At 37.1% G+C, this 288358-nt stretch overlaps 10 protein-coding genes and 1 long non-coding RNA gene across 37 annotated transcripts; 6 read left to right on the top strand and 5 right to left on the bottom strand.

The window, feature by feature from the left end:
• Positions 1-36180: 36180 nt before the first annotated feature.
• Positions 36181-69831, bottom strand: LOC106082498 (choline/ethanolamine kinase). Of its 8 annotated transcripts, XR_001220523.2 has the most exons (9): positions 46385-46558; positions 43229-43252; positions 43037-43143; positions 42627-42927; positions 42053-42549; positions 40121-40186; positions 37147-37558; positions 36917-37069; positions 36181-36848 (listed from the first exon to the last, which is right to left on the bottom strand). XR_001220523.2 is itself a non-coding variant. In XM_013245363.2 (8 exons), exons 1-8 carry the CDS (start codon positions 69073-69075, stop codon positions 36992-36994), a joined length of 1503 nt encoding a protein of 500 aa, XP_013100817.2. In that variant the 5' UTR covers positions 69076-69831; the 3' UTR covers positions 36181-36991. The 8 variants fall into 8 exon arrangements, 7 of the variants coding, with proteins under 7 accessions (XP_013100817.2, XP_013100738.2, XP_059220600.1 ...); XM_013245363.2 differs by lacking the exon at positions 46385-46558 and adding an exon at positions 69058-69831 and having other exon boundaries at positions 36181-37069; XM_013245284.2 differs by lacking the exon at positions 46385-46558 and adding an exon at positions 50855-50908 and having other exon boundaries at positions 36181-37069.
• On the top strand, positions 49579-50486 carry LOC131995707 (uncharacterized). Its single transcript, XR_009397563.1, has 2 exons — positions 49579-49740; positions 50278-50486. It is a non-coding gene; the product is annotated as an uncharacterized LOC131995707 (long non-coding RNA).
• A 17026-nt stretch (positions 69832-86857) lies between the features above and the next one.
• On the bottom strand, positions 86858-94954 carry LOC106085613 (neuromodulin). The gene is made up of 3 exons (XM_013249966.2): positions 94705-94954; positions 88291-88646; positions 86858-88086 (listed from the first exon to the last, which is right to left on the bottom strand). The coding sequence occupies exons 1-3, from the start codon at positions 94728-94730 to the stop codon at positions 87929-87931; spliced, it is 540 nt and encodes a 179-aa protein (XP_013105420.1). The 5' UTR covers positions 94731-94954; the 3' UTR covers positions 86858-87928.
• A 1682-nt stretch (positions 94955-96636) lies between these two features.
• LOC106084968 (adenylate cyclase type 3) lies at positions 96637-129779 on the top strand. 8 transcript variants are annotated; one of them, XM_059364820.1, is made up of 21 exons: positions 96637-96824; positions 107303-107758; positions 111463-111661; positions 111718-111877; positions 112009-112159; positions 112233-112350; positions 112501-112612; positions 117658-117785; positions 118884-119042; positions 119159-119297; positions 119641-119849; positions 119926-120084; positions 123616-123820; positions 123890-124130; positions 124951-125023; positions 125084-125159; positions 125224-125449; positions 125501-125583; positions 125641-125988; positions 126055-126163; positions 128891-129779. In XM_059364820.1, exons 2-21 carry the CDS (start codon positions 107500-107502, stop codon positions 129145-129147), a joined length of 3411 nt encoding a protein of 1136 aa, XP_059220803.1. In that variant the 5' UTR covers positions 96637-96824; positions 107303-107499; the 3' UTR covers positions 129148-129779. The 8 variants fall into 8 exon arrangements, with proteins under 8 accessions (XP_059220803.1, XP_059220805.1, XP_059220804.1 ...); XM_059364822.1 differs by lacking the exon at positions 96637-96824 and adding an exon at positions 101052-101216; XM_059364821.1 differs by lacking the exon at positions 96637-96824 and adding an exon at positions 101052-101233 and having other exon boundaries at positions 107316-107758.
• Positions 129780-142519: 12740 nt separating this feature from the next.
• Positions 142520-149616, top strand: LOC106086647 (cullin-2). Its single transcript, XM_013251433.2, has 9 exons — positions 142520-142626; positions 142856-142993; positions 143073-143759; positions 146444-147059; positions 147130-147247; positions 147331-147440; positions 147514-147882; positions 147952-148065; positions 149136-149616. The coding sequence occupies exons 2-9, from the start codon at positions 142875-142877 to the stop codon at positions 149265-149267; spliced, it is 2265 nt and encodes a 754-aa protein (XP_013106887.1). The 5' UTR covers positions 142520-142626; positions 142856-142874; the 3' UTR covers positions 149268-149616.
• Positions 149617-158886: 9270 nt separating this feature from the next.
• On the bottom strand, positions 158887-182175 carry LOC106096130 (uncharacterized). The gene is made up of 13 exons (XM_059365372.1): positions 182122-182175; positions 164572-166075; positions 164299-164484; positions 164070-164232; positions 163793-163988; positions 163288-163715; positions 162724-163219; positions 162475-162663; positions 162111-162412; positions 161514-162055; positions 161009-161448; positions 159625-159708; positions 158887-159556 (listed from the first exon to the last, which is right to left on the bottom strand). Exons 2-13 carry the CDS (start codon positions 164808-164810, stop codon positions 159420-159422), a joined length of 3402 nt encoding a protein of 1133 aa, XP_059221355.1. The 5' UTR covers positions 164811-166075; positions 182122-182175; the 3' UTR covers positions 158887-159419.
• Positions 182176-182221: 46 nt separating this feature from the next.
• On the bottom strand, positions 182222-219647 carry LOC106095864 (liprin-alpha-1). 8 transcript variants are annotated; one of them, XR_009397730.1, is made up of 17 exons: positions 218718-219469; positions 218536-218637; positions 218214-218453; positions 218074-218145; positions 210824-210925; positions 210570-210737; positions 210338-210457; positions 210055-210195; positions 208887-209623; positions 208634-208817; positions 204491-205113; positions 204227-204429; positions 204046-204153; positions 203662-203981; positions 203475-203591; positions 192269-192422; positions 182222-182340 (listed from the first exon to the last, which is right to left on the bottom strand). XR_009397730.1 is itself a non-coding variant. In XM_059365368.1 (17 exons), the coding sequence occupies exons 2-17, from the start codon at positions 218964-218966 to the stop codon at positions 192333-192335; spliced, it is 3576 nt and encodes a 1191-aa protein (XP_059221351.1). In that variant the 5' UTR covers positions 218967-219297; positions 219513-219647; the 3' UTR covers positions 191602-192332. The 8 variants fall into 8 exon arrangements, 6 of the variants coding, with proteins under 6 accessions (XP_059221351.1, XP_059221353.1, XP_059221352.1 ...); XR_009397729.1 differs by lacking the exon at positions 182222-182340 and adding an exon at positions 182354-182544; XM_059365368.1 differs by lacking the exon at positions 182222-182340 and adding an exon at positions 219513-219647 and having other exon boundaries at positions 191602-192422; positions 218718-219297.
• A 1822-nt stretch (positions 219648-221469) lies between these two features.
• Positions 221470-228738, top strand: LOC106086730 (homer protein homolog 2). Its single transcript, XM_013251555.2, has 8 exons — positions 221470-221596; positions 222160-222448; positions 222513-222573; positions 222660-223029; positions 223094-223172; positions 223246-223521; positions 223593-223736; positions 228651-228738. The coding sequence occupies exons 1-7, from the start codon at positions 221592-221594 to the stop codon at positions 223698-223700; spliced, it is 1188 nt and encodes a 395-aa protein (XP_013107009.1). The 5' UTR covers positions 221470-221591; the 3' UTR covers positions 223701-223736; positions 228651-228738.
• Positions 227194-229088, top strand: LOC106086817 (uncharacterized). Its single transcript, XM_013251657.2, has 2 exons — positions 227194-227241; positions 228651-229088. The coding sequence occupies exons 1-2, from the start codon at positions 227194-227196 to the stop codon at positions 229086-229088; spliced, it is 486 nt and encodes a 161-aa protein (XP_013107111.2).
• A 5692-nt stretch (positions 229089-234780) lies between these two features.
• Positions 234781-240293, bottom strand: LOC106083936 (protein Aatf). The gene is made up of 4 exons (XM_013247375.2): positions 240211-240293; positions 239592-240085; positions 238296-239257; positions 234781-234974 (listed from the first exon to the last, which is right to left on the bottom strand). The coding sequence occupies exons 2-4, from the start codon at positions 240066-240068 to the stop codon at positions 234872-234874; spliced, it is 1542 nt and encodes a 513-aa protein (XP_013102829.2). The 5' UTR covers positions 240069-240085; positions 240211-240293; the 3' UTR covers positions 234781-234871.
• Positions 240294-245396: 5103 nt separating this feature from the next.
• On the top strand, positions 245397-277554 carry LOC106084036 (adipokinetic hormone/corazonin-related peptide receptor variant I). Of its 6 annotated transcripts, none has more exons than XM_013247585.2 (8): positions 245397-245461; positions 257171-257916; positions 267733-268005; positions 268154-268253; positions 268370-268583; positions 272196-272461; positions 273784-274004; positions 276650-277554. In XM_013247585.2, exons 2-8 carry the CDS (start codon positions 257768-257770, stop codon positions 276690-276692), a joined length of 1266 nt encoding a protein of 421 aa, XP_013103039.1. In that variant the 5' UTR covers positions 245397-245461; positions 257171-257767; the 3' UTR covers positions 276693-277554. The 6 variants fall into 6 exon arrangements, with proteins under 6 accessions (XP_013103039.1, XP_059220375.1, XP_013102955.1 ...); XM_059364392.1 differs by having other exon boundaries at positions 245414-245461; positions 256984-257916; XM_013247501.2 differs by lacking the exon at positions 245397-245461 and adding an exon at positions 251680-251693.
• The last annotated feature ends 10804 nt before the right edge of the window (positions 277555-288358 follow it).

The raw sequence follows: 288358 nt of genomic DNA, 5'->3' as shown, positions 1-288358 counted from the left end.
TTTAAAAACATCAGTGAACGATGTGAACCTCTGCTCCGCCTCCTAACACCGCCCAAAAAAATAACAGGCAACAAATTAAAATACCAGCAAAAACAAAAACAACAACAACAACATGTGAGCATAGCCATTAAGAGAAGGCGTGATGAAAATCATAAATTACATTAAAAAATCATGATACACCAGAAACAAAAGAGAATGGAACCAACAAATAAAAGTTTATTTTCTTCCACCCCCTGCCAAGCTGCACAAAGTTTGTGGGCAAACCTTGCTGAGTGATGAAAGAGAGGAGTTGAGTTTTTTTTGAAATTTTATAAACCCTTAGAAAACCACAACGTTTTGATTATGGCAATAATATATCCTTGAGAAGCCTTAAGTTTATAGCAATTAAGGGAAAGGTAGGAGCATGAAATGTAGGCGCCCCCCCTCTCTCATATCATAATTTAAACTACATTTTTAATGATCTGCTTTATAGAGGGCAACAAAGTACATGAAAGGCTAACAGAACTATGACACACTTATTTGGAAACCACATTTTCAATTAAGAGCAATTTTATGAGAAGGCCTTTTATGCAGCCTAGGCAAGATGAGCAATCGTCTATACCAATGATATTCGAGAGATAGGATTTAAATTAAAGAAGTGTTCCATTACCAAATTTTCCAATATAATACGGTAATCTGGTGCTGGCAACACCTGGGAGATAGGTGATAATTTTGAAGAATGAAAAAATTATGACAAGTGAATATTTTTCGATTATAAAAGAATTTTATAACAATGAAGAGAAGTTTACAGTTTCAAGGCCCTAAATCGGGGGAACGATCTATAAGTCAGCTATATGCAAACAAAATCCGACCACCTTCGGTATGGGGGTATAAGGGTAAAAAGCAACTCAATCTCCAAATTTCAGCAAAATCAGTTTTTAAATATGGGAACTTTTGATCCAGGTATAAGGTTATAGACAGATTTTTGATTGATCCAGGAATATCTAAGGTTCCTAGACAGATTCTTGATTCTAGGACGGACTAAGGAACGATCTTTGAAACCAGAAGGGATTGTTGGATCCCGAAGGGACGTTGGATTTAGGATGGATCATTGAATCCATGATCTTTGGATTCAGAAGAGATCTCTGGATAATGCAATCCAAAATTTTCAAAGATTTTTGGCTTCCCTTCTGGGCTCTTGTGATCCCGTAAAGATCTTTAGATCCAGAAGGAAACCTGCACACCCAATGACCATGGATCTTTGTATCCAGGAGGTATCTTACAATACAGAGGGGATCTTGAAATCCTGAAGGAATCTTTGAGAGATCTTTGGAACCAAGCGGGATATTCCGAACCAAGAAATTCTAAAAGGAATCATATGTCCGGTATTAATTGGAGGATCCACAATGGATCTAGAACCCTATATTAGATACAAGGTTTGAACAAAATGTTAGATTTGGGCTTTCGAAACACCGAAAGAGAGTCAATTACTTGAAAATTACCCAAATATCTGGGAAAAAAATAGCGGGAATCCGAAAAGTTCTAATAATCCGAAAGATATCTTAGATCTAAAAATGCAAAAGGAATTTCTCTTCAGAGATCAGAGAGTGATCCAAGAAGATTGGAAGATTCAAACGGTATCCAGAATCCGAAAGGGATCCAGAATCCGAGAGGATTTTAAGATCCAAAATCCGAATTGGATTCAGGATCAGAAAGGGAACCAAGGATCCGATCCAAGAACGTGATAAGGACTTGATAGATATCTAAAGATCGGGAAGACATATAAGGATCTGAAAGGGATTCAAGAAATAGTAAGAAATCCTAGGATCCAATAGGGATCTAAGGAATCAAAGGATTCAATAGGAATCCAAATATCCAATAGGAACCCATGGATACAATAGGAATCCAAAGATCTTATAAGGATCTAAGTATCCGGATTCAATAGGGATCCGTTAGGTATCCAAGGGTCCAAAGGGATGCATATATCTGAAAGGGATCCAAGGATCTTAAAAGGTTCCAAGGATTCGAAGGGGATCCAAGATCCGAAAAGAATCCAAGGATCCAAAAGGGAATCAAGGATCCGAAAGGAATCCAAGGATCTGATAGGAATTCAATTATACAATAGAAATCCAAGGATCCAACAGGAGTCTAAGTATCAGATGGACATTCAAAGATTCAATAGGAATCCAAGGATCAGAGGTACAAATATCTTAAAGGGATCCAAGAATATGAAAGGTATCCAACGATCGGGAACGAATCCAAGGATTCAAAAGGAATCCAAGGGTCCGACTGGGATCAAGAGATCCGAATGGGATCCAATTCTCTAAAGATGATTATAGGATCCGTAAGGGATCCAAAAACGTGATAAGGATTCGCAAGTTATCTTACGATCCGAAAGGTAGTTAAAGATCCAATAGGGATCCAAGGATACGATACGGATAAAAATAACCGATAGGAATAGAAGGATCCGATTGAAAATTAATAGGATTAGGATCTTAACGGGATCCAAGGATCTTAAAGGGATCTAAGGATCTGAAACGGTTTCAAGAATTCGAAAGAGATCCTAGGTTCCAAAAGGGATCCAATAATCAGAAATGGATACAAGGATCCGAAGGGGATCCGCAAGGGATCCAAGGATCCGCTATGGATCCAAAGATCCGCTAGGGATCCAAGGATCCGCCAGAGATCCAAGGATGCGCAAGGGATCCAAGGACCCGCAAGGGATCCAAGAATCAGCAAGGGATCTAAGGATCCACAAGAGAATCGCGGATTCGAAAGGGAATCAAAAAACCGAAAGAAGATTTAAGTATACGAAGAATTGAAAGAATCCCAATGCTTTGAAATTAATCCAGGGATCCGAAAAGCGAAAGGCATTCAGGAACCCGAAAAATATCTGAAGTTCCGAAAGATACCCAAGGATCGGAAAGAGATGCAAGCATAGGAAACAAATGTTAGGATAGAAAAGGGTTCCCAGAATTCGAAAAATATTCTTTTAAAACATCCAAAAGGGCACCTAGGCTTCGAAACAAATCTAATGATCCCAAACAAAGTTCGATAGAAATTCAAGGATGGAAGGTGGATGTAAGAAGCCAAAAAGGATCCAAACGGCATTCAAGGATTCAAGGATCCAAAATGGATCCGAAGGCGATCCTGGATCCAAATGAAGATCATACTTTCGAAAGGATTTTAAGGATTCCCAGGAAACTTACGGATACTGAGCACATTCTAGATCTTGAAGATTTAAAAAATCCCGAAGGATTCAAGGATCCCGACGAGATCCTAAGATATGGAAGGGATATAAAGGATAAATATAACTCAAGGGATCAAAAGATCCGAAGGCAATCCAAGGCACCGATAGTGCTCCAAAATCAGAGAGAAGTCTGAGAATACAAAATGGATTCATATACATGAAGAGATCCGAAAGTGACATAAGGATCTTAAAGGTGTTCTCGTATTCCAAAGAATCTCAAAATCTAAAAGAGGGGAACCATTTATCTTATGGGTGACAAGGATCCAGTAAGCATTCATTCATCCTAAGTAAATCCGGTATTTGAAGGATTCCGGGTTCATATATGAAAGGATAAAAACCTTGGGCTATTTTTGAGGTATATTTTTAAGATTTTGAAACTATTTGAAAACTTTTGAAGATATATCAAAGACCTACACTTTATGTTTCCATAGATATCCAACACTTTCATCTCACACCAACCTTATGTAGTGTTCGTTTACTAAATTTTAAAATATTTTACATGTTGCTTCATTAGATGGGGACTATAACTTTCAATTGCATTATAGGTTATTTAACTCAGCACAACAAAACTGAATCTGCAAGTTGCCTACCCAGAAGTAGCAACATCATCATGGCCAAGTTAGTTCCTCTGTCGTTGAGTACATGGCTGCACACATGGCATCTTCTAAATAATTGAAGACACACGTTTTCTCCATATAAATTTCATTGCAACACATTTGCAGAACCTCTTAAAGAAAGATGCAATGCCTAACATTCCGAGGTAAGTGAAACTAAATTCCAGTCGAAAGGAATGTTTGAAATAATGGCATTTCAACACCTCATGTGTGGTTGAGAACTTTGAGTGCAAAATGTGGCCATAGTGGAATTAGAAAGAATTTTGCAAGAATACTTCAAGGGTACACTGCAAAAAATGGTGAGAAGGAAAAAATGAAGAAAAAACGCAACAAACATTAAACTAAACTTTTGCTACGAAACAATTAAGTTTTGAAAAGTTTTCGAAGAAATAAAATTTGATAAAAATAGTAAAAATTTAAACATCATTCCCTAAAAGTCAAATTTGATTGAAAAAATTTTTTATGAAACAAATTTTTTGGTGATAAATTTTATCGACAAGAACAACTATCGGGAAACTTTTTAAAATTTGGAAGAAAATTTCTGTAGAATAATAACAATAATTTAAGATCTCTGGATAATGCAATCCAAATTTTCAAAGATTTTTGGCTTCCCTTCTGGGCTCTTGTGATCCCGTAGAGATATTTAGATCCAGAACAGAACCTGCACACCCAATGACCATGGATCTTTGTATCCAGTAAGGATCTTAGAATACAGAGGGGAGATCTGAAGGGATCTTTGAGAGATCATACGTCCGGAATTAAACAAAAAGTTCTAATAATCCGAAAGAAATCATAGATCTAAGAATGCAAAAGGAATTTTTAAGGTCCAACAGAGATCTGGAAGTAATACAAAAATTGGAAAGTGATTCAAGAATCCAACAGGGTTTCAAAGATTCGAGAGAGATTCAAGAGGTATCCAGGATCCAGTAGAGATCGAGATCCAGGATCCAACAGGGATTCAGGGATCAGAGAGAGATTCAAGAGGATTGCAGGATTCAATTGGTAACCAAAATCCGAAAGGGATCCAGGTTACGAAAGGGATCCAGGATCCGAAAGGGATCCAGGTTCAGAAAGGGATCCAGGATCCGAAATGGATCCAGGATCCGAAAGGGATCCAGGTTCAGAAAGGGATCCAGGATACGAAAGGGATCAAGGATCCGAAAGGGATCCAGGATCCGAAAGGGATCCAGGATCCGAAAGGGATCCAGGATCCGAAAGGGATCCAGGATCCGAAAGGGATCCAGGATCCGAAAGGGATCCAGGATCCGAAAGGGATCCAGGATCCGAAAGAGATCCAGGATCCGAAAGGGATCCAGCATCCAAAAGGGATCCAGGATCCAAAAGGGATCCAGGGTCCGAAAGGGATCCAGGATCCGAATGGGATCCAGGATCCGAATGGGATCCAGGATCCGAATGGGATCCATGATCCGAAAGGGATCCAGTATCCGAAAGGGATCAAGTATCCGAAAGGGATCCAGGATCCGAAAGGGATCCAGGATCCGAAAGGGATGCAGGATCCGAAAGGGGTCCAGGATCCGAAAGGGGTCCAGGATCCGAAAGGGGTCCAGGATCCGAAAGGGATCCAGGATCGGAAAGGATCCAGGATAATAAACTTGGCATCATAAATTCCTCTTTAGAATTTAAATTTTGTAAAATTTATTTCTACACCCATTGAATTTTATGGCATTTTTCTCATCTACAACCTCAACTCAACGTCACGTAGTTTTGTTAAAATTTCCAATATTTTTTTTTCACCCTGAATCTCCTTTTCCAAGACTTGGCTAAATAAATCTGCAATTATCTCCACCTAACTTTTGCCACTGGACAGCCATACAAAAATGTGTGTGCTTAGGACAAGTGGTTGAAGCAAGTGGAAATACTTTTTATGTCTAAGCCATGTTTACCTATGACAACATAAATAAAAGTTTCAGGAAATTTTCCATGTCCCACAACAAATTTCAAAGGTAAACCTGGGGATATCATTTTTTGAGCATACCTACTGTCCCCACCTACTACCACCACTTTTGCATATGACTTTATGTTAAAAATGGACGAGAATCAAGTTGTGGTTGTGCTTAAGTCCTTTTGTTTGGCCATTGTTGTTTTTTTTTTTTTTTTTGTTATTTTGAGGGTACCAAAGGCAGGTGTTGCACGTGAGATGATTTAAATAAAAACCAACTTTGTAAAGTTAACAGCCCTCTCATGCCACTCCCACAAAACAATCCAAAAGTACAAACATTTGCAGGACACCCAATAAAGGACAAACAAATCTTTGGGTATAGGCCATGACAACAAAGTGGTGCCATCAACACCATGACAACCTTGGGGATTATGAAAAGTTTGCAGAAAGGAAACAAAGCCATCATCTACTCGATACAATAACTGAGACCAGTGCGTGATCGATTTTCATGATGAGTTTCAAATGGTTAGAGATTCATGACAAAAAATTTGTATATTTTTTTCCCCTTCCCTCTTCACTGTACAATGAAGCTTTGGTAAAAGCCATCATCTACCAGTTAGCCAACAAGGTTATTTATTTGTATTTGTATTCGTTTACGTTTTTTTGCTTTAGTTTTTTGTTAAGGGAACCATAACGTTTATGAAAATGCTGAACACATTTTGGACGTTTTGTTTTTTTTTTCTTTCGGGCCACCATGGAGTTTAAAATGTCCCCAAAAAAAATAAGCAATACAACACCTGAATATTATGAGTTGATTTTTTTTTGCCTCCTCAACCACTTCATCTTTTTTTCAGTTTTAAGGGCCATAAATATTCAAAAGTTCTTTGGTGATTTAAATGATTAAACAAAATGCCTCAATGGAGATTGACAAACAAGCTCCCAAAAGAAAAGGGAATTTATGATTTAGAGCTTCCATGGTCAATGGTCATGAATTTGAAGTAGTTTGTAGAAAATGTTATAGAGCTGAGAGGGAAACCTAAAGCAATAGCTATAGCAGGGAAAAAACCTGACGGGTTTACTACCGGGAGCCAACAAAATGATATACCCGATTTCAGCCAAATCGAACAATAAAGAAAAGGATATGTAAGGGTCTAACCCAACTCACTGCACCAAATTTGATCTAAATCGGGTAATAAATAAGCCATTTATGGGTGAAGCATGTTCAATTGAAAGATCGATCTTAAGGTGGGCTATATATACATATGGTTCGATCTAGACCATACTCGGTGCAGAAGTCGAGGGGCCTTGCACAAGTCCCTGTGCTTAATTTTATGGCCTTATATGGGCCACAAGATCTCAAATCCGAAGATCAGTATATATGGCAGCTACATCCAAATATAGTCGGATCTACACTGTACTCACCAAGAATGTCGAAGGGCTTACTCTGGTTCAAACGCCGTTTAGAGCCAACGGTCCGCCTACATAGTGCCTAACAACTGTGAGTCTTCCCAGTACACTCCTGTATTTGGTATTTCCTCTTTCTATGTCCCACCCAAGAATTTGATCTTTTCATATATCGAAATCAACCTGTTCCTTCATTTAGAGCCTACGGCCCGTCTACATAGTGCCCAACATTTTCAATTTCCCGTTCAATGTCCCACCCAAAATCACCAAAGAAAAGTCAGATAGTTTTTAAGGCACCGTTGTGGTGCACCTTTAGCTTCTACGACATGTTTTAGGTTCTGGGGAATCTTAAGGTTCTGGAGAACCTTTAGAACCGTTAGGTTCTGGAGAACCTTTAGGTTCTGGAGAACCTTTAGGTTCTGGAGAACCTTTAGGTTCTGGAGAACCTTTAGGTTCTGGAGAACCTTTAGGTTCTGGAGAACCTCCAGATGGTTCGCATTTGTCGTATATGAGAGCTGTAGCAGGCTCTAGACCGATTCACACCATAATTGACGCGTATGTTGAAGTTCATGAGTGAAATCGTTGTACTAAATTTCAGCCAAATCGGATAATAATTGCGACCTCTAGATGCTCAAGAAGTCAAGATCCCATATCGGTTTATATGGCAGCTATATCAGGTTATGAACCGAGTTCAACCATACCACAATCATAAAAAAACACCTCACGCAAAATTTCAGCCACATCCTAAAAAATTGAGCCCCCTAGAGGCTCAAGGAGGAAAGATCCAAGATCGGTTTATATGGCAGCTATATCAAAACATGGACCGATTTGGCTCATTTACAATCCCAACTGACCTACACTAATAAGAAGTATTTGCGCAAAATTTCGGGCGGCTAGCTCTACTTCTTCAAAAGTTAGCGTGCTTTCGACAGACAGACGGACGGGCGGACAGACGGACGGCCATAGCTATATATACTTTATCGGGTCTTAGATGCATATTTCGAGGTGTTACAAACAGAATGACGAAATTAGTATACCCCCATCCTATGGTGAAGGGTATACAAATTTTCAACGGTGGTTTTCACCTCCTAATGCTGGCAACATTTGTGCCACGTAAAACTTCTCTCCAAAGGGATGTCGCACTGAGGCACGCCGTTCGGACTCGGCTTTAAAATGGAGGCCCCTTATCATTGAGCTTAAACTTGAATCGGACTGCACTCATTGATATGTGAGAAGTTTGCCCTGTTCCTTAGTGGAATGTTCATGGGCAAAATTTGCAATTTTTGCTTCTACGAGTCGGGAATTAATCCATTAAAACCTACTGAAGTCAATATTTCCGGCTGGCCTCTAAATAAGCAAATCACTTTAATGGAGGAGGATCTTTTCAAAAAGTGGCCAGCTTATTCAAGTCAAGAAAATGACTGAGGACTTTTTCAATTGCTGTTATTTGAGCTTCCAATATTTTAATATCCTATTGGGTTGCCCAAAAACTAATTGCGGATTTTTCATATAGTCGACGTTGACAAATTTTTTCACAGCTTGTGACTCTGTAATTGCATTCTTTCTTCTGTCAGTTATCAACTGTTACTTTTAGCTTGCTTTAGAAAAAAAATTGTGTAAAAAAAGTATATTTGATTAAAGTTCATTCTAAGTTTTATTAAAAATGCATTTACTTTCTTTTAAAAAATCCGCAATTACTTTTTGGGCAACCCATATATATAAAATATTTGCCTTTTCGTCCCTTGATACCCATACACAAAAAAAATTACCTTTGTACATTTCATCACTTGTCTTTCATTACAATAGCAACCAATACAAAGGCTTGGTTAATGGGGAATCGATGTAAATAATTGCAGTACATTGCATCAAAATTTACTTATAATTGTATATATGAACAATAAGACAATAGAATATGAATCCTCCTCCTCCTCCTCCTCTGCTACCAGCTGAAATTAATTTCTTGCTGCATTTAACTAAAGGACTTGCCAACAATGACCTCAGAGCCATTTTGGCCAAAAACGATAACAAAGAAATTATTTGCTACGCAGACCACCAAGAGCGAAGTGGCAATGTTGGAGGGTGCCGGCCGGATGATGCTTTCCGATATAATTTAAGCAAACAATATGCAAATATGAATGTCATCATCCTTCGGAGATGAGACGAAGAAATGCAGATGCCAAGCGGACCGCAATGATGATGATGGTGAGGAAGCAACCAACGAAAGGCTGCATCATCTTGGCAGGCCCACTTGCATGAGACTTAATTTTGCACCATAGAACTGCGTAGCCCTTCCATTGGCGCCCAGTTCTCTGGTCATGCTGTTTGCTCAGACCACAACCAACCCTTTGGCCGTTTGGCTATTCATCTGCAATGATGACAGGCAACATTTCTCTGACTCTATTAAAATGTAAATGTTGTCTTTTGTGAATGTTCATTGAAAATTATAGCATTTCTCCAGGAACATGTCTACAACACATCCATGAAAGACATTTAATGAACAATCACTTTGAGTTGTAGTGTGGTGAATGCTGCAAAGGAAGTGAAAGAGAAGCTGCTGGATGCCATTGTCTTTTCCGTGCCTTTGGAGATTGAGGAAATGTTAATTCAGTTATTTCCAAGTTATTTAATAATGAATAACATTGCAAAAGATTTTGCGCTTGGGTGTCAGGGAGTTTTTGGTCGAATTCGAGCATTCTTATTAGGCATCTCGAATGACAGGAAGTTCGAAAACCAGTGGAGAGGCCACGAGTTGGGGAATCTGAAGACTTTTGAGATTTAAAAACAAAATTTAATGAAATTTCCTCTAAAGACAAGATTTTAATGAAAAAATGTCCAACCTGAACCTGCGTGTGCTCGATGGGCTCACCGTACCTTTGACTTTAATCTCAATTTAAGACTATTTCTTTAAAAAGCCTGAGGACTTTTGAAAAAAGGACTACTACCAAATTTCCCTTGAACTTTGATCATTCTTTAAGAATATTAAAGTTCATTGTAGTTTTTTTTTCCAAAAAATCGTCTCTTTCAAAATATTATCCGCCCCTTAACAAGCAACAAATCAGAGTTGGAGTAAAAGTAGTAGTTGAAGTGGATGAGATTGTTGTTGTTAAAAGATTTTTTCTGTTTTGACCATTTTACCAAGTTAACAGTGCAAAGTTTACTAACCCAGTTAACAAAAGAAATCCCAGAGCTCAATCGAATTTTCGTAACCAATTTGTTTGCAAATCATTTTATGAAAAAAGAAGCGCTGCCAACCAGAAGCCAACAAAGCAGATCCTTACAGACGCAAACACACACACACACACACACACCCACTCAGACCCACACCAATACTTACATCTACAGAGATAAATGTTTATTTAAGGGTAGAACAAATTCTCAATCAAAAAAGGAGCATCAGAGAAACTAACATAGAATAAAAATGATACACGCCAAAAAAATTTTCCAACATCAACATTTTATTTAATATGTGGATATTTATCCCCAAACAAGTAGAAAGGCATTAAGTTCGGCCGGGCCGAACTTTGGATACCCACCACCTCGGGTATATATGTAAACCACCTTTCGTCAAAATCCGGTGAAAAATGCACACCCTATGCCCCATAGCAGCTATATCGAAATATGTTCCGATTTGGACCAAATACTATTAAGTAAAAATCATTGTTCAAATGTGTATAACAAAATATTTAAAAATAAACCGATCTGAACTATATACGACACAGATGTCGTAAAGCCTAACATAAATCACTGTGTCAAATTTCAGTGAAATCGGATTATAAATGCGCCTTTTATGGGGCCAAGACTTTAAATCGAGATATCGGTCTATATAGCAGTTATATCCAAATCTGGACCGATTTGGGCCAAGTTGCAGATATCGGTGTATATGGCTGCCATATCCAAATCTGGACTGATCTGAGTCAAATTGAAGAAACATGTCGGGGGGCCTAAAACAACTCACGGGTTCAAAACCTTAAATCGAGAGAACGGTCTATATGGCAGCTATATTCAAATCTGGACCGATCTGGGCCAAATTGAAAAAAAGATGTCGAAGATCCTATCACAACTCACTGTTCCAAATTTCGGCGACATCGGACAATAAATGCGTCTTTTATGGAGTCCAAACTTTAAATCGAGAGATCGGTCTATATGGCAGCTATATTGAAATCTGGACCGATCTAGGCCAAATTGAAAAAGATATCAAAGATCCTAACACAACTCACTGTCCCAAATTTTGGCAAAATTGGACATTAAATGCGCCTTTTATGGGCGCAAGACCTTTAATCGAGAGATCAGTGTATATGTGGCAGCTATATCCAAATCTGGACCGATCTGAGTCAAATTGTAGAAAGATGTCGAAAGGCCCAACACAACTCACTGTTCCAATTTTGGGCCCTTTTATGGGCCCAAAATCTTAAATCGAGAGATCGGTCTATATGGCAGCTATATTCAAATCTGGACCGATCTGGGCAAAATTGAAAATAGATGTCGAAGATCCTAACACAACTCACTGTTCCAAATTTTGACGACATCAGACAATAATGCGCCTTTTATGGGCCCCAAACCTTAAATCGAGAGATCGGTCTATATGGCAGCTATATTCAAATCTGGACCGATCTGGGCTAAATTGCGAAAAGATGTCGAAGATCCTAACACAACTCACTGTCCGAAATTTCAGCAAAATCGGACAGTGAGTTGTGTTAGGATCTTCGCCAAAAACGCCTTTTATGGGCCTAAGACCCTACATCGGCGGACAGGTCTTTATGACAACTATATCCAAATCTGAACCGATCAGGGCCAAATTGAAGAAGAATGTCGAAGAGCCTTACACAACTCACTGACCCAAATTTCACAAAAATCGGATAGTAAATGTAGCTTTTATGGGCCTAAGACCCTAAATCGGCGGATCGATCTATATGGGGGCTATACCTAGATATAGTCCGATATAGCCTATCTTCAAACTTAACCTGCTTATGCACAAGAAAAAAGAATCTGTGCAAAGTTTCAGCTCAATATCTCTATTTTTAAAGACTGAAGCGTGATTTCAACAGACAGGCGGACGGATATGGCTAGATCGTCTTAGATTTTTACGCTGATCAAGAATATATTTACTTTATAGGATCGGAAATGGATATTTCGATGTGTTGCAAACGAAATTACAAAATGAATATACCCCTATCCTTCGGTGGTGGGTATAAAAAGGCTTTCGCTGCTCTCTATTCGTGCTAGACGCTCGTTGGCAGTAGATGGGGTCTGCGGCCTAGATTGATGCACTGGCTGTACTCGGCGGTGGTGCGACAAGTTCTGACTTCTGGATGCCACATCTGGTGGCCGATGACTAAGTACGCATTGCAAGTGCGGGACCTGGATTGGATTAATAGGGTGGCTTTGAGATTTATAAGTGGGGCTATGAGAACTACTGCGACCAGGTCCTTGGAGGTGTTGCTAGGTACACAACCGATTGAGCTATACTTCAGGAAATTGGTCGGGAGAACACTTCCAAGGCTGTCACAACGTGGTTAGGCGGTCACAGCTTGGTCAGCTGCGGAGTTTGCCGGCCAGACATACGGTATAATCGACGGAGCCATGGCTGACCTGCAGACTGATTACCTGACGAGAGTGGATATTGTGGACAGTGTAGCCACTTCGCCAAATGACCCGCAAAAAGGGCGGGTCAAGTTTGGAGAATTCAATATCTTTACAGATGGATCGAAGAACCATTGTAGTATACACTGCGCAAAACTTCGACTGGATGTCTCTCATTGGATAGGGACGTTTGCAGTATATCCCAGGTGGAGGTCTTTGGGATTGCCATGGTTGTGGAGTTGATGATGTCAACGAACATAGATCGGTCGGATATTTTCATATTTGGCGACAGTTTGGCAGCGCTTAAGCGAAAGCGCTGTATTAATGTCGTCACTCAACTGGATACACTAGACAGGGACCATAGGGTGACCCTGTGTTGATAAAGAGAAGGCGGATTTTCTTGCGAGAGAGGGTGCATAGGGGATATTCACCCTCCCCTCTCACATATTTATTACAGGCCCCGGCTGCGTTGTAAGGAAACATGGTTTAACAAAGGGAACTCAACAGCAGGTTGTGACCGTAACATTGATACACTTTTATCGATGCGAAGGATTTTTAAGGTGAATTTTTATCCACAGGATTTTTATTTGGATTTTTATCAACAACTTGGATTTTTATCCACAACGTGAATTTTTATATACAACATGGATTTTTATACACAATGTGAATTTTTATCCACAAAGTAGACTTTTATCCACAACGTGGATTTTTATCCATAACATGGATTTTTATCCACAGGGTAGATTTTAATAAACAACGTGGATTTTTATCCACAACGTAGATTTTTATCCATAAAGTGGATTTTTACCCACAACGTAGATTTTTATCCATAAAGTGAATTTTTATCCACAACGGGGACTTTTATCCACACATGGATTTTTATCCAAAAAGTGGATTTTTAATCACAACGTGTTTATTTATCCATAACGTGAATTTTTATCCATAATGTGGATTTTTATCCACAACGTGGATTTTTATCCGCAACGTCGATTTTTATACACAACCTAGATTTTTATCCACAACGTCGATTTTTATCCATGAAGTGAATTTTTATCCACAACGAGGACTTTTATCCATACATGGATTTTTATCCTCAACGTGGATTTTTATCCACAATGTGGATTTTTATCTATAATGTGAATTTTTATCCATAACGTGGATTTTTATCCACAACATGGATTTTTATCCACAACGTAGATTTTTATCCACAACGTGGATTTTTATCCATAAAGTGAATTTTTATCCACAACGTGGATTTTTATCCACAACGTGGATTTTTATTCCCAACGTGTTTATTTATCCACAACGTGGAATTTCATCCACAATGCAGATTTTTATCCATAACGTCGATTGTTGTCCACAACGTAGACTTTTATCCACAACGTGGATTTTTATCCATAACGTGGATTTTTATCCACAACGTGGATTTCTGAACTAAGGGAGTTTGTCCGCCACTGATTTGTTTGACTGTGGGAGGACAGGAGGCAATTGCTGACGAGGTTATACGACGCGGTGTAGGATTTCACCGACCGTTGTAAGGTTGGCCACCTTTTCTCCAGAAGTATTCAGAGTATACACAGTAGTTATTCATGATGAAATATTTTTGAACTGCCTCGATAGAGTGATGTATAGGTACACATGACATGGATGATTAATCCGGGATGATTTGAAGTTCAACTGGTAGTAGTCTAGTGGCCGTGAAATCTTTCCTGAGACTTCATCTGAAACCAGGGGTTTAAACCCCTGGAATTTCGGTTGCAGACAAAAAAATATGATTTAATTCAAATTGCGGTCATATATTCTGGCAAAGTTATTGCATTATGGTTTGCTGTAGATATAAAATTGAAGAGTGTAATCTCGATTTGTAAGTTTCTTTGAGTGTATTTGCCCCATGCTTCCTAAGACTTAATACAGCATATCTTAAATATGGGAAAGTTTCTCACTGGCATGTCTAAAAGGGGAAACTAAAAAGAAGAACAAGAAACTTTTTTTCATAGCCCAGATATGTTCCTTAAATTGTGGTGTCATTTTTTGTTGCTGTAAACATATTACTTATCACCCTCGTAAAAAGGTCACCCACATATAGCACAGCCCTGGGACTTCTACGTGAATGAGAAGCCAGCAAAAAAGGAAATTCTAAAAAAAAAAAATAACGTGGAGATGTTATGATGGATAAAATGCAAATAAAAATGGCAAACCAACAAGTTTGAATTTATTCCATACAATTTGCATGGTATGCCATAGATATATCTATCATACATATCTTCATGCTTTGTGGTATAACTTTCCAGGACGGTAGGGTATGAAGGGATGCGGTTGAAGAAATGTGGGATGCTGAAGCAAAACCAAGTCAAATTCGAATTTGTTTATTTTGAAATACATCTCTGGCGGCAAGGACAACGACCAACCAACATTCCCTCAAGGATTCTTGGGCAATTTATCACACAATTTACATTTTCGATTCAAATATTATTAATCGTTGAAGAGTGTGTGGTAATTTCAGAGACATATGAAATGGTTGGTTAGAAAAACATAGCCATAATAAAATAAAATAAAACAAAAGTTGTAGAAAATATTGCATTACAATATTTAAACTTTACTGAAAATGACGGTATCTCCTTAAGTTGAAAATGTGTATAACTTAACATGGCTGTATCACCTTTAGTTGAACATTAGGTAGTCAAAACGTGGGGTCTAATTATAGGAGCGCAACACCCTTTACCCTCAGCCGCCTGGGGTGCGATATTATCATTGAATGAAACTAAAGACTAACGGCTACTGCATAAAATAAGATCTTGCCGGTGCTATGGCAATGGTTTATTGAATACAGAGGATAGTGGTAGGACCACCATAAGTGTCGTATGATAAGCAAGATTCAGATCATTTCACCGATTTCTGCGAAACGTATACTGTCTATAGTTAAGAAAGCCATTGGACTCTAAGTATCTCACAAGATGATGGTTAACCATACTCTCCATAACCTTGGAGAGCGGGGAGCATATAGCAATTGGCCGGTAATTCGCAGGTTTGTTCGCCCCAACTTTTTTGGGGATGGGATGAACGTTCGCAACCTTCCAATGCGCCGGAAAAACTCCAGCAGGGTAAGCAAGGTTGAAATGGTTGCGTGGATGAGCAAGCGTCGAAGAACACTTGTTTATATACCGTCCGGGCCCAGAGTTTTATTAACGTCGATATCCGCAAGGACCCTTTTAACTCCAGGTGTTCGAAAGAATATCTGAGGCCTTATCAACCGTGTCAGTGAATACCTGGTCATCCTTAACAAGAGTTTGGATTGCCGATATGTTGCCCTTTACTCTTTTAACGAATGGTCAAAATCTCTTGCTTCCCCTCGGAGAAGAAATTACTTTAGCACGAAGATGCTGCTCGAAATGGATCTTTTCGTGTCTAAGCACTCTGGCACACGAAGTTCTTGCGGAGCATTTCAGTATTGGCATTTTTGTTCAGACGCCAAGTATTAAATGCATCCTCTTTTACTATGACAGTATCTATGCACGCCCTAATTTTAACCTTTGATTTAACCGATAAATTCTTAGTCGGCTTGAGATGCCTTTGAACGTAATCCTAGATCTATCCCTGAATTAGATGTCCTCAAGTCACATGACTTTACTTCCATTGACCAACGGTTCCTGAATCAACGCTATGTCTATCTCGTTCCTGTTTAACTGGAGGATACGATTATTAGAAGCCGCTACACAGTGGTCGAGATTAATCCAAATCACATTAACCTTACGATACTTACAGTGATCCTATCTGTATTCTCCGCCCTTCGCTTATACTGGAAAATACACTGATCACTTTAAATTGCAATCTCCTCCTGTAATCCGATTAGGGGATTTGTACGGGCGAATATTCTTAAATCTTGTGCCTATGAGTTATATAGGCCACTTACGCCCATATTCAATGATTCACTATTTTTAGGATATTTTACTCATTCGTGGATGTCAAGTTACATAATTTCTTTATATAAAAATGGTAGCAGATGTATTATTGAAAATTATAGGGGTATTGCTAAATTAAGTGCAATAACAAAGATGTTTGAACTACTACAATAGTTTCTCGGAGGATACCCTATTTTGTCACACCAAATATTTCACCCTACCAACGCGGCTTCATTAAGGAGAGGTCGACTTTGATCTATCTATTGGAAGTAAAGTGTCATCCATATGATGGTTTTGTAAACAAATTCCAAACAGTGGTGCACGATTTATTACTATTTAAACTTGAGTTGATGTGTTTCCCTTCTGTTCTTTTGAATAGGATAGCTTCTTATTAACAAGGCCGTACACAGAAAGTTTACTTTAATAATATTCTTTCCAAGGATATAGCTGTTTAATCTGGTGTTCCACAGGCCAGCCCTTAAGGTCCATTGCCGTCCTTTCTTTACTGGAATGATCTTCCTTCAGTTATTCAATCTTCAAGGATTTTTATGTTAGCAGATGATGTGAAGTTGTTTTCTAATTTGGATTCTCCAGATCGGTCACTGTGCTTGCAGAGCGATCTGCACTCTATGGTGGACTGGTGCAAAGTTAATGGCATGGCGCTTAATCTTAAGAAGTGCAGGAATTTATCTCTTTTCAGGGGTAGACCTGCTCTAGGTGACTATCATATGAAAAATGCAAATTTGCCCATAAACATTCCATTAAGGAACAGAGATAAACTTCTCACATATCAATGCAGTCCGATTCAAGTTTAAGCTCAATGATAAGGGACCTCATTTTAATAACCGAGTCGGAACGGAATGCCGCAGTGCGACAGCTCTTCTGAGAAGAAGTTTTTACATGGCATAATACCTCCCAAATGTCGCCAGCCAGCATTAGAAGAGGATAACCACCGCTGAAAATTGTATGAAGGTCTCGCCAGGATTTGAACCCAAGCATTCAGCGTCATAGGCAGACATGCTAACTTCTGCGCTACGGTGGCCTCCGTAGGTGACTATTATATAGGTTCTTATAAATTGGATAATGTAGATTCATTTACTGATCTTGGTATTATTTTGGATGGTAGATTACGTTTAAATTTGAACATTGACTTATGCATCAATAAGGAAAAGTCGTTGTTGGATTTTAAGAAATGATGATTCAAGGAGTTTGATGATCCTTATATGACCAAGCGTTTGTTTACAATCTTAGTCCTGTCTTCATTGGAATACAGATGTGTGGTTTGGAACCCATTCTACAGGTGTTATTCAGATAGAATTGAATCAGTCCAGCTACAATTTCTTCTTTTTGCGCTTAGGGGCTTACCACGAAATTCGGCTGAAGTTTTTCCCCCCTACAAGGACGGCTTGAAACTTATTGATTTACCAACGATCGAAAGGAGGCGCTTGATGCTTAGGACCGTATTTATTGTGAAATTATTGCGTGGTCAGATTGATTCCCAGTTTTTAACTGGCGAATTAAATTTTAATATTCATTCTCCGGAATACTCGGCATTACATACCTCTTATATCTAACTACGATTTAAACAATCCGCTTTGCTCTTTGTATGATGTACAATATATAACAAATTGTATAGTAGTTTATCCTTCACCGATCCTATTCTTGTAATAACGAATTTTATCTTTCGTCTGCAGTTTGTAGTAGAAGTTGCCAGAGAAGACTGTATTCATATGTATTGTCCTTTCATTGTTGTGTGATATCTATGTTGCTTTAGACAGAATGTGTATATCGATCTAACTCTAGCGTTTAACTGGCTGTGAAAGTTCTGTAGCCAGTATTACCCTAATACTCTACTAACCCTTCATAGTTCGGACTATGGGGTGTACGCATTCCAACGTAATGGGAGGTGGCCCCCTTGGTCGACAGGGGCGTGAGTGGCGTGGGAACGAACGAAACAAAACCGTTAAACAATTGCTTTTCACAACAGGCATTGGTATTTTTTATTGCTCACTTACAGATATTTTCCGAAAAGGAATTTTTGTCATGATCTTATATACATGCAAAAATCGGAGAACATCTTTCGATTCACTTTGTTAAAAAACTTAGCATTAGATCATCCATCTAATGTTGCATAAGATACAAATGATTTGCACTCTTGCTCTCATCTACAACCGTATTTAAACTCAAACAATATAGGTTCCATGAAGCAAAGCCAGCTAAAGTTTACATAACAATCCCAACTTTTGCAACATCATCAAAGAATTACTTTAAACAAACAAATCGAAACGACAATAATCACTTTATGTACTAGAAAACCTTTCACATACTGCATGAGCATATCTCAAAAGACATGGCTGTCATTGTTCAAATACAAATAATACCTAGAATGGAGTTTTGTTTAATTTCTCCCCATTTGCCAATAACGATGTTCAAAGTAAATAATCATTTTCCCCAAAACACAAAAGATTGAACAAGAAATGCTATTTGTTATTCCTTCATCCCTTTTGGCTTTCGTCCTCTTTCTGCGGTACACTTTCCTTCTAACAACAGATGACGCCAAAAGACCAACCATTAAGTGGACCATGAAGACAATTGGTACACCACCACTCCTCAAAATGTTTACATACATTTACTCCGACCCCTTGAGAAGCGAACCCATCATATGGCAAGACAAACATAAGACCATAACAATGGCACAAGGACTCGCAACCACAGATTGTGCCATACTAATGAGAGTGTAGAGTATAACCAACGATGCCACTGTTACCAATGTCAATATTGTTACTAGAGCATTAGATTGCTTTTAATGTAGAAGGAATGGCATGGTTTATTGAAATGAAATTAAAAAAAATTTTTAAAATGAGCCAGCTGAAGTTACTTTGTTGAGTAATTAAGGAAAATTCTAGAGAATCCTAAGAGTACTATGATTTGGAGCAGATGAGTAAATATAGTTGCTATATGAGAGGTAACAAGTAATGCAATTGCAAATTTCCACTAAGGAACAGGGCCAAAGTTCTCGTATGTCAATGAGTGCTGAACGATTCGAAAATTTTTCTGATGTTCACGCCGGTATTCGAACCCAGGATTTCAGCGTTATAGGCAGACATGCCTCCCGGTACACATACTTGCATACTAAATTTCAACCAAATCTGGTAGAATAGTAGACTCAAGTAGTCCAATTGTATGATCGAGCAGTCAAGACACTATCAAACTCATGGACGCTGAATAATCGAACGAACAACTAATTGGTTCTATCGCAACTTGATATCTGATACGGAAAATAACGATTGAACCACTGTATGCATTGGATGATTAAAGTGATTCAGATTAATCTTCACCCCTAACAATCTTATCCCCTAATTGAATAGAAACAAAATAGATGTAGCATTGATTTAGGAACTGTCGATCAACGTAAAAAATTCATAAATCCACATGGCTGTCACCCGATCAAAACGCGAGGAACCAAATTGATCGCGTTGTGATAGATGAAAGGCATTTATCAAGCATGTTAGATGTACGATCGATCCGTGCAGCGAATATAGATTCGGATCATTACCCTGTTGCAGCAAAGGTTCGCACCAACAAACACAACAGATGGCAGTGGCATACTCTGCTCGACTGTCCCAACTGCTTGATGAAAGCACTCCTTGTTCCGATGATATAATGACGCAGTGGCAAACTATTGCCCATTTTCATGGAAAATGCCGCGAAATCCGTACTTGGGTACCGGAAGCCTCCTCTTGTGGATCAACGTAAAAATATTCACAAATCCACATGGCTGTCACCCGATCAAAGCACGAGGAACCAAAGGCACACGAGGATGTACGATCGATCCGTGGAGCGAATATAGATTCGGATCATTACCTTGTTGCAGCAAAGGTTCGCACCCGTTTCAGCATGGCGAGAAAAGTACGATCTGACACTGTACGAAAGATGAACATTGAAAGGTGGCAAACACAACAGATGGCAGTGGCATACTCCACTCGACTGACCCACCTGCTTGATGAAAGCACTCCTTGTTCCGATGATATAATGACTCAGTGGCAAACTATTGCCCATTCCATGGAAAATGCCGCGAAATCCGTACTTGGGTAGCGGATCTTCTCCAAGCAACTCATGTTACGACCAAGAATGTCGAGATGCTACTGAAGCCAAGAATGCGCCATATAGAGCAACCCTGCAATCAGTAGCAACGCGCCAGATGAAGGTGAGGTATGGGGAGAAAAGAATAGAGGAGAAACGTCTATTCCGCTGGAAGAAAATTGAGATGTATAGGAGTCAGAATGAAGTCCGAAAATTCTACCGAAGAATTAAACATCAAACCAATGGCTTTGATACAGGCACATCCTACTGCAGAGACAAAGAAAGAACTCTGTTAACTAACGCAGATAGCATAGTGAGGATATGGAAAGAACATTTTATACAACTGCTAGTATCCGACGTTTGCGACGAAAAGGATACCGCAGAACCCATCAATGATGATGGTATAGAATGTTTACCTCCTAGTCAGAATGAGGTCCAAGTAGCAGTGACCCGACTAAACAACAAGGCAGCAGGAGCCGACGGGTTACCCGCTAAACTATTTAAGACCGGAGGCGACACGCTTATAAGGCATATGCATCAGCTTATCTGCGCAATCTGGCTAGAGGGACGCATACCCAATGATTGGAACCTCAGCATACTATGTCCCGTACACAAGAAAGGAGACAAGACCGAATATGCCAACTACAGAGGAATAAGTTTGCTTCCCATCGCATACAAAATACTGGAAAAGATCCGAGAGGGACAAATCAATACCTACCATCTTTTTGTTGACTACAAAGCCGCTTTCGATACCCCTTTACGTTCAAAGGTATTTCAAGGCATGTCTGAGTTTGGTATCCCTGCAAAATAAATAAGAATCTGCAGGATGACACTTGCTGATACGCGTTCCCCAGTAAGAATAGGAAAGAATCTCTCCGAACCATTCAATAACAAACGAGGTTTCAGACAAGGAGACAGCCTATCGTGTGATCTCTTTAATATACTGCTAGCGAAGATTCTACGAGATGCAGATGTAAATATATATGGCACACTAATCACAAGAGAGTACATGCTACTCGCCTATGCCGACGACATTGACATCATAGATCGGTCATCGGAAATAGTAACTGCAGCCTTTGAAAAAATCTAAAGTGAGTCAGTCAAAATGGATATGGCAGTAAATGGAGATAAGACGAAATGGATGGTTTCAACTCCCAAAACGACGTGTACAGCCGAACAGATAAAAAAAATGGAGAAAGTTGGGAACAACAACTTTGAGATAGTCAGAAACTTTATCTACCTCGGCACCGCCGTAACCGAAACGAATGACACCAGTTTTGAGATTCAGCGAAGAATTATACTGGCAAACAGATGCTACCTTGGACTAAGTAAGCAGCTTAGAAACAAGGGCACTTCGCGACAGACGAAGATTACACTAACAAGACACAGATACTACCCGTGTTGTTATATAGTTCTGAGGGATGAGTACTTATGAAATCAAATGAGACAGTGCTTGGAGTATTTGAGAGAAAGATTCTCCGTAAAATATATGGACCAGTTTGCGTTAATGGAGAATATAGGCGAAGTATGAACCACGAGCTGTAAGACGACGATAGCATACAAAATACAACGGCTGCGTTGGCTACGTCATGTTGTCAGAATGGATGAAGAAGATAAAACAAAAAAAAATAGGTTAGGATGAAAAGAGAGTGTGGATACGAGGGTTGCCTTTTATATTTCGGGATTAGAAAACACAAAAAAATATTAATCATCGAAAATAGCTTTATAGTTTCTCAAAATATTCTCCACTAAGATCTATACCCTTCTGCATGCGTTCGAACCAATTATCGAAGCACTTTTGCCCCTCTGATTGAAGTATTTCCAAATAATGCATTCCGAATGCATTAACCACTTCTTTAGGTGTCGAAAAACGTTGACCTCTCATTTTATTATTTACGTACGGAAATAAATAGAAGTCATTCGATGCGATGGATGGCTCATCAAATCGATGTTTTGAGTGCTCAAAAATGCAGGTGTTTCGTATTTTTGGAGCATTTATTTCGACGAATCGACAAGAGCCCTTTTTTGAGCGAACGCGAGGAATTTCTTTTGGCGGTCTAATGATCATGCAATATGGAATGTATGCTGGTCCCACTAATCCCTAAGGTTGTCTCAATTTCACGATAGATAACATGACGGCCTTGCAGTATCAGTTGGCGCACAGCATCAATCGTTTTTGGAACTACAACTGATTTTGGACGACTTTCACGAAATTCGCCTTGGAGTGAAGTACACCCTCTGTTAAATTCACCATCCCATCGATAAACACTGATTCTTGATGGAGCTTCATCGCCAAAAATTTAATTGAGTTCATCGATGGACTGTTGTTGAGTTAATCCTCCTCAAAAGTTGTAAAAAATAATCGCACGAAAATGTTTACGATTTAATTCAATTTTGATGGGCGCGATTTATCTTTTAAGTTAATGCAAAGAACACAAATAGCGCTCGCATGTCAAAACGTTCTGAGTACGTATAACCTCAAGGGTTTTCCAATAGCGAAATATAAAAGGCAACCCTCGTATTAATACGCCCCTTGCCACTATATATCCCTAAACCTCTCATTAGCTTGTTGTGCTCTCGAAATCTAAATCATCCATTACACGCCCCTAAGTCTGTGGTTCAAGTGGCATTGTGTCCCCACCTGGAGGTAAGGAACCGATTATTTCTTCCGCTTACTTCCCGCATCCTGAGAGACAGGTCCATCTTGGCATGGTGCTGAGGGACTTCCGTAGTTGTTGTACGTTTGAGACCACCGTGGTGCAGAGGTAAGCATGTCCTCCTATAACTCTCAACGCCTGGGTTCAAATCCCTGTGTGAACATCAGAACATTTTTCAGTGGTGGTTATCCCTTTTTTAACGCTGGCTACATTTGTGAGGTATCCTGGCATGTTAAAACTTTTCTACCAAATAGTGTCGCTATGCGGCACGCCGTTCGGACTCGGCATAAAAAAGGAGGGCCCTTATTGATATGAGAGATCTATCCCTTGTTCCTTAGTGGAATGTTCGTGAGAAATATAGTAGTTAGTAGTAGTCGTTGTTGTCCTATAAGTTATAGAGATTCACTATTGCAAACTTCGAGGGAGTACGGATACGAACCTAATGTGGGAAAGTGTCCCAGAACTTATTTGGAGAATGGTGTATGCCTACATAATACACCACGCCATGTTTAAGATTTCCAAAAGAAAACAGGTTCTATAGAATATAGAGATGTAAAGATCTCACAGTCGGTAATGCGCATGAATTTATTATTGACTATGTTTAGGTGTAACTGGGGGCAGATACTGAATCCAGTATTGGCCCATTGTGACGCAGTATTGAGGCACAAATGTAAATTAGAAGGTGGGGAAAAAGAAAAGACAATTTAAAGAAAACATTTGAGTTCCCAAATAAAACCCAGATAGGAGTTTGAGGGATAAATAAACGTAAGAACAAAGTTGGGAACAAGCGCCTATCCAACTCGCATGAGCTAGGATTTCATCGCATTCCCAGTCGCAACCATTACGTATTGATCATGTATCTGAAAAAAAACCTTCTAGAGACACGTCTGGAAGTTCACCCAGATCTAAGAAGAAAACGTCTCCCCATGAATGAAGGTCTGTGCCTTATTACATTTGTTAGATACACATTTTGCCAGCTCAAGAAACAGGTGAATTTGTTGACAATGTAATCAGTGGTATTGATGCGGAAGACGTCGCCAACAGACTGATCACTCAAGGTACTATACATTGGGCATTTCACCCATTTGTACCTTTTTCAAACACCCATTAGTCTCTCCTCTTTCATTGTTAAGACACTGAAGAAAATTTTGAACTGATTGAATTACTTCTTTGGCCAGCATCTGTGGATTCGGCATTTTATCATGTGTCACATCATCCTTAAACGCATATCATTTATAAGAACTACACTCTGGCGGCGTATATTTTTGGTGTGTTGACATAGGTCAAGACTTATGAACTCCACATGAAAGCTTTTAGCAGCATGTCACATTTAAAGATGCAAGGATATGCTCCCAATTCATAACAGTATATTCACACTAGTCGTTGTCCACCAAAAATCTAAACGAGTTGGTTATAATTCTTGCTTCGCTGCTGGAATTAATGCATGTGTCAAATAATTTTTGACATAGTCATCTACAAGTCAAACTGGACGAATATGTCTCCGTTTTGGCTGAAACCAAACGAAAAACGTTAACAACGCTGGCCATTGCTATGTGTGCCAACAACAAATACACGCAAAAAAAACGCAGTTCATATACGATTTAGAATGTAGGATTAAAGAAATGAAAACTAAGTCCAACAACATACAAATACTCATTCACTCACTCAGTCGACACTCACAAAAGGATATTTGTAATGAAGCGAATTGCAAATAGCAACAGCATGCTCTGCACACATACAGCCAACTATCTAAACTCCTCCTCGTTGATTGTTTCTCGGTTCTATGGCGAATTTTCTCGTTTTACACTCACAGACATTAAGGCGTCTCTATCTCTATGCGAAACACTTTGTAATGGAATATGAAATGTTTTTTTTTTCTGGACCCTTTCTTTTTTGGACGTTGATTTTAACCATGCAAAGGATAGAGAGATGAAAATGGAGATTTGGATGAGTATGGAAACGGGGAGTTGCAGAGGGCCATGATTATTTGATTATTTATTGTTGTACATTTAACTTAATTTCCAAAGAGAACATAGAAGACAAAATTGATACAAAGCCAAAAGCTAAAATTCCATTTGAGCCATTGCGAAATCCATTAAAAGTTCTTTGAACTATAGTCATCCAGCATGCAGCTTCATAGGAAAGAACAAGTTGTATTCCGAAATGCACTCACAGGCTTTGGGAAAGACAATTATACATTAGCCATCAGCTAACTAAGATTCCTTTGCCACATGCTGAGATAAATGAACATAGAGCAAAGTGTTTTTGAAGTTATAAAGAGGTCTTATATTGATAGGGTGGTCTTATACTGATAAGGTAGTCTTATACAGATTAGGTGGTTTTATACTGATAAGGTGGTCTTATACTGATAAGGTGGTCCTATACTGATAAGATGATCTTATGCTGATAATATGGTCTTATACTAATTTCGTGGTTTTATACTGATAAGCTAGTCTTATATTGACAAGGTGGTCTTATTCTGATAAGGTGGTCTTATACTGAAAGGGTGCACTTATACTGATAAGGTGATGTTATACAAATAAGGTGCTCTTATACTGATAGGGTGGTCTTATACAGATCAGGTGGTCTTATACTAATAAGATGGTCTTACACTGATAAGGTGGTCGTATACCGATAAGGCGGTCTTATTCTGATAAGGTGGTCTTATACTGACAAAGTGGTCTTATACTGACAAAATGCTCTTATACTGATATGGCGGTCCCATACTGATAAAGTGGTCTTATACCGATAAGGTGGTTTTATACTGATAAGATTGTCTTATACTGATAATTTGGTCCTATACTGACAATGTGGTCTTATTCGGATAAGGTGGTCTTATACTGATAACGTGGTCTTATACTGATACTGGTTTTATATTAATAAGGTTGTCTAATACCGATAAAGTGGTCTTATACTGTCAAAGTGGTCTTATACCGATAAGGTAGTCCTACACTGATAAGGTGGTCCTACACTGATAAGGTGGTCTGATAATGATTATGTGATCTTATGGTGGTCTTATATTGATACGAATGTCTTAAACCCATAAGGTGGTCTTAAACGTGGTCGAATTCTCATAAGGTGGTCTTATACTCATAAGATGGTATTATACTGATAAGGTGGCCTAATACTCATTAAGTGGTCTTCTACTGATAATGTGGTCTTATACTACTAAGGTGGTCCTATACTGAAAAGGAGGTCCTTTGCTGATAATGTGTTCTTATACTGATAAGGTGGTCTTATTCTAAAAAAATAATGTTATACTAATGAAGTGCTCTTATTCTGATAAGGTGCCTTTATACTGATAAGGTAATCTTATACTGATAATGTGGTATTATACTGATAATGTGGCCTCATATTGATAAGATGTTCTAATACTGATAAGGTGCTCTTATACTAATAGGATGGTTTTATACTGATAAGATGGTCTTATACTGATAACATGGTTTTATACTGATAAGCTGGTCTAACACTGATAAGGTGGTCGTATACTCATAAGGTGGTCTTATACAGACAAGGTGGTCTAATACTGATATGGTGTTTTATACAGGCGAGGTGGTCTTTTACTGATAAGGTGTTCTTATACCGATAAAGTGGTCTTATACTTACAAGTTGATCTAATAATGATAAGTTGGTCTTATGCTGATAAGGTGCTCTTATACTGATAAGGTGGTTTTATAGTAATAAGGTGGGGTTATACTACTAAGATGTTCTAATACTGATAAGGTGGTCTAATACTGATGAGTCTTATACTGATAAAGTGGTCTTATACTGATAAGGTGGTCTTATACTAGTAAGGTGTTCTAATACTGACAAGGTGCTCTTATACTAATAAGGTGGTCTCATACTAATAAGTGGTTGTTTCATATGGACAAAATGGTCTTATACGGATAAGGTGGTCCTATACTGATAAGGTAGTCTTATACTACTAAGATGTTCTGATACTGATAAGGTGGTCTTATACTGATAAGGTGGTCCTATACTGATAAAGTGTTCTTATACTACTAAGATGTTTCAATACTGAATAAGGTGCTCTTATACTAATAAGATTGTCTAATAGTGATAAGTTGTTCTTATACTGATAAAGTGGTCTTATACTGATAAGGTGGTCTTATACTAGTAAGGTGTTCTTATACTGACGTACTGATAAGTGGTTCTCATACTGATAATGCTCATAAGGTTGTCTTATACTGATAAGTTGGTTTTATACTGATAAAGTGGTCTTATACTGATAAGGTGGTCTTATACTGATAAGGTTTTATTCTGATACTTATAAGGTGGTTTATACTGATAATGTGGTCTTATACTGATAATGCAATCTTATACTGATTAGGTGGTCTAATGCTGATAATGTGGTCTTATACTGCTAAGGTGGTCTTATACTGGTAAGATTGTCTTACACTGATAGGGTGGTCTTATACTCATAAAGTGGTCTTATACTTATAAGGTGGTATTATACTCATATGGTGGCTTTATACTCATTAGTTGGTCTGGTACTCTTAAGGTGGTTTTATACTCATAAGGTGTTTTTATACTGATAGGGTTGTCTTACACTCATAAGGTGGTCTTATACTAATGAGGTGGCTTTATACTCATAAGGTGGTCTTATACTCATAATGTGGTCTTATACTCATAATGTGGTTTTATACTCTTAAGGTGGTCTTATACGCATAAGTTGGCTTTATACTCATAAGTACGTTTTATACTCATAAGATGGTTTTATACTCATGGGGTGGTTTGTACTCATAAGGTGATCTTATACAGATAAAGTGGTCTCATACTAATATGGTGGTATTATACATTTAGGATGGTCTTATACTGATAGTGTGGTCTCATACACATAAGGAGCTTTTATACCGATAATCAGCATACAAAAATTTTATTTTTGTACACTTTATGAGTATAATACCATTTCATGAATATAAGACAACCCTACGAGTAAAGAACCATCTTATAAGTATAAGACTACCTTATGAGTATAAGACCAACTTATCAGTATTAGACCGCCTTATTAGCATAAGACTAGCTTATGGGTATAAGACCACCTTATCAGTATAAAACCACTTTCTCAGTATAAGACCACCTTATCAGTATAATATCACTTTATCGGTATAAGATCACCTTATCAGTATAACACCACCTTATCAGTATAGGACCATCTTATCAGTGTAAAATCACCTTGTCGTTATAAGACCACCTGATCAGTATAAGACCACCTTATCAGTATAAGACCACCTTATCAGTATAAGATCACCTTATTAGTATAAGATCACCTTATCGGTATAAGAGCTCATTATTAGTGTTTTTCTTCATAAATAATGTTTTTGTACTTTATCAGTGTAATACCACCTTTTCAGTATAAGATCACTTTATCAGTATAAGACCATCTTATAGGTATAAGAGCACCTAACCAGTATAAGACCACTTTATATGACCACCTTATCAATATTCCAAAATGGTGTTTTTGTACAACAATAGTATTTTTTTGTACAAAATAGTTTGTTTGTGCAAAAATAGTGTTTCAATGCAAAAATACTGTTTTTTTTGCAAAAATAGTGGTTTTGTACACAAAAATTATAAAATGACATATCGAATGGTCATTATTGATCTCTTGTAACATTCCATATTCTCGACCACTCCATCAGCATTGTTTCCTCCCTTCAAAATACTGGTATCCGTTTTTTTTTTTGACACCCCTCACTGATGGCTTGTGTAAAAGTTACACTCACTTTATTGGCTCTCACTCACCAAAACTCATTTCACATGTCAAAACTTTAGTACTGCTACTTAACTAGTTTGGACCACAATTCCATAAGCTGACATGGAAGGAAACTGATAATCGATGGATGGAAAGAAGAAACAAATATTTAACGAATAAAAACTTTGCAGTTCGTTAAGAAACTTTTCATCTTTTTCAATAGAAGATAAAATTATGCAGAACCATGAACAGGGCCAGAGAGAACTAAAGCACAAATTAAGTGTGGAGTACTTGTAAAGGGAGGCAGTCAGTCAACTTTCCAATGGATGGCCAAATTGCTTAACAATAGCGGGATTAGTTTATCTATTGTAAGCGACAGTTTCAGCGATTCAAGCGGATTAGGAGCAGTGTTGCCGTTGTGATAAAAAAAATATTGTTACATGTATATTAGAGATTAAAATTGCCAAGAAAGTTGATCGAGACAAGTAAAAGCATCCTTAGTTCGGCCAGGCCGAATCTTGGGAACCCATCATCATGGATTCTGCTAAAATATGCGAGCTATTGGGTTGCCCAAAAAGTAATTGCGGATTTTTTTAAAAGAAAGTAAATGCATTTTTAATAAAACTTAGAATGAAATTTAATCAAATATACCTTTTTACACTTTTTTTCTAAAGCAAGCTAAAAGTAACAGCTGATTACTGACAGATGCAATTACAGAGTCACAAGCTGTGAAAAAATTTGTCAACGCCGACTATATGAAAAATCCGCATTTACTTTTTGGGCAACCCAATATATCAGGTTACCGAGCGATATGGACCGTACTTGGCACAGTTGTTGCAAGTCGTAACAAAACACAATTTGGAAAATTTCAGCCAAATCGACTCAGGAATTCGAGACGATCAAGTAGATATATACTTTATGGGGTCTATATTTTGAGGTGTTCCAAATGGAATGACTAGATTAGAATACCCCCATATTGGCAACTTTGGCTAGACTTAGGCTGACGGCACTTTGTGGCTAATCTGAATGCCACAATTACTCTATAAAAATTCTCCCTATTGTCCCTTCAAACATCACTTTTCTATGCTTATGGTTTGGGAAAAATCTTTTGATGAATGATTTCATCTCTCGACTGTTGTCTAAACAGAAAAGACAGCTTTAAATGTACAACAATGTTGAGGAGTAGCACAAATAGGGATTTATGTGAAATGAAATCATTTGTTATAGCCCCCATCCGTCTATCTATTGGGCCATTCGTCCGTCTGTCCGTTCATCCAACTATGCCAAGAAACAATTTTTACAATTTTAATAAAACTTCCTACAATCATAAAATAAAGAATGAAAGGCGAGAATACAACAGCGACAGACAGAATGGCTTCGAATTGCAATAAAATAAACTTTGTGTAGCAAAAACAAAATTATGACATTTATGACAACTTTTTCTTCAACCCTTGCAAGTGGTGCGCCAAACTTTGCCACTCTTCATAGCATGCAACCCCAACCACTCCAAGGTGCCCTCTTCGACTTGGTTGAATAGAGAGACGGACATTGCGAGTTGGTCGAACGAATGAATAGCTGGAATTGCATGACAATCATTGTTGCTGGAAAATAAATGATCCAAAACTCTTTTCTTTTTCTGTAGCATGAAAAAAAGGAAAATAATAATATCCTTAACAATCTTCAAGGATTTGCGCACTTCAGCAGTGCATCCTTTTAGTCATCCATCCCATGATTTTGTTGTTTGAACACAATAATCAAAATGATGTTAGAAACTGAAGAAAATTGGCATGCAAAGAGCTCTCGTATTAATACCAAAGTCTATTTTTTATACCCACCACCATAGGATAGGGATATTGGGCTGAAATTTTCCACAGATCCGTATTTCTTCAATACTCAGGATAAGCTTTTGAATGGGTCAAATAGGTTCATATTTGGATTTAGCTGCCATATAGAGATGTTCTGTTTTTATACCCTCCACCATAGGATGGGGGTAGACTAATTTCGTCATTCTGTTTGTAACATCTCGAAATATTCGTCTGAGACCCCTTAGAGTGTAAATATTCTTGATCGTCGTGACATTTTAAGTCGAACTAGACATGTCCATCCGTCTGCCCGTCCGTCCGTCTGTCTGTCGAAAGCACGCTAACTTCCGAAGGAGTAAAGCTAGCCGCTTGAAATTTTGCACAAATACTTCTTATTAGTGTAGGTCAGTTGGTATGGTAAATGGGCCATATCGGTCCATGTTTTGATATAGCTGCCATATAAACCGATCTTGGGTCTTGACTTCTTGAGCCTCTAGCGTGCGCAATTCTTAACCGATTGGAATGAAATTTTACACGACGTGTTTTAATATGATGTCCAATAACTGCGCCAAGTGTGGTTCAAATCGGTCCATAACCTGATATAGCTGCCATATAAACCGATCTTGGGTCTTGATTTCTTGAGCCTCTAGAGGGCGCAATTCTTATCCGATTGGAATGAAATTTTGCACGATGTGTTTTGTTTTGATGTCCAACAACTGTGATAAGTATGGTTGAAGTCGGCCCATAACCTGATATAGCTGCCATATAAATCGATCTTGGGTCTTGACTTCTTGAGCCTCTAGAGGGCACAATTCTTATCCGATTAGAATGAAATTTTGCACGTAGTGTTTTGGTACCACTTTTAACAATTGTGCTAAGTATGGTTCAAATCGGTTCATAACCTTATATAGTTGCCATATAAACCGATCTTGGGTCTCGACTTCTTGAGCCTCTAGAGTACGCAATTCTTATCCGATTGCAATGGAATTTTGCACGACGTGCTTTGTTATGGTATCCAACAACTGTGCCAAGTATGGTTCAAATCGGTTCATATATAGCTGCCATACAAACCGATCTTGGGTCTTGACTTCTTGAGCCTCTAGAGGTCGCAATTATTATCCGATTTGCCAGAAATTTTGTACGACGGATTATCTCATGACCATCAACACACGTGTTTATTATGGTCTGAATCGGTCTATATCCCGATACAGCTCCCATATAAATCGATCTCTCTATTTACTTCATGAGCCCCCTAAGGGCGCAATTCTTATTCGAATTGGCTGACATTTTACACAGGTCTCCAACATATAATTTAATTGTGATCCAAAACGGACCATATCTTGATATCGCTCTAATAGCAGAGCAAATCTTTTCTTATATCCTTTTTTGCCTAAGAAGAGATGCCGGGAAAAGAACTCGACAAATGCGATTCATGGTGGAGGGTATATAAGATTCGGCCCGGCCGAAGAGCGGGCTAAACCTCACTTAAACCTCAGGCTAAACTTTCCCCCCACCAAGGACTTCTCAAGCTGGCAAATGCAAATTTGCCCATGACCCTTCCATTAAGGATTAAAATGCTAAAATTCTCAGAAATAAATGAGTACTGTCCAATTCAGGTTTTAGTTCCATGATAAAAGAGTATCACTTTGTAAAATTATTTGTGGAAAACTTCAAGCGGGTAATTTCACTCAATCAAAGTCTATTCAAATGTAACAGCCTGGCGGACTAATATGCATTTGTACCTGCCTGAATTGATTTTAATTAGGATTAGTATATAACAAACGAAATAAGTAGATTTAATGAACAACGTATCCTTTGGGGTAGGTTTAAAAAAGTATTTTCAAACAAAATCAAATGTGCATTCTTCTTAGAAATTATGTCGAATTCTTGTTCTCCTAAAACAATTCCACCAAATTTCATTTCCATTAGCATGTGTTAATAAAAATTAACTTTTTAGCTGCTTTCAAATTTATTTTCAAATATTTCCATTCCATTTATCCGTGCTCTTCCGTTTATTTCAATGAATCGATAATAGTTAGAGTTATCGATTTTTTACGAAGGTGGATTGTGTCATGGATAAGTCATATTAACAGTTAGTACAGACTAAAACCTTAAGACTTCGAAACTATAACAGTAATTGCTATCGATTTGTCCTAAGGTGTAGTGTGGCGTCGGAAGGTCGTATTTACATTTAGTAAAGACTTGAACCATAAAGACCAAACCCTTGACAAATTATTACAATTATACGTCAAACAGTTCGACCTCCTATAAAGGCGTTATATTTTTGAATAGAGATTTTCATAACAAAAATAAATTTTGCGCAACGGTTGCTCGATTCATACATACATTTGTTAAGGCTGGTACTATATTCGCTTTTCACGATATTTTTCGCCCATTATTTTTTTAGGTAATAGATTTTAAAGCAAAAAAACTTGCTGATTTCATTCAGTAGGACATTCCCTCATAGGGGGGAGGGAAACATAAAAATAGAAATGTTATTTTTTCTTTATTATTTGTGTAGTTTTTCAAAAATGTGATGAAAATGAATGAAAAACATGAGATTTCAACGGTGGAAAACGAACATAATCCCCGTTTACACTGCTCTTTAAATGCGGATTTAATGACTCGATCATCTGTTTTCCCTTTATAAAATCAGCTGACGAGAGCCCAAGGCGTATTTTAAAGGTGGTCTCACGCGAACAGCCGGCCAACTCTGACGGTATAAGATGACAGATTTTTGCTGGCATTCTCTTCTTTCTCGCATATTCTCTGCTTATGTACGCACACGTATACACACACGCACACAAACTTCTTTATGTGTGTTGGCATAACGTCGATCAGCTTGATGACAATATGGCTAATTGCACCATATGATATGTGGTTGTTGTACAAATGAGACCACCTTTAATTGTTTCGCCATGACGAGAGCCTTAAATCCGGATTTAATGAGCACGAAATTTTCGTTACCGGTACCGTAATGAAATAATTCGCTTGCAAATACGCAACTCAATTTAAATTTTCTTTGCGCAATAAGGCATTGGAGAATTTTTTGTTGCAACTACAAATGAAAATGTATATTTTAATTGCTCCATGCAACATGAAATAACGTTATTTCCAAATAAAAACTATTAATTGCAGAATATATGTACTTTATTAGCCAAAAATTAATAAAATTCGGTCAAAATTATTCATAGATTTTTGTCGCCATCTAGTATTCTCCACAACTATTTTTCAGTGGCGACATAAATGTCTTGGCTACAAACCGAAAATTTGGCTAGAGGTGCATACACAGCTTAAGGAACAAGGTATACTTCTATTATATTAATGAGTACAGTCCGATTAAAGATTTAAACTCAACGATAAGAGACCTCCTTTTTTATGTCGTGTACGACCGGCAAGCCACATAGTGACACTACTTGGTAGAGAAGTTTTAACATTGCAGAATACCTCACAAATGTAGCCAGCATTAGTAAGAGTGATGTTCATGGTTGGGTTTGAATCCATGCGTTCGGCGCCATAGGTGGACATGCTAACGTTTAAAGTACAAAGCATTTAACGGGAAGAGCGTTTTATTTATCCATAAGCTAGCGAATCCGCTGAACTAGTAAATAAAATGCCCCATACATGCGATGTCGCCAGTCATACCTAGAATTTAGAAACACAAAATCGAAGCCCCATAGTTTTAAACAGGGAGATCACGAGGGAGTTATTCTCTCCACTTTCCTAAATTGGTTATGGCAGAACATTTGTCCCGTAAGCCGAACGCATAATAGCGCTCCAAACGCCTTGATTATCTGCGCTACTTCTAAAATCTGAAACCAAGTTTCGAAACCACCATTTTCCATCGGGCTCTTGTTCGTCCCGCTTTGCGTGTGCCTCCGTGATCGCCTTCAAAAGACTTTTTTGCGGGGGCTTCTTCATCCATTCTACCAACATGACCTAGCCAACGCAACCGTTGTATTTCGATGGGTTTAACTATGCTATCGTCGCCATCATGGAGGCCTCCGTAGCACAGAGGTTAGCATATATGCATATGACGCTGAACGCCTGGGTTCAAATCCTGGCGAGACCATCAGAAAAAATTATCAGCGGTGGTTTTCCCCTCCTAATGCTGGCAACATTTGTGAGGTTATATGCCATGTAGAACTTCTTTCCAAAGCGGTGTCGCAGTGCTGCACGCCGTTCGGACTCGGCTATAAAAAGGAGGCCCCTTAAACTTGAATCGGACTGCACCCATTGATATGTGAGAAATTTGCCCCTGTTCTTGGTGAAATGTTCATAGGCAAAATTTGCATTTGCATCGTCGTCATCAACGCAAACTGTTCCATAAATTTTACGAAGGATTTTTCTTTCAAACACTCCAAGTACTACCTCGTCTGCTTTCGCAAGTAGCCATGCACTGAAGCCATACAACAGCACAAGTAGTATCCCGGCACGGGATAGCTGTGAGCACCCTGCAGGCTGGAACATTGAGGTCCGATCTGTGTGGCGCTCACTGCAGTGACGAAGAGCTTAGCTGCGGGCTACCGGACGCGCCTACATGTTGCGAATAGTGGAATGCTCCATACGGAGTAGCTTTTTCTTTCCCCGCTTCGGTTGAATCTCTCTCCACCCCCCATTGGCGTGGCGATATCATAATCGAAAGACTGTTCTATCATGGCAAAGGAGAAAATCTCAAGGAAATTTGTGAACGGATTAAAATTTATCTTCATAACCTGGCAGATTATTTCGATAACCCCAACTTAAAAAATCTCTCCCATGAAATCGTCTCGTCTCAGACCACGATCCCTGTGGACGCAACCCACATTAGACGCAGAGTTCCTGGATCTGCATATTCAACAGAACCAATCAGACGAATAGGATAATACACAACACACTGCCACAACAACAACTTCAGAACCAAGCCAAAAAACAAGTGACTGATGTCGGGATATAACCTGAAATATAACCAAGGCGGATTTAAAAAGGTGATCTCACGCAAATAGCTATTAACAGCCGGCCAGATTTGGCAGTATTAATATGTCTGATTTTTGTTTGCATTCTCTTTGCTGTTATCTTGTCTCTCGCATATTGTCTGCTCACGTACACACACACGCCCACAAATTTCTTTGTTTGTGTTGGCAAAATGTCGATCGGATTGATGGCAAGATGGAGATTTCACCATATGGTTTTTAATGCTGTTGTACAAATAAGACAACCTTAAAAATAATTTAGTCATGGGGTTCAACCAGCAGTATACACATGTTGCATAGCTTTATCTTGCCAGCTTCCTTGCCTTGCTTGTAATGGTTACACATTAAAATTAAAAAAAGGCCACTTTATTTTTTCTATCATTTCTTGACTAATGCAGCTTTATTTATTAATTTAAAAAAAAAACGCTTTTTATACTATTTTGTCTCAATAAGTGTTTTAAAAGGAAACTTGCCTCCAATTCAACAACTCATTAGCTTTTAAGGAAGTCTGACTGGGTTTCTCACTAACATCGGAGATCACACCCATTGATATAATTTTCTCTAGCCTAATTGTCTTAAACTTAAATAAATGTATGTGGGTTGTAGTGTAGTGTATACGTTGATCAAGAAGGATGTAACACAAACTGGAAGGGGGGAATGATATGACCACATGTGTCATCATTATATAAATATATGTGCTTAAATCTAAGTGCAGACAAATACAAATTTATAAAAAAAGAATCAAAATAATATAAATAAACAATACCATCGTTAGAATTATGTGTATAAATCAGAGAAAAATACAGAATAATTAATTACGTTAAGCTAACTATAAATGTAACAAAAATAGATTTACGTTATAATTAAGAATAAGTCGGCGTAAGTGTTTTAAGTGAAAACCAATCACAGCTCTATTCAGAAATTCTCTAGTCTTAAGACATAACATACGACATACACAAACGCTTTACTGTATCTCTCTGCTCCCTCTGGCGGCGGTCAAACGTTTTGTTATTCGGTGTAAAAACTAGCGCGCCTAACAATATAATCGCAGTAGGTATTTCTTTAAAATGAAAATTTTTTAAAAATAATGTAAAAAATAACCTGTATCGCAATTCGATCAGTACAATTAGATTGACCAATGCTATATTAAGTACATTCTTCTAGTTTTTGATAATTCTAAACAGTCATCATGTTGTCGGTAATGAAGTTTTGTTTGAGCACCAGATACTCATTGATGCGGGTAACGGCATAATGCTGCAAAAAGAGTAACCAAAGAGACTTTGTGTTGCAAAAAGACTATGTCCGGTGTGAAATGTTTCTCCCCTACTTACCCAATAGGCAAACTCTATATTGGAGGTAACATTCATCAGTGACCATAAAGTCCAGAATAGATGAGACATCATGCGGAATATTTTCACCTCTACATCAACCTCATCGATTTCCTTCTGACTGGGCTCCCATTCCTCCTCACAGTCATTGATTTTCTTCAAATAACGTCTTATGAAACAGTGTCGCTGCTCCTTGGTTGGGAAATTTTCACTGTGATAATAATAAAATGGAAAATCTGGTCGACTATAGTTGAAGGTCCATTCCAGGAAGTGATTGGCCAAATCAAAGCCACGATAATTGTAAGCACAATATTCGAAATCTATTATCCTTAAATCGGGTACGGTGGAACTTATGGTGTTGTCTATGGCCGAGTCGGCTGAAGTGTCCAAATCCGCTGGGGGTTTGTTGGATGTGCTGAAAAGAGGAAGAAAGAAAAAAACTTTAAATTTTGAAAACAAATTAAAATGTTTATATAAGCCTAAAGTAAGGATGGGCAGAATCTTATAGAGATGGTTAGCCCTTCACTTACATGTTACTTATGTATATATATCGCCACATTTCGTGGGGTAGTACCAACACTAATAAGCGGGGCCAAGCCCTGGCAGAGTAACACCGCTACCTTTGTTAAAAGGTTTAGGGAGGAGGTATTGGATGTGAAAATCAGAAAATCTAATCGATAAGGTTCAGGATTGGAGGATCTCCATGGAACACTCTTCCTCTGATCATCGCTAGATTAAGTTTAGAATAGCACGGCCAGCGCCGAATCCGATAAGCTTCCAGAATAAGTTGAAATCTAACTGGCCAAAATTCGGAAGGCTACTTAAAAGAAGACTTGGGCAAGATATTTTAGATTGTCCAAGCATTAAAGACATTGACTAAAATGTCAACAGGATTACGACTGCACTGGTAGGGTCCTTCGAAGATAGTTGTCCTCTTCGAGGAAGAAAATCAGCTCAATAAAAACCCTGGGTGGCCGGGGAAATCAGCTCAACAAAAACCCTGGGTGACCGGGGAAATTCGCAATATTGGGAAAGAGGTCTGAAGACAGAGCTCGTCGAAAAAAAACGGAAGTTTGCTGGGATGTGTATTACACACGGCTCAAGGAATACAATAAGATCAATCCCATGGCAGCCAGTTGTATGTACTGGATTGACCCGATGAATTCCTTCATCGGCAAGGGCTGCCGCGTCAGTGTACCACACACTGCTACTACAACAACAATACAATAAGATTACCAGAGCGGCAAAACGTGCCTCCTGCAAGCTTTTCTGCGAACAAGTCGAAAGCGTTAATAACGCCGCCAAGATAAAAAATTTTCTCTCAGAAACCCATGTCAAAACTGAAACTTTAGTAGACGATATGGGAGTGAGAGCAAAAACAACGGAAGACATATTGAGGCTTTTGATGAAAACACATTTTCCACAGGATACGACGGGACTCACGGAGACACCGTAATCTGGGAATAATTAGGTTGATCGTAGGCTTATCATAGCGGAATTTATGGTCAGAGAAGCCTTGAGGAGCTTCAAACCAAACCGGAACTGATGGAATATTTCCTGCGTTACTACAAAAGGAAGCCGAATATCTGGCGCCTCATCTGACTACTATTTTCGCAGCGTGCCTAGGATTTGCATATACTCCCATAGCCTGGCAGGAGGCAATGGTGGTGTTTATACACAAGCCCGGCACGGCAAATTATGCGACACCAAAGGCCTACAGGCCTATAAGCCTTACGTCCTTTCTACTCAAAAGCATGGAACGCATTGTGGATGCCATGATAAAGAGTAGGACATTCCGCGAACTGCTCAAATACAAACAGCATGCCTATGTCAAGGCAAGGTCGGTGAAAACTGCCCTGCACGAGGTTGAGCATAAAAAAGAAGAAACCTATGATGCCAAGACGTGCAGGCCACCGTAGCGCAGAGGTTAGCATGTCCGTCTATGACGCTGAACGCCTGGGTTCGAATCCTGGCGAGACCATCAGAAAATATTTTCAGCGATGGTTTCCCCCTCCTAATGTTGGCAACATTTGTAAGGTGCTATGCCATGTAAAACTTCTCTCCAAAGAGGTGTCGCACTGCGGCACGCCATTCGGACTCGGCTATAAAAAGGAGGCCCCTTATCATTGAGCTTAAACTTGAATCGGACAGCACTCATTGATATGTGAGAAGTTTTCCCCTGTTCCTTAGTGGAATGTTCATGGGCATAGTTTGCATTTGCAGCGCACAACAAACCGATGACTGTCTTCGGACCGGCACGGGATAGCTGAGAGCACCACACAGGCTGGAACATTGAGGTTCCATCTGTGTGGTGTTCATTGGTGTTCGTGAACACCACACATTGTTCCATTGTGTGGTGTTCACGAGAAGCTTAGCTTCGAGCTTCCGGGTGCGTTCACACATACGGAGTAGCTGCAACGGCAGTCGCGGACAATCAGGGGTATCGAGCGGAGTCTCGGTGCCGAGCGGCACCGGCTCTGTACAAATACTGAGTGTCTATGATGCTCGATATGACAAGGCGGGTAATTGCCGCCTTTAAATAACTGTTCCTGCGGCGATCGGCCCACTGGACCGGAACGAGCTTGCTCACCTACAGGAGCTTGGCGAGGATTGCCAACTCCACATGAAAATGTGGCTACAACTACATGACTGGCTTAGGTGTACGCCATAGTGGTTTGGGACGGACTAATATCCGCACCATCTTTTCAACCTAACCTAAGCTATTGATTTCTTATAGATGCATTTTCACTCTCACAAACAAGTGGCAACCACAAACAATGGATCTTTGGGTATTTACTCGTCGCCCATCTCAAGTCATGGCACTTCTATACCTATTGAACATCTGTAATGATGATGGGAGACAGGTTTCGTAATGATGAGAGAGGTTTCATAATGATGACAGAGGTTTCTTAATGAGGATGGGAGAGAGGTTTCTTAATGGTGATGAGAAAGAAAACTAATATGTATTTATACTTACTTATTATCAACGACATCATCACTATTCATTGATATGTTCTCTAAGGCAGCATCCTCAGCATTACAGCTACAGAACAAATTCAAATAAAAACAAAACTAATCACTTAATATTTTGCCCACTAAAAATTTACGAAAATTTAACATGTAACTCAATTAAAAAACTTAATTGACCCCATTAAATTTAGAAACACGCTAAAATGAAAGAATATGATTAAATGAATGGAAACAGCATAGCACAGAAAAAGAAAATTTAAATTATATCTAAAAAGAAAATTGAAAATTTAAACAATCAAAAAATTATTTGATTCAATTAAAATGTTTCATTGAGATGATAAAATTATAAAAGTAAAAAATCTTAGAAAAACGTATAGCCATGTAGCAAAGTTCGTTCGAGGCAAATTTACCTTTTCTCAGATGAACGCGTTGGAGAAGGGTATGCTCCACTGCGTTCGTCTGAGAAAAGGTGATATTAGCCTTCACAAAATCACCTTAAAAGCAAAATTTCAGCTAATTTGTATAAGATTTGTGTCCTATATGGGCTAAAAACTGTTCATTTAATAGAGCGGCTTATGTATATTGAAAGGCATGTATATTGAAAGCCATACCAAATGTGAAATCGCTAAAGAACTCAAATAATAGAAACGTAGATTTATATGGGTAATCTAAACACAGAAGCCATAACATAACCACCCAAGAATAATTTTAGTGAAATCGGATAATTGCCATGTCCGTCCATCCGTCTGTCGAAATCACGATAGAGGTCGAATGCGTAAAGATCGCCGCTTGAAATTTTGCACAGATACTTAATATTGATGTAGGTCGTTGGGGACTGCAAATTAGCTATATCGGTTCAGATTTGGATATAGCTCCCATATAAACCGATCTCCCGATTTGACTTCTTGAGCCCCTGGAAGCGGCTATTTTTGTCCGATTTGGCTAAAATTTTGCATGTAGTGTTGTGTTATGACTTTCAAGAACTGTGCCAAGTACGGTCTAAATCGGTGAAGAACCTGATATATCTCCCATATAAACCGATCTTCCAATTTGACTTCTTGAGCCCCTCGAAGCCGCAATATTTGTCCGATTTGGCTAAAATTTTGCATGTAGTGTTCTGTTATGACTTTGAATAACTGTTTCAAGTACGGTCCAAATCGGTGTGTAACCTGATTTAGCTCTCATATAAACCGATCTCCCGATTGGACTTCTTGAGTTCTTACAAGCCGCAATTTTTTCTGTTATGACCTTCAACAACTGTGCCAAGTGCGGTCTAAATTCGTGAAGAACCTGACATAGCTCCCACATAAACCGATCTCCCGATTTGACTTCTTGGGCCTCTGGAAGCCGCAATTTTTGTCCGATTTGGCTGAAATTTTTTATGTAGTGTTCTATTATGACTTCCAACAACTGCGACAGGTATGGTCTAAATTGGTCTATAACTTGATATAGCTCCCACATAAACCGATCTCCCGATTTGACTTCTTGGGCCTCTGGAAGCCGAAATTTTTGTCCGATTTGGCTGAAATTTTGTATGTAGTGTTCTGTTATGACTTGCAACAATTGTGCAAAGTACGGTCCATATCGGTCATGTACCCGATATAGCTCCCATGTACTATATACCTCCCATGGACTGCGTCGATCCGAAAGGCCGAGCAGAGACTACTAAATTTTTACACAATTTTGTTACAACGTGCTACAAGCCGATTACAAACCTAGGTTAATATTATACCTATTGGGGTCTATAAAACCTTTGTGGCCATTTATCTTATCCAATTTGGCTGTAACTTTGCTTTGCAAGGTCAAAGATATAAAAAAAATCCGACCGCTAGGCTATTTTAAATGTCATTGAATCAAATAATTTCCTAATTGACATGTGGTGGTTTTTTGAAATTTCCTTTTTCTGCGTTTACTTCAATTGATATCTCACAAAACTTACTCTGATATATCATTTGAGCTTTTAATCAGAATGTTACCCTCTTGCAAGTCATTATGACAAAAGACCACAGGGCAATTAGCCTTGCGTATAACCTGCTTCATCCAAAGGGCCTCCTTTTCGAAATTAATGCCACGCATATGTTGAGCACTGACCAGCTCGTGTTCCTGCCAATCGGTGCGCGATAATATTTCGGGTATGTGGCGTTGCCAACGCTCCATGCAATTCCATATCCAATCGGGTTCCTTGGACATGGGTATATTGAGGCTATGGATCTCGGCCATTTTCTCAGCAACTCTCAGGGATATTTCAGGAATGGCCAATTCGGCGGTTTGTAAAGCCCGGGCGGGTATATACTGCTCTATGCGACCCCCAGGAAATATGCCATACAAACGAGGACCAAAATGTCTCTCACTTAATAGGGCAAATACCACAGATTCGGTGATCATTTGCTCTAAAGCATCCTCACCATGAGATTGACCATAAATGCGTAAGAGAACCTTTTGAAAGAAGCAAGAAGAAGAGAAAAGTTATATTAGTTGAGTCTTAACAAAGTGCATGTGTGTGTTTTACATACCTCTTTGGGTTCCTTGTGCCTCAATGCCGAAGCCAGTGTGGACGATGAACTATCATAACGTTTACGTTTGTTGCCATTACAATCGCCCGCGGTAAGCAGGTCACTGAAATCTGGTTCGTTTCTATTTTCGTCATTATCTGCAGGCAATGACGATGTCAACGATGATGACGACGAAGAAGTCGTTGTTGTTGTAGTTGCCTTATTTAGTTCAGCTTCAACCACCGAATCATTGACTTCTCCATCACTGCCATTGGAATCTGGGGGCAAACTTACATAATACAAAAGATTGGAAAGTCCACCGCTACAAAAGGAGCAAGAAGAAAAAAGCACAAAAATTATTATAAATGGCAAATTAGGCAGCACATAGCACATGTTTGGGGTTCACAATTGACGTCATACTACATACTTACCTTATGCGTTTGACAATCAGTTGATCCGAGGGCACTTCCTTCCATTGGCCATTTAGATAATCACGGCATATGCGACCAGCGGCATGACGTATCTCCTCGAAAGAGGCCTATGAAAAATTTAAAAAAAAAAACGAAATAATTTATTAAAAAATCTGCTGATTTTCCTTGCACACATTTTGCTCTCCACCATACTTGCGCTCCAAACAATTGGCGAACCTTTTCATGGGAGATTGGTTTTTTGCCAATTTTGCGAGACACGTTTTGTTTCATGTTTATTTTTTTATTGATTTAAAGTTTTTTTTTTTTTTTTAATCGGAAAGTTCGTTCGTTTGTTTTTTCACCAAAAAAAATATCACAATTTATTCGATTTTCGTTACGAGGAAAACGTTTAAAAAAATTATTTCGTTATTAGTGATTTTCGTGGTTTCAAGGATTCACTCTTCTTCAGATGACTGACTACATAGTATATAAAAGTGGCTCTATGGCTCTAGGGATTAGTGAATGATTCCGCAAAGGCACTTTTTCGTTAAGAGGTTTCAAGAAACTGAGCCTTTTCATGTGATGTATGGTGGTTTTTTGGTGTTTAACGCGTTACGTGTTTTCTCAATTCTATGGATATCAAGTTTTCAGTGATTCTCCTTTGCCTAACACCGACTACAAAGCCAAGCCAACCCAAGACCAAACAAACCAACAAACACTCATTCATATACAAATGTTGTATGTAAGCCGATGTATTCGATTCACCTCCTCCGCGCTCTTTGCTTTGCTAGGCCCCTTTCAACTTTGCATTACACCATGTATTGTAGTATGACAGAGAGCCATTTGGCACGCGATGCGTTTAATGCGCCTACATGCAATAAAACCGCAAATGCAATTTTGTTTCTTTGCAAACCAACACGAGGTCACAATTCAGACTAAAACCGTTGTGACAATGGTCTATGTTGAAGTATCTCTAAGAGAATTACATGCAATCGATTTATTAATGGGCAGTTTGCCAATTTTTTGATTATTTTTGTGGACTCTTTGTACAACAAAAGTTCTTCCAAAAAATTTGCCGGTATTCACAATTTGCAGTCAACAATCTGTGTTTGTCTCTATTCTCTGTTTCTCGTTTTGCCAGAGTGCTCAACTGCCCTGAGAGAAGAAATTGACATTTGTAGCGCATGCTCTTTGTGTAGCTTTGAAGAGTAGTGCTACGTAACACCCTCGTTCATAGGAAATCACAATGCACAGAAAAAAATAAACAACGAAGAAAAAACTTAAACATTTGGCTCAGTTTGTAGGTGGATTATTAGAAAACTAAACTTTTTGGGTTCACCCTCCTAAAGCTGGCAACATTTGTGAGGTACTATACCATTTTGCATGGCAGCCATGTAAAAACTTCTCCTCAAAAGAGGTGTCGCACTGCGGCACGCCGTTCGGACTCGGCTATAAAAAGGAGGCCCCTTATTATTGAGCTTAAACTTGAATCGGACAGCACTCATTGATATGTGAGAATGCATTTTTTTACCCACCACCATAGGATAGGGGGTATATTCATTCAGTCATTCCGTTTACAACACGTTGAAATATCAATTTCCCACCCCACAAAGTATATATATTTCGGATCGTCGTAAAATTCTAAGACGGTTTAACGATGTCCGTGTGTCTGTCTATCCGTCTGTTGTTATCACTCTACAGCCTTCAAGAAAAGAGATATTGAGCTGAAATTTGGCACAGATACGTATTTTTGATGTACGTTGGTTAAGTTCTTGAACGGGCCAAATCGGAGCATATTTGAATATAGCTGCCATATAGAACGATCTCCCGATAAAGGGTCTGAAGCTCATAAATGCTTTATTTTTTATCCGATTTCGCTGACATTTGAAACAGTGAGTAATTTGAGGCCTCCCAACATCTGACCCAAATATGGTTGAGATCGGACTATATTTATTTATAGCTGCCTAGATCTGCCGACAAAGGGTCTGAAGCCCATAAAAGCTTTATTTTTATGCCGATTTCGCTGAAATTTGAAACAGTGAGTTATTTTAAGCCTACCAAGATTCGATCTGAATATGGTTCAGATCGGACTATGTTTAGACATAGCTGCCATATAGACCGATCTGCCGATAAAGGGTCTAAAGCATATAAAGCTTTATTTGTTACCCGATTTCGCTGAAATTTGAAACAGTGAGTTGTTTTAATCCTCCCGATATCCGATTTTAATATGGTTCAAATCGGACTATATTTAGATAGACCGATCCGCCGCTAAAGGGTCTGAAGCATATAAAGCTTTATTTGTTACCCGATTTCGCTGAAATTTGAATCAGTGAGTTGTTTTAAGCCACCCACCATCTGACCCATATATGGTAAAGATCGAACTGTATTTAGATATAGCTGTCATATAGACCGATATGCCGATTAAGGGTCTGAAGCTAATAAAAGCTTTATTTACTACCCGATTTTGTTGAAATTTGAAATAGTAAGCTGTTTTAAGCCATTGGACATCCAACCCAAATATGAGTCAGATCAGACAATATAGATATAGCTGTCATTTAGAGCGGTCTTCCAATTTGTGGTCTTAATCCCATATAAAGCAGATTTATTGTCTGAGTTCTCGGGACCTGAATAAAATATGATCGAGACCATCCCCTATTAAGATATAACTACGGATATAGTAGTGTAGTTATAATAAAATAGGATGATTATTATATCCTTGTTTAATTTGGTCCTGATCGCTACAGATTTGGTTATAGGTGCCATAAGAACGATATCTTGATTTAAAGTTTTGGCCTCTAGAAAACACATTAATTATCCGATTTTGTTGAAATTTGACACAGTAACTTATGTTAGGCTTTTTATATTTGGATATATCTGCCAAAAAGACCAATATTTTGTACTACAAAATTGAATAGTGACTTATATTTATTAGACCATTCAATGTCCTTGCCGAATTAGGGTGCATAAGTTATCCAATTTTCGCAGGATTGTGACGAAAGGGTAATGGGTATCCAAAGTTCGTCCCGGCCGAACTTAATGCCTTTTTCTCTTTTTTTGGCCAAATTTGTTTACTTAGGTCCAATTATGGCTGTAGTGCTCGCTCGAAAAACTATACTGGTCTAGGTTTAAGGTTTACTAGGATAAGATAGGATTAGTTTTAGGTTAAATGGTTAACGAGGAGTTCGCTCGGAGGTCAGTTTTACCCATTATGATACCCTGGCAAAGAAAATAGGAGAAAAAGTAAAAAGGTCAGAGACCCCAGATCAGTCGCAGAAGCGAGGTAAGGAGATAAAAGAAGAGAGTAGGGAGCAAGTGGATGGACACTTGCTCCCTACTCCCTACTACTATTCCAAACAAAAAACAACAAACCCGGATGTGTTTTAAACCGCAGCAAAAATGGTTCATCGATAAAACCCAGAAGCTCCATAGTGATTTTAGAACATAGATGGGTGCATATACACCCTCAAAGAAACAAATCCTGCAAACATTTTTGATCGCCAAATAATCTTCCACGCATCTTCTAGTCATCGCGGACGAGATCGTTTAATAGTCGTAGACGATCCCCCATCATAAGGAGTTGTGTTATCAAGGCGAATTTTTTGAGAGAGTTGTCCGTGAATATTCCACATGAGTTGCTAAAGAGTAAGTATAGTTTTGAAGATCTTGGAGTAACAAATAAGTGTACTGGAATATTTATTAAATAATGATCTAAAAGGCGTTATTCGCTTAGAAGATCTAAAAACGCATATCAAGATTAGTTGTTCATCAAAAACGTAACGGCTACGAAAAACTTAAAAAAAATAATTGTATTACTCTTCATATTCGTCATATAATATAACTTCTACACACACAATAGATTTCCCAATGATAACAATGGATTTCCCAATGATAGAAGAGTGTTTCACGAGTCATACGGAATGCACACGCAATGGATTGTCTAATAAAATCGTTGTTTCAGCGGGGACGAACGAAGTCGTATCCAGAGCCTGAAAACTGGCGAAACTGAAAACCTGTCAAGAATTTTTCGTGACTCCTTGTTACTAAAGAATAAAAACCCTATCCCAATGCTGCCGTCCTTCTTGGACCCGTCTGAATATATCAAATCGAAAGATTGGTTTATACGGGATCTATATCAGATTATAGACCGATTTAGAACGTACTTGGCACAGTTGTTAAAATTAATAATAGAACACTATGTGAAAAATTTTAGCTAAATCGGACAAAAATTGTGACTTCAAGGGTCTCAAGAAGTCAAATCGGAAGATCGGTTTATATGGGAGCTACATTAGGTTCCGATTTCAACCGTACTCGGCACATTTGAACACTATCTGCAAAATTTTAGCCAAATCGGTAAAAATTGCGGCTTACAGGGGCTCAAGAAGTGGAATGGCCCCACCTTTTGCCTAGTATGAATCGGAAATATGCTTATGCTCTCCCATATGTCACTGAAATGTTCTTTCATTACCTTTATTTTTCTCTGTGTGTATGTTAAAAAATCCAAATTCCTATCAAACAACCGTTACCTCATACGATTGTTTGGTTTTTTTTCTTTCTACTTTTCACGATTACGAAAGACTTCGTGTCGTGACGACTTTTACCTGAAATGCAATCCCAAACGAATTGCCGGGAACATTTAGACATATGGTTGGTTTAAGGGATAATGTAATTTCACGGTCACAATGTCTGCGTAGTTGTAAAAGAACTAGGAAATCGCAAAAAGGGGGTGATGAATGAGTTTCACACTCCAAAAACGATATACGAATGTACACGCATGTACGTTTATTTCAGGATAAAAGTACATTCGTGATTAATAAAAATCCCAGCTAATGTCGTTGTTGTTGTTTTTTGCTGTTGGTGTACGATATATGGGAAGCTCGTTTATAAACAACACGTGCTACCAAGGTCTTGATTTAGGGATGCATGCACAGCTGCCAGCTGAGGTCACAAACCCCAAAAAAATAGAATAAAACAAAAAACAATCAGGTAGTCAGTCGTCAGTTACAACTACCAACGAATTTTAACTTATTTTGATGAAATGTGATTAATTTGCGTGTTTTATGCAATACATTAGGGAGCGTTTCTGTGTTCGAAGGGTGTTCAAGGCTAGAATCAAGTTATGGGTGTCAAAATGTATAAAAAAATATACAGTATGTCAAGAATGGCTTTACACAACTAAAATAAATTCAAATTTTCAACGTCATACGTAGTAAATACACAAATGTAATTTTTATACGCATCACCGTAAAATGGGGTTATATGCATTTTGTCATTCCGTTTGCAACACATCGAAATATCTATTTCCGACCCTATAAAGTATAGCCATGTCCGTCCGATCTAGCCATGTCCATCCGTCTGTTGGTTGAAATTACGCCACAGTCTTTAAAAATTGAGATATTGAGCTGAAACTTCGCACAAATTCTTTGTTTATCCCTAAGCAGGTTAAGTTCGAAGATGGGATCGGATTCATAAAGCCCCCATACAGACCGATCCGCCGATTTAGGGTCTTAGGCCCATAAAAGCCACATTTATTATCCGATTGTGCTGAAATTTGGGACAATGAGTTGTGTTAGACCAGTCGACATCCTCCATCAATTTGGCCAAGATCGGTCCAGATTTGGATATAGATGCCATATAGACCGATCTCTCGATTTAAGGTCTTTGGCTCATAAAAGGCGCATTTATTGTCCGATTTTGCTGAAATTTGGGACAGTGAGTTGTGGTAGGCCCTTCAACATCCCTCCCTCCACGTCGGTTCAGATTTGGATATTTGTGCCATATAGACCGATCTCTCGATATAGATTTTGGGCCCTTAAAAGGTTTTGTCTGGTTTCGCCGAAATTTGGGACAGTGAATTGTGTTAGGCCCCTTTACAACCCTTTTCAATTTGGCCCAGCTGGGTTCAGATTTGGATATAGCTGCCATATAGACCGATCTCTCGATTTAAAGTCTTGGCCCCAAAAAAGGCACATTTATAATCCGATTTCGCGATTCTGCAAAATTGAACAATGACTTGTACTTATTAGACCTCTTAATATCCGTGTCGATTTCGGTCCAAATCAAACCATATTTCGATAAAGCTGCTATGGGTGCATAAATTATGCATTTTTCACCGGATTGTGACGAAAGGAGGTTTACATATATACCCGAGATGGTGGGTGTCCAAAGTTCGGCCCGGCCGAACTTAACGCCTTTACTTACCCATTATAGTTTCGATAAAATCTACATCACCGAAACCTTTGCTAGATATGCACCTCTAGAGCATGGCGGACATTTTTCCAAATATTACTGTTGGAATTATATTACATCTTTGCAGCGATGTTAATGGTTATTGTCAGAACCTGCTTGATCCATCGTTGCAATAAAACATCATTTTTGTTTCATCGCAAAATATTACGTTATCCCAGTACTCCTCTGGTTGCACAATATTTATTGTAGCGAAAGAAAGGCGTTTTTCAATGTTTGCTGCAGAAAGCAGTGGTTTTTACGAGCTGCTCGTGATGAATATTTATTCTTTAATATTGTCTGGCGAATAGTTTTATGCGAAACAACAACCCCACACTCTTTCTCAAGCTTCCTTGCAGGGCACTTGCAGTCGAAGTTTACGGGTTTTGATTTAGTTTTCTAATCTAATCACAATACTTCTCATCAAGATGACACACAAAAACTATTCAAAATCGATTGACTTATGTGATCATGTAATAAAAGCATGCAACTCGTAGATAACGGTAAAGTACCGTTAGAAGTTCAGTGTGTACCAAAAGAAACAAAAAAAGTCATGTGGGTAAAGAGTAACTTGACACTAAAAAAATAAACAACCAAGGTTGTTTGTTATGAATTGTGTGCGCATTACACAAGATGGAGCTTTTTTCTGTGTAACATTTTTGTAAACCATATACACAACTATTTTTAATCAAATTTTAGTTTATTTGGTATTAAAACATACCCTTTTCTTATGAAAAAGAGTAAAAATAAAATTTTTATTTGTTTTGTGTAAAGTCATTCTTGACATGGTGTATTTTTATATAAGGCGCATTTTTAGAGTGAATTTTAATTCGTTTTTAATTATTATTTTTATTTATTCTAATGACTGCTACGTGTTACTATATCGGAAAAGGCTCAACAGAAGAAACAAAAATGTTCTGTTGTCAAAATATATGACAAATTTTATTTTTATATTGGGTGTAATTTTAGAGTGATGAAAAAACTTTTATTTATATTAATTTTTTGTTTGTTTTATTTTTTTTACGGGCCACCACCTATAGCGGAAAAGTCTCCACAGAAAAAAATACCAAAACTTCAACTGTTGAATCTTGACCCCTTCTGACTTTTCAACAGAAACGGCCTAATTCTTCGAAGGATATTGCTACAACGAATTATCATCCTTTCTGCTTCTGTAGTTATCACAAACGATTTATACGACACTTGGCAAAACAGCGGCTTTAGGTTTATACAAATCACTTGACATTTATAACTTCCATCTATATGTCAGAGTCAAGTCAGGCGAAATTGGGGCTTCCTGTTTCCATTAATGGCACAACTTGAATTCTTAATTCACACTAGGCTATTTTACTTAAGGCAATTCTGAATTTGTTAGAATGTGAGGCAAGGGGAATCGAAGTGGACACTTACTCCCTTAATTCTCAATATTTCTCCCTCTCTAACAAACTTAGAATTATGGCATGTAAAATTCCCTAGTGTATTGAAAAGTGCAAATTTTGTCCATGAACATTCCTCTAAGAAACAGGTCTAGTGTTTTAGGTCTGAGAAAATATACAAGTATTTTTCTTAATTTTTTTTAAATATCATTATATTAATTTCTTTTTAACAATATACTTCTACTATCACATTGAAGCTGTCAGATTTTGAAATAAAATCCATTTTCTATAAAAAAACAAACTATTTCTCCGCTTTTGTCAAAAGTTGTTTAATGCGAAAGAACGATATCGTCAACACTAATCAAAGTTTAACCACAAAGAATGCCTTTCCATCACTAAACCACCACATCAGAAACTTAGGAATATGCAATACGGGTAAAACCTCCATACATACCAGTACTGTGTAAATGGCGTGTTGTATCATACAACTATTTATTTTGTAGGAAAATTTAATAAGTTTCGCTCAAAAGTCATTAGAAAAGTTGTTAACATTTCGTTTGTCTTTTTAACCATGTCAGTTGATATGGGAAATGTTAATTTTAATTAATTTTTTATAGATACTGACATGTAGATGAACATTAGGGTGGAAAAAATTTCTATGAAATGTCAAAATTTCTATGAAATTTCAAAATTTCTATGAAATTTCAAAATTTCTATGAAATTTCAAAATTTCTATGAAATTTCAAAATTTCTATGAAATTTCAAAATTTCTATGAAATTTCAAAATTTCTATGAAATTTCAAAATTTCTATGAAATTTCAAAATTTCTATGAAATTTCAAAATTTCTATGAAATTTCAAAATTTCTATGAAATTTCAAAATTTCTATGAAATTTCAAAATTTCTATGAAATTTCAAAATTTCTATGAAATTTCAAAATTTCTATGAAATTTCAAAATTTCTATGAAATTTCAAAATTTCTATGAAATTTCAAAATTTCTATGAAATTTCAAAATTTCTATGAAATTTCAAAATTTCTATGAAATTTCAAAATTTCTATGAAATTTCAAAATTTCTATGAAATTTCAAAATTTCTATGAAATTTCAAAATTTCTATGAAATTTCAAAATTTCTATGAAATTTCAAAATTTCTATGAAATTTCAAAATTTCTATGAAATTTCAAAATTTCTATGAAATTTCAAAATTTCTATGAAATTTCAAAATTTCTATGAAATTTCAAAATTTCTATGAAATTTCAAAATTTCTATGAAATTTCAAAATTTCTATGAAATTTTAAAATTTCTATGAAATTTCAAAATTTCTATGAAATTTCAAAATTTCTATGAAATTTCAAAATTTCTATGAAATTTCAAAATTTCTATGAAATTTCAAAATTTCTATGAAATTTCAAAATTTCTATGAAATTTAAAAATTTCTATGAAATTTCAAAATTTCTATGAAATTTCAAAATTTCTATGAAATTTCAAAATTTCTATGAAATTTCAAAATTTCTATGAAATTTCAAAATTTCTATGAAATTTCAAAAATTCTATGAAATTTCAAAATTTCTATGAAATTTCAAAATTTCTATGAAATTTCAAAATTTCTATGAAATTTCAAAATTTCTATGAAATTTCAAAATTTCTATGAAATTTCAAAATTTCTATGAAATTTCAAAATTTCTATGAAATTTCAAAATTTCTATGAAATTTCAAAATTTCTATGAAATTTCAAAATTTCTATGACCGATCTGCCGAGTTAAGTTCTTAGGCCCATTAAAGCCACATTAATTATCCGACTTCGCAGAAATGTGGGAGTGAGTTGCGTTAAACCTTTCGACATCTTTGTTCAATTTGGCCCAGTTCGGTTCAGTTTGGATATGTAGCTACCATATAGACCGATCTCAGGATTTAAGGTCTTGGGCCCATAAAATTTACCAAAATTTCTACGAGTTTCTATGCCCTCCACCATAGGATGAGGGTATACGAATTTCGTCATTCTGTTTCTATGAAATTTTAAAATTTCTATGAAATTTCAAAATTTCTATGAAATTTCAAAATTTCTATGAAATTTCAAAATTTCTATGAAATTTCAAAATTTCTATGAAATTTCAAAATTTCTATGAAATTTCAAAATTTCTATGAAATTTAAAAATTTCTATGAAATTTCAAAATTTCTATGAAATTTCAAAATTTCTATGAAATTTCAAAATTTCTATGAAATTTCAAAATTTCTATGAAATTTCAAAATTTCTATGAAATTTCAAAAATTCTATGAAATTTCAAAATTTCTATGAAATTTCAAAATTTCTATGAAATTTCAAAATTTCTATGAAATTTCAAAATTTCTATGAAATTTCAAAATTTCTATGAAATTTCAAAATTTCTATGAAATTTCAAAATTTCTATGAAATTTCAAAATTTCTATGAAATTTCAAAATTTCTATGAAATTTCAAAATTTCTATGACCGATCTGCCGAGTTAAGTTCTTAGGCCCATTAAAGCCACATTAATTATCCGACTTCGCAGAAATGTGGGAGTGAGTTGCGTTAAACCTTTCGACATCTTTGTTCAATTTGGCCCAGTTCGGTTCAGTTTGGATATGTAGCTACCATATAGACCGATCTCAGGATTTAAGGTCTTGGGCCCATAAAATTTACCAAAATTTCTACGAGTTTCTATGCCCTCCACCATAGGATGAGGGTATACGAATTTCGTCATTCTGTTTGTAACACCTCGAAATATTCGTCTAATACCCCATAAAGTATATATATTCTTGATCGTCATGACATTTAAAGTCGATCTAGCCATGTCCGTCCGTCTGTCCATCAGTCTGTCTATCGAAAGCACGCTAATTCTCGAAGGAGTAAAGCTAGGCGCTTTAGATTTTGCATAAATACTTCTTATTAATGTAGGTCGGTTGGGATTGTAAATAGGCCAAATCTGTCCCTGTTTTGATATAGCTGCCATATAAACCGATCTTGGGTCTTGACTTCTTGAGCCTCTAGAGGGCGCAATTCTGGTCCGATTTGCCTGAATTTTGTATTTTGCACGTGGTGTTTTGGTATCACTTCCAACAGCTGTGCTAAATATGGTTCAAATCGGTTCATAACCGTATATAGCTGCCATATAAACCGATCTGGGGTCTTGACTTCTTGAGTTACTAGAGGGCGTAATTCTCATCCGATTTCGCTGAAATTTTGCATGAGGTGTTTAGTTATGACATCCAACAACTGTGCTTAGTATGGCGCAAATCGGTACATAACCTGATATAGCTGCCATATAAATCGATCTGGGATCTTGACTTCTTGAGCCTCTAGATGGCGTAATTCTCGTCCGATTTGACTGAAATTTTGCTCGTGGTGTTGTGGTATCACTTACAACAACTGTGCTAAGTATGATCTGATCTTGACTTCTTGAGCCGCTAGAAGGCGTAATTCTCAAGCGATTTGGCTGAAATTTTGCATGAGGTGTTAAGTTATGACATCCAACAACTGTGCTTAGTATGACGCAAATCGGTACATAACCATATATGGCTGCCATATAAACCGATCAGGGATCTCGACTTCTTGAGCCTCTAGATGGCGCAATTCTTATTCGATTTGGCTGAAATTTTGGACAACGGCTTCTCTCATGGCCTTCAACATACGTGACTAATATGGTCTGAATCCATCTATAGCTTTATACAGCTCCCATATAAACCGATCTAACGATTTTGCTTATTAAGCCTCTACAAGGCGCAATTCTTATCCGAATGGACTGAAATATTACACTATGACTTCTACAAAGTTCAGCATTCAATTCATATATGGTCCGAATCGAACTATAACTTGATAAAGCTCAAATAGCATAACAGTTCTTATTCATTATTCTTTGTTTGCCTAAAGCGAGATACCGTGCAAAGAACTCGACAACTGCCATATCCATGGTGGAGGATATATAAGACTCGGCCCGGCCGATAATTAATTGACTATTCTAACAGCTGCAGACGTTTTAAATTTTATTAACAAAATGGTTAATTTTATAAGTTGGCTTTATCTAATCTTCGAAATTCCTAAAGCCTTTATATGGGGGATTTGTTTTTCTTTTTTTTTTCTGTCTCCTAATGTACAAACGTAAGTCGTCTCTAGAAAGTAATCCATTTGACACAATGTAACGCTTGTATAATTAATCATTGGCAGTAAAGTGCACATTGGGTGCTCCGTCCATGACAAAAGAACAAAAGTTATTAGCCGTCTGGCTAATAAAAACCAAACACCATACTACTCACATAAGCCAAATTACTACTTATAACAACTTACATAGTTTCAAATCGCTCAAGGCTTTTACGTTGGAAAAAATGGCAAAGAAAGCAATGAAAAGAACCAAACTAACCAAGTTGCTAACTTTCTTTAACCAACCCCCCCCCCAAAAAAAACAACCATTTGACTTTCTATTATCAATAAAACAAATAATCATGGCATATACACCAGCTTATCATTTTGCGGCGGTTATATCTTGATTGTTTGATTATTAGGAGACATAATAAGACCTTGAACCTTAAGGATATCCGAGTCGTCTACAATCACATCAAACGCACAAGATTTAATCGTTCATGATAATGAACCATATTTGATGATTTATGAACGCCTACAATTAAATTCAAGCGTGGCGGCATTGTTACTATCAAAAGAATTCGTAAAAAACGTTATTGCCAACTCCGATAGGCTAATTCGAAATAAATTATTTCCAACAATAGAAGCTACGGAGGATTGCATGTTGTATGCGAGTATATAATCAATGGCAATTTTCCGCCAATTTTGATTATTTTAAAATTAGACTTAAATCAACAATTATAGCTAATGTGCTTGAACATGGCAAAAACGCGTACAGTGAACTGAAAAAAAACTTTGTTCTAACTTTGAAAAATTTTAAGTAAAAGTTTCCTTTGATCTAAGATTTTTTACTTAATGGTAGTATACTATAAACCAAAAACCTTTTATCAAGAAAAAATTCTTAATTTTTATTAATCTTTTTTGAGTGTAATCAAAATAAGTTTATTAACAAACGACCTGGTAGATCAGTTGGTGGCGACCTCGGATTATCTTTGTGGAGATCTTCGTGTCAATTCCCACCAGAGACTTTGGTTTGTCACTACTGTGATATCACAATTGACTAAACATTTTCTTATCGACTCCATAATGGGCTTTTACTACTACCTAAGCTAAACTAAGCTTGTCAAACTAACTCTGTTCAAATTCAAATTATTTGGCTTGCTTCCTTTCTCTACAGGAGGTTCTTTGAGTTTGTTCACATAGCTAAACCTAGGACGAGTTGCTCTTATAATTTGCCTACAACCAGCCGTGGAGCTTGTTCGCTTCTTACTCTGATAGTAGGGAGATTCTTTGTATTCGTGGATAATCCCCCAAAGGTTCTCCTTGGGCTTGTTTGCTCAGCCGAATCGTTTTAAGATTTTTTAAGTTAATTCTCTGTTTCTGCGGTTGGGACGTCGGACCAGTATAAGCAACGAACTCCCCTAACGTTGACGACCCACGTAAACGAAAAAAGGACCATGATCTGCGCATGTGAGAAGGTCCATTATACGTACTGGCAGATGTATTGAAGAAGTACAAGGAAGGTATTACAGCCTTACAGGAAGTGAAGGCCACCATGGGCAGAGGTTAGCATGTCCGTGTATGACATCGAATGCCTGGGTTCAAATCCCGGCGTGAACAACAGAAAAATTTTCAGCGGTGGTTGTCCTCCGCCACCGTGGCGCAAAGGTTAACATGTCCATGTATGACATCGAATGCCTGGGTTCAAATCCCAGCGTGAACAACAGAAATATTTTCAGCGGTGATTGTTCCTTTACTAATGCTGCCTACATTTGTAACGAACCCTGCTATGTTAAAACTTCTCTAGCAAGTGGTGTCGCTATGAGTCACGCCGTTCGGCTTCGGCATAAAAAAGGAGGCTCCTTATCGTTGAACTTAAACTTTAATCGGACTGCACTCTTTGATACGAGAGAAGTATCCCCTGTTTCTCAATGGGATGTTCGTGGGAAATTAAGTTAAAACAGGAAGTGCGATGGCGTCACAACCAGCGCTGCGAAGTCTATCGAAGTCGAGTTTTTAAGGCAGGAATTATGCACAACAACTTCCCCTATGATCTCCAATATACACGCAAAGTATGGTCTGAAACGGCTTAAAACCTCATATAGCTCCCATATAAACAAATTTTATCCGATTTGGCTAAAATTTTGCACATTAATTTCCCCTATGATCTTCAACATACGCGTCAATTTGGTCTGAATCAGTTTAAAATCTGATATAGCTCTCACATAAAACAATCTCCGGAGTTTTCTTCATCAGCTCCTATAGGACGCAATTCCTATTCGATTTGGCTGAAATGTTGCACAATGACATCTACTATGGTCTACAACATTCATGATAAATACACTGAAAGAAAAAGGACGGTACTTAACCAATACCGGCTGGTATTATTTTGTTTGCGTTATTGGCAAACATTTTTAATACCATTTGGTATCAATTTAATAGCAGTCGATTTAGGCTTTTAGGAATTGACCGCGTCAGATTAGTATTCATGTCATTGCGGAAAAGTGCTGTTTAGCTTTGTACTTAAAATATTGATGCTATTATAAAATATTTGTTTTAAATTAATAAAAAGTTTTAATATGATTGATGTGCGTAAAAACGAGTATTTGAACATACTCCAATGAGGTGAAAATTGAAACAGTACAAACTCTAAGGACGTTATCTACGTCAAGAACATGATAAAGTCTCTTGTGTAGCAAACGATGCTCTGTAACTGTATTCATATAAAAACCACTTCTGGGAATCAATGGATATGGAATCAATCGCTAAATAAACAGAATCGAGGTTGGTCACGGCGTAACATAATTTTTTGTTATTAATAACATAAATAATCGAAATAAAATTAGTTTAAAATTATTTTTATTGGTCAAAAACCTTTACTGTTAGACCTTCATTTGTACCTTTTTAATACCATAACTTATAATGATATTAAATTTTGGAAACAAATAAATAAATTATTTTCAATGTTTTTTTTTTATTTGGGTTCATTAGGAGGTGGAATATTCAATAACGGTTTGGTACTAAAATCAATAACGGTATTAAAACCAATAACTGACTGGTATTAAAACCAATACCAGCATGGTAATAAGGCTAGTACCAACCGGTACTTATCATATTATATTTCATTCATACCACGCGGTATTGCTTTGTTACCATACGGTTTAGCTTTACTATCAATACCAAATGGTACTGAAATGAGCACGTTTGGTATTAACCTTTCTCTGGGTGTATGACCCGAATCGATTCCATAGCTAGAATGGCATTCCAAATTAACTAAAAGATTACAATAAGGTATATTGTGACTCCGGAACATTTTACAAAATTTTTGATTGAGCCTTATATTGGCACATCCTCCAAATTGTGAAGTTCCATGAACTTTTGCGAAATACCCACAGGGCGTTAAAGAGATCACATCAGGACACCTCACTAACCTAAACCATATAATGACTTTTGTAGAGTAACCTTTGAGCACATAAGGAAGTCACCCTTTAATAAACTTTAAGTTCAATGGCTTTTTAAAATTTAAATTACTTCCAACATTTTTCTCCCCACAAAATATCACATGCTTATAAAAAAGTATTTTCTTATCATCATCAATACAAAAAAAACTCCCTGAAAATATGGCAAAAATGTAAAACATTTCTCTTTTGGAGGAGTGGCAACAAGAACAAATCAAGTTATCGTTCATAGGGCAACTTGCGAAGATAAGAGAGAGCAATTAAACCATTAAAAAATATAAATACAATTGTAGTAAATTTAAGTCTGTTGCTTAGCAAAAGACTTCCGCTTTAGGTAAAGGGGATAAGTGTTTTTTTTATCGAAAATTTTTAAAATTAATTATCGGAGGTGTATGCCCATAGTGGCATTAGGCGGCTTAATATCTGCCCCCTCTTTCCAGCCTAACCTAACCTTATTATCGAAGGTTCATAAGCAATAGATTAAGCTTACGACTTGAATAAGAACTTTATTATAAAAATGCAGACAGAGGCAACTATATATTAAATTAGGGAATCAAATTTAAAAAATTAGTTTTGAAATTGGACAAAAATTTTAATATTTCAGTTTGAATCGTAATACAAGCAAAAACTTACAAATTGTTAAAACTTTCGCCATACATGTCCGGTTGTCTCTGTCTTTCTATAGTAATCACTCTTCGTAGGGGGGGAATGGATACAGGAATAGATCATGCTTACAAGGGACTTACATCCAGAGAAAAGTGTATACCAAACATACCCATTTCAGTACCATACGGTAATGATAGTAAAGCAACACCGCATGGTACAAAAACAATACTGGATGGTATGGATGAAACGTAAATGATTAGTACCGTTTGGTACTAGCCTTATTACCGGACTGGTATTGGTTTTAATACCAATCTGTTATTGGTTTTAGTACCAGGCCGTTATTGATTATTCCACCCCCGAATGAACCAAAAAAAAAACCATTGAAAATAATTTAAGGCTAATTTTATTTTGATTTCATATGCATTGATTCTCAGAAGTGGTTTTCATATGAATACATCAACACAGCATTGTTTTCCACACAAGAGACTATCATGTTTTTAATGTAGAATGTCCTTGAACAGGTTTTTATACACTCAAATTGCATTAAAACATTTTATTTGTTAAACAAATATTTAGTAATGGCGCCAACATTTTAAGTACAAAGTTCAACAACACTTTAGCGCGTGACAACAAATTTTACGTCGGCAATTCTAAATAGCCTCCTGGTATTGAAAATAATAGCAGGTGGTATTGGAAAAGTACCGTCATTTATTTATCAGTGTATATAGAGAACCAATCCATACAATATGGGTCTCACATTTCAGATATTTGGAAGTAGAATACGAAGCTAAAATCAAATTCCCAAATTCCACCCGCAAGACACTAGAGCTGGCAAACTATCTATGGGACGATCGACTAAAAACTAAAATGTAAAAAAATTTTGTTTATAGTAAAATTTTGGTTCCGAATTCTGGGGCGAACAACAGACAAATTTTCAGCGCTGGTTATCCCATTTGTGAAGTAATATGTCATGTTTACATGACATTTCAGCCATGTAAGAACTTCTCACTAAAGAAGTGTAGCCTGCGGCTCAACATTCAGACTCGTCTATAAAAGTTGGCCCCGTATCATTAAGCTTAAAATTGAATCGGACAGTACTCGCTGTATTTTTATAAGAGATGGCTAGAGAGCAGTTTTTATCTTTTGTAAGGATTGTAAGGACAAAAATTATTAACCAATATTTAATTACCACATAGTAGTTCCTATAGAACAATATACTACCATAATAAATACAGGTTGACACCCACCACCACCACCATAGGATGGGGTTATACACATTTCGTCATTCCGTTTCCAACACCGCGAAATATGCGTCTAAGACCCCATTATGTGTATATTCTTTATCGTCATGACATTTAAGTCGATCTAGCCATGTCCGTCCGTCCGGCGCTTGAAATTTTGCATAAATACTTTTCGGTCGGTTGGGTCTGTGAATGGGCCAAATAGGTCCATGTTTTGATATAACTGCCATATAAACATATCTTGCGTATTGACTTCTTGGGTTTCTAGAGGGCACAATTCATATCCGATTTGGAAAAAATTTTGCACTTTGTGTTGTAGTTTCACTTCCAACAATTGTGCTAAGTATGGTTCAAATCGATTCATAACCTGATCATCATTTTGGTATGACTTCCATCAACTGTGCCAAGTATGGTCTAAATCAGCCAATAACCTCATATTATTTTTGACCTCCCGATTATACTTCTTGGGCTTCTTATGAAATGGTGCACATGTCGCTTGGTATGACTTCCAACAACTTTTTAAGTATGGTCTAAATTGGTTTATAACCTGATATAGCCGACATATAAAAAAATCTCCTAATTTGACTTTCTCAGCCTCTGGGCGCTTGAATTGCCTGAAATTTTGGAGGTGTTTTTCTATGACTTCTAACAGCTATGACAAGTATGACCCTATATAATTGAAATAATTGAAATAGTCATTCAAAGAACTTGAAAAATGTGATCCATGGTGGAGGGTATATAAGATTCGGCCAGGCCGAACTAAGTACGCTTTTACTTGTTTTATTTATTAAACCCCCATAGGATATTAAAATATTGACCTGCTACTCCATAAAGCTATTATATTCTGGATAGTCTCGACATTCTGGGTCGATCTAGCCATGTCCGTGCGTCCGTCCATTTGTCGAAATCACGATAACCGCTGGCCTGATTTCGACAGACGGACGAACACGTAAAGCTAGCCGCTTGAAATTTTGCACAGATACTTCTTATTGAAGGATTGGGTCATATCGGTTCATATTTGGATATAGCCCCCATATAAATATCAATTTTCATCCGAATTGGCTGAACTTTCGAACAAAGACTTGTGTTATTGCTTACCATGCCTAGTATGATCCGAATTGGTCCATAAACAGATATAGCCCCCATATAAACCGATAACCGGATTTGACTTCTTGAGCCTCTAGAAACTTCGTTTTTATACGATTTGGCTGAAATTTGAAACAAAAACTTATTTTATGACATCCATGCCAAATACGATCCTAGTCGGTCTATAAACAGATATATCCCCCATATAAACCATTCTCCCCGGTTTTGACTTTTTGATCGCCTAGAAGCCTCATTTTTCATCCTATTTGGCTGAAATTTTGAACAAAGACTTATTTTATGACTACAAACATTCCAATTATGATCCGAATCGGTCTATAAACAGATATATCCCCCATATAAGCCTATCCCCAGATTTGATTTTTTATCCCCTAAAAGCCTCATTTATCATCCGATTTAGCTGAAATTTGGAAGAAAACTTGTATTGTGTGCGACTTCCAACGTTCACGCCAAGTATGATCCGAATAGCTCTATAAACAGATATAGCCCCCATATAAACCGATCCTCGGTTTTGACTTCTTGATCTCTAGAAGCCGAAATTTTCCCCTGATTTGGTTGAAATTTGAACCTACAATAGCGGTCGAACGCATAGAGCTAGCCGCTTGAAATGTTGCCTAGATACTTAATATTGATGTAGGTCGTTGGGGATTGCAAATGGGCCATATAGGTCCAGAATTGTATGTAGCTCCCATATAAACCGATTTCCCGATTTGATTTCTTTAGCCCCTGAAAGCTGCAATTTGTATCCGATTCCACATGGTGTTCTGTTTTGACTTCCAACAACTGTGTCAAGTACGGTTCAAATCAGTCAAGAACCTGATATAGCTCCCATATAAACCGATCTCCCGATTTGACTTCTTGAGCCATAACAAGCCCCGATTTTTATCCGATTTGGCTGAATTTGCATATAGCGTGCTGTTATGACTCTCAACAACTGTGCCAAGAGCGGTTCACATCGGTCTATAACCAGATATAGCTTCCATATTGTAGCAGAATCCATGGTGGTGGATACCCAAGATTCTGCCCGGCCGAACTTAACACGTTTTTACTTGTTTTTTTCACATTATTTGTAAAGTCCCCATACATTCTCAGTATAACTTAAGCAAATATTTTTTTGCACTTAAAATACAATAATTAAAACAGCTTAAAGCGTCCCATTTAGCGTAGCACCTTTAAGATGCGTATTGAATTAATCAACAACATATTGTATTTTGTTTATTCTATTTTTAAGTTTATATTGCAACAACAACAGCAAGGGGTAAACCCGATATTTCATATGCCTTATAGTGTTGCCGTATACACTTAATTAAATGTCTACTCATATCAGATGTTTTCTATTTCCTTAATCAAGACCAACATAATAGTTTGAATAACATCAACATATTTGTGCCAAATTTTTGGCGAAAGGTTTGCTAAGTAGTTCAAAAAATTTAATGGAATTTGTTTGTAATTTGCAGTAGGCTAATGAGTCGAAGACAAGTGGGGAACAATCGTTAGGGCTAGAAACTGCGATGTGTATGTCGAGCCCATGTGCCACAATACTCGAATCATATGATTACTAATGAGGAAAATTACTAGAGGTAAGGCAGAACGAATGCAATTTTTGTTTTGATTTTCTGTAATGATATTAAGGTATGTGAATAATAAATAGATAAGAGAATCTCTTAGAAAGCTGTTTAAAATAATTGCAATGTAAATTTTTTTAATAAAGATATAAAAATGTCTTTGTGAAATCTGTGAATCATTTTACGTAGTTCTAAATCACAAAATGTTAACGAAATTACGTTTCCTTACATTTTGTAAAAACAAGCTCGAGATCTTCAGATTTATTTATTTATTCAATTATTCGCCCGCCCGTTGGTTGTGCATTTTCAAGAAAATCTAGCGTAGAAATATATATGAGGTAAACTCTAGAAAAAAATTTACATATTTTTTTAGGCAATAATATATGTTTTAGTACACGTGAAAACAAAAAGAAAGTGCATGGTTTAAGAGGTCCCTGTAATGCAGGGTTGCCACTTATTGTCAGAATTCAAACTTTAACAACATAATTTTCTAACAACTACAACTTTGATACAAATGAAAGGATTTAAAAACGTCCAAAGAGTTTTTTCTGCAAAATTTCCTTAATTTTAAAGAAACGTATTACAAAATTAAAAAAAAAAATCATTAAAACAACTAAACTTTTAACCCTCAATTCCCTCTTTTTTATACCCACCACCGAAGGATGGGGGTATATTCATTTTGTCATTCCGTCTGCAACACATCGAAATATCCATTTCCGAACCGATATAAAGTATTTATTGGTTGCCCAAAAAGTAATTGCGGATTTTTTAAAAGAAAGTAAATGCATTTTTAATAAAACTTAGAATGAACTTTAATCAAATATACTTTTTTTACACTTTTTTTCTAAAGCAAGCTAAAAGTAACAGCTAATAACTGACAGAAGAAAGAATGCAATTACAGAGTCACAAGCTGTGAAAAAATTTGTCAACGCCGACTATATGAAAAATCCGCAATTACTTTTTGGGCAACCCAATATATTCTTGATCAGCGTAAAAATCTAAGTCGATCTAGCCATGTCCATCTGTCTGTCCGTCTGTCTGTGGAAATTACGCTACAGTCTTTAAAAATAAAGATATTGAGCTGAAACTTTGCACAGATTCTTTTTTTGTCCATAAGCAGGTTAAGTTCAGCCGCCATAAGTATAGCCGCCATATAGACCGATCCGCCGATTTAGGGTCTAAGGCCCATAAAAGCCACATTTATTATCCGATTTTGCTGAAATTTGGGACAGTGAGTTGTGTTAGGCCAGTCGACAACCTTCTTCAATTTGGCTCAGATCAGTCCAGAGATATAGACCGATCTCTCGATCGCATTTATTGTCCGATGTCGCGGAAATTTAGGACAGTGAATTGTATTAGGCCCTTCAACATTATTCTTCAATTTGGCTCAGATCGGTTCATATTTGGATATAGCTTCCATATAGACCGATCTCTCGATTTAAGGTTTCGGGCACATAAAAGGCGCATTTAATATACTGTTGAATTTCAAAGAAATCCATGATGAGCTGCTGAGCTGATTAATTAATTTGTTTCTCATACAAAAATGGTTGTCCCAAAATGTCCTTTTTGGGATAGAAGTGCAATGAAATAAGCGCACAACAAGCCGATTACTGGCTTAGGTGTATTTCCATAGTGGCATAGGGCGGTTTAATATCTGCACCCTCTTTTCAACCTAACCTAACTTAACGAAATTCTTTGAATATAGCAGCCTCCTCTGCTATCCTTCATATTGCATTTCTATATCCTACTATAATAGAAATATTCAAAGATCATTCCCCATACAATATCTAAACGCCTGATTTATGCTATCGTGACAAAAGTCACATACAACTTTTTACCATTTTACACACAAAATATTAACCACATTGCCATGGTCACCAGCACCTAATTAAAAAGGGTCTACTTCATTTAAACAATCATGTGAAGCATAAATTTTTAACAATGAAAAGCTTATCAAACAAAAACACTTATGCCAAATTAATTATACCTCATTAGTCAATTTGGGAATTTTCCTATCCACAAGCGCGTGCCCATTTTCCTATGGAAAGTTTTATGCGCCATGGTGCCATAGTGCCATGGTCAGTGTAAAATGTAAGGCAATAAGTGATAAAGAGACGTGATAAGCGGCACATTGTTAATATTTCTACAACTTCATTCATAGGCAGTCAAAGATCACACACAATTACACTATGTAACAGTAAAATGCAAAAACTAAAACATGGCGATATTGACCAAATGTTCTACTAACAAAAGTTTTTTTTTTCAACCTTACGAAATTTCCAATTTCATCTCAGAACTTTTGGTTTACCTCAAGCACTTTTGAGCAAAGGCTTACCCCTTTTATAATCCATCTCATTTAAATTCAATGCAAAACAGATTTAAAAAAATATATATAAAATTATGACTAATTTCACTAACATTTGTACTTGACTTGACTGATAATTGATTTAACTGCATGACTGCTCAACACAACTTTTTTGTTTGTTGATGCACATACGTAGGTACCACATCGTAACGTGTTTACATCAACCGACAGCGAAGTTAAATCAGGTTTCATTGCTGGTTTGTACCATCTTTTTTTTCGCTGAAATATTTTAAAAATTAATCTGAGAAATTACCCTCAACGAATTTTGTTAGTTAAAATAGCAAAAGTGTTTGCAAAAAGTTGTGGTCTGCTGAAAATTAGAAGGTAGACATTGTTCTGTTTTTTCAAAAAACTTTTTGTTTCTATTATCTGCTTTTTATACACCTCCCCATACTAATTTCGTCATTCTGTTTGAAACACCTCGAAATATGCGTCTAAGCGTCCGTCTGTCCGTCCGTCCGACTGTCTGTCGAAAGCACGCTAACTTTCGAAGGAGTAAAGATAGGCACTTGAAGTTTTGCACAAATACTTTTTATTAGTGTAGGTCGGTTGGGAATGTAAATGGGCCAAATCGGTCCATATAAACCGATTTTGGATCTTGACTTCTTGAGCTACTAGAGGGCCCAATTCTCATCCGATTTGGCTGTAATTTTGCACGTGGTGTTTCGCTGTCTCTTCCAACAACTGTGCTTAGTATGGCGCAAATGGGTACATAATCTGATGTAGCTGCCATATAAATCGATCTGGCATCTTGACTTCTTAAGCCTCTAGAGGACGCAATTCTCATCTGATTTGGCAGAAATACAACGGCTTCTCCCATGACCTTCAACATATCTGTGTCCAATATAGTCTGAATCGATCTATAGCTTGATACAGCTCCCATATAAACCGATCTACCGATTTTGCTCCTTTGGCCAATCAATTACAAACGGGTGTGAGTTCCTGGTAAGTCTTGTGTTCCTGGTGAAGATCTCTATTTCAAGGATACGAATATCCCTGGAACACACGCCATGAAAGTTACGATAGAACCGTACAACGCTACCCCCATTCCGACGCTGTTCGAGAGAAGCAATACAGTTGGATACTCTGCTTCTTTTGACACTTCGAATACGTGTTTTGACCAACGGACGTCACATTGTATCTTCATGCTCAGAACATCAGAGCATCTGACTGCTCAATATCTAGACCGTCGATAGATATCGATGATTGTAGTGGATCAGTATATCGCATGTGAGACAAGGAACAGCACTGCATTTTCTGTGCGTTAAACTCTACTCTGTTCATTCTACCCCACTCGGAAATTTGCAAACTAAGCAACACGCTGCCAGAATGCCTATCTAAGAACTACATCTCCATCTGGAAAAAAAGATTCAACCTGTGTCAAAGTAGCATCTTCTGGGATGCTATCACAGCCAAAATCCTAATCGACCTCTTGCGCACCGGCATTTGTTGACCCGAGACGTTTTGTTGGATCAATTTGACTTAGGGCCAGAGGTTCCGCGCAACAAGAGAGAGCCTCTAGATCTAGCATCTTATCAGATGGAACTAAATAGTATGTATCACGAGAATACAATAGCAGAAGCGATCAACAGCTACCGGGTAAAGTAGTTCCTGGTGACAAACGGCCACTGGTAGGACCTCAAAAAGTTAATCTCCCTCGGAAAACTGGAGAATGGGCCAGTTTGGCCCATTGCTCTGAGATTTGGCTTTTAGAATCACTTGAAGATGTATTTTATTTTAATTTCTTAACAATTGACATTTAAAGAGCTCTTACAGCCTGACCAGACAGGTTCACAAGTAGATATGTTCCTCAATATACACAAGGTGAATTTAATAAGGTGGCCGCTTTGGCGAATTGCTACAACAACTCATCAAAATTTGTAAATAGGGCGAAGAAAATTCTATTCGCTCTGACATTTAAAATCTTCGGCAAATTTGCTTCGAAAGAAGTTTATTAATTTCTTCCTGGAAAAAATGTTCAAAATTCCAATTAGCTCCAGAGGCTTTAACCACAAAACTGGGTGGAACATTGAGGTCCGATCTGCGTTGTGTTCATTGCTGTCACGAGAAGCTTAGCTGCGAGCTACCGGGCGAGTCCACAGGTTGCGGATAGTGGAATGCTCCTTACGGAGTAGCTGTCGCGGACAATCAGCGGTATCTACCGGAGAGTCTCAGTGAGAAACCGGGCGGCACCAACTCTTGCACAAATGCTGAATGCCTTTGATGCTCGATATAACAAGGTAGGTTATTGGCGCCTTTAAATAACCAATGGTCACCCTTTTCCCGCGGCGAACGTTGTCATCATGAAGTGTGGCCGTTCAGAGTGCATACAGTATGCTGCCAAAATACTAGGTAACTTGGTATGTTCAGGGATATGATGGGGCTGCCGCTCTCACTACTGAATGTCCTGAAAAGCCATTGCAATATCACGACTTTGACCTTGCGCTGGTCACATGGCGGAGTTGATTGGTGGGGATTTTGTGTAGCAGGATTATGGCTACACAAAAACCTATTTTCTTGTCTAAATTATCTTCATGCAATAGTCCTTTTGCCATTTTGGACTACAATAGCTTTAAATTGCATATTGGTGGGAGATTCTCCAGACCGCCTGGTGGTTTTGTCATCTATGTTGGCTCCTAATCGTCTTCATTTTAATGTCTCTCATTGAACTGACGTAAATTTTATCAGTTTTCTTCTACGCTTTTTGAATCTTTCGGCGGCGACACAATAGACCTAAGTTCCCTGAGCGAAACAGATAGTGAATGAGGTTGCTAGAGACGTGCCATTATATACCTTAGGTTTAAAAACCATAACTGTAACAAAAATAGTTTTTAAAATATTTGTTGAATATATTGTTGACATATCAAATTCTCTCTGCTGGGTTGATGCGGCACCTGATAAATACGCCTTGAATATACGTATGTTTGCAATTTTAAGTACTCTTTAGCTCTCCAACACCCAATGCAGATAGGTTTACAAGAACATGTAGCCCTCTTATTTACCCATCCTTCGATTTGGCTTCTTCAGACCCTATAAGTGTTTATATTTATCCTTTTTATTCGAAACTTTGTAATCTAATGGCCGATTTGTTTGTTTCGATTTGCATTACATTTTGTTAAGTCTTCCCTCTCGCCTTCTCCATCGCTTATACTAAAGACGGACAAGACATGTCAACTATTATAAGTGGCCTCCATTTAACCGGTCCTACGAATTGACTTCTTGAGACCCTAGAAGCTTCATATTCTTATCTGATTTGCATGGAATCGTATGTGTAAAGTAGTTGGTATAGCCCCCTTTATAGAACGATTATTCAAATTGATCTCTCTAGATCCTACAAAATACCTCTGGCCTTAAAAAGTCACTTCAAATTCACTGTAAATAGCACCATAAGACCATATAAAGCTATCTTCGGAGTTTTATACGATTAGCAAGTAATATTGTTAAGTAAAGTATCCTTTTGCCCTCCAAAACCCATACCAAATACGGTCCAAAGAGATGTACAAATAGATATGGTCCACTACATAAACCACTACCCTGAAAAAAATGTCCATAGTGAAGGTTATGTGGAATGAATGTTTTGTTGCATAGTGTTATCGAAGAAAGCAAGGGCACATGTTCACACCCATTTTTTGGAAGGTATCAAAGGCCTATGCGATAAGGCTGAAATGTTAGCATAGCATAGCATATGTGTTGCGTACATACCTCTAAGTACAAATTGCAATGGATGTAAATTTAGATTGCCCCCACTCTATACCCATGCCTTCTCATTACATGATAGCTAATCTGAAATTTGTTTGATTTTTTTTGGTTGACTTTTGGCTAAAGGCAGACAGGCGGGCCCTTTATCTACAATACATATTTTACAATTTAGAGATGGGCAAGTGAGTGTTGTTTTCGTGAGATTTATTTTTTAAACTCCCACAAATCAGATGATATGCTCACGTGTGATTCAAATACACACATTGAGTCACTTATTTTCAGTGTCTCTTCGATGCAATGAAAAAACCCAACTTACCGTCCTTAAGGAAGCCATATGTGTTGTTTGTGTTTTAAGATGTTTCTCTGTTGTTGCTTTGTTTTTGAAAGGTTTTTCTTTTGTTATTGTTAGTCTTGTACAAATTGAATGGTGGTGTCTGTCAGTGTTTTTGTTGCGTTTCTACTGGTGGTGTAAAAAAATGTGTAGTACACTGTGTGTGTGTGTGTGTTTTCTATTTTGTTTTAAGTAATCAGGGATGATTTTTGTGCGGTGCTCTATGACGTTTTAATTAAATTCTTTTAATTGTTGTTGTTGCACTCTTGGCTACCGCGACTAGCAATCGAATACACCGTCCCACTAAGTTCAGCAGGTAATGATTCCGTTAATGGAATTTATATTTAGTATATTATTAATTATTTTATAATTATTTAATGAGACTCAATGTTTTTTCCCAACACAATTTCTATTTTTTTCGCTCCGCGTTAGTCACATGCACGAGGGGGTGTGTTGCTGGACAACGATTTACTTCCACGTATCACCACTGCTTTCAAACAATGTGGTTTATTTTAATTTTTTTTGCTTATCACTTGAACACACGTTGACACAAACATGCAAAAATATTTTTTCCCCTATGGCAATGAAATTTTTGTTAAAATTGTTGTTTCTTTTAATGTTTTTTTATTTGCGGATTTTATAAATGAACGGTCTGATCAGAAACACGATTGAACGTAAACGAAGACTGCCGGCGTCCGTCGTGCACTTGCATTCAATTTCGAGTCTAAATTGATATTAACAATGCTTAGCCGGGCCAGCAGAGAAACCACCAGCTCGTCAGTCAGCCCTAGCTAAACGTATTGCTAGCTCGTGCTCTATGTTTCTACCATTCGCTCAATCGCATTTACTCAATCGGCAGTAAAGAAACGAAAGCATTGTTGTTATCAGTCCAAAATTCTCAGTCTGTGGGAGAAGCGTAGGAGAAAATATATAAAAGACAGCTCTCTCCCAGGAGCTTGCTATATGCCAATACTCTCACTCTCGTTCTATCTCTTGCATGCTCTCGCATTCTCTGGTTCCCGGTTTATATTGACGTATTTCTTATACACATGCATACGTACGTACATAAATATTTGGCCAACCATGTGTTGTTTCAACATATAACGCAGATTTAATGAACCTTTCTCGGGTTTACCCAAGATAATGAACGCAATTATGAATGTTGGCTAGTTAAATGCGCAGATTTCCGAAAAGAAATGGTTAAGCTAGGCTAATTGATCATAAACCTGCGTGTGTGTGCGTGTACTCGTATTTTGGTATGAGTGAAACAATAAAAATTTTCCATTAACACAGCTTTGCCTGTTGACCCCTACCGTTGCAAAAGGCTTCTTTGTGAGAGATGACATGCATATGAAGTTGAAGATTTTTAGAACAACATACGAGAGATGAATAGTAAAATAAACATTCATAGAACACCAATTTTAGGAGACGAAGTAAAAAAAACTACGAAGAAGAAATAGGTATGTATCTAAAGGTTGACCTAACGTCAATGAAGTTATTACCCAACTTATGGAAAAAACTCATTTGTACTCAGGCGAAGTCATGTTATCCGAATGAATGAAGAAACTCCAGCAAAGAATAAAACTCCAATGGAATGATCAAGTTGACATCTCAAAACTGGTTATCCGAAATAGGAGAAAAGGAGCGCAGAAGATCGAGGTGCTTGGAAATCTATTATGAGTTCGGTTAGTGGGACAAATGTTGGGTCAGAGCCAATTAAAGTAAAAGTTAAGAACTAATTTAAACAGGAAACGGGGTTTAAAATTTCAGCCGGCGGTTACGTAGAAGAAGGATGTAATATAAAGTTATTGATGTACGTACGGCAAGCGGCGTTGTAAGGCGACCTATCACGAAGTCGTATTGACCAACTCCTCGACATTTTATATTTTCGTTAACGCTTTGGAGGATTTCGACGAGTTGATAGAAATGTTGGAAGATAATACTGAGCGTCCTGAAGTTGTCGGGACAGTCAATGAATCCGTGCTAGAGGATCCGATCGTGCCGACCGCTGTTACCATTGGGAAAGCACCACCGCAATCACCGCCGCACCAGTGGATCTAAAAACCAATAAGGAAATCACCTTGAATCTGCTTCTGTGCAGTTTGTATGTAGAATTTGCGGACGCCGGCATCTCTTGAGACATTGTAAAAAGTTTCGCTCTCTCCCCTATGAAAAACGGATACGCATGGTGATCGTCCATCGATATTGTTCGCGTTGCTTGGCCCATTCCCATCAATCGAAGAGTTGTCCAAGTACAAATAGTTGTTCGAAGTGCTCTGGAGTCCACGACACCATGCTACACTCGGATTCGTTCAGGCTCAAGTCCGCGAATAAAACTGCGGGACGTTTGCTGAACGACCTCGAAACCAACCTAGCCAAGTAGCCAGATCTAATCGTCCGTCCGATGAACTTGTACGCTCATCTCTGGATTTTGGTGGCTTTGCAATACTGTTCTTACATAGTGGTCGGGTTTTGACCCCAGCGGGGTCAGAATTGTCGATTTCACAGTTTTGTGCTGGCTGATGGCATCATTGGATCGTACTTCTTCAAAGATGATGGGAATCGTTACGTAACTGTGAATGGTGAGCGCTATCATGAGATGATATCCAAGTTTATTGGCCCAAAATGCAAGAGATTGACTTGCATGACATGTGGTTCCACAACAAGACGGTGCCACACAGCACGCGTAACAATGGACATATGGAGAGGTGAGTCGGTGAACATTCTATTTCACGTTCGGGACCGGTCAATTGGCCGCCTAGATGGTGCGATTTGACCCCTTTAAACTATTTTTTTCGGGTCTATGTTAAAGCTTATATCTATACCAAGATATATTAATTTACAGGTAGTGGCAGTTGCCCAACAACAAAATATTGAGTGCACTATCTGTCAAAATCAGTGATTAGTGCAACTCTAATTTTTTGTATGTTACAAGTTCGCGCCATTTTTCATTGTTTGTGTGTGTTATGGTTCTTAACTATAATACACACACACAACCAAATCTCGTTGACAGATTGTGGACTTCGCGAGAAAAAATGTTACATAGCTGTTTACCTGGTAATCAATGCATGTATCTATACAGACACGCCTGCTTCAATTTGCGCATTGGAAGACAACATTGAAGCATTTATTCTTGAGATACCGCCCGAAATGTTGGAAAGAGTATGCCGAAATCGGACTAAGCGGATGGCCCATTTGTGACGCAGTCACGGTCAACATTTGCATGAAATAATCTTCAAACATTAAGTTATATGGATCGTACTATCGATTCAAATAAAGCTGACATATAAATATAACTAACTTAGCAATCGCCATTATCTTGAATAAGGCTCAGTATGCATCCCAAGAGGCATAGAATTAATCGATAACCAAAAAATTGGAAACTAGATCGTAATATATCCATTGTGGAAGCAGGAATTAGGTCCCTGGATTGAATGCTGTGTATCGCTAGAAAACACCAAAGACACGAATAAATGATGGCAAAAGGTCACTGTGTGCAAAAATTTAGAAACCCTAATTCCTAAAATACTTCGATAAAATCTATTATCAAAATTACCAAAATGTAATCTCGGTTTAAATATTTGTATAGCGGGATGTATAATTTTATCAATTTTATCAATTATCCTCGAACAAGCTTCCGTCCGTTTCTTAAAACCTCAATGTGATCTCTTGAATTTCTACCATCGTACTGGTAAGACCTCTTCCAGATGTATCAATAAAAAGATAGACAAAATTCCTAATTGATCTTTGTTTCTTTATTGATATCCCTCATCCATTGTAATGCTTTGAAATTCTGCTGCTGTCTGTTTTGGAGTGACTTATTGTGTCATTTCATCTCTCAGGGTCTAACTATCCAGCCCCATCAACACCCAACTAAGTGTGTCCCATAATCAGTCACTCAAACCCCACTTAGTGACTCTGCCTTTTCACCAGATGGCATTATACCAAGCTCGGAGAGTATGTTCAACCCATAGCTAGTACCCACTTATAGCATATGCCTATCCCTCAAATACACATCATTGAGCTGGAGACAAGTATAGGTGGTTTTCCACTTCTACCAAGGCAGGAAAAACTTCTCATGAAACCGCAAAGGTTTTTAGAAAACAATGGAAAGACTTATCGACGCTTATATTCGGGCAAAGAAGATCTGTCTCTATTCGTTTTTCACCACTGTACATATATGGATAGAAGTTGTACGTGCAAAAGTTTAAGAAAAGTAAAGCCAATGAACTCTAGTCTAACGATGAATATTCGAATTGGATTAAAAATTATTTTTGATGACGTCCTTTAAAAATTGCAATGTAATCTGGCATACTTTGTTCCACTTGCTAAAAATATGTCGTTTATAAAATTTTTCCTAGAAAATATTGCAAGCGTTTATCAGTTCACTGCGCTTAAATGATGAGTGTGTACACCAGAACCAAATGCATTGTATTCTTTTATTTACATTCACAGAGTTTATCATTTTAAAATACGTACATAATTACATTGAGGTTCATTTAAATAAGGACAGATGAGTGGTATGATTAACAAAAAAACGAGTAAAAGCACGCTAACTTCGACCGGGCCGAATCTTGGGAATCCACCACCATAGATTCTGCTAAAAATTTATACAAAGTAAATTTAGTTGAAGGGCATAATTTTATTCTACATACCAAACTTCTGTCAAACCAGCAAAAATTAAAGCTTCTAGGAACCGAACAATGATGATCGAGAGACCGGTTTACATAGGAGCTATATCAGGTTATTGATGACTTTGGACAGTACTTGGCATAATTATTGAAAGTCGTAAGAAAACACTACATGCTCAATTTCAGCCAAATCGGGAGATCGGTTTATATGGGAGCTATATCAGATTATTCACCCATTCGGACCGTACTTAGCACATTTATTGAAAGTTATAGCAACACACTACATGCTCAATTTCGGACAAAAATTGCGACTTCCAGGGGCTCAAGAAGTCAAATCGGGACATCGGTTTATATGGGAGCTATATCTGATTTTAGACCGATTTACCATACTTTGCCATACTTGGCACATTTGTTGATTGTCATAGAAAAACACTACATGCTCATTTTCAGCCAAACCGGACAAAAATTGCATCTTGTAAAGGCTTAAGAAATCAAATCGGGAGATCGGTTTATACGGGAGCTATATCAGGTTAAAGACTGATGTGGACCTTACTTACCATAGTTGTTGGAAATCATAACGTAACACCACATGCTAAATTTCATCCAAATTCAAGAAGTCAAATAGGGAGATCGGGTTATATGGGAGCTATGTCTGATTCTGAACCGATATGGCCCATCCTCTACGACCTACATCGATAATAAGCATCTGTGCAAAATTTCAAGCGGCTAGCTTTACGTGTTCCACCTTTATCGTGATTTCGACAGACGGACGGACGGACGGACGGACATGGCTAGAACGACTCAGAGCGTCGAGACGATCAAGAATATATATACTTTATGGGGTCTTAGACGAATATTTCGAGGTGTTACAAACGGAATGACTAGATTGGTATACGCCCATCCTATGGTGGTGGGTATAAAAATGAGTTATACATTTAGGCCGGGATGACTCTCCCTTCCAAGGATAGCGTATGCCAAGATCATCTTTGGTGAAAATTTTCTAATCGATATTATGATTAAGAATTTTTCCTAAATTGAAGCACAATGAGTGCTGTCCGATTCAAATTAAAACCCCGTTTACACTGCTCATCAAATCTGGATTTAAGGTTCTCGTCAGCTGATTTTGTGAAGGGAAAACAGAAGGCTCTCGTCAGCTGATTAAATCCGGATTTAAGGAGCAGAGTAAACGGGGTTATAAGCTCATATAAGATAAGGGGCCTACTTTTTATAACCGATTCCGAGCGGCAATGCGACAACTCTTTGGGAAAAAGTTTTTACATGACATAGTACCTCACAAATGTCGCCATCATTAGGTGGGTATAACTACCGCTGAAAATTTTTTCTGGTGTTCTCGTCAGGATTCGCACCCAGGCTTTCAGCGTCATAAGCGGACAAGCTAACCTCTCCGCTAAGGTTACCTCCAAATATCCTCTCGTGCTCTAATATTTGTATACTAAAGCTAAAGATGCTTAGTTTCAAAAAATGACTTTAATAGGATTTTTCGACCAAGAAAAAAGTCTTAAATTTTAGTAAAAAAAAATTAGTTCAGATTTATGTACTCCCATCCCATGGTTTAAGGTATACTAATTGTTTTTACGGTACATACAACTACCTTTATCTCTCCCAACCGTTGGCCGTAGTTTTTCTGCTTACGTCGTTTTTATACCCTACACTACTACTATGGTACAGGGTATTACAACTTAGTGCATTTGTTTGTGACACCCAGAAGGAAGAGATATAGACCCATTGATAAGTACACCGATCGACTTAGAATCATTTTGTGATTCGATTTAGCTATGTCCGTCTGTGTGTCTGTCCATGTTAATTTGTGTACAAATCACAGGTCGAAGTTTTCGTCCGATCGTCCTTAAATTTGGTACAGACGTGTTTTTCCGCCTAGAGACGAAGCCTACTGAAATTGAAAAAAATTGATTCAGATTTGGATACAGCTCCCATATATATTTTCGACCGATTTGCAGTAATAATGCACTGAAATAGGCATTTGTTGACCGATTCTCTTGAAATTCGGCAAGAAGGATTTTCTCGTGGCTGTCGACATTACTGGTGAATTTCATAGAAATCGGCCCAGATTAAATATAGCTGACATACATGTACATATATCGCCCGATTTTCCCTCTAAGAGTCACTGCAAGCGCATTTATTGACTAATCTTGCCAACATTTTTTACAAAGTTTTCCGCGACGGCTACCACAATATCTGAGAAGTTTGCTCGAAATCGGTTCAGATTTAGATATATTGGGTTGCCCAAAAAGTAATTGCGGATTTTTCATATAGTCGGCGTTGACAAATTTTTTCACAGCTTGTGACTCTGTAATTGCATTCTTTCTTCAGTCAGTTATCAGCTGTTACCTTTAGCTTACTTTAGAAAAAAAGTTTAAAAAAAGTATATTTGATTAAAGTTCATTCTAAGTTTTATTAAAAAATGCATTTACTTTCTTTTAAAAAATCCTCAATTACTTTTTGGGCAACCCAATAGTTCCCATATATATGTTCGTTCGATTTGGAGAAATATTGCAATAAAGTGCTCATTTGTTAACCGATTCTCTCAAAATTTGGCAGGAGATATTTCCTTATGACTCTTAATATTGCTGATGAATTTCATAGAAATCGGCCCAGATGTAGATATAGGTGCCATATATGTATATCGCCCGATTTTAGCTTCTAGAGTTACAGCAAGCACATTTATTGACCAATCTTCCCAAAATTTTGTGCAACGCTTTCCTCGACGAATAGCACAATGTCTGAGAAGTTTCCTCGAAATCCGTTCAGATTTAGATATAGCTCCCATATACATGTTCGTCCGATTTGGAGAAATATTGCAATAAAGTGCTCATTTGTTAACCGATTCTCTCAAAATTTGGCAGGAGAGATTTCCTTTTGACTCTTAATATTGCTGATGAATTTCATAGAAATCGGCCCAGATTTAAATATAGCTGTCATACATGTATATCGCCCGACTTTCTCCCCAAAAGCCACTGCAAGCGCATTTATAGACCAATCTTGCCAAAATTTTGTGCAACGCTTTCCTCGATGACTACCAACATATCTGACAAGTTTGCTCGAAATCGGTTCAGATATAGATATAGCTCCCATATATATGTTCGTCCGATTTTGAGAAATATTGCAACAAACCGCTCATTTGTTAACCAATTCTCTCAAAATTTGGCAGAAGAGATAACCTTATAACCATTAATATTACTGATGAATTCTAAAGAAATCGGTTCAGATTTAGATATAGCTGCAATATATGTATATTGTCCGATTTTCCCTCCAGGAGCCACTGCAAGCGCATTTATTGACCAATCTTGCGAATATTTTGTACAACGCTTTCCTCCACGGCTACCACAATATCTGAGAAGTTTCCTCGAAATCCGTTCAGATTTAGATATAGCTTCCATATATATGTTCTTCAGATATTGGGTAATTTGCAATAATGTTGGCATTTGTCGACCGTAGTTGTTATAGTTTAAAAATATTTGCTTTGCTCGAAATTAGATACGGGTTGTTTAATAACCCATCTGAAAACATTAGATGTAGCTCCCACTTTGTACTTAAAGGGTAGGTGTAGGGTATTATAAAGTCGGCACCGCCCAACTTTTGCCTTTCCTTACTGGTTTATTATATGTTGTTTTATTATATAGAGCAATTCATGTTCGAGTACATTGCAATCTCTCAAATGTAATAACACAAAAACATTGTACCTATTGATGATAAAGGACAAGAGATTAAATCCACCATAATTAACTATGTCTTATCTGCATGATTTATAGTAAATAAGTGGTTGCGGTATGGCATAATTATCTTTTAGACTAGCGATGGGCAAAGATCATGCAATTTGCATGACTCCTCGCATGTCGGAGATAAGACTGAAGTCTTTCAAATATACATACATGGGTCTTTTCGTAAGCCATATATACCGAAATATGGTCTGATGTGGGGATATATAGGGGTCTTATATAACTCGCAGCTCCAAATTTTAATGAAATCGTATTATAAATGCAAATTTTTAGCGTTAAAAATACGCTCTTGGTACCAATTGGTGTACTGCATACTACTCCAACAAGCGTATTGTAGGTAATCTGATGTCGCTTCAAAATCTCTATTTCCAAGTGGGCCTGAGATGACTTCTTCACTATAAGTGTGCTTGGGTACTTTTCCAATAAAAATTTGCCAATAAAAATTCTGCAGAGTAAGATCAACCATTACTCTCTTTCGTTACATGGTGAAACAATTAAAGGTGGTCTCTTTTATACAACAACCACAAATCATATGGTGCAATCTGCCACCTTGTCATCAAGCTTATCTACGTTTTGCCAGCACACACAAAGAAACTTGTGTGCGTGTGTGTATACGTGTGCGTAAATGAGCAGAGAATATGCGAAAAAGAAGATAACAACAAAGAGAAAGCAAACAAAAATCTGACATCTTAATACCGTCAAACCTGGCCGGCTGTTAACAGCTGTTCGCGTGAGACCACCTTATGAAATCCTCCCTGCGTTATTTATTCGAATTAAACAACTGGATTTCATGAACATCTGTTCGAGGCTGCAAATAGCTGCTGAGAAAAAATACTCAAGCAGAAATAAGCTGGCTTTCAATTGTCAAACTGCTCTTTAAACCCCACACAGAAAAAATATAGACCTATATTTGACCGATTAAATGTGGAATGGACTTATAAAAGACTTTTCAAACAGGTGTTAATTACTTTAATATGGTTTAAATGGGTCCATGTTTTGATATAGCTGCCATATAAACCGATCTGGGATCTTGACTTCTTGAACCTCTAGAGTGCGCAATTCTTATCCGATTGGAATGAAATTTTGCACGAAATGTTTTGTTATGATATCCAACAACTGTGCCAAGTATGGTTCAAATCGATTCATAACCTGATATAGCTGCCATATAAACCGATCTTGGGTCTTGACTTCTTGAGCCTCTAGAGTGCGCAATTCTTATTCGATTGGAATGAAATTTTGCACGACATGTTTTGTTATGATATCCAACAACTGCGCCAAGTATGGTTCAAATCGATTCATAACCTGATATAGCTGCCATATAAACCGATCTTGGGCCTTGACTTCTTGAGCCTCTAGAGTGCGCAATTCTTATTCGATTGGAATGAAATTTTGCACGACGTGTTTTGTTATGATATCCAACAACCGTGCTAAATTAGGTTAAAATCGGTCAATAACCTGATATAGCTGTCATATAAACCGATCTTGGGATCTTGACTTCTTGAGCCTCTAGAGTGCGCAATTCCTATCTGGTATGGCTGAAATTTTGCATGACGTATTTTATTCTTACTTCCAACAACTGTGTCAAATAAGGTTCAAATCGGTTCATAACCTGATATAGCTGTAATATAAACAGATCCGTGAATTTGACTTCGTGAATTTGACTTCTAGAGGGCGCAATTCCTATCCGGTATGGCTGAAATTTTGCATGACGTATTTAATCTTACTTCCAACAACTGTGTCAAATAAGGTTCAAATCGGTTCATAACCTGATATAGCTGCCATATAAACCGATCTGGGACCTTGACTTCTTGAGCCTCTATAGTGCGCAATTCTTATCCGATTTGCCTGAAATTTTGTACGACGGATCCTCTCATGACCATCAACATATATATAGTCTGATACAGCTCCCATTAGAATCGATCTCTCTATTTTACTTCTTGAGCCCCTAAAGGACCATATCTTGATATCGCTCTAATAGCAGGGCAAATCTTTTCTTATATTCTTTTTTGTCTAAGAAGAAATGACGGGAAAAGGTCTCGACAAATGCGATCCATGGTGGAGGTTCGGCCCGGCCGAACTTAGCACGCTTTTACTTGTTATATATAAGAGGATATTGTATTGGGTTGCCCAAAAAGTAATTGCGGATATTTTAAAATAAAGTAAATGCATTTTTAATAAAACTTAGAATGAACTTTAATCAAATATACTTTTTTACACTTTTTTTAAAGCAAGCTAAAAGTAACAGCTGATAACTGACAGAAGAAAGAATGCAATTACAGAGTCACAAGCTGTGAAAAAATTTGTCAACGCCGACTATATGAAAAATCCGCAATTACTTTTTGGGTTTCAACAAGACGTTGCCTTGTGCCACACTGCACGCGTAACAATGGACATAAGTCCAGGTAACAATGGACATAAGTCCGGTGAACATTTTACTTCACGTTCGGGACCGGTCATTATTTTTTGTGGTACTATGTTTAAGCTCATGTCTATATCATGACATAATTACTAGGTAGTGTACCGCTAACAGCTGAGTATAATTTTTTCTCGTGAAGAGCACTATCTGTCAACGAGTTTTGGTCATGTGTGTGTGTATTATTGTTAAGTACCATAACTCACACAAACAACGAAAAAAAGCGCGAACTAGAAACATACTTAAAATCAGAGTTGCACTAATGCCTGAGTTTGACAGATAGTGCACTCAATATTTTGTTGTTGGGCAACTGTCACTACCTGTAAATGAATATATATTGTGCCTATACCAACAATCCCGCTTCAATTGACGCATTGGAATAGAGCTGGCAAAATATCGATGGTACCATCGATATTTAATATTTTGACTGAATATCGATTGATATATTTCCGATGGATACAATAGCAAAAGTTAAATTTTTTGCAAACTAAAAAAATGAGCAATCCGGCACTGAATGTATCCTTTAAGATACATTACCTCTATAGAGGGCGCAGTTTCATCCGATTAGGCTAAAATTTTGTGCAATGATTTCTCTTATGACTTCCAACTGACTTTTTTAACCTTGGTTTTATTTGGTCTGTTCATTGATATTGCTTCTATATAAATCGAGCTCCTGATTTTTACATCCCATTTTCGTTTCAAATATAGGTAGTGGGAAATTAACGATAGTATCGATATTTATTATTAAAACTATCGAAAATATTGAATGTTGCGATTATCGATAGTTTGCCAGCTCTACATTGGAAGACAACATTGAAGCATTTATTCGTGAGATACCGGCCAAAATGTTGGAAAGAGTATGCCAAAATTAGACTAAGCGGATGGAACATTTGAGGCGCAGTCACACAGTCAAAAACTTTCATAAAGCTCTTAAAAAATCACCCTTTAAAAACCTTATTATGAAATAGTGTAAAAAAGATTATATGCTCTAGAAAGTTGTTTATTGAGATTAAAGTTGTCATTCACAACGTGTTCTTGTTTTATGACATGTACAATTTTGCTATTGTTTAAGTTGTACACATAGTGTGAAACGAATGAAACTAACACAAGTCAATTTTCAAAAAAGCACTGTTATTTTTTCGATTATAGCGGTACTCTATTCCTTCTGACCAAAACATAAAGAAATCAGATGTTATTGTTGTCAGTTGAATAAAAGCAACCCCAAATTAAATTGTTTTCACAACTTTATGATTTAAACAGCTTTCTTACAACTTTAACAATTTTTATCCATAAAAATTCAGTTTTGCTCACATTTATAGCAGGATTAACTGAACCAAGTCAAGCCAAGCGACCAGCCGACATAAATTTTTTTTAATTTTTGGCAGTACTTGGCATTGAGGATGTTAACTTGTTTGCTTTTTACATACATTCTTTATTCCCCCTAGATTTACTAATAGAAGCCAGGATTCACTGAATAAGGTTAAGCCAAGCGATCAGCCGATATACTTTTTTTTTAATATTTGGCAGTACTTGGCATTGAGGATGTCAACTTGTTCTCTTTTTACATTCATTCTTTGTTTACGTTTTCTCCTATATGATGACAATTTCAATCGTCAGATTTGACATCCTTAATGATGTTTATGGGGCCTATCCACTTTGTGTTTTTGCATGTGACCTAACCTTCTATTTGTGAATCCTGAATAGAAGCTTAAGTCACTTACAAATCACAAAGTGAATAGGCCCCATGAACATCATAAAGATTGTCAACATCTGCCTATTGTGAATGTTAACAAATGGTAGTAATTTTTTTTCTCTTACAAAATTCAGTATATTACGCAACCACGCATTATTTTTTCTTTTTAATTTCACATCTTGTGAAATAAAAAGAATTTTATTTCACAAGCACTTGGCATTTGGGATGTCATCTTGTTCTCTTTTTACATTCATTATTTGTTTACGTTTTATCCTATTTGATGTTCATGGGACCTATCCACTTTATGCTTTCGTAAGTGACCTAACCTTCTATTAGTGCGTCCTGCAAGTTTAGAAAGTCGTGGGTTATTTTCAATAAATTTTGACTATTTAAAATAGCTTGGCTTCTTTTTGCTCCGGCAGAAATGTCAAAAATTTGCACAGTAAGATATATAAAAAATATAAAAACACCCCCAGAACATTTTTATATCTCACCATAGTGAATTGCTATCATTTGGCAGAACAAAGCAGGCACTCTGCATAACTGTACATGGGCAGAATAAGTTGGTAAATAATAATAATTCGCAATCTGATTGCTTTTGTCTAACATTAATTGTAAGGCATATATTTGCATAGTTCGGTTATGTTAAAATTTTTAGATTACTTTGCCCACTCTAATACATACGCGTATGTATGATTGTTATATACATAACCACTGTTTGTTTTTCATTCGTTCACAAATGTGGTTCGTGTCGACAGTAAAATGTCGAAGAGACATTTTTATAGCATGCGACATTTTATTTAGTCATTAACCCAAACCGAATGAATGAATCATTTTTGCGACGTTGGAAAATAAATGAAATTGGCTCTGAAACGTGTTAAAACCTAAATTTAAATGAGTTCGAAGCACATTGTATGTATGTACGTATATATGAAAATAAAAACCAAATGCAAATAAGAAAAGAACCAAAAAATTAAGCCAAACTCCCTACGCCATATTCAATCGTAAACAGCTATCGAAAAAACACAGCTCATCCAAGCAGTCATTACCATTTCCTAGAATTTTTGGCCGATATTGATTTCATCATAATGGGAAATTAGAACTTTTTTGAAATTTTGCTATTCATTCCAGTTTTAACCGACCTTCCAAATTTTGTACCAATGCTATGCAGGCAATTACACTAAGAAAACAAATAAAGGTAAAAACGAGCTCCTCTAACGTCGACGAGCCCCTTAAACGAATTTACGGCCCTGACCTACGGTGAAGATTGGTTTCTTTATAGAGACGTTGAAGACGTTGAAGAGAGAAGAAGTACGTGTGCGTACATGAGCTGAAAATATGCGAGGAAGAAGATAACAACAAGGAGCATACAAAAAAGAAGCTGAAATCTTGATAACATCAAATTTGGCCGGCTGTTAACAGCTGTGTGCGTGAGACTACCTTTTTAAATCCGCCTTGCCCTTTCCCAAGCCTTTTCCCTTCTAGGCACCTTATAAGGGCAGAATGCAGCGAAAAGGGCACTATACTAGATATTCCGCACATTTAGGAATGTTTTTTGTAGGGCTTTTTCCCAGCAAAAAAATGGAAAATCGGACCATAAATGCGCTTTGGACAGCCCGAACAAAATTTTGTAGGGCCGAGGTAACCAACTTTGAAGGCCCACCAATGGGGCCCTGGGACTTCTAGGGCCCTGAAACCATATAAAATTTCATGAGGATATCTCTATCCGTTCCAAAATGGCAGACTTATTTCCATTTTTTCTCCCGATCACTCTGTGCGACGAACAATTTTTTTTTAAATTTTTGGCAGTACATGGCATTGAGGATTTCAATTTGATCTCTTTTTAGATTCATTCTTTATTTACGTTTTCTCCTATTTGATGACATTTTTAATCACCAGTTTTGACATCCATAATGATGTTCATGGGGCCTATCCATTTTATGTTTTCGCAAGTGATCTAACCTTCTATTAGTGAATCTCGAATTAAAGGGAGCTGGGATAAAAAATTATAAATTTAATTGTTTTATAAAAAAAATGGTATCAGTTCTTACCATTTACGAACAACTTAAAATGTACGGAAAATATTTTTCACTTCTTTATCAAAATCAAGTAGAAATTTTGTTAAATTCTCGCGGTTAAAATATGTCACGTACCCACAACAACCACAAATCATATGGCGCCATCTAGCCATCAAGCTGATCGTCGTTTTGCCAACACACGCAAAAAAATTTGTCTCCGTGTGTGCATACGTGTGCGTGCATGAGCGGAGATTATGCGAGCAAGAAGATAACAATAAAGAGAATGCAAACAAAAATCTGACATTTTAAAACCGTCAAACCCGGCAGTCTGTTAACAACTGTTCGCGTGAGACCACCTTTTTAAATCGGCCTTGGTACCCACCACAGAAGAATTGCATACGTTTTTAGTTTTCATGACAAAATACCAGCATTGTAGAATTGGTATATGAATATGCATAGGTTTCAAAATATGTGGTTCGTATTTTAATATTCTTATGTAGATCCATATGCATAAAGAGTTGTCGCTAAGTGGCACTCCGTTCGGAATCGGATTAAAGTAGAATCGGGCGGCACTCAATGGTATGCAAGAAGTCTTCCGTTCATGGGCAATTTTCAAAAATACTTGGCGCCACATTTAGCAGCTTTTGCTCCACAGGAGTAGGAATAAATCCACAAGTCGCTTTTCACCAGCACTATGTTCAGCAGCCGTCCCAACCACAATGAAAAGCCTCCGCCGCCTTGAAATCTCGATTGAAGATCTAATCTAGGTTCTAGCTTCATAAAAGTAGGATTTAGGATAAAGGGGCGTATCATGCAGGCCGCCACAGCATTTATTACATGGAAGGAGAAGTAAACCTCAATACAACAACCTAAAGTATTCTGCCCAAGAAGGATTCGGTAGATTCAGCCAACTGCAATCCTTTTGGCAAAGGGAAAACGCCAACATGCAGAATGTGTGCCCAATACCCGGCACGGAATAGCCGTGAGCACCACACAGGCCGGAACATTGAGCTCCGATTTGTGTGGTGTTTATTGCTGTCGCGATCAGCTGCGAGCTACCAGGTGCGCCCACAGCTTGCGGATAGTGGAATACTCCATACGGAGTAGCTGCAACGGCAATCGCGGACAATCATCGGTATCGAACGGAGAGTCTCAATGAGAGGTCGGACGACTCCGGCCCTTGCACAAATACTGAGTCTCTATGATGCTCGTTAAGACAAGGCGAATTAATGGCGCTTTTAAATAATCAATGGCCAAGCTGTTACCGCGGCGATCCGTCTTTTGGACCGGAAGGAGCTTGCTCACCTACAGGAGCTTGACGTGGATCGCCAAATCCACATGAAAATGTGGCTTCAACAACAACAACGCGACACAATTTGTGCACCAGACCACTCTGGAAGCATCTAATTGTTGGATGAAGACGGAAAGTTGTAATCACAGCACAGAAATATGGTGACAATCTGTAGGCCATAATTGTGTACTATTAAAAACAAACATTACAAAAGCAACACTAAACATGTTTGTAAACTTTTTTTAGCTACCTCTATAAATTCGTTCTGCTCATTTTTATTTTATGTTCATTTTTCCAAAAAATAAAAGTCAAATGTGTTGCCAAAATAAAACAGCTGAGGCAAAACAGCTGTTTTTGAAAATTCGAAACTCACTCTCCCATATTTTTCCTCTCCCCATTCAATCATAATAGGAGGATTTTATTCGAGGGAGACCTTTATTCCCTGAGAGTGTTTAGAATTGGGCTGTTTATGTTTTCGCAAGTGGCCTAAACTTCCATTAGTGAATCCTGCTTACAAAAAGAGCCTAGAATATTATTGACGTTTATGACCATTTTTATACCCACCATTCCGTTTGCAACACATCGAAATATCAATTTCCGACCCTACAAAGTATTTATATTTCGGGTCGTCGTAAAATTCTAAGACGATTCAACGATGTCCGTGTATCTGTCCGTCCATCTGTTGTAATCACTCTAGAGCCTTCAAAAATTGAGATATTGAGCTCAAATTTGGCACAGATACGTCTTTTTGATGCACGCTGATTAAGTTCTTGAACGGGCCAAATCGGACCATATTTGGATATAGCTGATATATAGACCGATCTGCCGATAAAAAGTCTAATCCCCATAAATGCTTTATTTTTCATCCGATGAAATTTGAAACGGTGAGTAGATTTAGGCCACCCAACATAGGACCCAAATATGGTTCAGATCGGACTATATTTAGATATAGCCGTCATATAGATCGATCTGCCGATAAAGGGTCTGAAGCCCATAAAAGCATTATTTTTTAATCGATTTCGCTGAAATTTGAAACAATGAGTAGAGTTGAGCCTCCCGATATGCGAGCTTAAATGGTTGAGGTCGGAATATTTAGATATAGCTCTCATATAGACCTATATGCTGATGAAGGGTCTGAAGCCCATAAACGCTTTTTTATCCGAATTTGCTGAAATATGAAACAGTGGGTAGTTTTAGGTTTTCTGACATCCGTCCCAAATATGGTTCGGATCGGACTGTATTTAGATATAGCTGCCATATAGACCGATCTGCCGATAAATTTCTCTGCGAATACGAACAACTTTATTGTCCTCAGATTCAGAGGACGATAAGCACAACAAAAGGAATGTGGTTATTCATTTTTTAATCATTAATTCAGGTTTGTTTCCAAAAATTGCAATAAATTCACATTTTTTGCAAAAACTGGGGGCAGATATTTTTTTTTGTGTTGTGCCATGTTCAAATCAACTGCAAAAAATAATCTGTTGCCATATGAAAAATTTCGATACAACTTTCGATAGCGGTTATACATCCATTCGATACGTGGCGAAATCTCATTCGATTACGGATGGCAACTCAACTATGGTTGCGTTGCCAGAAGATACAACCATGAAAAAAATTTGTAAAAAGTTGCAAATTTTTGTCAGTTTCATTCGGCCCCAGTTTTGAACGTTCAACTAATAAAATATAATGCAATTCGATGCAGAAATGGATATTTATATAGTAAATTCACCCGTTGGCAACTCAAGTGAGGGAACTCGATCAAGTATGCGTAAATTCGGCCCAAGAAATGCAAGTTCCTATCACAAATTTTAGCCGTTGGCAACTCAATAGTAGTCTGGTTGCAATCCATAATCGGCCCATAATTTTCACATTAAGGTTCTATCTCCTGGCAACGCAACTGGAATTGAATTGCGATCCATAATCGAACCAACAAGGTTGCCGTCCATAATCGACCCACAAGAGATGAAAAAAAATATAATTTTCCGTGTTTTTTTTTCAAATGTTTTCTGTTTTTTATTTTTCAATCGAATGTATTTTTATTGAATGTTTTTGTTGTTGTTTAAATATACTTTTCTTATTACGGTTTTTTACAACTTTAGCCTTTTACTTCTTGTCTGGTATAGGTAGTGTTGTGTTTCTTGTTGTTGTAGTTGTTGCAACTGATGATGTGTGTTTTTTTATATTTTTCTATAATTTTTCAAAGTACGTGTATTACAAAAAAAAGAAAATAAAATAAAGGAAAACACATTTTATGCATGAGAATGTCATAGAAAGAAAACTAAAAAGAGAAATTCTTACTTATGGACGAGGGGGTAAGAGTTGGACAAATTTAAAATTATACATTTAGGCGCACATCAATTCTTGTTTTAAGGTGAGTGGAACGGAACGAGGTTCGTTTCAACCAAAAATAAAATCATATTTCATCACAAAAGAAAGTAGTCGCCGCTTGGCGCAAACCTCTCCAAAATGACAAAACTTTGTATATGTGTGTGTTATCATAATGGGAAGAATTGGAGTTTGGCATGTGAATTTTTATTTGATTGTAGGTTTCGAGCGAGATGCGCATGAATACTTTTGCGTTTGAAATAGTTTTTGAAAATGGTTAAAACTTTTCTTGAACATGTTCTGAGACCGTTTGTGAAAAAAAAAATATTTTATACTTATAAAAAAATTTATATTTAAAAGTGGTTTTGTATTTGCGTTTTAAATGTCTATAAAATTGTTTTTGAAATGTCTTAAAATTTGTGGTTTCTTGGGGAGCAGGAGTAAGTAGGTAGGGGGCAGGGTGGTCAATTTTTTTCTCACCACATCATTCAATTGTTTGTTGTTGGCGTTTTGTTTTTGTAGGTAGTTTACAGAGGTTTTTGTTTTTTCCTTTTCTTTTGTTTGCTTTTTGTGATTTTTTGTAGGATTTTTTAAGTTTTTCATTTTTTATGTTAATGTAAGTAAATTATTAGAATTAGTTTTGTGTGTTAATTTTTAATATATATTATATATAGTAGAGGGTAGGTTGTTGTGTGTGTGTGTGTGGGTGTGGTTAATGAAGAGATTAAGCCGCTACTTCAGAAGCCTCCGCACCATTCTGAACATCCTCTTTTGAGGTTTCATCTAACTTGGCCTTCTTTTCGGGTGTCACTTCGGCAGCGTCGTCTGTTTTGGCATCGCCTTCGGTGACTTTCCTTTTGACGGCTTCAGCGGGAGCAGAATCTACAGAGAGGAAGGACAGAAAAGAAGAACAAAATAAATACCACATGACTTTGCCTATTCTATAAGGGGCTTATTGAGTTCATTTTCTTTTTGACTTTTAGCGATCTTTTGCCAAGCTTAAAGCTTTATGTGAACTTTTCGCAGAACAAAGTCAATGAACTCTCCCCGACCGACGACGAAATTTGTCGTTTAAAACAAACCTACCTGTAGAATCACCATTAGCTTCGGCAGTTTCTTCTACACCATTCTCTTTTTCTTCAGCTGCGGCTGGCGCAGATTCTTCAGTAGCGGCAGCAGGGGTTTTTTCGGCTTCAGCGGCAGCAGCACCGTCAGTTTCAGTGGCAGCAGCTTCGCTATCACCATTCTCCTTGGCTTTTTCGCTTGTGCTTTCAGCTGCTTCACCATTTTCAGTGGTGGTTGCCTCCTCACCCTCTTTTTTGTCGGCAGCAGCAGCTTCTTTTTTGTCGGCAGCATCTGTTTTGTCAGCAGCGACCTCTTTGTCAGCTACTTTGCCGGCATCGACTTCTTCAGCTGCTACTTTCTCAACAACGGGAGTTTCGCTAAAATAAAAAAAAACATAAGAATGATGTTTAAATTAATTTATGTAAAAAAAACAAGCCAGGTGTAAATTACAAAAGCCAAACAATGAATTTACAAATGTATCCAATAGACAGCTGCCAAAAAAAGCCTTAGAAATAGAAATTTATAAACTGTTTTTTACTTTTGTTTTAATTTTAAACAAAGCAAAAATATTTAGGATAAAATGAGGTAAACTTTATTATTATAAACTGATGTAATCGATAGCAACGCAATTTGAACATCACTAATTGATTTATTCTTTCACATAAATAACAGTGAAATTCAACAATAATCGATTACAAATAAAAAAAAAGTTTGAACGATATTTTCTTAACTTCATTGGTATAACTACGAAACTCTGGAGCTTTGGTTATAAATGCTTTGTAAGAGAGTAAGAGAGAGAGAGAGAGTAGAGAGGCCGATCTAATTTAGCTGCTCTTTAATTTCTAACATTTTCTTATTGTGGGGTAGGGGAAGTAAAAAAAAAAGTCAAATGAAATAAAAAATTTATTACAAAAACAAACAATGTGAGAAATTTAAGTCAAAATACATGTTAAAAGATAACCTTTCGATTTCAAAAAAAATGGGCATTGGAAGGCAAGACAAAATCTGCAGCATTAGCTGCTAGAATTCAAAAATGACTCATATTAAAATATATGATTAATAGGTAAATGACAAACTTCTTCCAGGTATATTCTAACTACCAGTAAAAAAGTACTTTTCCAAGTAAAATGTCGAAGCCCTAAAGTCGATAACGAAAATGTGTAGTTTTATTGGCTTAGTTTTGGCTAAATCAATTAATGAGTTGCAAAAATTATTGGAGAAAGTCACTAAACAATAATTAATATAAGAAATTTTAGTGTTATAGCACCTCCTAGGTATTGTAAAGTTGATGAACTTGTAAAACTAGAAACTACCTTACACATACCAGGCAAACTGGAATATGTGGGTGGATATATATCTAACATGTAAGCTTTTTTCAGAATGAGGGCCAAAGGGCAACGAATGACAGATGGCCACACAAAGTGAGGATTGTGAAAACCACAACTATGTAGTCTAATCTAGACTTGGAAGAGATCTACAGCTATGCTTTAGTCGACTCGAAAAGATGTCCCAATCATTGTGTCAGTCATGTCAGGTCACCGTCTCATCGGATAAAATGAAGCTTACAAGTAACGACTTCTGCTCAAGTTGTAAGGACGAAGAGGATATATCACTGACAAACATTTCTCATTTCTTGGAGGATTTGTTAGAATAAATGAAATAAAAATAATTTAGCTGACGTGAACAGTTGCAAGTTGTTGGTTTATTTTAAAGGATCCTAGGAGTACCTAACGTTGGACCCCAAGTCTGCTATAACTGTAAGCCAACTGATAGCAACAATACACTTTAATTGACTCTCAAACCTTCAATTGATTCTCAGAGCCTCATGTTTACACAACTTTTCTGCAAGAGAACATTCCGTTCTCTAGTAAGATGTCTCATTAAGGGTTTGTATTCTTTTCTGCTGTCGGAATAGCCGCTGGAATTTGTAATTGTTTCGCGAGCGAAATTTTACAGAAATTAAATGTTTTTTTTCCATACCAAAACACGTTTGTTTATCCGCACTTATTGTTTTCTCTATTTTATATATTTTTTCTCAAATAAATAAAGAAATACGAGCCATTGAAACCAATGAAACAAACAAAAATGCCGGCAATAGTTTCAAGTGTTGCCACTATAATAGTTTTTTGCCATTTTCCCCATTATAAACAAAGCACTACTACTCCGCCGATTTTTAGCCAACGTTCCGCAGACGTTTTTTTATATGAATTTTGACAGCATTCCGCTCGAAAAAATAAACAAAATACTCAGCTTAACGTAAATAAACAGTTGCAGCAATGGTACCTACACATCTAAATAAAATCTTTCAAACAACTCCCAGTTGTCCATCCTGTAACCAGCTGGCACCATCATCCAGTTCAGTAGCTAACTTTAAGCCAATTTTGTCTCTACAGTTTAATTTTAAGCAAAATTCATAAAATGTAGTTATGTATGTATTTTGCCCTCAAATACTATTTACCGAACTAGTAAAAAGTATTGCTAAAAGAATGCGTTTTAAAAAAGTTATCCTTCTTTTTGCGTACAAGATTTGCACCACCAAAAAATTAACATTCACTGATAGATTTGAATCCCCCGACCGGCATTTTATTTTCCACAAACTAATTTTAGAAAATTCGGCGTAATTTTTCTTTGCAGATACTTGCTGTGGCGGTAATGCTTATTGCGTTATTCCATCATTAACAAAGTGATGCTGGTAGGTTAGAGAACGCGTGGAAGACTACGAAATATTAGATGATGAGTTCAAATTTCCGAGCAAAAACTGACAAAAACTATAGAATTGTTCAAGTAGAAAAGTGACAGAAAAAAAAACCGTGAGCAGGAGGCAGAAAACATTTATTTTTTGAAAATCGACAAATTTCAAAAGATCCAATTTAACCTATTGAAGCGGCTAGCATTAATCAGTCGGAAGTTAGCAGGACTTTAATGGCCGGGTTAATATGAAGTTAGTGCAACCCATCCTACCGTAGAAAGTATAACAAAATATTTACATGTCAGCGCAATACTTTTCTCAAACGTAAACGTGATTACAAGGATTTACAGAGAGGTTACCATTATCAAATTTAGAAGTGGCAAAAAGTCAGTTCTTTACTTAAAAATGTTATGGGTAGTGCTGAATTATGCTTTTCACGTCAATGGCTTTGTATACGCTAAAACTATGGCTAACAACTTAAGCAAGGTACTCTCTTAAGTTGTGAAAAACTTCAACAAATACCTATCTTCATTTACTTACAACAATCCCATGGCAGGCGGTTGTGCGTACCGCATTGACCCGATTGATTCCTTCATCGGCATGGGCTTCCGCCTCAGAGTACAACACACTGCTACAACAACAACAGATCTTTACCTACTTAACATATTTACAACAAATTTTCTATACCAACACTGTACTGCCACTTTCCAGTCATTAGACTAAAGAAAAATTTAATTTTTCGCAGCTTTTGTGTGGGGACTAGCCAGGATTCGAACTCACTTTGCTATACATATGGGACATGGTTGTTTAAATGTAAACACAAAATAAAGAAGGAATTAGTGAAATGTTGCACTTGAGTGGGAAAAGTGGTTCAAAATTCAAAAAGTATGGTATTGTGGCACATCGTCGATAGTGTCAAATTTGATACTGAAGTGACATAACAATAACTCTACATAAATTTGACTATCCTGCGCCAGGGATCTAAAAATATATTGCGGTCTCACTACAACCAGCTCCCAATTTAAAAAAAGGAGAATTATTTGTGCCCATTAGTTAATGCATCGTTAAGAAAATTCTTTCGATAACAAGTCCAATTTCTGTAAAATTTTCGGTTTTCTCAATTTCTTTTTAACAGTAAGTAAATAATGTAATTAAAAGCCTTGAATTGGATCGTGGGTTAACCTCGCTCACAGCATGCCTATTCTTGCACTCTCCTAAACAAACATTTTTTTTTTACATTATATTGTAAAAATGCCATGGAGAAATCGCATAAGTTTACCAAATTCTCTCACAACTCTCTTATTAAAACAAAACAAAAAAAAAAACGCTGCCTTCTCTCTCGCACATACATAATTCGCATTACTTACAACAATTAAAATTCAACGCTTAAGGTCACCGTCCAAGAGGAAATATGTTAATAACACAGCAACAAAAACAAAAAGGAAGGAAATTATTTACACACACACTGCACTTCCAAAAATAGAAGCATACTCAACATCTGCCGTCTATATTTTGTAGTTTACAGTTTACGTCGTTTTTTTTGCACACAGCTTTTCTCTCCCTCCACTGTTTTTTCGGCATTTGATAGTTTCTTTCGCTCAGTAACAATAGCCACATTATGCCAAACGTGTATTTTTTCTACTCTCAATAAAAGAAAAACACGATATGCCAAAGCAGAGGGAGGGGAAAACATGACAAACAAATGCCGAGCACACATTGCGAAAAAGCGGTCAAAAACATAAGGGGCGATAGGAAAGAAAGAAAAAAAAACATTGTTGATTTTGATTGCTGTGTTCGTTGGCCTCTTTTAATGCCGCGCCGGCCCAACAATTTCAACATTTTAAACTCACAAAGTAATAGAACAAGGTGAAAAGAAACGCAACAATAGCCAATGCCGCCAATGTTGACGGCTGTGCAAAAATAAAAGAGAGAAGCAAATACATTAGGGGAAGAAGGTTTTTAGCGCGCTTTGCTGCCGCCAACAGATCAATGGACGAGGAACAAAGAAGCGTGTGAGAAAGGAAGCGAAAAAGAGATGACCAAATATAACCCTTGTTTAAAACAGAAAACAGAGCACAAAATATTAAACCAAAAAAATAACGGACATTTAATGAACGCCACACACACACATATATATATATACATTTGAATACAGAGAGGAGCTCACAGAAAAGTAAACTGCCAAATGAAAAATGGTGTTTTTTGAAGTTAACGAAGAAGATGGCTTTCTGCGTTCGTTTTTTCTTTTTTGCACAAAAACCTTTTCGAGAAAGATAACACGGCAGCGGTATGAACTAGACAAACAGTGGGAAAGCAATGTGTGGTATTTACTGATGGGGAAGGGGAGAAAACAAAAATGAATGTGTTAATAAAACACACACACAAAGCTAATTCAGACTGAATGAAATAACAATGTATTAAAAAACGTGTTTTTCAAGACTTTCAGAAATTAAGTAAAATGTGAATCGCCCGCTACGAACCCCTGCCAAAAAGAGTGTAGAAACTACACAATTCTCTGCTCCCCAATTTAACCATACACAAGAATATATTTACGTATGTACCCAACAATTTAGCAGCACATGTATGTATAAAGGCATAAGTAATAAATTATTTTTAAATCTAGCAGCTTGTAAAACACAAAGCAAAAGAAAGAAATCGAATGCAAATTGATGCGCTTCGCTCCATTATTTTTGCAGCAATTGAGGGAAATTGACATTTTGAGGGGGACTAATGAAGAATATGGAATGAGTAATGCATAGTCTTGATGAACAAAATTCTATTACAGAAATACCAAAAGAATATGTAATTATGTGTGTTGTGTTTAAATATGCTCCCACAATTTACTAAAGATACTTTTTTCCCCCCCTCCTTCCACAATCAAAATCAACTCTTTCGCAATTCCATTGTTTCCCAGCATACAGAAGACGATTGTTGTAATGCAAAATCATACACATATTTTTCTCAGCCGGCATGTAAGCCGAGTCTAGAAGTACACCCCGCGCGCAAAAACCAACCAACATTCATATCCCGACGATATCATCATGGTCTTCACCATTGTGGTTGTATATACATTGTGTATACAATACCCCCACTCCAACACACAATGTACCAAATTCTCCTGACATCTGAAACATACCTTTTAAGTCTACAAAAACAACAACCCGGCACTATGTGATGGCGGTGGTGGTAACGGCGGCTACATCGACGACAACTGCGACAGCAGCAGTAACAAAACTCAAGCGCACATACACACACAAACAACTGCCGCAAAAACTACGCTTGGCGTCGTTTTTAATTTCGAAGAAATTTTTTATAACGCCAGTGTTTTCAAATGCCGCTTCACTTTATACAGTTGTTGTACATAAATAATAGCAACACACAAACACACGCACAACACAAAACGGCGAGAAGTGGTAGACTGAAAGAAACAACTATACCATGCTGTGGTACAACAAAAAGGCATGAGAGAAAACAAGACAACATCACTAACTACACCAATAGACGCCGTGCATTTTTTTTCGCAAATGCCGCTGTTTTGTGATACAGACAAAATTTCAAAAATTTTCATCGGCTTTCCTTTAGCTTCATAAAATGTATAGACAATTTTTCAGAATTTTCATTTAATTTTTTTTGCTCCCCGCATATATACACAACAAATTTAATGTTGATTTGCAATTCAACGAACTTCTCGAAATTAGCTGGCGATTTTTTATAACGCTGGGAAATGTATTTCATTTCATACTCACTTCTTTTCTACAGCAACATCGGCCATTTTGTTGAAGTTTGGTTTTTGAAAACTTGTTTAAAAAAATTTAAAATAGGGTTTTGTTAGAAATTTGTATTTTATGATAAATAAAACACAAATCTAGTCACAGTCACTTTATGTAGAATTGTTGTACAGTTAAATTTTTTTTTTAAAAATTTCAAAACTTTCTTTCCACACCACTTTCACGTCTGCACTGCTTCGCTGATTAACGCCGAATGAATGTCGAATAGAGTTGGGTAGTAGTTCATTGGAACTTATCGAAGTAAGGAACTGCTGGAACTAGTTCCATCTCTTTCTTTCTTGTAGTTCCATAGCTCCTTTTTTTGCATGTACACTTTTCTTTTTCTCCCTTTTGTTAATTTGTACACCAGCTGATTGGCTTGCCATATTTTTCAGCTTCATACAACAACTAAATAAAAGCGTCATCATTTTCAATAGGCAACAACTGGGTACGTTGTGATTTAGGTGGAAGGAAAATAAATTATTTGTGGCAACCACATTAAATGAATGTGGTAGCACATATAAACAAAAGCGGTGGCATCCATATACTATTTTTTAATTGTCAACAAATTTAAATTGTTTTGATGCGCTTCGATTTGCATCGAAACTTAATACTTGTTTAAAACAAAGTACAAACAATCAATTTTCAAATTTCATCACAATCGGATGAAAAATGCTCATTTTATTGGCTCAATACTCTATATCGGGAGATCGGTCTATATGGCACTTATATCCAAATATGATAAAGGGGTACCAAAACTCGTACATCCTGTTTCGGAATTTCATCGAAATAGGATATAAAATGCTCCTTTTATAGACTCAATACCATATATCGGCAGATTGGTTCATATGGTAGCCATATATATATATATATGGTCCGATCAAGACCGCATTTCACAGGAATAGGTAAGGGTCTACCATAATACCCTATATCGGGAGATCAGGCAGTTATATCTGGACCACACTTCACAGAAATGAGTAGGGGTCTACCAGAACTCACTGTGCCAAATTTCATCGAAATCGGAAGGAAAATTACCAATTTATTATACAAGAATTCAAGTCTGGAAATCGGTCTATATATAATTAAGTTCCGATTTTATAAGATCAGAAAGTCAGGTAAAAACCAAAAAGGTTTTTACCCAATTACCAAAAAAGGCATTTATTGGTTATTTACCCAATAAATACCTTTTTTGGTTTAGGTATTTGCAAATGCAAATTTGCCCATGGCAAACATTGTACGAAAGTGGAATGGAGAAGGAGAGTGAGAACGACGTCGCACTCTTGAGTCAAGCCGCGCTGCCAAATGTTGCCAATTTTTTGCTTCCAAAATAGCAATGTACCGATTTATTAGCTTAAAATAAAAATTTTTTTAAATTCATCTCTCAAAACCCATCGAAATATTATTTTTTCTTACAAAGTATACATATGGGTCTCCTGATCGTCGTAATAGGGGAAATATGCAAATCGGCATTTGCTAATTTTGAAGCAAAAAATCGGCAATTTTGCAGCCCTGCATCGACGTGTTTACACGAATGGCTACACCAACAGCAGACGACCAGCGTCAGTGATGGCAGCGAAAGGTAGCAGCGTGCAGTCACAGCATTTAGTAAAGGGTGGGAAGGGTACGTCTGCTTCCCTCATTAACGCCGAATGAATGTCGAAGTTCGAGCTGCACTTCTACTATGCGAATGAGCGTTTCATGTATAAAGCACGAATTGAACGCAAACAGCGAGGGAGAGCGAGACAGCGCTGGAGCGCAGCAATGGCAGACATGCACCACCCCTCACCGAACAGTGCAACAATCGCATCTATTGCTCGTTCTCTCTCACACTCGCTCATACATTCAGAGCGGTTATCGCAGTAACCGGTGTGCGAATAACTTAATTGTGCAAGTCTGGCATCATTTAATGTATCTAGCATCAGTCAAGTATTATGGTGTTATCCAAACAATTTATTGTGCTGTGAATTAATCCATAATGAACGGTTTAAAATCACAATGATATACGCTATCAGTCCATTCTACCACCCAGAAAGTTTCAAATTATTTTAACAATGCTTGTGCTTTTCCGCGCAAAACAAAAATTTCCATATTTGACGAAGGTATGTACCAGGTTTCCCTCAAAGGGCATGTACATGTTTAGTTGGATCGTTCAAAGAAGAAAGAATTTTACTACATGGTCTATTTTTGTTTGCTGTTTTTTTAAGCAAGACTTTTAACATTTAAACGCTGGTACTATAGTCTTTCGCGATATTTTTCATCGATTACTTTATATAGGTAATAGATTTAAAGGCAAAACAACTTGCTGATTTCATTCAGTAAAACATTCCCTCATAACGTGTGATAAAATTTCAATTAAATTGTTGTTTTATTTAGGTTTTTGTAGTGTTTTTCGCGATTACTGTTTTAAAAACTAGACAAATAACAGCGATAAAATAACAATTTTATTAATTTTTTCCAAAAGAAATGAGAGAATGTCCTATTGAATGAAATCAGCAAGTTTTTTTCTTTAAAATCTATTATCTAAAAATAGTATTCGTCGAAAAATATCCCGAAAAGCGAATATAGTACCAGCCTTTAGTCGGCGGCCAGGGTTAAAAGATATATCTTTAGAATTAAATTATTTATGCTTTGTCAAAAAATCGTTTCATTGATGACTATTGCCTTAAGGTGGGTGGTTATTCCCGGTTCCACAGGGAAATACCCATGTTTTCACGACTCGTTTTTTGAAACACTACCAAAATCTCATTGATAACATAATACTTTTATTAAAATTTTGTCACGAGTAAAGGCTAGTACTATATTCGTTTTTCACAGTTGAAAACACATATTATTCACGGTTACTTTTTGAAACACTACAAAAATCTCAATGAACCCATAGTACTTTTGAGAAATTTTTTTCATTAGTAATGAGGGAATATCCTCATCAATGCAATCAGCAAGTTTTTTTGCTTCAAAATCTATTATTTAAAAAAAAATAATCACGAAAAAACAGTTGCGAAAAACAAACATAGTACAAGTCATAATGAATGAATGCCCTAATAGAGAAAATCACCAAGTTTTTTTTGCTTCAAAAATTATTATTTGTAAAAAGTAATCGTGAAAATACTGTGATTTTTACTGGTAAACACAAACTTGTTTGAAAAACTTTCGAGGATAGTCGTTATGTTTTCGCGATTACTTTTTTGGAACACTAAAAAAATCTCAATGATATCAGAATACTTTATTATAAATTGTTCACAAATTATGACGAAATGTCCTATTGAATAAACTCAGCAAGATTTCTTAAGACTGGTATTATACTCGGTTTTCGCGATTAATTTTTTAGATAATAGAGTTTGAAGCAAAAAAACTAGCTGATTTCATTTTGTAGTACATTCCTCTTAACTTATGGTTGGTATTCTATTCTGCTTTCGGAATAGTCGCGGAAATCTTTAATTGTTCCGCGAGCGGAATTTGACAGTTTTGTTTTTTTTTTTTTTCATACCAAAAGACGTTTTTTATCTGCACTTATGGTTTTATTATTTTAATAAATAAAATAACAAATAGAAAAAAACGAACCATTGAAACCAATAAAACAAAAATGATGCCGACAATCATGTCAAGCTTTGCCACTAAAATTTCTTTTTGACATTTTCCTAACTATAAACAGAGTACTACTTTTTCACCTATTTTCCGCCTTGTCCGACAAGTCATATTCAATATCAATTATCAAAAAAACGTAATTGTGAAAAAATATTGATTATCATAGTGAAAAGTGAACATAGTACCAGCCTATACATACATTAGCAAATACTTGCCGAGACTGTTAACAGCGCCATCTACCCTGTTTTAAGTAGCATCTAAATAACACCCTTGAAACAAAAGACAGACCTGATGGGTACAGTACAGTAACACATTTTGCTACACTAGGAGAAAAAACAGCACAGGACATGGGACAGCTGCGCTGCTGGATGTTGTGCGTGTCCGTAATAAAGGGATTTTCTTTTATCATAGCCTTGTATGAAAAGAGATTTATAATGTTAGGGGCCATGAGGGGCAGGTAAGCAGATGCAATTTCGGTTTCCTTACCAGCTGTAGCAAAGGAAAATAGACTTTGAGCACACACACACACTCACTTAATTCTTTCTTAATTACTACTACCTCACTTAAGATTTGTCGATAAGTAAATGTCAGCTATTTGACACATGTCACTATACAGCAACTCTCTGTCATTTACTAGCAAAGAGACAAAAGCTTTTGCGAAACCCAGCGGGAAATTGGAGTATGAAGTACATTTGTAATATATAATGTGTATAGTTCGTTTTAGGATTGACAAAGGATCTGACAAAAATCGCACATTGATTACCCCATATAATTCCATATGAAATAAAGATGGAATGTTATGTTTTTATGTTTGTATATGCCGATTTCTTTTAATTTTGGAATTTTGTTATCTGTTGTTACCGTCTTGACGCAGCAACAAACAAATGATTTTCATTTTGCTGTGCCAATATTTGATATAAATATTTGGGCGTTGCTTACAGAAAATATTTGGGCGTTGCTTACAGAAAAGTGTCTTTGGATCACAGAAGATGAGCTTTCCTTCTCTAAAAAAGGGTGCAACGATTAGAAATCTAATGTTTTCTTTTGTGTCTTTCGCAAGAGTCACCTCATAAAAGTTGAAAAAAGAAATGAGGGAACATAAAAACTGTAAAAACAATACAAGTAAAAATGGTTTTATCTATCTTAATCACTTTCATTGTTCATTCACAGCACATACACTTAAAATTCTTCCTGCTCTTGATTTTCTTTGTTTATTTCTTATCTTTGCCTTTTTAAAGAGGCACTTCTACTAAATTTAAACTCTGTGCCAAGGCGTATTTATAAGGTGGCCGCATCGGCTAATTGCTACAACAAAGCATCTTTTTTTGGGAACTTGATGTGTCAAAATATGTAAACAGGGCGAAGAAAATTCAATTCGCCTTAAATTTAAAATTTTTATTAATTTTTGAGTGTCAAGCAAATTTAAAAATTTTCCAGATTCGTATTAGCTTTAGAAGCTTTACCCACAAAACCACCAAGATGGCAGGTTTAAATAGTTTTCACTAGGTTATTGTGGCGGTAAAATAGTTACAAAGTGAATGCCTTTAACATAGAAGTGTATCTCGATTATAACCAGGGACCACACATCACATGGGTCAAATGCATGACTCTCTGGTGGACATGAGGATTTTTCCTGGACAGAGTTTATACGATGCTGATGAGCAGGATAATTTGCGTTCCACTAGCAAAGGGCTTAAATAGGAATATTGTGTCTAGAGCTCAAGGAAGGTTTTTGTACCCCTTTTTGAGGCTTTTTCAGGACATTTGGAAACGAAAGGGTTAAAGTTTGTTGGCTGACAAGCAATCGCAATATCAGGACTTTGACGTCGCACTGACCTCATAGCGGACTTACGCATTATAGACGGTTGAGCACCTATTGTGGCACTGCCTAAAATTGCGCGGGTAGATGAAGGGCTGGCTAAACGAACACTTTTTTTCCTATCTAAATTATTATCGGGCACATAGTGTTTTGAGCACCTATTGTGGCACTGCCTGAAATTGCGCGGGTAGGTGCAGGACTATGGCTAAACGAACACCTTTTTTCCTGTCTAAATTATTATCGGGCACATAGTCTTTTCGCCATTCAATAGGGGCTTGAAATGGCAGATTGGAGGGAACTTCTTAAGCCCGCCTTGCCCCATTATTGTCATGCATGTTGGCTTTTAATCTTCTTCATTCCAATGTCTGGCATTGCATTGCCTTCAATTTTGTCTGTGTTCTTCAGCGCTTTTTGAATCTTTTTCGGTGGCGATACAATGAATCTAAGTTCCCTGACAGCGATTAAGGTTGTTAGACGCGTTCCATTATATAACCGAAGCAGCAAACATTAAAATCAATTTATAAAATATTTATCTTAAAGCATATATTCAATTCAAAAATTAATTGACATATCAAGTTTCATCAGCTGTGCTGATGCGGCCACCTTATTAAATATGCCTTGATCTGTGCTTTGGATTTATGGCTTTATAGTACCAAGATTACATTAACATGTCAAATACTTTGTTCAACTATGTATTCTATTAAACGAACTAGCTTTCTTCGAACATGTAAAAAGAATGTTTCTTTTCCTTGGAGATCTCCCGTGCAAAAAATAACGTATTCTGGAATCAATAAGCTATAGAGGCTAACGATTGCCTCTCATATAGCATTGGGTACCTTTTCCCGCTGGGATATTTATTAAGGCAAAGCTTTTTTCGCTTGGCCATTAAAGGACCACCGAAGGATATTTAGTCTTGTACGAGATATAGCTTAGAAAACTGTCGAAATATAAAAGCTACGGAACCAAATGAAAAAACGGGAAAACGGATGAGCAAAACCCCAAAAAGAAAATGAAAGAATTAAAATGAATAGCAGCGTTTTGCAAAATATTATGCAAATACTTGTGAAATATTGAGTTGAGAAAAGAAATTGTAAAGAAAAGAGTGGGGTACGGTTTTGTATTTTGCAATTTAAATGAATGTGTATATGTTCCTTCTCGGCAGCCTATGAGCATAAAACATCATGCAGTGTACACAGCACAAAAAGAGCAATAACACAACATCGCAGGAGTAGAGTCAGTCTACTACCTTTTCTGTAAATGTTATATTTTTTCTATAGTATTCACACTCGAAGCAGAGGCGAAGTGAAAAAAATTGAAGTGATAAAAAAGTAAAAATCTTTTATGGCCCTTCCCCAAAAAGTTTGCAAAATGTAGATTAAGCAGCAAAAAGGAGTTTCCGTCAAAGGACTTGTCGTTTTCTTTTCCTGCATCTGTGTGTGCGTGCGCGTGTTTGTGTCTTTGTATATGTTATTCATCTTAAGGTGCCACCTTAGAGGCTTATTACTTTCTTCGTTGGAGATGATAATGATGTCGATAGTGATGATGATGATGATGGGTGATGATTGTGTTGGAGATGTTGGTTGTTTAGCATAATTGGATTAGATACTGTAGCTACGTGTGTTTGTTTGTTTTTGTCCTGTACCTAACAGAATAACATTTCTAATTCACAGCGAAAGTACTAACGGAAGGACTTATTAATAATTGATGTGTAATTGACATTTTGGCCACTTGATAAGTGACAATTTTGCAGTATGCTTGCCAGCTTCCTTCAAAGACAAGAACTAACAAATAGTTTCAGCAAAGGATCTTTCTTTGGCTCTAATTGTGTGTACTGTGCTATCGTACAACGTTTATACATATAAAAGCTAAGAATGAGAAATTGCCTCTTAATTGAGGAGATTGAACATGAATTTTGAACAAAGAAGTAAAAGCGTGTTAAAGCTGCTTTTGCACGATCAATCATGTCATATGAGCTGTCACTTTCTGTTTTCATAAGACTTTCGTTGTATGCGTCATATACGAATTGTCATAAACTCTAATTATTGTAGTTGATTGCAACCACGGTCAGCCAGTAGATGCCTCCACTTGATTATAATGAAGTCAATAGAAACGAACTTATTTTCGTGGCTCTGTTTCAGTGTTGAATTAAACAAATTCTTATGTTTCTGGGTTGGGACCAGGATTCACAGAATAAGGTTAAGCCAAGCGATCAGCCGATATACTTTTTTTTTTAATATTTGGCAGTACTTGGCATTGAGGATGTCAACTTGTTCTCTTTTTACATTCATTCTTTGTTTACGTTTTCTCCTATATGATGACATTTTCAATCGTCAGATTTGACATCCTTAATGATGTTTATGGGGCCTATCCACTTTATGTTTTTGCATGTGACCTAACCTTCTATTATTGAATTCTGGTTGGGAACAACTTAAATTTTATTTAGGTGATAATTGGAACGATGTTGATTGTCCAAGCGATGGTTGGAATGATGGAAAAGAGAGCTAGTCATGTTAATAAAGATTACAGACAGCTTTTTACAAATGAGTACTAAAACTATAGTTGCCATTTAGCTAAAAGTTTTGACATTATAACATGTACGTAGTTGTCTTATGACATGTTAAACTTAGCACATGTTGAGTTGTAAATGTCGTGTGATACAAACGAAACTAACATATGAAAATTTCTTTTCAAAATAGCACATGTAATTTTTTCGATTCTCTAATCGCGCTCCATTCCTTCTGGAAAAAAACAAAGAAATCAGCTGTTTTTGTTGTCAGTCGAATGAAAACAACCCCTAATTCGATTATTTTCGCGAATATTTGATTTAACCAGCTTTTTCACAATTTAAAAAATTTTTACGCATAAAAAAAACAGTTTTTGGTAAAAAGATTTCTTCGATAGCAAAAATGATGAATCGTATGTAAATTGACATTTTGACAAACATTTGCAATTACATGTGAATACGAAACGTGGCATGTCATAGGGCATCTACATGCCGTGTAATAGCGCCTTTAAGCATATACGTATAAGTAACCACAATGCATATGTATATTAAGAAAAAGATGCAGTACTGAAGAACAGTTAAATTGAAACAAGTAAATGCATGCTAAGTTCGGCCGGGCCGAATCTTTGGAACCCACCACCATGGATTCCGCAAAAAATTGATATAAACTAAATTTAGTTGAAGGGCATAATTTTATTCTAATACTAAACTTCTTCTAAAACTGAAAAAATTAAAGCTTCTAGGAATGGAACAAGGATAATCGAGAGGATAAAGTTATAGACTTATTTGGACTGTACTTGGCACAGTTGTTGGAAGTCCTTACAGAACACCGCATGCAAAATTTCAGCCAAATTGGACAAAAATTTTACATGGGAGCTGGTTGTAGACCGATTTGGACCGAACGGTTTCCAGGTGCTCAAGAATTCAAATCGGGAGATCGGTTTATAAGGGAACTATATTGGGTTATCAACCGATTTGAACACTATTTGAGACAGTTGTTGGAAGTCATAAAAGAACACTACTTGCAAAAATTGGACGAAATTTGCGGTTTCCAGGGACTCACGAAGTCAAATCGGAAAATCGGTTTATATGGGGCTATATCAGGTTATCGACGGATTTGAACCGAAGTTAACACAGTTGTTGAAAGTCATAAGAGAACACTATATGCAAAATTTCAGCCAAATCGGACGGAATTTTTGGCTTCCAGGGGCTAAAGAAATCGTGAGAATCGGTTTATATGGGAGCTATTACCGGTTATAGACCGATTTGCACAGTACTTGGCCAAGTACAGGGGCTCAAGAAATCAAATCGGGAGATCGGTTTATATGGGAACTATATCCAAACCTGAACCGATATGACCCATTTGCAATCCCCAACAACCTACATCAATATTAAGTTTCTGTACAAAATTTCAAGCGGCTAGATTTACGCGTTCGACCGCGTGATTGATTGTGATTTCGACAGACGGACGGATGGACGTGGCTAGTTCGACTCAGAATGTCGAGACGATCCAGAATATATGTACTTTATGAGGTCGCAGATCAATATTTCAATCTGTCAATTCGGAAGATAGGGCTATATGGGAGATATAGAAGGTTATGGAGCGATTCGGACTATACTTCGTACATCTGTTGGAGGTCTTAGGAAGAGTCATGTCTAAATCAGAGAAATTTCTTTAAATATATGAAACTTGTGCTCAATCGAATCGGCCTATAAACTGATATAGCCTCCATGTATCTCGATTCCCGAAATAGATTTCTAGAGCTCCTGGAAGCCCCAATTTTCACCTGAATTGGCTGAAATTTGACATAAAGACTGTTTGTATGACATCTACCATCTGTGTTAAGTATGATACGAATCGGTCTATATACTGATATGCAAATGAAAATTTGCCCATGAACATTCCATTAAGGAACAGGGGTAAACTTCTTACATATAATCGATTCCGAACGGCGTGCTGCAGTGCGACCCCTCTTTTGAAGAGAAGTTTTTACAAGGCATAGTACGCCACAAATGTCGCCAGCATTACAAGGATGAAAATTTTATGATGATCTCGCCAAGATTCTAACCCAGGTGTTCGGCGTCATAGGCGGACACGCTAACCTCTGCGCCACGGTGGCGCTATATTCTAATATATCCTCCCTTTAATACCGATAACCCGATGAGGCGTGTTGAGACCATGGAAGACGCAATCAATTTCCGATTTGACAGTTGTAAAATAACTTAAATAGAAAATGAGTTAATAAAGAAAAATTTTTAGCGGTTGTGGGTCATATTGTCCCGAACGGCCTTCGATACCATTTGGGGGTTAAGTTTTTTCAAATCGGTCTATGGTTCAAATCGGTCGATAACCTGATATGGCTGCCATATAAACCGATCTCCCGGTTTAACTTCCTGAGCCGCTAGAAAGCGCATTTTTTTAAATGTTACACAGTGACTTTTTCAATGCAGTATCTTAACTGCCAAACGTGCCAAACATGGTCTCAATCGGTCCATTACCTGATATTTCTCCCATATAAATCGATCATCCGATTTTACTTCTTGAACCTTTAGAGGGTAACCTTTAGGTAGTAATTCTTATCCGATTTGGTTGAAATTTTGCACCATGGCATTTGCTATGGTCTCCAACATCCAAGCCTGATATGGCTCCCATATCAATTCTTATCCATTATCCTTTGTTTGCCTATAGAAAGACACCGGGCAAAGAACTTGACAAATGCCATCCGTGCTTGAGGATATAAAAGATTCGTTACGGCCGAACTTAGTACGCTTTTACATCTTTTTTTCAATTTTTTTTTTTTAAATTTTCCCAAATGCCATCATTAGGAGGAAATAACCATCGTAGAAAATCATTTTCGGATGTGTTTCGGTGGTCACCTTTGAGAGCAGCCTCGAGACTTATTAATACCAGAATCGTACTCTAATTCCAAAGACCTTTCATTCAAGTTTGTCCGGATCGTTTATGTCCGCCTGGTAATTTTTGGAAGCTTCCACAAATACTTGCGGCCATCCAGAACTTTTGTCCCAAATATTAATATCCGATCCGTACTGTTCTACAAAAGACCTTTTATTTGAGTCCCTTATTGTTCCCATCGGTCTTCATGAACGCCAGCAGCTTTTTTAAGGATGTGGCAGCCCCAAAATTTAACGGCCTTATTCACAAAACTTTATGAAGCCTTAACTGAGGTTTATTTGACAGTTCTATAAAGGAAATATGTTACCACAACACTTAATGTAGATTTGAAATAGGTTTTCCAATCTACATTAAGTGTTGTGGATAAGGTCGTAAATATGTGACTTCTGTTTTTGGGTAACCATTGAAGCCTAGCCTTTAGATATAGCTGCCATATATGTGCTTACCACGATTTTCACTTGTAAGGCCTTTGCTATAGCATTTATCAATCGATCTTCTCAAAAATTTGCACAACGATTTACTCTATGGCTCCTACAATATGTACGGATTTTGATCGTTTTGGTAATTGTTCGGGCGAAAAATCGAAGTCAGTACTAGGCTTAAGGCACAAACAAAAATTCACAAAAATCGGTCCTCCCATCTCTGATATATCCGGGATATACCGCAAAATATTATAGAAACCTAGGAATAAGCCTTCCGGAAAATTAATCTCACTAATTCTTACAGATCTCTTCGCATAAACAAAGGGTGGGGCTAAAACTACAGACTTCATGTAATTTCCTATAATTTATCATGTCCTGCTGTAATATCCCTTTGTTACAACTGTCATTTCACAAAATCCTTTTTAAAGCGATACTTCTCGATAAGGGATATATGTATGTATGTATATACCTACACGCATGCATGTAAATCACTTTGCCCAATTACTGTAGAATGACTGAAAATACTAACAGTCTATGCTTAATGCTCTATGTTTCACGTTGTGAATGACAAAATGTAACGGAGTATTTACATACATATGTTTGTATAGGACTTGGTTATGTGTATGCCCGATATTTTTCACTGTCGCACACACTCACCGCAACCATCATCAAAACATGCCCATTTTCAACAACCGCCTATTTGTTGATATTCTTGGCATGGTTTGTTTCGATGGTATCACTCTCACTCACTAGATAGAATACAGGTTCGTTTGTATGTGTGGGTGTATGCTGCTATGGTAATATGAACAGAAAAAGATGAAACAATTTGATGGTGTTGCTTTTATTGGGGATTTCTGTCCAAAGTCCTTGAGAAACATTAAATATGCTTTTATGCCAAAGTCAAAGCTCTTTTTCTTTTTGGCAGTCAATACGTTGGTTGATTTTCAGTGTAATCCTTCTTAGGCAACAACAAAAACACACATATTACAACGGCAAAGACATGTAAGAGAGCAAGTTATCGAATGACAATTGGGGAGAAGACAAAAACCAAGCGAGGAAAGATGATAAAGCTTTGTCTCTCAATTACAAATAAACTCATGCTCACACACACACCTCGAAAATGCGCGGGTTTGTTTACACGTGAACAAGCGTTGACAGCGGTAGTTTTAACTTTTATTGTTCGTAATCGTAATCGCCTAATGGTCATCAAATATTAAATAGAGCCCAAGATTAGTAATTGTTGGTTTTTGGGGGAGGTGGGTGGCATATTGTCAGCTGTGTGCTATGTGTTGATATATCCAAAATATATATATACTAAATAATGACATATTACATAGATTTGCACCCTAGATAAACAACAACAACAACAGCAACAAAGATGCCGCTACATTGTAAAGAAAAGGTTGTGATTTAAAATAAAATCTCAAATACTTAAATTCTATGAAAGAAGATTAATAAGAAATAAAAATAAATAAAACGAAAACGAAATAAATAACGAAAACTCGCCTACAACACACGAATATACTCGCACGCTATGACAGAAAACAAACATCAGAATTGCAACAACATTGAAAATGGCCATTCCATTACAACCATCGAAAAGAGCCGCAAGGACGAAAACGAGTCCTCGGAAGGACCCACCGTGAATCTTCCCCATTCGGTTTTGAACAAGTTATTTACAACGTTTTATGTCAATCAAAGACGCGAAGCTTTAAAATGGTTCCTTGCCGCATATTTATGCTTTAGTATATACACCATTGCGATACCAGCCGATCAGACTATACAGAGTCGAAGTAAGTATACAATTTTCAACATATAACCAAAATATTTGTATGTGTTAATTATACAGTTAGTTGCCAAAATAGTAGGGTATCTTCTGTCACGGACCATGGCAACTCAAAGTAATGGTTGCTTCATCGTCCCACTAAATATTGCCTCAATCCCATGGCAGCCGGTTGTAAGTACCGTATTGGACACGTAACGGTTCTCGGGTACAGTATTGTCAGTCTTATTAATACTTTCTGAAAAAACCGCAATGTCGTCTAGCACAGCAATTGGGGCGATATCTTTAAGCACACCTTTGCGGTTAAACAGTCAAGTACAATTCCAAATATCTCCTTGGTGATCGAATGATGACTGCTGTTCGTTAGTTTATGTCAGCTCAGCCATTCCGGCCCCAGGAGGGGGATTTATTAAACCCTCTAAATATTTCCGGAATTACAAAAGAAGTGGGCGGGTCACTAGCCACTATATTTACAGCGTGCCTATGGCTCGGGTATCATCTTCGCAGTCCTGGCAGAAGGCAAGGCAACAATACCCTTGTTTATACCCAAATCTGGAGCGTATAGTCGACACCATGGTAGAGAGTAGGATTCCAGGCGAATTGGCAAAACAAAAAGGGCATTCGGCGGAGAGCATCTTTCGCGAGGTTGTGCATAAGATAGAGGAATCGTTCGTTACCAATATTTACACATTGACGGTGTGTATTGACATCGGTACTTATTCTTAGACCAGTACCATGTGGACGGGGTCTTTAGACCGAAAAGGTCACATGTAAAGTAGGAGATAGACAAATTGTGAGTTCCATGACAAGAACAAGAAAAATGTGCAGAAAGCACAGGAAATAATTTTACAGCCAAACCTATGGGTGACCAGCATTGATAGCCTTTTTCGTACCCTGAAGACCGATTTGGGCCTGTATGCTATGCGGACAATGTCATACAATTTATAAGGGGTGTTCGAATCAAACATGTAGAGATGACGAAAGGGTCTTGTAGATAGCATAGGACGCACAGCGGGATAGAACCGAAAAAATAGTACAAAATATAACGATGGAATGTTTACAGCTGAGGTGTTAGCGGAGTCGTGTGCAATTTTAAGGCCTAGGTTGTCCGGGCGGTGTAGATGTTATTAAATATATGTTTAGCCCAACGGACATCACTTTGTATTTTCATGCCCAGAACATCAAAAGCTTCTGATTGCTCAACATCTATACCGTTAATAGACAAAGATGATCGTAAAGGGTCAGCGAATCGTTTGTGTGAAAACAAACAGCACTAAGTCTTCCGTGCATTAAAATCTACTCGATTCATTCGAAATGGCCAGCAAATCCTGGCAGAGTGTATCATCCATAACCCGCCTCTTGTCCTCAAACTCTCGAAGACTCGGCCTATCGTCGAATGAGTACGAATGACAGAGATTACTGATCCACAGATCGTTGAGGAAAATAAGAAAAAGGGGAAAAATGCAAATTTTGCCATGAACACTCCACTAAGGAACAGGGGCAAACTTCTAATCCATCAATGAGTGCAGTCCGATTCAAGTTTAAGCTCAATGATAAGGGGCCTCCTTTTTATAGTCGAGTCCGAAGGGCGTGCCGCAGTGCGACATCTCTTTGGAGAGAAGTTTTACATGGCATAATACCTCACAAATGTTGCCAGCGTAAGGAGGGGATTCGAATCAAGGCGTTCAGCGTCATAGACGGTCATGCTTACCTCTGCGCTACGGTGGCCTCCGAGCCCTGGAGTACACCTGTGGTCGACTCGTTTAATGTGATCTCTGAGAAAGCCCGAAATAAATCGAACAAAGCCATTACCGACACCAAATGCGACAAGCTTTGATAGTAGTGCACCGTGCCAGACCCTATCAAAAACCTTGGATATATCCAGAGCCACAACCTTATACTCACCAAACTGGTGGATTGAGCTAATTCAACGTTCCGACAGAAGTGCCATGAGGTAGCCCGTAGAGCGAATTCTGCGGAACCCATACTGTTGGTCACTAAGAAGGCCATTAGACTCTAAATACCTCACAAGATGGTGATAGAGAAAGCGGAGCATATCGTAATTGACAAGATCTGAGCCTGGAGTCGTAAGTAAACTATTCGCAACCTTACCAAAACTGTTAGGTTGAGCACTGTCTTTGAGTGTAAAAAGGAAAATAACCCCTTCTCTGAGTATGGAGTAATCTGCATCATCCGGATGCCGGGCTATAGGGTGGATGAGAAAGCTGTTAGAGCCAGCCAATTGCACAGTCCAGGTTAATAGAGTAGCCCTGTGAACAGGTCAGAAGGACGGTGGAAACCTTTGGGGGGGCTTCTACTTAATGTAGTAAGAAGGATTTAAGTATGGCTTTCGGTTACGCGACATATACGACTAAGGGCGCACCTGTTTAAAATAGGTACGGCAAGTGACAGTTTGTGTGGGGGAAGATGATGAGACGTTGGAACACTTCCTATGTCAATGCCCAGTTTTCAAAGCTAACAGACTCTGACTTATTTTAGGCGTATAGAACGGAGAAAAATTAGGGAATTTGTGAGCAGTACGAAATTCCAGTGAACCGGTCGGAAAGACGGCGAAAACGTTTGGGGGCGTCTACAGAATGGTAATAAGAAGGATTTAAGTAAGGCTTTCGGTTACGGACACATACGACTTGTTGAAAACAGGTGCGGCAAATGACAACTTGCGTGAGGAAGATGTTGAGACGTTGGAACATTTCCTATGTCAATGCCCAGCTTTCAAAGCTAACAGACTCTGACTAATTTTAGAGGTATAGAATGGAGAACAATTAGGGATTTTGTGAGCAGCACGGAACTCCAGTGAACCGGTCGGAAGGACGGTGAAAATCTTTAGGGGCTTTTACTTAATGTAGTAAGAAGGATTTAAGTATGGCTTTCGGTTACGGGACACATACGACTAAGGGAGCACTTGTTCAAAGTGACAGCTTGTGTGGGGAAGATGATGAGACGTTGGAACATTTCCTATGTCAATGCTAAGGGGTATAGAATCGAAAACAACCTGATAATGTGGGGCATGTGGGAAAAACGACAAGACGTTGGTACATTTCTTATGCCATTGTTCGGTTTGCTGCTCACAGATACCGACACTTAAGGTGGTTATGATATCAGACTTGAACCAACTTAGGGCCATAGATTAGAAAATGATTATGTGCAGATCATTTAGGGGGCACCGCTCAGATACTTGCATTACTTAGTGCGCAGGACAAGCCGATAACTGGCTGGCATATGGTCCTTAAGGGCATGGGACGGGGCTTAGATCCGCACTCTTTTGTCACCCTAATGTAAGACTAATTGAGGTCATTTTGGCGCAGAGGTTATCTATGACGTTGAACGCCTGGGTTCGAATCCTTGCAGGAACATGAGAAAATTTTTCAGCGGTGGTTATCCCCTCCCCAGAAAGGTGTCTCTCTGCGGCACGCTGTTCGGACTCAGCTATAAAAAGGAGGTCGCTTATCATTGAGCTATAAATTGACTCGGACAGCACTCATTGATTTGGGAGAAGTTTGCCACAGTTCCTTAATGGAATGTTCATTTTTATGATCTTAATTTACCCGTCAACAATTTTGGCAACTTTTTAATAAGCTCTGATCCCATATCGCATACACGATTTATTTTCATTAAAGTATGGTATATTTTATGAATTTATCTGTTATTACTTATATATTTGTGATTTGTAATTTATATTTTATTAACTAAAAGCATGCTATATAACCTTGGATATAATTGCGGTGAGTAGTTGGCTGCTGATGTTCGCTGCCAGCAAATACGAGAGGGCCAAATCGAAAAAGCCACTGCACATTGCCCTGCTCATAGACAGCGCTCCAATTTTAATATGGGTGTGCTTTGTGTTGCACTCTGTGGTCTATTGCATCGCACAGCAGGTGACAATATCGGCCAGGTTTGTATAGCGCGACCACAACTTTTGACCAAATTTTTACCCCAGCTTTTTTTTAGGGAACTCCTGGGCTGGTCAATTTTATTTAATTTTTTGGTGCCCGTAAGCATACCAGTTCCTCTATATTACACGGGGTGTTTTATGTGCTTTGTAACATTTTTCGGCTACTATGCTCTAATCTACTTAACTTCACGTGATGATCCCATGTTCAATGAGATGGTAGGCCCCCTAACCACGCCAAAGCTGACCACAACAGCAACAGCCATCAACCAAAGAGACTAATTAAAATTTTTTCCTATTTATTTTTTGTGTGTTTCGTTTTCGGCTTGCCCTTCTTCGTTCGTTTGAAGTTAATGGCAAACATGGTTTTAGTTTCGTCAGCTTTAATAATAGGTTTAATTTACTACGACATGAATGCGGCCAAACAGAGGAGAGCTTTCTTGGAGGCCAAAAAGAGTTTGGAGGTTAAAATGATTATCGAGGAGGAATCGGCTGAGCAAGGTTTAGAGATCCGTTTCTAGGTGTATAGACCATAGGGGTACATAATCATATTCGATCTTCCTCCTTTTTGTAGAGCGTTTGCTGCTGTCGGTGTTGCCAAAGCATGTGGCTGAAAAAATGAGACAAGACTTGGGATCCACAAGTTCGGAACCATTTAAGAAAATCTATATGAGTCGCCACGAGAATGTGAGGTTAGTATTGCTGCCATCACCAGTCATGGCCTATGACTTGGAGGTTCTGTAATTCAGTTTGGGCCGCAAAACTGAATTACGGAAGCCGTATGTTGCTGTTCATAATCTAATTGCAATTAATTGAATTCTGTTTGCTATTTTGCTGAAAAGTATTTTGTATGCTGACATAGTTGGCTTCACCGCCATATCCTCGACATACAGTGCCCAGGATTTGGTGAAGATGTTAAATGAGCTATTTGCCCGTTTCGATAGATTGGCCGAGGTAATTTGTAATTACGTTAAAAGCTATGCTTGTGTGTGTGAGTGTCGTCTATTGCAAAGACTCAACCAGACGTTCTTATGTGCGTACGTACGTACGCTAACACGGCCAGACGGATAGACAGACTACTTCCGTTTGTATTTTATAACCTTGAAACATTAATCCTTCGGTTTCTCTCTGCTACTTTTTCGTTGGCACGGATATTTTATGTGACAGGGAAAGAAGAATGATTGGTTTACTTAATTTTGATTTGATTAACCTTTACGTTTACATTTTCATCATATCATCAGACATGTTATGGGTGTGTGTGTTGCTATATAATAGGGTGTGTCGAAACCTTTTCCAAGTAAAAGCGTGCTAAGTTCGGCCGGGCCGAATCTTATATGCCCTCCGCCATGGATCGCATTTGTCGAGTTCTCTTCCCGGTATCTCAGACATGTTATGGGTGTGTGTGCTGCTATATAATAGGGTGTGTCGAAACCTTTTCCAAGTAAAAGCGTGCTAAGTTCGGCCTGGCCGAATCTTTTATGCCCTTCACCAGGGATCGCATTTGTCGAGTTCTTTTCCCGGTATCTATGACATGTTATGGGTGTGTGTGTTGCTATATAATAGGGTGTGTCGAAACCTTTTCCAAGAAAAAGCGTGCTAAGTTCGGCCGGGCCGAATCTTATATGCCCTCCACCATGGATCGCATTTGTCGAGTTCTTTTCCCGGTACCTGTTTTTAAGCAAACATATGATAAAAGGAACAAATTGCTATGATATTGGAGCTATAATATCAAGTTATCGTCCGATTCGGACCATACTTGAACAGAATGTTGGAGACCATAGTAGAAGTCGTTGTGTAGAATTTCAGCCAATTCAAATGAAAATTGCCCCCTAAGGGGCCTCAAGAAGTAAAATAGGGAAATCGGTTCATATAGGAGCTGTATCAGGATATAGACCGATTTAGACGATAATTGACAAGTATGTCGAAGTTCATGAGTGATGTCGTTGTACAAAATTTCAGCGAAATCGGATGAGAATTGCGCTTTCTAGTGGCTCAAGAAGTCAAGATTCAAGATCGGTTTATATGGCAGCTATATCAGGTTAGGGGCCGATTTGAATTATACTTGGCATATTCATTGGAAGTCATAACAAAACACGTCATGCAAAATTTCAGCCAAATCGGATAATAATTGGAGGCCACTGTAGCGCAGAGGTTAGCATGTCCACCTATGAAACTAAACGCCTGGGTTCGAATCCTAGAAAGACTATCAGAAAAAATTTTCAGCAGTGGTTTTCCCCGAATGCTGGCGACATTTGTGAGCTACTATGCCATGTAAAATTTCTCTCCAAAGAGGTGTCGCACTGCGGCACGCCGTTCGGACTCGGCTATAAAAAGGAGGCCTGCATCATTGAGCTTAAACTTTAATCGGACTGCACTCATTGATATGTGAGAAGTTTCCTTAGGGGAATGTTCGAGGGCAAAATTTGCATTTTTGGATAATAATTGCGCTTTATAGAAGAAGAAGTCAAGACCCCAGATCGATTTATATGACAGCTATATCAGGTTATGGACCGATTTAAACCATACTTTACACAGTTGTTGGAAATCATAACAGAACATCTCATGCAAAATTTCGGCCAAATCGGATAAGAATTGCGCCCTCTAGTGACTCAAGATGTCAAGATCGGCAGCTATATCAAAACATGGACCAATATGGCCCATTCACAATTCCAACAGACCTATACTAATAAGCAGTATTCGTATAAAATTTAAAGCGTCTAGCTTAACTACTTCGAAAGTTAGCGTGGTTTCGACAGACAGCCGGACGGACAGACATGGCTAGATCAACTTAAAATGACATGACGATCAAGAATATATGTACATACTTTATGGAGTCTTGATTAATATTTCGAGGAGTTGCAAACAGAATGACGAAATTAGTATACTCGCATCCTATGGTGGAGGGTATAAAAATGGAAATTTGCAAGTGTCTACGAAAGCATATCAATGATTGCTGTTTTAATAAACTTGTAGCTCCTTTTCCGAACAACGTTTCTCAATTTATACGCCTGCTTGTAATCGCATCTACGAAGCAGCCAAACTAGTGCCATTTTCACCTAAAACTAGTGCCTAGTTCATATGCAATCGAAAGCGGATAAGTGAAGCGCTAAAAATACATCAATTTGGTTTCACTTATCCGAAATGTTCAGTTAAGCGTAGTTCGGATAAGTGAAATTAGTTTCCAGCTATGCGATATAAGCAAACTCGTTGCCATGATTCAAGACATGTTAGCTGTGGATTTATAGTTAGTTGGAAAGTGAAACACCTTGTCTCCAGATTTACTCTGGTAGATAAGAAACTGGCCACAGTCCGCATAAAGGCCAAATTCTTTCGCAGAAAGGAGTGGGAAATTGAAAGACATGAGTGTGAGCGAATCGAGATGTGCAGAGGTCAGAACGAGGTCCTGAAATTTTATCAAAGAATCATTATCAAACCGATGTCATTCGTATAGGCACATCCTCCTGCAAAGACAAGTAATCTAGAAATAAATACAGATACATATTGTGCTTTGGTTAAGGAGAGAACAATTTTCCAAGCTGCTAGTATCCGATAATGGCGGCGAAGAGGATACCGCCTGATGGTCCTAGTAGCAGTGCAAAATGCAAAATTTCCCCATGAACATTGAACTAAAGAACAGGGCCAAAATTCTCTCATATCAATCAGTGCAGTCCGATTCAAGTTTTAAGCTTTATGATAAGGGACCTCACTTTTATAGCCGAGTCCGAACGACGTGAGTTTTTCCATGGCACATTACTTCACAAATGTTGCCGGCATTAGGAAGGGAAATCACCGCAAACACTTTTTTTACAGTAGCAGTGATCCGACTGAAAAACATCAAGGCAGCAGGAGCCGATGGGTTGACAGCTGAACTATTTAAGACCGGAGACAACACGCCGATAAGGCGTACGCAGCAGCTCGAAACATACATTTGAGAGGAAATACGACAGCTTGTGCCATCTAGAGAGGAATAACTATCTTTCCCATCGCATACAAGATACTCTCGAGAGTAATGTGGGAAATATTTAGATTGTAATATTTCCCACATTACTCTGAGATAATTGGGCCCTATAAATGTGGCTTTAGATCTGGTAAATCCACCATAGATCAGATATTCACACTGCAGCAAATTCTAGAAATGTCTCGAGATGGACAGGTTCATACTTACCATCTCTTCGCTGCTTTGGACAGCCCTTTCAAAGGTATTTCATGTCATGGCTGAGTTTGGTATCCCTACAACAATTATGGGACTATGCAGGATGCCGTTTGCCCCTCCGAACAGTCCTATACCAAACGAGTTTTCCGACAGTTTATTGTGTAATATTTTCAATCTTTTCGGAACGCCTTGTACACCGAGGCAAAAAAGCAAGTTGGAAACTATAACTCTAAGATAGTTAGCTATTTCATCTCCACCGTCGAAATGTATCACACCAGTTTTGAAATAATAATATTGGCTAACAAATGCTACTTGGGATTAAGCAAGCAGTTAAGGAACAAAGCCACCTCGTGCCAAAATTACACTACACAGACCCTGGTACTACCCCTGTTGTTAATTAGTTGCGTACCACGGTTACTTGTGAGAGCAGACATGGTAGTACTTCGAGTGTTTGAGAGAAAGATTCTTCGTAAAATTTATCGACCAGCGATTCTTTGGCTAAGGGTTATATAATGAATAAAGATGTCCTTTAAGGCAAAAATTTTGGTACAAGTAAAAGAGAAAGATTAAGGCTCTGATGGATAGATCAAGTGTGAAAAGTATAGTATTTCAAAAAAATATCGATTACTATCAATACTATCATTAATTTCAGTAACTTTAAAACAAAATAAAACAAGAAAAGAAAAAGAGTTCGAAGGAATATAGACAAGTTGACCGACGAACCGTCAAACAAGCGTCCTTGGAAAGTTATATGTGGGCCGTCTGCCTTAAGAAACTCAGAGGCAAATCAGACTTTACCAGACGCAAGTTCATACATACTGCTGGCAAATGATTTGCTATCACCAGGAAGTTAACCTTAAGAGCCATATAACATCAGCCCAAAGAGGATCAATGCGTTTGTTTGCAAAGAGTGTCCAAAACCCTTGCTCTCTAGGAAAGATGATGAAGTCAAGAGGTGCGGATTAGGATTTTATTTTAGATACATGGTTTCTTCGGAGAAACTTCTTAGAATTGTATGTAGTTTACATTTTTGCTATACGATTAAAAAAATAATCGACCCGCCCTGGTCCACACATTTAATATCAATAACTTCATCTACGACAAACTTAATGAACCTATGGCCACCTTCAAGTAGGGCGATGGTAGGGCCTCTATTGGCATATCTCATCCTAACAAACCATATCCTCCACATTACGATTATTTCCAATTACCAATGGCACTCCTCCAGTGTTCTGTGGTCCATTTTACTTTCGATCAAAAGTTCAATCCCTAATAACGTGCATTCCTTTTTAACATACCCCTTCTAAGGATATATGTACATTCATCAGCATGTTCTTAGGGATTTGTGTATTGAATAACTACGAACAGCGGATACACAACAAACATGATTTGCTCACATTAAACAAATCCATATTTGTATTTGCACTATTGCCCATGTTGACAGTGCCTACTTAGTTTGTTATCCTTTTTTCTTTATACATACCACACAGCGACACAAACATACATACATACTTACATTTTATGTTAGTTATTGCTTTCGGAGATTTTGTTGTTACTTTTTTTTCCTTTTTTATTGTTTACTACCATTTTGTGTTAATAGCAAAAAGAAACAAGAATAACAAAAAAAGCAAGGGAGCGACAAAAACGACAGAGGACATACTCGTAATTAAATGGCCGTTAAAAAAACAGTTACCATCACTTAGTTAACACTTTTTTTGGTCCTCTTTCACCTGCTCATTTGCCTTCTGCTGCCATGCTCTTGCTTACGGCTTCCGTTTCCGTTTCGCGCACACCTTGTGTCTTGTTGAACGGTTTGGTCTGGCCTGGCCTGCCTCAATTGGAGTAGAAATATCAACAACTACGTATAAAAATTCTGGGAGATTGTTATTATTGCATTAGCGGAGCCCCAGACGAACGCTCAGATCATGCTGTGCTTTGTGTACACATGGGTCTATCAATGGTTAAGGCTATAAAGTAAGTCCCAATGCACATATATATATGTATGTGTATATTTACTAGTATATGTCTATGATATGTGTGTGAGAATGTACATTAGGGATGGTCTTACTTGCAGGGAAAATTTTTTTAACTAAAAATTTAATTGTGAATAAAAATGAATTGAAATAAAAAATTAATGACTCAATCATTTTTTAGTTGAATATAAAATTTTTGACAATTAAAAGTGTGTTTGAAAATGTTGCCTTATTTAAGAAAAATAATTTTGTTTAAACATTCTTATAGGTGCATCTAAATTTTTTTTAGTATAAATTGAGAATTGATAGTAGAAAAAATCTTCGAAAGATTGCTTCTTACTTTATGCGTGACATTATGGGGCGCACGATGCTGTTAATATTGGGTTGCCCAAAAAGTAATTGCGGATTTTTCTTATAGTCGGCGTTGACAAATTTTTTCACAGCTTGTGACTCTGTAATTGCATTCTTTCTTCTGTCAGTTATCAGCTGTTACTTTAAGCTTGCTTTAGAAAAAAAGTATAAAAAAAGTATATTTGATTAAAGTTCATTCTAAGTTTTATGAAAAATGCATTTACTTTCTTTTAAAAATCCGCAATTACTTTTTGGGCAACCCAATACATTCAACTTTGAATTGAACATTTTTCAGGAATTTTTCTGTGTAGTTTTTCTTGTAATTAAGAACCCTCCCTAATGTTAATAAACATTCACACAAACGATTAAATTTGTTTACAATACTAATAATAATGGCGAGGATGACAGTGATGATTATGATGATGGCGACGATAATGCCACAATGGTTTACATTTGGCTTTCTTTACTGGGTAGGTAGGTGAGGTTGGCAGTGTTTGCTGTCCATTGGTTTGACTTGGTGTCATTTTCCAAGCAAATACAGACAGACACACCAATGCCACCTACACCCAAAGTCCTCAACCATTCTCTTTCACGCCATTGGCCTCCTTCATCATTATCATTATCGTCATCATCATCAACGTAATGGAAAAAGCTGGGGTCTTGTGTTCAATGCTGCTGCTTTGTTCTTCTCTTCTTCCTCTTCCTTCTGCTATTCATGGCTGACGGACATATCGTGTTTCCTGTGTAGGTATGTGCAACAAAAGGCCAATTCACCTGTTGATATGCGAGTTGGAATACATACGGGCGCTGTCTTGGCCGGTATACTGGGACAGCGACAATGGCAATTTGATGTCTATTCAAAGGACGTAGAGCTAGCCAATAAAATGGAATCAAGCGGAAAGGCAGGGTATGTCAAGAAATTACAACAGATTAACCACCATTGTGAAAATGTCACAGAGCATGCAAGTAACTCTGGACATACTGTTTTGTTGTTCGTTTTCCCCTCTCTCTTTTGGTTTTCAGTCGCGTGCACATCTCTGACAAAACGTTGGCATATCTAAATGGTGAGTTTGAGGTAGAACCCGCATATGGAGAAAAACGAGAGGAAGCCCTACGCATAGCTGGTCTCAAAACGTATTTCATAGTGAAAGTCCTGAAGCCTGTAAGTGTCAACTACAATACACCCACTACCACTATCAACAATACCCAAACAACAACCTAACCACTTATCCATACCCCCAATCTTTGGGATCCTGCTATCACAAGTGTTCAATGAAATGGTGGGTTCGCTCATTCACTCCCCCAGAGTGACATGGCAAGTCGACAGACATACTACAAAAACAAGTTGATTTCCTTTGGGGAATTGAAAAAGTGGCATACCATGTTTCATACATACATTTCCGTCATAGAGTCTTACTTTCCCTCCGCCCAACTAACCAACCACCCATATCGGCCCATGCCCACCAGCTAAATTTTAGTGTCTCATGTTTTACCTTTCTTTTTAGTTCGCCTCGCCCAGTGCAAAGAAAATCAACGAAACCCAATCGAATCAAGGTAACAACGATAACGATGATACCCTAGATGAGGAACTTCTAGCCGAGACAAATGACGAGGATGTTGCCACTAAAGAAATTGACGAGACGGAAGTAAGCGATAAAGGCGCACTTTTTAAAGAGCAACTGCGTAATGTGCTAAGGGATCGCGACTATTATGCGTATGCATTTGTTTTTTTTTTTCGTTTCTTTTGCTGATATTTATTTTTATATTATACTATTTTTTTACTATTACAGGCACTTGGACCAGGACACCAATTTCTTGCTCAAATTTAAAGTTAAAGAATCCGAAGATGATTATGCCTCTTATAGAGAACCATTTTCATCGTTGCCTCTTATAGCCGCTCTCATAGTACAAAGTGTGGATATATTTTATTCATTTTTAATATTGCCCAGGTTTGTAGAAAATCACAATACCCTCAAAGACCCAAAATCGTACAACTGTAAGGTATAGCTCGTCAATAAGTCAGAGTGCACTGAAACAAATAGAGTGCTTTACCAACATTGATGTTGGTGCATTCGTTGCAACAAGAAACAAATTTCAGTGCAGCTCATTGCAATAGCGATATGCCACATTTGATCCCCAAGCGAACACAAAATGCCAATGCACAAATGAATGCTTATTGTCATGCAGCTCTGTAGTTCGATTCTCTAACAATATTGGTCGTAAGCTAACGAGATTTGATGGTAAGTGCTTTTCTGTATTGAAATTTTACCGCAATTTGTCGGCATGAATTGTCAGTAACTACCGAAATTCAAGGGCAGGACGATGGAAACGGCCCTCCACGAAGTAGTGGAACCAAAAGTCGAGACGTATCACCAACTGAAGGATTAGGTGATAGCGGCCTTCCTAAATATAGAAGGGATATTTAACAAGGTGGAAATAGAGTCGATAGTCATCGCCACGTTGGACGGCATCTTACGTGGCAGGGTTATCAACGCTGACTTTGGAGATAGTGTGCTCAGAAGGCGGGTGAGAAGAGGAACGCTTCAGAGAAGGGCTTTCTCACCGATTTTCTGGAAACTAGTGATAACCAAACCCTGTTGGATCTCAACAGGTATGGCGTGTCGTACTACTGATACGAGGCAAATTTCTGTCGACGATTAGCGACATGGAAAGGTCCTTGACGAGATGGACTACGAGAAATGGATTGGGAAAGAACCCAGGAAAGATAGAGCTGGTCCTGTTCAATCGGAGATATAAGTTGCAAGTTCGGACGGTCTTCGCAGATGGAGTCAGGGAATGGATTGGGGGTTTACTCCGACGCCCACAACATCGGTTTGTCGGTGAGCCTGCCGAGCGGATGTATATTTTTGCATGCAAAAGTCTGAGCTATAACTATAGCCGCAAATGAAATTCTGGGAAGAAATTTACAGTCTGCGAAACTAAGCATTTATGTGGACAGTTGGCCCTAAAGACCTTGGGTTCGAGGACAAACTCTCCTGTAATTTCATTTTTATTCACATACATATTTTTCACTTTTCCTTCTCCTTTTGGCTCATACTTTTTTTCTTACTAAGGCTTCACAATTGACCAAACTTGGCTCCGAGTGAACGCTCCTTTTCACAGTGGGCAATCCATTCAACCTAAACCATTAACAATAAATTGAAAAAAAATTAAACATAGAAATCATGGAGTAGCAGTTGTTCAAACGTCATATTTGATCAGCTGAAACGAAAACGGGACGTAATTTTTTTTTACTGAATTCTATTTTCCGGTTATGGTCGATAGAAGTTCGGTAATCGGTAATTTCCATGTGTTTTCATAAGACAAAACAAAACAGCTGACACGTTTTCCTACATTTACGGTATGTTTACGAGAGCATAACTAGGCCTATATTAATCTGTCCACGTATACCACACATCATATGGTGCAATCCGCCATTTTGCCATCAAGCTGATCGTCGTTTTGCCAACACACGCAAACAAATTTGTGTGCGTGTGGATATACGTGTGTGTGCACGAGCGGAGAATATACGAGAAAGAAGATAACAACAACAAAAATGCAAACAAAAACCTGACATCTTAATACCATCAATCGCCGCAAACTGTTAAGAGCTGTTCGCAAGAGACCACCTTTTTAAATCCGCCTTGATTTACCCCATGCAATACAACAAGGAGCACTCCCCAACTTTTTTGGATGTCCTAAATTCTTTTAATACAGAAAAACTTACGGAATATTTGAAAAATTCTTCAACTTACCCTGCTTACTTAAAAATGGCACCATCGATGATCTAGAAAAACTTGCAACTTCATAAAATTTCCCAAAATACACGTATGATGTATTCAAATCTACAAGGCTCACATACACCCACACATAGTGAAGGGTTATTAACACAACAAAAGTACAAAACAATTGATCTCATTGACGCAGTCAAAACTAAATAATTATTAGAAAACATTTATCGGCTAATACCATTAACGTGTAATCAGTCCTGGTATATGAGTAAACGATTACTCGTCCAACAAAAGAAAAAAAAGGAGCACTCCCAATTGGAGCTATCACAACACACCAGATAACCGGACTTGTAAGTTCACCAGCAAGACGAAGAGATGGCGCTGCAATCATGAAACCTCCAACTGCACTAACAGAATATCTTCCGTGTTGCATTACCGGCTGGTTCTAAAGAGCACCCTACAGGAAATACCAGCAGACTGAGTTTGTGAGCAGAACGTTGTTGCGACGTAGAAAAAGACCTCGAAACTAGAATTGCTGATACCTCATCGGGACGATTTCGGCATCAGAGGGGGAGCCTGAAGCCATATTAATTTGTCTGTCTATTAAAGTGTAAAGCCCCTTGAAATTAATTTCATTTTTCTGAATTAAACGATTATTTTAATTATGACTCTGTGTCCTTACTTTTTTATTACACCTATTCCTACTACATATTTGTGTTTTTTATACCCACCATATAAACCGATCTTCCGATTTGACTTCTTGAGTCCCTGGAAGCCTCACTTTTCATTCGATTTGGCTGAAATTTCGCACATAGTGTTCTGTTATGAATTCCAACAGCTGTACTAGGCACTGTCCAAATCGGTCATAACCTGATAAAGCTCCCATAGAAACCCATTTCACGATTTGACTTCTTGAGCCCCTGTAAGCCGCAATTTTTGTCCGATTTGGCAGAAATTTTGCACGCACTGTTCCGTTATGACTTTCAACAACTATGCCAAGTGTGGTCCAAACCGGTCTATAACCAGATATAGCTTCCATTTTTTAGCAGAATCCATGTTGGTGGGTTCCCAAGATTCGGCCCGGCCGAACTCGGCACGATCTTACTTGTTTTTCTTTCATTTGGATGCTGAGAAACTAAAACTTGAAGAGTCGACATGTTTCAAATTCAAATTTTATAGAGAACACATTTTTTAAAGTCGGCTTGCTTTCTATAAAAACTAGCCTACCAAAGCACGCTTCTCTGTGCCTTTTTCGTACCCACCACCGAAGGATGGGGGTACGTTCATTCATTTTGTCATTCCGTTTGCATCACATCGGAATATCCATTTCCGACCCTACAAAATGTCCATGTCTCTTAACTACAATCAATAAACGACCGCCTTTCATAAATATGCACTTTTCTTCTTCATCTTCTTATTGGTATTTGTGGTACACTTTTACCGACATTAAAAATCGATAACCTTAGTTACAGAATAACCTAATCGTTAATTCAACATTTTTTTTCATTAACTAATTTAATTAATGTTAATTAAAACGATTAGTTTAATTAAAACGATGTCGCCTCGATAAAGAAAACTTTTAGAGAATCGCACTATTGAGTTAATTGTTTAATCGTTTGAGTTGAATATTACCTTGATAAGTGTACTCTGATTGCATATTTAGCAACGCATACCTTATTGTCCCAATTTTGGAGTATATTGTTTATGTAATGCTGTCGTATAACTTATTTTATGCTTTATATATTACAGATCTCCTTTACATTTTGTGAATATAGCTGCTCCCTTAATACCGATATTTATGCTGGTATTCATAAGTGTGGCAGAAAGTTTTCCTGGACATTTGCCTGACTTTTTTGTAAGCATAAGTAAACGTTATAACGACTTTACGCTTGTAAGGGAGTTAACAGCTGTAATAATAGTTTTGACTCTGGGCCTAAGTAATATCATCGATGAGGTTTGTATCTCCGAAAGAGAACATTAATCAAGGTACCCCTTAATTTTCTATTCGAATTTCTACTTTTAGTACTTTTTTGTGGCCTATATAAAATCAGAACATATTGTTTCGGAGAGCGTTTTCAATAAAACCCAAAGTGAAGAAGATTTCCTGGTGGCAGAGCCAATGATTGATGCAACACCAGATCCACTGGATAATATCATGTATCCATCGTACTTAAGCAATTTTAGTGTTTTAATACTGATAGCAACAACTGTTGTGGCTCAACTAACACATTATGTTAAAATTTTGCTGCTGACTTTAATCACAGGTACGATTGACTCTTGAGATACTTTTCAGACACCTAATTTTACTAAAGATACAACATTCAAAATATTATTTATGTTTTGGATAATTTACATGTAGGTTTTAGTTATTTTTAAGTGTAAACCACCCATTAGTATAAAAGACGCCGTTAAATGAGCTTCCCGTAAGCTTTGTTTTTGCATACCTTGGGCGCATTTACACGAACACTTTAATTTGCTTTTTTTTTGATAATTAGTGTTACCAATGGATATATCTTGTGAAGTCCCATGTTAGAGAAAGATGCATATCTGACATGTTGGCATGAATCCCAGTCCAGTATTAGTAGCCAGAACTACTTTGATTTGCTGAGGGAAGTTCCCTTCATTAGAACCAATGGAAATAGATCCAATCTGACGTAAGATTGAACGTTGCCCATCCGAAAGATGTTGATTCGTATGGCGGATACAGCTCAAATTGACGTTTGAAAAGCCTTCAACTGCTACATCGTCAAACGTGAATTAGTTGCAATGCTTTTAGTATTAGTTGCAATGCTTCAAGTATTAGTAGCAGTGCTTCAAGTATTAGTTGCAATACTTCAAGTATTCAGCATAAATTCTAAGTTTATATTTGTTGGTGATTTTCCTTTACCAAGCGATTATAAACGGACAACAGGCGACTGATGTAAAGCTTATTACCTAAAGCACAACCACCAACTGTAGTGGTGAATTATTGCCACCAGTGGTCTTAAGCTTTAGTTTAAACTCAACCAGATTTCCCTCAGTCTAATTATGCTATTCCTATGTAAATACTATTGCTTAATAAGCTAATATATTGTCTTTTTACAGGCTTACACTGGTACTTCAATGTTTATGTGCTATGTGATCTATATTCTCTAGAAGACGATTTGGCCTATAACCCGTAAGGTTTTCTTTTCTAAATGATTTGTAAATTCTAAATTTTTTAAATTAAAATTTATAGAATAGTTTCCACAAGTCGTTTGATGTCGGCTTCATTGGTTCTAATCACCATATCGTTGGCATTCTGGGCGAGACATGTAAGTCCGAAATTGCAAGTGTAGCAAAACACTCACATAGTAAGTCTGGGTATTTCTTTCGCAGATGGATCGTGAAGATCGTGTTATCTTCAAATGGAAACTTTTAGTATCCGAACAAAAGGAGAGGGCTGATGATATGCGTCAACGTAATGAGGCTTTGGTTTATAATGTGCTGCCAGTTCATGTGGCCGAACATTTCATGAAGAACACTAAGCGTTCGCATGATGATCTGTACTCTCAAAGTTATTCGGAAGTGGGCGTTTTATTTGCCAGCATGCCAAACTTTTCGGGTAAGTTGCAGTTTAAAATCTTAAAACAAGTAATTGAAATTATTTTTTTAGATTTCTATTCCGAGGAATCTGTTAACAATCAAGGCTTAGAATGCTTGAGATTCCTTAATGAAGTTATATCGGACTTTGATGCGGTAGGTTTTTCGAAATCTTTGAAAGCTTTGAGTGATTTTTTATTGTTTTTTTTTCAGCTACTGGAGCTACCCCAATTTCAAGATATAATTAAAATCAAAACAATAGGTTCCACCTATATGGCTGCTAGCGGCATAAACCTTAATCGCGACATCAAACCAGGTGATCCCATCACTAAACGCTGGGCTCATCTGGATCTGCTGGTGGAATTCGCTTTGGAATTAAAGAAAACTCTGCAAGACATTAATGAACAGTCATTCAACCATTTTGTGCTAAAAATGGGCGTTAATCATGGACCAATAACTGCGGGAGTGATAGGAGCCAGGAAACCTCATTATGATATATGGGGTAATACGGTTAATGTGGCTTCACGCATGGAAAGCACTGGCAAAGCCGGATCCATACAGGTAAATACCTAAAGTTTATGTTTGTAATTGTTGATAATACTTCTGTTTTTTGGAAATTTAAATTAGGTGACTGAAGAAACTTGTAATATTTTGCAAGAATTTGGGTATTCCTTCCTACAACGTGGATTGGTGACGGTCAAAGGAAAAGGCGAGCTAATGACCTATTATTTACGGGTAAATATTAACTAAAAGTCTTGTTTTTTTCATAAAGAAATTACACTTGAAGGATGGTTAAAGGAGAACAGATTGTTCTAGTCCATTAAAATGTGCTAAAGGAAGACATAAGTTTAGCCCCTTAACCCATTTAGTGTAGGAATAGTTGCTGAATTTAAGTCCTTAGGTATTACTGACAGTCCACATCAGACTAATTTAGATATGTTCTTCCATTTTAATTCCACTGGAACCGGAGAAAGATGTCTTCTAGTTCTTCTTCTTCAAAACGATAACCTAAAGTGTAACAGCAGATCTGTTACACTTCTATAGTCTTCTATAGTCGACGTCTTCACAGCTTCTATAGTAGTCGTTAGTTGCAAAATTCAGTGTATGAGTATGTTTCCGATCAGACAGTGGCCAGTCATGACGGACACAATGACTGAAACTTCTGTTCTGGCCAACGACAGTGAAGCCGTAGATCTCTTCAAGTTTAGATTGCTCCACATAATGTTGAAGCATTCACAATCCGCACTTTGTGACCATCTTTTATTCGTTGACCTTCGAGACTTAACCTTATCTTACATGACTCTAGAAGCAGTACCTTTGAAATGTGTAAGAAAGTTGCTAGTCCCGCAAGTTTGCCTGCTCTACACTTTCCTGAGATATCTCTTTGACCCGACAACCGGAGAACTATGAACTGTCCAGCCATCCGTTTCCCAGTACGTTCCCTATCTACTATTAACACACACAGTCGTTATCATCAAAATTTTTGTAGTGTTTCAAAAAAGTAAAAGCGAAAACCATGTGTCTTCAACCGTGAAAATCGCATGTAGTATCAGCCTTTAAAGGGTGATATGGAAGTATTGGATATAATAGACGAACGTCTACACACAATTCTTTCTTTCAGAAACCAATTTTTGTAAATTTAAAAGCTTAAAACAAACACTGTAACGTTCAAGTTAGAATGAAACGACAAGTTTGCTCACGAAGTCGTGGTCAAACAAATGTTTTACTGCCTGGTTCACTAACTTTTTATATCCACCATCGTAGGATGGAGATATACTTATCTACTCATTCCTTTTGTAACACCTCGAAATATTGATCTGCGATCCCATAAAGTATATATATTCTGGATCCTCTCGACATTCTGATTCGAACTAGCCATGTCCGTCCGTCTATCGAAATCACAATAGCGGTCGAACGCGTGAAGGTACCTGCTTGAAATTTTGCACAGATACTTAATATTGACGTAGGTCATTGGAGATTGCAAATGGGCCATATTGGTTCCGATTTGGATATAGCTCCAATATATAACCCATTTCCCGACTTGACTTCTTGAGACCCTGGAAGCCGTAATTTTCATACGATTAGGCTGAAAGTTTGCACATTGTGTTATGTTATGACCTCCAACATCTTTGTCACGTACGGTCTAAATCGGTCGATAACCTGATAAAGCGCCCATATAAACCGATCTCCCGATTTGACGTCTTGAGTCCTTTCATGCCACAATTTTTTGTCCGATTTGGCTGAAATTTTGTTTGCGGTGTTCTGTTATGACTTCCAACATCTGCGCCAAGTACGGTCTTAATCGGTCGATAACCTGATATAGCTCCCACATAAACCGATTTCCCGATTTGTCAAGCCGCAGTTTTTGCCCGATTTGGCTAAAAATTTGCTCATGGTGTTCTCTTTTGACTTCTGACAACTAATATAGCTCCCGATTTGACATCTGAAGCCCCTGGAAGCCACAAGTTTCATCCGATTTGGCTGAAATTTTGCACAAAGTGTTCTCTTATGACTTCCACTTTTGGCAGAATCCATGGTGGTGGGATCCCAAGATTTGGCCAGGCCGAACTTAGCACGCTTTTACTTGTTTTTACTCAAGTGAGTCGAGTCACTCACTCCAACATCTGTTTTTCCTCTATGAAATCAGCTGGTTTGGCCACAAGGGCGAACGAAAATCGCTTACTTGATACAAATTTAGTGAACCAGGCAGTTAATGTTTATCATCTAGGCAAATTTTAGGCAAAAGGTAATGTCACAAGCCCAGCTGAAGAAATTTTCCAATTCCAGAGTTGTTTCGAAATGCCAATAGAACGTCAAATGCTTTGTTTGGATTTAAATTTTTTTCCCATTTTGTTCCTTTTTTCACATTTTAATTGGCTTAATTTTTATTTTACACGTTTATTATGCTGCCCATCAGTGTTAAAAAAAAAGAGTATTTAACCAGTTAAGCCACAAGTAAGTTTGTAGACTCTACAAAATTATGTGTTACTGTAAGTTATCACACACATACGGTTACGCTGTTTACGAATGTCCCCAGAGATTAAACGTCTGCCTAACTGTCTGAGTAGATATTTATGTTTATTGTTCGGCCTTCCTACAGAGTGAATCCGGATTCCTGTTCCTTAGAAGTATTAAAACAGATTTGAGTCAGATATAAAAGAATTTCAATGTAAGGTTAAACGGTATGATCATACATATTTGGAGTATAAATGGTTGCATAACTATCCCTTAAAATTAGTAAAACAGATTTGAGTTCGATATAAAAGGCCTTCAAATATGTCAAGCTTAAGAAGTATGATCATATTTCGAATATACATACCATCGACAAGTGTAATTGCAGATAATACATATGCCAATGTTTTTCTACAAATAGTAATTTTCACCTTTCCTTTGCAGGGTAAGTTGATTTTGTCCACAATTTTCAGGTATATTTTTTCATGTTTGCTATCAAATCAACTTTAAGATGATATACCCAAACAAACGGTGGTAGCAAATGTGGGTAATCCTACCGATGCCACTGCTGAAACAGAGATTCATTTGAAAATGGATGAAACAGAGGCTGCCGATATAAAAACACCACTCTTGCAATTAGCTTCTGACACCAAATGCCAACAACAGCAACAACAACAACTCAAAAACATCAGCCCGGCCAAGGTCTGCGGCAATGGTGAAATGTCCACTGAAGAAGACTCTTTGATCAACCACACAGAAAATCTGTAAACTGTTATGAGAGAAATGAACACAGTAAAGTAGAACAACAACCACAAAAACAAAACAGCGCAAAGAGTGGCAAATCCCCACTTTTGACATGCCACTGTTTCTCTATACAACAACAGCAACAACACACCAAAGGCCTTTTTACAGAGGCAGTTAACGTAAAATTTACAATTTTTAACATAACTACATAGAAAAAAAACTAACTATATATATATACATATAAATTGAACTCAATTCAACAAAGCAGAATGTAAGCTAATAGGAAATTCTATCTAGTCAAACTGTAATCCCCCCAAATCCAATCAAATCCAGTTCCTTCTCCCCAATCCAAAATTTAACCTAAACAGTATTGTTTACCCCATATACATATATATTTTGTATACCTGATGATAGCCTTGAAGAATCATCTAAAAATATTTTGCCATTCTTTATACCTTTGCCTATTTTAAGCTGTACTTAGTGATCCTCCTCCCTCTCTTTCTCTCTCTCACACACTCTTTAACAACTAAATATTAGTATTGAATTTATTGTTATTTAGTTTTAAAATTAATTTCGAAGACGAAGCAAAAAAGACAATTTAAGTTAAAACTCACTTGTTGTTTAATAAATCAACCAACACACAAAAGAAAAAACTATTAACTAAGTACCTAAACAAACAATATCTTTGATTTTCAAAACCAAACCAAACAAACAAAAAATACCTACACTAAACTAAAATTTTTGTGAATATACATGCATTCTACTACGTACATAATGCAAAACAAAAATCAATCAAAAATCATTATAACGAATAACACCTCCCGTACTCCAATCACTTCAAAAATAATTAAAACAACACTAATCCCACCTAAATCCACTCACAATGCAAACATCACCTGTAATTTTATATGTATGAGAAAATGAGATAAACCGCTCACACAAGTCATTCGTTTGTGGGAAAAGTTAAATATTCGCTCTCTCCTCTCTTTATTGTGTGAATTCTTTACAAAGTTACCCTGCAAACATTTTCTATCCCAGGAGTCACTGAAACGTGACGAGTAGGCGTCAAGTTTCAACACCGTCGCAAATGTTACTTCAGTCGGGAGAACTGTTCCCTGCCTAAGACAGTATTTTGGCGTTACTTAAGAGACACTTTATAAAATATCTTTGTAGTGACTCAAGGAAGGAATCACTTTGTAGTGACTCACAGGACTCGGCAATCGCCAGTGCCTGGCGATTGCTGATGAATGGCACTTTAAAATGTTGGCAGGGTAATGTTGTCACATACATAAAAAGCTGCATACGCATTTACTACCTGGTTATGCTCTTGTAAATGTAGTAAAACGTGTCAGCTGTTTCGTTTTGACTAATAACTACACATAAAAATGATTACCGAACGTCTTTCGACCGTAACAGGAATGTACAATTCAGTAAAAATAAAATTTTACGTTCCGTTTTCGTGTCAGCTGATAAAATTTGAAGTTTGAACAAATTTCAAAACCAAAAATTTTTATTTAGAACTAGCTGACCCAGGCCCGCTCCGCTGCGCCTTCTTTTACTTTATATGGAACAAAACTATCTTATGGTAGCATGGTATTTAGTAAAATACCATGCTGCGAAAATAGAATATGTGTATCGCTTGACTAATAGCATAGGAAAATAAAAGCCTTTATCGGAATCCCATATTATCTTTATTGCTCTACGATATCGCTCCGATGTTTTAGGGTCATTCAAGTTTGGATGTTAGATGTACTCCACTCTTAACAGACTTTATGGCGGTTTTGGAATTGGGAAGGCACCATGGTGATGGTTGGTGGGTTAAGGGAGAAGTGTGGACCCCCAGTGTGGACTCCCGAAAGTGGGTATTAATTTCGTGCTCTACTCCCAAATACCTCTCATTTGAGCCCAATATTGCCATGATCGGTAAATATGTATGGGGTGAAGTGGTCCCCCAGACAATGAACCCTGAAAATAATATAAGCATCGTACTCCACTTTCAAATACCATTTATTTATAACCCATATTGTCATTGGTTTAAGGGGAGCCAAGTGTTTGGGGGACGCCTCAAACACTTGGCTTATCAAATTCGTTTTCTAATCTCAAATACCTTTCATTTGGGTCACATATTGCCATGGTCGATAAATTTGTACTCTTTGGAGAGTGTTTTGGGGAAGGGGCTCTGCGCAAAATACATGGTCCCACATTTGGATTCACATTCTACTCCCAAATACCTTTATTTCAGCCTCATATTGCGATGGGCTTTGCTGTTTGTGGAGTATTTTGGGGGAAAAAGTTGGTCCCGAAAGTGGGTATCAATTTCGTGCTACTCCCCAATACTTTTCATTTGAGCCCCACATTGACATGGTCGGTAAATATGTCGGTCCCCCAATCACTTAGTCCCGAAAATATATATATTTTTATTTGGACCCCATATTGCCATTGGCCTTAAAATTGGGTATTAATTTGTTCTCCTAATCTCTTTCTTAAACTCCTTAGCAAAAGTCTCAAATATGTCCGGTTTGAGATATGGGCCCTAAAAACTATCAATATCTCTAACTTCACTCTCTTCAAGGCCCAAATTGTCATGGGGAGCAAATACGTCCTACTTGGCGGTTCCTATGAGGGTGGGTCATCCCTTAGACCGTTTGTCCGGAATGTTGATTTCAGATTCGTTGTCTACTACCAAAAACCTTTCATTTGATCCCCATATTCCCATAGTCTCCAAAAATATCCGGTTTGAGAGGTGTTTTGGGGAGTGAGGCCACTCAGTGACTTGGCCCTGAAAATATATATATCAGATTCGTGTTCCAATCTAAAATAAATCTTCCTCCCCATATTGTAGTAGTCAGCAATTACGGCGTTTTTGGGTGGTGTTATGGGGTTGGGGTGGCGCCATAAACACTTTTCCTCAACATTAATATCAAATTCGTGCTTTACTCGCAAAGACCTTTCATTTGAGCTCAATATTGCTATGGTCGTATATTTATCCTCTTTGAGGGGATTTTTGGAGACGGGCGGCACCCCAAAACACTTGGTCCCACATTTGGATATCGCATACGTATTCTACACTCAAATACCTTTTATTTGAGCCCCATATTGCCATGGTCAATAAATAAGTCCTTTTTGGGGAAGGGATGGACCCCCAGAAACTTGGTCTCACATTTGGATACCAGATTCGTATTCTACTCTCAAATATCTTCCATTGAGTCCCATATTGCCATGGCCAGTAAATATGTACGATTTAGGGGTGTTTTGGGGGTTGGGGTGGTCCCCCAAACACTTGGTCCGACAATTGGATATCAGATATGTTTTCTAATGTTAAATACCTTTCATTTGAGTCCTATATCGTCGTGGTTGGTCTAAAAATATCTTTGGTAGGTTTTAGGTTGGGGCGGCTCCCCTAGTACCCCATCCGAAATTTGGATACCATACCATCCTCCACCATAGGATGGGCGTATACTAATTTCGTCATTCTGTTTGTAACACACTGAAATATGCGTGTGAGACCCCTAAAACATTTATATTCTTGATCGTCATGTTATTTAAAGTCGATCTTGTCATGTTCGTCCGTCTGTCTGTCGAAAGCACGCTAACTTCCGCAAGAGTAAAGCTAGGCGCTTGAAATTTTGCACAAATAATTTTTATTAGTGTAGGTCGGCTGCCATATGAACTGATCTTGGGTCTTGACTTCTTGAGCTTTTAGAGGCCGCAATTTTTATCTGATTTGGCTGTAATTTTGCATGTGGTTTTTTGGTACCACTTCCAACAACTGTGCTTAGTAGGGTCCAAATCGGTTCATAATTTGGTATAGTTGCTATATAAACCGATCTTGGATCTTGAGTTCTTGAGCCGCTAGAGGGCGCAGTTCTCATCCGATTTGGCTGTAATTTTGCATGTGGTTTTCTGGTACCACTTCCAACAACTGTGCCAAGTAGGGTTCAAATCGGTTCATAACCTGGTATAGCTGCTACATAAACCGATCTTGGATCTTGAGTTCTTGAACCGCTAGAGGGTGCAGTTATCATCCGATTCGGCTGATGTTTTGCATGAGATGTTTTGTTATGAGTTCCAATAACTGTGCTAAGTATGGTCTAAATAGGTGCATAATCTGATATAACTGCCATATAAACCGATCTGGGATCTTGACTTCTTGAGCCTCTAGAGGACGCAATTAAAATCCGATTTGGCAGAAATATTGTAAAACGGCTTCTCTCATGACCTTCAACATACGAGTCTAATATGGTCTGAATCGATCAATAGCTTGATACAGCTTTTATATAAACCGATCTCCTGATTTTGCTTCTTGAGCCCCTACAAGGCGCAATTCTTATCGGAATGAACTGAAATATTACACAATGACTTCTACAATGTTCAGCATTCATTTATGGTCCGAATCGGACTATAACTTGATATAGCTCCAATAGCATAACAGTTCTTATTCAATATTCTTTGTTTGCCTAAAAAGAGATATCGCGCATAGAACTCGACAAATGAGATCCATGGTGGAGGGTATATAATATTCGGCCCGGCCGAACTTAGCACCCGTTTACTTGTTATATATAAGATTATGTCTATGGCGTCGGACTAGTCTCCAAATAAAAAATTTGTTCCGTTGTGAAGGGGCAATGTATGAGAAACATGGATCATAGATCGCTTCACCATAAAAGGCCTCGTGTTCTCCAAGTTTATTTTTCACTACTCCCTGGGTATTATTGCCAAAGCTTTCTTTAGAAAATTATTTATACAAAACATGCTGGTATCAAACTTTTACTTAGGCAGTAAAAAGCTTTTTGAAAAAACTTAAACAATTTAAAATTTTTTTAATTGAACAAAAATTGATTCTTGTATGTGACACTACTTTCCAATGCGTACAATACTGAGGGGCATACATATAAAACTTACCATTGCATATTTACATTAATACAAATATATGTACTTGTAACAACAACAAAAAAGAAAAAAAAACAAATAACATAAACGAATTCTATAGAATATAAGATTCCACAAAAGTAACTATTTCTCAACGAATATTGGAGTTATTTAAGGGATTAATTTATCGGCAATGATGAAAAGAAAGTTGTTTTAGCATTTTCATTCGTGCACTACCTATATATAACTTTTAAAGTTTAGTTAAGAAACAAACAACAACAATAATAAACTGCTTTCAAGCAAGACAATCATCTTGGCTACACATTTTTGTTATGTTTATTACTATTTTACTCATTTCATTTTCTTTTTCGTCTTCGACATACATAATTATTAATTAAAAAACGAAACGAAACAACTTTTATTAGTTAATTAGCATAGAATATCATTTAAAACAAAACCATTGCTAATACACAGGTCTGCAGTTATGGCACAGAAATTTGTTCTTCAATTGGTTTGAGGGAGTAACGCAAAAACAGCAATCTCCTTGAAACCCTCTGAGCAGTGATACTCTTCTACCCACATACAGTCTATGCACATACATACATATGTAATGCACATACATGTGTATATAAGGTTGATTTGTGCTCAGCCCAGCCTGTCATTGAAATTCTCTTTTTAAATTTGCGAGAGAATAAACTTCTCTTAATTTCAATTGTCTTTGCTTAAGTTATTTTTTAAGTCAAGTTAAACGTTAATAATAGAGGCCAAATAATGCAAGTTCTATGTTTTCTTTGTTTTCTCCTTTCGAACACAAAAGAGAGCACATATAAAACGCCTAATGAGAAGTGATTTCATTTTAATTATTAAAACTAAGATATTTACCAACAATTTGAATACGACCCATCAATATTCTTATGGACGTTCGTAATTTATTTGTGATATATGTATGTTGTTTTTTTATTTATCAATTTTTTGTCAGCAATAAGTTTTTGTACAAATTATATAAAATCCATTCTAAATGTGTATGTGTGTGTTTTTAAGAATAGAAAAATTATCTAGAAAAATTTTACCTACCTATAAACTGCATATAATTTTTACTATAACATAAATCAACTATTAAGAGATGGCATATTAGTCGTATTCAGCAAAACTAAAACCAAAAAAGAACTAGTTTTAATTTTAAATCGTAGGAGGTACATGTAAAACCGGCATTCAATAGATTATACATAACATAAATACTAACTTACATGCTGCATACATACATACATACATACATATATAGAACAATTAATTAGAGAAAAGACAGAGATGTGGAATAAAAATATATAGTAAATAACTTATCAAACGTAGTTTTTTTGTGTTGACGAAAAACTAAAGTGTTCTTTCTTAGTACAGGGTTCACTGAAATAGAAGGTTAATTCACTTGCGAAAACATAAAGTGGATAGGCCCCATGAACATTATTAAGGATGTCAAATCTGACGATTGAAAATGTCATCAAATAGGAGAAAACGTAAACAAAGAATGAATGTAAAAAAGAAAGCAAGTTGACATCCTCAATGCCAAATACAGCCCAAAATTAAAAAAAAATGTATGTCGGCTGATCGCTTAGCTTAACCCAAGGGGGATTTAACAAGATGGTCTCACGCGAACAGCTGTTAACCGCCGGCCAGGTTTGACGGTATTAAGATGTAAAATTTTTGTTAACATTCTCTTTGTTGTCATCTACTTTCTCGCATATTCTCCGCTCATGTACGCACACAAATTTATTTGTGTGTGTTGGAAAATCGTCGATCAGCTTGATGGAAAAATGGCGGATTGAACTATATGATTTGTGGTTGTTGTACAAATGGGACCACCTTTAATGGTTTCGCCATGGCTCTGAATATAGACAGAATATATTTAAAGTGCAAATTGCAAATTTTGCCCATGAACATTCCACTAAGAAACAGGGACAAACTTCTCACATATCAATGAGTGCAGTCCGATTCAAGTTTAAGCTCAATGACAAGGGGCCTCCTTTTTATAGCCAAGTACGAACAGCGTGCCGCAGTGCGACACCGCTTTGGAGAGAAGTTTTACATGGCATAGTACCTCACAAATGTTGCCAGCATTAGAAGGGGACCACCGCTTAAAATTTTTTTCTGCTGGTCTCGCCAGGATTCGAACACAGACATTCAACGTCATAGGTGAACATGCTAACCTCTGCGCTACGGTGACCTCCCATGTCTGAAGTGCCATCAGTGAAAATAATAGGTCTGTTCGGGTAAGAACCGAGCAGGAGAGTAAGAATCACGTTTAGTCTCTTTTGCTTTTTATGTGAGTTAAATAGCTGGTTTTCAAAAGGCAGCTGTTCGATGCTGCCTGCAAACTCTCAATTGCCAAACTCTCAAAATTTATCTTACTCTCTCGTACTCACCCAGTTACTTCTGGTGGCAAAAAAATACGCAAACGACTTTCAGTAACAATTTGTAAAAATTTGCACAAATTTTTGTGTACACGAACACACATAGTATCTTCATCCAACAACAATACATTTCCTCGAGTGTCTCTGTTGTCGCCACCAAAACGAATGAGGGAGGGGATAAGCATAATTGAGGAAAGAGTCAACAAAACTTCGCGTCTCTTAAATTACGACTCTCCCCATTGAATGTTAATGTTAATTGATAAGAGATTTGAGATGCAAACCGAGCTCTTAAAAGCAGTTATAACTGAAAACAAAACGCGTCTCTTAGCGGTCATAGATAAGAGCATGAGCGATATAAAGAATGAGATTTACAAACTTAATGAAACATATGTCAATCTTAATGAGAGGGTTGACAAAATTACAACAGCTGTGGGCAAAATTGCTTTCATTCAACTTAAAACAAAAACAGCAGATTTCTCAATGTTTTTGTCAGAAGGAATAGAGCACCTCTCTAATTGAAAAAATAATAACAGTGATATTTTGATAAGTGATTTTCATGTGTTATTTTTGTTCGTATTGGGTTGCCCAAAAAGTATTTGCGGATTTTTCATATACTCGGCTTTGACAAATTTTTTCACAGCTTGTGACTCTATAATTGCATTCATTCTTCTGTCAGTTATCAGCTGTTACTTTTAGCTTGCTTTAGAAAAAAAGCGTAAAAAAAGTATATTTGATTAAAGTTCATTCTAAGTTTTATTAAAAATATAACACTATGGTTGCAACTTTAACAATAGCAAAATTTTACATGTAATAAGACAAGAACTAGTAGTGCGATGGCACCTTAAGTGATGTGAAAAATCAAATCAGTAAAAAATTGAGAATAATCAGGTTGCCTGTTATCTGAGAATTAATGGCATACCTTTTGAAAATGGAGAAGACTTGTACCAAATTTTTGCTAACATTTGTAATACGATAAACATTGCGACCCGAACGGTAAGAGGTATGTACCGTCTAAACAATATTCGTAGACAAAACAAAGGCCTGGTTATGCTCTCGTAAACATACCGCAAATGTAGGAAAACGTGTAAGCTGTTTTGTTTTGGCTTATGTGTGTCGACCGTAACGGAAAAGTAGAATTCAGTAAAAACAAAATTTTAACGTTCCGTTTTCGTGTCCTCTGACAAAATTCGAAGTTTAAATACATTTCAAAACCAAAAATTTAATTTAGAAAACAGCTTTTCTCCTATTTTATAATTCCTTTGCGCAATTATCACAATGTAGTGTTAATAGTTTCGGTTGAATGGGTACCACACCATGAAAAGGTGAGTTCACACGTCTGACCTGTGGTGAAAAGAAAATAAAAAAATTAAAAATATGCGATAAAAAGAACTTACAAAAAGAGAGGAGGTGGTAAGCTCCAATACGGCGCCGTCATAAGCGCTAATCCATGTTATATCATGAAACTATTCAGGGATTCCACACACACCGCCAAAAATTTCGACCTCACTGTCCTAGAACCCATGGCCTTGAGGGCCGCTATATATGTATACTGATTTCGAAAACTATAAATCACTCCCCAGAATTTCCTTTGCGTATCGTTATGGCACAGAGCTCCGCCCGAAATAACAGTCCGGCAGTCTCACCGACGTACCGATATTTTGTGTGTCGGAGTATGGCCCCAATCCGGACCCTGTCTCCATCTTGGAAATATCTATAAAGACCGAGGTATCATTCTCTTCAAACACAGTATTCGCTTCCCATTCCTCCCTCCCGGAAAAGCGAATTCCGATAGGCGTTCCTTTTATCGCCAGCCTTCAAACTGTATTATCTCCGAAGTCCCTGTCACGTAGCATCACACCAGGCCTTAACTCGTCAGACTCTCAGGATTCAGTAATAGAAGGTTAGGTCACTTGCTCAAACATAAAGAGGATAGGCACCATGAATATCATTAAGGATGTCAAATCTGCCGATTGAAAACGTTATCAAATAGGTGAAAACGTAAACAAAGAATGAATATAAAAAGAGAATAAGTTGACATCCTCAATGCCAAGTACTGCCAAAAATTAAAAAAATTGTATGTCGGCTGATCGCTAAACCTAAACCTTAATCCAGTCAGACTCTGTGAAAATTGTTAATTTGACAAATCCGTTTGAAAAAGCTTTGCTTCAAAAATATTGCGAGATCTCGCCGCAAAAAACAAACGCTTATTCAAATTACTTAATATAGCTTTAAAAAAAGTTTATTTGACAGATTTCCTTTATAGAACTGTCAAATAAACCTATTTTATATTATAGCCACTCCGTTTACATTCAATTTATGGAGAAAAAGGAAAGTGAATTATCTATTGATGTGTGTTTTTCCGTTGGCTACCTATAAACTACACTAAATTTTCCATGAATATTGCATTAAGGAACAGGGGATACTTCTCTCCTATTAAGAGTGCAGTCCGATTAAAGTTTTAAGCTCATTGATAAGGGACCTCCTGTTTTCTGCCGAGTCCGAACGCATAGCGACACCATTTGGTAAAGAAGTTTTAACATGGCAGGGTACCTTAAAATGTAGCCAACATTAGTAAGGGGATAACCACCGCTGAAAATTTTTCTGTTGTTCACGGCTGGGTTTGAATCCAGGAGTTCGTCGGCATAGGCAGAACTGATAACCTCTGCGCCACGGTGCCCTCCAACTCAGGTATACAGCCACCATAAAATAAGATGTGTCCACTCATAAATAACTACATACAATACACTACATGTCATGGAAACCCTGACAATGAACCTAGCCCAGTTTCAAGCACCATCAAGAAGATTCAATTGTTTAAGTCCACTGCCAAAGAACGGAGAGAGAGAGAGTATCGATCTATTTGCTATAGAAGTTAAGTCGCTATGTAGCAAAACATTGAACTTCCCGCATATATCCGATCAAGGCATTTGTGCAAAACTAACAAAACTTCTGAAAGACAACGAGCGTTACAGAAAAAAAAACAAAACTTTGATTTATTGAAGGAATTGTTTGGCATAACCAAGGTAAAAGGCGAATGAATGTGCAAAAAATATGAGAAATCTAAAAACTATAAGTTGAGAGCAAAGGCTATTACAGCGGCAAACCTGCCGGTGCAAATACAATCCAAGCGAAAGAGGGCAATGGAAGCGTCTGTTTCCACATTTACCAACTCAGTGATACTTGATTGTTCAGAAGTTGCACGGACTCATTCGACAAAAGTGCAGATAGGCCTTGAGAGGAAGCATAACCCAACAGGTATTGCAAAACGCCATGTTACAAGCTCAAAGCTGTCGTCCCACGAAGTAGCTACGGTCTGCCAACAGCTTTTCCCTATGGGCATTGAAATCCCAGCCCCATGCCAGTCAGAAATCCAGAAGGCTATATACAAGGAATCAGCTCGGGTCCAGCAGTACTTGGTAAGCACGCTTTATCTGGAGAAATGAAGCATGCACTTTGTCGGCAAACTCCTCAAGAGCGTTGAATATCAGGCCGTGGTCCACAAGAAGGAATTCAAAGAAATTAAGTTGACTGCGCTCAAACTTAAAGATGCAAAGCTCAAACAATCGAAGAATGACTCCAGAATGTGTTAAATGAGTTCAACCGTGGGGATCAAATGTGATGATTGTTGCCGATACGACAAGCGTAACTCTAAGCTCAATGGATCGACTATATCACCAAACATCGCGTACTTCTTGATGGAATTGATGAGTAATTATGATGAACTGAAAGCAGCCTTCAGAAACGGTAAAACTCAGTTTATGGAAACAGGCGGCTGGAGAGACGACAAGAAGTTTATCTTCCACCTCAGTCTTGTCTTCCATTACTTCACCGAGAGCAGTGAATTTCCTTTTGTGAAGTTTAACCAGGAGGCCACCGTAGCGCAGAGGTTAGCATGTCCCCCTATGAAGCTGAACGCCTGGGTTCGAGTCCTGGCGAGACCATCAGAAAAAAAATTTTCACCGGTGGTTTTCCCCTCCTAATGGTGGCGACATTTGTGAGGTACTATGCCATGTAGAACTTCTCTCCAAAGAGGTGTCGCACTGCGATTGATATGTGAGAAGTTTGCCCCTGTTCCTTAGTGGAATGTTCATGGGCAAAATTTGCATTTGAAGTTTAACCAGATCCCAAACATCTTGAAAATCTCGTGTCATTCTAGGTCTTCTTGGCAGGCATCTTCTGATGCCTGAAACCCGGAACAGGTTGCGTAAAATCTGTTAATTCATTTCTTACTCATGAACTGAGTAGTCAAGTGTTTCGCGCCAAATGTTTTGAAGAACTATCTGTAGCTCTGAATTCTGACTGGAAAAAAATATGAATCTCTTTTTTTCAACATGGAAGCCCTCGTAGAGCGGTGGTTACGATGTCCTCCTATGACGCCGAATGCCCTCCTAATGCTCGCCATATTTGTGAGGTACTATGTCATTTAAAAACTTTTCTCCAAAAAGGCACGCCTTTCAGACTCGGCTTTAAAAAGGCGTTCCTTATCATTGCTTAAACTTGAATCGGACTGCACTCATTGATATGTGAGAAGTTTGCCCCTGTTCCATAGTCCATTGTCTACGACCAAAATATTTACGTGTCCTTGGCTCCAAAACAGCTTCCATCTGCCACTGCTTAGGGATTTTTATCCCTCTTGGAATTTTATTCATCTCATCCGCCACTTTCATCGTACCATATTTTTCCAATATTAGGCGGCATATTTATCCTCTGCCAAGCCTTTTTCCCTTCTAGGCAACGTATAAGGGCGGAGTGCTGCGCTGGAGTTGTTCTAGAGCAACAAATTTTGTATAATAAAAATAAAAAAAAAATCATTTAATAGAAAAAAACTTTAAAATTTTGTTAATAAATAATTACACCGACATCATATTAAAAATGAAAATAATGTTTTTGAAACACTTCTTTTTATTGATATTTTTTGTTAACATTTACCGACATTTAAAATCTGTAACCATAGATTACAGAAAAAAACCTAATCGTGAATTCAACCGATAATTTCGTTAATTAACGATGTCGTTTGCACTACTGTGCTCACTTGTGTTTGGGTTACCCTGTGTTTAGTTACTTTCTAGTTCAGCGACCTCTTACGGTAAATTTCTATAACGCATTCCAAACTGATGGAAATTTAACCCGTTCAAACTAAGTATGCACCTCTAGGGAAATTTTCGGTTGCAGCCAAGACATTTTTGTCCCTACTGAAAAATTGTTGTGTACAATTCAAGATGGCGACAAACATCGATTTATAATTTTGGCCGAATTTTAATAATTTTTGGCTAACAAAGAACATATGTACTAAAATTAATCCTTTTTATTTGCAGATAACTTAATTTCATTTTGCATTGGCCTATCAAAACATTAATTTTCATTCGTAATGGCAAGAAAAAATTCTTCAATGCCTTTTATGTCACCCTGTTACACAAAGAACATATCATTTGAGCTACGTACCTGCAAGCGAAGTTTTCGGTAATAGTATTTGCAACGAACATCTCGCTTAGGTAATCTCAATGCATTTCTTATGGTAACGGAAATTTCGCCAGAGATGCAAACTACCCTTAAGAGCCAGCATTCATTTCAAGTGAAGTTTTCGGTAGCAAGCATATGGTGACAAAATCTATGCATTCGTTAGCCAATCTGCCAATACCTGTAACACAAAGCAAATCGAAAATTTCGCTTAGGATATGTCAATGCATTTCTTATGGAAACGAAAATTCTGTTTGACCGAATTGATCCTATGTATTCTTTCATCGGCAAGGGTTGCCGCCTCAGTATACAACGCACTGCTACAACAACAACCGACCTTAAACTTTTGGTTGGGCTTGTCGAGTTATCGACATGCAAATAACAGACCTATGCATTTTTATTATATATTAAAAATATTTAATTAATATAACTATTGAATCGATTAGTAGAAATTTGATTTATAAAATTTTATTGTTGCGAATATATAAACTAAATAAACTTAGTGTTCCACCTTGCAAGCGAAAAACGTAAACGAACCCGAATATCAAGACAGTCGCCCCAAGTCGATGACTTGATTTAGTAATCGATTAATCAAATTTTTTTATCCACTAAATATGTACTTCGACTTTTCGACTGTTTCATGCGAAACGTCGAATAATCGATTGGACAAAAATCGACTTTTATATCCTACGATGATTTGTTAATTATTTTTTATAGAGGTTCAACAATAAATTCCCAGTAATTCATCTTTAAAAATTTAACAAAAACAAAGGTAATTTATTGAGAAATACGATAAAGACAACAGTGCCAAGGTTATTGTTAATAAGTAAAAACTTTCCAAAAAAAAAGATGATTTTATCATTGTAAAAAAGTCTGATTTTTGGGGTTGTGTAAAGGGTTTGTTTTGATGATTGTGGGGTTACTGCTAGTCAACCTTCTACTACTTTCATTGCTTCAAGTACGGCTGAACTCGATCATTTGTTCATAATTTGTTTTTGCAGGACAGCACAGTCATACAAAATGTCCTTAAAACCCAAGAAAGTAGATTTTAATGAAATCTGGACTGACTTGAAAAGTACTGCGGAGGCTGTAGTCAAATTGGACAAAGTGCAAAAAAATGTTTGGAACACTAGTTTTACGTGAGTATATAACATTTTTAAACCCCAGGTAAAAGTAAGTCGTTATACATTGTGCTTGTTTGTTACCGTTTTTATGCAGAAATGTTTATAACCTTTGTGTGGCTCATCCGGAACCCTTTGCCGATCTCCTGTATGAGGAGACAAAACAATTTCTAAGAGCCCACGTAGAAAATATGATGGTAACACGAGTAAACCCTCCTGGTTCTGATGCAAATGAGGGTGATCAGCCCGATCTGATCAAAAGATACTATGATGCATGGACAGAGTACAGCAGAGGTATTAAGGATCTACATAGCTTGTATTCGTATTTAAATCAGCAGCATATCAAGAAACAAAAAATTTCCGATGCTGATGTTGTCTACGGTAACTTAACCACCGAGACCTACGAGCAAATGGAGATAGGCGAGTTGGGTCTTGATATATGGCGTACGAAAATGATTGAACCGTTGAACGACGAACTGGTGAAGTATATTTTGAAGGACATCAAAGCAGATCGTATGGGCAACCCACCCCTAGATGAAGAACGTGTCAAAATCATCAGAGGTGTTATGCACAGTTTTGTGGATGTTCAAGCCTATAATAAGACTGGCTCTTTACAACTATATCAGTGGTGGTTTGAATGTCCACTTTTGCTGGCTAGTGGGGAATTTTATGCCGCGGAAGCCACTGCTTTACTTCAACGGTGCACAGTAAGCAAGTACATAGAGGAAGTCATAAAGATTTTGGATGATGAGAACAAAAGGGCTGAGAAATTGCTGCACTCAAGGTATGAATATTTTATATATTTTTAACTTGTCTTTAAGGTATTTGATAGAGCTTAAGTGTTCAAAATCCAGAAAAGAGAGAATTTTACATATGTGTGGTAGTTGGTGGTATCATTGCTGTGCGTCCATCCATAATTCGTTTGCTATGTCCCGTTAAATGTTCAGTTCTAGGAGCATTGCAGTTGTTGTTGTAGCAGTTTATTGTGTTCTATCTTTCATCTGCTTGATTCTGTTGAGTGTCAAGACCCAGGATCTTTGCGACTAAGATGGGGTGCGTCCACAGGGATCTGGGTCCGAGTCGAATGGGTCTGGCTGGGCAGTTAAACAGGTGAAGTGTATCGTGCGGTCCCTGGTTACAATCGGGACATACATCTTGCACGTCGACATCAATCCTTGCTCTGCAGGAGTTGAGACGGCTGCATCTGCCGAAACGTTATTGAGCCAGAACCACCCTGGTTTGCCGAGGGAGGTCAGTTGCATTGGGAGGCTGTCGTTCTCCAAGAACTACATTCACAAGTTATCCCTTTACCGCATCTGCTACCGTGTCTGCTTGAATGTTGTCTAGACCTGTATTGATATGCCGCTTTATCTAGAGGTTCTCTCTTGTAGTGCTGAACCTCACGCTCTAGATCATGTAGATCTACCTTAAGGTATCTGGGCGGTGGATATCTACCCACAAGATGATGATCTGGATAGTCTCTGCGAAAACAGCCCAAAAGGTATTGCTTAGACAGCATGTAGTTGTGTCTTCGCACTGGTAGGATCTTTGTCTCCAGATGGAGGTGGTCTAAATGAGAACTGAGGAGACAGCCCGTCGCAGTTCGGAGGCCGGCATTCTGACAGATCTGCGTGTCACAAAGTTGACGAGACCACACTGGCGCTACATAACTTACCACAGACCGTGCTGCTGCTTTGTACGTGGTCAACAAGGAGCATTGCAGTTTCGTTGGTTTGCGTTTAGAGTGATTGGGTAAAAAGTCGAGTTTGACAGACTGGATAGATGAAAAGGTGACGTGTGTCGTATGGTCTCTAGTTAATAGAGGGACACAAACTTAACACGTCATGAATCCCAGCATCCCAGCAGAAATTTAAGCAGCTGAAATGAATGCCTCTTCATTGGGACTACATAAAATGCGGACAACCCCTGCAGTGAGGTTAAGGGCGCTTTCTCCTTGGTCAAGCCCGATTTAACAGGCAGTTTAGACCATAGACTCTTACATCACATAGATGTCTCATCCGACTCTTAAAAATCTTCAGTTGCAATCATTAGAAATAATCTATGGAATTTAAGGGAATTTCAAGGAGTAGAACCAAAACCGGGTGATTCAGAACTTGTTGTGAATGAAGAAAAAAAATGATTTAGCCACAATTAAATTATTTTCACAAAAAATGTTTGCGCTTTGCTGTTAACATTATTTTGTTAATTTACTTGTGTTTATCAAAGTTTTTGTATTCTTTTCAATTTTCAAGTTTTTTACCTTTTAGGGTGAAGATCATTAAATTTTACAAGTTTTGTTTGTTTCTCTTTCGAGACGAGCTCAATGATCGGAGGTGCAAAAGGAAAAGGAAAGCCAAAGATAGCAACACACACCAACCACTAAGGGACGCGTTTCGTCTTTGGTTAGAAGACTTTTCAACCATATTATGTGTGATGGCTTCAAGGGCCGTGCGTTGGTATGTTGTATTCGAATCATATTAATAGCGAAAACGCATCTATGATACAATTACCACATTAACCACGCTCGACAACCCTGTCTATTAGCTGTACTTTTTCCAAATGCATGTATTTTTGTGTAATGACACATTTAGTCTGTGGCAAATTACACTTGTTCCGTACTACACATGATTCTGTGCATCTGTTGGAAGTTGTATCGATGGCTTCGAACGCTAGACAACGGCAACAGCTCTCGTTGCTGCTCCGTATGCCCAGGTTCGAGACCCGGCCGGGTTCTGCCGATTTTTTTTTTTTTTCATTTTTCAAGTTTTGACTGTTAGGACGAATATCATTAAATTTTAAAATGTTTGTTTGTTTCTCTTTCGAGACGAGCCCAATGATCGGAGATGCAAATGGATCTCTCATTTCCTTCTTCTCACTTTTCTAAAGAAAGAAGCCAAAGAAAACTTCAGATTTTTAAAAGCTGCAACTCAAAGCCATTTTTCAAAGAAAACGATAAGACATCTAGTTAATATTCGTCTATAATGTAGACTTCAAATTTTTTTTACCAAAACATTTCTCTGCAGCAGCATTTGGTAGTAAAAATAAGGTTCACATTATCTCTATGCTGTCACATTTTATTCACACATTATACCCGCATTTTGTTCAATGAAAACAAACATTTTATCAGCTTTCAGTAGATGTTCTAGTTATACATTTTTCTGTCCAGAATAAAAGCAAATTCATGTGATTTTGTTGGTTTTGGTCAGTTTTTTAAAGTACCATATGAGAAGATTTATGGTATGTTTTTCCTAAAAAATTTTAATTTATTTTTCAGTAATCCTTCAATTTCTGGTTATATTTTTTCTCATGGTCATTAGCTTGACTCACTCCCATTTGGGAGAAATAACGTAAATATAATTCATTAACCAGCCATGATCGGCAACCATAATAAACTAAAATCATGTTTGAAATATTTTTTCAACCACATTCTGTTCTTATTTCGTAATTCATCATTTTTATCTTTTTCAGCTCCTTGCCCAAGCTGCGTAAACAGTGTGAGGAAAAGTTCATCAACGAAAGACTTGAATTCCTGTACTCGGAATGCAAGCAAATGGTATCCCAAGAAAACCTTAAAGATCTGCGCAATATGTATATTATCCTAAAACCCATACCCGACCACCTGAAAGGCATTCTCATACAGACCTTTTTGGACCATATTAAGAATGAGGGCTTGGAAACGATTTCCACACTGAAGGGGGAAAATATTCACATACAATTTGTTGAGGACATGCTGAAGGTCCATCACAAATATACGCAACTAATAGGCGAAGTCTTCGAAAATGATCCATTGTTTTTGAGTGCATTGGATAAGGCATGTGCTAGTGTTATAAATCGCCGACCAAGTGATAAACTACCCTGCCGCAGTGCCGAATATGTGGCCAAGTACTGTGATACCCTGCTCAAGAAGTCCAAAACTTCAGAGGCCGAAATAGATCAAAAGTTGACCAATAATATAACCATCTTCAAGTATATTGAAGATAAGGATGTCTATCAGAAATTCTATAGTCGTTTGTTGGCAAAACGATTAATACATGAACAATCGCAAAGTATGGATGCCGAAGAGGCCATGATTAATCGTTTAAAGGCAAGTGGTTTATACCAGACTCCATACCCCATATGTTCTCATTATCAATGTATTCGTTTTATATTTTCAGCAAGCCTGTGGCTATGAATTCACCAACAAGCTACATCGCATGTTTACCGATATTTCCGTATCAGCCGATCTAAATAACAAATTCAATAATTATCTGAAACAAGAAAGCATCGACGTGGGTAAGCCTTCTTTCTACATATGCCGTTTGTGTGAATTGAGTTAACAGACAGTTCTTTTTTCTTTAACCCCCACCCCAACTCAGGCATTAACTTATCCATAAAAGTGCTACAAGCCGGCGCCTGGCCGTTAGGACCCACACAGGTTGTTATACCCTTTGCGGTACCCCAAGAATTCGAAAAAGCTATAAGATCTGTAAGTTATCGAAAGTTTTTCTGTAGACACAAATAATTTATAAGTCTTCTCTTTTATTTCTCCCAAAACATAGTTTGAAAAATTCTATCACAATTCATTTAGCGGCCGAAAACTTACGTGGTTACACCACATGTGTCATGGTGAACTCAAACTGGGTTATTTGAAGAAGACCTACATAGTGACCATGCAAACGTATCAAATGGCCATGTTATTACTTTTCGAAACCTGCGATTCAATGACCTGCAAAGAAATCCAAACGACCCTACAACTTAATGCGGAAACCTTCCAAAAACATATGCAATCTCTGTTGGAGTCAAAGATTTTGGTGGCTAGTAGTGAAAACCTAGAAGATAATACAAAAATTGAATTGAATTTAGACTATTCAAATAAGCGCACCAAATTTAAGATAACCTCAGCCTTGCAAAAGGAAACACCTCAAGAGGTAAGTGAAAAGTATAAAAGAAATTGTTTTTTGAGGTTAAAAAAAAAACTTAACTTTTCATATTTCCAGGTTGAGCACACAATAAATGCTGTGGATGAAGATCGTAAATTATACCTTCAGGCTGCTATAGTTCGGATAATGAAATCTCGTAAAGTTCTTAAACACAACGCTTTAATACAGGAGGTAAATAATTTCGATTTATTTTTTTTAATTGCTGTGAGGCTTTAAAGCCCTGAGGAGTTTGATAGAATATCCTTTTCATAACCACCACGACTAATCTAGACATTCCGTTTGTAACAATATTGGTTTACTTTACTTTGATTGGCTATGATAGAATATAGCGTTCCAAGCGCCTCGATCTTCTGCGCTCATTCTAAAATCTCTGACATCATGTTTCGAGGTGTCTCCCATCACTTGATCTTTCTATCGGCCTTTTGGTCTTTTCGGTTTGGGTGTACCACCGTCTTTTGCCTTCAAAAGACTTCTTTGCTCGAGCTTCTTCATCTATTCTGACAACTTGACCAAGCTAACGCAGCCGTTGTATTTTGATGCGTGTAACTATGCTATCGTCGTTATACAACTCGTGGTTCATACGTCGCCTATATTCTCCAATATTGGTTTGCGACCCAAAAAGTACATATAGTCTTTGTCGTCTTCTTTGTCGATCGGGCCATGTCATTTCGTCTCTACGTCTGACGAAACCACGATATCTAAATATAGATATCCGGTTGAAATTTTGCAAAGATATTTCTTACAGATGTAGGTTGTTGTTGTAGCAATGTGCACTGAGGCGACAGCCCTTGCCGATAAAGGACTCCATCGGATGAATACGGCGCGTACAACCTGCGGCCATGTTATAGGTTGTTGTTGTTGTAGTAGCAGTGTGTGGTACACTGAGGCGGCAGCCCTTGCCGATGAAGAAATTCATCGGGTCAATCCGAAAAATCAGAATCAGAAAACCACGAAAATGTTGCAACCCCCAATGTGAATCCAATTGGAATACATCGAACAGGTTGTGTCTTTAACGCGAGTTATTTTACGATATGGGGAAGACAAAGCAGAAACCCACTCTTCTTCTTTTTTACCCTCTTTGGTAATATGTGCCACAAACTCGCATTTATAAAACCCTTGATCATTTAATAATATCTATACATGAAACGTATTGAACATGATATCAATGGTATCCAATCAACTTTCCTGCCCGTTTGTTACTTGTTTTTGATTACAACAATAGTTTTTTCTCTTTTTTCCAGATACTTTCCCAATCGAATGTAAGTTTCACCCCTAGCATCACAATTATCAAGAAGTGCATTGAATCATTGATTGATAAGCAGTATATAGAGCGTACCCCTAATTCGGGTGATGAATACAGTTATGTAGCCTAATTTGCTGTCCACCAGCATATCCATAATTGATGAATGGGTAGCATCTGGCCACCGTAACCACCACCACCACAAGATAAACCTTCCCAGCACATGTTGTAACAAAGCAAAACAGAATTTAAACAAAAAAAACAATCTTCTCAAATTTTCTTGTCTATTTGGTTCAGCAACAACTAAGATAAAAAGTTGCAAAGTTGTCGTATGATTGTTGTGCATTGCATTGCCTATTTAGCAGTTGAAGCTCCCGCCTATAAAACCAGTCGCGTTCATAATTTTTATTTGTTTTTTTTTTTACTATTCTTTGGCTGGTACAAATTTGGTGGACTATTTATTTAGTGTTTTTTTTTTTGTTTTAATAAAGAAACTCTCATTGTTCTCTTTACCCCTTATGTGGGTGGAGCTAAAATATCAAAGTGAAAACAACAACAGCAACAAACTCCTCCCTTTTTATTTAAATTAACTAAATAAAAAAAACATATTTATATGATCCTTTTGTTGTTTGGAAAATTATATTGTTTATAAGAAAAAAAAACCCTTTATCATCATGATAATTATATTTTTTTAGTTCAAGATTATTGAAACCAATAAATAAAAGACGCAAAAAAATCTATAAGTGTTTGCATTTATTTTGTCGGTTTGCTTTTTGTCTTATTTTTGTTTTGTTTTTAATTTTAATTTTTTTTTAATGACTATTATCAATTACTTAATCAATCATGGAATTATCAATGCTTTTTTGTGTTTAAATAGATATTTTCATTATTATTATTTATATATAAAGATTGATCTTTAAAAGGGATCAATGTTATAAAGAGATTCTCCAAAAGAAAAACAAGAAACTACAAATTTTGTGGATGAATGTGTATAGATAATATGAGAGTTATAACGTAAAGAAAATAATTCCGTTGGTTATGAATTTGAATATTCATTTCAGTTTTTTTTTTGTTTTTTGAAATTAAGTAGAAGAGTAGTAGTACTACATATTAAATATGTGTTTTTATTATGAGAAAATTATGAGAATGCTATAAATAAATATTAACTTTTTTATATATAAATATACTATATATAGTACCTATTACAATATATTATTAATAATAATAATAAAAAAGGTTAAACTTAACTTGCAATTTGTTCATGTCACTGATTTCCCTCTACGTTTCTGCTTTAAATTAATATTTATTTATTTTCTCTCTAAGGTGGCACTAGTTATTCTCTTTTCTATTCATAAACTTTTTTCCTTCCATTTTTCTTTTTAGTCCTCGGGTGTCGATCCACTAGAAACATTGCTTTTTTAATTTTTACCTTAAAAAAATATTTGAAATTTTTACAAATTATGTCTTTAGTCAAAATTTCATTGAAATTTTGAGTTTATTTGTTCTTGGGCGTCGATTTACCTCTTACGTGATCTTGTAATAACCTTTCTGTAATTAGTTTTTAAATCGGAAATTTATATAAAAATTTTTTCCTTTTTAAATTAAGGATTTTTTTTAGAAAATGTGTCTTCAGAGAAACTTTCATTGAAATGTTGTTTTTAGAAAAAATTCTATTGAAATTTTGTCATTCCATTCAAATGTCGTCTTTTAAGGAAAATTTTGTCTTTAGAGAAAATGTCATTCAAATGTTGTCTTTAATTGAATATTCTGTTCAGCTTTTCAAGCGGAATGCGGAAAAAACGTAGGCGAAACGTTGAATAAAAATAGGCGGAAAGGTAGTAATCTGCTTATAGCATGACATAATTACCAGGTAGTGTATCGTAAACAGCTGAGCACAATTTTTTCTCGCAAAGTGCACTATCTGTCAACTAGTTTTCGTTGTGTGTGTGTTTAACAGTTAAGAACCCATGGCGAAACAATTGAAGATGGTCTCATTTGTACAACAACCACAAATCATATTGTGCCATCAAGCTGATCGGCGATTTGCCGACACACACAAAGAAATTTGAGTGCATACATGAGCAGAGAATATGCGAGAAAGATGACAACAAAGAGAATGCATACAAATTTCTGACACCTTAACACCGTCCACCAAAAACCAGTTCGCGTGAGACCACCTTGTTAAATCCGCCTTGAAACCATAACACACACAAACAACGAAAAATGGCGCAAACAAAATCAGAGTTGCAGTAATCACTGATTTTGGCAGATAGTGCACTCAATATTTTGTTGTTGGGCAACTGCCAGTAAGGAAAAAGGCAAAAAAAAAAATCAAAGTGTCCACACTTGAAACCATTGCCGGCATTATTTTTGTATGTTTTATTGGATTTAATGGCTCGTTTTTCTTTTATTTATTTGCGAAAAACTAAATTGAATAGAGAAAACAATAAGTACAGATAAAAAATACATGTTTTCGTATGGCAGCAAAAACATTAGATTGCTGTCAAATTCCGTCCTCGTAACTATTAAAAATTTCCGCGATTATTCCGATAGCAGAATAAAATACCAGCTCTCAGAGAAAATTCCATTGAAATTTTTGTCTTTAGAGAAATTTTCCCTTTAGAAAATATTTAATTGAAATTTTATCTCAGAAAAAATTTTATTAAATTTCTTCTTAAAAGAAAATTTCACTAAAAAACACATTTGTTTTTTAAAGAAAACTTTATTAAAACTTTGCCTTGAAAAAATGTCATTGAAATTTTGTCTTCAAAGAAAATTTCTGGAAAATAAACAAAGTGATCCCGTTACTGAAGCCAGGAAAGGATTGGAGCAAGAGAGAACCATGAAGACCGATTTCTCTTCTCTCACCAATAGCTTAAATGCTTGCGCCAATACTTGCCGTTTTGCCAACACTCACACAAAGATATTTGTGTGTGTGCGTCATGGCGAAACAATTTGGTCTCATTACAACAACCACAAATCATATGGTGCAATCCGCTTTTTTGACATCAAGCTGATCGACGTTTTGCACACACATGCAAAGAAATTTGTGTGCGTGGGTATATACGCGTGCGTACCTGAGCAAAGAATATGCAAGAAAAAAAGATAACAACAAAGAGAACGCAAACAAAAATCTGTCATCTTAATACCGTCAAAACTGACCGCTGTTAGCAGCTGTTTGCGTGAAACCACCTTTTTAAAACCGCCTTGGGTGCCGATTAGCGACTTATCGTCCCGTTTTGTTTACCGATTGCTGTATAATATAAAGTTGTGTTCGCGTACTTTTCCAGTAACAATTTGCCAATGAAAATTTGCAAAAGAGTAAGAAACTTCTGCGGGAAAAAACAAACAGAAGAAATTTGCAAACTTTTCGTTAACAAAACTCTTCAAACGTTTTTCGCTCTCACCATCTCTTTTACTAAAAAAGGAAAGACATTCCGTTAAAGTTAGTGCAAATTTTTGAGTACGCGAAAACTCTAATTGCCGATCGATGCGTAATGTAGCCATATCTTCAATTTACCTTAAAAGTGTATGAGAAAGCCAAATTTGCTAACAAGAAGTTTATCCTCACGATAAATTAATGTTCGGGTTAGCTAGGAGATGTTAAAACGTGTTTTATTTATTTTGTTATTAGTAATCACAGACAATAAATTATTGGGTTGCCCAAAAAGTAATTGGTTTTTTTTAAATGAAAGTAAATGCATTTTTAATAAAGCTTAGAATTAACTTTAATCAAATAACAGCTGATAACTGACAGAAGAAAGAATGCAATTACAGAGTCACAAGCTGTGAAAAAATTTGTCAACGCCGACTATATGAAAAATTTTGGGCAACCCAATATAATTGAGTAATCAATCAATGAAAAATGGCAAATACGAACATACAAATAGACGCTTGACACATCTGTTATTCATTAACTGTCTATGCTAGCAATAACTTTTGTAAACAACATTTGCTTTGTTTATTTTTGAGATAGAGAAAAATATACCTGGCCAAACAATTTATTGTTCTCCGAAGTTGATAACTTTTCGACAAATTACATTCGTAATGATGAGTTTACATGGCACATCTGATGTATGGTCATTGTAATAGTATTGGTGAAAACAAACGTGTATTCGTCACATGTACACATAACCATCAATCATCGTTGAAAAATAAAAATCTGTTGATTTTTTTTTTTCGATGAATGACGTCTATGGATTACCGTTTACAAAGAAATGTGTAATCATTAATTGACAGATATTGAAAAACACATGCACAAATAAGGTTAAGAAATGTGAAGTAAAGTATGAAAAATTAAATAAAATCAAAGAAAAGAAAAAATTGATGTACCGTTTTTGTCAAAACATGTAATCAACACGTACACGCGATAAGTACGATCATGATGTGCCATCAAAGAGGGACATAAGCCATCATCCAATTAATATTTACGAAACGGAATTAAACCACGAAGCCCGTTCACACTACGATTGAAATGATTTGTATTTCGAATTTCGCAAGTACGTTTGTGTATGTCACTTAAATCCCAAAAAACGCAGTGTAAACGGACAGGCTTTGTTTTTGGATTTAATTAAATCCAGATCATAAAAATTTCAATGTAAACGTGCTATTAAGTTACAAAAGAGAAGGAAAGTTAAATAAAATCAAAGAAAAGAAACTATCGATAGTTTTTTTTGTCGGATTATCGATAGCATCGGCAAAACTCGACACAACATAAAGGCTCAAAATTAGCACATGTTGAGTTGTACATGTCGTGATATACAAACGATGTAAGTTTCGTTCGTTCTTTGAGAATCACTTTTCAAAATAGCACATGTAATTTTTTTCGATTAGAGTGTGCTTTATACCTTCTGACAAAAACATCAAGAAATTTGCTGTTTTTGTTGTCAGTCGAATGAAAGCAACCCCAAATTAAATTATTTTTACAAATTTATGATTTAACCAGCTTTCTCACAACTTTAACAATAATTACTCTGATTTTGCTCAAATTTTTAGGTTATATCAAACGAAAATAACATTCGGGTGTGGTATTAAAAATGATGAATCCTATGTAAATACAATTTTGCCTAACATTATCAATTACATGTGAACACAAAAAGTGACATGTCAAAAGACATATACATGCCGTGTAATAGCGCCGTAAGCGATCCTACATTGAATGTATCATATATGATTAAGGGTGGTACTATGTTCGCTTTTAGCGAAATTTTTTCCTGATTACTTTTTTTTTAGATAATAGATTTTGAAGCAAAATAACTCGCTTTTTTCATTCAATATGACATTCCCTCATTACTTATGAAGAAATTTTCACAAATTATTATGTTATCATTGAGATTTGTTTAGAGTTTAAAAAAAGAAAAAAATGTTTTTTCACCATTGAAAAACGAACATAGTACCAGACATTAGAGGGAACAATTTTCATTAGATTGGGCTAAACTTTTGTACAATGATTTCTCTCATCACTTCCAACTGACTTTATTAATTTATTTGGTCTGTGCATTGATATTGCTTCTAAATTAATAGACCTCATGATTTTTACTTCTAATTTTCATTTGAAATATAGATGCTGGGAAATTAATAATAGTATCTATATAAATTATTAGAAATATCGAATATTGCGATTATCGATCGTTTACCAGCTGAAGTAAGATCACAATGTGCCATGTAAAAAGTATGCTTATGTACCCAAAAATTTGTGCAAACTTTTTACTGGAAAAGTACACGAACAGACCTAATATCTCATTTCGCTATCGATAATAATCTCCATTTGGGAAAGTATTTTTTAATTTCGATAACGGTAAAGCTGTAATTTTTCTTCAACGATTTGTTTTCTAACGGTCTCACTCGATCACATGTGTAGTTGGGGTTATAGGACTCATCTGGATTTTCAAAATAATACTTTTCGGCAACGGTTAAAATAATTCCCATTTTCCAATTGATGTAGGGAAAATGTAGAAAAAAGTGAGCACTGTTTAAAAATTGTCACTGTCTGCGATTTGGTGAGTAATAAATAAATTCCTCAATTTTGTTTTCTATTCGTTTTGTTACTATACCTATGTATATATATATGTAAATATAAAACCACATGCATGTTTCACCTCTTGCTTCAATGTAGTACAAAGAAGAAGAATAAGACGATGATATTTATGACAACGACAATGGGGTCAAAATATGTTCTATGAAGAATTTATTAGTTTTCATAATTTTGTGTTATTAAATATAAGATTTTCAAAATTGTGTGTGTTTGTGTGTGTGGTAGTTAAAAATGCAGTATGTACGTTTTAATTCCAAATGTAGTTTTTTGTTGTGTGTCAGTGTTGGTGTGTATGTGTGGAAGGTAGAGATTTTTCTTGAGATGAGTGAGTTACAATTATTCTCATTTATTTTTGGAAAGTGCAAACTAAATTAAAGGGAAACTAAACTCTAAAGTTGATTTAGTTTAGACCAGAGAGAGTTTGAGATCCATGGCTAGCCTTTTTTGCTATTTGTGTGAGTGTGTGTGTGTTTTTTTTTAATTTTTTAATAAGATTGCATTTACATTATTAAATTTTCTCATGTAAGATTTTGTTTATTAATTAATAAATGCATTTTATTTTATTATCATCGTCTCTCTCAATGAGGTATGCCTTTTTTATAGATCTCTTGTTTTTGGGGGATTCTCTTGTTTATTTATTGTTAGTTTATGTTTTATTTTTTTGTTTTGGGGGTGAAAAAAGTGATTTTCTTTAATTCAATCCTTAATTCGATTTTGTTTTCTTATTTTCTTGCTAAAATAATTTATAATGTAGTTTTTTTTAATAAATATCATTTTTCTTAAAGTTTTATATCAACGACTAGTTATTTGGTTAATCTTTTTAATCAATTAAAGCAATAATTAATATTGGCAATTTTTATTTGTTTTTTTTTAATTATTTTGTTTATATAAAATGTTCTTCGTCATCTTTCTGTTTTACGCTACAGTTTATTTCTCTAAAAATTGGATGTTTTTGAAACAACTGTGTTTTTGTTAATTTTTCCTTTTTTTGTTACCTGAATTTCTTCATTTTTATTTTTTTTTTTTGTTAAATAATAATACTACATATTATTCGGCAAAAATACATTCAAGTGTCTTATTATTCTCAACAAAAACAATTAAGAATTACTTGTTGTCCAATCGGCATGGGGGCCGACTATACTATCGCCTTGAATAGCTGTTGACCGTATGGACCGAAGGATGTTATTATTGTTAAAAAAATCCTTTCATCTTCCTTCGTCCGCCATTTGATTTTTAAAACCTATTAGTTTACTCCGTAGTAAATTCGGGGTATATAAACTGTTTAAAAATGTGCAAAATCTATCATAAAAATATTTGTAAATGAACTTTTAATTCTATAATAATTATAAAGCCCAATGGTCGTTCAGTCGATATATGATGAATGTGTTAAGCAAAACAATCGGCAAAAATTGTTTCAAAATTCTTATCTAATTAAAAATGTATTCATCATTTGAGTACTTCTTGGCAAGGTTTGCTTCTTGAAGCGTATAGTTTTGAAATTATTTTGCAAAAACATTCACACTCTCGCGATCCATTAAGTAAAGTAAGACTCAAAGTTTTTTAGTTTTCTTTAAGGTTTGTTTTTCTCTCCTTTTCTACACTACACTCCGTTATCTTTGATTAAAATCTTCGTGTATGTAGCTCGTTCCGGTATTACATTTCAAAACGCACATTTTTTTTCTCTCTATGTACTATGGCCATTTCTAAATATTTCTTTTGCTATCGTATATATTTATTAAGTTGATAACTAATTAAATCATATTTACTGTTAACTGCGTTCCTTACAAAAACTGCGTTGACAAAAACAATTGCTGTTGTTGGTAATGGTCCAATGCTATGTTTACACTGACTTGTTTTGCTGAACTCGTTTTGGAAAACATATCAACATAATAGATGTTTTCCCAACGAGTTAAGCAAAAAAAAGTCATAGCAAACATAGTATTAAATTTTGTTTATTTTATCAATTTTTTGGCAAGATATTTGATTTGTTTACATTATTCAGGGCCATTACAGGATCAGACATGTCATATTCAATTTCAAAAATATCAACTCGTTTGATACGTACGAAAAATTTAATATAACAAATGGATATAGGAATAAATATTAAACTTTTTCGATTAAATTCAGCTTTTATTTAATCGAATATACATGTGTACACATGTCTATAAAAACCCAGTAAGGAAGGGCAAAAGTCGGGCGGTGCCGATTGTATAATACCCTACACCTACCCTATAAGTACAATGTGGGGCTATATCCAATTCTAAACCAATTTTGATGGACCTCGGCGCATATTTTCAGATAGGTTATGAATCAATCCGTATCACATTTCGAGCACATGTTCAAATCTGACGAACATATATATGGGAGCTATATCTAAATCTAAACCGATTTTGAGCAAACTTCTCAGATATTGTGGTAGTCGTCGAGGAAAGCGTTGTTGTACAAAGCATTTTGGCAAGATTGGTCAATAAATGCGCTTGCAGTGGCTCTTGGAGTGAAAATCGGGCTATATATATATATATATGAGAGCTATATCTAAATCAGAACAGATTTCTATAAAATTCGCCAACAATGTCGAAAGTCATAAGAAAATCCTTCCTCGGAATCGGTTAAAAATTACCTTTTATTGCATTATTACTGCAAATCGGATGTACATATATATGGGAGCTATATCCAGATCTGATCCGATTTTTTTCAATTTCAATAGGCTTCGTCTCTAGGCCGTAAAACATGCCTGTACCAAATTTGAAAACGATCGGATGAAAATTGTGATCTGTAGTTTGTACACAAATTAGCAAAACGCGCCGTTTTCAGTGCATTATAAAGTGAAAACGAGTCCAGAAAACAGATCGGTTCTTTGGACCGGAACGAAATTGCTCACCCACATGAAAATGTGGAGGTGGCGATACCGCTGATTGTTCGCGATAGCTACTCCGTACGGAGCATTTCACTATTTACGAATTGTACTGGTTGATCATCGGCCGAAGACTGCGGATGCGACGAATGGCTCCTTCTCTCGGCCTGTCACTCTTTTGCGCTAGATAATCATCAATTATCTAAAACTTGTCTAAGTGACTCAGATTGCAAATTACAATACTATTAACACCTGACTTAGCCCAAAATACAATATTCCCCTCAAGGATATAACAAAATTTGACAAACTTTTTGTTATGCGCCTAGCAAACAACAACAGCAATTATTTTTCTATCCACATATTAAACCCCTGTTTCTATACATACATACATACATATCTCATTTTAATAAACCAATTTGTCACCTGTGAGCTACAGTAATGCTATTGATTTTGGCATTTTGTCGTCTGTCTTCGTTTGTCCTTTTATCGTCGTCGTCCATATTTGTCATCTAGATAAAATGTTCGTTTCCTGTTAAGTGCAAATTTGTTCATGCAACATACAACAAGTATGTTTTTGTTTTTTCTTTTTTTTTTTGGTTTTGTATACATATTGTATTATATATATATATATATATATAAATATATAAACTGTAAACTTTGAGATAGTATTGAAAAGAAGTATTGACAATAACTTGTTGTTTACTTTTTTTGAACAGCAAAGCCAGAAGAAAAAGTTTGGTTTTAGACAATAGGTGAGTGAGTGAAATTTTAGTTAACAAGCTGTGTGAGTGTTGTGGGGGGGAGGGGGAGGGGGGGGATGTATGAAGAAATTTTTGGCCTGACATTGTGAACGTTGGAGGTGGGTTAGAGGAAAATTGGGTTTTATTACAATAGGCATGAAAAATTTCTGTATTACGTACTTTTGTAGATCGTATTAGTCAGTTGAAGTTAACATGGAAGTAGTAATTTTTCATGGGGTGTCGTTACTTGCTGATGTGTGTAGGTGTGGTAAGTTGAAACAAAAATTTGTCTTCACAATTTGCAATGATTTTTCAGTCTTTGAGTTTTCCGCCTTTGTGCATTTAGATAATATAGAATTACTTGTTAGTAATATTTAAGGGTTTATATCGATATTTACGTTACGTTTATGTTCTAAATGTAAGTGTCCATTACGTACATTACGGGGATGCCAACATGAAGCAAATTCTTCATGCCTTGGGTCTTAGGATGGTGGTGAATAAGTGTTTATATGTGAGTGTATTGGTATGTATATGCATATCATAGAATTTTTCTGTTATTTTGGTTTTTCTGGAGGGCATACAAATTAAAAATAATTTCCATCATTTTGCATGTGTACGTGTACAAGTGTAATGTGTGTGTGTTTTTGAAATGGCTATTTACTGATCCAATGAAAAATGTTTGGTACGTTTCCATAGCGTTTTGAAGATACCCTTTTTCTTGGGCTTCTCAGCGGTGTTACTTTGGCCACGTGGTTGTTTACCCTCTTTTTGATTGGAAACAGCTGCACTAGCATCTGCAATCAAGAAACATAATATGATAAATACTATTTATGTATATGTGTTGAGATTGTATAGAACTTACTTCTATCTATGTCGTGATAGTAACTTGCCTCCAAACACTGATCGGCAGTGTAGGCTGATTTACTCCTCTTATCCTTGGGCGTTTCTTTAAAAAAAAATAGGATGAATTAATAACAAGCCATATTCAATACTAAATAAACCAAGAAAGGCCTTTTCAGCAGCGCTGAACTAAAATTTTCTTTTGAAATTTTATTCAGATTTTTTATGGAAAGCTTTATTCAGCTGTGCTGCACTAAAGATTTGCTAAGGAAAAATTCTGAGGAAAGCTTTTATCAGCTATGGGTTACGTCTATGTTCTAATGTGCTAAAGATTCTCTATTGAAAGCTTTATTCAGCTACGCTAACCTAAAAATTTCCTATGGAAAGCTTCACAGCCTCACTTAACAAAATTTTCCTATGGAAAACTATCTTCAGCTGTGCTAAGAATTTCCTATACAAAATCTTTATCAGCTAAGCTGACCCAGAGATTTTCTTTGAAAAGATTTCCTCAGCTAGAGTGAACTAAGGATTTTTTAAGAAAAGATTTCTTTAGCTTTGTTGAACTAAAGACTTCCTACGGAAAACTATATTCAGCTACGCATAACTAAATATTTTCTATGGAAAGCTCTTTCAGCTACACTAAACTAAAGATTTTCTAAGAAAAGGTTTCTTCAGCTTCGCTGAACTACAGATTTCCCAAGAAAAACCTTATTCAGTTACGCATAACTAAATATTTACTATGGAAAGCTTTTTTCAGCTACACGGAACTAAAGATTTTTTAAGGAAAGATTTATTCAGCTACATTGAACTAAAGATTTCCTTAAAAGAGCTTTATTTACCTACGCTGTACTAAAATATTTCTAAGTAAAGCTTAATTCAGCTACGCTAATCTTATGGAAAGATGTATTTAGATATGCTGGAATAAGGATTGCCTATCGTTTCTTTTATTCAGCTACGCTAAACTTAAGATTTTCCATTCAGCTAGGCTAAAATAAAGATTTTCTATGAAAATGTATTATTAAGCTATACTTAGCTAAATATTTTCCATAGAAAATAAATATTTTGCGTAGCTGAATACGTTGAATTATGATTTTTCTATTGAGAGCTTTCTTCAGCTACGCTGATCTAAAAAATTCCTATGGAAAAATTTCTTTATTTTCCCTGAACTATAGATTTTCTGTGGAAAGTTTTTTTCAGATACACTGAACTAAAGATTTCCTATCGAAACCTCTATTCAGCTTTACTGAACTTGAAGATTTCCTACAAAAAGCTACATTCCGCTACACTGAACTTTTAATTTCCTATAGAAAGCTTTATTCGGCTTCCCAAACTCAAGATTTCCTATGAAAGGCTTTCCAAGAGTTTTTTTAGAATTTCCAGTACTCTAGCACATTTTTTATACATACTTTTCTTTGTGATCAACAAGCTGGTTACACGGCGCAATGCTTCTCTGGGTGATTTATTTAGAAATGAAGGCGTCAAATTGGGCGGCAAGGTAAGAGGTTTTCGTGCAGGTCCTGTTCCTGACATAGCTGGTGTACCATCCCAAACACGCATGGTACAGATGCGATCTATATTTTCCGTAGATGCCGGCCTCATTGACCTTTGCTTCGGGTACCAACCACGCTGAGGAGCACCAGCTAGTCGCAGCATTTCATTGGAAGCTAATGCATGATTTATCGAACGTTGACGGCACATGGCCCCACCGAATGTATTGCCACCGGAAATTCCCACAATGGAATTGCCCAAATTAATGTTATTAGAAGTACTCGATCTGGGTGCTGTGCGAGAACCACCGGGTGTGTTTTCATGCTGTCTCCTATATGGTGTACGTGGAATGTCGCAACTAAATAGAATAAAACTTAATATTTAAGCAATTCATCAAACAATAAAACTCTTCACTAAACCTACCCCCTGGCGAATATTGGAGTCTCTGGAAGACTGCAAGAAGTTTGTAACCTATGCTCCTCCCTGGGTGATTGCTTTGAACTTCGTTTTGTCCCATAGCCATATCGTCTGGTGCCATATCCACTACCACCACTGCCATCATATGAAGGTCCTTGAGAACTAGTGGGGGTTGTTACGCCACTGCCATAACCTCCCATCACCCGTGGAGATTTTCTTTTATAATTGGAATCTATGGACCAGGACTTCATAGTGTTTGCTGAATGCCCGCTACGATGAGGCGGAACTACTGGCGCCAAATTCTCAAATGCCGATGGTGGAGGAGGCGGTAAAGGCAATTCGTCCGACATGTGACGATGAACAGGTCGGGTAATTGGTTTTTCTCTTTCTTTAGAGCGTTGATGTCGAAATTCATCACGGGACGACGAATGGGTATGAATTTCAGCGGATGTCTGCACATAAGATTTGGCTGGAGGCTTTACATCATCTTCCCCCACAGAAGTGTCATCTGAGGGAGATGGGGGCAAAGGCAGATCGTTGTAATCCTGCTAATAAGAAAAACGTTAGGGTAAGTCCATTTTTGGCATTAGCAGAGTAACTTACAAATATATCTGGATTTGAAGAGGGGGGAGAAGGTGGAAGAGGTCCAAACGTATTTTGCGACAGTAACATTTCCTTGGCACTTTCCGATTTATGCACGCCAGGTCGAAATTCCAAAGGACGTTTGTGTGTTGCCTGATCCGGCATACGGGCCACGGCCATTTCACCTCTCAAAAGAGCACTTATGTTGCTTTCAATTTGTTTCAAGGGAGCACAGCCATAACTAAGATCGCTTAACTGCTCTTCGTCTTCTTCCAGTGTAGGTGCCAGATCAGTGTGTGGTGTTGTGGAAGTTGAACGTATATCTGATTCATATATAAAAAATTAAAGAATAAAATGCAGTGAAAATTGTTCATAAGATCCATACCCGCAAATTCGGTTGGTTTAGCGGAACCGTTCGATGTTTGCTTATAAACAAATAGGCCAGAGGGATCCAGGTTGGAGGCTTTTAAATCAAAACCTGATGCTACTTCTTCGTGGCAAGGTGTTCTACTAGCATTTATCGATTCCGAACTACATCGTCCTTCTAGGGAAATTAAACTGCCCTTTTTGGAAGCTAAAATACCAAACACTTTGAGAACATGCTAGGAAATGCATAGAAAGTAGAATATCTCACCTTCGAAACTTGAGGTTTTGCTTAAAAGTTGTATTGGCGAAAGATCTTTCCTAATAGCTGTAGTAGCAGGTCGAATTGGTTCTAGGTTTAGTGACAAACGATCTCTGGGTGAAGTAACAGGTTTTCCTATGTCAAAATTATTACGAGTGTTTGATTCTTTGGTATCACATGGCTTGTACTCATCCCTGACATCTTGTGTTACATATTGCACTCTTTCCGATTCGGAGTCCATGTCGGGCTCACTCTCACTGAGTCCATGCTTGACGGGCTCATCATAGTTTGAAAATATATCCATTGCTCGAGGTGGCTTTTTAGTTGAGCCACGTCGTATAATGAATGTTCCCTTTCCTAGCATACTGTTGGAATGACGGTAGACGCAAGAGTTCTGTATTTCAGGACTCTCTTCGAAACTTCGAAATTCTTCCTCAATATGCAGATGATTTTGCGGAGGGGGAGGAGCAACATCGTAGACATCTTTTAAATTGACTGGTTTTGCCTAAAATGGAAATTGGAAGTATTACTGAAAGTAAGTTTGAAGAAAATTCATCTAACGAAAAGACAGACCTTAACGACATGTTTTTGTTGTTTAGTTTTCTTTTTGAAATCTTTGAAGTGTATCTCCCAAGCTATGCCACGTGGCGTGAGTAATGTCGACTCCGATGACACTGTAATGCCCGATGGATCTTCAAGGGAATCCTCAGAAATTTCATCATCCTCGTCGGTAGTGATTTTATTAGAAAATTTATCCAAGGTATTGTTGGAAGAAGACGATTGACCTGTTTTTTGATTATCTGACGAAGTGCCGGTACTGGCGGGCGATGAGGATGATGACGATGAAGATATAGACGTTGACCCAGGATTGAGTATATGACAAACTTCTTTGTGTTTCTCAACCGAAGTCAAAAGACGTTTTGGTCTCGCACTGCGCCCAGCGGAAGGGCCATCTTTAGGACCCGGATATATAGTAACTGGATGCTCATTCAACATGGGTTCTTAAAAGGAATGGAAAACAAAATGTTGAACTTATATTCTGGACGATGTGATTGGTGCTAACTTAAATTCACACTACCTGATAGTTTAGCAACACTACCCCTTAAGACAGCTTTATGTACAGCACTGATATCAATACCCAGAGCATTCCTTTCACCATTGCAACTGCCTACGCGTGTCTTTGCATCGCCCGAAATATTGGCATTGCGTTGGCCACAACATGGAAGACTTGAATAGTTGGAATTGTTAGTGGTTGCCGTTATGCGAGCCTTAGGCTAAATGAAAAAAAAAAACAAACAGATGTTAAGACCATAACTCATATTTTTTGTTTGGTTTCCATGAAATGAATTACTTACCAATGTTGTTTGTTCCAAGGAGTCTAATTGATCTTTGTGGCAGTTACCATTGCTTTCGAAACGTGCCAAATCAACGGCATCGAAACTCTCATTGGGAGTTACAACGGGAGCACAGCTTGAGCTGGTCTGAGACATTTCTTCAGAATCGCGTTTCTCCTTCATGCTATTGGAGAGTGAAAAAAATTTAAAGTCTCCACCGTTAATCTAAGTGATATCATGCAGTATTTACTTTTTGCGGCTAAGACTCATATAACCATCGTCCTCTGATTGATTCTCACCACTGTTTTGAAGCTGTGGTCGCAATGAAATGTTGTCCTCGAATTCAGAAATAATATCATCCAATACTTTGATGGGTTCGGGTATTTCGTCAGCAGGAAATGTAACAGCATCCAACATTTCCTCCTCTTCGATTTCCCTGTAAAAAAGATACCAGATAAAGGAGAGGTGTCTCGTGCGAACAACATAGTAAAGTAAATCTAAAGCTTTTGTGGTAAGGACATACATTTGCGGTTTTTGTTTGTAAATAGACGCAGAGGAAAGAATTTGACAATGATGGGAAGGATGGTGGCTTTGAGGTTGAACAGCCGTCTTATCATCCGCCGTCGTCGCCGCTAACGTCTCCCCCGTTGTTGTCTGTGAGGGCGACAACAGTGATGGGATTTGCTCTTCCGCTGTCGTTCTACTACAAGGTTGTTGTGTTGATGATGAGTTATCGACTGCGGCACCGGATACAGTTGCCATTACAGTAACAGGACATGCTTTCTTTTTGTGTGCTACTGCAATGGAGATTCCTAAACTGATTTCGTTTTATTGGCTTTCGGTTTTTGTGTGGTTTGGCATTCGAAATGAATGCTTCTGTTGCCCTTGCATAAAAAAACAAGTTGTTTTTGTTGTTTCAAATGAGATAAATTATTCCCAAGGAGTTGCAACCTATGCTCCTCTATAACCTTATATTCTTCCAGTTTATATATATAAAGGCTGATGTCTGACTTGGATAAATAAAGGTACTGAATGAAATACAGATGATCTTATTTGCACTGACAATTTGGAGTTACCGAGGAGTCTGGCATCGATTTTCCATATCTTTCCACAAATCTTTATTTGAACTGCCTAGCAATGGGCGACGTTGTGGGCAATCACTTGGATTTTGCTCTTAACAATATAACCATTTGGGTTTTTTGTGGTCTCTACTCCGATCCAGACACAAAATGACAAAATGCAACTGTTTTTGTCTCCCACAAATAGTGGAATTTTTCAGTTTGGCACCTTCGTCGTCACACTGCTGCTCTGCTGTCCTCGTCGTCGTCGTCGTCGTGTGTTGTTATACATTTCTGTTACTCATTTTTCCCCCGATTTATGAGCTTTCATTTTCAATTTACGTTCACACCACATTCAATTGAATTTCGTTGGTTGGAGTTGCTTCGTCGTTGTCGATGTCGTCGCCACTGTCACGTTCCTGCGTTATGCTACTACGGCTTCTCCACCGTTTGAACTTTGGAAAATATGGAATAGGTGATACAACGATGATGCACTTCTATCTACAACATTTTGCATTTCGGTTTAACAATGTTTAACCAAATATCGCTATGAACGAATGGGCGAAGTTGATGAGCTGCGGCGCTAGACTAGCTGCGGTTGGCTGAAATACGAGTTTACCTTTTGCGTGAATTGAGTCCGTGTGGGCAGACAACAACGGCCAGCAACTTTTCTTGGTGAACAATTTCCATTTCAATTCATAAATTCACACAAATGTGGGTTTTTTTTTGAGACTTTTATTTTACTGATAGTTTTAGTTTTTATTTCTTCATTGGCTTTTTGATTTTGTTGATCTCATGCACGCACCGCACAGCACAGACACTTGGCTTATGTTGTATACAACATCTCATATGTGTATCACTGTGGACGTTCGTCGTCGTCTGTTGTTGTTCGCGGAACCGCTCTTTTACATCGTCAATCCTTCTTAGATGATGGTAATATTAGACTGCCTCTGAGCTGCTAAAGTATGTCTTGAAGTTGAATTATAGAATGCAAAATAGTGGCAGACATCAAAGAGAGTAAATGAGCGCCAGAGTTGAGAGCGTAATTACAAACTCAAGAATGACAATCAATGGGACCAGTGTTGTCAGATTAAAGAAAATATCCCCAAACATTCAAAGTCAGTTTGATTGCATCAATTTAACTGTACGGGGTAGTTCGCAAAAAATCAAAATTTTTCCATACCCCCTAATTTTGACCCCAGGAATCCGAATATGAAGTCCGTTTTTGGGGCTTGGAGCAGTGGACCCCCTAGGGGCCAAAACCCCCCTTAGGGGGAAGTAGTCCAACCTAGGCAGTATGGGTATCAAATGAAAAGTATTTATTAATAATTTAACCCGGGAAGGACCTACGGAACCCTCTTAGGGTACCAAATTCTCAAGGCAATATGGGTATGGGTAGGCAATATGGGTATTAAATGAAAGGTATGAACGAGTAGGTTAAGAATATGCAAAAAAATTGAGAAAATTTTCCAAAAAATCGCGCTTTTTTGGGTCCGTGGGCCCTTAGGGCGCCCGAGCCCCAAAAGCGGACTTCATATTCGGATTCCTGGGGTCAAAATTAGGGTGTATGCAAAAAATTAGATTCTTTTGCAAACTTCCCCGTAAAATACAGTTTTGCGCAAATTGTTTACACTTGTACGTCATGGGTATAAAACCCACCACCATAAGATGGGGGTATACTAATCTAATCATTCCGTTTGTAACACCTCGAAATATTGATCTGCGACTCCATAAAGTATATATATTCTTCATCGTCTCGATATTCTGAGTCGATCTAGCAATGTCCGTAAACGCGTAAAGCTAACCACTTTAATTTTTGCACAGATACTTCTTATCGATGTAGTTTGTTGGGGATGGCAAATGGGCCATATCGGTTAAGATTTGGATATAGCTCCCATATAAACAAATCTCACGATGACTTCTTGAGGCCTTATAGGCAGCTATTATTGTCCGATTTGGTTGAAATGTTGCATGGTGTGTTCTGTTACGACTTTCAACAGCTGTGTATCCAAGTATGGTCTATAACCTGATATAGCTTCCATATAAATGGACCTCCCGATTAGACTTCTTGATCCCCTGGAAACCGCAAATGATAACCGATTTGGCTTTAAATTTGCCCGTAGTGTTTTATTATGAATCCCAACATGCGTACCAAATATGGTCTTTAAACTGATATAGCTTGACATATGTCTGTAACAACTTATATGTAATGGGGCTTGATTGCATATTACCAGCTTGGGCTGCTTTGTAAGTATTTTTTGCGCGTTATTCATTATTTCAATGCAATTTTGAGCCTCAATTGATTTGATATGGATATTGTTAATTGGAATATTCCATACATTTTTCAAACCAATAATTAACACTCTGCCTCTCTGTAATTACGTATTTTGCAAATTTTAATATTTAATATTTTTTAATATTTAAATTACAAGGAAATTTTTTTTTTAATTTTTGGGAATCTCTCTCAAACAATCTGGCAACCTAAATTCGACCATTAGCTCTGTACACAATAAGCATATGAAGCGAGAACAAAAATATGTAATCACACAAACACATCAATATATACACAGAGCGGAGATTTGATTTTAGAGTAGCGACAGTAAGAAAGACGGTTGCCACTCAATGTTTGGAAATGTCTTCTTAAAATTCAATTAAATGGGAATAATAATTGTTATTTAATTATGTTGTGAGGAATGTGGGTGCACGTTATTTAACATTCTATTACAAGGTATTTTAGCATTTTGTAATAAATTTTGAAGTTTTGTAGAGATTTCGATATAAATTATTAAAATTGTCAATATCTACCATGAGTTTGTTTTATATTTTTTTAATTAAAAATTTATTTCATATTATTTCTTATAGATTTTATTTTTATTCTATATGCTTGAACTACAATTATTTTTACTTAGCATTTTATGTCAACTAGTTTTTCTTTTCATTGAGTTGGTTTTTTTATTTAAACTGTTTTTCCATTTCAGTTCTTATTATTTTGGTTTTAATTTTTTATGTTTTAGTTTCGTTTTGTATTTAAATTATAAAAAAAATATATATTTTTTTCATTTTATTTTTAATTATTTTTGTTCTTTATTCTCTGTGATTGAGCTATTTTGCTATTGTTCCCATAATCTAAAATTTTGTAACTAGGCTTTTTATGGTCCAATTCCAATTCATCTGAAAAATTTCTTCAAAAAACACAAAACGGCAACACTGTTCGATTTTTATTTCTATGCTGTCGGCTCTCTTGTCGCTAAAATTCTATGTTGTTTTTCTTTTGCAATAGTCAACTATGGGAGTACCCAAACACCCACCATCACACCACTATAAGCCAGCGCCACCCTCCTTTCGTGTTAGAGTTTTGTCGTTTTTATATGCATGCCGTTGTTGTGTTTGTGTTCTTGCTGGTAATTATTACATCGTCGGCTGTGTGGAGTAGCTGATTATGTCCTAAATGTGAATTTCCACCCCCTCATAAGTGCTGGGTGTTAAATCAGGAGAGCATTTTGTAATTTTCGACCTGTCATTGCAAACGGATTTCATATGATTGCATTGCGCCGTGTTGTTGTGTGGGGAGAGAGAGATTGAATTCGGCGATTATCTCAACGCCGCTGCCAACGAAACACTCGTCACTTTGTTTGCTGCAAAAACATTTCAATGTTTTTGGCTGTGTGAATGAATTTTTGTATCTAGATACGTACGTTTCTTATGATACAGTACAGATAAATACATTTGATTTTTACTAAGTAGGCACACAGCTACATATAAACATTTACCATGAATGTATCTGAAATGGTCTCAGTTCTGTTGACGTTTTTGTTATTCTTTTCCACGCGTGCGCATTAATTAGCTGAAATTCCAAGGCAGGCCGAATACGGCGAAAAAAATTGACACTATCGAAAAGAAGATAGGCTGACTTCAGCCGGTGAGATTTTTCGGCGGTCGCAACAAAAGTACTAACATTTTGCGTAGCATCAAAGTCACAGAACATGAATTGCTATTCTAATTGACATTTGCAGTTAGATTTAATACTCGTACATAAACGTAAAATTTTTGAAAATTTTAGGAAATTTTCTGCTAAATTTCTTAGCAAATTTCCGAGCAATTAGAAATATTCCTCAAAATTTTAACTTTATAAAATAATTTCTACCTTAACATCTTACTATATTTTCGTTTAATTTTGTTTTGAGATGCGCTTAATGATATTTTGCAATTGAAAAGGAAAGTCGGAGCATACCACACTTTTCAAATTTTATGCCTATGAAAATTTCGTGAAAATTGATTTTCTATTGTATAAAATTTTGTATTTACTATAAATTTTTGTCAAACTTTTACTTTCATAATAAATAATTTTGTGGCTATACTGGCGAAAAGACAAATTAAAAAAATATTATCGAAATTTAATATTCAAAAAAATTTAATATTTTTATGTTAATTAATAAAAAAAGCATACATATTCAAATAATACATGTAAGGAAAATTGCACTTTGTGCAGCAATCTGTTGGATGCGTAATCTTCCATTTGTTTTCCTGTGTTTTTTCTTATTATTATCGTTTATTCTTCAAATGGTGAGTGGCTGTGTAGGATTACTGCAATGCAAAGTACTCACACACAGGCACACATTGTGTTTCCGCATTTTTATTTTGCCTATTATTTATACGCAAATGTATATATGTAGGGGTGTACAGGAAAAGTATATTTTGAGTATGTGCCAAAAACACATGTATCCAACCCTATTTTCTTTGTTTCCCCAACGAGATGTATGCGATGTTTGATTGCAGACAACAAGAGGCGAATGCTGCAGCAGTCCATTCAGTCAGCCAGTCATACATAAGCCATTGCCACTCAACTCAAATTCTCCGAGCTAACTGTGTTGCGATGCTTTCTCAAGTCAAATAGCAAACATTGTCTATAATTTGTTAATACGAGTGTGGGTAGCTTTTTCTGGGGGAGGGGTTATCTCTCCCCACCAATATTGATGATGCTGCTGACATGAGTAAAACAATTACGAGAGGAGCAGGGGAATGGCATATCCAGTATACTATATTTATGCAATCATCCAGCCATTCCTTACTCATAAAATTTCTATAAATGTACAAAAAATAAATTGCGCAAAACGTTCTTTCAAATTAAACAGAAAAAAATCTAGATTTAAATTTGGATTTTGTCACAAACAGACCGAGGTCGCACAAACATCCATATGCAAACTACAAATCATATTTTCAACCAGGGTTGTCATTTTAAAGAGTTTGTACTGAATTTGGAAGTTCAAAGAGGTATTTTGGCACAATTTCAAGGGAAGAGAATGACTGCAAAATCAATGTTTCGGTATTTCTTCTCAGCAGCTGCCGTAAACTAACTACCGAGTTAACACTTTTTGGAGATCGACTGCCGACCATTGCACCAGAAGAACTTATCCTCCCTTGGCAAAAAAGAATAGGTATGGTTCAATTGTGTTGCGGCAGAACTTCTACAGAGCTAAGATTGATTGATTGAAGATTGATATATGTACCGATTGTAACCAAGGACCATACGACATACGCCAACTGTTTAACTGTCCATACAATCCTACTTTCTGGTCCAACCCCAACTTAATCGCGGAGTTCCTAGATCTGTATACTTATCAGAACCTAGCAGACGAATGGGTGAAACACAACACACTGCTATAAAAACAACAAATAGCAGCCGGTTGTACGTACCGGATTGATCTGACGGAATTCTTCATCGGCAAGGGCTGCTGCCACAGTGTACAACACTCTGCTGCAACAAAATCATAAAAATCAATTTGTGTTTGTTTGTTTCGTATAGACTCAAAAACGGCTGAGCCGATTACCTTGCAATTTTCACAGATTGTGTAGGTTGATCTGGAAGGAAACATAGGCTATATAATTTGATATCGGGAGGGGGCGGACCCTCCCCCTTACAAATGAAAGGTATTCAAGAGTAGAGTACGAATTTCATAACAAAAGTTGGGTCCAAGTTGTCCTCAGCCGCAAAACCCCTTAGCATAGGTTTATTTGACGGTCATGACAATATGGGACTCAAATGAAAGGTATTCGGGAGTAGATTGCGACTATGGTCACGAAGTAGGAATAGGTGTTATAATTTGTTGATAACAGAAGAGGGCGGACTCTCCTCCGTTACCCCAAAAACACCACCCAAAATGAAAAGTGGACCGATAAGGACAATATGGGTATCAAATGAATGCGGGAGTAGATCACGAATCTGGCATACAAATGCATTTCGAAGTGTAGGGGGTCACCCCACCTCCACAAAAACGCCCAACATTGGCACATTAGCCAATCATGGATATATGGGACTCGGTTTATTTGTTCCGTATAGACTGAAAAACGGCACAACCGATTTTCTTACTTTGACGCCTGGCTCGATGAATACGACTGGAGAGTGGCCATTGGCGGTTAGAGCTGGCCATATCATCACTAGAGATGAAAATTTCTTCGGCTGGGCATATATTAAATCTCCAATTCTCCTACGTGCGCTCGGTTAAGTAAATACGATCATTTTGGGTATTTGCTGTTTTGTTTTTACATTGACGAATCTATTTATCTTAAGCAAACTCTTGAGTTACACGAAAGTTTGTATTCGAGATCGACAAACAGGCCAGACAATTATCTAAAACTTTCCATATATCACGATATATTCATTTCCAGATAGTGGCAGTTTCCCAACAACAAAATATTGTCAAAATCAGTGATTAGTGCAATTCTGATTTTGTGTATGTTTCTGGTTCGCGCCATTTTTCGTTGCTTGTGTGTGTTGTGGTTCTTAACTAATATACACACACATAACCAAAGCTCGTTGACTTCGTAAGAAAAAATTGTGCTCTACGGTACACTACCTGCTAATTTTGTCATGCTATGTATATCACAATTGCAAACACTAGTTATCCTCACTGGCAACTCTGTAGCTATAACAGTAAAGACCGCTGGAGAAAAGGTGTGATAGTTAACAACCTCTGTTTGTTCGTTCATCGTCATTCAATTTACCCCTGTGTGATAGACATCCCTAAACACACATTCATATGTAGGTACATACATATGTACCTACATACTTACGTGTGATTGAATGTTTGCATTTATTTTTATTGAATGAAATACGGATGCCATCCATGTCTCTTGTTTACCCATCAAGCTCATATTGGTTGTGTATGAATAATTAATTAATGCCTCTCACTCACTCTCAAACACTCTTCACACGGGTGTACGTATGGTCACGCAATTGACTTTGATTGTTTTAGTTGTATGTTATGTGCCACATATCATTCACTCATTCATCCATGCAATTCAATGAATAAATAATTCTGTCATCTTTTTTATTTCACAGTCATTATTAGAGGAATCATGCAAATGAATACACACAAATGTATTTTATTCTATTTTTTTTTTGGGAAAATTTTATCTATGGGTGATGATGACGAACAGTGGTCAAATGGCAATAAATATGTCATATTGTTAGCAGAAGAAACGGCTCCCCAGAAAGAAGAACCTACGTCTCTGCAGACTCGAACAGGAACACAGCAAGTGCTCAATAGTCTCCTCCTTATCCTCACCGAGCCAACTTCTACATAAGTTATTGTGAGGTATCTTCATGAGCCCCGCCAGGGGGCCTTTGTCACAGTGTCCGGTTATAACCCCTGTCAAAGTACTCATCGACTTCTTACCGAACACCAGCAACTCCCTCGCAGTCCGGCAAATATAGGCCCCAATGGGCTGCATATCCAATATCGCCTCCAGGCTTGCCTGCGGTGCGGATCTCAGCGCCCCTGTGACACCAACGCAGGCCAGTCTCTTGACCTTCTCGAACTCTTTGCCTCGGACCAGCAGCACGATATCGTACGCACACGCGATAATTCTCGTGCCGTCCCCACCGAGATCCATCAGGATTTCATTAATCACGAGGTTCCACAGTGAGAACACTCCTCCTTAGGGCGTTCCTCTGGTCAACCACCTTCTGACTACACAATCTCCCAGGTTTGCATTGTAAATCCTATCATAAAGCATATTATTTGTCCATTGGGAAATTAAGAGGGGATAATCCCCGTGCGGTCCAGTGCGGCGACTATCGCCCCAATCTCCATATTATTGAAAGCCCCCTCAGTATCCAAGAAGGCCGCCAAAGTGTAATCCTTCTGCCGGAGAGATGTCTCGACCTCTTGTACCACCTCGTGAAGGGCCGTCTCCACCGACCTGCCTGCGTGTTGTGCCCCACTGAAGTTCTCCGGCGTAAGTCCCCCTCACACTTTCAGGTCAATCAGTCTTTCCAGTGTTTTCAGCAAAAAACGATGACAGACTAATATGCCTATAATCCTTCGTCGTACTGTGGTTTATTATTCCCTCCCTGGGGATAAAGACCACCTCGACTTCCCTCCATGCCCTCGGCATGTAGGACGATGCCAGGATCGCCCTGAAGAGTGCCTATGATGCTCGATATGACCAGGCGCCCTTAAATAACCTGTTTCCGCGGCGATCGGTCCTTTGGACCGAAACGAGCTTACTCACCTACAGAAGCTTGACGAGGATCGCCACCTCCACAAAATCAGTTCTGTTCTTACTTTACTTAATTTAATAGGCTATGACACACATTTGTTCTACTAGCCGAGCGTGGAATAGCGTTCGAAGCGCCTCGATCTTCTGCGCTCATGTTATAATCTCTGACACCAAGTTTCGAGGTATCTCCCACCACTTGATCTTTCCATGGGGCTTTTGGTCGTCCCGGTTTGCGTCTTCTTTGCTGGAGCTTCTTCATCCATTCTGACAACATGACCTAGCCAACGCAGCCGTTATATTTTGATACGCGTAACTATGCTATCGTCGTTGTACAGCTCGTGCTTCATTCGACGCCTATATTCTCCATTAACGCAAACTGGTCCATCTAATTTACGAAGAACCTTTCTCTCAAATACACCAAGCACTACCTTATCTGCTTTCACAAGTACCCATGCATCAAAACCGTATAACATCACAGGTCGAGAGGTGGCCTTGTCCCTGAACTGCTTACTTAATCCAAGGTAACATCTGTTTGTCAGTATTATGCAAATTTTGCCCGTGAACATTCCACCAAGGAACAGGGGCAAACTTCTCACACATCAATGAGTGCAGCCCGATTCAAGTTTAAGCTCAATGATATGGGGCCTCCTTTTTATGGCCGAGTCCGAACGGTGTGCCGCAGTGCGACACCTCTTTGGAAAGAAGTTTTACATCACAAATGTTGCCATCATTAGGAGGGGAAAACCACAGCTGAAAAATTTTTTTTAAGGTCTCGCCAGGATTCGAACCCAATCGTTCAGCGTCATAGGCCGACATGCTGACCTCTGCGCTACGGTGGCCTCCGTTTGTCAGTATTATTCTTCGCTTTATTTCAAAACTGGTGTCATTTGTTTCGGTTACGGCGGTGCCGAGGTAGATAAAGTTGCTAACTATCTCAAAGTTGTGGTTCCCAACTTTATCCATTTTTTTACCTGCTCGGTTGTACAAGGCGTTTTGGGAGTTGAAACCATCTTCATTTACCGCCAGACCCAATTTCCCCGACTCCCTTTCGATTCTATCAAAGGCTGCAGATACTACTTCCGGTGACCGACCTATGATGTCGATGTCGTCGGCATAGGCGAGTAGGTGGTAGTTGTTGATTTGTTCTTCTCGGGTATTTTCCAGGATTTGCCGCAGTGTCTAGGGTGGACTTCCCAGGATTTGGTCTGCAGATATTAATCTGTCCTATGCCACTATAGACATACACCTAAGCCAGTAATCGGCTTGTTGTGCGCTCTAAAAACTAAAAGGTACCCGCGATAAAAAAAATCTATGTTAGGAATTCGGTGCTACTTACAAAGTCCTTAATTGTTTTCCATACCACGCCCCTAAGTTGGTTTATGTCTGGTATTGTGTCTCCATCCAAGTGCCGGTATGTGTTAGACGCGAAAGCCGGGCAATGACTCATTGCCCGTATGCCCTAGACATGCTATCACTTGCCGCACCGATTTTACATAAGTGAGCTCGTAGTCCTGTGTGTCCCATTATGATACCAAAACCTACACTGACCTCCTCTTTACTTCCTTTCAGTAATAGCCTCGTTTTCTCACGATCTGGTTCCCCCCATAGGATTTTCGCCGTCCTACCGACTGTTTCGCTGTTCCACAATGTTGTATGCGCATTCATCGCCCACGATCTGAACTCGGACTGCTTTGACCCGAAAGGCTTCGGGTTAACCAAGTTTATTGACGGCAGTCCTCTGGCCTTAACTGCCACATCGTCGGCCCTTTCATTCCATCTTACTCTGTTATTGCCCGGCACCCAAACGATGCGGATTTTGCCATCCTCAGAGAAGGCGTTAATCTCCTTCTTACACTGCAAGACTTTTCTTGACCTTACCGTCCTGGTTGTTATAGCTCTTTTGGCAACTTTACTATCCGTAAAGATGTTCACACTCGACGTCCTCGCATTAGCACCACACCACCTGCCGCATTCCGTGATCGCCCGGATCTCCGCCTGTAAGACTGTATTGTGGTCAGGCAGTCTAAAACAAATCTCAGTCCTTGTGTTCTCAATGTAGACCCCCAGGCCCACTTAGTCCTCCACGATCTTCCATATGGCGACACTAGGGGTCCGTCAATCCAAGAGTGCGCCGCTGGTTTCTTTCCTTCCAGGTTTCCTATCGCCGCCAGAGGGTAACCCGTCGGCTCCTGCTGCATTGTTGTTCTGCAGTCGGATCACTGCTACTTGGACCTCATTCTGACAAGGATTGGTTCTGCGGTTCTTTTCGCCGCCATCATCGGATGCTAACAGTTGGGTAAAATGTTCAGCATGCTGTCTGTGTCATTACCGGATTTCTTTCTCTTTCTTTTAGTTCTATTCAGAAAGTCTAAAATGATGAAAAAAAAGACGTATATGAGAAGCTTTTCTTCAACTTCAATCGACAAAAAGGAAAAAAAGTGAGAACTTTTTGTTTGTCTTTTTTTGTTTTGGGAAAACCTCTCTTTGCTCATCCGATCTTACAAATAATTACTTCGTATTGCTCTCCCGCGAGATAAAACTGACAGCCGGTTTAACGTGCCTGATTGACTCGATGGAGTCCTTCATCGACAAGGGCTGCCGCCTCAGTGTACAACAACAAAATTGTAGATTACAAAATCAGTTTAAATCAGCTTATCTTGACTAAAATGAGAACGTTTCGCCTGCCTTTTTGTCTTGAAACCATTCATTATGTGAGACGCTTCTCTTCAGCCTCTTTTGTGAGACCGTGCACAGTTCCGAATACAATTTTAATTTTAAGACGAACAATCCTTCAATTGAAAATGCTAAACTTATTATTTTATCACTGCGGGCTGGCCCGCCTAATATACAAGTTCGAGCGTAAATAAATAGTAAACATATTTTACTATTTAATTGCTCAACTATTTGACATAATTAATTAATTACACTCAACTATTTGCGAATTGGGAAAAAAGAAATTAATTGGGCACAAGATGCAGACAAAAAACAAAAAAAAAGAAAATTGCCAAAAAAAAATTTCTTGCCAAACATGAAAAAATCTGGCACAAGTATTTGGCATGTATTTTACGCAGAATTGTGGAGCGAAACGAATGTGAAGACATCATCTATCAAAACATAATTTTCAATTCAAATTAAATGTACAGCGGTCAAAAAAAGTATTCATCATTAGCAAAATTGATAATAAATTCACTTATTTTGGGTACTTGAAGAAAATTTAAAGTAAACAAATAATGCAGTTTTATGCAATAGTTTATTTTTCGTAATATGTTTTAAAATAAATTCAAAAAATAAATTTAATTAGCGCAAAAAATGCAATTTTATATAATAACACCAAAAACAGAACAAAAAAAGTATTCATCATTGATGTGCTATCATCAAAGTCAAATTCAAATATTATTTGGGAATCCCCCTTTTCTGTTTTATTTAGTAAAGGAGGCTTTGCCCTTGACAGCAAATATTTAATTTCATTGAAAATATAGTTTTTGTCAAAATGGGTCGTAAGCAAAACGAGGTTTCTGATGAGGTAAAAGTTTTGATAATAAAACACCACAGGAATGGTTTAACTCAAAAAACTATCAGTGAAATATTAAATAGACCACGATCTACTATACAATCCATCATCAGAAAGTGGACAGAAACGAAAACTGTTGACAATAAACCAAGATCTGGTCGACCAAAAGCACTTTCAGTTGGAGATGTGCGTTGGCTAGTGCGGCAAGTTCAGAAAACTCCGAAGACAAATGCGACCATTCTTCGTAAAAACACTATGGAATATTTAGGGAAGGAAGTTACTACACAAACAATTCGAAATACACTCAAAAGGCATAGTTACAGAGGAAGAACTGCACGTAAGAAGCCCTTTATAAATAAAATAAACCGAGTGAAAAGGCTAAACTTCGCAAAAATGTATGTAAAACAGCCCGAATCATTTTGGAAAACAGTCATTTTTGCAGACGAGAGCAAGTTTAATCTTTTTGGGTGCGATGGAAAGGTCATAGTGTACAGAAAACCAAATACAGAGCTTGAAGAACGAAACACAGTTGCTACTGTAAAACATGGTGGAGGTGGTTTAATGGTTTGGGGGTGTATGGCGGCTTCAGGAGCGGGAAATCTTGAAATTATTAATGGAGTAATGGATCATAAGTATTACATTGACATTTTAAAGAGGAATTTAAAAGATAGTGCTGTAAAACTTGGGCTTGGTAATAACTTTCAATATTATCAAGATAATGACCCCAAACATTCTGCTTTAAATACCAAGATGTGGATGCTGTATAACTGCCCCAAAGTCATTAAAACTCCTCCTCAAAGTCCCGACTTGAACCCAATTGAACATCTTTGGGAACATCTCGAACGCAAATTGAGAACGCGCAATTTTTCGAGCAAGAGTCAAATGCAACAGGTGATAATGGAGGAATGGACTAATATAGACCAAAATATAACCGCTAAATTAGTCCAATCGATGTCAAACCGTTTAAAAGAAGTTATAAGACGCGGTGGTCGAATAACAAAGTATTATTTTTTTTAAATTATGTTATATATTTTTTTGTTTTTTTGCAATGATGAATACTTTTTTTGTTTAATTTTTTGTGTTCAGCTGTAAAATGGCCCTTTTTGTTCCAATAAATACTATTTTTTTCTTTAAAAACAATGAAATTGTGTACATATATATCACACAAGCACTACTGCATCATTAGTTTAATATGTTTTTATTCCAATTGTCTTTTGTAGACTTATTAAAAAAAAAACATTGAATGATGAATACTTTTTTTGACCGCTGTATGTAAAGTTTGCTATAAAAATCAATTTTTTGTAAAAATCTATTTATGGAAATGCAATTTGGTTGAAATTTCTACGCTAAGTAGGAAAGACCATTGGATTTTCATCGGGAGAATTAGACATCTACATTGTGGATTGTATGAAGTGCGAAGCATGATTTTGTAGCCATTCTTGGTTTACACGTGCTTTATGCGGTGGTTCAGAATCTTGTTGGTACGTCCATGGTCTACACTCGAAATGGCTGCAGGCCCAAGGCTCCAAAACAGCTTCTAAAATTAACTTTAACATCAGGCTCGATGAAACCGATATCGGAGCGGCCATTGTCGGTCACAATTACCTATGCCATCGCTTGCGATGTAAACAAGTAAAAAGGCGTTAAGTTCGGCCCAACTTTGGATACCCACCACCTCGGGTATATATGTAAACCACCTTTCGTCAAAATCCGTTGAAAAATGCATACCTTATGCCCCATAGCAGCTATATCGAAATATGTTCCGATTTGGACCAAATGCCAATAAGTCTTTTTAGTAGCTATATCTAAAAATAAACCGATCTGAACTATATACGACACGGATGACGAAAAGCCAAACATAAGTCACTGTGTCAAATTTCATTGAAATCAATTTATAAATGCGCCTTTTATGGGGCCAAGATTTTAAATCGAGATATCGGTCTATATGGCAGCTATATCCAAATCTAAACCAATTTGGGCCAAGTTGCAGAAAAATGTCGAAGAGCCTAACACAACTCACTGTCTCAAATTTCGGCGAAATCGGACAATAAATGCGCCTTTTAAGGCCCCAAAACCTTAAATCGGCGGATCGGTCAATATGGCAGCTATATCCAAATCTGTACCGTGACTTATGTTAGGCTTTTGACATCCGTGTGTATATGGTTCAGATCGGTTTAATTTTAGATATAGCTACTAAAAGGACCAATATTTTGTTATACACAATTGAACAATGACTTGTTCTTGTTCGTATTTGGTCCAAATAACATATTTCGATATAGCTGCTATGGGGCATAAGGTATGCATTTTTCACGGGATTTTGACGAACGGTGGTCTACATACATACCCGTGGTGGTGGGTATCCAAAGTTCGGCCCGGCCGAACTTGACGCTTTTTACTTGTTTTTATGTTATTTTGGTACACATGTCTGTTATATATGTTGGTAATATCAGCAATTTTCGATTGTCAGTTTTATTTTTGCCATAAAGAGATTAGTCGTGTTTTGGTGTGCTCTTCGATTTTTTACTATTCGAAAAAAATGGATCAAAGTCAAATGGGGAGATCGGTTTATATGGGAGCTATATCGGGTTATAGACCGATTTGGCCCGTACGTGGCACAGTTGTTGGAAGTCATAACAAAACAAAAACATGCTCAATTTCAGCCAAATCGGACAAAAATTACGCTTACAAACCGGCTCAAGAAGTCAAATCGGGAGATCGGTTTATATGGAAGCTATATCAGGTTATAAACCGATTTGGACCGTACTTGGCACAATTGTTGGAAGTCATAACAGAACACCACATGCAAAATTTCACCTTAATAGCAAAAGGTGAAATTTTAAAAACCGATTCGGACCGTTCTTAACACAGTTTTTGGAAGTCTTATCAGAACACTACGTGCAAAATTTCATCCCAATCTGACAAAAATTGCGGCTTGTAAGGGCATGTGTAGGGTATGCGAGGAAGATGATGAGACGTTGGAGCATTTCCTTTGTCATTGCCCGGCTTTCGCGTCCAACAGATACCGCACACAAAAATTTAAGCCAAATCGGATGAAAATTGTGGCTTCCAGGGGCTCAAGAAAACAAATCGGGAGGTCGGTTTGTATGGGAGCTATATCTAAATCTGAACCGACATGGCCCATTTGCAATCCCCAACGACCTACTCCAATAGTAAGTATATGTGCAAAATTTCAAGCGGCTAGCTTTACGCATTCGACTGCTATCGTGATTTCGACAGACGGACAGACATGGCTAGCTGGAATCAAAATGTCGAGACAATCCAATATATATTTTATGGGGTCGCAGATCAATATTTCGGAATAACTAGCTTAGTATACCCCTAATGGTGATAAAATGTCTTCAAAGTTTGAAAATTGGTAAAAATGTGTATGGGTCGATTATGGGTGGCAACCCAACTTCAGTTGCGTTGCCAACAACCAAATTCGTTACAGAAATGTTCATTATTCCCTACACCACCACTGTGGTACAGGGTATTATAGATTTGTGCATTTGTTTGCAACGCTAGGAAGGAGAAGAGCTAGACCCATCAATAAGTATACGGATCGGCTTAGAATCACTTCCTGATTCGATTTAGCCATGTCCGTATGTCTGTCCATGTATTCTTGTAATCAAGGTACAGGTCGCATTTGTTGTCCGATTTTCACAAAACTTAGCATAAGTCGCTTTTTTGGTACAAGGACGAAGGCTATTGATTTAAAAAATAAATCGGTCCAGATTTAAATATAGCTCCCATACATATCTTTCATCCGATGTGCCCTTTTAAAGCTGCAGAAGCCACAATTTTGGTCAGATCCTTACAAAATTTGGCACAGTGTTTTTTTTTTTGACGTTCCAATATGTGTGCAAAATTTTATTGAAATCGGCCCAGATCTTTACCAAATTTAGCATGATATGTTTCGTGTGACGTCTTAACATGTGTGCAAAATTTCATCTAAATCGGATCAGATTTATAAATAGCTCCCATATATATCTTTCATCCGATGTTCCCTTTGAAAGCTGTAGAAGGCATAATTTTGGTCCGATCTTTACCAAATTTGACACGAACTGCTTTTTGTGACGTCGCAATATGTGTACAAAATTTCATCAAAATCGGATCAGATTTATATATAGCTCCCATATATATCTTTCATCCGATATGGTCTTTTAAGGCTGTAGAAGGCTCAATTTTTGTCCAATATTTATCAAATTTGGCACGAAGTGCTTTTTTGACGTCTTAGTATAATTGCAAAATTTCATCAGAATCCGATCAGATTTAAATATAGCTCCCACATATATCTTTCATCCGATATGCCCTATTAAAGCTGTAGAAGCCACAATTTTGGTCCCAACCTTACAAAATTTTAAAGGAGATGTTTTATTTGACATCGCTCTACATGCAAAAATATGTCATCAAAATCGAACCAGATGTAGGCAAAGTTCCCATGTATAGCTTTTAATCGTTTCGACTTTTAAGGCTGTTGTAGCTACAATTTTGGTTCGATCGGTACAAAATTTTTCACGTTTTAATTGGCATCCCAATACGTGTGCAAAATCGACTCAGATTTAGAAAAAAACTCCCATATATATCTTGTATGCGTTTCGACTTTGAAGGCTGTAGAAGCCACAATTTTCGTACCATCGTAAGAAACCCGTAGAAGGTTCTATTCGATATTTCAATAGGTATGCAAAATTAAAGTCTGACTAAATTTGGATATAAGTGCTATATATTAAAAGTATTACGTAGACTCGGTGGTGTAGGGTATTATATAGTCGGCTCCGCCCGACTTTTGCCTTTCCTTAATGGTTTTTGTATTGAGTTACGTACTTTTTAACAAATTTCTTAGTAGCTGAAGTTAAAAAATACTGTTATTGAATGAAATTGACAAAAAATTTCCAACTTTATACTACTTTTTACTTTGTGGTTTTGTCTACTGGCAACTCAACTGTGGCCGAGTTGCAATCCATAATCATAAAATAAACAGATAAGCAATTTTTTTACTTACCATTATGTAGTATTGACTTGATTCTTGGTTGTTTTTTTCCCATTGTCACACACTGTGCGGCCACATGGGCTGATAATTATTTTTTTTTTTTTTTTGAGTTAAGTCCTTTCTGTTTTCCCAAGAAATTATTGCTTGCTTTAATGTTTTTTTTTTGTATTAATATTCATATATTTGTTCATTTTTTGTTGTTGTATTAAATATTTTTAGAGCGGCTATTTGCTACTTAAGAAAAAATCCAAATATTTCTTAAGTACACCGGGATTGTTTGTGTTATTAATTTTGTTTTGTTTTATTTCTTTTTTTTATTCAGTTTTAACCGATCTTTTTTTATTTAAATTATTATGATTAATTTTTTTGTTTGTATTAATCTGCTTATATATTTGTTTTGTATTATTTTTTTTTTTGTTTTTTACATAAATAAACCTAAAAAGGTTTTTGTTTTGTTTAATTCACACTATAAATATTTTATAATGTTATGTACATACGAATGTCTTCACTATAATGTTGGTTGGTTGGTTTGTTTGTTTTGTATATTTATATATATATATATATATATATATATATATAGTATGTATATATATTTATGTAATAATTATAATAGTTATTATTTAATATGAGTTAATTTTGTTTTTTTAGTAGGTTTACTATTTTCCATTTTTTTGTTGTGTTTTTTGTTTATCTTTTCGTTATGAAGAATTTAAAGGCTAATTTGAGGGGAGGGGGTAGAAGGGGTGTGCATTTAGCTTTTCAGTATTAGAGTAGTTGTTTTTGTATAATAATAGGGAGCTAATAGGATGTTGTTGCTACATTTGAATTATCTGTTAGATGTTTTCTACAAAAAAAATTAACAAAAACTATTAACAAAATTATTTTCATTATAACACTTATCAAAAAAAGTTAAAAGAAACTATATTACAAAATATTACAAGGTAAATGAAAAAATAATAAACTTTTATATAAGGCAAAGTGGGGTTTTAATAGCGTAGGGCAAAGCAAGAAAATAAGTGGAAGATATATTTCAATGTTAAAAAGCACTGTGAAACTAAAAAAATAACTTTTAAGGAAATTTAAGTAGTTTGTAAAAAATAAATAAAAAACATACAAGACTTTTATATCGAAATGTAAAAAATTTTACATCATAAGGAAACTTTGGGCATAATATACCGTTTGTACATAGTGGGGTAACTTAAAAAGAAGAAACAATTTTTGGGCATTTTTGTAGATATTTATCTTAAGTTCATTGTAATCCTGACATTTAAAATATGAAGTGTCTTTGGCAATATAACTGGCAACACCATGAGGAGTATTTTAAACATCTTGCGACTCATAGCAGAAAAATTTTGTTCCTTTTTTTCATAAAAAACCAATAAGGAAAGGCAAAAGTCGGGCGGTGCCGACTGTGTAATACCCTACACCTGCCCTATAAGTACAATGTGGGAGCTATATCCAATTCTGGACCAATTTTGATGGACCTCGGCGAGCAAATATGTTCAAACTGTAATAACTAAGGTTGACAAATGATAACATTATTGCAAATTACTCAATTTAGTTAAGTTCTGGGTTTTTGTGTATTCAGAACCCTATAGTAAATTTGTAGGGCGAACGTTTTTGAATTGTCGTTAAAAAAAAGGTCTTTGGCTTTTTTGAGAACAGTGACCAAATAGGACACCTTCAGTGAGTTGCTTGAAGAAAAACGTTTTGTAAAATAATACTCGTTTCATACTCGTCATTAAGGAACAGGGGCAAACTTCTTTTATATCAATGATTGCAGCCCGTTTCATGTTTTAAGCTCAATGATAAGGGACCTCCATTTTATAGCCGAGTCCGAACGGCGTGCCACAGTGCTACACCTCTTTGTGGAGAAGTTTTTACATGGCTGCTAAACCAAAAGGTACAGTACCTTCCAAATGTCGCCAGCATTAGGAGGGGATAACCACCGCTGAAAATTTTCATGATGTTCTCGCCAGAATTCGAACCCAGGCGATCAGTGTCAGAGGCGGACATGCTCGGTGGCCTCCAATAGTAGTGTCATTAATATTGCCAAACACTATAGTGCAAGGATCACAAACAATCTTAAATAAAATATTTTGATAATTGCTCACAAAAGTTCGAAATTCCCTCATACTTTTTAAGATTACCAGACAATATAAACTTTTCGCATGTATTCTAATTTTCCACGTTATTTTGCGAAAAACTCAAATTTTGTTCCAGAGCGTTTAGGTTAAAAAAAAAAAATATTTAATAATAAAAAGGTGGGTCCTGAAGGCTAGTTTGCCTTTTTACACAATTACATCCTTAAAACTCTCTTCTTTATCTGCGTCTTCATCTTTTATGGCTTTTGGGGGACATGTCAGGATTTAGGATTACATTTTTGGGTTTTCTTTTTTGTTCGTTCACTTTAGTCTAGCGGGTTACATACTAAATTTAGTTATGTTACATTTTAACAAAGTTTTGATAATAAAAAACTATGAACAAAATAATAAAGCCGTTTTCGTTTAATTAATATAATATATAAACAAGAGGGAGCGAGCTTTATAAAGAGAGAGAAAGGTGGGGCAGGGAGTTATAGAATCATTTAAATATATGCATATTAAAAGTTTTCACTTTTTTGTGTGTCTGCCAAAAATTGATTTATGTTGCATAGAGTTTTAAACTTAAGCTTAATTAATTTAGTGATTTTTTGTTTGTTTATATGTATGTGTTTGTTATATACGAAACTACAAGTATTATACGCTTTTTAATTTAAATTATCAACAATTTTTTTGTGGTTGTTGTTGTTGTTGTTCTCATTAGCTTTTTTCCTATCCACTGGAGAGGGGGGAGAGAGAGAGGGAGGGGATGATTTTTGTTTTTAGAAATTCAAGGTATGTAGTTGTTAATATAAATGTTTCTTCTCGTAATTATTGTTTCTGTTTTTGCCTTTCGATTTAGTTTTTTTTCTTTGCTTTTTTGTAGTAAAAATACGCCTTTAAAGCTGTTTTATTTTCTCTTTATAATAGTTATAATCCTTCTTTTCGTGTCGTGTCTAATACTTGTTGTTTCTTCAACATCAGTATATAGTATATATAGCATGATTTTCTGATGAAGAGAAAGGAAATGCAGCATACATATGTTTCTCAATACAATATGCAAGTGAGAGTGGGGTTTTGATAAAGGATTTCTCTTTAGATGAGTTTAGCTATTAAATTGTTATGTAGCAATGTATATATGTTTGTATGTGTATAGTATGTTTGGTAAATGTTGGTTCTTGATTGATTGGTTCTTGCATTGTATTGTATGCCTCTGCCCTAAGGTTAAGGAAATAAAGCAAAATATTGAATTGTATTAAAAAAAAAATAAGAAAATAAATAAATTCATTATAAATGCTATTCAGTTTTATAGAATTGCAACAAGTATAGTACATTATTGGAAAAAAACTGTCTAAAAGTAGAAATGCCAAATAAGTGATTTTCGCATTAGATTTGGTTACGAAAACTCCCAAAAAACCAACTGATGTCAAACGAAAAAAGTGAACTCTTTTTGCTTTTAGCCTTTTTAGCAAGGGGTAGCATAATGCTAGGTCTTCCATTTAACAGAAAATTTCCCATAAACTTTTCATTAAGGAACAGAATATATTCCTCTCATGTAATGATCTCCTTGTTCATGATGATTCCGAACGGCTTGCTACTTTAAGCTGCTATCACACGATATGTGCGTTACTTTGTGCTGTCCCTTTCCATATTCATAAGACTTTCCCTATGTACGTCAAAGCGTGCTCTAAAAGCGCTATTACACGCCATGTAGATGTCTTATGACATGTCACTTTTTGTATTCACATTGAGTTATTGAAAATGTTTGTCAAAATTGTCGATTTACATACGATTGTATGTTATTTTCGTATGACATCACCTTAAAATTTGAGCATAATCTGTTTTTTTTATTCGTAATAATTGTTAAAGTTGTGAGAAAGCTGGTTAAATCATAAATTTCTGAAAACAATATAATTTGAGGTTGCTTTCATTCGACTGACAACAAAAACAGCTGATTTCTTTATGTTTTTATCAGAGGGAATAGAGCACGCTCTATTCGAAAAAAATACATGTGCTAGTTTGAAACGTGATTTTCATATGTTAGTTTCGTTTGTATCACAAGCCATGTACAACTCAACATGTGCTAAATTTGACATGTCATAAGACAACTACGTGCCGTGTAATAGAGCCTTAATAGGCATGTATTCTCCTAAACATGCATGTTCGATGAAATAAGAGCTCGCTTTAATCGAAAGATTTGTATATTTATTCGAAAATCCATTTTTCATAATACCTTTTGCGTATGTATCACACAATGTGGACAACTTTCAGAGTTGCCAACTTTGAAAATACATATAGTGTGATAGCAACTCATTTCCTCACAAATGTCGCCAGCATTTGTGAGAGGATAAACACTGCCGACAATTGTTTCTAATGTTCTAGTCAGAATTTCTCTCCAGGAGGTTTGATGGGTCAACCAAATCGGCAGCTGGAAGATCAAAGCGAAATTATTCGAAATTATGCCCCACTATTGCGTCAATTCGTAGCCTGAAGATTGTTTTGACTTATTATTGTATAGGCTTACCTAGCTTAAGATTGCAAAATTTGTTAATAAATGAAAAATTAAAAGAGTTGAAAACCAAATGCTAATCCACGATTACAAATATTTTCCGTTAAAATCATTATCAAAATGTGACTATTTTTCACTCTATTTCAAGTTTTGTTACACGTTTTGTAGGCATCACTGCTTTTTTTGACTTTTTATTGTATAGGCTTACTTAGCTTTAGATTGCAAAATTTGCTAATAAATGAAATGAAAAAAGAAAAAAATAAAAAAACCAAATGCTAATCCACGATTAAAAATATTTTCCGTTAAAATCATTAGTCAACATTTTACTATTTTTCACTCTATTTCAAGTTTCAAGTTGGCATCACTGCTCTTAAATATATTCGTACTTGCAGGTGTACCAAAAACATGACGTTCAAATCTGGGATATCCAACACCATGAAGATATTCATATTTATGTAAAGTTCTCTTAAGTGTACCATTGAAAAAATATTATGACAGCACATTACGCATTTACTGTTAGAAAAAGCTCTTTAAAACAAAACTATAATTTTCTAACGTGTTTGCCTATCAATAGCCTACCTATTACTCACTATTTGGGGTTTATTTCTGTCAAAGAAAAAAGTTGAACTGTTAAAGGCGGCTAAATTAAATAAACAATATGATCTAATTTGTTCTGTTATCAGCAAAACAAAGAGCATTAAGACAAAGAGAAGTACATATTCTTTGAAGGCTAAGGAGCTAATGTCAAAAAGCTGTTGACTTGCATGTATTAATACGAAAGGAAAATTTGTAGTCTCTCAGAGTAGAGACAATAGTGGTTAATGTAATTTTTTGGGTATGGTGGTTCAAAGTAAATCGGTTCTAAAAAATAATAATAAGAATGAATATCCGCACATAAATAAAGATATTTATGGAAGCCTGGAACATTCACGCACACCACCTAAAAAATAAGCTGTACAGGAAAATGTTATACATTATTTAAATAAGCGTTGGAGCCATGCATTTTGAACAAAAACATATTATGACATTTCAATAAATGTATTGCAACCAACTTTACAAATCATATGTCAAGAATATGTAACATAATCCATAAATAGCGGAAAGCAAAAAGTAAATAATTAAATAAAAATTTAATGAATTTTTAAAATTTTCAAATTCACTCACGCACACAGGAAACTGAGAAATTAGTTTTCAAGTGTGTGTGTGAGAGAGCGTATATAAATTTGGCAAAAGGCACAAACAAACTGTGCGGATTTACCTAAAAGACTTGTAAACTTACATATTGTGCGCAGTGAGACTGCGTGTGCTTGAACCGCTTTAGGGCACTCATACACGTGCATTGAAGGCTATGCATACTTGCCCTACAAACATTTTTCAAAAATTTGGAAGAGTATTAGTTTTGCATTGAAGGCTATGCATACTTGCCTTACAAACATCAGTTCTCTAAAGTGTACGATTAAAAAAATATTATGACAGCACATTACGCATTTACTGTTAGAAAAAGCTCTTTAAAACAAAACTATAATTTTCTAACGTGTTTGTCTATCAATAGCCTACCTATTACTCACTATTTGGGGTTTATTTCTTTGTCAAAGAAAAAATACGAACTGTTAAAGGCGGCTAAATTAAATAAACAATATGATCTAATTTGTTCTATTATCAGCAAAACAAAGAGCATTAAGGCAAAGAGAACTACTAAGTCTCTCAAAGTAAAGGAGTAAATGTCAAAGCTGTTGGCATGCATGTATTAATACGAAAGGAAAACTTATAGTTTCTCAGTGTAGAGACTATGGTGGTTAACCTAATTTATTGGGTACACTGGTTCAAAATAAATCAACCCTAAAAAAATAAAATAATAATAACGAATAACCTCTCATAAATAAACATATTTATGGAACTTTTATAATTATCCCGTGGAACACCCACGCACACCACCTAAAAATAATATTTACAAGAAGATTTTACAAATTATTTAAACTAGCTTTGGTGCCATGCAGTTTGAACAAAAAAATATTATGACATTTCAATAAATTTGTTGCAACCAACTTTACAAACCACATGCCAAGAATATGTTACATAATCCATAAATAGCGGAAATCCAAAAATAGATAATTGAAATAATTAAATAAAATTTTTATGAATTTTTAAAATTTTCAAATTCACTCACACACTCGAACACAGGAAACTGAGAAATTAGTTTTCAAGTGTGTAAAAGAGCGTATATAAATTTGGCAAAAGGCGCAAAAAAACTGTGCGGATTTATCTAAAAGACTTGCAAACTTACATATTGGAAGAGTATTAGGACACTCACACACGTACATTGAAAGCTATGCATTCTTGCCCTACAAACATTTGGACAAGACCAAACGGAAGAGTGTTTTATAAATTCCAAAACACTAATTTAATACTCGTCCACACGATTCTGGCGCGATTCTAAGATCTTCCAAGAATCTTCTGAGTTACTCTTTAGCAATTCATATGAAAGATTCGCGAAACACTCTTCCAGAAGAGTCGTTTTGAGGACACAACTCCTCACAACGGGGGAATGGTCTATAACTCTTAGGCGAGCTAATTCGCGATCGTAACCTTCATCTAGAAGATTCGCGAAAGATTGTTTGGCGATTTAAAATATTTGCAGGCTGCTTGCGCGTTTTGTGAATTTTCTTTAAAATGTTTTCCCCTCTCTATAAAAGAATGGCTTGCAATCACAAAATCCCACACATGTTAAAATAGTTGACTTAAATGACTTGTACATTTTACCTTGTGCAGTTTTTACTGCATGTGTGTGGGTATGCCCGCAGTCCGAATCAGAAACAATGCAATTTTACTCTTAGTCCACAGCTTTCTCTCTCTACCTTTCTTGCCAAATTATCTATCAAATGTTTTAAATTACAATTTAAATGAAGAATTCCTAATGTTGTAAAATACTTGTGTGTATCAATCGTTGCACTAATTAACAGTCTTATCTATATAAAACATAATAATTTTTAACGTGCTTGGGAAAGTTGTAAAGATTTCATTAATTGGATTTTGATAAGCTAAAGAATCTTAAACCCAGAATTATTGCACGGAATACATATTCAGAGAACAGGGGCATAAGATTGGTCAAATTGGCTTTGGCATTGACATTGTGTGGAAAATATGGAAAAATGTAAAAAGTAAAATTGAATGAAATTCATGGTGCACAGAAAAAAAAAAATTAAAAATAATTCAAATTCAAAACTAATTAAATATATATGTATTCCATACTTTAAACAACATTTTCATCTAGAAAAGTATTTAATGAGTCGATAAAAAAGAATTAGAAAAAAAATTCTTAACAAAATCTACAACTTAGGTAACAGTGGTAGTCTTTTACAGATTAACTTGGACAATTTCTAGACCGTTTTGATACCACAGTAGCAAAATATTAAAGCCTCTCAAGGGAATTGAACCCACAACCTCCTCTTAATAATCCCATCATGTTACCAATTGCTAAGAGAAACTACTCCCCTTGCCTCTCTTATGTCATATCGTCAGTGTAATGGCATTTAGTTTCATATGCCACTTTATTGATTCTGAGATAAATGTATTAAAGTTTTCGAAACGCATTGATATAAGGCATATTCGATATATCTAAACATCATCATATTGAAATTTTAATGGGATACGTAAAATAACCTGAATATTCCAAAAATACATTTCTTAAAGTCTCAAAATTGATCCTATCTTACAAAACTCCAATAAAGCGCATGAGTGTTCACATCTGCCCGCGTGCCTAGGAAAAAACATACGCACACGTATAGTGTAAACCACTTTGCGTTGCTTCGTTCGGCTGACTCTATTTCAAAGCTATTTCATTTAGTTGTTGTTTCATACAAACACAGTTTGGTCTTTCAATAGTGGTAGTGTGCACATCACTCCATGATATAGACAATATTATGGATAGGGGGAAAGACTAGTCCTCTCACCACGGTCGGGGCATGAAATTGCTGATCGTGGGGAATTCTCACTCATATCTTCTTGCAATGGGGACTGATTTATTTTATGACTTGTTTCATTTTATGGCCTTTTTATCATGATTGTGGCAGGTTTAATAAAAAAAATAATTGAATCAAATAATTTCGCAATGTTTTTGTGTTCAACATATAAAAAATTATTTTGTAAAAGATTTTTATATAAATCCTATATTCATATTTATTATCTAACTCTGGAGCTTTTACATGCATTCAAAACAATATGTGGGTGTGTTCCCAAAAATTGTTTGTGGAAGTTGTTCGCGTACTTTATTTGCCAGTACAAGAGAGCGAGAGAGTGTATGAGAGCAAGCAACATTTTGAGAGTTTAGTAATTGAGCTTGGAAATCTCTACTGGATGCTTTTTCCCGACAGAAATTTGCAGCCTCGAACAGCTGTTTTTTGGAAACTTGTGTTTAATTTAAATAAACAGTAAAAAGAGTAAAGGTTGAGCTTACTCTCCTGCAATTTTTTTTTTGTATGCAAGCAGAAGAGGGAGAGAGAGAGAAAACAAAATTAAAATTTCGATAAATAAAAAGCGCCTAACATCAGGAATTATTTCCCTTTTGCCACATAAAAAGTAAATGTTTTAATAAGCTAACAACATGTTGCAAAAAAAAAACCAGCTGTTGTTCAGATATGCAGATTTCTACTTAAAGTCGTTTGACAGAAGAAAATGAGAATAAGGATCAGAGTGACTTGGAAAAAAAGGCTTCACAGAGCAGAGATGAAGGTAATTAAACTAAGAACTGGCAAGGCAGAGACAATTGCAAATTTAAGGTATGAAGTTTTTATCGTATGCAGTATAGTATATGTATGTATGTATGTAAACGAATTGAAAGCTTTATGTTACTAGTTACAAATAAATAAAAAAAATTATTGGAGGATAATAGGAAAAAATACTGTCTTTGTTTTTGTTGGTAAAACTGTTGCATTGTAGCCACAGTTTTAGCCACAGTGTATTGTATGTGTGTGTGTGTATGAGTGTATGTGTTCTTTGTTTTAGATTTGTATTGGTTTTTTGTAAGCAATTCGAGGATGAGTTTGTTTTGTTTTTTGTTAATTCTCTTAGGTATTGTGTGTAAATTATTTCTTGGTTTTTTTCATTTAACGTCATACTTAAAAAATTAAGTATGTTTGTGTATGTATAACAACAGTAGTATCCGTAGTTTGTTAATAATTTTCACTTTTGCGTTTACATTAAAAATTTGGTTTAAACATGAACACGTTGACGACGACCACTTCCTTCTTCTATTTCTCATTCTTCCTTTATTTCTTGTCTTGTCTCTTCAAGGCTTTGAGGTTTCGGAAACACCACAGCAGATGGCGCAATTATCAAACAGTGCGTCATGTGTGGGTATGTGATCTTTTCTTTTTGGAGTGGGAGCGGGAGCGGGTGTGTGTGTGTTTCCATTCTACAACCGATCATTTTCACTTCTTAGAAGAGCGCACATAGAGCCAATCATTCACATAATGTATATATATATATATATATGTATATATTGTGTATACTCGCGGCGCTGGATGACGACGGGTGATAATGATAATATTGCCGTAGAAAACCTAAGACTCACTAGTATTAAATAGCTGCATGTGTGTTGTTGTTGTATTTATTTGGTTTTGAGGAGGAGAACAAGATCAGGACTTATTGAGATGTTCATTCTCTGGCCTGCGATCGGTAGCGATTTGTAGAAGATTATTAAATTCTGTATCTAAAATTTGGCGAGCCTGTAAAAGTAGAAGATAAAAATAGAGGTAATATTGGATGAAGATATCAATTTAAAGAGGTAAGGTGACCCAAAAAAAGATTAAGATTTTTGTAAACCACCCAGCTTGGTATACCATTAAAAGTGTGTGTGTTAAAGCTCAAATAAAACGTAGTTCAAAAAGCAAATAATAGAGGGCACATCCCAATGTAGGTTGACAAGATTTCTACAGAACTACAGAAGAATACAGAGTATTGCATTATTTGAGATGCAATTTATACAAAATCACCAATGTGTTTAACTCATTGCAAATATTACTTAAGATATTAAAGTCAGATAAGACGTAGTAAAAACAAGCAGCCACTAAATGGCCCACACTATGATAATGTTGACATGATTCTTACTAACCCAATCCACTGCGGGTTACTAGTCCCAGACTTTTTAGGGCCAACCTGGCCAAAACCTCTCAATAACATTGGGTTGTTATTAAATGTTTAAAAGTCTAAATAATATGTAGTTCAAAAAGTACCCATCAGATGGGGCAGGCTGCATGTATGTTAATAAGATGACTACTGATTGGAGGCTACCGTAGCGCAGAGGTTAGACGACGAGACCATCAAGAACAAGTAAAAAGGCATTAAGTTAGGCCGGGCCGAACTTTGGATACCCACCACCGCGGGTATATATGTAAACCACCTTTCGTCATAATCCGGTGAAATATGCATAATTTATGCCCCCATAGCAGCTTCATCGAATTATGGTCCGATTTGGACCAAATTCGACACGGATATTGAGAGGTCTAACGAGTACAAGTCATTGTTCAATTTTGTAGAACAAAATATTGGTCTTTTTGGTAGCCATATCCAAATATAGACCGATCTGAATCGTAAACGACACGGATGTCGAAAAGTCTAACATAAGTCACTGTTTCAAATTTCAGGGAAATTGGATTATAAAAGAGCTTTTTATTGGGCCAATACTTTAAATCGAGAGATCGGTTGTTGAAGCCTGTTCAACAATCAACTATCATTACAATTTGAATTATGAATTACATGAAGTCCAGACATTTTTCCCAGAAACTTATAATATTTTATCGAATATGGCAACCCTTTATCCATTGCCTATAAAAAGGCTGATAGCTTTCACTCAATGGATAAAGGGCAGCCATATTACCATGAATTCCATTTCGCCTTGATATATGTATTTATGATGGTTTTATATACTTTTTTACCAACCGCCAGTCAATTGTCCAGCATCAATTGAAGACAGCGGTAAGGGCTTGCGGCGTATCAATAAATTGTACCACCTGAAACCTGATCTGTTGCGTTTTTTTTTTATTCCTTTTTTTCTTCCTTACACTTTGGGAGCGCCTAAATAAACTTACAGTCCACTTACAGCACTTGCTCCAAAGTTGTACATGGTCCTTCGAACCGTCAAAGGAATCAGAAGAAATCATTTTAAAGGAAATTTGGGATCACGTCCACAGCATTGAGTAGCTATTTGGCATAACATAAAATGGAAAAAAGGTACGTTTGATTTGTTTAAATTTGTGAACGGATATAATAACTAGATTCAAAGTGATGGCAACTCCGACCTTATAAAAGATACAAAGCTCTGACAAAGAAATTAAGGAAAGTGTTTATCTTAATTATTGATAAAGGTTATCATTCTGCCTGCACATAGTCGTTGCTGTTGTAATGCTTTTCACGAAAGCAACAACACTCTCTTAATTTCTATAACCAGATTGGTACTTCACGAGTACCATCTTACACATATAGCGAAGAACAAAGCCCTTTCAAGAGTAAATTGAGACACCTGGTCTCTTCATTTGCTCAACATCCCTCGAACTCTTTCGATATAATCATAAATAACTTCTTTTAAAATATTGACGCCTATGTAATTAACGGAAAGAGCAACAGAGAATTTACTTACGCACTTACGCTTTTACAAACGCTCAGCCGTAACCCTCTTGACATTTGTTATTTATTGGCATATACAGATCAAGTTTCGTTGGCAGCGCAGTAATAGAATGGCAAATGGTCTGCGCCAGCTCTCGAAACATGCCTACAACGAATTGAACACACTCTCCTCACTAATAACGCAACGACTTCTGACTCAGCAACATCTTTAATCTCTTTTTTCTGCAACGAAGCTAACCAATGCACATGCATGTGCTGCTATTAGCGCTGCTTTCATAAACGCAGATTCATTTTGTATTTGGGAGGAAACAGGTTTGCAAAACACAACATAACCAACAGCTCGTCATTTTGATTGAGAAGTGAAGCAGTAAAGACAAAATTAATCATACAAGAATAGAAGGAAGAATATGTATGACAACATTAATATGGAATGCTAAAAAAGACAAACGTCTTGGAGAATCAAAAGATTTATAATATTATTAAGTAACGAATTTACAGTTTAATGAGGAAAATAGCAAGATTGTAAAAAAGAAAGAAGAGGGTGAGTGCGGTAGAAGAAGAAAACAAATACGATCAGAACATAATCATTGAAAATAAACCACACATATTTCTTATTGGCAGTTTGGTCACCGAATTTCAATTGAAATTTTTGGTTTTTACCACCAAACGGTAACGGTGAGACATTCCCAGTGCCGTGAATAAGATGTACCCAAGCATATGGAAATAAAAAGGGGTACAGAATTGTAATTTGCCCAAGCAACAACAACGTCTTGGACAAACGGTCATACGCATTCATTTGGCTGACTGCAAGGGAAACAAAGGGAACAGTCGGTGTGTTAAGAGGCGTGTGGATGCTTATAGTAGTGAATGTACATACAGATAATTACGAGGGTTACGTACGAAGTAAAAAGCGTAAGTGAGAGACGTATATATTTGCATGAGTATTGATCTGTTTTAATCACTATATCTATTTAACTGTATTCGTTGAAAATAAATTATAGTAATTTGCATGGGGCAAACTTGATATTCTATCTTGTTACCGTACAATTTTGTCTTAAGTTTGCTATGCAAATAATGGAGCATTTGGAAGAGGATATTGCGTAGAATTTTTCATTTATTAAAGATCTGTACCGAATTGCTGCGGTTTTACAGAGCCGTAGTTTAGCCCGAGTTTTATTAATTTGTGTTAAAGCAATCCACCACTACAGTAGTGTTGCGAGGTCGATATAGAGGGCATTTCGAAATTGCGTGTTTGTGATTTTGCAGTCTTTGATACGGTGTCTGGAGTAGACTTGTATTTACAATTTGCAGACGCTGGAAAGTACTCGGCATAATTTGCCAAACACTGGTGCGGGTCTACTGCGGAGGACTGCCGAATACGGGTTGTTCGTCCTTACCATTTACGACTATTTCTTTTTTCTTTCGACAACTGACCAGCAGATAGACATTTGGGTATTTTCTGGATATTTTGTATTAAGGAGTCTCTGTCACCTGCACGAGGATTTTTGACGACAATATGAGTTCTCAGAAATTCATATTCTTTTCGGACCAGGTGGTCACATTTTGCGCGAACTTCGCCACTATCCCAATCGAGGACCATACAGCATCTAGTTTACAGGTCGAATTGGACGATTTGGAGCGCCGATGGCGCCAACTGGTTCAGGTGTATGAGGCTGAGATGATTTCTGAAGATCCGAAGTACACGAAGGAGGTTCGGGAATCAGTTCATGCCAAGTTCACCGAGTCCTGCAGGTCTTACAAGAATTGTAAGGCCTCGATTCTGGATCTAATTCAGATTGCGAGGGAGAAGACTGAAAAGTTCGATGTTAAGGACAAAGTTGTCTCGAACGATCCGGACGTAGGTGGATTTTCCATCAAAGTTCCCCCATGCGACACTGAGCTTTTCAGCGGGGGATATGATAAGTGGCCGAGCTTTAGGGATATGTTTTCTGCTATTTATGCGAAACATCCCAAACTTTCTCCTGCACAGAAGTTATTTCACCTTCGGTCAAAGACCCGTGGTGAGCCAAACCAGATTGTTAAGATATTTGCTCTGACTGACGACAATTTTAGTCTGGCGTGGGAGGCGTTACGACAGCGTTATGAGAATAAACGTATTCTCATAAACCATCAACTGCGGAAGATATTCGAGATTGAACATGTTGGCTCGGAGAAAGGGAAAGGTTTGCGAAACCTGCAATATACCGTCAATAATTCTCTTTCGGTTTTGAGAACTTACAATATTTCTGTTCTTTCATGGGACCCGATTCTTGTTTATTGGGTATCGTCAAAATTACCTGAGGAGACTTTGACTGCTTGGGAGAATACACTTAATGACCACAAGCAAATGCCGTCATGGGACCAACTCGACGAGTTTATTTCAAGGAGATTGAATATGCTTGAGTCTATATCTGATATGAGGAAACCTGTGAATCATTCTCCCCTTTCCAATAAGTCTCAAAACTTTCATACGAGGTCTGAACACAATTACCGTCCTTGTAAAGTCTGTAAACAGAACCATGCATTGCGTGCCTGTACAAAATTTAAGTCTTGGCCGCTTTCACAGAAGCGGAAATTCATATCTGATAGTAAGATCTGTGAGAATTGTTTGTCATACGGGCATGTTTCTCAGAACTGTAGAAGTGATAGACTGTGCCAGAGATGCCAACAGCAGCATCACACACTATTACATCCTGATACTGGTCACTCTGGAAGTCAGGAAGGAACCCAACACCGGATGCAATCCGAAGTTGCGGCTTTTCATTTGGATGCACAGGATGAAGAACAACCGACCACGTCGGGTACAGCTTACCTTGATCCCACTTCGTTTGTACAGTCACATTTTGCTAATTCTGGTGAGGGAACTGTTCTACCTACAGCTCTGGTTGACCTGCAGCATTTAGGAACAAATTTCACGATAAGAGTTTTCATCGACCAAGGGTCCCAGGAATCATTCATATCAAGTCGAATAGTAAATCGATTCGGGATTCCGACAAGGAAAGCGTTCACGACGGTTTCCGGACTTGGTGGCACTGTGCTGGAGAATTCGTCAAGACTGTGTTGCGTGACTTTGAAGTCTAGAAAGTCTGATTTTAAAGTGAACACAACGGCCATTGTTATTTCGAGTATGAACCATCTGATGCCAACTCGTCCAACACAGATTTCTGATTGGTCACATCTAACACAAATGGACTTAGCTGATCCAAATTTTTCCAAGCCAGCTCAAATTGATATGTTGCTAGGAAGCGACATTTTGCCTTTTATTTTGAGATCTGGTGTCCAAAAGAATGTATCTGGTAACCTTTTGGCACAAGAGACTGAATTCGGATGGATTTTAAGTGGACCCCCAAGGGGACGATCCGTTAATTCATTTGCTTCTTGGGTGACTTGTTCTGACACACTCAACGATGAAGTTAGGAGATTTTGGGAACTAGAGGAAGTTCCAACTCCAAAACGTCTTTCTGAGGACGATTTGTGGTGCGAAAACTGGTACAAGGAAACTACATATCGCCAACCTGACGGTAAATACGTTGTCCGATTGCCATTTCGGCATGATTTACCCCCTGGAATGACTCTGGGGTCTTCCAGAAGAACTGCCATGGGACAGTTTCTAAGAATGGAGAAATCTTTGGAAAAATCTTCTGAACTGGCCAACGAGTATTGTAATGTACTCTATGAATATCGGAGTCTTGGTCATATGGAACCAACCTCATCGTCTGAACTTTGTAATGAATCAGGTTACTGCTCCTTTTACTTGCCCCACCATGCGGTAGTTAAACCTGAAAGAACATCCACCAAAGTTCGCGTAGTATTCAATGCGTCAAAAAAGACATCCACAGGAGTCTCACTAAATGATATTTTACATACTGGACCAATTCTTCAAAACGATCTGATGAACGTTATTCTTAGATGGCGATTCTTCAAGTACGTTTTCAATGGTGACATTCAAAAGATGTATCGCCAAATTTATGTCCACAAAGATGATAGAGAATTTCAAAGAGTACTGTTTCGAAATTCTCATACCGAAGCTGTTCAAGACTACCGTTTGAAAACTGTTACATTTGGAATAAATTGTGCTCCATATTTAGCCATACGCACTCTGTTGCAACTTAGTGAAGATGGAAAGTCCACCCATCCAATGGCGTCGTCGGTTTTAAAGGACCAAATTTATGTGGACGACATACTCTCTGGCGGTCATTCATTAACTGAAGCCAAGGCGTATTTGCTGGAACTGATAGACCTGCTTAACTCATCAGGGTTCCCATTAAAGAAAATGACTGCCAACCACCCACAAATCTTGAAAAATTTGCCCCCGGAAGATCTTCTATTCGAAGATTTCTTGAAATTGGAAGACGCGAGTGAGACAAAAACGTTAGGCATACGATGGAATGCAATGACGGATACGTTCTTTTACAAAGTGTCAAATCTGACTACTCCTTCTGCTCCAATAACAAAACGGAAGATTCTATCAATTGTTGCAAAACTATTCGATCCTGCGGGTTGGCTAGCACCAGTGATAATAGTAGCAAAAGTTCTTTTACAACAGCTTTGGATGGACGGGACCAACTGGGACGAAGAAGTCAGACCACACTCCCTTGAAAGATGGAACTCGTTCATTTCGGATTTTAGTGCGATAGAAAACATAAAAATATCCCGTTGGGTTAACTTTACCCCGGACAATAAGGTTCAAATACATGGATTCTGTGACGCATCAGAAAAGGCCTACTGCGCTTGTTTATATATTCGTTCAATTTCAACTGACAATGTTATTTCTTCACAACTACTGGTTTCCAAAAGCAAGGTTGCACCATTAAAGACAGTTAGCCTACCCAGGTTGGAGCTATGCGGGGCAGCATTATTAACAAAATTGTTGAAGTCCGTTTTTCAGAACCTGCACTTTACTGTCACAGACATTTATCTGTGGTCCGATTCCACGATAACATTATCGTGGCTTAACAAACCACCGCACCATTGGAAAACTTTCGTGGCTAATAAAATATCTGAGATTTTAGATAACGTAGGTAACGCTACCTGGAGACATGTTCCTACAAGCGACAACCCTGCCGATCTGGGGACAAGGGGAACTACACCTTCGGAATTGGAGGCAAATTCACTATGGTGGCATGGACCAAAGTGGTTGACAAAAAATCCAGAATTTTGGCCACGGAAAATGTCACTCACGGAACCCGAATTAGAAAGAAAGATAAGCTCCTATCAATCTCAAACGGAATCTGAGGACATTCTGGATCGCTTTTCCTCTTTCGACCGTGCCCTGAGAGTAATTTGCTATATGTTCCGATTTATAAGAAAATGCCAGAGGCAAATAAGCCTGGAAATGGCAAATTCTTTCATAAGTACCCGAGAAATTACAACTGTAAAATGTATTTTAATTAGATCAGCTCAGGTCGCCCATTATCCATGCGAGTATCGGGCCCTCGAAAGTCAACAACAGATAAATTCCAAGAGTAAACTACTTCCTCTCAACCCATTCCTTGATGGGAATAAACTGCTCCGAGTAAATGGACGCCTAGCCAATTCTGATTTGAGCTATAATGAAAGGCATCCGATCATTCTGCCCACCAATTCTCGATTCTGTAAACTCTTTATCGAATTCACGCACAAGATACTGCTGCATTCGGAACACCAAATTATGTTGCGTGCAATCCGTCAAGAGTTTTATATCATACGACTCAAAAATTCTATCAAACATTGCATAAGAAACTGTAAAGCCTGTACAATCTACAAAAGCCGTGTTAGAAGTCAACTCATGGCCGCTCTTCCCGCGGAAAGATGCACCTTTTCGTTACCATTCACGAACACAGGAGTTGACTTTGCGGGGCCTTTTGAACTGAAAACATCTAGACTGCGTAATGCGAAATTAGACAAGGGATATGCAGCAATTTTTGTGTGTCTATCTACAAGAGCCGTACATCTAGAAGCTTGCTCAGAACTTACAACCGAGGCTTTTTTATCCACGTTCAATAGATTCGTTGGACGAAGAGGTTTTCCCAACAAAATGTTTTCAGACAACGGCACGAATTTTGTCGGAGCCAGTAGGTCACTGGCTAAGGAATTCAAGAGATTTCTTGAAACTGCTCATAAGTCTGTTTCTGATAAGTATAACTTGCACGGATTTTCCTGGCACTTTATACCTCCTCATGCTCCACATATGGGCGGTCTGTGGGAGGCAGCTGTAAAGAGCATGAAGTCTCATTTACGAAAAGTTGCCTCCAATACGAGATTTACGTTTGAGGAATTTTCAACGCTTCTTGTTAGAATAGAGAGCGTACTGAACTCCAGACCCCTCTCTCCTATGAGTGAAAACCCTTCCGACCTTGTACCACTGACACCTGGCCATCTGTTACGAGGAGCAGCACTGATCTCTGTCCCCGAGGAATATTCTGACAACTTATCGATCATAAATCGCTGGCAACGGCTAAAGGCCATACAAATTCACTTTGCAAAGCGTTGGAAACACGAGTATATCTGTGAATTACAACGCAGATATAAATGGAAAACGGCTCAGCAGAACCTGAAGGCAGATGATTTTGTGGTCGTTAGAGAAGACAACCTTCCACCTGTTGAATGGTGTCTCGGTAGGGTCATCAACGTTTTCCAAGGCAAAGATTCGAATGTCCGAGTGGCTGAGATCCGTACCCAAAGTGGGACCCTTATTCGTCCTGTTGTCAAGCTTTGTATCTTACCCAACGCCTAATTTGTTTTGCCATCTCCGTTCATAATATTTAACAAATCTTACGTTTTTTAGTTCTTCATCTAGCGTTCCCAAATGCCGTATTTGTAATGACCGACACTTTTTGAAGTCATGCCCAAGATTCCTCAGGATGTCCGTGATGAAGAGAAGGGACGTAGTAAAGGAAAAGGGGTTTTGTTTTAACTGCCTCTGTACATCACATACACGACATTGGTGTCCTTCAAGGAAGACTTGTATGGTCTGCCAAAAGAACCACCATACCCTAATACATACAGACGCAACTCTAAAGAACGTCCACCGCGTCCATGGATCAGAACCTGTCCGAGATGGTGACAAAAAAAAACAGCGAAGACCACCGGGATCTTTGTCGTCCAACAGGGCATCGAAACGCTCATCACCGCCGTCCCATAGTCGAAAGCCCAATATGGAGGATCGGTTAAGTCGACGGTCAAAAACCCACATTTTTTTACCTACTGCTCTCACGCGTATATTGGCTCAGAATGGCCCAGAAAAAACTAGGGTTCTTCTGAATTCTGGTGGTACGCAAACCGTGATTCTAAAAGACTTGGTGGACCGGTTGAACCTGCGTTCTACTATAAAGGAGGGCAAAGAACACTGTATTGTAAATCTTCAGTCTTACCAGGATCCCTCTGCGAAGATCCAAATATCCGGGGTTGTCAAACGGCAGTTTAATATAGCTCTTCCGACGGAGGTGAAGGATGAAAAATTTAAGAAGGTATATGACCACTTGAGCGACCTAGCAGACCCAAACTTTTGCTCCCCAAAGAATATTGAAATCATAATTGGCAACGATCAATTACCCCGAATTTTAAAAGCCGGCCTTATACAAACGTCTTCAAGGATGCCAATTGCTCAAAGCACTATTTTTGGATGGGCCATCTCAGGCGCCTGCCAATTTTAAGTTGCAACACTGCAAGCGGCCCGGCATGTTGAAGCCTGTTCAACAATCAACTATCATTACAATTTGAATTATGAATTACATGAAGTCCAGACATTTTTCCCAGAAACTTATAATATTTTATCGAATATGGCAACCCTTTATCCATTGCCTATAAAAAGGCTGATAGCTTTCACTCAATGGATAAAGGGCAGCCATATTACCATGAATTCCATTTCGCCTTGATATATGTATTTATGATGGTTTTATATACTTTTTTACCAACCGCCAGTCAATTGTCCAGCATCAATTGAAGACAGCGGTAAGGGCTTGCGGCGTATCAATAAATTGTACCACCTGAAACCTGATCTGTTGCGTTTTTTTTTTATTCCTTTTTTTCTTCCTTACACTTTGGGAGCGCCTAAATAAACTTACAGTCCACTTACAGCACTTGCTCCAAAGTTGTACATCGGTCTTTATGGCAGCTATATCCAAATCTAAACCGAATTGGGCCAAATTGAAAAGGGCTGTCGAAGGGCTTAACCCAACTCCCCGTCCCAAATTTCAGCGAATCCGGCATTTTATGGGCCCAAAACATTATATCATGATATCTATATGGGAGCTATATCCAAATTTGTGCCGATCTAGGCCAAATTGAAGAAGGATGTCGACTGGCCTAACACAACTCATTGTCCCAAATTTCGGCGAAATCGAATAATAAATGCGCCTTTTATAGACCCAAGACCTTAAATCGAGAGATCGGTCTATATGGCAGCTATATCTATATCTGGACCGATCTATGCCATTTGGCGAAATCGGACAATCAATGTGCCTTTTATGGGCCCAATGCCTTAAAGAGATCGGTCTATATGACAGCTATATTCAAATCTGGGCCAAATTGAAGAAGGATGTTACAGAGCCTAATACAACTCACTGTACCAAATTTCAACAAAATCGGATAATAAATGAGGCTTTTGTGGGCCTAGGACCCTAATCGACGGATCGGTCTATATGGGGGCTATATCAAGATATAGTCCGATATAGCTCATCTTCGAACTTAACCTGCTTATGGACAAAAAAAAGAATCTTTGCAAAGTTTCAGCTCAATATCTCCATTTCTAAAACTGTAGCGTGATTTCAATAGACAGACGGACGGACATGGCTAGATCGTCTTAGATTTTTACGATTAGCAAGAATATATACATTATAGGGTCGGAAATGGATATTTCGATGTGTTGCAAACGGAATGAAAAAATTAATATACCCACATCCTTCCCCCCCCCCCCCCCCCCCTTTTCTCCCTCCTAATGCTGGTAAAATTTTGTGAGGTACTATGGATATAAAAAGGAGACCCCTTATCATTGAACTTAAACTTGAATCAGACTGCGGTCATTGATAAGTGAGAAGTTTTCTCCTGTTCCTTAGTGGGCAAAATTTGGCCACCCTGTTCCTATCTATTGGTGGTCCCCAGTGACAGATTTTCTAGTTGGCAACTGGTTCTTTAAAGCCATTATTTCAGGTAAACCTTGTATAACGCATTCTTACCTGAGCATTTTGTGTAGGTATTTGTAAAGCCAATGCCATGGCATTAGCATCAAAACTTTCATCCAGAGCTACTAGAGCTCCATGAACACCAGATTCCAGTAAATTATTGGCATATTCCTGCAAAAAAAGCAAAATTCTCAGAAAATGATTCAAATGCAGCTAAGTTGCTCCATTAGTTATTTATTACCTTCAGGCCGATACTGGAGACCCAACGTATAACTCTTTCATTGCTCCATACTATTACATCGCACAAACCATTCTCACACATTTTTCTCCTATGTTCCAATTCATTGCGATCATAGTTAAGGCGTTTCAAACATGAAATACCATACTGAAGACTTGTACGATGAAAGCTATCAACCATTTTTAATTGTCCTCGTAAATCCTTTTTCGTCAAATGGTCCAGCATGCGAGCATCAACCAAACATTCCATAAATGTTGTGCGATATTGTGGTAGGCCCAGTCCTGGCAACCAATAATTACCAATCCACTCATGATTCATGTCACCTAAAACAACACAACAGAGTTAGAAAATTTGTAGGAAGAACTTTTTTATTTCGTTAGTGCTTACCAAATGCCAAGGTTGTTCGTGATGTTTGCGGCGCCGAAGGTGATGTCAATGAAACCATTTCTTGTATAGCCAGTCGCAATTTGAGTCTATGTAAAGGATTACTAATACCTACAATCAAAGAGTAATGACAGAGAGAATATTTTATGCTTTCGTTTAATGTGTGGTGAGCAGTAATACAAACCAATTTCCCTTTGTATTTCAGTGTCGCTAAGAGCACTCATAATAGCTCCACTTTTAACATTTGCCCTACAAGCGGCAACATACCAGGCGGGCATACCAACCCACAGTTCCAGCCAAGCCACAATGGTGGGACCGTTCCATAGAGCAAATGGTGTCCCCGCCTTCATAGCCTCTCCCAGCAAGTCATTGCGATAGTCGTGCTCTCTGCAATAACAATAATTGGTTACAAAATTCAGATGACAAATGTTTGGTTCTCAATTCTTACTTCTTCTGCCTGCCATAGTCTACTGAGGATATTTTGGAACCTGGTACACTGGCTATGCGTGGCATCATGCCACCTGTCATGCTCATTGCGTCATAGTTTGATTCCGTTTCACTCAAGCCCATTGATAAATTGCCAATAGACATCATGCTGGGTGAGCCGTCGGGTAGGGTATCTTTGGCGCCCTTTACCTTGTCCTTTTTACTAAAGAATCTACCTAAACTAGATTTGATGCCCTTCTTCTTTTGCACCACCGAGGAGCCATCTCCTCGAACACCGCCTGAGGTGGGAGTCTGTAGCATAGACATTGAACCCATGGTATTGAAGTGGCGACTCAACGACTCTTGACTGCCGTAACGTGAGCTGAGTGGTGATAGACCATAACCTGAATGTGCAATGGTCATGTGACCTGAGTTATTAGCCATTTGTTGATTGGGCGATAGGCCCATAGAACGCCGCCGTAATTCTTCTTGACTGTGAGCGAGGGCTTGTGCAACACGTTCCAGACGCATTGAACGTGCGGTTAAAGGCGATGCTGCACCGCCCGAACTAGAATCACCTGTGGTGGTTGTCATGCCATGGATATCATCCCGCGACACATCACTGGATAACACTGGTAGATTGAGCTGTAAAAATGTAAGCAAGTGTTTAAAAATGTAAATAAATGTCTAATACTTAAAAATCAAAGATTTTTTGCAATCGTATCATGACGGGCCTCGACAGTTGGGAGACATATTTTTAAATAATTGCTGATGGAAGGCCGTACATTGTAGTGTAGACGACTCAAACCCACTTCGACTCCTTGTCTGTCTCGACAAGGTGTCGAAATTAGCTGTCTCTTTCCAATGCTTATTCTATGAAATTTTTTTTTAACTTGTACTTCCAAAGCTATGAAAAATTTCACTTTTTTCTTCAGCCATTTCACTGAATATTCTACTTTATTGAGAAAATTGTTGGAAAAAATAGCATATAATTCACTGAATTTGCTGAAGAAAAAAAAATTGCATTTTCAACCAAGAGCCGTATGTTAAATGTAGCTTTGGAAGTAAAATTTAAAAAATTTTTGCTGGGATGTTATGTTTATACCACAAAAAAAAAAAAAATAAATAAAAATCGGTTTCAATCACGAAATTAATTGAACTAATAAATTTTTTCATTCACAAAAACGGATTTCAATCATGAAATTAATTGATCCAATTAATTTTTTTATAGAAACTGCTTCAATTATTCAATTCAATTCGAAAATGATAATATCAATCTTAGCTTTTGAAAAAGGTGATTGAAAAAATTTTCAATTAATTTTCATATTTATTTAAAAAATTGATTGAACATTTTGAAATTTCCAATTATAACGGATATTTCCAATTATTTTTTTAATTGATCCGATAAAAAAACTCATTGAATTTTTTAGAATTTTTAATTAATTTTTTAATGGATCCAATCAAAAAAAATTTATGGAAATTTTTTAAATTGGTCTTTTTTTTTCGAATTGGTCTTTTTATTGGGTCAATTAATATTTTCAATTAAAATTTAATGGAAAATATTCAAATATTTTATTTAGATCCCCTCCTTATGCTGGCAACATTTGTGACGTACTATGCCATGTAAAAACAAAAACGCCTTTGGGACTCGGCTATGAAAAGTAGGTCTCTTATCATTGAGCTTAAAACTTGAATCGGACTGCACTCATTGATATGTGAGAAGTTTGCCCCAGTTCCTTAGAGGAATGTTCATGGGCAAAATTTGCATTTTTGAAAAGCGAGCTTTATATGGTGCACCGTCGATTTAGATGCAACATGGTTCACATAATTAAAACTCCTGGATCACGAATTATGTTTGGGTCCATGATCGCTCCTTAGAAACAAAACACCTCCGGGGGTTTTCCAAAAATGAAACGGAAAATATTGCTTTCCGAATTGTAAAATAAAAAGTAATGAGGCAGTAACTTTATGAATTAGATGCATTCGGAAAGAAAACCCAACAGAAAAATATTTATCTAGAATATTTTATAATTAGTTCGATGCTAAAGAAGCCGTTATGCCATTAATATGCGTATTTTAATCATAAATAAGATTAGAATTCCGTCTAGAATATTAAAAAGGTAGTCGAAAGACTTCTTGTGGGAGAGTTTTTATCGTCTATATGTAGAAAATATTTATCAAAATTTTGAGCGACTAGACTTTCTCAAAAATGAACTGTCATAACATTCCATTCCATTAAAATATGATTGAAATAACTTACTGCCTAGATCGCTAAAATGTTTTTCTTTTTGTCACTCGATTCGTTCGCCAATCAATGAAAACAGCTGTTTTCCCTCTATAAAATCAGCTGTTTTCAATGAATTGCTGAATGAATTGAGTGACATAAAGAAAAAAGATAGTGCTCTAGTCAGTTATTGTTTAATTGAAAAATATAAAATTTTCAATCACATTTTATATATAAAAATTTTTAAGAAAAATTTAAAAAAAAAATTAAATTTTTAATTGAAAATTTAAAAGATTGCAATCACGATCGTAATTGAAATATAAGTTCAGATTCAATTAACAAAATGATAGAATCAATCAATTTTTCAATTGGAAATTACAAAAATTTCAATCACGATCGTAATTGGAAAGTTCAGATTCAATTAAAAAATTATTGAATCAATAAATTTTTGAATTAAAAATTGCCAAAATTTCAATCACGATGGTATTGAAAAAAATTCGGATTCAATAAAAAAAGGATCGATTCAATTAATTTTTTTAATTGAAAACATTTTTATTTTCAATTAAATTTTTAATTGAAAAAATGTTCTTGATATTTTTTTCTGTGTATATATTGGGTTACCCAAAAAATAATTGCGGATTTTTCATAAAGTCGGCGTTGACAAATTTTTTCACAGCTTGTGACTCTGTAATTGCATTCTTTCTTCTGTCAGTTATCAGCTGTTACTTTTAGCTTGCTTTAGAAAAAAAGTGTAAAAAAAGTATATTTGATTAAAGTTCATTCTAAGTTTTAATAAAAATGCATTTACTTTTTTTAAGAAATCCGCAATTACTTTTTTGGCAACCCAATAGAAAGAATTTATCAAAATTTCGAGCGGCTTTTGTTACTTGTTTTGTTCGCCAATTCAACGAAAACAGCTGTTTTCCCCGTTATAAAATCAAGAGAAAATTGTCAATCACATTTATTTATTTATAAAATTTTTTAAAGTTCAATTAACTGTTTCAAATTCCATCAAATTAGGATGAAAAATGCTCCTTTTATGAGCTCATTACCCTATATCGGGAGATCGGTCTATATGGCAGCTATATCCAAATATGGTCCGATCTGGACCCCATTCGACAGGAATGGCTAGGGGTCTACCGGAACACACTGTGCCAAATGTCATCGAATTCGGGTAATAAATGGATCTTTGGATATGGCCTCAATACCCTATATCGGGAGATCGGTCGGTCGGTCTAAAGGGCAGCTATATCCAAATATAATCCGATCTGAACAGCACTTCACAGAAATGGATAGGGAACTCAATGTGCCAAATTTCATCGAAATCGGATGAAAAATTACCAATTTATTGCCTCAAGACTGTAAGTCTGGAGATCGGTCTATATAGCGGCCACCGATTTTATGAGATCAGAAGATTAGGTTTATATACAAAGAATACGAAATCATCAAAAATTGTTTTGCGAAATATTTTTATACTCAAGATATCGGCAAAATTATAAATACTATGCTTTTGGGTATAAATGGCTAAATACCCAGGTATTTACCCAATTTACCTGGTAAATACCTTTTGGGTATTTACCCATCGCTCGTCTCTACAAATGACAAAAATTTCATTCACAATCGAAATTGAGAATAAAGTTTACATTCCATTACAAAATGATTGAAACAATTAATTTTTTCCTTGAAAAAAAAAAATCCGGATTTTTCTAATTAAGTTTTTAATTGAAAAAATTTTCATAAATTTTTTTTCTGTGTAGTTATGGGTATTTTGTCCATGGAACTACAAGGCATAATAAACTTGTCTTCTGTACATCTTCTTAAAGTTGTGTCAATGGCTTTGGATGGCAATCGTTTTGTGCTACCATGATCGTCTGGGTTCAAATTACGGGAGAGCTCTGCCGATTTTTTTTTATTTAAAAATGTTAATGGGACACTACTTACAGTATGATATTTCTGCATAAAATCGCGGTTGGGACTATTTGGTGTGCTGCGACCGCTCATTGGAGGACTTTGGCGGTCCATGGAACGCCCTCGTGCCAATAAATTAACATGTTCCAAACTGCCTACTCGCGACTCCAACTCTTCGGCGCGGGCCTCCGTTGATTGTTTTTCTTCCTGAATTAATCTAAAAAATTTCAGAAATGGGTTATATATTGCTTACTTAACTATGGGTGGCGGAGGCCAACAATTTTACCTAATTTCATTATTTATGGCATCAAGTTGCTCCTGCAACATCATTGCTAAGGTTTGCGCATCCGTATGCCCTGTGGGCGACATCATATCGGCATCACCAAACAAGACCTGAGCTTCCTCACATTCAGCAGCGGCCACTGCTGCGGAGATTTCATAAGCAGCCTGTTGCGCATGTGCCTGCTGAATGCTCTCCCATTCCTGCTCGGCCATGGAGCGGGCAAAGTTTTCACTTTCCTCCTGCAAACGTGATTTGTTTCTACGCAATGAGTGCGTATCGAAGCTGGCATGGGAAGCACTGCGTGAAAATGCTTGACCTCCGTCCACCACACTGCTGGGCGAAAGACTTCGGGTTAAAGCCTCTGTTTGCTGTATATTATAGGCAATCTCCTGCTGCAACAGCTGGCGCTTGAAGTTCTCTATTTCCAAACGGGTCTTGGATAATTCCTTCATTATGTCACTCTTCTCATGGTGCAATTCCTCAGCCACCTTGCGCGCCTTTTCCAGCTCCTGGGTCAGAGCGTTCTTTTCATCCAAGGAATGCATGCGTTCCTTCAGATGCACCTGCAAACGATCGTTAGACTCGGACAGCAGTTTGTCCACCGTTGACGACAAACGAATATTGTGGTCTTCGTTCATTTTAAGTCTTTGGTTTAGTCTCACAACTTCGGCACTTTTCTCATCCAGATTGGCCTCTAGCCGTTGTATGCGATCCTCCGCCGAGCCATGGCGTTCTTGCGCCTAATGGGATGGGAAAGAAAAAAAGGCAACATTTTAAAAGTTAAATCAGAGCTGTTGAAGTGGGGCGGTACTAAGAAATGAAAAATGCTAGCGAAATGTTTGTTTATTTTTTATAAATGGTTGTGCATTGTGGTGGTATTGTCGTTTGGTGCATTTACAATGTATTTATGATTGGTTGGTTGGTTGGTTGGTTTTTGAGGGGCTGTGCGTTCAGAGGAAGAAACAAATTTGATTGGATTGAACAAACAATTTTGTTGTATATTGTATAGTAGGACGGTATATATATTCGCAACCAAGAAGATTTCGGGTTTAATTTTATTTTGTATTTGCTTAAGTTCTATACACAAAAGAAAATTAAAACAATTAAGAAATTGTTAAGAAAGTTACTCTCATTGAATTCCTCTTTGACACATATGATATCGTATTCATACCTTATTTCCTACCTTTGTTAAAGCTTCCATACGTGCTTTAAGTTGTTCCTCCATGTCGGGCTGCAGTTTTGCTTGTTGCGCCAGCTTTTGTTCGGACAATTCCAGTTTCTCTTCGATGGCACATATTTTTTCCTCGTGCAACTGTACGATGGGGTGGTGGTGGTGGTAATGGATGAATGGTTATGGGAGAGGAGGAGTATAATAGTAGTAGTAGTAGGAGGAGGATTATATTAAAATGTACATATTTGCGAATTTTGTGCTTTCTAGCATTCTTTGTAAATACCTTCAATTGCGCCTCTTTATGCCTTAGCTCCTGTTCCAACTTTTCATTTAAGTCATGCAATGATGTCGATTCACGTTGAGCATTTAAATATCGTTTTTCTAGTGTGGCAATGCGTTCCTCCTGTTATTTTGTTTTTCAATATAGAGACAGATTATGAAAATGAATAATGTTTGTAGGTGTTTTTGTTTTTGAAGAGGTGTTGGAAAACGGAAATCTTCGCGCCTTAAGTTACCTGATCTTCCTTTTGTGCTACATTTTCTCTCAGATCTCTTTGTAATTTCGAACATTGTTCTTGTGATTTCATATAATCCTTGGTAACTTTCGCAAGACTGTCATCAATTTCATCGCATTTATTCTTCAAAGCAGACACACGCCTTTGCCATTCCGACAACTCTGAGGTCTGTGGATGGCCAAACATTGTAGTGATAAGGAAAACATTCATACATGCACACCGGTATAGGTGTTTATGATTGCACTAAAACTTACTTGTTTTTCAATTATTGTCTGCAGTTCATGTGTTTTTGCGGCATATTCGTTGGCAGCAGCAATAGCGGCCTCATTACTTTCGCCATTGACAGCAGTACCATTCTGGAAATAAAAATTTAGAAAAAAAATGTAAACGTTTGAAGAGCGTAAACTATTTAAATTAGCCCAGTCCGACTTTAATGACATATTATACATTTATCTCTAGCTGGGTTGAATACAAGGAGTCATTATGTAATATTTCAGCCAATGAGTCAAATCGAAGATAGATTAAAAAGAGAGCTTTATAACTGTTTGGGACCATACTTAGCACGGATGTTGCAAATCATAAAGACATCGGGCAAATTTAACCCAGATAGGGCCATAGTTTTGCCCTCAATCCTATGGCAGCAGGTTGCGCGTACCGGATTGACCCGATGGAGTCGGCAAGGGCTGCCGTCTCAGTGTACAACATACTGTTACAAAACCAACAATTTTGTCCTCTAAGGCTTACGAGATTAAATCAGGCTGTTCATTTATGCGGGAATTAAATCAGGATGTTAATTTATGTGGGAATTAAATGGCGCGATTCGGACCAGACTTGGCATGGATGTTGAAAGTCATGGTGCATAATGTCATCCTAATTGAATAAGAATCGCAAATTCGCAATTTACGATAGAAGCAAACACATAGGCAGAAAAGTCCATAGGAGAACAATATATCAGCATTAAAACCCCTTTTACACTGCTCATTAAATCCGGATATAAGGCTCTCGTAGCTGATTTTATAAAGGGAAAACAGATGATCGAGCAATTATATCCGGATTTAAAGAGCCGTGTAAACGGAGTTCAAGGGTCGTTTGGGAATAGGGCGTACACTCGATTAATCGTTATTGGATTAAAATATTTCTTCACGACCTTTCAAGTAATAAAAAAAATAAAAAAACGAACAATTTAGAACGGTTACTCGTTCTGATGTTAATAAAAATCTTAAAAACAATAATTGTGTCATTGTCTTCATTTTTTCGTTCATTTATTTTCATTTTCATTTTCAATTGGTCGATTACTTGAAAGTTCGCGAGGTTCAAATCAACGGCCTGGCCGAACTATTTATAACCACCACCTCGGGTATATATGTAAACCCACTTTCTTCACAATCCGGGCAATATTGGATAACGTATGCACTCAAATTCGGACGGACATTGAGTGGTCTAATAAATATAAGTCACTGTTCAATCGATCTGAACCATAAATAACACGGATGTCGAAAAGTCTAACATAAGTCACTGCGTCAAATTTCAACGAAATCGGATAATAAATGTGCTTTTAAGGCTAAGACTTTAAATCGAGAGTTCTTTCTGTATGACACCCCTAAACAAGGATATAATAATCATCCTATTTTATTATTACTCCACTACTATATACGTAGTTATATCTTAATAGGGGCTGGTCTCGGTCATATTTTATTCTGGTCCCGAAAACTCATATACAAGTAACATTTTCAGGCAATAAATCTGTTTTTATGGGATTTAGACCTTTAATTGGAAGATCGGTCTATATGGCAGCTATATCTATATAGTATCATCTGACAACTCACTGTTTCAAATTTCAGCAAAATCGGGTAAAAAATAAAGCTTTTATGGGCTTCGGAACTTTTAACGGCAGATTAGTCTATATGGCAACTATATCTAAATATAGTTCGATCTGAACCATATTTAGATCGGATGTCGAAAGGATTAAAAAAATTAACTGTTTCAAATTTCAACGAAATCCGGTGATAAATAAAGCTTTTATGGGCTTCAGACCCCTTATGGGGAGATCGATCTATATGACAATTATAGTCCGATCTGAATCATATCAGACCAAAACTACTCACTGTTTCAAATTTCAGCAAAATCGGTTAAAAAATAAAGCTTTTATGGGCTGCAGACTCTTTATCGGGAGATCGGTCTATATGGCAGCTATATCTAACTATAGTCCGATCTGAACCATATTTGGGTCAGATGTCGCGAGGTATAAAATAACTCACTGTATCAAATTCCAGCAAAATCGGGAAATAAAAAAATAAAGCATTTATGGGCATTACGCCCTTTATCGGCAGATCGGTCTATTTAGCAGCTATATCCAAATATGGTCCGATTTCACCCGTTCAAGAACTTAACCAGCGTGCATCGAAAAGACGTATCTGTGCCAAATTTCAGCTCAGTATCTCAATTTTTGAAGCCTGTAGAATGATTACAACAGACGGACAGACACACGGACATCGTAAAATCGTTTTAGAATTTTACGTTGATCCGAAATATATATACTTTGTAGGGTCGGAAATTGATATTGCGTTTGCACTGCAGTGCGAAATTTTAAATGGCATAGTACCTCACAAATTTTGCCAGCATTAGGAGGGGAAAACCACCGCTGAAAATGTTTTTCTGATGGTCTCGCCAGGATTTAAGCCCGGGCGTTGAGCGTCATAGGTGGACATGCTAACCTCTGCACTACGGTGGGCTCCAGCTCCATTGTTGGGGACAATTGTGAGGTATTATGCCATGTAAAAACTTCTCCCAAAAGAGGTGTCGCACTGCGGCACGCCGTTCTTACTCGGCTATAAAAAGGAGACCCCTTATCATTGAGCTTTAACTTGAATCGGGCAACACTCATTGATATGTGACCAGTTTGCACCTGTTCCTTAATGGAATGTTCATTTGCATTTGCACGCCACTATGGACATACACCTAAGGCAGTAAACGGCTTGTTGTGCTCCCTAAATATAATAATGGGGGCCGTTTATGTTGTTGCAAAATATTCAGCTTCCGAGATTACGGGCCAGGCATATCGATATACTCGACGGGGCGTTGGCAGACCCCCAGACTGAGTACTAGTGCAAATCTTGGCATAGAGGCCGAAGAGTTGGATAAAATGGATAGTGGAACCGAACTGCAAGTCGATGTTTATTTTTTCTTATGAGGGACGATTGCAGCATCTTGCAGGCTGAAATCTACGATTGGCAGGGCTAAAATGATAGTGCTATCAAGTGATAGTCAGGTGGCTTTAAGGCTCTTGGTCTTCTGATCAAACAAAATTCGCTTGAATGAGAGCCGCTGATTCTAATTCCGAATTTCGTAGACTTGGCACGGTGTAGGTAAGGTAAGTGTGGCAGTCCTTAACAGACTCATTTAGACAATTTTAAGTCCATTGTGATACCACAGTAGCGACAGACCAAGGCTTCTGACGGGAATCGAACCCACGACCCCTGCACTGGTAATACAAGCACGCTACAAACTCCGCTACCGGGGCGCCCGGTGTAAGAAATGCCCTAGCAGCCAGTCCTTATGTTATATATGTATTTATTTTAAATTGTATTTACTCTAAATATATCAGGTCGGCTAGTTTTGGGACCGCCCTCGTATAAAGACCGGTCAAATATCTTCATATTTAGTGACAGCCAGGCGACGCTTAAGACTCTTAGCATAGAATACATAGCGCTACATAGCTGTAGCTCTGGGATGGACGCTATGTTGAGTCCCTGCTCATAAGTATGTAATAGGAAACGAAAGAGCTAACGTTCTTCCGAAAGAGGAAGCAAATCTTTCCCGGTTTTCGATAGCAGATATTTACCGCCACTCTCTCTCTCTCTCAAATCTATAATGGACTCATATTACGATATAAAGAAACATAGTTCAACAGATGGAAAAACTATAGGACGAACGCTCGACTCATAACATCTCGGGACGGTCATTGGAATTTTAATAGGACAAAATAAGCTATGTGCACACCAAGGCGGATTTAAAAAGGTGGTCTCACGCGAACAGCTGTTAACAGCCGGCCAGGTTCGACAGTATTAAGATGTCAAGTCTTTGTTTGCATTCTCTTTGATTGCATCATATGATTTATGGTTGTTGTACAAATGAGACTACCTTTAATGTTGTTGTAGCAGTGAGTTATACACTGAGGCGGCAGCCCTTGCCAATGAAGAAGTCCATAGGGTCAATCCGGTACGTACAACCGGCTGCCATGGGATTGAGACTACCTTTAATTGTTTCGCCATGTTTCCACACGTGGGTCGCATTGGCATTAAAAAAAAAAAAAAGACACCTGCCACTGATGTATTGAAACCGAGGCCACGCTGGCAGCACTGATACCACATCCGAAATAATAAAATATAAGGTATTTTCCATTAAAAATGTGCCAATTATAATTTCTAGGAGAGTTAGGACAATCTTTAACCTCTTTTGCTTTTTATTTGCTCTCAATTACCAAACACTCAAAATTGTGTTCGCTCTCACGCATTCTCCCGCTCTCTTCTGCCGGCAAATAAAGTACGCGAACGACTTTCAGTAACAATTTGTGCAAATTTGGGCAACAAAACAAACAAAATAAGTCATTTTGATCTTAAATAAATGATTCTTGGATTTCACAAATGTGATTTTATTAAAATCCTAAGCAATTTTGCCGCTTCAGAACGATTAATAAGTGAATAAATATGTTGCGTTCTTCCTCTTTTAGTTTTGTCAATCATATTGAATTATGACACCATATGTTTTATTAAACGACGATAGTAAGCGGCAAAAAATATGCCGCTTAGCTAAACGGGGATAGCATTTTTCTCCATACAAACTAAGCGAGCAAATAAGCTTAATGGGTAAATAAAACACACCTATTGTAAAAATATGCATGTTTCTGAAAAAGAAGTGGTAGTTTGTGTATATCGAGTGGTTGTTTTCATATAAAATGGATCAAAATTGGGCTTTAAAAAAAGCATGCAAAAATTTACACATTGGTAAGTGGTTATCGGTAATTGTTCATATTGTTTTGAGAAAACAAGTTTACTGTGTTTTTCAAATTTTTATTGATAAATTTCAAATTTTTTGATCTTTTTATGTCGATAAAACTGAGCGTTGCCATATTGCAACACCAGGGTTGTTAGGGTACGTTAATCCATCTGTTTAAAAGCATGCTAACTTTGGGACGAGTAAAGTTTACTTCTTGAAATTTTACACAAGCACTTCTCTTTAATGTAGCTCGGCTAGGATTGTAAATGGATCAAATTGGTCTATGTTTAGATATAGCTCCCATATAAACCGATCTTCCGATTTGACTGCTTCCATAAACTGTGCCAAATACGGTTGACATCGGTCAAGATCCTGATATAGCTCCAATATAACCGATCTCCCGATTTGACTTCTTGAGCCTCTGGAAGCCGATCCGATTGTCCGATTTGGCTGAAAATTTTTAATGGTTACCCTAGTAACGACTGCCATATCGGCTAATTTGGTTCAAATCGGTCAATAATCTGCTATAGTACACATATAAATCAATCGCTGGTTTTGCCTTCTGGTGCCTCTAGAGGGCACAGTTATTATCCAATTTGGCTTCTTCAACGGCTTCTCACATGACCTTTCAACATATATGTGAAATATGGTCTGAATCGATCTATAGCTTGATACAGCTCCCATATAAACCGATTTTCCGATTTTGCTTCTTGAGTTCCTACAAGGCGCAATTCTTATCCGAATGGAACATGACACAATGACTTCTACAATGTATAGCATTCAATTCATTTATGGACAGAATCGACTATAAATTGATATAGCTCCAATAGCATAACAGTTCTTTTTTATTATTCTTTGTTTGCCTAAGAGATACCGCGCAAAGATCCCGACAAATGCTATCCATGGTGGAGGGTATAAAAGATTCGGTCCGGCCGAACTTAGCACGCTCTTACTTGTTTAACTAGTGTTTTTCTGAGTTGAGCTTAATGACCAAGAGAATGTAGCTCAAAAGGAGAGATTGTTTTTAAATCAGTTTTGAGGAAAGGAATTGCCAATTATTCAGACAAAGCAGGATACATATCACACCGGTAGTGAACGCGTTTCGATGAGTGGTTAGGTCACCTTCATCATGCATTATCGTAATACATATACGTAATTATAGTTATGTCCATTAGCATTGAACCTATTTGAAATCCTAAGACAAACCATTAAACAGTAGACAAGTTTTTTACTGAGCAATATCTCTTCACACAAACTCCAATTCACCTCTATGGTTTTACATTATTGTTATTCTTCTTCTGCCACCGTGGCAAGCTCTGCCTGCCGACGACAACATGTCCACTAAACATATGGCGAAATTTGTTTTGAAGACGAATTAAAAAAAATATTTTTTTTTGAAAAAAAAAAACCTTAAAGAAAAAGTTAAGTTTTGAAAAAAATGTTTTTGACATTATGAAAAAAGATTTTTTTAAATTTCTGAATTTTTTTAATTAAAAAAAAATATAATTTATAAAATTTAAAAAATATATTTTTTTAATTTTTAACAAAAAAAAAATTAATTTGTAGTTATTTTATTTTTTTTTTTTCTTATTTTTTTTTTGAAAATATTTTTTTTTTTAGTTTTTTGAAATTTTTTAGTATAACTTTTTTGGAAAATTTTTAATTAAAAAAATAAAATGTTTACATATGATTTTTACTGCTAACTAAATTATAGTCTTGGTAGTTGGTAGCATGCTTGGATTACCAGTGCAGGGGTCGTGGGTTCGATTCCCGCCAGAAGCCTTGGTCTGTCGCTACTGTGGTATCACAATGGACCTAAAATTGTCTAAGTTAGTCTGTAAAGGACTGCCACTCTTACCTAACCTATATCATATTTGCTACAAGACGCCAAAACGTCTTTCTGAAGTCCGATTGCTAAAATTTTCCAGTGAAAAACATTTTTATTTATTTGGACACCTCTTGTGCCAGAACTTTTCTAAGACAACTCCATTGGTGTGTTTTTTTCATTTCAGCTAAAACTATTCTGGGTTTGCTAACCCCACTCCCAGAGGCCTTTCTACGCTTATTACCGTTACTCACCATAGGAGCATACATGGTGCCAGGTTGCATGATTCCCCCACGCATAAACTTCGTAGAGAAGTTTTGCGTGGCTAAAGGATTACAAATTTCTGCAGCATTATTTATGGGATTATCACCTATTTTGTCAGCACTATTGGTGAACATCTTAACCTTTGCTCCACAATAGCCTCCAACACAAAGGATAGAATTGTACCAGTATTTGGAAATGCCTCGCCAGTTTAACATTGGCGAAATTAAAAAAATTTCCCCACTTAACTGACCAAGTGAAATCTAAGAAATCTGCTAAGGATCCCTTTCGCAAATGTTGATAATCTTTAGAAATATCTGCATATCTGCCATTTTAAAAGAAAGTGTAATGATTCTTCAACTTTCAAGAAACACTTCTATTGCCATGTTTGAATGAGTTAAGTTGAATATTCCGCCAACTCACCTTTTCACTTATTCCATTTTCGGCGCTACCCTCTCGCGCAGCCTGAACAGCACCAGATTTGTATTGTTGCAGCTGTAATGGATAAATAAATGGTTAATGGATAATTGAAATAAATATTAACTAGAAATTGTAGCACATACCTCTTCTTTTACTGTGTTGAGCTCGGCTTCCAACGCATTATTACGCTCCAAAGAAACACGTAGGCGTTCGCGTACTTTCTCATCAAGAGCTTTGTGATGTTCGAAGAGACTCTTTAGGGCTTTCAAAACCTCTACTTCACTTGAGACACCACTTTGAGCTGCAGCTTGACGCTTAACGACGGTCATACGCAGTGAACGCTCGTGTCGTGAAACTAAGCACTCCAAATGCTCAAGTAGTAACTAAAAACGTTAAAGAAAGATAATAGATGTGTTAAAAGAATTTAGTTCACATCTTAAACAATAGGGTCAAAAGTGCCCTTACCCTTGTGTTATTGCGTTCCGCCTTTAATTCACCGATTTCCTCATCACGCTCCAAGAGTGTTTCACGGGCCTGTGTTAGCTCTTTGGTCAGTGTTGCAAATTCCTTTTTGGCACCGGCAAAGGAAAATAAACAATTAACATCGATGAACAATGAGATGATTATATGGGACATAAAAAATATACCTGGGGCAAATTTGCATTTATTTGGCGTTGTAAACTATCCCTTTCCTTTTCGATATCATGAAGTTTCTGTTCGGTTTCACTTAAACGTTCCTGAGCCTCCCTCAAGCTATCCATCAATTTGTCACGCTCATCGAGCATGGATACCATCAACTGCTCAAAGTTAGCATCTTCGCCGCTGAATTGTGAGGACCTCTGGGAGATGCTATCCTCCGATATAGTGGGCATCACGTCGCACATCATATTCCACATTTTATGTATACCGCATTCAAAAGGAAAACTTTAACCAAAGAAAACACATTCCATAATAGGGACCATGATTAGAGAAAAAGTTGTGGAACACTCAAAAATTTTCGCAAAAATAACATTTGGTGAAGCTGGTAGTGTACGTTCCTATTAACATGGGCGTAGTTACTGAAAGGAATTTCAAATATCTTCTAACGCCAACGCCAACCTACATTTACAACATGTCTCGGTGAGAAACAACACCTCTATACGGCAAAGTTACACTTTACACTTCCCGTGCCCGCAACTGCTCCGAATCTTGACCACTCCGTCGTTTACGTACACTCATAATATGTTTCTAATTTGCAAAAAATTAATTTTATGATTTCATTGTGAATAGTTCATTCATTGATTTCATTTTTTGAGTTTTTTTTCTTTTCATTCACATCGCAAAACTGACATATGCAGCACCTCCTTTCGTTCTCTGTTCATTCGTCAAGTGAAATGTCTACACTACGATTATCATCATCCCATTTCACACACATCTTTTGACTTCAGTTTAGAGCGACTTACTTATTTTGGTTGCTTTATCTTTGCAATTTATTCATTCACATTTGTTCTTAGTTGTGTTGTTTATGAATTTATTTGAAGAAACATTACAAAAACTTTATAAAAATTGCCTAATCTAACGAATAGACTTTTCGTCCGGAGTAGTGAGTGAATGGGAAATCGATTTAAATTTTAATCGATTTTTCTTTGGCACAATCGGTTTTGGTTTATTCGATAGCAGTACAGGGTGATAGAAAATAGTAAAAAATGATATTCTTAAAATAAAATCACTTTGTTAAATGATAAAAATAAATAAAATTTGCCATTTCAGGTCCATAGGTTGACATCAGTGTACTGCCCTCCAGTTTCAAAACAACTATCTAGAACTTCGTTAGTTTTATTTTAGTACTATTACGATTAATCATTTTTTTTATCTGTTATTGCATTTTATCGATAACTTACCGGTACAACTATGCACTGATATTTATCCAAACATCTGACTTGCACTGGATAGAACGAAATAAAACAGCGAGTGATTCCAACTAAGTGAGTTGAAGCCTTTTTAATAAATTATAGTAAAAACTTTTTTGCAAAATTTTATATGTTATTTATTGATAAAGCTTTACTAGGTGTTTTCCCTTAAAAAAAATTTAGGTAAGTATAGGTTGAAAAGAGGTTGCGGATTAATCCGCCTCACATAAGCCAGTAATCAGCTTGTTGTGTACTCTAAATAATAAAAAGCAAAATCAAAAAAGGAAGTTCTTAGTCAGGAATTCCGTGCTATAAAATACCTAATTGTTTTCCATACCACGCCCTAAGTTGTTTCATGTCTGGTATTGTTTCTCAAACTAAATGCCGGTGTCTGTTAACCGTGAAAGCTAGGCGATGACATAGAATATCAACAAAACAAACAAAATTAATTGTTTTAATTTTAAATATGTAGTGATCCGTCTTCCGATATCTGCGATATTTGCGACAAATGAAACGCGTGGTCGTTCTTGTTCAATACAAAATCACAATCAATTTATTTATTACCGGAAACAGCATTGCTCTGCAATCTTAGAGTTTCCATCCTATATACAGATCCAAAGCGGATTTATAAAGGTGGTCTCACGCGAACAGCCTCCCAGGTTTAACGGTATTAAGATAACAGATTTTGGTTTGCATTCTCTTTTCGCACATTCTCTGAGATATACGTGTACACACACGTATATACACACGCACACATATTTCTTTAGGCGCGTTGGTAAAACGTCGATCAGCTTGATGACAAGATGGCGAATTGCACCATATGATTTGTGGTTTGTGGCTGCGTCCTGTCAGGCTTTCGGAGTATACGCATGTCCAAGGGAATAGTGGCCAGATGGGGCGACATATAGTCGGCCACGTACTGTAGTGACGTTGGAAATATTATATCAGGTCCCAGTTGACTTGAATGGTTTAAGCCCCCAAAGCTTTATTTACCATAAATTCTGTAATGTTAAACCTTCGATCAAACACATTATAGGTATCAAGATTCCGTTGCCTCCCTAAGTCGCGTCGTATCCTATGGAAAATACGTTTTCATCAACAGCCTCAAAATGTCCTATTTTGTCCCATCTCACTCCCATGTCGCCTACTTACGTTTCAGTTTGGACATGGGTTTTGGAGAGAAACCCTTTATTAGCCCATTAACGGCCAAGCAAATTTTTTTTAAATAAAATTCCTTGATTCCCTAAAAATGGCCAACTGCAAACTGATTATAATGTTCTCCATTATTGAAAAAAAAAACTAGCTGAAAAAATGGAAAAATAGTGTTCGAAAAATCGAACGTTTGGAGTATATAGTTTTACTGTTTTGTGTCACCCTGTATGTTCAGCTATCGAAAGTTACCGACATCTGTAACTTCAATCAGATACTATAAAATGGTTGATAAGTTCCGTACTTTTTGATTTTTTGTTACATTGTGTCCCCCTGTGAATTGAGAAAATAGTTTGTTATCGAAAGTTAGCGACGTCGTTAACTTCACGCAGGTTGAAGTATCGGGATATCGTCTTCAACTTTATACACATAAAAAGGCAGAAAAAATAATTGTAACAATTTAATAATAAAAACCTACAGAAAATGGGGTAAGTTAAGGCGTGGAGATTACATTACGTACCACATTCCATCGTATTACTAAAAAAAGCAACCAAAACACACTGTAGTAATGATTTGTGATGGATGAACACCAGAAGAAAAAAAAATCGAACGGGAGTATAATTGAAGTCATGAACAACGACTACCTAGCAAATTTACAAATATAGCAGTATAGCAGCGCCCTGAACTTAAAATATAAATAGGAACATGAATTCTTAATTCTAGGGTTAACCGCAGCATAGGCACAACAGTAAACGTGTTGTTTTTGTTGGCGTTAATTAGATTTTCTTCGAGAGCCTATTCATGTTGCAAGAGATTTTAAGTGTCCCTAAGGGTGCATGAATATGTAAATAACACTAGCAATTTTAACGACTGCCCTTAATGCTGCTGCATACCTAGGTGTTTGGGCGTATGTGTGTGTGTGTGTGCGTGTTTGGGCGAGTGTGCCTCCGTGTGTGGTGGCCTAGTGCGTTTTGAACGATGTAGACGTAGTTATTTTCTTTAAAATAATCTTTTAATTATTTGTACGCTTTCAATGTTTCTTCACCTGCAGCGAACAACCAATATTCACCTGTCAGGCGCATGTCTTCCATATTGATCCGAAGACCAAGCGTACTTGGATAACTGCCAGTATGAAGGCGGTTAATGTTAGCTTTTTCTATGATTCTTCGCGCAATCTCTACCGCATTATCAGCGTGGAGGGCCCCAAGGCGGTAATCAATTCCACCATTACTCCAAATATGACATTTACACAGACGTCCCAGAAATTTGGCCAATGGAGTGATGTGAGAGCCAATACGGTATATGGCTTGGGGTTTGCTTCGGAAGCAGAACTGACGAAGGTAACTATTAAATACTGATAAAAAGATTGCCCATCATACTTAAATGTTTCTAACAATTTTGCAGTTTGTGGAAAAATTCCAGGAGGTTAAAGAAGCCACAAAAAATGCCTTAAAATCGGCTAATGGTAAATATACTTTCTTCAAGTCTCTTCTGTTTTGGTACGTTGGATTATTTTTCTGTTTTTGTTGTTGTTGTTTTGTCTATCTTCAGGGTCTACCGCTGTGACTCCGACCACCTCAGCCAATACATCGCCTATAAGCTCACGAACAGCAGCAATGCAACAAAATGACAATGCCGCTATGGTGGATCCCCATTCGGTGGAGCCTCCAAACATGTCAAATACGAATACTCAAAATGCAAATCCAGACAGTCCATCACACAAACTATTGTCAACTACTGGCGACACGAAGTCAGAACATGTGACATCCGCCCCCTCTCCCGCTCCCATGGTAAATGTGAGTGCAGGTGGTGGCGGTGGGGGTAGTGTTGTTGGCATGCATACCGGCGGTGGGGGTGCTGCAACCAGTGAACAACAATTAAAATATGAAAATGAACGCCTGAAAATGGCCTTAGCTCAAAGGTGACTAACGGAAAACTAAAAAAAAAACTTTGTGTTTCATGTGTGTTTTAAATTATTTTTCCAGCTGTGCTAATGCCAAAAAATGGGAAATCGAACTGGCCACTCTGAAAAACAACAATTTACGACTAACCAGTGCGCTACAGGTATGGCTGATAGTTTTTTTTTGCTCTTTCTCTGGCTTCACATGACATTTGTCTTACATTTTATTGACATTAGGAATCCACTGCCAATGTTGATGAATGGAAGCGTCAGCTGCACACTTACAAAGAAGAAAATATACGATTAAAGCGTGAAATTGAATTGATGCGGGCCGGAGCACCAGTCCCCAATTCTGTGGTGGGCGGGGCCAGCAGTGAGTTGGTCGAAGAGTTGAGACGTGAACTGGCCGTTCTGAAAGCACGCAATGAATCGTTGCAAAACGAGCTTAGAAATCAGGAACTCGAATTGACTACCGCCAACATGAACTTGAGAGAAAAGTGTAATGACCAAACGGTAAGTAGTAGGGCTTTTTTTACTTTTACGATATGTAAGATGAAATACTAATGCTTCATGCATTTTTACAGATGTCCAAGATGAGTGAGCTGAACATTTTATTTGCTAAACATTTATCAGAATTATTTGCGGTACAAAAAGATATGGAAAATGTAATACATCCACCAAAAAGCACTTGAGATACAGATTCCACAACAATCAGCTATTACAAGAAGGTAGGTGTGTACTATTGGCAGAAGTGGCTTTATAGATGGCAACCGAACTTCAGTTAAGTTGCCAATGGGAAAATTTTTATAGAAATTTCCATTTCTGCATTGCAGTTGCATACTTTTTTACAATTTTAGTAGTTGAACGTTCAAAACACTGATATCAAATGAAACTGACAAAAATTTTCAATCTTATATTAGTTTTTATTATCTTCTGGCAACGCAACTGTAGTTGAGTGGCCATCCATAATCGACCCCTTATATCATTATACCAAAAGATCCATTAGAAAAGTGGCTAAAGAAATTAGTTTTTTCTAATCCATATGATGATATGAGAGAGTTGCATTTTATATTTCGGGATTAGAGAACAAAAACAAATATTAATCATCGAAACTCCCAAGATCTATACACTTTTGCATGCGTTTGGACCAATTGTCCAAGTACTCTTGCCATCAACTGCTTCTTCAGGTGTCGAAAAACCTCTTATTTAATTTTTTGCGTACGAGAAAAAAGAAGTCATTCGGTGGCCAGTCAGGACTACTGTTTTGAGTGCTCAAAATGCAGTTGTTTTTGCCGTGTGTCAGAGTTCGCATTTTTGTTGTTGTTGTAGCAGTTTGTTGTGTTCTATCTTTCGTCTGTTCTGGTTCTGTTAAGCGTCAAGACCCAGGAACTCTGCGACTAAGATGGAGTGCGTCCACAGGGATCTGGGTCTGAGTCGAGTGGGTCTAACTGGGCAGTTAAACAGGTGCTCGCATTGTTGTGGTGAAGAGTGATCCGTCTTTGGCGGTTGGGTTTTCTAATTTCTTGGAAGACAACTGGCAAACAAATGGTTGTGTACCACTCAGAATCGATTGCTGGCGATTGCTGTTTACTTTTGGGCTCATACGCGTAATTCCACCATTCATCACCTGTCACGATATTATAGACGTGTTTCGAAGCACAGCTATCGTATTTTTGGAGCATTTCTTTCGACCAAACCACAGGAGCATTTTTTGAGCGGTTGACAAATTGTGTAGGACCCACCAATGCCTAAGGCTGACCCAATTTCACGATAGGGCACATGACGATCTTGCAATATCAGCTGGTGCACAGCAACAAGGGTTTATGGAACAACAACTGATTTTGGACGACCTTTACGAAATTCATCTTGGAGTGAACTACGAGTTAGGTTGAATTCACGATACCATCGATAAACACTGGTCCTTGATGGAGCTCCATCGCCAAAAATTGAACTAAGTTCATCGATGCATTGTTATTGAGTTAATCCACGAGGAATGTTGTAAAAAATAATCGCACGAAAATGTTCACGATTTAATTCCATTTTTTGGGCGAGATGAAAACAACACAAATAGCCCTCATATGTCAAAAGGTTTTGAGTACGTGTAACCTCAAAAATGTCCAGCTTAACGATAGAGCTGTCAGTTGGCAGATTACAACACAAGGGTTGTCCAATCCCGAAATATAAAAGGCAACCCTTATACTAACTTCGTTATTTTGTGATATTTTAAGTCCATCTAGCCATGTCCGTCCGTAAAATTCAAAAAAGCATTGTACAGCTTAAATCTAACTACTCGAAATTTTGCAGACATACTTTTTATGCATGTACCTCGCTGGGGTCTTTAAAAGGGTCATATTGGTTTAGATTTGGATATAGCTCTCTTATAAAGTGGTCGTTCGACTTGACTTGTTGAGCCCCCGTAAAGCCGATATTGTTATTGTTGCATTGATCTGTTACAACCTAGAAGGACGCAAACGCACCAAGTACGGTCTAAATTCGAGACTTCCGTGGTAAATATGGTCCTAATTGGTCTAAAACCTGACATAGCTCCCTTATAAACCAATCTTGCGATTCGACATCTTGAGCCACTAGAAGACGCAATTCTTATTCGACTTATCCGATAATGTCCAAATCGGTCTGTAACCTAATATAGCTTCCCTATAAAATAATATCCGAATTTGACATCTGGAGCCTCTAGAAGCCGCAATTGTTATCTGAATTTTGCACGTAGTACTCTGCTGTGATTTTCCACAATCGTGATAAGTACGATCTGAATCGGTCTATAACCTGATCCCCAGCTCCCATATAAACCGATCTTCCGATTTGAGACCTTGAAGCCGCAATTGTTATCCGATATGGCTGAAATTTTTGTACGTAGTGTTCTGTTATGACTTTCAATATCCGTGGTAAATATGGTCCGAATTGGTCTATAACCTGATATCCCTGCAATCCAAGCCGGTACGCATCGGATCGACCCAATGGAACTCTTCATCGGCAAGGGCTGCCGCCTCAGTGTACGTGTTCGTTTTTTTCGTCATGGGAGAGGCACATCCCGGAGCGTTCTCCACACGATTTTGGTACGTGCCGGGATTGAAAAGAACCCCGGACCCTGGTTCTGTTTGGTTTGCCAGAACCGCCTCCATCATCAGTCGATGTCGATGAGGTGTAACCGGTGCATGGAGTGGGTACATTTCCGATCTTGCTCTGGCCTCACTTCACTACGGGAATATAGTCATACTGGATATGTTGCAAGGTGCTGTGCGAACATAGCCAGCAGTGGATCACAAGCGTCGTCGTCGTCGCCTTCTACGTCCTCGTCGTCGGACTATGTGACCCCTCGACCTCTCCCGTGCGGCAATATACGTAACGGCAACAATATTGCAAGGCCAGTGCCGGGAAGTGTATCATTCTTGCAACTAAACTGCAACGGTCCGCGTGGCAAGATCGATGAGATTGCGGAAGAATGTATTGGCGATCCAAGAGACAAAGCTGACCATCACCTGCAGCTTGTACAGTTGTCACGAATACAATGTGTGATACGTAAGGATCGCTCAAGGAATGGAGGTGGGGGATTAGCCTTCGTGATACACCACTCCGTGCAATATAGACCCATCTAACCTGCGCCTGGCGCTAGTGACCCCTACATGGAGTGCATGGGGAATGCAGTCAGGGCCGGCACTGTCGAGATAGAGCTATACAGCGTGTACATACCGCCGGTTGGTAGCTGTGTCCCAATTAATGGCCAAGCTTACAACCCCGACATGAGTGGGTTACTATCTGGCCATAATCATCTGGTTCTAGGGGACTTAAATGCGCATCACACTTCATGGCATTCTCCCCTAGGTAACGACAAGCGTGGTATAGCTTTGGCAGAGCCGATTGAAGGCTCCACGTTTTGCACGGTGCATGAGGATGGCCCCCCTAGGATTACGAGGTGGTGCAGCATCTCGCCAGACATTTCCATTGCATCCCCTGATTTCCTGAGTGACGTATCCTGGCAAGCCGTCAACTCTTTGGGGTCAGATCACCTCCCCATAATTCTCACCATCGAACGACCACCCGTCTTCATAACCTCTGAGCGCCGGACGTTTATCAATCAGAAGAAGACCGATTGGGCTGGCTTCAGAGAGTATACCAATCGCCGCTTCAGTGAACTGCCACCCCCTCTCGGATGTGGTAGTTGCCGAGATGAAATTCCAAGACATCATTTACGCAGCAGCCGCTCGCTTTATACCAGTCGGTCGAATACCCCATGTGGGGCACAATTTCCCGGCACAGTCAGTGGTACCCGTAGACGAGCGTAATGGGATTCGTCGTATGGACCACACTAACCCCAGAATCAGCGAGCTGAACCTGGAAATAAACAGGGTAGTCAACGAACATAAGTCGACTGTTAAGTCACTCTCGAACCCCGGTAGACGGGATGACAGGACCTCAGTCACTTTTGGCGAAGTAACCGTTACTGATCCGAAGAGATGCGCCAGGTTGTTCAACCGTCAGTTTATTGTGCATCCCGAGAGTGACAGGGAAAGGGGGAGAGCCATTCGCCGTATCCATGGTGTTCGAGCCGATGGACAGCCATCACAATTTACCGTGGGCGAAGTAACGAATGTCATCTATGGCGCTAAATCATCTAAGGCGTTGGGCCCTGACGGAATCTCTACATTAATGTTGAAGAATCTAGATATACCTGGAGTTGAGTACCCTACTACTGTCCTCAAACAGTCTTTGAACACTCTTTCCCGATGTCTGGACAATGGGCAGAGTGATCCCGCTACTGAAGCCTGGTAAGGAACCGAGTTTGGGGGAGTCGTACAGACCGATCTTCCTTCTTTCACCAGTAGCAAACAGTCTTGAGGCATTATTCCTCTCGAGCCTCATAGTTGAATTTCCATTTGCCGAGCATCAACATGGACTTCGAAGACTGCATAGCACAACAACTGCTTTGCATGCCATCACCGCACACATTTGCCGTGGCTTCAATCAGCCCAGGCCATGTGATAGGGCGGTCCTCGCGGAACTGGACCAATCGAAGGCATTCGACACGGTCAGCCATGCCAAACTGTTTGAGGACATCACCAAAACGTCCCACCAGCGAGGCCTGTCTGAAGCCCATAAAAGCTGCATTTTTTTATACGATTTCGCTGAAATTTGAAATGGTTAGTGGTTTTAAACCTCCCGAAATCCCACTTAAAGATGGTTCAAATCGGACTATAGTTAGATACAGCTGCCGTATAGACCGTTCTCCCGATTTAGGTTCTGAGACCCATAAAATCTGCATTTATTACCCGATTTCGTTGAAATTTCAAAAGGTGAGTTGTTTAAAGACTCCCCTCATCCGAACAGAAAATGATTCAGATCAGACTTTATTTAGATATAGCTTTCATATAGACTGATCTTCGTATTTAGGGGCTTAATCCCATAAAAAGCGGATTTATTGCCTGATTTTACTGAAACTGTGACTTGTAAGAGTTTGCGGGAACTGAATCAAATATGATACAGACCGGACACTATTTCAATATAACTATGGATATGGAGTTATAATAAAATAAGATGATTAATATGTCCATGGTGGTGGCTATTTAACGTTTTTACTTGTTAGAATTTTACTATTTTATTTATTGGTTTAATTGATTTCATTGTAGATTTCTGAGGAAAATGCTGCTTCAATACGTAATTATTTAAAACCCTCATCTGGCCTACCCATGGCAGATTCGGAAAGTACACTATCGAATATCACATCCATACAATCCCAGTTACAATCCTTATATGAAACATGTCCAGAACCCATGAAAATCTATCAAAGTCTTCAAAATACTGCAACCAGTGATAAAGTATCAAATTTACAAAAAGCTTTAGACAAGCATACGCATCTTTTGCAAGACCTACAGCAGCAGCAAAGATCCATTGCCGCCACCATCAACTTATCGCAACCGGCTACATATGTTGTCTCATCTGGCGGCGGCGGCGGTGGTGGTGGTGTGGTAGCAACGGGCTCGGGAAAAACTGCTACCATATTGGTTTCAAAATCGAAAACCAAAACCGGTTTACCTTTGCTACTCAAAAATTCCATTAATAATTAGGCTAGAACAACGATCCCAGGATCTATGAAGAATTTATCTAAATTTATTGCTTTTGTATAGCGGTAAGTAAGCGGCTGCATAACAATTGGTGATTTGTTTGAACAATGCATGACGGCACAGGGCCATACAAAATCTGCTGCTGCTTTTTTGAACTGAAACGACAACTCTTTTGGCTGAAAGTTGGTGTCTATTTTTTTGTTTGTTTTTAATTTTTTAATTTAATAACTGTGTAGGCTTCCAGTGCCAGTATTTGGAAAGAACGACCTACCTAAACGATTTGTATTTTGTGCAATATATATGTATGTTTGTATTTTGTTTTTAAGCAACCAAAAGTATTTAGAATCTCGAGATCGAACAACACATGCTCTGACATCACAGTATTTTTTTTAAAATTGTTGTTTTTTTTTGTTTTTCATTTCTCCCCCAACTCCCAACAAAAATATCCAACGAATCTTATGCGTATTTTGTTTGTGTTCTAACAATATTTAATTGTTTGTACTTTTTTTTATTTAAGAAAAAAAAAAGCATTGCACATTCAAGTGCTAATATATACGTTATTGTGTATTAAGGTAACAAGAAAACAAAAAACAAATTGATCGATCGAATCTTATAGTATAAAAATTTAGCAAATACTAATCAAAACAAAACATAACTCAATTAACTCAAAAATTATATTGGAATATATAGAATTTTTGAGTTTATTTATTGACAAATATTATGATAAGCAAAGCGCCGTAATTACCAAGAAAAATACAAAACAAAAAGTTTTTCAATGTTTTTTGGCGGCCATCATAGTTTTTCTTTAAAGTCAGTCATATTTTAAGTCAAATTTATACCAAAAGAACAAAAAAAAAATTTAATTTCATAATCATCTCTCGAAATCTTCAAAACAAAAGAAAAAATCCCCCCTAGAAATTTTAAATACTCAAGCGGAAAAAAATACGCGATAAATATGCGGCCTACCGAGTGGAGTTTCAATGAAATAGAGTTATAAGTATGGAAGATTTGCAAGACCATAAAATATATAAAATATATATTTAAAAATTACTTCTATTTATTCTTTTAATTTTAAAGTATTGGGTTGCCCAAAAAGTAATTGCGGATTTTTCATATAGTCGGCGTTGACAAATTTTTTCACAGCTTGTGACTCTGTAATTGCATTCTTTCTTCTGTCAGTTATCAGCTGTTACTTTTAGCTTGCTTTAGAAAAAAATGTGTAAAAAAAGTATATTTGATTAACGTTCATTCTAAGTTTTATTAAAAATGCATTTACTTTCTTTTAAAAAATCCGCAATTACTTTTTGGGCAACCCAATAAAATATTCTAAAATATATTTAAACTATTTTTAAAACATATTTTTAATTTCCAACTTTACTTACTTTAATTGGCTACGACAGAATATTTGTTCCACTAGCCGAACGTAGAATAGCGTTCCAAGCGCCTCGATCTTCTGCGCTCATTCTAAAATCTTTGACACCAAGTTTCGAGGTGTTTTTAACACAAGTTCTAAAAAGCAAGTTTGGCTGCTACTAAAGCCAGCTCCCAAAAAATGAGTATTAGAGTCCGGATTTTTATGTAAAATCTTAATTTCGCCAACTTTTATTTGGCAAATGTCATGGATGGTGTTGTGCAATAAAATGTTTTTTTTTCTACTGAAACATACGGAACTTCTAATCGGCATGTCATATAAGTGCAAATTCGGCGATAAATATGTATAGTTGCTACATTAAAATTTTAGCTGATTTTGATGAAATCTCGCAGATATGTTAAGATCAGCAACAAAACAATCCGTGCCAAATTTTGTGTAGATCGGTTACAAATTGTGTTTATTACAGCCTATATGTGTAAATCGGGCGATACATATCCATGGGAGCTATATCCAAATCTGAACCGATTTAATTGAAATAGCAAAACAATCCGTGCCAAATTTGGTACAGATCGGTTGAAAATTGGAGTAACTACGGTCATTTAAGTATAAATCGGGCGATACACATGTATGGGAGCTATATCTAAATCTGAATTGGTTTTGATGAAATCCTATAGATATATAAAGATCAGCCACAAAACAATCTGGCAAAATTTGTGCAGATCGGTTGAAAATTGGAGTTACTAAGGCCAATTAAGTGCAAATCGGGCGAAACATATATATGGGAGCTATAACTAAATCTGAACTGATTTTGATGAAATCTTGTAGATATATGAAGATCAACAACAAAAAAACAATCTGTGCCAAATTTTGTGCAGATCGATTGAAATTGTAGCTACTACGGCCGTTTAAGTGCAAATCGGGCGATATATATATATATGGGAGCTATATCTAAATCTGAACCGGTTTTCATGAAATTTTGCAGAACTATTAAAATGAGTACCAAAACAATCTGTGCCAAAATTTGTGCAGATCGGTTGAAAATTGTTGCTACTACTGCCATTTAAGTGCAAATAGGGCGATACATATATATGGGAGCTATATCCAAACCTGAACCGATTTTGATGACATCTTGCACACATCTTAGGATCAGTAATAAAACAGTCCGTGCCAAATTTGGAGCAGATCGGAAATTGAAAATTGTAGTTACTACGGCCATTTAAGTGCAAATCGGGCGATACATATATATGGGAGCTATATTCAAATTTAAATTGATTTTGATGAAATCTTGTAGATATATAAAGATCAACAACAAAACAATCTGTGCCAAATTTTGTGATAGACATGGCTAAATCAGAAAGTGATTCTGAGTCGATCGGTTTACTTATTAATGGGTCTAGCTATTCTCCTTCTTAGCGTTGTAAACAAATGCACAAATTTATAATACCCTGTACCACAGTGGTGGTATAGGGTATAAAAATCCGAACTCTAGTAATCATACAGATCGATATTTCTTCTTCTGCTGCTAATTAGTGGTGTGAAAGTACGCGAAAGCACGCGTTTCGTATGTGTAATCGAAATCCTAGCGAATGATCGTGCGTGACGTAGATTGAATTAATTTCCCTTCAATTATAATTTTCTCCTGAGTTGTGATATGGTCGTGGGTTTGTACGTGAGTAAAATGTTTGTCTCGTGAGCGTACATGAACGTGAGTTCACACAAAAAAAGGCATGCGTGTGCGAACAAAATTTCTTTCTCGTGAGCCGGCGTGAAAGAAAAAATCACTCACGTGCATATCTCTACTGCTAAAGCTCAAAATTTTATGTGCCTTGTTGAACATATTCGAACTTTCCTTATGGCCCTTTTAGACGGCACATCATGATCGTACTCATCGTGTATACTTGTTGAGTACAGGTTTTGCCAAAAACGGTACATTCATTTTTTTTTTCTGAATTCTTAAAGCAGGGTTTACATGGCACATCATGATCGTACTCTTTGTGTGTACGTGTTGATTACAGCTTTTGCCTAAAACGGTACATCGATTTTTTCTTTTCTTTGATTTTATTTAATTTTTATACCCTCCCCCATAGGATGGGGTATACTTATTTCGTCATTCTGTTTTATACTCCTCGAAATATTCCTCTGAGACCCCATAAAGTATATATATTCTTGATCGTCATGTCATTTTAAGCCGACCAGCCATGTCCGTCCGTTCGTCTGTCTGCCGAAAGCACGCTAACTTTCGAAGGAGTAAGGATAGCCGCTTGAAATTTTGCACAAATACTTCTTATTAGTGTAGGTCGGTTGGGATTGAAAATGGGCCATATCGGTCCATGTTTTGATATAACTGTCATATAAACCGATCTTGTATCTTGACTTCTTGAGCCACTAGAGGTCACAATTCTTATCCGATTTGGCTGAAATTTTGCATGAGGAGTTTTATTATAGCTTGCAACAACTGTGTTGAGTACGGTTGACATCATATAAACCTATTTGAGGTTTTGAATTCTTGGGCGTCTAGAGGGCGCAATTCCTATCCGATTTGGCTGAAATTTTGCTCTACGTGTTGAGTAATGACTTCCAACAACTGTGCTAAGTATGGTTCAAATTCAGGTCTTGACTTCTTGAGCCACTAGAGGGCACAATTCTTATCCGATTTGGCTGAAATTTCACAGGACGATTTTATATTTATTTATATTTTATATTTTATTTCACACTTGTTTTACACAACCATCCCTGTGTTTAAACAATGGAGATTTTGTTGTTGTAAACTTAGGCGGCAGCCCTTGCCGTTTAAGGACTCTATTGGGTCAATCCCCTACGTATGCGCTGGTCCTTTGCTCAGCCCTTTAGAAAGTTCATTAATACTATTTGCTCAGTTAGTTTCAAAATAATAGGAAAATATGTTAACTTTCTTTTAATAAATTCTTTGCCTCAACTTTTTCTCTTTTGTTTGATTCGTCATTGCCTATCTGTTTTCACAAACATCCCTGTATTAACACTAACCTATATCAAAGCGCGCAAACTAACGGGATTTTATGTCATTATAAAAATCCAAATGTTGTCAACACTCCGTATAAGGTATGAAGTATTGGTAACTCTATTTCATGGCTCGCCACTCGTATAATGTAACTCACTCAACTGAGAGAAGAGAGTGAGAATCGCAAAAAAACCGAACCTATTGGAATAATCTTCACGAAGACGACGACGAATATAAAAAGTAATATTATATTAATTATAATAGCAACTAAAATTAACATTTATACATTGAAATAATTTATAAAATATAACAACCACAACCCCATTCACAACCATACACACACACACACACACACACACTCATAAATATATAAGTAATTGAAGATCTTCTGTAATCAACCATCATTATCATCATTTGGAACGAACTGTATGAATTATCATCGTCAAATAACTATAATAACATAAACATATACAACAAAAATAAATAAAAATAATTACTTAAAATGACGAAAATTATGATAATTATATAACAAAAAGAAAAAAAATGAGAAAACTGTTAAGTTTTTATTTATAAACTAAATTCGGATAATGAACAAACCAAGCTAATAACGAACAAAACAAAATGAAAAAATAAATACACCACAATAATTAATGAAATGAATTTCTACATAGTTGGAATTTCTTTTTTTTTGTCCAGAAATAAATTTTATTTATAATAAAAAAAAAAGAAAAATTCACTCAGAGTCGCAATATATCCAAAATACTTTCATTTTATTTAAAAAATAGAAAGTTTAAATAAAATTTTTTGAATTATATTTTTATATATTTGAATATTGGAAGCTATTTTAGTTTTTTGTTAAAGAATTCCTAGTCTACAATTTTTTTATGTCTATGTTGACAATTTTTCACCCAGTGATTGTACGATTCTGCAGATGAACTTTCATATTCTCCCCCAAAAAAAACATACAAAATCTTTCATTTGACATTGTTGTTGCTAAAATAGTATGTTATTATAATTCTTGCAAATAAATTCCAATCTCAAAGTCTAAAAGAAAACAAAGGAAAATAAAAAATCTACATAAACCATGGGCACATAGCCTAGCCACATCTAAATGTGAACGTATTGAGAACTTAAGTTTACTGTACTGTTTAAATTTGTGTAACTGGCTACCGACCCACATTCGGGGCAGTCAGTTTGAAGTTGTACTATTTTCAAAAATAAGAGATATTAAGATGAAGCGAATGAATGATATGTCGTTGATCGATAATTTCGATGGCGATGGCGTAAATTTATAGTATACAACTTATTTATTTATGACTATTTATTTAATAATAAATTAAAACGAATTATTATTATTAAAAATATTAATAAAAATGCACTTTATTTGGACTTTGGATGTGTTTTTCACGGGGGCTTTTTGTTTTATTTATTTTCTATTTACACAAATAGGGATTTACATAATTCATCTTTTGAATCATTGGTCCAGGAAGAATTATCATGGGGAGCCATAAAGTTGATAAGTTTATTGTGTACCACATAACTGTAAAGAAGGAAGAAACATGGAAGTAAAGGTATAAATTAGCGGAATGGCCTATGTATGTAAGTATTCTAATCACTCTGTAGTCTTGAGCACTCTTTAAATGGGCTGATTAAAAAAGATTAATGGCACCGGGATCGAATCGGAAGCATTCCTAACCAAGGACTGCTTTGCCTACTCATGTCTGCAGTTAAAATAACAACCAAAGTAATCAAAATAATCATGTTGTTGAGAGTAGAGGTGTGCACGTGAGTTATCGTGTCACGCGATAGTCACGTGATTCGTGAGTGAGATCCAAATCTAATCAAGTAATCGTGCTTGACCGTGATTGAATTGAAATTCTGCATACGTGAGCGAGTTAAATCGAGCTCACGACACTAATCACGACTCACGAGAAAATCACGAGGCACTCACGAGACACTCACGAATCACGAGACGCTCACGAGGAAATCATGACTAAAGGTTTAAAATATAAATAATATATCGTACGGTAATTTAACGTACGAATCTGTTTACAGATGCATAAAAATGAAAATATCAAATACAGTCGGAACCGGGTAAGTGAAACGCTGAAAGTTCATTATTTTTTTTCACTTATCCGTTATTTTCAGTTAGGCGTAGTTCGGATAAGTGAAATTAATTTTCAATTAAGCGATATAAGCATAACTGAAAGATAATTTTTACGACAACATACTAGAATGTTCCAAATAAATTGAGTTAAAAACCAGTAGAGAAAGGCAAAAGTCGGGCGGAGCCGACTATATATTACCCTACGCCACCGAGTCTACGTAATATTTTTAATATATAGCACTTATATCCAAATCTAGTCAGACTTTAATTTTGCATACCTATTGAAATATCGAATAGAACCTTTTACGATTTTCTTACGATGGTACGAAAGATCTGGCTTCTACAGCCTTAAAAGTCGAAACGCATAAAAGTTATATATGGGAGTTTTATCTGAATCTGATTCGATTTTGATGAAATTTTGGACACGTATTGGGATGTCAATTAAAACGTTTCATGAAAAATTTTGTAGAGATTGGACCAAAATTGTAGCTACTACAGCTTTAAAAGTCGAAGCGCATAAAAGATGAATTTTGATGAAATTGTTTGCATGTAGTGCGACGTCAAATAAAACATCTCCTGCAAAGTTTTGTAAGGATGGGACCAAAATTGTGGCTACTATAGCTTTAAAAGGGCATATCGGATGAAAGGTATATATGGGAGCTATATATAAATCTGATCCTATTCTGATGAAATTTTGCACACATACTGGGATATTAAAAAAGGCAATCCCATGGCAGCCGGTTGTACATACCGGATTGACGCGATGAAGTCCTTCATCGACAAGGGCTGCCGCCTCAGTGTACAACACACTGCTATAACAATAACAACAACAAAAAAGCAATTCGTGCCAAATTTGGTAAAGATCGGACCAAAATTGTGTCTTCTACAGCATTAAAAGACTATATCGGATGAAAGAAATGTGGGAGTTATATATAAATCTGGTCTGATTTTGACTAAATTTTGTACACACATTAGCAAGTCCAATAAAACACATCTTGCTTAATTTTGTAAAGATAGGACAAAAGTTGTGGCTTCTACAAGCTTAAAAGGCCATATCGGTTGAAAGATATATATGGGAGCTATAAATAAAACTGATCCGATTTAGATGAAATTGTGCACACGTGTTAAGACGTCATATCTAATCTGGTAAAGATCGGACCAAAATTGTGGCACCTACAGCTTTAAAAGGGTATATCGGATGAAAGATATGAGAGCTATATCTAAATCTGGACCGATTTCAATGAAATTTTGCACACATTTTGTAAGGATCGGACCAATATTGTGGCATCTACAGTTTTAAAAGGGCACATTGGATGAGAGATATATATGGAAGCTATATCTAAATTTTAACCGATTTTTTTCAAAATCAATAGAGTTCATCCTTTGACCTAAAAAGAGTCTTATGCAAAATTTTCTGAAAATCGGACAATAAATGCGACCTGTATCTTGATAACAAGAATACATGGACAGACAGACAGACGGGCATAGCTTAATCAAATCGGGAAGTGATTCTAAGCCGATCCGTATACTTATCGATGGGTTTAGCTCTTCTCCTTCTTAGCGTTGCAAACAAATGCACAAATCTATAATACCCTGTACCAGAGTGGTGGTGTAGGGTATAAAGTGCAATGATTAGAGTAGAACCCTTTAAAAGTCAGAGACAATCTTTAAAGAAATATCAAAATATGATTTTGGAAATTTTATTGATGATGCGAATTTTTCCAATTCCAGATAATTTCCCATAATAAAAACTTTTCCACTTATGCGATTTCAGTTTTATATTAATTCAGAATTTGAAGTGTAAAAGCCTTTTCACTGTGGCCGCTTGTACGTACCGGAATGACCCGATGGAGTTCTTCATCGGCAAGGGCTGCCGCCTCAGTATATAACACATTGCTACACCAACAACAACAACGGTTATGAGTCCCTGCATGGGATAGCAGTGAACCCAACACAGGCTGGAACATTGAGGTCCTATCTGTGTGGTGCTCGTGGCTGTCACGAGAAGCTTAGCTGTGAGCTACCGGGTGAGTCCACAGGTTGCGGATAGTCGAATGCTTCATACGGAGTAGCTGGAACGGCAGTCGCAGACAATCAGCGGTATCGAGCGGAGAGTCTCAGTGAGAGGCCGGGCGGTCCCGGCTCTTTCGCAAATACTGAGTGCCTATAATCCTCGATATGACTAGGCGAGTTATTGGCGCCTTTAAATCTACAATGGCCAACATGTTCCCGCAGCGGTCGGTCCCTTGGACCGGAACAAGCTTACTCACCCACATTAGTTCAATGCGCTAGATCCAAGAATCCCAACACCAGTGGTGGGCATACTTGTGTACATTAGTCTCCTAATGGTATTATGGTTGTCGAAGACGTAAATTCGTTTACATTGTTGGTATCACATAAGTCGAATTCGACTGTCAAATTTGGAGAAAACGAAAAATTTAATTGCAAATTACTTCGCGCCTGTTTGTCGACAAAGTATGGAACCTACTTTTATATCTTCTTTTTTTACCACCATATTTTTCTATTATCAAGTTGTTGAAAGCTAATAAGTTACATAATACAACGAAATGTGAAATTCGACTTCGAGTACGACTGCTGTCGATTATTTTCGCCTTCGACAACGGGAATAAGGGTGTTTGGGTACGTACACAAAAAACCCACGGGTTTGAAAATGATGTACATATGTGCTCGTTAGCCTATCACTGCTCTACACTGTTGGATTTAAATAAGTTGCTCCTTCATATTTTTACTTACCGTAACTTTCGACCTTTACTAGCCCTGGTATCCACTTTCTTTTTCATTTTCTGCCTCAGCTTTTGCAATTCCAAATATTGTTTCGTAACTTCACTCATATTATTTGAGGTATTCGCCTTATATTCTATCAGCTCTCTCAATTGTTGGTGATAGAAATCACTATCATCATATACATTGACATTTAAATCGTCTTCACCCGTTTGTAGTTTGTTTTCTGTGTCTTCCTCAGTTTTAGGCCTTTGGCTGTTTTTCATTTGCTGGGACTTTTGTATTAGCGTTGCCTTATTCATAAGCGTATTGTCAATTTTTTCAATAATATCATATTCTTCCAGAGTACGCTTTTTGGCTCCAGCTCCTGGTTGTAGTAATTTAGTGCGGTCATCCCATTTTATTAGCACACTATTGCGGTATGAACGAAATGTATCAAAACGATCTTGTAAATAACCATTAATTTGTTTTAAGGGAGGCTCCTCACTATTTGGATGTTGTTGTTTAAACGGCGAAGGTCTTTTCAAGGAGGGTTTTATACTTTTATTCAATTCCGAGTATTGAGAATACAGAGTGTCCTGTAGTTGCAATAGGCTTTGTAATAACTTTTGTGTTTGTTTAACAGCTTCTTGGGTAGTGGTTTTGTGCTCATCATTTGACGAGACAAGTTGTTTTATTTCATCTGCTGCTGGTAGCTGATTGGCCTGAGAGAGAATTTTCTGAGACTTGATGCGCATTTCAAGAAGTCGTTCCCAAAGTTGTAATTGATTTTGAACACATAAACCTTTTTGTATTTCAGCATCACGATTTACTTTGCTAATGACTTCACTTTCTTCATTGGCGTCGTCTTCATCTTCCTCATTGTCGTATTCATCATCGTCTTCGTCGTCATCATCTTCAACATCATCATCATCATCCTCGCCACCATCTTCACTTTCGGTACCTTCTTCAGCATCCTCTTCGTCGAAATGATCCTGATCAATAAAAAAATATATAAAAAATAAACATAAGTTAAGAGCTCACTATTATATGGATTAGTTAATAAATTAACATCTAATTCAAATATTCATGGCATGATGGAGCTTTGCAGAGCCCCAGTTGGCATATTTCCGATGCAAACTGAAGTTCTGATAATAAATTAAAAATGACTAAATAAAATTTGATTAAAACTCAAGCTCGAGGCCTTAAAGTTGTTTGATGTAAAACTCGAGTTCGATTTTTAATCAATATACTAAGATCCACCTACAAAGGTCGAAAAGTAAAAACAACATTAATTTTAAAATTTAATTTATCTTAAAATCCACTTACTTCACTTTCATCAGAATCTCCAACTTGCTTATTATTTACTTGCTGCTTTCTTAGGGCGCTGCCAAAACTTTTCAATGCCTTTTCATTTTCAGACTCTGAAGAGTCTTCTGCTATTTCATTGTCACCATCACCATCACCCTCACTTTCATCGCTTTCTTCATATTCCAGTCCGTCGACGTCATCATCATCATCGTCGCTTTCTTCCTGTTCGTCATCCTCTTCCAATTCCTTTCTTGAGGATATCTTTCCTTTATACTTGGAACTCTGTTCAGACAATAGTTTAACATTACGTTTACGAAACTCGGTGGTTCTGGCCTCAGGCATCTGATATTCATTTTCATCAAATTCAACAACTTTTGGTGCGGTTGCCTCCTTCTCAGAATCACTGTCTTCGCTGCCGCTTTCATTGCGATGCGTTAGAAGAGCTGCTACCTTTTCGGCAACAGTTTTTTGCTTATTTTTTGGTTTCTTTAACATGGTTGGAGCAGATATTTCTACGGAAGAACGACAGAAGGTATGTTGGAATATTCGTACTGTGTCAATGGTTTACACAAACATTAGTTAAATAAATTATCTTTGGTCAGTGTAACACCATCAAATATGGAATAAAATCTATTACTTTTTGTTAAAATATAAGAGGAATTTGTAAAATGACCATTAATAAGAAAAACAACGTGCAAGGTAAAATATAAAAAACCAAAACAAAAGTCGATTATCGATTAATTAATTATTAATCGATGACTAGAATTTTTTGTGTGAAAAGGTCGAAGTCGACTTTTTGTGGCTAAAAATGAATAATCGAATTTGGACATTATTGATGCCATGATCGTACAATCGTCTGCATATGATACGATCACTTTGACGTCTGGAGGGGGTGGAATGTAGGATAGGTAGAGGTTAAATAGTGTCGGAGATATCACTCCGTCTTGGGGAACTCCCTTTTTCACTCTACATTGCTTCGACTTCTTATCCCTTAATTCCACAAATGACTGGCGACCACACAGATAATTCGCGATCCAGCGTTTTAGGCCTGGCTGGAGGGACGTGTCGGCGATGTCCTCAAATATTTCGGCATGGCTGTCGAATGCCTTCCATAGGTCTAGTGCCACGAGGACCATCCTATCACATGGCCTGGGCTGATTGAAGCCACTGCAAATGTGTGCGGTGATGGCATGCAAAGCTGTTGTTGTGCTATGCAGTCTTCGAAATCCATGGTGATGCTCGACGAATGGAAATTCTCCAAGGATTCCCCAAACGTCTTTGCTACTAGTGATAGAAGGGAGATCGATCTGTACGACTCCCCCATACTCGGGTACTTTCCAAGCTTCGCCCATTTTCCAGACATCGGGAATTAAAAGAGTGTTCAAAGACAAGCTGAGGACAGTAGTAGAGCACTCAACTCCAGGTAAATCCAGATTCTTCACCATCAGTGCATAGATTCCGTCGCGGCCGAACGCCTTGGATGACACCACGAATGACATTCGCCACGCCACGAATGACATTCGTAACTTCGCCCACGGTAAATTGTAATGGCTATCAATCGGCTTGGAGACCAGGGATACGACGAATGGCGATCCTCCTTTTCCTGCCACTCTCGGGATGCATAATAAATTGAGGGTTGAACCAACTGGTTTATTTCTTCGGATCAGTCACGGTCACGTTACTAAAAATGACTGAGGTCCTGTCATCCTGTCTACCGGGTTCGAGAGTGACTTAACAGTAGACCAAAGCTTGCCTAAACCGGTGCCTAAGTTACATTGCTCCAAGTATTTCAGACACAAATTCCGCTTATGTTCGTGGACTACCCTGTTAATTTCCAGATTCAGCTCGCTGGTTGTGGGGCCCGTGCAATGAGTCCCATCATGCTCGTCTGCGGGTACCACTGCCTGCTCCGGGACATTGGGCCGCTCTTGGGGTATTCGACCGCATAGCATATTTAAGGCGGATTCACTGCGGAGATAGGCATATTCTCTGAAATCGACCCAATCGGCCCTTTTTTGGTTGATAAACGTCCGGCGCTCAGAGGTTATGAAGTGGTTATGGGGAGGTGGTTTGATTCCAAAGAAATGACGACCTGATCTGCTGAGTGACGTAACCTGGACCCCATTCAGGAGATCAGGGGATGTAATGGAAATGTCTGGCGAGCTCCTCGTAATCCTAGTGGGGACACCGTGCAAAACGTGGAGCTTTAATCTGCACTGCCAAAGCTATGCCCATCCGGTCGTTACCTAGGGGAGATAGCATGAAACGTGATGCTATTAAAGTCTACTACAACCAAACGATTATGGCCAGACAGTAGCCAACTTATGTCGGGCTCGTAAGCTTGGCCATTAACTGGGTCACAACTACCAACCGCCGGTATGTACACGTTGTATAGCTCTATCTCGGCAGTACCGGACCTGACTGCTATCTCCATGCGCTCCATGTTGGAGTCTCTAGCTCCAGGCGCAGGCGAGATGGGACTATACTGCACGGAATGGTGTCTCCTGGGTCGCTGCATCCAATTGGTTCTTCCGAATATCTAGTAGATACGAAACTTCTGTCAAACCAGCAAAAATTAAAGCTTCTAGGAACCGAACAAGGATAATCGGAAGACCAAACCGGTCTATTTGGAGCTATTTTAGTTTATAGACTGATTTAGACCGTATTTGAAAAAAAAAACTTTTTAGCCAATCGGACGAAATTTGTGGCTTTCAGGGGATCAAGAATCAGGTTCTCGATCGATTTTAACCGTACATGGCCCAGTTGTTGAAAGTCCTAACCGAACACCACGTCCCAAATTTAAGCCAAATCGGATGAAAATTGCGGCTTTCAGGGCTCAAGAAGTCAAATCGGGACATCGGTTTATATGGGAGCTACATCTAAATCTGAACCAATATGGTCCATTTAGCAATCCCCAACGACCAACATCAATATTTGGTATCTGTGCAAAATTTTTTTTTTTTTAGTATCATTCAAATATTTCCCTAAAGCGTAATACGCAGCTCCGCAACTAGTGGGTGGGTTCTAGAAACTCCACTACCTTGATTGAAGCAGAAGGGGTGCACAAATTCTTGTTTAATAAGCTAGATAACACGAAAAGCCCTTATTCGAAGGAGTTGTGATAAATTGATGACACGTTTAGAAGAAAGAAGATATAAACTAATGAATACAGTAATACTATTCTTGAGATCAGGTGTTTTTCCATTGAATGAAAATGTTTTAACATACGTTACAGAGGGAGAAACGAAAAACTTCGCTAATGTGCAAATGATATTTCAAACAACAGAGGAAACACTGATCTTTACAAGCTGTTTTGAAAGACACTATCAAAAACATACAGAGTCCAAAAAACCAAAAATGGTTAATCACCAAGTGAGGCATTATGTGATGACAGTAATTACCTCCAAAAAAAAAAACGAAATAAATAAAAAAAAACACTAGTAAAAAGTTTACTTAATGAAAACCCGGTTTAACCGGTTTTTATACCCTCCACCATATGATGGGGGTATACTAATTTCGTCATTCTCTTTGTAACACCTCGAAATATTGTTCAGAGACCTCATAAAGTATATATATTCTTGATCGTCATGTCATTATAAGTCGATCTAGCCATGTCCGTCTGTTCGTGTCTGTCGAGAGCACGCTAACTTTCCAAGGAGTTAAGCTACCCGCTTAATTGTAAATGTGCCGTTGGGATTGTAAATGGGCCATATCGGTCAATGTTTTTATATAGCTGCCATATAAATAGAACTTGGAGCTTGACTTCTTGAGCCACTAGAGGGCGCAATTCTTATCCGATTTGTCATAGTGGTGTTTTGGTATCACTTCCAACAACTGTGCTAAGTATAGTTCAAATCGGTTCATAACCTGATATAGCTGTCATAGAAACCTATCTGGGGTCTTGACTTCTTCAGCGTCTAGAGGGCGCAATTTTTATCCGATTTGACAAACAATTATACTATGTATAGTTCAAATCGGTCCATAACCAGATATAGCTGCCATATAAACCGATCTTGAATCTTGACTTCTTGAGTCACTAAAGGGCGCAATTCTTACCTGATTTGGTTAAAATTTACCATAATGTCTTTTGTTATGATTTCCAACAACTGTGTTAAGTGTGGTTCAAATCGGTACGTAACCTGATGCAGCTGTCATAGAAACCGATCGGGCGTCTTGACTTTTTCAGCCTCTAGAGGGCGCAATTTTTATCCGGTTTAGCTGACTTCCCTCATGACCTTTAATATACGTATTAATTATGGTCTGAATCGGTCTATAGCTTGATACAGCTCCAATATAAACCGATCTCCGTATTTTACTTCTTGAGCCCCCAAAAGGGAGCAATTTTTATTCGAATTGGCTGAAATTTTACACATTGACTCCTACTACGGTCTCCAACATTCAGTTCAGTTCGAAGAGGACGATAAAGCAATTCTTTCCTTTTATCATTTGTTTGCCTAAAAAGAGATACCGAGAATAGAACTCGACAAATGCGATCCATGGTGTTTAAAATTGTAATTGTAAATAACCGAAAACCGGTTTTGCAAAATATCAATATTTTCGATTAAAATAAAAACCGGTTTTCAAAAAAACACCGATTTTTGACAACCATAGTCTGGGTGCCTTGGTAAAATTTCTTAATTTTTCAGGTTGTATAGCAACGCAATTGGAGTATGACGAGTTAGCAGCCGTCGGGTGGTATAGTTTTTAAACGCACACACAGAAAGGGAGACCAAAACTTTGGTGGAGAGATCAATTGGAGATTGACAACTGGAAACTTAGTGTCAGAAATCGCAGAAGGTGCCCACTAATCTTCTGCGATGAGCTTATCAATCATTCTGTGATGACCAACAAAGTTATATTAGTAGCTGTCACCACCTTGCAGAGAGAAGAAAGACGACATACAGCGAGAGATTTTGTAGGGTTTAATGAGAAATGTTTTGCCTTTTCGATATCATTGATAGAACATTTCTTAAAGTTTCACAAAACACCTATGTATTTAAGTCAATAGTACCGTCTACTACGCATTTACTGTTTTTTGCGTTCTTTTGCACTCATTGCCGCATACACCTGGCCCAGACATCAAAGCAAGCGAGCGAGCGAGCGCAATCATATTTTCGATCTCAATAAATTGTTGCAATAATTTCCATTGTATCTGCTGACACATATGTGAGACACACATGTGAGAGATTCGTATAATGGACGAGCATGTTGTCAGGACATTTCATGCTAGCATATCGTTAGCTGAAAATTCAAGTTTGGTGCCTGTTCGACATTTAATAAACACACTTGAACACTCATTAATGTTAAATGTCAGTAATTACGGCAACAAAGGCTTGTAGAAAAAAATAAAGGCAGGAGAACAACAAAACAACAATTCAAAACAACAACAGTCAAAGAAATACAGGCAGCAGGCAAGTGTAGCAGCTGCGGCCAAAGCCAACGTCGCTGCTGGCAGGCATACATAGCACAAAACAACTGTTGATTTTTGTTGTTGCTCATTTAATAGGAATTGAGAGAGGTGAGTGAAGGTGGTTGTTCGAAAACAAGAGTCAAGTGAGTGAGCTATCTACCACCATCGCCATCACAACCACCACCAGACATGTGTCTCTTTATCATCATCATTATCATCATGCTAACGGAAAAAAAGACTTTCTTTCCTTACTATTCCTTAATTCTGACAATTATTATTATTTTCGTGTTGTTGTCATTGCCATTGTTGTTGCTATTGCCATTGTAGGAATAAATGAATAGGACATCAACATGAGAATTGATAATTGCAAAAGTTTTCATGGTCTACATTAAGAGAATTTTCAAGTTCAGTAGCGAAAGTGTTTTGGCAAAGTAAACATTCAATTCTCAAATCCCAATAATTTTGCTCAAGGAAATAGGTGAATAAAAAATTATGATATTTCAAATCGAAAACCACAAATATACAAAGAATTAATCTTTAAAACCATGCCAAAAGCATGCTATAATAAAAAAAAATTCTCCAGATAAGATGTTTCATCATTACGATATTTGAACAAAAAAAGAAATAAAAATTTTATTGCAAATACACATTTATTATCATCAAAGTCTCGGTTTCCCTTGCCTCCTCCGTGGAAGATTGTGATTTTTTTTAATATAAAAAATGTATATAATAAAAATAACAAATTGAACTTTGAGACAGTCTGGTTTGGGGGAAAAAAATTCTCAGCAAAAACAAAAATGACTTCCACAACAACAGTAAACAGAGAAATTCACAGTGTATGAATTGTGTTGATATTGTAAGAAAAATAATATATAAAAAAAAGTGTGACTTGAAAAATGGAGTTTTTACTGGTTTGTAGAAAAACAAACAGCATATGATTCATATTCATTTTATATACCTTATTGAGTTAAACAAGAAGAAAGTAATAGCACCACTGTGCCGTATGATTAATAATATCATTACCCCCAACATGTTTATAGTACGTATACGCAATGGTGAACTCCAATTTGCGACTATGAAGACCCATTAAGAAACTCCAATTGTTAAAGCTAGGGCATATTTTTCCAAAAATATTGGCATATGGGACAACATGTAAATTTCTATCACATGGAAAATTCTGAGCGATATTCATAAAGAGAACAAGTAAACGAGTGGTTAGTTCGGCCGGGCCGAAACTTATATACCCTCCATCATGGATAGCATTTGTCAAGTTCTTTAAACGACTTTTTCAAATATATATAAGAGCTATATCAAGTTATTGGCCTATATGGTCCACACTATTCATGGCAATTAGAAGTCATAGTGAAACACCAACTCCAAAAAAACTGCAAATTTCTGGAAAGTCGAGAAATAATTGCGTCGTCCAGATGCTTAGAATGCCAAATTGGGAGATCGGATTATATGGCAGCTATATCAGTGATACCGAAATACCACGTGCAAAATAAGTGCGAAATACCAAGCCAAATTGGATAAGAATTGCGCCCTCTAGAAGCTCAAAAAGTCAAGACCGAAGATCGGTTTATATGGCAGCTATATCAAAACATGGACCAATTTGGCCCATTTACAATCCCAACTGACCAACACAAATAAGAAGCATTTGTGCAAAATTTCAAGCGCATAGTTTTACTCCTTCGAAAGTTAGCGTGCTTTCGAAAAATAGATGGACAGACATGGCTAGGTTGACTTAAAATGTCATACTTAATGGGGTCTTAGACGAATATTTCGAGGTGTTACAAACGGAATGACGAAATTAGTATATCTTTGGTTTCTATATGAACTCATTAAGCCTATCTTTGGTTAAAGGAAGTCAGGCAAAAAATTATACGCCAAATATCAGCTAAAAAGAATAGGAATGTCCTCCAGGTTCACAAGAAATCAAGTCGGACTATGGGCTTATAAGGGTGTTATATGAGGATATGAACTTATTATACCCTCCACCATAGGATGGCGGTATACTAATTTCGTCATTCCATTTGTAACACCACGAAATATTCGTCTAAGAACCCATATTCTTGATCGTCATGATATCTTATAGTGTTTGAACGCGTAAAGCTAGCCTCTTGAAATTTTGCAAAAATACTTCTTATTGATGTATGTCGTTGGGGATTGCAAATAGGCCATATCGGTTCAGATTTGCATATAGCCCGCATATAAACCGATCTCCCGATTTGACTTCTTGAGCCCTTGCAAGCCACATTTTTTGTCCGATTTGGCTGCAATTTTGCATGTAGTGTTCTGTTGTGTCTTCCAACATCTGTGCTAAATACGGTTCAAATCGGTCTATAAACTGATATAGCTCCCATATAAACCCATCTTCCAATTTGACTTCTTGAGCCCCTGGGAGACGCAATTTTTGTCTGACTTAGCTGAAATTTTGAAATTCTAACAATAGTGCCTAGTACGGTCTAAATCGGTAGGTAACCTGATATGGCTCCCATATAAACCGATCTCCCGATTTGAACTCCGGCCGCCCGTCTGTCGAAAGCACGCTAACTTTCAAAAGCGTAAAGCTAGGCGCTTGAAATTTTGCACAAATACTTCTTATGGTTGGGCCATATCGGTCAAGTTTTGATACAGCTGTTATATAAACCGATCGTGGGTCTTGACTTCTTGAGCCACTGAAGCGCGCAACTTTTGTCTGATTTGGCTGAAAATACGCACGATGTGTTTTGTTATGAATTCTAACAACTGTGCCAAGTAAGGTTCAAATCGGCCCATAACTATATATAGCTGTCATATAAACCGATTTCGGATCTTGACTTCTTGAGCCGTTAGATAACACAATTATAATCCGATTTGGCTGAAATTTTGCATGAATTGCTTTGTTTTAACTTTCAACAGCTTTGCTATGTATGGTCCAAATCGGTTCATAACCTGATATAGCTCCCAAAAAAACCGATCTTGGATCTTTAATTCTTGGGCGCAATTATTAACCTATATGGCTGTTATTATGCACGAAGTGTTGTTTTTGATGACTTCAAACAATTGTGGAAAGTATGGTCTATGTCGGATCATAACCTGACATTGGTCCCATATAAACCGATCTCCCGATTATACATCTTGCGCCCATAGAGGGCACAATTCCTATCCCAGTTTACTGAAATTTGGCACAATGACTTCCACTTTGGTCTCCAACAGCCAAACCAATTATGGTATAATTTGGTATAACTCCAAGAGCATAGCAATTCTTATCCATTATCATTTGTTTCCCCATAAAGGGATATCGGGCAAAGAACTTGACAAATGCGAGACATGGTGGAGGGTATATAAGATTCGGCCCGGCCGAACTTAACACGCTTTTACTTGTTCTCTACTATACTTGGTATGTATTTTGCAAATTATGTAAATTTCGGCCGAATCAGCAAGTATATCATGACAGCTATATCAAAACATGGACCCTTTGGTCTATTTATAATCCCAAATGGCTTACTTAATAGAGTTTTTAGGTTAAATTTCTATCGCCTTGCCTGCCCCACAAAAAATAGTCTAAAGGTGTTAAATCGCAACATCTAGGAGGCCAATTGACCGGTCCCGAACGTCAAATAAAATGTTTACCGAACTCGACTCTCAATAAGTCCATCGTTACGCGTGTTGAGTGGCATGTGGCACCGTCTTGTTGAAACCACATGTCATTCAAATCAAGCTCTTGCATTTTCGGCAAAAAAGTTGGATATCATCCCATAATAGCGCTCACCATTCACTGTTACGTTACTATTCGAAGTAGAAGTACGATACAAAGATGCCACCAGCCCATAAATCGCACCAAACTGTGACTTTTTCTGGATTTATTGTTTGCTCTTGCAATGCTTCTGGCTGATCTTCAAAATCGACAATATTTACTATTTACGAATCCATTGAGCCAAAAATGAGCTTCATCGTTAAAATGATAAACTTTCTTAACAGAGCTCGCATATTGATAATAAACTTCAATAATTTGCAAGCGTTATTCGATTGTAAGACGATTCATGGTTAATTTAGCAAAAAAATCACCATTTATAAGAGTTCTCGGGACCAGAATCAAATATGATCCAGACCAGCCCCTATTTATATATAACTATGGTTATGGTAGTGGAGTTATAATAAAATAGGATGATATGATATATGGTGGGGGTATCCGAACTTAACAGGTTTTTATTTGTTTTCTTTTTGAATATAAACGCTCAAAATTATGAAAATATAAGATTTCATAATATCGGATAAGGAATCGAGTGTGAGGCGTTTGTGCGTCAAACTCTTATGGCTGTCCACCGTGACGTATGATCTATGTGAATGTTTCGCAAATATTTATAGTAAGTATACGCCATGAGAACCCATTATATATGTAATGAGTAGAAAAAATGCAAATGTATGATTTATATTGATATTGCGCAATCCTGTGTATATAAAATATATCAAAACATAGATATATTAAAAGACGATATACGCATGTAGCTATATCTGTTGGTATGCCGTTAGTCCACTTATCATGGGGGTAGACTAATCTAGTCATTCCGTTTGTAACACCTAGAAATATTCGTCTAAGATATCCCATAAGCTATATACAATATTCTTGATCGTCTCGATGTTCTGAGTCGATCTAGCCATGTCCGTCCGTCCGACGGTCCGTTTGTCGAAATCACCAAAGCGGTCGAACGCATTAAGCTAGCCGCATGAAATTTTCCACACATACTTAATATTGATGTAGGTCGTTGGGGATTGCAAATGGGTCATATCGGTTCAGATTTACATATAGCTCCAATATAAACCGATCATCCGATTTGACTTCCTGATCCCCTGGAAGACGCAATTTTAGTCCGATTCAGCTGAAATTTGGCATGCAATGTTCTGCTACAACTTCCAACAACTGTGCCAATTACGATTCAAATCGGTCTATAACTTGATATAGATCCCATATAAACCGATCTCCCGATTTGACTTCTTGAGCCCCTGGAAGCCGCAATTTCCATCCGATTTGGCGGAAATTTAGAATGTAGTGTTCTGCTATGACTTTCCACAACTGTGTTAAGTACGGTCTAAATCGGTCTATAACCTGATATAGCTCCCATACAAACCGATCTCCCGATTTAACTTATTGAGCCTCTGGAAGCCGCAATTTCCATCCGATTTGGCTGAAATCTAGGATGTAGTGTTCTGTTATGACTTTCCACAACTGTGTTAAGTACGGTCCAAATCGGTCTATAACCTGATATAGCTCCCATATAAACCGATCTCCCGATTTGATGCCGCAATTTCCATCCGATTTTGCTGAAATCTAGGATGTAGTGTTCTTTTATGACTTTCCACAACTGTGTTAAGTACGGTCCTAATCGGTCTGTAACCTGATATAGATCCCATATAAACCGATCTCCCGATTTGACTTCTTGAGCCTTTGCAAGCCGCAATTTTTGTTCGATTTGGCTGAAATTTTGCATGTAGTGTTCTGTTACGACTTCCAACAAGTGTGCTATGTACGGTTCAAATCGGTCTATAACCTGATATAGCCCCAAATATAAACCTATCTCCCGATTTGACTTCTTGAGCCCCTGGAAGCCGCAATTTTAAGAAGAATCCATGGTGGTGAGTTCCCAAGATTCGGCCCCGCCGAACTTAGTTCGCATTCATTTTTTTTTAATCAGACATTTTTTTTTAATGTCAGCACTATGTGTTTAGTGATCTATGTTTTGTGATCCAAATCGGTTCATAAGCCGATATCACGATTATACTTTTTGAGCCTTTAGGGGTCACAATTATTATCAGATTTGACTGAAATGTTGCACGTGGTAGTTTGTGGTGACTTCAAATAGCCCTGGCAAGTAATGTACATATCAATGCATAATCCTTTTTATTTAAAAGAATCACATATCAAAAAAACTTGTCCATGTTGGAAGGTAGGTTTAGAAGTTTCATCCCATATGAACCTAATACTCTTTTATTTGTTATCTCTCCTTCGGGTCTCTTAGAGTCTCAATGTGCTTATTATCACAAGTTTCTATTTAAATATTAGTTTCTTTTCTCTGCTCCCCAAATACATGTACAAAGTTTTTTTTTAAAGAATATCACATCATTGTTTAAAATAGTTTAAAATTGAATTGAATCCACCTCCATTAGATCTCCTTATCACTTCAATTCTAAAAATAAACCTTAAAACAATATTCTAGAATTTTTTTTAAATTTCAAACACAGTGCATGTTGTCAATATGCGGGCGGTATTCTATCAACATCTTCCAAATCCCGTCTCAAATCTAAGGTTAAGCCATAGGAATCAAACTCATTGCCGCTGCCCTCATCTCCCCAACCACCAGATAATGCAGTAGCCGAGAGAGACTCATCTCATTAGGGGTTCGTTATCAGTGGCTGTATGAAATGCTCGCCGCCCCATAAAATCATTATCAATATCATTATTGAGGTGGCGGCGGTTACGAGAGAGGCAGGCGTATGGGCAGAGAAAAACGGCTACCGCCACCGATTCGATTGAATTGATCAATCGAAGTGTCGAAATGGGGTTCCTAGATGGAATATTCCAAATTATCTCCTTAGTCTAGAAAACAACGCGAAATTCGAAAGACGTGTATAAAAATTATTTTAATTCAATTAATTAAACAGCCAAAGAAAGTGCCCAACTACTACCAAGGAAGCGAGAAAAAAATAAAACAAAATAAAAGCAATCAAAAGTAAAAACAAACTTGAAACACATTGTGCTATGATTTTGTGCTAAATGTTTGTGTATTGCAATCGCAATTAATTTCAAATAGTTTGAGAATTGAAATATAGTCGGGCAGCCGACATCACTTCATATAGCATTGAGTGGCAGAGCTTAGTGCAGCCTTACCTTAGTAGCAGTGAAAGCCTTTGTGCAAGCAAAAACAAAAAGAAAAAAAAAACAGATGATGAAGATGACAAGTCCATCATAAGGCAACAGCAGCAGAGGCAACACTTTGGGCACAACGGCAAAAGATGGAAAATTTTGATTAGAGTACAAAAACAAAAAAGAATACAAGTGTGGAATGGCAAATTTTGAATCTAAGGCTTTAACAATGTGCTTCTCTCTAAGTGTGTGTGTGTATGTGTGTGTTGGAGTAGATTAAAGTGTAATGAAAAATTTTAGATTGAGAGAGATATTGAGAAGGTGATGAGTTGGCTATGTGAAAAATGAAACAAAGCTTGAACTGTAATTCTCTCTATAGTTATCATTTTTGGTTCACAAAACAAAACGGAACAAAAAGAATTGCTGAAAATTTTCATATTATAAAATAAAGAGCGAATTAGAACGATTTTAATCAGAAAAATTATAGTGACAAACTACAATATTATAAAATAGAAATAAAAAGAATATAAAATAAAACAAGTAAAAAGGCATTTAGTTCTGCCGGGCCGAACTTTGGATACCCACCACCTCGGGTATATATGTAAATCCTCTTTCGCCACAATCCGGAGAAAATTTGATAACTTATGCACCCAAATTCGACACGGATATTGAGTGGTCTAATAAATAAAAAATCTGGTAATAAATAAAGCTTTTATGAGCTTCATACCCTTAATCGGCAGATCGGTCTATATGACAGCTATATCTAAATATAGTCCGATCTTTACCATATTTGGGTCGGATGGCGGGTGGCCTAAAACTACTTACTGTTTAAAATTTCAACGATAAAAAACAAAACTTTTATTCGCTTCAGATTCATTATCGAAATATCGGTCTGTATGGCAGCTATATCTAAATATAGACCAATATATATATGTATCTAAACCATATTTGGGACGGATGACGAGAGAACTAAGACTACCCATTGTTTCAAATTTCAGCGAAATCTGGTAATAAATAGAGCTGTTATGGGCTTCAGACCCCTTATCGGCAGATCGGTCTATATTGCAGCTATATCTAAATATAGTGTGATCTGAAACAACTTTTGGGTCCTATGTTAGGAGGCGTAAAACTACTCAATGTGTTAAATTTCAGCGAAATCAGTTAAAAAATAAAGCTTTTTTGGGCTTTAGACCCTTTATCTGGAGATCGGTCTATATGGCAGTCATACCTAAATATAGTCCGATATGGCAGCTATATCTAAATATAGTCCGATCTGAACCGTCCTATGTTAGGAGTCGTAAAACAGCTCAATGTTTCGAATTTCAGTGAAATCGGTTAAAAAATAACGCTTTTATGGGCTTTAAACCCCTAACTTGGAGATCGGTCTATATGACAGCTATTCCTAAATATAGTCCGATTTGATCCATATTTAGGTCAGATGTCCGGAGGCTTAAAATAACTCAGTGTTTCAAATTTCAACGAAATCGGGTAATAAGTAAAGCTTTTATGAGTTTCAGACCCCTTATTGGCAGATCGGTATATATGGCAGCTATATCTAAATATAGTTCGATCTGAACCATATGTGGGTCAAATGTCGGGAGGCCTTAAACTACTTACTGTTTCAATTTTCAGCGAAATCAGCATTTATGGGCATTAGACCCTTTATCGGAAGATCGGTCTATATAGCAGCTATATCCAAATATGCTCCGATTTGGCCCGTTAAAGAACTTAACCAACGTGCATCAAAAAGACGTATCTGTACCAAATTTCAGCTCAATATCTCAATGTTTGAAGGCTAAAGATACGGTCGTCGTTAAATCGTCTTAGAATTTTACGACGATTCGAAATATATATACTTTGTAGCGTCGGAAATTGATATTTCGATGTGTTGCAAATGGGATGACTAAATGAATATATCCCCTATCCTATTGTGGTAAGTATAACAAGTAAAAGCGTGCTAAGTTCGGCCGGGCCGAATCTTATATACCCTCTTCTTGGTATCTCTTTGTATCTCATTGGAGCAACATAAAGTTATGGGCCGATTCGGACCATAATTAAATTGAATGTTGGAGACCATAGTAGAAGTCATTGTGTAAAATTTCAGCCAATTTGAATAAGTATTGAGCCCTTCAGGGGCTCAAGAAGCAAAATTGGGGGATCGGTTTATATGGGAGCTTTATCTGGGTAAAGACCGATTCAGACCATATTTAATACGTAAATTGAGGTCATGGGAGAAGCCGTTGTACAAAATTTCAGCCAAATCGGATAGAAATTGCGCCCTCCATAGGCTTAAGAAGAATAATCAGGAGATCGGTTTATATGGGTACTATATGAGGTTATGAACCGATTTAGACCATGTTTCTCATAGTTGTTGCGAGACAAAACAAAACGCTTAACGCAAAATTTGGATATGATTGCGCATTTCGAGGCTCAAGAAGTCAAGATCGCAGATCGATACATATGGCTGCTATTTTAAGTAAAGAACCTATTTAAACCATACCTAGGACAGTAGTTGGAAGTCATGAGGAAACATCACATGCAAAATTTGAGGCAAATTGGATAAGAACTGCGCCTTCTAGTGACTCAAGCATTCAAGATCCAGGACAGGTTTATATGGGAGCTATATCAAAACATGGATCGATATAGTCCAATTACAATCCCAACCTACACTAATAAGAAGCATTTGTGCAACATTTCAAGCGGCTAGCTGTACTGGTTCGAAAGTTAGCGTGCTTTCTCCAGGCAGACGGACGGCCATGACTAGATCAACTTGAAATGTCATGACGATCAAGAATATATATACTTTATGGGGTCTTAGGCGCATATTTCAAAGTGGTACAAACAGAATGACGAAAGTAGTATACCCCCTTCCTACCATGGATTCCGCTTATAATGTACCGTTATTAACTGAGTAATGTTATTAACTGAGTTTATATTTGAACTATTTTGGCCTCAAAAAGTCATAAAAGGATATCGGTACTTAGAGGGACCAATTTCACCATGTTGACCGATTCATGCAAAACTTGGCACTGATGTTGTAAGTCATAAGATATGATTTGGGCCGAATTTCAGCCAAATCAGGTGAACATTTTAGGCTTCTAAGGGCTGATGAAATCAAATCCGGGTATCGGTTTATATGGGAGCCATATCTGTTTATAAACCGATTTAGATCATACTTGCAAGTCATATCTCAAGTCTTTGTTCCAAATTTCAGCCAAATTGGATGAACATTGAGGCCCCTAAGGGATCAATAAGTCAAATCCGGGGATCGGCTTATATAGGGGCTATATCCTAATCTGAACCGATATGGCCCATTTGCAATACCCAAAGATCTACATCAATAATTCAAGTTAATGTGGCCAAAATTTCCTATATGTGGAACGAATTATTTTTTTGAGCGTTGGGACACAATATCAGACGGGAACTGACTTGGATTAGAAAACAATTAGAAAAATGCATGACATTTTTATTCGAATCGATAGTACGGTTCATATTATTTAATGTTTGAAGATTATTTCATGCAAATGTTGACCGTGACTGCGCCTCAAATGGTCCATTTACTTAGTCCAATTTTGGCATACTCTTTTCAACATTTCGGACGGTATCTCACGAAATAATGCTTCAATGTTGTCTTCCAATGCGTCAATTGAAGCGGGCTCTGGTTCGGAATTTAGCACGCTTGCCCCGACTAAACCAGTGTTGCCATAAAGATAATAGCTAAAAAACCACCCTTTTTTACCTCGTACGCTTTTGCCAAGTACCCATGCTTCGGAACTATTCCTATGGGAAATGTGTAGTCAATTGCCCCAAATATACCGGCCCTAAACTGGAGAATTAGTTGCCTATCACAGGGCATATCCTACAAGGAATGAAAAATTTCATTTGTCATCATAAGTTATGATGTAATAATAATTATTTTTTAAAAAGTCGCTTCATTATTGTTAAAAATTGTGATAGGTTTTTTCCATATAGGGGACGAGCACTGGGACCGGTCCCTATCACCCAAGGACCTATCCCGTGACAGGTTTGGCCCCTGTCCCATTTCCCGTAGGGATATAACAACACTAGTAGTATCAGTATAGTACATGGGATATGTACGCGTCATTAGCGTGTCACCTCCAGTGTGTCACCAATAGTTCTGTTAGTAACCCATCGGCTCCTGTTGCATGTTGTATTGCTTTTTAGCCGAGTTCTGCTACGCTGACCTCATTGTATGCGTTTTTCTATCCGCGTTGACCAAAAGAGCTTATAAATACCTGGCATCTTAGCTTCTAAATGAATCTGCTGATAACCCATCTGCTCCTGCAGTCTTGTTGTTCTTTGGACGGGTAACTGGTACGCTAAACTTATTTTTAAAAGGCGGTATGCATTCTATACCGCCATCAGGCATCAGTTCTCGTCGTCGTCGCTTTCCATTTTCTTAGCACAATATCTGTTGCCAGATTTTCTTCTTTGTCTACTCTGCAGGAGGATATTTCTGTACCAAAGCTATGGGTTTGACTTTTAATTCTTAGATAAAATTGTTGATCTACTAACCTCCGTACAAGTCATTACGCTCCCACTCACAACTTTCGATTTCCTTTTCTTACTGAAGAATATATGTTTCTCCCCCCTGCTTTTCTTCCGATACCTCTCCTGTTTTATGATATAAAGGGAAAACTCATGCATAAGCATTCCAAAAATTGAAGTACCAAAATGTTTCGGAAAAAAACACAAAATGGGAGTGATTGTATCCTTGTTACCACTTATTGCGCATAAACTTGAATTGGATAGCACTCATTGATTTGAAAGGAGTTTGCATCCTGCTCTTTAATGGAATGTTTGTAAGCAAATTTACATTACACCCCAATATTCAATTGATTAACTGGCAATAAGAAATGTATCCCAACAAATTGCTCTGCTTGTTTATTGTTATTGCTTAGAATTACTTGTGATGTCAAAGCATCTCAAATAAAATATTATTTGTAGTCAGCCTCTGATGAAAGAAAACAAAAAAAAAGTAATTTAAGCAAAATGTTTATTTTTACATTTCCTTAAAATAAATAGCCAACACATAAAAATAGAAATAGAACATTCCCAAAGGAAGTGATATTTGTCTTTAATAAATAAAGCTAAACAAAAAACTAACATCAGGCACGTTATATTGCCCATTGCAGATCCGCAAATCGTTGTGCCAGCCCACAAAGTGCGTCTAAAACGTTTCACACATATCCACATTCGCCCACAATACAACAACATTTTACCGAATCATTCCAAAAATATTAAAGAACAGCATTTACAAAACAAAAATAACAACAAATGAAAAGTGTTTCAATTAAATTAAATATAAAATTTTCTTTGCAGTAAACGAATGAAAGAAAGAAAAAAACAGTAATTAATAAATTCCGATTTCATACCAAATGCCCAGCTCATGCACACAAATGAAACCCGTAATAATAACAAAATAATACGTTCCAATACCTAACAAACAGCAGTTCTGTAGATCGTACTAAGAGTAAATGTTCTAGCAGCATTGTTGATTAAGTAAGAGCTCATCAACAAGTGTCCGTGTGCCGCGAATGTTAATACGACCGACGAGTACGTTAATCAGTGTGTGAGAGTGTGTACGAGTATGTTTTTGCTTTAAAGTAGCATGGTTGCGTTTACATAAAAAATGCCGCTCAGTCATTTAGAACTGAAATCTGTGTGCATTTGTGTGTGTGTGTGACTGAGCACATTTAAAATCAAAACCCTCAAATACCATTGCAAACACCTATCAATCATAGTTCGACAACGACGTTAACGTTAACGTCAACGCCTACGACGCCTTCACATATCAGTAACAGAAACAACAATAACAACAGCTATCTGCAATTTCTATACAACACATTAAGCAAACTGAAGACCAGTGAGAAAATCTATGATCATCGTCTTTTCACTGATTGGTTACCAGTCAACAAAATGTCAACCGAACCGGAGATAAACGAGAAAATCTATGACCATCGTATTCTCACCGATTGGTCATCGGTAAACAAAACCAATGGCACTATGCATTATTCAAAGGATATGATATTCAATGATGGGCATAGATTGTCAATAACGGTATACAGGTAGGTGTGAGACATAAACGCATATCCACGAAACTACTCTCATTTCAACACCATTACGAGTTGCCAGAATGTTAAAAATTAAGAATTTGCATTTTGTGGTAAAATAGTGAAACACTTAGTAAAGACAAATTGAAAGTTGTGTAAACAAATAAAAATTAATAAGGTTGAGTCTAGCCTATCCATCAACGAAACATACAGTGGTTCCAAAGTAAAAAAAAAGAAAATAAGTCTTCTAAAAGATTGAGAAAGTAAGAATAAGAATAAGAATAAGAATAAGAATAAGAATAGGAATAGGAATAAGAATAAGAATAAGAATAAGAATAAGAATAAGAATAAGAATAAGAATAAGAATAAGAATAAGAATAAGAATGAGAATAAGAATAAGAATAAGAATAAGAATAAGAATAAGAATAAGAATAAGAATAAGAATAAGAATAAGAATAAGAATAAGAATAAGAATAAGAATAAGAATAAGAATAAGAATAAGAATAAGAATAAGAATAAGAATAAGAATAAGAATAAGAATAAGAATAAGAATAAGAATAAGAATAAGAATAAGAATAAGAATAAGAATAAGAATAAGAATAAGAATAAGAATAAGAATAAGAATAAGAATAAGAATAAGAATAAGAATAAGAATAAGAATAAGAATAAGAATAAGAATAAGAATAAGAATAAGAATAAGAATAAGAATAAGAATAAGAATAAGAATAAGAATAAGAATAAGAATAAGAATAAGAATAAGAATAAGAATAAGAATAAGAATAAGAATAAGAATAAGAATAAGAATAAGAATAAGAATAAGAATAAGAATAAGAATAAGAATAAGAATAAGAATAAGAATAAGAATAAGAATAAGAATAAGAATAAGAATAAGAATAAGAATAAGAATAAGAATAAGAATAAGAATAAGAATAAGAATAAGAATAAGAATAAGAATAAGAATAAGAATAAGAATAAGAATAAGAATAAGAATAAGAATAAGAATAAGAATAAGAATAAGAATAAGAATAAGAATAAGAATAAGAATAAGAATAAGAATAAGAATAAGAATAAGAATAAGAATAAGAATAAGAATAAGAATAAGAATAAGAATAAGAATAAGAATAAGAATAAGAATAAGAATAAGAATAAGAATAAGAATAAGAATAAGAATAAGAATAAGAATAAGAATAAGAATAAGAATAAGAATAAGAATAAGAATAAGAATAAGAATAAGAATAAGAATAAGAATAAGAATAAGAATAAGAATAAGAATAAGAATAAGAATAAGAATAAGAATAAGAATAAGAATAAGAATAAGAATAAGAATAAGAATAAGAATAAGAATAAGAATAAGAATAAGAATAAGAATAAGAATAAGAATAAGAATAAGAATAAGAATAAGAATAAGAATAAGAATAAGAATAAGAATAAGAATAAGAATAAGAATAAGAATAAGAATAAGAATAAGAATAAGAATAAGAATAAGAATAAGAATAAGAATAAGAATAAGAATAAGAATAAGAATAAGAATAAGAATAAGAATAAGAATAAGAATAAGAATAAGAATAAGAATAAGAATAAGAATAAGAATAAGAATAAGAATAAGAATAAGAATAAGAATAAGAATAAGAATAAGAATAAGAATAAGAATAAGAATAAGAATAAGAATAAGAATAAGAATAAGAATAAGAATAAGAATAAGAATAAGAATAAGAATAAGAATAAGAATAAGAATAAGAATAAGAATAAGAATAAGAATAAGAATAAGAATAAGAATAAGAATAAGAATAAGAATAAGAATAAGAATAAGAATAAGAATAAGAATAAGAATAAGAATAAGAATAAGAATAAGAATAAGAATAAGAATAAGAATAAGAATAAGAATAAGAATAAGAATAAGAATAAGAATAAGAATAAGAATAAGAATAAGAATAAGAATAAGAATAAGAATAAGAATAAGAATAAGAATAAGAATAAGAATAAGAATAAGAATAAGAATAAGAATAAGAATAAGAATAAGAATAAGAATAAGAATAAGAATAAGAATAAGAATAAGAATAAGAATAAGAATAAGAATAAGAATAAGAATAAGAATAAGAATAAGAATAAGAATAAGAATAAGAATAAGAATAAGAATAAGAATAAGAATAAGAATAAGAATAAGAATAAGAATAAGAATAAGAATAAGAATAAGAATAAGAATAAGAATAAGAATAAGAATAAGAATAAGAATAAGAATAAGAATAAGAATAAGAATAAGAATAAGAATAAGAATAAGAATAAGAATAAGAATAAGAATAAGAATAAGAATAAGAATAAGAATAAGAATAAGAATAAGAATAAGAATAAGAATAAGAATAAGAATAAGAATAAGAATAAGAATAAGAATAAGAATAAGAATAAGAATAAGAATAAGAATAAGAATAAGAATAAGAATAAGAATAAGAATAAGAATAAGAATAAGAATAAGAATAAGAATAAGAATAAGAATAAGAATAAGAATAAGAATAAGAATAAGAATAAGAATAAGAATAAGAATAAGAATAAGAATAAGAATAAGAATAAGAATAAGAATAAGAATAAGAATAAGAATAAGAATAAGAATAAGAATAAGAATAAGAATAAGAATAAGAATAAGAATAAGAATAAGAATAAGAATAAGAATAAGAATAAGAATAAGAATAAGAATAAGAATAAGAATAAGAATAAGAATAAGAATAAGAATAAGAATAAGAATAAGAATAAGAATAAGAATAAGAATAAGAATAAGAATAAGAATAAGAATAAGAATAAGAATAAGAATAAGAATAAGAATAAGAATAAGAATAAGAATAAGAATAAGAATAAGAATAAGAATAAGAATAAGAATAAGAATAAGAATAAGAATAAGAATAAGAATAAGAATAAGAATAAGAATAAGAATAAGAATAAGAGTAAGAGTAAGAGTAAGAGTAAGAGTAAGAGTAAGAGTAAGAGTAAGAGTAAGAGTAAGAGTAAGAGTAAGAGTAAGAGTAAGAGTAAGAGTAAGAGTAAGAGTAAGAGTAAGAGTAAGAGTAAGAGTAAGAGTAAGAGTAAGAGTAAGAGTAAGAGTAAGAGTAAGAGTAAGAGTAAGAATAAGAATAAGAATAAGAATAAGAATAAGAATAAGAATAAGAATAAGAATAAGAATAAGAATAAGAATTATAGTATACGACTGTAAAAGTTGTCCTCGACAAGACGTTGTGCGAAATTTAAGAAAAAAATTGAGTACAAATATGGATTTAAGAGCATAGCCAGGCCGTCCAGTTGGAGAAAATCGAAAAAAACTAGGGTAGAGATATCACTTTGAAATTTTGAATGGTTAGGGCGGAGGTGCTAGCTAGATCGTGTTCAAAATTTTTGGCAGGCCCCTGCAGTTAGTCACCCCAGTATTTCGAAAATTTGTTGTGTTCCGAATTCAAACGTTTTGTTATGCTGGATAGAGTTCAAAAATCCCTAAAAACTCCCTAAAAACTGCGCTATTGAATTCGGGGATATTGAAAATAGAAAAAAACTAGGGTAGAGATATCACTTTGAAATTTGGAATGGGTAGGGCTGAGGTGCTAGCGAGATCGTGTTCAAAGTTTTTGGCAGGCCCCTAAAGTTGGTCACCTCAGTATTTCGAAAATTTTCGGGATAGTGCTCAAAAATACTTACAAAAACTGCGTTTGAAATATCTCCACTGGTTTCGGAGATATTTGACTTTTAACTATTTTTTCCGATTTTGACCGAGATCTGATTCGTATTTTGCAATTTAGGAAGCCGTTGTGGTTCGATTTTCATTTTTAGTTTGGATTTGTGACAAAACGACTTTGCCGCAAAAAGATCCGCATCTGATCTGATCTAACAGTTAAAAGTTGTTCAGTTTGGAAGTCAAAAAATGTGAATTTGAACAAGAAATGTCAACTTATATGTGCTATATGTACTTCAAAATAGGCAATTTTTATTAAAAAAATGGAAAACCCCCTTCGAGTTCTCAAATTCCAAAGCCAAAATCCGCCATTTGGGCTTACTTTTTTTACACTATATGTCTCCTAAACCCATGCAAAAAATTTTTTGCACACAGAAAATTTGCAAAAAATACCGATTTTGAAACCATCTTTGCCCGAAAGAGGTATTTTGGGGATTTTTGTAGAAAAATTCGGGCAGAATTTATTTTTGGTTTTTTAAGGACGCTATAATTTGGAAATCGGACCATAAACAAAGTTTTGGCAGCTCCAACAAATTTTACAAATACCTTGAAATTTTGCACACAATCTCGCTAACTCCTCAGCTTAAACCATTCCATTCTCAGATATACCTCTACCCGTTCTCACACGGCACAGTTTTTACTAGTTTTTTTTCGATTTTCTCTCACAGTGCGGCGTCATATCATTTCATGGGTGTGATCCGAATTTGATCCATTCTAGTTTTAAATCCACATTAACTGTGAAATACACTCTTATATGTGGACTACACCTTTTTCTTTGCCATCGAGAACTAGGTCCAGGAATTTCGCCTCCTTCAAAAACTACAGAGTGATCCTGTCTAGAGATTTGAATCTTATAACTTCAAAAGAAAAATACTAGATCTGTCAGGAGATCGTCCCCGATTCCTCGACTCAGACTCTAGTCCATCTCGAGTGTCTCCTCAGTAATCTTTTCAAGATCTCGACAGAAATTGGTCTCGGACCAGCACTATTGTGATCCCATAAGATTCGTTTGGCACGAGGTTCTAGCGAATCGTCCAGAATAACCCTCCTTGAGGCATTCCTCTTGTCACCAATCTTCTGACTGTATAATCTCCCAAATTTGTACACTCAACGAAATTTGTTATTCAAAACTGCAAAAATGTTTGCTAAAACAACAGTTTTTGTTTGCTGATACAGCAGTAACGTCTGCTGTTTTGGCAAAAGTCTGCTAAAATGATTTTTTTTTTTATTTTTATTTAATGCTATTATTTATGATTGGCTTTTACGGCCTGTCATGGGTTTTGATTAATTTGGGAATTTTTTCCACGAGCTAATGACCATGACAAATTATTATGGATTATTTATTATTTAATTTGTCGAATATTGCTGAACAACAGATCCCTGTACACATTGCCATTGGTATGAAGTTGGCGAAAGGTCTCTCGTAAATTTTATTTGCTGCTAATGTCCACACTCTCGTGGCTACTGGCTTTAATGCTCATTATGCTTATATCGTTGTTATATGAAAAAAGCCATTTGGAATGGAGCACAGCGCACAATGTTGCCAAAACGAAAAAATTTGGAAATAACTCTGGAACTTCGGAACAAATAGAGATATGGACAAGAAACTTAACAAAGTCAATGCTGTGTTTTTCAATAAGAATGCAAAATGTTGGGACCCCATTAGGTCCAGAGGTCGAACCACGGGTCTTGATAATTGATAACCTCGATCATGTCAACTTTTGAGTTGCTTGACAAACAGTCATTTATGGGCCGAACAGCTTGATTTTTTTTAAGATATAGCTCGTAAAACCCTACAAAAAACATGCTGAAATATTTAGTATATCTCTAACAGTTTATGAGTTATTGGCTTCCGCATGACAAGTATTGTCCCTTCTTACTTTTCTCTTCAGCGAGAAACCCCATTTGTTTAGTTATTCTGATATTTTGCCTTTATCCAATTAGCGTGTAGAACAACAACGGTACAACGGTATTTTAAACAGGGAAATACAGCATAACTGCTTCATACCTACTTGATGCATGTATGCTGTGTATTAACAATAACTTGTGCGCTGTCTGTGCTAAAAATTCATTTACAAACAGTGTGTACAATAAACAACAACAAAAGCTTATCTTGTTTTGTGCAGAGTAGAGCTCGCAAAATATCGATGGCACTATCGATATTTTTTTTTTGATTGAATATCGATTGATATTTTTCTTATCGGTACTATCGGCAAAGCTATTCTTTTTGAAAAATTTAACTAAAATAAGCGATTCGCTACTGAATGTATCTTTTAAGATACATTGCGCCTATAGAGGGCACAATTTTTATCTCGTTTCGCTGAATGTGCAACTAGGATTGAGATTGCTTCTTCATAAATTGATCTACTGTTTGTTACTTCTCATTTTCGTTTGAAATATAGGTATGGGAAGTTAACGATAGTATTATCGATACTTATTATTAGAAATATCGAAAATATGGAATGTTGCGATTGGCGATAGTTTGCCAGCTCTAGTGCAGCGTGGGTGTGTGACCGCAAGCTTTTTCCTCATTTTCCTTCCAAAAATCTTCTCTTTCATTTTATTTCTTCCAACAAACCCATCATAAATTAAGCAGCAGTCATTTTTAGTAAACAGGAGACTCTTCAGCAGTAATCCTACTGTTCTGAAATTGCAAAACTTATCTATAATAGCAGAACTACTGCTGTAATAGCAGAAAAATTAACTACTTGCAATCAACAATCAGTGTTTGCTATTCTCAAGACACATTTTTCTATGATTGTATTGATGATTCTGTTGCATAACATATTTTTCGCCTTTGAGTGATGTTGGGGTGGAAATCCGGGCGGTCCACAGCGGTAATGAAAGCCCCCTCGAAAGATGGCGTACTCTTTCTGCTGCATAGAGGTCTTATCTTTCTTTTATTACCCAAGCCAATCAGTCAGTCCTAAGTCAATCAACCGGCCTTTGGGTATAAACGCTTGGCTTTTCTGTATGATCTCGGTATGAACCTATGACTATCTTAGCCTTGCCCTCTCCTCTTACTGACCACTCAACATTATAATATCTGGGAGCAGGTCGTTTATCATTCAAAAGAATGCCGATTGGAATGGCTTCAGGCAAAATGAGGTTCTTCAGTTGCTTAATTATTGAAATTCCTCAAAATGATAGAGCAAGCTGTAGATCCATTCGATGCATCGTGGTCTTCAAAGCCACGATTAATCATCACAATTTTCCGTGAACGAAGTTTCCGATGCAGCTTTATATCTTCCATGGCACTGAGCCCTGACTAAATCTTAATTTGAAGCTGAAAGAGTTGGACATACCCTAAGTCGAGTATTCAAGTAAGGTTCTCAATATGTCTGATAGTTCAAAAAGTCTACCCATTATCCAAGCCAAGAAAGGATTCGAAAAATGTGGAATCGTTTTAACCCTTCTCTCTTTTCTCGCCATCAACCAAGACATTTAAAGTACTACCCATTTTGATCGTTGTTGGGGTTTTAACAATTCGGCAATGACGGAGCGAAGAGGACCACGCCCACAAGGGTACTGGATACTATTCTAGATGTCCGACCCATTAAATGTGGGTAGTCACTGCGGCTATGAGACTTAAGGCGAAGGGAGAATGGATTTAGGATGGGAGCAGCTCATACCATCGTGGTATAAACGAGGCGACGATAGGAAACCTGGTAGGTAGAGATGAGGTTTCCGATCGGATACCTGAGAAGATACTTGAGGTCGAGTGCGAGGCACTGCTGCTACCGTCACAGTCTTGGACTGACGGAACCCTAGTATTGCCATCTGGAAGATGATGTTATACGAATGGATCAAAGCTAGTGGAAAGAGTGGGCCTGCGGGTCTATATTGAGAACCCAGGGGCTGAGACTGCCTGACCATAATACGGCCCTGCAGGCAGAGATCATGGCGATCACGGAATGTGTGAGGTGGTGTTGTAATATGGCGAGGACGTTGAGCGTCTTTACATCTTTACAGACAGTAAAATGGCCATCAGGGCAATAACAACCAGGACTGTAAGGCCACGAATAGTCTTGGAGTGTAAGAAAGAGATTAACGCCTTCTCTGAGGATGGCACAATCCGTATCGATTGTGTGCCGGGTCATAACGGTGTAAGGGGGAATGAAAGGGCAGACGATTTGGCAGTGAAGGCCACAGAACTGTCGTCGATAAAATTGGTTAACCTGAAGCCTTTGGGGTCGACGCAGTCCGATTTAAGGGATTGAGCGACAAATGCAACTTGGCCTAAATCGGTCCAGATTTAGATATAGCTGCCATATAGACGGATCTCTCTATTTAGGCCTTGGGCCTATTAAAGGCGCATTTATTGTCCGATTTCGCTAATATTTTGGAGAGGGAGTTGTGTTAGGCTCCTCGATATTCTTCTGCAAGATGGCACAGATCGGTTCATATTTGGATATAGCTGCCATATAGACCGATCTCTCGATTTAAGGTTTTGGGCGTATAAAAGGCGCATTTATTGTTCGATTTCGCTGATATATAGGACAGTGAGTTATGTTAGGTCCTTCAATATCCTTCTTCAATTTGGCCTACATAGGTCCAGATTTGTATATAGCTGCGATACAGACCGATCTCTCGATTTAATGTTTTTGGTCCATAAAAGTTGCATTTATTGTCCGATTTCGCCAAAATTTGGGACAGTGAGTTGTGTTAGGCTCCTCGATATTTTTCTGTAACTTGGCCTAAATCGGTCCAGATTTAGATATAGCTGCCATATAGACCGATCTCTCGATTTAATGTCTTGGGTCCATAAAAGGCGCATTTATTGTGCGATTTCGCTGAAATTTGGGACAGTGAGTTATGTTAGGTCCTTCGATATTCCTCTTCAATTTGGCCTACATAGGTCCAGATTTGTATATAGCTGCGATATAGACCGATCTCTCGATTTAATGTTTTGGGTCCATAAAAGGCGCATTTATTGTCCGATTTCCCCAAAATTTGGGACAGTGAGTTGTGTTAGGCCCTTCGATATTTTTCTGCAACTTGGCCTAAATCGGTCCAGATTTAGATATAGCAGCCATATAGACCGATCTCTCGATTTAATGTCTTGGGTCCATAAAAGGCGCATTTATTGTGCGATTTCGCTGAAATTTGGGACAGTGAGTTATGTTAGGTCCTTCGATATTCCTCCTCAATTTGGCCTACATAGGTCCAGATTTGTATATAGCTGCGACATAGACCGATCTCTCGATTTAATGTTTTGGGCCCATAAAAGGCGCATTTATAGTCCGATTTTGCCGGGACACTGAGTTATGTAAGGCCCCTCGATATTTTTTTGCACTTTGGCTCAGATCGTTTCAGATTTGGACATATCTGCCTTATAGACCCATTTCTGGATTATATGTCATATAGACCAATATCTCGATTTAAGGTCTTGGTCCGATGAAAGGCGCATTTATAATGCGATTTCGCTGAAATTTCGCACTGGCCTTATATTAGGCTTTTCGGATGTATATTTGGATATAGCTACCAAAAAGACCAATATTTTGTGCTAGAAAATTGAACACAGTTTTGGTCCGAATTTGTTCCAAATCGCACCATATTTAGTTATATAGCTGCTATGGTGGCATATGCATTATGCATATCTCAGCGGGTAATCTTCAAAGATGGTTTACATGTATACCTGAGGTGGTGGGTATCCAAAGTTCGACCCGGCCGAACTTAACGACCCTTCACACCCCAAAGAGGGGTGATAAAATACATCCTATGAGTATCGTATTTCCACAAATCCGTCATTCTAGTCTTAGACATGCTGTACATTAGCAGGTAAATGGGGCACAAGTTAGCACGCCTTCTATATGCAATAATACCAAAAATTTTCCATGGGATCTAGGTGAATGAATGACAAGTATTTGTTTATTGCTATCCTGGTCAACGAAACCATTCCAATGGTGAGGAATATAAAAACACACTTTTTGTTCTTAACTCCTGTAAGGAGTTTTCGTCTTTCTTTAGAATTAAGGTTTTAATTAATTATAATTTTAGGTCTGATATTAGAAAATAACTACAGATACTCATCATTCGCTCATTTACATCTTTTGCTCTCTCTCCTCACATGTTGACTTCATAAACAGATGCCTTAATTTTATCCAATATCATCATTACAGTATTCTCTTCGTTATATCAACGATTGGCAATTTGACGGTGTTGTATTTGCTGACCAAAAGACGTTTGCGTGGTCCCTCGCGGATTGACATCATGCTAATGCATTTGGCCATAGCTGACTTAATGGTAACATTTTTGCTAATGCCTCTGGAGATCGCGTGGGCCTATACGGTGCAATGGAAATCAAATGATTTCATGTGTCGCTTTATGAGTTTCCTGAGAGTGTTTGGTTTGTACCTATCGGGCTTCGTGCTAATATGCATAGCAATAGATAGGTAAGTTGAATCACCACAGATGGCATTTGATATGTGAGATTTAAGCACATAAAATGGGAGCAACCCATGGAGGGGGAGAGAAAGAAGAAGAAGAATTGGGTTGTACTGAATGTTGTTCTTGTTAATTGTTATTCTTTATTTCATTTAGATACTATGCCATTTTAAAGCCTTTGAAGCTCTCTAATAGCCGTGGACGCACTATGTTGGCCATTGCTTGGTGTTGTTCCATAATATGCAGCCTTCCACAGGTGTGTGTGTGTGTCTGTCTGTCTGTGAGTTTGTAACTTGCATGCATGTCTGTTAGACGTCCATCTTCTGCTGAGTTTATATGCGTGTTTATGGTTGATTTGCTTTTATTTTCTAGGCATATTTTTTCCATTTGGAGTCTCATCCCACAGTTACTGACTACTATCAATGTGTGCTGTTCCATGCATTTGCCAATGAACTACAGGAGAATATCTATCAGATGCTAACCATGCTGGGCATGTATGTTTTTCCCCTGATGACTTTTATTTTTTGCTATGGCTCCATATATTTGGAAATCTATCGCAAGAGTTTGCGCATAGTCAAAGGAGTTGGTAAGTTGGCAACACCGCCACCACCACCTGTAATCTTGCCGGTCACAAAAGAGACAATTCTCCCAAAAAAAAAAGAAACACTTTAAGAAGAAGTGCTCATAATTATTTTAGCAACTATATATGTTTTAGTGCATGAAACTAAAGAAACTAAAGAAACTAAAAGAAAGAGCATAAATTTAGGTTCATGTGATGCAGGGTTGCCACCCTGTCAGGATTCAAACATTTTAGCAGAAAAATGTTCAAACCACTATAATTTAAAGAATGAATAGAATGAATTTAAAAACGCCTAAAAAGTTTTTTGTGCAGAATTCCCTAAACTTAAAAAAACTATTTATAACAAAATTTTGAAAAAAAAACTTTTATGCATATATTTTTTTCAAATTTTTAACCCTTTATGCCCTCTTCGATTTTTTCAATTATGCCTCAAAGTGTTCCTTATTTCGTCATCTTTCTAATCTACAAAGGAAATTTTGGGACAGCCATATTTGTTAGAGATAAAAATTAATTAATCTGGTCACCCCACTCTCCCGATGTTCGTCCTATTGTAATAACATCGTCATTTGTCAACTGATTCTCACCAAATTTTGCACGAGGGATTTTCTCATGATTTCCCACATAACTGGTTAATTTCATAGAAGCTCTGTTCAGATTTGGATATAGTTCCCATATATATGTATCGCCCGATTTGTACTAATACGTCAACAATGTAGTCATTTCTTAACTGATTCTTTCAAAATTTTGCACAAAGGATTATTTTATTACTGCCGACATTACTTGGGTATTTCATGGAAATCGGTCAAGATTTGGATATAGCTCCCTTTTATATGTACTGCCCGATTTGGACTAATACTTCAACAATTTAGTCATTTCTTATCCGATTGGAGAAATTCTGCCCGAAGGATAAAATAAGATTATATAAAATAAAATAAACTAAAATAAAATAATTACGATACGTATGTTGAAGATCGTGGGAGAAGCCGTTGTACAAAGTTTGAATAAAATCGGACTAAAATTGCGCCCTCTGGAGGCTTAAGAAGTCAAGTTCCCAGATCGGTTAACATGGCAGCTATATCAGGTTACGCACCAATTTAAACCATACTTAGCACAGTTATTAGAGATGATAATAGAACGACACGTGCAAAATTTCAGCCAAATTCGATGAGAATAGCGCCCTCTATTGGCTCAGGAAGTCCAGATCGGTATATGAGGCAGCTATATCAGGTTACGGGTCGATTTAAACCATCCCTAGCACAGTTTTGGAAGTCGCAATAAAATACCTCATGCAAAATTTCAGCCAAATCAGATGAGAATTGATCCCTCTAGTGGCTCAAGAAGTCAAGTTCCCAGATCAGTTTACATGGCAGCTATATAAGGTTACGCACCAATTTAAATCATACTTAGCACAGTTATTAGAGATGATAACAGAACACCTCGTGCAAAATTTCAGCCAAATTCGATGAGAATTGCGCCCTCTATTGGCTCAGGAAATCAAGATCGGTATATGAGGCAGCTACATCAGGTTACGGGTCGATTTGAACCATCCCTAGCACAGTTTTTGGAAGTCGCAATAAAATACCTCATGCAAAATTTCAGCCAAATCAGATGAGAATTGAGCCCTCTAGTGGCTAACGAAATCAAGATCCAAGATCGGTTTATATGTAAGCTATATCAGGTTAGCAACCGATTTTAACCATACTCAGCATATTTGTTGGAAGTCATAACAAAACACATTGTGTCAAATTTCAGCCAAATCGGATAAGAATTGCGCCCTCAAAAGAGTCAAGATTCAAGATCGGTTTACATGCGTTATATGAGGTTATGGACCGATTTAAACCATACTTAGCACAGATGTTGAAAGTCATAACAAAACATCTCATGCAAAATTTTTGCCAAATCGTACAAGAATTGCGCCCTCTAGAGACTTAATAAGTTAAGATCCCTGATCGGTTTATAGGGAAATCATAACAAAGTCATAACACTTTGTGCCAAATTTCAGCCAAATCGGATAAGAATTGCGCCTTCTAGTGGCTCAAAAAGTCAAGAGCCAAGATCGGTTTATATAGCAGCTATATCAAAACATGGACCGATTTGGCCCATTTGCAATCCTAACTGACCTACATTTATAAGAAACATTTGTGCAAAATTTCAAGCATCTAGCTTTACTCCTTCGAAAGTTAGCGTGCTTTCGACAGACGGGCGGACGGACATGGCTATATCGACTTAGAATATCATTACGATCGAGAATATATATATACTGTATGCAGTCTTAGAAGCATATTTCGAGGTGTTACGGACGTAATGACGGAATTAGTAAACCCCCCATCCTATGGTGGAGGGTATACAAATTTGGACAATATGTGGCATTTGGTTTTAAGTGATAACGAAAAACAACTACAAACGTGCTGAGTTAGGCCGGGCCGAAACTTGGGAACCCACCACCATGGATTCTGCTTATGATTTATACAAACTTCTGTCAAACTAGCAAAATTAAAGTTTCTAGAAACCGAAAAGGGTTAATCGAGAGACCGGTTTATATGGAAGCTATATCAGGTTATAGACCGATTTGGACCTTACTTGTCGCAATTGTTAGAAATCATAAGAGAACACTATGCGCAAAATTAAAGCCTAATTGAAAATTGAGGCTTCCAGGGGCTCAAGAAGTCAAATCGGTAGATCGGTTTATATTGGAGCTATACCAGGTTATAGACCGATTTGGATCGTACTTAGCACTGTTGTTGGAGGTCATAAAAAAATGCCATGTGCAAAATTTCAGCCAAATAGAATGAAATTTGTGGCTTCCAGGGGCTCAAGAATTCAAATCGGGAGATCGGTTTATATGGGAGCTATATCAGGTTAAAGACCGTACTTGACACAGATGTTGGAAGTCATAACAGAACACTACGTGCAAAATTTCAGCTAAATCGGACAAAAATTGCGGCTTCCTGGGGCTCAAGTAGTCAAATCGGGAGATCGGTTTATATGAGAGCCATATCAAAATCTGAACCGATATGACCCATTTCCAAACCCCAGCGACCTAAATCAATATTAAGTATCTGTGCAAAATTTCAAGTGGGTAGCTTTACGTGTTCGACGGCTATCGTGATTTCGACAGACGGACGGACATGGTTAGATCGAATCAGAATGTCGAGAGGATCCAGAAAATATATTCTTTATGTTGTCAATACGCAGATCAATATTTCGAGGTGGTACGAACGGAATGACTAGTACGGTGGTGGATATAATTATAAGTACACCCCCATCCTAATAAGCATATTCATAGACTCTTACTCGTTATCTTCTAATTTGAGCATTCAAATATTCCTAAGATACCTGCCTTTTTTATGATTCGAATTTACTGATTACATATCAAAGGCTTAAGCCGGTCTCAAGATTCCTCATGACCATGTAGTGTGTTTCGAAGTAATTCGCTTGCCCTAGAGTGTGGCAAATGATTTATGTCATATTAAGGGATTTTGTTGCCTCTTGTTTTGGTTGCGTGCTGCTATGACCATGTTGTTATGTGGTCTTGTCATCTTTAGGGAGAAAACTTGGAAAAGCGCTATAAATCCCTGTTTCTATGTTTCATGTCTCTGTTTTTTTTTCCTCTTTCAGAACGCTTTCGACGTTCCAATGATGATGTGCTCAGTCGTGCCAAAAAGCGCACTCTAAAGATGACCATAACCATTGTAATTGTTTTCTTCATCTGTTGGACTCCCTATTACATCATCAGTATGTGGTATTGGTTTGACAAAACATCGGTGGATAAGATCAGTTCGTTGGTACGGAAGGGCTTATTCATATTTGCCTGCACGAATTCATGTATGAATCCCATTGTTTATGGCGTGTTTAACATAAGGGGACGAGTAGGAAAAGAAACGGTAAGTGATAATTTATAAAACTAAAACTGTTGTTGGTCTTTATTGTCAACTTGACAGTGGCATTAGAAAAAATGCTAAAATGTGTAAAAGGTTTAAGACGGTTTCGATTGTTATGGAAGTTTAGGAATTTAACAGGTTTTTTTCCGAAAAATGTGTGAGAGTTCTGATAAATGATTCTAATGCTATTGAAATTGCGTATCAGATCAGCTTTACGTACGGAAGATTAGGTTGTAATCAGACTCACTTTGACTTAATAGCCATTTGTGATGCCACAAGTGCGAGCGTTGAACCAGCCAGCTTGCCGTAGATGGACTTTTATTCATATCCAGGCGACCTAGTGTTGCATCTTAACTGTTCAGCGTAGCAAAAGCAATTTGCCCATGAACATTCCATTAACTGGGGGCAAACTTCTCACAAATTAATGAGTGCTGTCCGATTTAATTTTAAGCTCAATGATAAGGGACCTCCTTTTTATAGCCGAGTACGAACGGTGAGCCGCAATGTGACACCTCTTTGTAGAGAAGTTTTACATGGCATAGTACCTCACAAATGTCGCCAGCATTAGAAGAGGATAATCACCGCTGAAAAATCTTCTGATGTTCCTGCCAGGATTCGTACCCAGGCGTTCAGCGTCATAGGCGGACATGCTTACCTGCGCAACGATGGCCTCCCTTGAAGCGAAGCCACAAGTTTAATTTTTAGACTTTTCGCAGTGATACAGTCTCTGTTTCTCATTTCCTGCACTGTTAAGTGTATAAAATTCAGGTATTCTTACACCGGTATTCACAAAACTTTATGCACATTTGAAATAGGTTTATTTGAGAGATTACCTTTATGGAACTGTCAAAAAAACTTATTTTAAGGCTTCATTAAGTTTTGTGAATATGAGCGTAAGTCCAAAAACAGATGTGTCGTTCATCACATCGAGTGTTCTCCGATAGAACAACGTCTACTCTTCCTGTAATCAAAAGGACGTTTAGAGCCCACGAAGCGGCTATACAATAATGGAGATTTATCGCAGAATCCACACAGTGCCAGGGTTTGAATTGGCGTTCGTCAGAATTTATACACATCCAGGCGTAGTTTCTCGTAGTCGGCTCAAAGATACCCTCTTTCCCGTTTTCCCTTTTAAATTATGCAACACTACTTTAAACTCTCGTCGGCAATTCACTTTTAGAAACTTGTTTTGCCTTGCTTTTATTTTAAAATCAAACTTTTCAAGATATTTTCTGGCTTAGGGTTCGCATTACTTAAACTTGCAAGCTCTTTATACATTACCTTTATTATCACTTCCTCATATTTTTCACCACTCTCTTTTCCAGTCTACCACAAGTAATCGCCATACATCCTTATACAATCGTGGAGATTCGTCCAATCAATTGCCCAAACATTTGCTCAACAGCATTTGCGATAGCAACGTTAAAACCACCACCACCCTGCTGGAAAGCGAGAGTGATCTCCCTATGAATGGTAATCACAAAATCAAAAGTGCCGAGCTCACTAAAGTCGATGTGGATACTGATTCACCGGTAATATGCATAAAGTAAGTACACACCACACCTAGATGGTGATGATGATGATGATGAATAACTCGTCCAATCGTAGTCATGTAATGATCACAAAGTATCAGCCACTAACTGTTGATTAACCTTTTGGCTGGCAGGCCAATAAAATTGTAATGCTTATCAGGTATTGCTTTTTAATCAAATCGTTAACAATTTGATTGTTTATAATTGCATGGACGGAGCGCTGTATATCTGTTAGATGACTTGGTGCACAGTGGTTTTGACAAAAAAAGAATAGATGAGGGAAGATATATTTTTAAAAATGTAAAAAAAAAAATATAAAAGAAATAATGTTAGATAAAGTAAATATAGTGAAAAACATTATTTTTTTATGCCCTTCACCATAGGATGGGGTTATATTCATTTTTTCATTCCGTTTGCAACACATCGAAATATCCATTTCCGACCCTATAAAGTATATATATTTTTGATCAGCGCCAAAATCTAAAACGATCTAGCCATGTCCGTCCGTCTGTCTGTTGAAATCACTCTACAGTGTTTAAAAACAAAGATATTGGGCTGATACTTTGCACAGATTCCTTTTTTTGTCCGTAAACAGGTTAAATTCGATGGGCTATAGCGGACTGTATCTTGATATAGCCCCCATATAGGACGATTCGCCGATTTAGAGTCTTAGGCCCACATTTATTATCCGATCTTGGGGCAGTGTCTGAAAGTATCTGAAATTTGGGACAGTGAGTTGTGTTAGGTCTTTTGATATCTTTCTTCAATTTGGCTCAGATCGGTCCAGATTTAGGTATAGCTGCCATATAGACCGATCTCTCGATTTAAGGTCTTGCGACCATAAAAGGCGCAATTATTGCACGATTTAGCCAAAATTTTTAGCCAAATAAAACGAGTGATTGGTCTATTTGGCAGCTATATTGAAATCTGTACCGATCTGGGCCGAATTGAAGAAAGATTACGAGTGGCCTAACGCAACTTATTGTCCCACAACCGAAACCACCGGAGTAAATCTGGACACAAGCAGTTTGAGTCTTATCGCACTTTCTGTAAGGCGTTATACTGAAACTTCTCCGTATAAAGTTCGGATATTACAGATGCTAATTCCAAAATCATGATTCTTAATTCGTTTGCTGGGGTCGTCAACATTAGGTGTGTACGTAGATTGTTCAGTATTGTGTACAAGAGCGGCACTATAAAATCATGTGAATATCGTGGACGGGTTAAAGATAGTTACTCCAGATGACGCCAGGGGAGGTCAGTGTCCACAACTGAACTTATTATACCCACTAAACCTCGAAATATTCTTCTGTTACACCTCGAAATACTCTTCTAAGACCACATGAAGTGTATATATTCTTGATCGTCTCGACGTCCTGAGTCGATTTAGCCATGTCCGTCCGTCCGTCTGTCGAAAAAACGATACTGGTCGAAGGCGTACAGCTAGCCGCTTGAAATTTTGCACAGATACTTAATATGGATGTAGGTCATTGGGGATTGCAAATGGGTCACATAGGTTCAGATTTAGATATAGCCCCCATAAAAATCGATCTCCCGATTTGACTTCTTGAGCTCCTGGAAGCCGCAATTTTCGTCCGATTTGAGTAAAATTTTGGACGCAGTGTTTTGTCATAAGTTCCAATAGCTGTGCTAGATACGATTCAAATCGGTCTTAAACCTGATATAGCTTCCGTGTAAACCGATCTCCCGATTTGGCTTCTTGAGCCCCTGGAAGCCGCATTTTTTTCCGATTTTGCTGAAATTTTGCATGTAGTTTTCTGTTATGACTTCCAACAACTGTGCTTAGTGCGGTTCAAATTGGTCTTAAACCTGATATAGCTCCCATATAAATCGATCTCCCGATTTGACTTCTTGAGCCCTTACGAGCCGCAATTTTTGTCCGCTTTGGCTGAAATTTTGCATGCGGTGTTCTGTTACGATTTTCAATATCTGTGCCAAATACGGATGAAATCAGTCTATAATCTAATAGACTGAATTGGACCGTACAACCGGTCTCTCGATCATCGTTGTTCTGTTCCTTGAAGCTTTAATTTTTATTTGGTATGTAGAATAAGATTATGCCCTTCAACTTAATTTATTTGCATAAATTTTTAACAGAATTCATGGTGGTGGGTTCCCAATATTCGTCCCGGCCGAACTTAGTACTCTTTTACATGTCCTACCTCACCTCTCCCATTCCCTTCGTCATATTCTTCATATTTTACCTCACCCATTATCTAGTATATACCATAAAGCAAATTTTTGTTTTCACTTTTTGAAATTAGCTAGTTTTACTTTTTTTCCCACTAATTATAGCATTGAATTATATATGTATTCATTATTGAATTTCACCACGGAAACTGATCTTTGTACCCGTTTTGTACCTTAGGGTATTTTAATTGAAATCAAACAATAATTGATTACATTGTAAAGGTGTCAGAGCAAGATCATGATCATAATCGTGACTACATGGACCACTATCATCATTATCGTCATTAGAGCATGAGTTGTGTTAGCTGTGGTGTACTATGAACAAAATGGTTACTATAATACTATTGTTAATGATTTTATCTGTTTCTTTGTGTATTTTTTATTGCTATGTATGAGAGTCTGTCTATACTTTTTCCCCTTTGTATTGTTTTTTCATTTCTATTTTCAGTTGTGTTGACTCGATTGAACTTACTAATCTGCAAAAGTCATAATTAACAACAGCTACACAAACAACAACAGCCAGTCAGCTGCTGGCGGCAACAACAAACCTAAGAGTACCAAAGAACTAATGAGATGAGATGAAGCAGATAGAGAGAGCCATAGAGGGAGAATGGCAAAACTCTGGACTTTGAAATCTCCGCCTTTTGCAGCAAGCCCTTACTAAGGCTAAGGCTCTCTTAATGTTAAAATAACGGTAATGTCTCTCCATATGCAGCGAGGTTGTTCAATGTACTCTTCACTTAGACATGAAATGAAATGAAAAGAAGACTCACTCATACGCTATCTCTCCCACTTAAGAAGCTTTATAATGATCACCCACGAAAAAAAAAAAACAAAAAAAAAAAGAATGGCAAGGGCAAAAAACCCAAAAAGGCTTAGGTCATATACAAATACATACATATATCTTAATGCTGTTGTATGTTCAAACCTATTTTTGTATGAATGTAATTTCCTTTGGCTTATAAAAAATAGATTTAATTAACATAATTTAGTTAAATTTGTTTTTTTTTATGGTTTTCTTAAAATATTTTGGACGATTTTTTGTCATTTTGTCATTTTGCCATATGTTGGTTGGCTAGAGGCATACCCATTATCATACACATACATACATACTTACACAGACATACCAGAGTCTTTCGCTCTATCTCTATGTAGTAGTTGTGTTAGTTACTTAGTTTTAGATGAATTTATATATTTTAATATAATTTTAGACTTGTAAGCGAACTACAGCATCTACCACAACAACAACAAGAATATTTATTTATATGAATAAAAAACAAAGACGAAATGAAATAAAACAACAACAAAAAGCTTCTTTACCTTACATTTCTACAACATGGAAATCAAAATTAATTAAGTAGTTTTGATTTAATCGCCTTTTAATTTGTTTGTGGCCAAAAAGCTGTAGCGCTGAGGATGATAATGATGATGATGCTCCGCTACTTGGCTACTCATCTCAACCATTAGGCCCATAGTCGGCGGATGGTGTCCAAGAAACAAAAACTGTATAATTTTCATATGAATATTAAACTTTTGTAATCACCAGATATCACTCCAAATTGTTTGTGCTCAAATTGATCGTAAGTCCATTCGTTCGTTTTTGGCAAATATGCATAATTTATGTATGCGTGATTTCCATTAAGATAAATTGCTATTTAATTAATGTTTATTGTATGGTGTCAATGATTTTAAAGATTTTGATGGGCCGCCGGCCAATATAACAAAATGCTAAAATAGCCTACCTCTCTTACATCCCTCCCCCTACTACTATACAGACCAACATCAGCCATACCATTTTTTGGTGAATGAATTGGTTTTGCTTTGCTTTGCTTTGGTTTTTTAATGCGCATCGATTCATTGATCAAAGTTGTCAGACTACTGTCACGTGGCTTTTAAAATCTCTTTAACTCAAGCGTATGCAAACAAGTGTAAGTAAGCGAGCATCAAGTGAGCGCGAAACCGTTATATGCTCAAAAATGTTATTAATTCCCATTAAGTCACTTTCAATTAAATTGATATGTGGTAGAATTTAATATGCATGGCAGGAAGACACCACGACATAGATATCTCAAGTTATTTTATTTGTCTGTATTCGCGAGATGCTGCAGTTGTGAAGATATTTCGAGCATTTGTAGGAAAAGGATGCATGGCGTTTTCAAGAAAAAAATTGTTTTAAAAATTTGGTTTGTTATTATAAAAAATCTAAGAAATTTATATATACAGAATATTTGGAAAGAGGTCTGCAGACTTTATAACGTGGCACGTCGTAAAAAGGAGGAAGTTACTGGGATGTGTATTACACAAACGCTCAAGGAATACGATAATACTATCAGAGAAGCAAAACGCGCATTATGGAAGTTTTTCTGCGAACAGGTCGATAGCGTTAATGACGTCTCTAAGATGAAAAAATTTCTCTCAAAAACCCATGTCCAAACTAAAAAGTTGGTAGACGACATGGGAGCTATTTGGCATGCCCCTAAAGTTGGCCACCTCGGTATTTCGAAAAAATTTTCGGGCATCAAAATCTTCATTTGTGGTCTGTTTTCCAAATTCATTTTTTGCTGGATATTGCTTTAGCAAAGTCCGCTCGTGAAGATATCTTTATAGGTTCACAAATGGCAGACTTTTTTTTCCATCATTTTTTGGATTAAAATCCCGGCAAGAACAAAAGCGAGTTGCCATCTTCTCTCTGATTCTGGCATCATTTGTGATTTATATTTTTAAATGAAAATTCGAATTAAGGTCCATTCCCTCTTGGACGCCATTTCTGGAAATAAAAATGTTTTAATGTTGTCATAGTGAAATATAGATGGTTTAGATGAATCGATGAAAATTTGAATTTTTGTGTGGAGTCACGAATTAAGGCCCATTTCCCCTCTAGAACGCTTAGTGTAGGAGATAAAGCCATTTTAAAATTTTCTTCGTAAAATTTCGATTTTTGATGAATTTTGAATTTTTGTGTGGTATCACGAATAAAGGGCCATTTCCCTGTAGGACGCTTAGTTTAGGAGATACAACCATTTTAAATATTTCCTTGGGAAATTTTGAAGGATTTTCGATGAAATTTTGAAGGATTTTCGATGAAACTTTGAATTTTAACATGGTGTCACGAATTTAAACCCATTTCCCTCTAGAACGTTAAGTTTAGGATATACAGCCATTTTAAAGTTTTCCTCGTAAAATTTAGATTTTTGATAGTCGACATTTTGAATTTTTGAATGGAGTCATGAATTAAGGCCCATTTCCCCTCTAGAACGCTTAGTGTAGGAGATAAAGCCAATTTAAGGTTTTCTTGGTGAAATTTTGATTTTTGATTGATTTTCGATGAAATTTTGAATTTTTGGATGGTGTCAAGAATTAAGATCAATTTCTCCCAGGGCGCTTAGTTTAGGATATACAGCCAATTTAAAGCTTTCCTGGTGGGACATTGATTTTTGATGGATTTTGGACGAAAATTTTTATTTTTGTATTGTGTCACGAATCAAGGGTCATTTCCCTCTGGAACGCTTAGTTTATGAGATACAACCAATTTTAAATTTTCTTTTGGAATTTTAAATTTTGAAGTTTCGATAAAATTTTGAATTTTGCATGGTATCACAACTTTAAAACCATTTTCCTCAAGGACACTTAGTTTAGGATGAAAATTTTGAATTTTTGAATGGTGTCATGAATTAAGGTCCATTTCCCTCGCTTAGTTTAGGTGATACACCATTAGTTTAGGAGATACGCCCATTTAAAAATTTTGAAAGTATTTAATATCTAGATTTTTGATGGATTTTCGATAAAATTTGGAACTTTATGATGGAGTCACATATTAAGGCTAGTTCAGGAGATACAATAAATTTAAAATTTTCCTACTGATATTTCGAGTTTTCGAAGGATTTTTGTTAAATTTTGATTTTTTTGATGGAGCCACGTTTCCCTTTAGGACGCATGGTTTAGCAGATAGGGATTTTTTATGAAAATTCTCTACGACTCATCGTTCGGTCTTGGCGTAAACAAAAGGAGTTCCTTTATGAACGAGCTTAAACTCGGTCTTTGATATGAGAGAGAGAGGCGCCCCGGTAGCCGAGTTGGTATCGTGCTTGGATTGCCAGGGTTCGATTCCCACCAGAGGACTTGGTTTGGCGTTACTATGGTTTCACAATGGACTTAAAATTGTCTAAGCAAGTCTGTTAATGACTGCCGCTTTTACCTACCTTGATATGAAAGAACCTAACCTTACCTTGATATGAAAGAAGTATCCTCTGGTGTAAATTTGGGGGGAGCAGGTTGGTGTAAGGCCCCTACTCCCTCTTCAGTGTGCTTGGTGTGGTGGGATTCTTGAAAATGCAATTTGCACAACCTAGATGCCTGATAAGTGTTTTCCAATTCTCCACAGGTTTTTGTGCTAGAAAATCCACTACACTCGTCTCGCCTTCTTCTTGAAACTGCCAAAGCCAGCACGAAATCCCTCTCTGCCCTCTGTCGTTTTCATTCTTGCTCTTATTGCTGGGTACACTCAGTTCCGTTGTAAAATATGAATGATTGGTCTTACGCGGCGGTGCTCGTGCTGGTTATGCCTTTAGAAAGACTTCGTTCAGGCACTGCATATTAACTTCTCTCAGTTAGTCTTTCTACAATTTATTTTCGGACTTCTTTCTATCCCATGTTCAACCAATGCACCATGCCTTCCCGTCTAAGAACACAGCCCATCATACATCCTTCTCCGAAACTTCAAATTTGAATTTATTATCACTTTTTAAAAATAATTTTGTTTTCGATTTTTATTTTAAATTTTTAGTCAAAAATTTAATTTATTCCAATTCTTAGTACAACATTATTCTGCTTTATTTAGTTTCCAAATTTGTATGTCTTGGTTTAAATATTTTTATTTTTGAAAAATTACTAGCGCCTTTAGTTTACAACATAACACAGAGACTAATCGCAGAGGGCACCTCCATGTTGACCTCAGTTGTCAACAACTGTCACCTGGCAATTGTTTACTTTGTGTTCAACTCGGACTACAGTGTGTTGTCATTTCATGTTTTGTTTGTTCACAAATACTTTTTTTTTGCTATGCTTCTGTCAAATATGTAATGACAGACAAACATTATGCTAAACATTGTGTGACTTATTTATGATTCTATAATTCCAAATAATCTTGGTGAAATATAAAAAAAAATCATGTGCTACATTCAGGCAAACCAAAAATGAGTCATCATTTGTGGTGGCTGTGAATAGGCGGCAAGTCAACGCGTACACAAATTATTCCAATGGGTGGAAGATGGTGGCGATTAACTAAATGCTCTGTTTTATCGCTGAAGAGTGATTTCTGCCAACATATAAGATCCCTAAATACGTCACTGTAGATAAACTGTGGCATTGTTGAATTTGTCCACTTGGACAATGGCCAATGGTTAAATAGTTGTTGAGTGCTAAATTAAATGCTATGCTAATGCAATGCTCACACCTGTCTGCATTGCATGGTGAGTATTTACAAGTGAGCGACATGCACGCACGCACCAACGACTGCAAAGTATGGCAGGTATGTTAAGCTGCTCTCGCAGCTACTCGCATTGCTATGGATATTGTTGCATGCAATGTTGTTGCTGTATTTACCCCACCACCCCCCTCCCACAAAGAGGCAGATTTTTCATCATTACGTCGTATTGTGTCACCAAACGTTTTGCAACTAATCAACAGCTACTCAATGTGTTTGTTGACTATGACCAAAACTCATGAGAGCAAGTGGTAACGATATGTCTGGCATTGTGACAGCCGCCGCCGAAGCAGCTACAGCATCGTTGACATAAGGAGTACAAGAGCACAACGCATGACAAAGTCAAATGGAGCAGCATTTTTACAAAGACATTTCTTTTTGTAGAAGTCGCCACATAGATGTGGGCTTGTTACACAGAGAAAAAAATATTTAAAAAATTAAAATTTTTTTTTGTGCATGCAAAGTGGAAATTGGCCCATTAACATTCCATTAAGGAACAGGGACAAACTTCTCACATATCAATGAGAATCAAACTTCTCAAGCTCAATGATAGGAGACCTCCTTATTATAGCCCAGTCGGAACGGCTTGCCGTCTCTTTAGGGAGAAGTTTTTACATGGCTGCCATACTATTTTTACACCCTCCACCATAGAATGGGGGATATAATAATTTCGTCATTCCGTTTGTAACACATTGAAATATTGATCTGAGACTCAACAAGTAAAAGCGTGATAAGTTCGGCCGGGCCGAATCTTGGGAACTCACCACCATGGAAGCTATATCAGGTTATGGACCGATTCGGACCGTACTTGGCAAAGTTGTTGGAAGTCATAACAGAACAACACATGCGAAATTGTAAGGGCTAAAAGAGTAAAATCCGGATATCGGTTTTGTCCTAATCGGACAAAAATTGAGGCTTCCAGGAGCAAAAGATGTCAAATCGGAAGATCGGTTTATATGCGAGCTATATCAGGTTAAATACCGTTTTGGGCCGTACTTAACACAGTTTTTGGAAGTCATAACAAAACACTATGTGCAAAACTTCAGCCAAATCGGACTAAAATTGTGGCTTCCTGGTATATATGGGAGCTATATTAGGTTATACACTGATAAAGACCGTACCTGGCCCAGTTGTTGGAAGTCATAAAGGTACACTACATGCTAAATTTCATTAAAAACGGACACCATTTACGGCTTTTGAGGGCTTAAGAAGTCAAATCGGGAGATCGGTTTAAATGGGAGCTATATCAGGTTAAATACCGATTTGGACCGTACTTGATACAGTTATTGGAAGTCATCACAAAACATTGCATGCTAAATTTCAGTCAAATCGGACAAAAATTTAGGCTTCCAGGGGCTAAATATGTCAAATCGGGAGATCGGTTTAAATGGGAGCTATATCAGGTTATACACTGAAAAAGACCGAACCTGGCACATTTGTTGAAAGTCATAACAAAACACTACATGCAAAATTTCGGCCAAATCGCACAAATATTGCGGCTTGTAGGGGCTCAAGAAGTCAAATCTGGGGATTGGTTTATATGGAAGCTATACCATGTTGTGAACGGATTCGGACAATACTTGTCACAGTTATTGGAAGTCATAGCAGAACACTATGCGCAAAATATCAGCCAAATCGGACTAAAATTGTGGCTTCCAGGTACTCAAGGAGTCAAATCGGGAGCTCAGTTTATGAGAGCTATATCTAAATCTGAACCGCTATGGCCCATATGCAATCCCTAACGACCTACATCAATATTAAGTTCCTGTGCAAAATTTCAAGCGGTTAGCCTTACGTGTTTGACCGCTATCACGACTTCGACAGACGGACGGACATTACTAGATCGACTCAGATCGTCGAGACGATCAAGAATATATATACATTTTGGGGGGTCCTAGATGAATATTTCGAGATGTTACAAACGGAATGATTAGATTAGTATATCCCCATCTTATGCTGGTGGGTATATATTTTTGATCGTCTTGACATTCTAAATCGATTTAGCCCTGTCTGTCCGTTTGTCGAAAGCACGCTAACTTTCGAAGGAATAAAGCTAGGCTCTTGAAATTTTGCACGAATATTTCCTATTAGTTTGAGTCGGTTGGGATTTTAATGGGCTATATCGGTTCATGTTTTAATATAAAGCTCTCATATGAACCGATCTCTGGATTTGACATCTTAAGGCTCTAGAGGCCGCAATTCTTACCTGATACGGCTGAAACTTTGCACCAGGTGTTTTTTTTTTACTTCCAACAACTGTGTCAAGTATGGTCCAAATTGGTCTTTAACCTGTTTTAGCTCCCTTATTAACCGATCTCGGATCTTCACTTCTGGAGCTGCTAGAGGTCGCAATTATTATCCGATTTGGCTGAAATTGTGCGTGAAGTGTTTTGGTATGACCATCAACTGTGTCAAGTATGGTCCAAATCGATTTTTACCTGTTATAGCTTTCTTATAAACTGATTTCGGATCTTGACTTCTTAAGCCGCTGGAGGGCGCAATTGTTATCCGGCTGAAATTGTGCGTAAAGTGTTTTGTTTTAACTTCTAACAACTGCGCCAAGTACTACTAAAATCGGTTCATAATCTTATATAGGTCCCATATAAACCGATTGACTTCCTAATGCTTTAGGGGGCGCCATTTTTATCCGATTCTGCAGAAACTTTTCACCAGGTGTTTTATTTTGACTGCCAACAAATGTGTCAAGTATGGTCTAAATCGGTTTTTAACTTGTTTAAGCTCCCTTATAAACCGAATTCGGATCTTGACTTTCTGGGCCGCTAGAGGGCGCAATTGATATCCGATTTGGCTGAAATGTTTTGGTGTTAATATCAAAAACTGTGCCATGTATAATCTAAATCGGTTCATAACCTGTTATAGCTCCCTTAGAAACCGATTTCGGATCTTGACTTCTTGAGCCGCTAGAGGGCGCAATTGTTATTCTATGTGGATGGCATTTTGCGTGAACTGTTTTAACTGCTAACAACTGCGCCAAGTATGGTTTAAATCGGTTCATAACCTGATATAACTCCCATATAAACCGTTTTCGGATCTTGACTTCTAGAGGCGATAACTAAAGGGCTCAATTATTAACTAATTTGGTTGAAATTTTGCGTAATGTGGTTTGTTTACGTTGACATAGAATTTCGTCGAATATTAGCCTTACAACTTAATTATTTCCAGTGTAGCTTTGATTGATCAGATGGAAAACGATCATTTCCACACTTGTTCGGTTGTACTTGTGTGTGCAGTGGTGAGCCTCGAAAATGCTTGGGCAGAGAGAGCACAAAATGATGATGAAAAATTAACATAATGACACTTTGGTGGACAGGCCACCCCAACTACTGCTATTAGAAGAATGGAGCATTGAAATCTTTTTGTGTTTAATTTTTTATCGTAAACTATGATAAATTATGGTCGTAGGTCTATGGCGAAAGGCTATGAGAGTCTATGATACACGATACACACTCACACTTTTTGGCGTTTAATTAACATGGGTGATTTGCTAAACTTTGTGCTGTTCTCTTGTCATTAGCCAAAGATGAGGGTGACTATAGAATGGAAAGATGGTGGGGAGGTGGCGATCTTTGGGAAGATGAAAAATATCCAATTTAGAAAAAATGCCAACCTACATAGAAAAAGACAACAGAATATATCTTTGTGTAAGTCTCTGGTACTCTGTTCTATGGAGTGATTGTCAATCATACTTAGCCAAAGCTGGAACATTGGTAACAGTTTGTTTGATGTCTTTGTCGCATATAGCCAACAGTGCCATTGTTGGCTTTACTCACCCCAGGCAGCCCCCATGACTGGTGCCTTAAATGATAATGCCGCCCACCAACTCACGGCGTTACTGCATGACATTATACGCTCACTCATCACACGTTGTCATTATTCATCATAGTCATCAAGATGCAGAGCAGAATCTTGGCTCGCTTCACCGCATGCCATCCCAGCATTGACTCTAAAATGACACGGGTTGGTTTCTTTTGTTTGGTCCCACCATCTGTCCGTCTGTCTCCTCACTATCTTCACTCTTATACAAGATCGTGATTTAATTTGTTTATGGAATGGCATTCCACATTTGATATGATATGATTTTATTTCATTTGATTGGCTTTGGTTTCCAGCAACGATCTTGACTTGTCTTGGCCTGGCCTAGATTATTAAGTCATTTTCGTGAAGTCTGAATTGACATTTAATTCTTGAAAATTGAAGTCACCATCGAGCCATCCACCATCCACAAAAGATGAGGGAGTTCATTTGAATAATTTTCACTTTCTGCTTATTGGGGTTAAAAGAGGGAGATCACAATGGTGAATAGCCGCTGCTGGCAAAGACCCTTAAACCTGCTCTTGTTTTTTAATTAGCCCAGCGAGTAAAGAATTTTTATAAGGGGCCAATAACTAAATTTTCCTTCATATAACACCACCGCCGCCCAGGAGAACAGTGTGGGTTCTTCGCCCACTTGAGCTGTCATCTAAATCACGGGTAAACTGATAGCTTGGAGTTATCCAAAATGAAAATATAATGGGCATTCCATATAATGGCCATATTAAGATGATCTTCCAAGAAAAGTTAATCAATTTCTATAGTTCCAACAAAAATTCCATTGCAGATAACAAAGGAGTTGCATTTTTCCCACAAAAACATTCTTTCAAAAATAAAAAATTGCCACCAATAAAATGTTTGAAAATGAAATTAAAAAAACAAGTAAAAAGGCATTAAGTTCGGCCGTGCCGAACTTTGGATACCCACCACCCTGTAAACCCCCTTTTGTCACAATCCGATAAAAATTGGATAACTGCAGCCAAATTCGGCACGGACATTGAGTGGTCTTATAAATATAAGTCGCTGTTGAATTTTGTATATCAATTTTCAACAAAATCGGGAAATAAATAAAGCTTTTATGAGCTTCACACCCTTAACCGGCATATCGGTCTATATGACAGCTATATGTAAATACCTATGTCCTATTTTGACCATATTTGGGTCAGAACTACTCACTGTTTCAAATTTCAGTGAAATTGGTAAAAATAATGCTTTTATGGGCTTCAGACCCTTTATCGGGAGATCGGTCTATATGTTAACTATATCTATATATAGTCCGATCCAAACCATATTTGGGGCGGATGTCGAAAGACCTAAAACTACCCACTGTTTCAAATTTCAACGAAATCGGGTAATAAATAGGGATTTAATGGGCTTCAGACCCTTATCGGCAGATCGGTCTATATGGCAGCTATATCTAAATATAGTGCGATCTGAACCATATTTGGGTCCTATGTTAGGAGGCCTAAAACTACTGACTGTTTCAAATTTCAGCGAAATTAGGCAACAAAAAAAGCTTTTTTGGGCTTCAGACCATTTGTCGGCAGATCGGTTTATACGGCAGCTATATCTAAATATAGTCCGATCTGAACCATATTTGGGTCAGATCTCGGGAGGACTAAAACTACTTAATGTTTAAAATTTCAGCAAAATCGGATGGGAGGTTTTTATGGGCATTAGACCCTTTATTGGAAAATCGGTCTATATAGCAGCTATATCCAAATATGTTCCGATTTGGCCGTTCAGGAACTTAACCAGCGTGCATCAAAAAGACGTATCTGTGCCAAATTTCAGCGCAATATCTCAATTTTTGAAGCCTATAGAGTGATTAAAACAGACGGACGGGCAGACGGATAGACGGACAGACATCGTTAAATCGTCTTAGAATTTTACGACGATCCGATATATATATTTTATAGGGTCGGAAATGGATATTTCGATGTGTTGCAAACGGAATGACAAAATGAATATACTCCCATCCTTCGGTGGTGGGTATAAAAATAAGAAAAATATCAATTTGAAATTTTTATACCCTCCTCCATAGGATGGGGGTATACTAATTTCGTCATTCCATTTGTTATACCTCAAAATATTAAAAATCAAAATAAGAAAAATATCAATTTGAATTTTTTATACCCTCCTTCATAGGATGGGGGTATACTAATTTCGTCATTCCATTTGTTATACCTCAAAATATTCGTCTGAAACCCTCTAAATCATATATATTCTTGATCGTCATGACATTTTAAGTCCATTTAGCTATGTCCGTCCGTCTGTCAAAAGCACTCTAACTTTCGAAGGAGTGAAGCTAAGCGCTTGAAATTGTGCACAATTTTGATATAAATGCCATATAAACCGATTTTGGGTCTTGACATCTTGAGCCTCTAGAGGACGCAATTCCCGACCGATTTGACTGAAATGTTGCACATGGTGTTCCACTTCCAATAACTGTTCTAAGAATGGTTCAAATCAGTTCATAACCTGATATAGTTGCCATATAGACCGATCTTGGGTCTTGACTTCTTGAGCCTCTAAAGGGCGCAATTTACATCCGATTTGGCTGTAATGTTTTAAATCCATCTAGCCATGTCCGTCCGTCAGTCCATTAGTACGTCCGTCTGTCGAAAGCAATCTAACTTTCAAAGGAGTAAAGCTAGGCGCTTAAAATTTTGTACAAATACTTTTTATTAGTGCAGGTCGGTTGGGATTGTAAATAGGCCAAATCGGTCCATGTTTTGATATAGCTGTCATATAAACCGACCTTGCGTCTTCACTTCTTTAGCCTCTAGAGGGCGCAATTCCCGTCCGATTTGAAAATTAGCATGAAGTGTTTTATTATGACTT

This window comes from Stomoxys calcitrans, chromosome 3 (assembly GCF_963082655.1).
Source record: "Stomoxys calcitrans chromosome 3, idStoCalc2.1, whole genome shotgun sequence".
NCBI classification, from domain to species: Eukaryota; Metazoa; Arthropoda; class Insecta; order Diptera; family Muscidae; genus Stomoxys; species Stomoxys calcitrans.
This window is presented reverse-complemented; position numbering and strand designations above follow the sequence as displayed.

Coding starts and splice junctions, on each gene's coding strand:
- LOC106082498 (XM_013245082.2), bottom strand. CDS start 46,543: ATGACTAGAAGATGCGTGGAAGATTATTTGGCGATCAAAAATGTTTGC. Junction 42,928..43,036: donor CTGATTGTCAAACGCATAAG/GTAAGTATGTAG, acceptor CTCCTTTTGTAG/CGGTGGACTTTCCAATCTTT. Junction 37,559..40,120: donor GATGATGTCGTTGATAATAA/GTAAGTATAAAT, acceptor TCCTCTTTTCAG/CACATCCAACAAACCCCCAG.
- LOC106085613 (XM_013249966.2), bottom strand. CDS start 94,730: ATGGCCGATGTTGCTGTAGAAAAGAA. Junction 88,647..94,704: donor GATGTTGCTGTAGAAAAGAA/GTGAGTATGAAA, acceptor TTTTTATTTTAG/CGAAACTCCCGTTGTTGAGA. Junction 88,087..88,290: donor AGCTAATGGTGATTCTACAG/GTAGGTTTGTTT, acceptor TCCTCTCTGTAG/ATTCTGCTCCCGCTGAAGCC.
- LOC106084968 (XM_059364820.1), top strand. CDS start 107,500: ATGACAGAAAACAAACATCAGAATTGCAACAACATTGAAAATGGCCAT. Junction 107,759..111,462: donor TCAGACTATACAGAGTCGAA/GTAAGTATACAA, acceptor ATTAACTAAAAG/CATGCTATATAACCTTGGAT. Junction 112,351..112,500: donor AGTCGCCACGAGAATGTGAG/GTTAGTATTGCT, acceptor TTTGCTGAAAAG/TATTTTGTATGCTGACATAG.
- LOC106086647 (XM_013251433.2), top strand. CDS start 142,875: ATGTCCTTAAAACCCAAGAAAGTAGATTTTAATGAAATCTGGACTGAC. Junction 147,060..147,129: donor CCATGATTAATCGTTTAAAG/GCAAGTGGTTTA, acceptor TTATATTTTCAG/CAAGCCTGTGGCTATGAATT. Junction 148,066..149,135: donor ACAACGCTTTAATACAGGAG/GTAAATAATTTC, acceptor TCTTTTTTCCAG/ATACTTTCCCAATCGAATGT.
- LOC106096130 (XM_059365372.1), bottom strand. CDS start 164,810: ATGGCAACTGTATCCGGTGCCGCAGTCGATAACTCATCATCAACACAA. Junction 163,716..163,792: donor TAGTGTTGCTAAACTATCAG/GTAGTGTGAATT, acceptor ATTCCTTTTAAG/AACCCATGTTGAATGAGCAT. Junction 161,449..161,513: donor ACTCCAATATTCGCCAGGGG/GTAGGTTTAGTG, acceptor TATTCTATTTAG/TTGCGACATTCCACGTACAC.
- LOC106095864 (XM_059365368.1), bottom strand. CDS start 218,966: ATGTGGAATATGATGTGCGACGTGATGCCCACTATATCGGAGGATAGC. Junction 218,638..218,717: donor TAAATGCAAATTTGCCCCAG/GTATATTTTTTA, acceptor GGTGCCAAAAAG/GAATTTGCAACACTGACCAA. Junction 210,196..210,337: donor ATAAAGAGGCGCAATTGAAG/GTATTTACAAAG, acceptor CCCATCGTACAG/TTGCACGAGGAAAAAATATG.
- LOC106086730 (XM_013251555.2), top strand. Junction 223,030..223,093: donor AAAATGGCCTTAGCTCAAAG/GTGACTAACGGA, acceptor TTATTTTTCCAG/CTGTGCTAATGCCAAAAAAT. Junction 223,173..223,245: donor GACTAACCAGTGCGCTACAG/GTATGGCTGATA, acceptor TATTGACATTAG/GAATCCACTGCCAATGTTGA.
- LOC106086817 (XM_013251657.2), top strand. CDS start 227,194: ATGAAATTCCAAGACATCATTTACGCAGCAGCCGCTCGCTTTATACCA. Junction 227,242..228,650: donor CAGCCGCTCGCTTTATACCA/GTCGGTCGAATA, acceptor ATTTCATTGTAG/ATTTCTGAGGAAAATGCTGC.
- LOC106083936 (XM_013247375.2), bottom strand. CDS start 240,068: ATGTTAAAGAAACCAAAAAATAAGCAAAAAACTGTTGCCGAAAAGGTA. Junction 239,258..239,591: donor GAGATTCTGATGAAAGTGAA/GTAAGTGGATTT, acceptor TTTATTGATCAG/GATCATTTCGACGAAGAGGA. Junction 234,975..238,295: donor AGTAAAGGTCGAAAGTTACG/GTAAGTAAAAAT, acceptor CCTTCTTTACAG/TTATGTGGTACACAATAAAC.
- LOC106084036 (XM_013247585.2), top strand. CDS start 257,768: ATGTCAACCGAACCGGAGATAAACGAGAAAATCTATGACCATCGTATT. Junction 257,917..267,732: donor TTGTCAATAACGGTATACAG/GTAGGTGTGAGA, acceptor TCATCATTACAG/TATTCTCTTCGTTATATCAA. Junction 268,254..268,369: donor TAATATGCAGCCTTCCACAG/GTGTGTGTGTGT, acceptor TTTATTTTCTAG/GCATATTTTTTCCATTTGGA.